This window comes from Pezoporus occidentalis, unplaced genomic scaffold (genome assembly GCF_034315485.1).
Source record: "Pezoporus occidentalis ecotype Australia unplaced genomic scaffold, CSIRO_AGI_Poc_V1 ctg58, whole genome shotgun sequence".
Classification (NCBI taxonomy): Eukaryota; Metazoa; Chordata; class Aves; order Psittaciformes; family Psittacidae; genus Pezoporus; species Pezoporus occidentalis.
In genome coordinates, this window is record NW_026915921.1 from 1,334,139 (window position 1) to 1,584,102 (window position 249,964).

At 39.7% G+C, this 249,964-nt stretch overlaps 3 protein-coding genes across 13 annotated transcripts; 2 read left to right on the forward strand and 1 right to left on the reverse strand.

The window, feature by feature from the left end:
• Positions 1-5,224: 5,224 nt before the first annotated feature.
• On the reverse strand, positions 5,225-153,109 carry ZFYVE28 (zinc finger FYVE-type containing 28). Of its 4 annotated transcripts, none has more exons than XM_062638669.1 (14): positions 152,820-153,109; positions 79,753-79,893; positions 59,717-59,854; positions 58,416-58,618; positions 56,619-56,708; positions 55,060-55,149; positions 52,777-52,878; positions 45,913-47,274; positions 35,486-35,590; positions 20,622-20,773; positions 19,934-20,050; positions 19,006-19,110; positions 8,493-8,596; positions 5,225-7,544 (listed from the first exon to the last, which is right to left on the reverse strand). In XM_062638669.1, exons 1-14 carry the CDS (start codon positions 152,856-152,858, stop codon positions 7,413-7,415), a joined length of 2,880 nt encoding a protein of 959 aa, XP_062494653.1. In that variant the 5' UTR covers positions 152,859-153,109; the 3' UTR covers positions 5,225-7,412. The 4 variants fall into 4 exon arrangements, with proteins under 4 accessions (XP_062494653.1, XP_062494652.1, XP_062494656.1 ...); XM_062638668.1 differs by having other exon boundaries at positions 20,622-20,776; XM_062638672.1 differs by lacking the exon at positions 35,486-35,590 and having other exon boundaries at positions 152,820-153,108.
• Positions 153,110-153,293: 184 nt separating this feature from the next.
• Positions 153,294-206,109, forward strand: CFAP99 (cilia and flagella associated protein 99). 6 transcript variants are annotated; one of them, XR_009968502.1, is made up of 17 exons: positions 153,294-153,609; positions 156,383-156,510; positions 164,738-164,882; positions 167,720-167,814; positions 172,778-172,890; positions 175,038-175,212; positions 179,093-179,173; positions 181,256-181,321; positions 182,315-182,374; positions 185,209-185,297; positions 187,521-187,725; positions 189,421-189,562; positions 190,699-190,850; positions 194,366-194,571; positions 202,153-202,315; positions 204,726-204,945; positions 205,889-206,109. XR_009968502.1 is itself a non-coding variant. In XM_062638706.1 (16 exons), exons 2-16 carry the CDS (start codon positions 156,391-156,393, stop codon positions 204,891-204,893), a joined length of 1,980 nt encoding a protein of 659 aa, XP_062494690.1. In that variant the 5' UTR covers positions 153,294-153,609; positions 156,383-156,390; the 3' UTR covers positions 204,894-206,109. The 6 variants fall into 6 exon arrangements, 5 of the variants coding, with proteins under 5 accessions (XP_062494690.1, XP_062494691.1, XP_062494693.1 ...); XM_062638706.1 differs by having other exon boundaries at positions 204,726-206,109; XM_062638707.1 differs by lacking the exon at positions 153,294-153,609 and adding an exon at positions 153,731-154,431 and having other exon boundaries at positions 204,726-206,109.
• A 2,123-nt stretch (positions 206,110-208,232) lies between these two features.
• Positions 208,233-223,774, forward strand: RNF4 (ring finger protein 4). Of its 3 annotated transcripts, none has more exons than XM_062638674.1 (8): positions 208,233-208,304; positions 214,384-214,548; positions 215,028-215,148; positions 216,229-216,308; positions 217,424-217,433; positions 218,882-219,047; positions 220,740-220,788; positions 221,128-223,774. In XM_062638674.1, exons 2-8 carry the CDS (start codon positions 214,540-214,542, stop codon positions 221,275-221,277), a joined length of 585 nt encoding a protein of 194 aa, XP_062494658.1. In that variant the 5' UTR covers positions 208,233-208,304; positions 214,384-214,539; the 3' UTR covers positions 221,278-223,774. The 3 variants fall into 3 exon arrangements, with proteins under 3 accessions (XP_062494658.1, XP_062494657.1, XP_062494659.1); XM_062638673.1 differs by lacking the exon at positions 208,233-208,304 and adding an exon at positions 208,305-208,413; XM_062638675.1 differs by lacking the exon at positions 208,233-208,304 and adding an exon at positions 212,444-213,016.
• Positions 223,775-249,964: the final 26,190 nt, after the last annotated feature.

The window sequence follows — 249,964 nt, forward strand, 5'->3', positions numbered from 1 at the left end:
ATTTGCGCTACGCAATTAGATCACATTATGAGAATTATTTGTTGCATGAATGGGAATTCGAGATTAAGAAATTAACACTGTTTTTTTCTTTTCATTTCTTACTGCAGCAAGCAAGGAGAAAAAGGATTAAAACTATGATCAAGCAGAAACCAGCAGCCTCTCTACATCCCCTGCTCCTGCCAGGGATGAGTGGATTTTCCCTGGAGCTGCTTGAAAATGCCCTCAATGCAGTAGGTAAGACAACATCACTTTCCTCATGGGATTTGATTTTAGCAAAACAATGGGGAAAACAATCCCCTTGGGCTGTGTCCCTTGGGATGGTGGCTCCTTGCTTCTACTTCAGCCTGGCCAGGGCTCTGCTGCTGCTGCCCCACCAGCTCCCAAGTCACAGCTCAGGGCTGCATCTCCTGCAGGCTTGTACCTTGGGGTGACTGGGTCCCGCTTTCTACTTGGGTGATTGTAGTAAGCACCACCAAGTCTCTGCCTAAGTAGCCCCTAAGCCTGCCTACTTTACACCAACTGATTTTTGGTTTCTTTACTGCAGTAACTACTATGCTCTTGTGCCAGTGTCAAAAGTTGTGTGGCGGCAGCATCTGAACGTAAATCTGCACCCAAAACTTCAGCTTTTCACAGTGGAAGTTTTTGAGACTGATGCTAGTCAGAAAAGGAGCCATGTTTCAAATGCTGTCTATGTGTCCTGGGTTCAGCAGTAGCAGTCATTTTTCCCCTTCTTGGTAGCTGGTGCAGTGCAGTGTTTTGACTTTCAGCTCGGGAACAGAGCTGATAACAAGCGATGTTTTGGTTTGGCCAAGGACTTTGCGAGCCTCATGCTCTGCCAGGGAGGAGGGGGAGCCAGGAGGAAGCAAAAGGAGACCCAAGTTAGCCAAAGAGGTATTTTCAAATGCCCAGGATGTAACTGGGAGTTAGCCGGAAGGGCTGGGAGACTGCAGGGTTGGAGGAGGTATCGGTCGGAGAAGTTTTCGGCTGGTGGTGAGATGATGTATTCTCTTCCCTTGTTATTTCCTGTATCGTTATTATCATTGGTGGTAGCAGTAGTGATCTGTGTTATACCTTAGTTACTAAACTGTTCTTATCTCAAGAGTCGCAATTCTCCTCTCCGTCCCTCCGGGAAGGGAGGGAAAATAAGGGGGGGAAGTGAGGAACGAATTACCTGACTGGGTTTAAACACGACACTATGGGAAAGAAAAGGAGAATGTGAGTAATGTTGTTCCTTTAAAGAGAAAAAAACTGAAATGCAGAAAGGAGAAAAACAAACTGATGGAGCTTATACAGATGGGCAAGGTTTTCCTACTTTGTTCTCCAGACAAAGCTGATGTCCTGTCCTGAAACAAACTCAAACCTGTGGCAATTAAGAGCTATAATATTGTCACTGAATGAATCTGTGGCAGCTTTATGTTCTTTTTCAACACACCTGGGCCAAATTAGTTGAATTTCCATATTTGAAGACAGCTTTAGATGGGGAGCATAGCAATTTGCTTCATTAGTTTGTAAAATGAGGAAGACTCACTTGTAGGCAAAGATGAGCTACAAACACCGCCTTAAACTTTCAGTATTCGTTCCCTTCTAGAGAGACTATTTCCCTCATTAGATCCACATTGCCCTTTCCACTAATGACAAGAAGTCCTTCTAGACAAAAGCAGACGTTTCAGAGACCGACATCTAGGACTTTTCCACCACTCGGGCTTCCATCTCCCAGCGTTTGAGAGTCAAGGGATCACAGGGTTGTTCCCTTCATAAATATAACTTGCAAAAGTGATTATTTTCCTGTTTATAGCAATTATTAATTTCCAGCTTTCTGCAGATAAGCCAAAGAAAGTGGAATGAATTTAAAGAAACAAGGTCAAAATAACCCCCTACCAGCAGGCTTTACTGCTGCACAATAAACATTGTGTGCTAATGAAGCATCAGTCACAAATGGTCGTGGACAGAAAAAAACAGTTATCTGTCAAATGCCTCAAAACGTGATCTCAAATGCTCCCCAAACACCAAGGGAAACATTATGATACACATCCTTTGCTGATAAAGCCCAGACAGTCTTGCTGCTGCTCATGCTGTTGACAGGCAACTTCTCAGGACTGAGGATCTATGTCTGGGACAACCCATGGCGGAGCCACCATCCCAGCCCTGAGGGATGGCTTTCTCCAAAGAGCTTTAAAAGGCTGAGGCACTTGAGCATCATTTTCAGACATCTTTTAAGACTGATGTTTTACAGGACATCAGAGAGAAGCCAGCACAAATGCTATTCAGGACTATTTCTTCTCAACATCTTCCCCCAGTACTGACCAGCCCATTGGTACTGCAGCCTAATTCCAGCTAAAAACCTGAAAGCTGGCCATTGCTCAGATATTCCCTAGAAAACACTTACCTCAGCACCCTCCCTGCTGCTGTTTTATTTCTTCTTCATTATTAACTCAGTGAATAAAAGTCATGGTGCTAATAATGTTTTACTGCTCTGTGAACAGCTACGTAGAAGTGCAAAAATAGATTAAGTCTTTCTAGAGTGAGACATGAGTTTAGTACCTGGCATAGGGTTGTTTGCAGAAAATAAATCTCTGCAATATCTAAGGTACTTAGAGCTAAATGCTGGCTGGTTCTGCCATTCCCAGGCACCATGATCCCTCACATCATGGGCTGTGTCAGGCATCTCATGTTCATGAGAAAGAGCAAATGGCAGCATCACTCAGCAACAGTCCCTTTGCAGCTACCCCATGCGTGGGATCATTGGAAGCAGCAGGCAGGAGGCCTGAAGGTCCCACTGTTGGCTACATCAACTTTGGATGCATGAGAATTTCTCTTCTGCAGACAAGCTCAGTCACAGACTTAACAGGCTGGTGGTTCTTTGCAGAGAGAAACTGAGAAGACAAATCAACTTCATACCTTTGAGTGAAACATGTGGGAAGATCATACTTTACACTTCAGAGCCTTCATGTTTAGTGAAAACAAGAAATGAAATGAGTTCATGAAAGACTAATTGCCCAGTTTGTTTTATGCATGAGCCCCAGCATTCCTAACACATGCAGTTACAGCTTGTTTTCAAAGAGACCAATTACTTCATTAAAACATCAACTTCACACTCGCAGATTTGCTATAACAAGTCTTATCCTCATCATCCTTTTCGGCCTAATATTTTGCCATTTTTTTGGTTTAGGAGCAAAGAAAAGAGAGCCAAATAAACAAATGAGTCTTTGCAGTATCTGTAAGTTACTAACCGCTATTAAACCCCAGGATTTAGGATCCACCCTTTCTTCTCCATTAAGTAAAGGACTACTGCGGGACTTCTAACCCCTTGGTGCAAGACCCACGGCAGCTCAGGCAGCCAGGAAGGACCATTGTGGCAGGATGCTCTTGCAGGTACAAGGACACCAAATGAGGGTTTGAAAGGAACCTGTACCTGGGAATTCGAAGGGCAAGATCAGAAAGCAATAGGGATGAAAGCTCCTTGAATTGGCTAATATTTCACTATCTGGAAGATACCCAAGGAGGCCACGTAAAACATAAGGTTTATGCACAGCAGAAACTGAAAGCTGGGTAATGGGGTGGGGGTAAAGGGTGAAAGAGGAAATAGCTAAAGAACCCTCAAAAGGAAGCCTACAGAGATTTCTTCCAGACAAGCAGTGTAATTAAAGCAGAATTCAGTAAAATTTTATCATCAGGAAACAGAGTTCACAGTAAGCACCTGACTGTGCAGCAAAAATCTTTGTGACAAAAAAGGACGTTTGAGTGATCACAATCCCTCTGACGAAGCAGAAAGCAGAACCCTGCGTCCCTGCCTGCGCAGGGCTGGAGTTCTGCAGTCTTGGCACTGGGGGAGTGATGCTATCGGGGGTTGTCACGGAAACTGGAGGATGCAGACCCAGCAGCTCTGACTTTTCATGAACAACAGGAGTTCAGCGGGAGTCTGGTGGTTTCCCCTAGTGCCCAGGAGGATTGTGGTGGGGCTGTATCTGAAAGCTTTCCTACAGCCAGGCCTCCTGCTTCCACAGCCCACCCTTTCATATCCCCCCACCACTCACAGGCACAACCACACGCACCCACACAAAACCCTGTTTTGTAACCTCCCGGGTTAGGCAACACAAAGGTCATTTTCCTCACCCATTGCTTCCTCCCAAGGTTCCTCCTCACAGAGCTGCTATGTGACAGCTTTTAAGTATTTTTGAGTTTTCTGGACAGGAATACAGCCTGGAAGCAGAGGGGATGTTTTTACTGGTGTTCCTTTCATTGCAGAGGGAGCCCATATATCCCATCTGCCTTTACCGACCTGGAGAGAGCAGGAAACGCTGTGTGACTTGTACAGATCTAGAAAGGCTCACTTCAGAGCTCACTGTGATTTTGTTTTTCCCTGAAGACAGCCTTGATTCAGAGGGGTCACGCAGGAGCCTCCAATACCAGGTGAATTACTGCCACCTTTGGCAATGTTGATCTTACCTTATTATCCCATATTGCTCCTGTTGTTATATCCCAAACAGGACAACTGCTGTGGAAGGCACTGTTGTAGTTTGGAGAAAAGAAAACTCCTCCTTCCCCAACTCTGAAGTGATACAAATTTAATTTAAAAAGTCCCTTTAGGATAATTTTCTACTGTTCATTTATTTATGCACACCTATTTCCCTTAAACATTATGTATGTTACTTCAAATGCAACTTTAAACATGTGTGCAGGCTTCCCATACAATTTTCCTGTTGTTGCACCTCTCAGAGCTGTAACGTGGTTTTTCTTCAGTGAAATGGCATCCCAAAGCCATGCATTAAGTCCTCTAGGAAATAAGGTTAATTGTAAAACCTGCAACAGTTGTATCTCACACAAGGAGCAGAAAAACTCCGCACTGGGCATCTATGCTTCATACAAATAACTGTGCAGCTATTTTAACTGCAGATTTGTATTCCCCACGGGAAAGATGATGCAGATGTGACAGGGGCAGATCAAGTATGCCTCACATGTGAAGCGGCCACTGACACAAGTTATTTTGGGAAGGGAGATTTTCAGCCAGTGGCAACAGATAGCACGAGGCAGTAAATGACAGGCTAGTGCTCCAGCTCTGATTTACCACCCCTTCTCTATACAGGTGACTTCCGTTTTCAAATTCAAACTCATTGCTTTCATAGTACTTTGCAAAGTGAGAAGGACTCAAGGCCATCTTGTTTGACAGGATGGCAGCTGTCACTCCATGTAAACAGACCCCGAAATGAAAGAGCAATCCAGCACGTGGAAGTAGAAAGTCCTGACACTTTAATTATCTGAAGAGATTACAAGATGAAAGCCTTCCTTGAGGCAAATGTATATTAGTATCGATATAGTCGTTGTGCTTTTCAGTAAGAGAAATAGGAGTCTGTATTTACATAAGAAACTATAGTGTCTGAGATCTTTAAATATCATATTTATGGAAATGATTCTGAATTACAGCATTTACAAAATAAAAACAAGCTTGAATAAATATTTAGTCCATTAAATAAGATTTTCTTTTTTTTCACAGAAGCAACTTTTTGTGCATATTTATTTCACAATTGAAGTTTGTTGTATTTTGTTTATCCTATAAAAGAAGCATTAAATTTGTTGTTTATTTTTTTCTTTATTTTTCTCTAAAAATAAACCTGCAATAATCATTGCAATGTGAAGCCTGAGATTTAAGCCTGAATAAGTATCATTGCTTGCACCACATGACCCACCTCCCACCAATCACCCAACTCCACACCTTTCCAAACTCTGGTGAATGCCGACACTCCCAATTCAAGGAACCCATGGGAAGGATTTCAGGGAAATAATAATAAAAATATAGCTAAGGTGAGGATAACACATCGTAGCTGACATTGTCTACAAACAGCATCATAAGGCTTGTGCATTACACATAAACTAAGTGAAGCTGTTTTATCTGGTTCAAAACAACAGTAGTGCCAAACTGTTGTACCCTTATATGGCTCATTAACACTGAATAATAAACCACTTAACAAAGGGAATATCCCCAGAAAAATAAATCAACAAAGAAAAATCAACACTGGCCAGTTTTGCTCTATCATTTTGAATGACAGCCCCACTGTTGGCAATACTGCCAACAACGTCCTCATCCTTTTTTGTGTTTATCACTTTGAAACACAGTGTGTACCACTGCGAGTCAGGAAAAGGGATACAGCAAAGAGCTCTTGATCTCATTTCCTCTGTAACCACAGCACACACTGTCTTGCTTTTCATGTGGCTAACTCAAAGCATGTCCAAACGCCTTTGAAACCTCAGTGCTCAGGGTGCTCTTACTGCAAATAGTTTGTGCAAGATCATAGCACGAATCCATGAGTCTTATTTCTTTCCCCTTCAAGTGGAGATGAAAACTAATGCCTGGTGTTTCAAATAAATACAAACATCTTCTGAGTTGTTAGCATGAGTGAAGTAACAGTATGCAATATTTTACACAGTTACTCTGCCAAATGTGGACAAGAAGTACCCTTCTCTGGCTGACTATTCTGTAAGACCTTTTGAATATATCACTACATATTTGTCTTTTAAGAACCATTTAAAAAAAAAACTGAATACAGGAGAAATAATTTGTCACATCTACTGAATTTTGCTGCTAAACTCTTTCAAAAATACTTATTTTAATATTTGGTAACCTGAATATTTGGTAACTGAAGTTTGTTAAGTTTTAAATACTGATACAGAACCAAAGCTCTCTGTCAGGCTTTTATTCATGGGATTTAGTATAAATTATGCAGATTACAAATAACTTCCAAAAGCCCAAAATATGGAACTGGAAGTTGTAAAACTGAACTTCAGAAGACAACTTGGGAGTTATTGCTCTGCTCAGTACATGAAAGGCATCAGAAATATACTGCTTCAGGACCTTCAGTGCTTCCTATGTGATTCACAGAAGATTTTGCCTTTGTAAATATAGAATATGGACTTGAAATTGTTTTCTTTTAATTCTAGCATAGGTAGCAAAAATCTAGTAATGGGAAAGTTAAACCGCAGCAGGAGGGAGAGCGCTGACACCCACAGCCATGCTGGTATTCTGGTGAGCACAGAAGTGTCTGAGCTTTGGGACCGATTTGCTGGGATGGACTGGTTAACTGGCTACTCTGTTCCTAGCGTGTAAGGTAAGCAGCAAGGCTTGTTCGATTCTTGGAGCCCTATTTCCTTCCACACAGTGCATTTGTTCTGCATATGGCATCGTAACATTAATGTTATAAATTCATGGAAGACTGTACTTTAGCCTTAGAGCTACAGTCGCTTCATACTTCCTTTTAGCAGCTTAGTAAAATGCAATAAAAACTGTCTGTACAAAATTTATAATAATGGATGTCAAAGCCTACATGCCCTCACGGGATCCCTCTTTCAAGTTAATTCTTGGCTTAGGTCAAATATATCAATCCGTGTAAGACTCCATGACACACCAGTGGTTTAATACATCAGATACCAGCTTTGTCACTATAGAAAGGAGTGACATGGAACACGTAACAGTGAGTGCAAACACGGACAGGCTTCATCTGACCATAACGAGGTAATGGAGCAGAGTGGGAGGAACAGCGGGAACAGAAGATCTGAAAAACAAAAGGGAGATTTCACTTTAGTTCCTTGTAAGGGCTGGATGGGACAAAACGGATTTCAAGAATGGGGAGAGAAGATGCTGCTGGACTTTTGTGTACTGGCAACACCACCCTCCTCAGCACAGCAGATGAAAGCCCTCTGCAGGCAATTCATAGCCCAATAACCAATTAATCTGACTGTGCTGAGCCTCTCTGACACAGGTACCCAAGCACTACCATTAGCCAAGGCAGGCCTGTCTGGCTCGGCAGGTCACAGGGGAAGGCAGCTCCACCAGAGATGAAAAGAAACATCTCTCTCCCTTGGTTTTAAAGAAAGACTAGGAGAATCTTTGTGATGTGTGTGTAATCTCCAGAGTTCCCGCTCCTCCAAGCCAACTCCAAAGTTAACAAAAACAGCTTCTCCACCCTCTTCATTTTTAAGCTGTGCGGGAGCCAGCAAGCGGAACAGGACTGCAGATCTCTGGCTTCCTGAGGCACATGACTGCTATTTAATTCCTCACTCCCTCTTCCTCCCCCACAAACTCACAAAGCAGCAGCTCTACACACCGCAGTCAGCCTGCAAAGGCTTAGGAAGAGAGCAAAGGGACACACCATCCCTGCAGCTGAGCTGTGTTCCACCCCTCACAGTGGAGGCTGCTGTGGTTCATGAAAGCTTACAGCAGTAGCTCAGAGTGCCTTTGGATCTGGGGTGTTTGTTCCAGGGTCTCAACAGGGCGTTCTGATTTTTAGCAGACAAGTGCTTATTGCTGTATAGAAGTCAAAACCTCCTCCCCACTTTCTAAACATAACCTGAGCAGTTGACAGTCAAGACGCATGAAACCACTTGTGACTGGAGGACCCTATGGAAGTGCACACATTCTGCTGTGCAGCCGAGTTTTGTTGTACACATGAATTTGCTGTTCTCTTTGGCAGACTTTCTCACTTGTTTGACTGAGTCATTACCTTGCCACAGCTCCGACAGTGGTGCTTCCTGCGAATGACTGTGAAAGGAGCCTTGCACGCAGTGCAGTAGCTGCAGACTTCATCTGGAACCCAGTCAGGAGGATCTGTCAAAAACACAGCAGCAAAAGGGAACATAAATCAAAAGGGAATAGAACCAAACACGCAATTACCAAATCCTCAAGGGACTAAGGAGAATAAAATGTAGCAGCAGCTGCTTTCATTTGAGCTTCTCAAGGTGCTTTGTGAACAGCTGGGCGAGATCAGGATACCCAGGAAGGCTCAACTCCCCCTTTTCTGCCAAGCTCTCACCTTTGGTCCAAGCACAGCAAGTACTGAAACAGAACACAGCAGCTTTGCAGTCAAAATGAAGTATATTCTATTCAAATGAAAGTGGCAGGGAAAAGGAGATAAGCAAAATGAAGTATGAAGACAAGAGACTATTAAAGCAGAGCTGGATCACAGGTGTTTTTGTCAATGCACCCAATGCATCAAAACAAGCTTAGAGCTGAGATCATTCCCAGCCTCTTCAGCCCTCCCTGCAGAAAGGCTGACTGCTTTTCTGCAATTATGCAAGCAACCCTACAGATAATGAATCGAAGCCTGATTACTGTCTGCTAAACTATTAGGACTCTTACTGGAAGTCACCAGTAACTATAGCAAAACCACAAAATCAAGTGTACAAGACTTAGCAGAGAAAGAAGTCGACCATTATCCCAACCAGCATGTTTCAGTTGTTTATTTCTCCTGTGAGCTCTCTAACCTCTCATTAAAGCCAAGCAGGGAAATGATTTGGTTTTGGCAAAGCAGAAGGTATTAGGCTCGCTTCTGTTGAGATGCTTCTGCTAGAGACAGGCTGACCTGACCTCAGAGAGTCTAAAATTACAAGTGTAGAAATGACGTAGCCAATGGCCTAACGAAGTTGTTAAAAATCTAATGAAGGGCAAAGCAAGTTTTATCCAAGAGGAATCCAAGGACACAGCAAACACAATGTTATTTACTCAAGTTCCCTATATGCATCTTCTCTCTGAGTGTTATTTACAGTATGCAACACATGCAATTGCTGATTTATAAACCTGACAAGCAAAATCCCTGCCTCAGGGAGCATATTATCAAGCAACAAAATATATGGTGCAGTTAATGCAAAGGTCAACAGGGCTACAGCTACAGGCAGAGAGAAGATAATTAAATGAAAAACCCACTGCATTGTTCAAACATAACCACGACCAGTTTTCATGTGTTTGTCATATTGCAATGTTTGTCAAATTAAAAGTAAAAAGGAGCTAGCATTCAATGCAGAAAATGTTCAAAAAGCAGATTAATAAAAACAAAGAGAACTTGGAATCTTGACTCAGCTTTTACAGGCTCCTCTGAACTATTTTGGAAACTGAAGTATTTCAAAGAAGCAGTCTTTCACTTAATGAACAAACTGGGCTGATAAAGATCACAGCTGTAGGGACAGCAACCAAAACCAAAGTCTGTGTGCAGAGATAACCGATGTGGTGAAAAAAACCCCAGAGATTGCATGAAGCAGCTTTTACCTCATCCCTGGGAGCAGTTCATGAGAAAAGGTTCTGTGGGGACACAAGGCTACAAATTCCTACTTCAAACGCAGGCTCCCTTCAGCAGCAGGGAGGAGCAGGACTGCCACATTAAGTCAAAGCATAAAGAGCAAAGAAACTAAGATGTTTTCCTTTCCAAGTCTTGCCCTTCTCTGTAAACTCGCTAGCTAGTACATAGTAAGTGAAACTTATTCCTAATACTAGTTTAGGATGTTGATTTTGAAAGCTTTCCTGATTCACAGGAATCTGATCTGAAACCTTGGCAAATCTGATGGCCTTGAAGCATCTCCACCCAGGAAGTTCCTTGGGTTATCACATATAATCTAAACACAATAACTGAGCCAATAATGATATTCCTGTTTAAAACCTGCTGTTAGACTACTTAGTCATGATTAAGTTTTTCAGGAATTTAACTATCCCATTGATACTTACTAATTAAGACAGCAAAAACCAGGAAGTTATTCAAACTCTGTGCTCTCGGGTCTCCCTCCCAGATGAATGCAGAGCTGATGGAAGCAGGTTTGGTAAGATGCTTACTTTGCTACTGATGCTTTATCAACTGCATTATCATGTGGGCTACCATGTTCACCTTTACCTAGTTCCTGATTTTAATAGTCACAAAAAAGACACAAAACACAGGCCCTGCAACATGCCAATATGAACTGCAACTTCTGCAGCAGCCAGTACCTTAATCACTCCTTCTCTTAGATTAGTCCAGACACATCATAAGCTAACACAACTCCATCACAAAGACACTGGAGCTCAGCAGAAAATATCTTTCTACTCAGGTATTTACCACTTGGGCTTTGTTTTATTTTTTCTTCTGTTATTGCCCTTGAAGTGCTATATCGAAAAAATTATTTGTTTAATTGACCTTGCACGGGTTTATCTTCAGTGCTAAATAAAAACTGCACCCCCCGTGAGAAACGGCAAATTTAGTTTGATAAATAATGACCTTATAAACTCATAATAATCCTGCAGTATATAGTTCATAGTTCATAGTCACAGAATTACTTGAGTGCCAGATGAATTAATCAGCAAACTGTATTTATAACTGCATTTAAAAAAATCACAACGTAGTGGTATTCAATGTATAAAACCAGTATAACCCTCCCTACAGAATGCTCTCCCACATTAAAGGGACTCTTTCCACCTCCACGTTGGCGTCATGTCAGCTGATTCACTAAATGAATACATCAGTGGAGTGAGCTAAAGGGCACATGTCGCCCCAGACAGTGAGTCAACAACATAAGGCCCTTTGACAGGGCTACATGACCAGCCCCATACCCCGCTGGTTCTGGGGTTTAATGCCCTCCTAGCATTCCAATTGCTGTCACCAAGATCTGCTGCACTGCAGCACACCCCCAAATAGTAACACTTAGTTATATAACAGCTTTTAACATTCAAAACGCTGTACAAACGTTAATTGCTTTGCTCCTCATCACCCAGCTACAGTCACTAAGCGTGTCGGGAGAAATCGGGAGAGAAATGTGTTGCCCAAAAATCATTCAGCAGTGCAGCCTTGAAATAACATTCAAAATAAGGAACTTTGGGCCATTAGCCCTATGCCTTTGCTTCCAGTCATGACTGAAAATGTCCTTACACTGAATACAAACACAGAGACTTCAATTTGAGAGTATGCACTTGGAAATTAAACACAATCCTGGCTGAAGCCAGCGTGCTCACATTGGCAAGAAGGATGAAGCCCTGAATGACTCAGTCTCTGAGCCAGTGCGAGCCTCAGTGGCAACAGAATCCCACCCTTTGGTCGCCTTCATAAGCCTCATCTCACCCAACCTTGGGAGCAGCCCTTCTGACTTAACATATATTAATGATTGAGTCATCAGGCTTTTTATAGAGCAGGTTTTTGAAATACTCTCTGAAGAGCAGTCTCATGAGGGGATAAAGCTGCAACACAAGGAACAGAGTGAGTTACAAATTAAATCCTTAGCATGAGCCTGAAGACATGCTGGAGGCAGGGCAGCAGCATTGCACCCGTAGGCTTTTTATGTTATAGTCCTTCTCTGGGCTACGCTGCTCCATTAGCTCTGCATGCAGCAGCAAACAGAAAAACATTCAGTCTCTACAGCACTATCTGGCTGTGCTTCAGGGATTTGTACAAGGAATAGAGGGAAAACCTTGTTTGTGGGCTAACTGGCCCACTGCTTTATCATGCAATGTGAGTTAAGAGAAGTCTGCTGGGAAAAGGATGAAGACCATTGCACAAACATCAAAGAGGAGGAGGGAGGGAGGGAAGGGATTAAGGAGACAGAAAGACTGCAGAAATAAATTTTAGGAAGAAACATTAAAAGCATGTACAGGAAAAAAAGTCAGGAAAAGAAACAAGTATTTAGAGAGACAAGTTTAGAGGAAAGGAAAAGGCACAAGATAAAATTAAACAGGGCAAAGACTCAAAAACACATTTTAAAAGGAGAAACAGTATTCCCAACTCTTAACTATTAAAAAAGCCTGGCATTATGATCTCTCATAAAGCATGGATTTTTACGGTCTTTTTTATTCGTTTTACGCTGTATTTTTTACAGTTCACCTTTACATGTCTATGCAACCTCATTAGCTGAAAAAGTTCTCTTTAAAAAGTTAAAAATCTCACATAAATCCAAGATGCTGGAGCCTTGAAACACCCATAATCATGATGAAAAACATCGCGAGACACTGTAAACTGTTAAAAAGCACATGTGAATTAATGTTGCTTAAGTATGTGCAACAGACCTACTGCTGTTTCATCTAATCCTACGAAAAACAAGGAGACATCCCAGAACAAAAGAGGAAGAGAGACTGGACCCAGGTACATCAGTAGTGTTGACTGAAACAACATTAGACCAGAAAGCTTAAGTTTATTCAATGGTGTTGAGAAACAAACTCAGGTGAGGAGGAAACGATTTCCACAGCTGTTGGAGCTTGCAGAAAGTTTAATGTAGCAAATCTAGACTCTGGTACAAAACAAATCAGAAAGCATGCACACACCGATTGCTGACGAAGAGCAGCTATAAAGCCCTAAGCTTGCACATTGTCGCCAAACAACTGACAGAAAAGACCCTTTCTGCATCTTTTGTTTTGATCAAATATTCCTAATGCGGATAGCTCCTCCTGCATTGATGTGTATTAGATTTTAGTGCACTTCAATCATAACCCTGAGTATGTTTTTACCAAACTAACCTGAAGAGGGCTGTTCAGCAGCCTGTGGAACTTACACCGCTACAGCCGTCAAAGCGCATTACGCTCACAGCTGCAAAAAAGGTCAGATGGGCTTGCTGGAGCTCTTCTGGTGAAAGCAGGAATTCTCACAGTTTCAAGTATAGAAAGTAGAGAGCTCAGGTGATGTGACTTTACCTCTCACTTCAGCTGCTACCGTAAGATGAACCTTTTTGTCCCTTATCACACAATTTTCCGCATGTCATTGTGGTTAATCTCTGACTTTCATATAAGATTTCTAGGAGGCAATTGCAGCAAAGTAATCTACCCCTCCTCAGTAGATTCACTGTTGAGTGCAGCTGGCTTCAAGTTTTTCAATAGAAATAAATTTTCTGCTTCAAAAATATTGTTTGATGAAAATTTCAAGGGTGAGGAAGAAAACAGGCACAGACTTAATAGCTTCAAGTATAGCTTTTACCAGGCAGCTTTCTTAGCACGGAGCTTCTGTGCAAATCTAGGCAGGTTTCACCGAAGTACGGAGCTCTGCAGACTTGAGCTCAAGTATCTGCTCTGATTCAATACAACCTTGAATGGCAACATCCTATGTCAGTTCTGTACAAATACATGATGAGCAGCTCATTCTTTGGCCAAAATAATTATTGATGTAAAATGGAACAACTGAGATAGAAAACACTGACTTCCACTGGGGTATGGTTGAAATCTTTACTTCAAATCAGACAGGTTGGAGACTTGGATCTTCCACACAAACATTACCAGGGGTCTTTCTCTGTAAGAGCTACAAACCAGTATAAACTAGAAGCAAGTTGATAATGAAGGCCTACATTCTATACACCAGAAGAACAGTCAATATATGTATTTTCAGGACAGACTAATTCAAACCTGATCAAAATCCCAGTTATGTCATTGTGGAGCTGAATAAATCTGTGCTTTACAGTAAAAGTACAGTACCCTGAGAAAGTTCTTAAAAAGTCAGATCAAATTAATGCAATACAACCTAAAACGTGATCAAAATTTGATAAGTTTACATGCACAATTCAGTATGTCCAGTTGATTGTAAAACATTGCCTCAATATGGAAAACTGAATGCTAGATTCTTCTCTTGCACAGAGCGAGCAGAGCTGCTGAATAAGGTAAGAGTAAAAACTTACGTGGACAGAATAGGTTTGGCCATTGAACTGTACAACAGTTTAACTTCTTTCATTGAGGAGGTTCTGCTGGTCATCATTATCAATAACAGATTAGCCATTGCATATAGAGGAGGAAAAAACCCTGAAGTATTCAGCTAGAGTTGACAGCTAATTCTAGAGTCACCATGATTAGATTCTGCACATACAGTATCATGGGTGGGTTTTTTTGACCCTGTGACTTCTTACTGCAACAAGAGCCCGAGTCTTGTGAATATAAATTACTGAATTATACCTGTGCTGCTGACTGGAGAGCAGAGAGGACTTGTGGCTAGACTAAAGTGGGTGGGCTGGAATATTATGAGATGGAAAGAGATCAAGGAGAAAGAGCATGCTGCTGTGCAGCAAACAGATCCTAACACCATTTGGCACAAACAGATATTTGTACTGGCAGCCACAGCAAATCCATTATGGCTGGAGTTATAACTCAGTGGTAGCAAGCAAGGCAGTTCTGTACGGATGCTAGAGGGATAAGGGGTGAAGATGAATGTATGGTTGCAGAGAGAGCCAAGTTGCTACAGCAAGTATTTTCATAGAGCACCAACAGCTTCATGATGCTTTCTGTTTTTCTTTCAAAAAATCTTCTGATGCTTATTCTTAGCCAACAAACGTAAATCACTTTCTTAGCCCATCATGACATTGACCATTAAAAACATTCAGCTTCCCTTAATCGCAACAGATGAATCTTCCCGAGTAATAAATCACCCTAAACCACACGTATGGTCAAACCCGCAATTTGCCAAATTTCACTATTAAAAATCATCGCGCTCACAAAGATAAACATAATGTTCCCAAATATGGCGACAGGGACTTACGCTTGATCACATTTACAAATTGATAAAGAAACAAATACATAAAATCCCTTATCAAGACCAAAAAAAAAAAAGCTACTCTGTGTGTGTGTATCTGTGCACATATACAGGAACCTGTTGGCAAAGACAAAGCAAGTTTTGTGCTGGCGTTAGAGACATGATACCAGGCACATAAATGGCAGAAGTACAAATAATTATGCTTCCTCAAAAAAGTCCTAGAGCACTAGGACAGCACGGATGAACACACACACATCACAGGCTCATCTGTACTCTCAAAAATGCTTTTGTTTTGGAATGCCAATTAATCTGTAGTTTATTGTATTTCAACCTTCAGAAGGTCACGAGATTTAACTCTTACACCCTTGCCCATGTCAGCTGCCTCAAAGTAAACATTCATATTGGTTTTACAATCCAGACCAGCTGGTGGGTTTTATGTACAATATGAATGAGAAATCTGACAAAACCAAGTGATTCATCTTCATAATCTGAGTAGAGGCTGGAACCTTCTGTAGAATCTTAAAACCATTTATTTTTTCAGGTTGCTGGGCTTGCCTTTTTTAATTACCATTTATTGTACACACTCTAAACATTCAGCACTTTTGGTAAGAGATTTTTATTTGATAATTGGAAAATGCTTTCCTGGCAGGTTGCTTGTTGGACTTTCTCAGTTTGATACATGCTCCTGTGCTACCACAATGTCAGAGCAGAGGAGCTACTGATGCACTCATTTGCTTTAAATTGGCTTTCCTTACAGTTGAAATCATTGAGTGATGTGAAGTCTAGAAATGATGTACCAGAAATGATATAATTAATTTTGGTGCAACACTCAGACTTTGAGATGACTCCTTTAATGGTGATAACTCCCATTAGTGGCCTGTGCCCAGATTTGGTCTGAAGGACAAAGGTATCAGGCTTGCTGCAAGAAATAGGGCACAGTGCTCATGCAGCAAAGGTTGCCTTAACCACCAGACATCTTCCACCTGCATCCAAACATCACCCAATATCATGGGCTTTTGCTTCCACAGTCACTAGCAAAAATGAGGTAATTGGGGAGGTGGTATAAGGGGGAAAAGACACATGGCTGCTGAGGTTAAAATACTGCTGTAAGTTTATGCCTCATACTGACTGCCTTAAGGACAGCAAAACCATGTATACCGTTAGCTTTCACTGCATACCTCAGTAGGAAAAGTCTGTACAGTGCTGCCAGCAATGACAACATGGGAACTAAAGGGACAGGGGCCTGGAACATGTGGGGCATGAGTGGACAGACTGGGTGTTTCTACAGATTCCACAAGTTCAAACTGACCCACTAGAGACACCCCCTTTTGTAGACCTTCCATGGTTTGTTTTGGTTTGGAGGGTGGAGCTCATCTCCACGGTCCCCAGCACCCTCTGCCTCTCTGTGATACAGAAAATTCCTACCCATCACCAAATTTTAATGCCAAGTAAGAGTCTTACTAGTGTAGTAAGACTATACTAGTCAGTTTACATGGTCAGAGGAGCTGTACCGATTTGTCCAAGGAGGTAGTTACAGCACAACTACTTACACACAAGCCAAGTAAGACTCCTAGTGAAAGTCTGCAAGGAGATTGATTCAGACTTCCCAGTGATCAGGCACAGATATCAAAAGCAGAGGACCTGCAGGAGCACTGGCTAAATGGCTTTGTTTAGAGGCTGCGTTACAGCATGGGAAAACATCGTGCCAAGGCAGGCAAGCTTGTTCTGGCACCCATGTCTACTTATTCAAAAGGGACTTGGTTATGCCATAAGGCTCTGCTTTCCATCACGCAGGCGTACATGAAACACCTGCAGGCAGGGGGCTGGTTTTGCTGTAGTAACCTGCATATGCTATTAATACTGCAGGTTGGGTTTCACCATTTGCTTAGGGTCATAACTGATACACACTGTCTGTGCACTGCAGGGACCCTTGTAAGTCTAAAGGATGCCCTTTACCACACTACTGTGTGGCCATAACACCATCTAACCACCCAGACTGTTGTACTCTATTTCAATAGACAAAATCCTAAGCCATAGGCTACACTTCTCCAAACATAAAACCTTCCCCATGCCAATAGCAGATGACATGAAGAGCTGAATAAGATGTCAGGGAAGTGAAGACTGCCTTGACAAAATGCACATCCGCTGTGAGAAAGTTATTCAGCATCCTGCAGTTCAGAACACCTTGCTTTCAAGTTCTGCACGTCAAATTCACTGACAGCATCAGGCATCGATCCAAACCAAAAGAATATGAACTGAAATGGTAGAGAATAATAATCTCTTGCATTCTTTTCCAATATAGTCTATACATGGTGAGGATTTTGCTTAAAGATTTGTTCTTTACCGTACCTTCTGTGACATTCTGAATTATGGCACAAGGGAAAAATCAATTAAAATGACTACTGAATAGCTCTTTATCTGCCACCAAATCATCTTCCTCCAGAAGAGAGGATATTTCTACACTGCATTATACATGAATTAGCCCTGCTGTTCAAAACAGATTAGAGATCTTTTGGCCTGCAGCTTCAGAAAAAGGGTGAGCAAGAAAACCATGGGGTTTATATAAGCACAAAATAAGTTATGTAGCATTACTCTAAAACCTAATCTTGAAGAGCTTCCCCTGCCCCATGATTTCTGATCTTTATTACAAATGACATGAACCAGCATTTCTGTGGGTCACCCTCCCATCCCCTGCTTACAGGCAGAGACTGCTTACCACTCAGTTCTCAGTTATCCTGCATTCAAAACCTCTTGCTGGAAGAACAATAGTGTTTGTGGACAAATAGACAACAGTAGATCAAAGTTTTAAAGCACAGGAAAATTACTGCACACTTGAATTTCTGGGAAGCTCAGATACAGTTTCACAGTTGATGATTTTCTTGTATTTCTCACTTGACCACAGAGATACCACAGCTCTGATAATTGGACTCCTGGTGTGCTGAAACCACCACTTAGCCCTGAAGATCCAAGCTGATTGCTTTTTTGTTTGCTCCATCTCATACATCTACTTCCTTTTTTCTTATTCTTTGGCTGCAAGTGATCCGATGCATTTTAATCCCGTTTTTTTTAATACATTTACCATACCAGGGCTATAGTCCATAACTGACTCCTAAGCACTCCTGCAACAGCTCAGATTAAAAACCAGAGAAACAAAACCTTTGAGCTCTCAGAATTGATTGAATCTCAATCAAAACTTTGACACTTACATATGGGCTTCACTTTTAACATGTATGCAGCGAGACTGGAGTAACCTCAGTTAACTTACCTAAAACTAACTTTTTCATTGAAGTAATACGGTGAAGAATATGAAAACAGTAGCCAAAATATTTTGATCAAACACAAAGTGAAGGAAAAACAAGAGGTACTTTTACCATGGGGGAAAAAAAAAAATCCACATATAGCAAATGATACAAAGATCTCTTTAGATTTGGCTAAGAGGACCTTTCTTAAGGCTTTGCGTCTTACACAGACCTCAACCTTGTCAGATGTAATACCATACACTGCACTGAAACCTTTTCTACACAGAACTTTCCTCTACTGATACAAAGGAATTCATAGTGGATATGACAGTTTGTAGATCAGTTTCATGAGGCTGTTTGAAAAAACCTGAAACAAATATGCTCAAGTTTATCATTTGACTTTGTCTCTAAACCATACCATGACAACATTTTATAGTCACTTTCCAGAGCCAGACACTGAGAGTTTTCTTCTCATTTTAATGATTTTTTTTTTTATATACGTATATACATCACTTGCCTCATTTTATTTCTGAGAAAAAAAAAAGTACCTTCAAAATCCCCATCTCTGGCTTTTGCTGCAAGTTCTGAGGATGAAATACTTTCTTGACATAAAGCACAATCTTCCAATGCGGCACTCCTTAAACCCTGATTAACTGTAAAACAAACCAAGAAGTACTTGAATTCTTCTTTTTCCAATTAGCACTCAAAGCATTCATGTTAGGACATCTGGATTAGATTATAGTTGCACCTATATGCACCTTCTCAGACATCTTGCCTTTTTTTTTTTTTTTACACTGACAGAGAGTGATATAAAAGTCTCCGCTACTTTTCTTTGGAATGAAAACAGAAATGAAAGATGCTGTTATTACAGGACATGCAGTCCTCTTAATTCTAGCAGTTTAGCTGCATCCTGTATTTTATTTCCCAATTCTTAACTTGGATCCCTTATAAAGAATAGATTATGAGAACTAACTGGAGATTCTCTACGTGAATCACACACATGCATATCCCAAAGAGAAACTTCATCCCCAGGTGAATGACAAGAGTCCCTGACTTTTATTTATGCTGTCATTTTGTTTATGCTTACTTTTGTCAACACCTTTGATTTTAATGTAATAGTTCATCCATTAGAAATTAATCCAAGCAAGTACTATTGACTAACATATATCTCCTAGTGATAATTTTTTACAGCTCCAGGTTTTTTATTACTCTCATTTGAATGTTCAGGAGCTCTTTGATGCTCTCTTTAATAATTCTGTCTAACCCTATTTTTTTCCTGCCAATAAAAAACTCCAATCTCTTTTCACATTATGGCATCCTGCTACCATAAAAATGTGGAAGTTTCAACCACAAATAATAGAGGACTGTCATTCATGTTGTGTATTATTCAACTGCAGAGTTGGGTTGCATCAGAGGTTTGTCTGCTAACTTTAACCAAAAATTCACTACAGAAAACAAATGTTTATGTATCTTTACCTTTCTTTTGCTTTTCCTTGTCTTCTGTTTCAGGTTTGGTCGCCATAACTTCAAACAAGGTCTTTAAGATACTTCTCAGATCACTAGCATAGTTTGTCTGCAGCTGGTCAGCAACACCTTAGGAGTTTGAGAAAACAGATAAACCATTACTAGGCTATTACACCAGCCTTAAAAAAAGTATTTAAATTTGCCTGTTGCTATCAGCAATGGCCTTCTATTTATTTTTGAGGGGATAATTTACTCATGTTATGAATAAAAATTAAACATTTAAACTAATTTTTCCCAATGGCAAAGTCACATTCTGGCATTCATGCTAATTACAATTTGATACATATCTTCCTTGTATTTTCCTACGAAACCCTGAGAGATTCTTTTTGCATCAAAATACAACCGCTGCATCAAATTTCTTCCCTTGAACACACAGGGCATCACCAAGAAAAATAAAGCACTTCAAAGTCAACCCTGTTGCACACCCTAACTCTTCATCACTACAGGTTTAAGATGTCTGCATCTCGATTCTGCAAGTTCCCATCAGGCAACAGGTCCTTCTAGACCTGCAAGTAAGGGCCTAAAACAGTTTTCCTGCAAGGTAATGGATCTCTAGTGCATTCTATCATAACTTTACGTGCAGCAAAAAAAAAGAAAGATTAATAGTTTTCATATTCAGAACAAAAGGCAACTCTCATACCTGAGATACAGACAAAAAGGCGGTGAATAAGATCATTACTGCCATGAAATCTGGATCTGATCTTTTCTCGTGTGGCAATTTTAGCAGCCTGCAAAGCGAGCTGGATTTCTTCCTGATCGATGTCATCGGATGAACAAGAACTTGTCATTAAACTGCTGTCAGAGGGAAAAAAAAAAAGGGAAGAAAAGTAATGTGAATCTTGGCGCAGTTGTTCAGGATGTTCAGCAAATCCTAAGGGGTTTATGACTCAGGAAAGGCTCTATAGCAAACTGGAACTAATTGCTGTAAATCCTTGTTGAAGTTAATCAACATGCAACTGATCACCATCAGGTTTGATTTTCACTCCGTGGCATAGCTGCAAAAAAAAACAACTTTCAAGCAGAAAATCACTTGTCTGTATTTTATTGCATTTTCCTCAGCTATCACAAAGTGCTGCACCATTCTTCACGTTAACTTCTAAAAGCTCAGCCCTGAGACCATAACTCTACCAAAAACCTGAAAGGGGAGAAATGACCTAAAAATGCGAAGGTCAGTTCTGAAGTCAACTTTGAAATTTATTAGCGTGGAAGCTAATTTGAAAAAACGGATTTCTGAATTACATTACCTTGAAAGAGTGAGAATAGAATCTAAATATAGCCTTACATAAAGAAAAATGGGAAGAACAGTGATAAAATATAATAGACACAGTAGAGAGGTAGATTAGTCTCCTTATATACCTAACTGTAGGAATTACTGAAATGTCAAACTATTGTAAAAGAGTGGCTCATCTGCTCCAAAGAGATGAAAATGTGTCGCCAACTGTCTCCTACAGATTTAAATTTTCTTCTAAAAACCAAATGCACAGTTAGCAGCAATTTCCACCCCTTGTTCCTCCTCCCCCTTGATGGAGAGAAAGCCTGAAAGAACCCAAGACCCCAGGGAAGCTTTGGTAGGAATCCAGTTGCTTCAAATATCAGGAATTACTTAAACCATTTGTAAATCAAGATTATTTTTATTTATTTAGTTTGTTATTTTTAGTTAACTTAGGAAAAAGTAGCACTTTGCTGATGGAAAAACCCTTAAGTGGGAGTAAAGCACAGGATGTAATTACACTGAAGCCCTAAGGATTCACTGCGTTGACCAAAGGAGATGTGCCTTTTTACTCTACTACAGTCAGAAACTGAGGAACACTAAACAATTTTCCCCACATACTGGAAAAAATGAATCTTGCTAATAATTACAAAAAAAACTTAATTGCACTTTGGCTGGCCAAAACTCCAGGCTTCAGTCTACTATGCAGACAACTACTATGTTAAAAATAAGTTACTGACTGCATAAATAGCATGCATAATGAAGGAAGTAGTTTCTAACACATTCTGAGTTAAATCTGCTCTTATTAGGTGCCAAAACATTCAGTACCTTGCGAATCTCATCTCTATGGCAGCGTACATGAACAGTTACTGAAGGATAAAACACACAGGTAACACCTGTACTTATTTACGGGATACAGTTTTGGAGTTCAATGTGTAGTCTATGCAGATAATCCTTTAGAATGTAAAAAGGAAATTATTAGACCACACAATCTGAAAAGCACTAGTAAAAACAGAACTGAAAAGAAATAAATACTGGAGATTAATAGAAATATCATGGAAGATGTGCAGCATAAGTACATTAACTGGCTTCCAATTCTTTCAGAGACACAGTAAAGAGCAGGTCTGCAAGCAACTCATTTTGTTAATGTTACCTATTGCTAATAACAAAAGCAAAATCTTGTAAAAAGATGCTAGTTCTGTTTACAGTTCCTTCAGCACCATGACTGATGAGGTTTATTAAAGGTGCTGAGAACCAAGTGAGAATTCTCTTTTTCAGTTTTTCCTTTGCTTTTCCGTAAGGGATATATAATATATACAATAGTAAGCCTGTCCGTGTAGAAAGGTCTGTGTTCAAGACAATGAAAAGGTCATGTAAGAACATGTCTTATGAAGGAGTAAAATGGAAGGTACTAAGAGCCAGGAAGCAATTCCTGATTTGTGATGGTATGTAGTTAGATGATTGCCTATTCACCCAAACACTCACATATACAAATAAAAAAGTTTGTTTGCAACACAGCCAAATAAGGCTTACTTTTTTTTCCCCCTTGTATTTTAAATAACTGATCTTACAATGATATACACATTTGCACTACAAACTGCTCTCCAAAGCAAGCATGGACCTCACAGCAGAGACAAATTCAGTCTGTGTCTGTAATTCTACATCCCCAACAGAACAGTTTCTTTCAAACTCCCAACAAGCACAGACCTTAGTTCAGGGGAAAGCTGGGGCACCGATTCAAAGATGACACTTCCCTCCAAATCACAGTTGAAGAAATATTTCAAAGTAAGGTGTTAAGTGGGCAGAGAGCTGTGAAAAGTGCTTCTTAAGTATCTAAACCACTTAGTCCTTTTCTGTTCTGCAGAAGAGGAGAAAGGCTCATTCCACAATTCTAAGCTCTGACCAGTTTTAATAATAGTGGTTGCCCTTCCAAGCCTCCTCCGACTGGAAGGAATGCAGTTTTACCTACTTCCTACTGCCTCCAAAGAATGTGTTTCTATCTACTTCTGTTCCAGACTTTTCTGCATTAGATTTTGTGGTGTGTCGTTAGGACTGCTCATGTCACACAACACGACTAAATGGAACTTTTGGATGTAAAAATCCCTAGTATAGAGCACATACACAGTGCTTCAGCACTGTGGGATGGAAGGTCAGCAAGTAGGCACACTCACATTTACAACATACTTTCATATGCACAGTCATGTCCATATACAAGAGGTTCAAAAAGTGGATATTTTGTATTCAGGATTGCTTATGCCACTGCAGAGAAAAGTGAACGCTCCAGGATGATTTAAAACTGAACCTAAGAACCACTGCAGAGCTGGAATCAAGTACACTGCCTTTACCAACAGGACCAAGTCAGATTTAGACAAAAATTACTCTCAAAGAATGACTAATGACCATCTGTTCTTTACTTTAAAATACATCTTTAATGTTAAAGAATGTAGCCAGAAAATTATTGTAGAGGCAATTAGAAGCACTGTAAGAACAGAAACTTTGCAATTGTTTCAAATAAGCAGCAAAAGAGACAGCTTTTCTTATACCAGGGCATCCCAAACAGCAGTGACTGCATCTATACAAATATTAAATATTCTTGTGATTTGAAATTGATATTATAGAAAATAAACCTGAGGCTTGATCTACAGAGTTCATCTGACCTTTTCTCCAAGTTACTCTTTCAAAGAAGTTCTTTTTTTAGTTCTATAAGGAATATCTTTCCTATTTTGCTTATCTAACATGCATAATTTGGTTCAAAATTCTCAGCTGATATGAGATGTATAGGGAGCACTTCATTAACATCAGATTACACTCATATCTGGAATGTTTCACTACCTGTATCGGCAGAATCAAGTATCACTGCAGAATACAAACAGCCTTAGTAACTAACTAGATGTAAGTCCTCAATTCTCTAAACTTCTGAGTTACCCAAGGAATTAGGTTAAAAGGAGATAAGACCAAAACAAGCACGAACATTGTCAAATGTTTATCACATAAAAAATGCTTACCGTGTATTTTTCTAAACATTGCAAAGTTAACACATCTGAAGGTGAATATCAAGAAACAAGTTACGTCAGATTCCAACAGTAAACCTGAAGGAACAGATACCCTTTGGCAGTTACAATGAATTAGCATTTTACCTAACTCAGCCAGCATCTATCTAGCATTTTTAAAATTATTCTCTATTTGTCATATTAGAAGAATAGCAAGACTCTTTCAACACTTTAAAAGATGTATCTCTAGATCCTTGCTTGGCTTGACTGTGAAATTTAGTCAATTATGTACAGGCAAACAAAAGCCAATAGGGTAATTGTACACAATACCATCTTTCACTTGTGAAACCCATCTGCTTTACAGCTTTTAAGTTCCAAAGGATAGTTGTGATCCAGGTCAAGCAGTAGTATCCATACCAATGGAAAACAGGACTGTGGAACAAGAAGGTTAAGGTTATCACTGACATTTTCAGAAGTGGCCAGTCACTTTAGGTGAAAATGCGTGATAACATAGGTTTGGTGCTGTATGCGTTGGTCATTGACACTCATGCAAAAATCAGTAAAAACAGCAAAGTCAAAACCAAACAACCAAGGTCAATTGATTCAAAGTTGGTCTCAATGTAAATATTTTACACTTGTACCCAAAAATACTCGATAGCGACCACTCAAATATTTCTTTCCAAAGCATTTGGTTCATTAAACCTGAAATTTGCTCTGAACTGAATGCAGAATGCATGAGAGACTCTGAAAGAATTTCTCATTACTCACAAACAAATCCTCAGAGTATCGTAAGCATGCATTAAATATAAAGCAGTGGCAGATAAAAAGAATTTAAACACTCACTGTATTGAATGAATACAAAGAAATAATGTTTCCAAAAGAGTAATAAACTTTTCAAAAAGTGGTTTGGTTTCATTCCTTTGCCTTTAGAAATCTTAGATCAAAATCAACAGATAGTCACTACTTGCAAAGGAGAAAACCCCAACATAACTATTCCAATGTATATGATGCAATCTTCTCACCAAATTTAAAAGGAAAGTAAAACCACTCTATAAGTCTCTGATTTCAGGAAAGGTCTTTGACTGCAACTAATTATCAGGTATAGATTTTAGAAGTGGTACTTTTAAACTGAGAGAGCTCAAGTTCCAGCAAGACAAAATCATCTCAACCAAGTCTAAGAGCCAACACTTAGAAGCTGTATGAATGATACTACAAATATATACTAGGAAAGTATTAACACATAATTCAGTGACTAACCTTACACCATTTGTTATACAAGTACCCGTGACATCAGTGATTGCTATTTACTTGCTCTGGAAATCTCCAGACTACACAAGTGTATGCATAAGTAAGACAACTATTTGCAACAAAACAGTTAACACCTTCCAGCTGTAGTGTGAATTCAAAGTTTGTGAATCCACTTCATAGTGAATTGAAATCCCATGTATTGAAAATGGTACTATTCTGATGCAGAGGTTTACCCATTTTGCAAAACTAGAAGGATACATTTTGAGACAGGAAAATTTCGTATATGCTATATGGTATCTGGTGAGAGCCCTTGGAAGTAGGGAAATGTGAAAACTTTGCAAAAGGTTTTCTAGGATTTCACACCTTCCTACTTATGTAGAACACCACTGGGATTATAAACCTGCTGAAAGTTCTTACAAATGGAGAGTTGGCCAAGTCTTAAATATCAACTATAGCCATTAGAAAGCTGATGAGAGACTGCCCACAAATTATAAACCAGTGCAGTTCCTTGGACTTCAGTGACATCAGCTCATTCACACTAGTTGGCTTTAATGTATTTGTCACATCCATTACTTAAAATGTCGCACATTTTGAACAACAAAGATAAATACATGCATAGCCATATCACATACATGAACTTCCCTACACATATGTGTGTGTATTTGGAATATTCTAGTTCTTACAGTATTTCTCAAAAAACATAATCATGAGCTCCCTTGGCTTCCATCTCTGTTCATGAAGAATTTAGCACAATGGCCAACTTATGCTCAGTGTACAATAACATTTTTTATTCAATCTATGGTATTTCAGGTTTTCTCCCCCATTTGGATTTTTTTCATACTTTAAAGTAAGTAACAAATAAGGCAAACCCAAAGCTTTTTCAAGCAAATCTACGTTATTGTCTGCCCAGAATTTCTAAAGCTGCTTTAGTAACTGATACATTCAACCCACTGTTACTCATGCAGGCTGTAACTGGAAATCCCAATGCTAACCTGTCAACCTGTCTTTCCTAAGCTATTAGTCTTATAGTTCACAAGGCTGTAGTCAATTCTGGGTTCCAATTTGCAAAAAAGAACAAAACTACTTCAAAGGCTATGTAAAGGATCAGCCACAATAGCTGGGGAAAGACAAAGACTGCATACATGAGCAATGGCAAGAGGAAAATTATAGGGGTTTGGGTAAGAGCAGTATAACTCCATGTCAATAAGAAAGAAAAAAAAGCCGAACAACAAACTACTTCCCATCCTGCTTTTTGCAGTACCTCTGGTGTTTCTTTTTGGATGCTGTACAAGAAACACGATGACAAACATGTTAACCCCCATTGGTTACTAACATGTACTAGTTCTGATATGGCTGGGAGGAAAACTATGAGAATAATGGCTTCTTACAATTATTTCAAGTGAAGGGGGTGGCTACACACTCAATTTTAGAGCAATTTAAACCAAATCCAGAACATGTCTTATTATATGGGTAATAGCACACAGTTATTTAGCTAAGGACTATATTTGAAGGAATGACCCCAGAAACTACATTTAAAGCAGACTAAAAAAAAAAGCTTTAATTTAGAACGTTATTTCTTGTCTTTCTAACCCTAAAATTTTATTAAGTGGGTTTTAAAATACAATCCTTTAGATATTTTCTCCCTATTTTAAAAGAAAAGGCTAAAGAGGGAGAAAAATAACCAATAACCAATCAACCCTGAAAGCATTCCCAAGGCTTCAGAACTTTGTCTCAAGAAACAAATAATACAGCTCCATGGAAATCCCTCTACCAGGTACAATCTACCTAGGCACCACCAAAAGAAGTGGCCTTGACTGGACTACAGTAGTAGTAGTGCCCAGCTGGATACATGCCAAAACATGAGCTAGAAACCCTCATCTGCTGTGAGCTAGAAACCCTCATCTGCTGTCAACCTTTTGAATTCCTCAGTAGGGGGAGTTATTTTTCATATACCACATGGATTTGCAGAAGCCCCCTTCTTTTGTGCCAGTGGAGATGGGCAATCTGAGGTTGGCTGATTAACATAAGGAATTTGACTAGTAAGACTAGCCCTGTGTCCTAAATGATACCTTCAATCAGAAAAAAATCCTGAGCTTTGAAAACTACTGAATTTGAAATCAATGGCAACAACTTCCACTCTGCACCCTCGCAGCTTCTGCAGCTGTCCACTCCATTGGAAGACATCATCTTGAATCCTTCCTCAGCTTTTCAAACCTCAAACTGCAGAGCATAGCGCTGTGCTTTGCACGTTGGACTTCTCAAAAAAACAGAATTTCTAAAGCTACTTCAATAACTGATACATTCATCCTACTGTTATTTGTGTAGGCTGTAACTGGAAATCCCAGTGCTGACCTGTCAACCTGTCTTTCCTAAGCTATTAGTCTTATAGTTCACAAGGCTGTAGTCAAATCTGGGTTCCAATTTGCAAAAAAGAACAAACAACTACTCCAAAGGCTATGTAAAGGATCAGATGCAATAGCTGGGGAAAGACAAAGACTGCATACATGAGCAATGGCAAGAGGAAAATTACAGGGCTTGGGTAAGAGAAATACAAAGATGCTGTTAAAGCAGCATCTTGCTAGAGAGATCCACTGTAAGAAACTCTACACAGAAAACTGGCTTATTCAAACTCATTACCACTTTGGCCTGGGTTTTCAGAAGAATGCAAAGATGCTGTACTTCAAACGGGAATTAAAATAAACAACACTGGAGTGCAGGATTGATCATCTTTAACAGTGCTCTCTCCCAAACAGCTTTTTCAGTCATAGGTAAAACTTCTATAAGAGTGCTTATGAACAAATAACAAAAACATTAGTAATCAACAAGGCTCCTTTCAAACCATCAAATTTAAATGTCTGATACTTGCAAGCTACTACATTTATTGTTTCTTTCAAAACCTAAACCAAAAAGGGATAAAAAGTGCAAGATAAAGTTATTGTAAAATTCAAGACAAAATAGAACAGAAAATATCTTAGAATATTTCTTAGGTTCTGCTAAGATTTTCTCAGTTCCACCATGACGTTTTTTCCCCTAATGCTTCCCTGTAATCAAACATTCATTTAAAGCTCTCAAATGTTCATTCCCACTGCAAAAGGGCAAATAATAAGATTAAAGCACAGAAATATTTGAACTTCAAAAAAAAAAAAACCCAACCAAAAAAACCCAACGCCTGAGCTGGAAAAACCGAAAGTGAAAAATTGAAAGAGCATAGCACTTCTGAAGGATGTAAGTAAGTAAGTAATATCAGCCCTGCTATCTGATACAGATAAAGAAATGCATCAGTCCCAGCTTTTACACCTTATCCAGAACTTAACACAGGAACAGACCTGGATACCTGATGCTGGATACAAATACTTCCAAGGGCAAAGAGTGATTTCATAGAGCTCTTCAGCAATGTCCTCTGTGATATGCAAGCAAATATTCTGTATGGCATAGTAAAAAGTGAATTAATTGTGCTTCCGATGCTCTTGAGTTACAACTCCAGTGTGTGGCAGAAATGAAGATGGAGAAGCAGCAGTGAAAAATGTTTTCCAGCAAAAGGAACTCTGAGGCATGGGGAAACTTATTAGCACAATGTTCACATATCGGATCCATCAATTCCCTCACAAAGGAATACAGAACAACCAACTGAAGAATTAAAGCATCCTAGGGTCTAGGAGGATCCCACAGGAATTTGGTATCCAGCCGTGGGAGTCAAAGCTGAGAAAAGCTAATTAAAGTATTAGGTGGAGCCTTCAAATTTTAATTAGAAAATAAAGCTTTTTCTATTTTTCACCTTCAATTGCTGCTTCAATGTATGAGGAAATCCTCTTTTTTTCCTCCAATATAATTGTGATTTTACAATACATATTCATTTTAGGCATTGACAAAAGCTCTGCAAAAAGTGCAGTTAGTATAGTGATTTTAGTTAATTATACATAATCTCAAAACTCCCAAACATGCTATTCTAAAGGGTTTTTTTGGCAAAAAAAGAAATCTAAAATAAAATCTAATTTCTGAAAGCCAGTAATTTTTGTTCTATTAGGACCACAGGGAACACTAAGTGACATTCAGCAACAGATTTTTTCACATCATTGAAATGAACACTATTATAAATGTGGCCAAATTGCTAAAAATGAAAATTACAAGTGAGCTATGTAGAAGCAAGAACACAAACCCATTATGATCACTTTGTGTCAGTCTCCAGCCAGATGATACGCAAATTCACGGATGTAACTACTGTTACTAGAACAGACTTATTACCTCTGCCACTGATGCTAATCAGCTTAAAATCCTGCCCTATCTCACTTGCTTTACACAACTGAATTTTCACCTTCCCACTGTAAGAAGCACTTGTTAACAAGTAGTTCACACAAACTGCCTGCGTTACTCCTTGAGAAAATAAAATCTGCATCAATTACTTGTTACAGAAGACAAAGATGTGCATATAATATAGCAAAAAGTACCTTGTAGAACTTCCTAAAAGGGAACACTCTAGCTCAGAAAATGCTGCACCATTTGGAGCTTTGACTTTTTTTTTTTTTTCTTACAGGAGAAAGAAAAAGATAGGCATGAAACACATCAAGAAGAGTCCTGGCGATGAAAAAACAGACATCTGCTTCAGTCAGATATGTCTCGCTAACTAAAGTCATAAGCAAAAGCTGACAGACCTCATCAATGCTGACTTTTTTGTTTTGCTGGTACTGCTCAGCTGGTTGCTGGGGCAAGGGGTTTAGCAGCAAAGCAAGAAGATTGTACATAGCAGCTTGTTTATGACTGTGTTAATAGTGCCCTCACACTGCTGTACAAACCAGCACAGAGTCAGTGCCTAGAACATACACAGAGAGTCTGCAGTTCAAAATCATTAGGCAGGAATGGCATGTATAATGGAAATCATTCTGATATGCTCAAGGTATAAACCCCTTTTCCCCCAAACTGTTCTCACTGAGATCACAGTACTTGTAAAGGCATCACCATCAGTCTTCTGGTTCTGAGCAGTCTTTCTATAAAGAAAAGCTCTACAGAAAAGAGGGGAAAGAAAATCCACAGGAATTCACTGATCAAAACAAAAATGACAGTACCAAATATTAATGCAGAATTAATCTGTCATTTTGCATAGCTTAAACAACTATAATCTGACCAGGTTAACTGCAAAACAGAGATCTGGAGACACAGCTGATTAGGTAGACTCTGACACAGCAATTAAAGCACATTGTTATTGCATTTGTTGGCCTCCACACTATTCTCTACAAGATCCCCAGAGTAGCTGTAACCTCTTTATTAAAACTTGTGGACATGTAATTTGTGCTTTAGCTTTGATCTTGGGACCATGGAAAGAACTGTATTCCAGTATAATTCACAGTCCTGGCAAATGAGCAAGTTATTTTTCCTTCTTGCGTCCCCTGTGAGGCACTGAGTTCTACTGATGAAAAAGCACAGTATAAAATCCGTGTTTTGCACAAGCACTTTGCTTGGCCTGTGAGATGGGCAGGAAACCAGCTCACAGGTCACACTCGGGAGAGTGCTGATCAATGTCTTTTTTACTGAGGCTGGCAGCCTGTCGCAAGTCAGGGATGCCCAGGATCATCAGCTGGGCCCATCACACTGTTTGAAACCCTCATAGATGGTCTGGATGATGGAGTTTAGACCACCATCACCAAGTTTAGTAATGACACCACACAGGGTGGCGAGGTGGATACATTAGAAAGGAAAGCCGTATTACAAATAGACCTGGACAGGCTGGCAGGGCAAGCTAACAACAACAGTATGGTTTATCAAAGACAAGTGCTAGGCCCTGTAGCTGGGATGACAACCAAAGACCTGGGACAAGCTGAGATCTGTGTGGAAGGGGCCCGTGGGTCCTGGTAGACAACAAGCTGAGCAGAAGTCAGCACCACTGCAGCAATGAAGGCAAACTGAATCCTGGGCTGCATCTGCAGTCTACCAAGCACTACCACTCTACCATCTACCACTCTACCAAGCCTTGCAGGCCACACCTGGAGCACTACTGTGTTCAGTTCTGGTCTCCAGAACTCAAGACAGACACAAACCGGACAGGGTCCAAAGGAGGGACCTAGCCCTTCAAGAAGGAACTGAAGGAGTTAGTTCTTTCCCCCCCTGGAGAGGAACCTCATCAGTGTTCTATTATGTAAAGAGTGGTTACCAAAAGGACAGAGGTTCTCTTGTTACAAGGAGAGGACAAGTTGCAGTGGGAGAGGTTTCATCTTAACATAAAAAAAGGAATATTTTAAACTAAGAACAATCAATCACTAGAACAACCTCGCCAGGTATGTGGTAGAGACCTCATCACTGGTGGTCTTCAAAGTACGAGTGGACAAGATGCTAGAAAAATCTCATCTAGGCTCCCTTTCCCAGGACAGGTTGGCCCAGATGATCTTCTGAGGTCCCTTCCAACCTGGGCTATTCTACGGTTCTATGAACTGACTGGCAAGGTGCTTCAGTCTCCTGCAAAACACACTATTTCTGAAGCAGGTATTAAAAATTTAATCTTACCTATATACTGAGATAACCTTCCCTGCCTTTTTTCATGTGTGTGTTAACAGGGACATACTCAAAATATGTAACAAAATAATCTATATCCTCCAACTACATCCAGCAAGCCAAAGATCTTGGGCTCTGCCCACAAGTACACAAATACAGATATCCTAACACAAATAGCCAGATAAATACTCCACTCTTATTACTGGCAGAGTCTTGTTGTTTTGAGTCACAATACACTGCACATACCTCTTTTTACAGACTGTAAAAAACAGGCTAAAATTTCACCACCAATTTTTGTAAATGCCTAGAACTGTACAAAAAGATACCATAAACCCCCAATATTTAAGCCACAATGACATATCTAAGAAAAGAGTACCCACTGAACAGGGAAGGCATCTATTGTATCATTAAGGTTAGTTTTAAAAGTGTTTATATTTAGAGTTGTCATTTATTAGTTCATTATAACCTTACAATGAAGAAGTAGGCTTTTCTATGTACTCTAGGCAGGCAAACCCGAACACAGATCCAACAGTATTTCTTCCTCCTTCTACTCTTACACCAAGAATTCCAGCAAGGCTACTGACTGTACTTCTTCCAACACTGAACTGGGTAAGATTCCAGCAGCCTGTATTACTAGCTGCCTACTTACAATTCAGTGAGTTCTATCAAAAATGGTTCTAAACATTATATTTATGAAAAGAAACCATTAAAAAAAGAAAATCTGGATGGACTGTTTCCTGAGACTAACCTAAACAATGGACCAACTGCCACTTCCCTGCTGTTACAAACATCTCATTTTCACTGCAGTCAGCAGCATTACTGCAGTCACACTGATGTAACATAAGACTTCTGCATAGTACTGCAAGTCTGCATAAAACCAGCTTCTCTGAAACCTTCTGAAATACACGGAATCCATTTATCCTTGGCTGAGAAAGCTGACTACTGATCTGGGCATCTCAAGTGTGGATACTGCTTAATGAACATTTTGTAGAAAATCATCTTCTGAACTGGGCTGAGCTTCTTGATCATCAGACCTCTGAGACAAGAAGGCGGAACCTTCTACACAGATCAGGTACTGAGGAAATAATCAACCTTTCCTTCACAGAATTATTTGAGAAGTCCTCTGTACCTTGTTTTTCCCCGCAATTTGTGCTCTAAAAACCTTAAAAGTTTTAAAATGTGTTTCAAATTACTGTGTGAGCACAGTCAGTAATCAAAGTATGCAACCAGGGTTCTCATTTAACACTGAAAAATCTTTGGCCCAGACACATTTCAACAAATTATATGCTTAAGCAAGGCTGCTTCTGTTCTCCATTGACTAAACAGGGAACCTTCAGCAACATAACTCCTAAAATATACCTAAAGGTATATCCGTTTGGTGCCTAAAATCAGGTGGGATGATTATAGCTCTAAAAATTACACAGCAGTGGTTGGTGATGGAGAACGTCTAAGGCAGTAACTCACAGGCTGATGTGAAGCAGCCTCCTTTAATAGGTTCCAAATGTTTCCTACTGTCTGAACAGCTTTTTCCTCCTAGTTAAAACCAAAATGGCAAACCATGACCCATGGCTTGAATGGTGCTCTGGGATCCAAGGAGGGCAAATTTTCTCCCTGGCTCTGCATTAGGAAAACAGTAAGTGCATACATATACTGAATTTCATATGTACAATACCTTGCTGCTTTAAATCCATTCTATGATATTTAATACATTCATTCAATGTTCCTTCAACACGCTGCTACTCTGGCTACGCTGTTTTGCTACCAGACCCCACCTGTTTGAAGACACTTGGGTATATCCAAAACATGCTGCAATCTGACAACACCACTGTCAGCCTCACTATTGATTATTTAACAGCACAAAGGAATTACTTATGACTCAAGGGAGGTTGAAAGGCCACATAAATGCATTTCAGGAATTTTATGTTTAGCTAATTATTTTTCAGATAAAATTGCCAATGTCACATTTAAATTTCTAATTGACTTAGTTATGTCACAAAAAAGCCCTTTACAGAGATTGTCTTTGTAAGGAACGTGCCTGTTGTAGAAACCAAATGGACAGAACTGTAAAGTAGCTATTTAATAGGCAAATAAAACTCTTTAGGTAATACACGATAAAAAACCACGGGAGCCACTTAAAAATAACATATTCCAAAATCGAATAAAAACAGATGCACTGAATATTGTATTTCTATGCACATACATCTAGGAACATACTACTGTAAAGCAGTCAGACTTCTTAGCTTTTTTTAAACTAAGTATTTTGAAAAGGGAAATTCATCAGTGTAGTTAAGTGGGCACTTAGCTTTTTTTAAATTGGACTATAAAGTACAAGAGCTAGATACCTAGTAATATCAGATACAGAAAATACACAACAGACAAGAAACCTTGCATGGCACCCAGGGAAGATACAACTGCAATACTAACAAAAGCAGTACATGACGGCCTTGAAAAGAGGTGAACACCTAATGAAGACTTATTCTCCCTGCTCCAGTTACTCCTGAAGAATAACTGAGGTTACTTCTATTGTCTGTTCAAACAGCCCTGTGTGAAACAGAATTTAATATACATAGTATTAGAAGAGGGCAACTTTTGCGTGCAGGTGAATTACATTTTTTTTTTGAATAACAGTCAAAAAGAAATATTTCAAAATGAAAACCATGAAAAAGTTGTAGTTGCATCTTGTTGCCCTGAAAAACATGAAACAAAAAATTGAACCTGAAGATGGGCACATCCTCCCCAAAATACGTATTATTATATGTACTATTTCCTCTATCACTATTACAAAAAACATTTTACCCCCTCTTTCTAGCCCTAAAACTAGACAACATTTGGAATTCCTGAAGTTCAAATGATGTGTTGGGTATAGATAAACAGGTGAAAAAGGGAGGACAAGCAGCAGTAGAAGAAGATGTACATAGACTGAAACACTGGCATTTCAATCTGCCTGTACCAGAGTAAAAATGTTATTGCACACAATGCAATAATCACATACATGTATGTTATGCAAACACTATAAAACCCAAATAATTTGTAATTTTGCTTTATTGTGTTTTTCTGCCCTAAACGTTATTCTTCTACTGTTCACATTAAGCGCTCTGAACTCTCATGCAGTTTTGGAAGATATGAACATAAACTAATATTCTTACCAGTTTTGGCCAGCACCACTGTGGAAGTTAAAGGATTGTTAACTGGAAACTCCCCTCATTTTAACAGGCAAAACAAACCAGAAAAAAACGTTTCCTAAAAAGCCAGGACCTAATTAAGACAAGTATTTGGTACTTTTCAAGCTGAAACCTGAAGCCTCTCTTCAGAAACGCCATACGGAGAAATAAATGGGAGTACATGGACACTGATAATTCATTGCTGTAAGCATTAGAACTTTTCTGTAAGTAATTGCCTCTCAATTGGCACAGCACTGAAGAAAACTGCTGGGGAAAAAAAGCAAAAAGCACCTGCTGTTCAAAAGGAAGAATTCTCAGAAGTGTTGCTGTCACTTCACTGTTAGTTCAATGTAAATTTTTAACCAAGCATAACCCAATACCATTTGTCAAATCTGACTGCAAGTGATGTTATTACCTCAGAGCGTATATGCTGGAGAGACTACATGTAGTGACAGAAACACTCTCATAGTCACTGCTGGAGATGGAGCTGAGGGGGGAATCACGTAAGCCATCCTGAGAACTGAAAAAACACATGGAAACAAAATGAACTGCTGAAGCCAACAAAGGTAAAAACAGAGCATGGTGATAACGCATGGCTTGTCATGGCTTATACAGAAATAAGAGTAAAGCTGTAGTTGTTTTTTTACTCTTCATAAAATGATACAAACCTATTCTGCCTTCTTCCCAAAAGGACAGACAATCTGGCAAAGTCAGCGGGGACACATCTTGTAAAAATCTTCACTTTAAATCATGTCATACAGTTAAAATATTCAGGAAAGAACCGAAGATCTTATATTTTCATGGGGTACAGCATGCTCATGCTGCTATGTGTGGTTTAACATTAGAGAAGACTTAACAAAACGGGAAGTTCACAAAGTTGCTGTGTGTTTCAGGCCAAAACACCTTAAACATTAAGCTTTAAGGACATCTGAAATATTGTGACAAGTCTGATCTACATTTTATTTCAATGGGAAGGAAAACACCTGAGAAAGCAGAAGGCTGATTCTTCAGTGAAGTAGATGAAGATAATACCCTAACCCTGTATTTGCTCAGTCCCTATAACTGCCATATATGTAGCTCAGATTTGGGCTTTAAACCAATATATGATCAGGAAGAAGCAGTCCCATGGCAAACCACTGACAATTCACTAGAGGAAATCCACTAGCTGCGAAGTAAAAGGATATGAATAATTTACATGAACGGTATGCAACTTGTCTCTGCCATCCCTGGTCTAATGAAAAGCCCTTAAATTACACATTATTTTAGATCTTGCATCATATTATCAACATAAACTGGGATTAGAAGATAAGAAGCAGTTTCATAAGCACTGCAGAACTAGATTGAAAAGACCATTTTTTTGTTTCAGTAACAATTTACTGTTCAGCTACTGGAAATTCCACAAGCTGAAAAATATTAAATTACACTAGATAAGAAAATATGTGACCTTGAGCAAAGGTCTCAAAGCTGTATTGGCTCTAGGCAGTGTGGAAGAACCATATGAGCCTGCTGAACTCAAATGTTCAGTCAACAGAAATCTCTGGACAATGCAGAGAAATCTAAGAAATATCTTCAGTTACAAGAGAGGCAGTTATATAGGTCACGATTGTTTTACCTTACTTCACAATTACTAGTGGATCTTTTTATGCCCTTTTGATTTTTAGGCGTATGAGCGGTTCATATTCAAACCAGATATGTTCAAAATTCTTCTACCAAATTTACCATTGTAGCTATTTTTTGCAGCTAGGAGTCTGGAATAATGCTGAAGGGATATTCTTCAAAGCAGTGCACAGAAGGTATGTGCTCTAATCCCACTAAGAAATAATAGGATTTGTTTGCATACCTCCCACTAATTACTTGAGAAACATACCCCTTCATGTTCCTCATTTCTGATTGCCAGTTTGAAAATAAATCCCACGTGGGCTGTGCTTTAGTTGAAAGGAGAGCCGTCAGAACCGGAAAATAATTTTATCAGACTTGAACAAAAAACTATTTAACTTTCATTCGGTTTATGTAATTTCCCTTGCTAATTCTGCTCATTATGGAGAGATCTATGCATTTAAACAAAGCCTTACTCTTTTATAGCTCATCACCTTTACCCATCCAATCTTACAATATGGTCATGCTACTAAAATGTACTTTTACTATCTGTTTTATGGCAGCTAAATGATATTAAAAAACCCATTAGCATGTGATTTCACAGCATGATTGAGCAGGTGTGATGGTGTGCTTCCCCTCCTCCCCTTTTCTGCTTAAGCAATAGCCACCAGCAGCAGTTGTGACGGCTGCACCCGGATTAAGTTGGACTCTGGGGAGACAGACAACACAATAGCAAGGAACCATAAATCTTGCTCAGTGACTAAGGACTAGCTGAGCATGTGCCAACCAAAATACGGCTGCTCTGCAAATATGACTCTAAGTCAATCATCTTACTCTGTAAATACTGGCCAGCCCAGGGCCTGTTGAGCTCTTCTGCACAGCAGTGGGCTGCAAAACAGAATCTCCCCTTGAGTACGGATGGGTACTCCTCGGGGTTCAGAGATTTAGTAAGTGAATTGGGAATAAGTGTGTTAAAACATTGAAATCATAGCTAAGTGACATAAACGATTGATTGCGCATACATAATCCTTAGACAAATTGTTGATCAAGCCACACCTAGAATCCTCTCTTGGAAGAGGTTTAGAATACAAGGGGGCCCTTTTCTGAACCCCATGACTCAATGGGAGGGTCTCCCTCACAGTTCTGACCTTGTTCTCTACGCAGTAAATACTCAAGTGCACCTTGCCATCAAACCCCATTAAACCACTGTTGCAATTACCATTGGGCTTTGACTGTTTTAAAATTCATTGTTGCTTCTCTCTGGAGGGTGAAGTGCATTATTCTTTCCATGACAGCAGAAGAAGATGTCTTGCAAAGATGGAATGTGTTGTTCAGAATAAAGTAATCTTTGAACAGCAGAACCAGGAAATAAGAGCAACTAGCAAACTCAGCATCTTCTCTTATTCTCACAGCCCCACCATTTCCAGATTCTTGCAGTGTTACAATCCTGCCAGCTGATTTGGGCAGCGACACTTGTTCTGACACACGTCAGGTCTGCTGTCCTTCAGTGCTTTCTGTGAAGCTCTGTCTGATGTATTTGATATCAAGTCAAAATATCTGTTACCAATAAGACAAGAAAAATAATTATGAAACTATAACTCACCATTTTCTTAGGCTCTGGTTTTATAGATGTTTTGTTTTAAAGAGTTGGATGCTTTCAGCTCATGCATAATGTAAAGGAACTACACGAACTCAAAATTCTCATACATTTTTAGGGAGTTAAATGCTCCAAGTAAAAACAAAACCCAAACAAACCACCACCCTAAGTACCATCTCTCTATTAAGAGCAGATATTATTTATTGTCAACATTGTCCCAAGTCAGTCAGTCTCTCCTGAGCTAACTTTGTGGACAGTCCAACACAAGAGAAACAATAAAGGCAGCACAAAGCACTGGACCTTGACGGCAAGTAAACCTGATGAGTAATCTCTGAACATTATGGCACACAAGCAGCTTACGTTATCAAGGATCTCAATGCTATCTTGATTTTCATCTTCACAGATGTTCTCTGACCAACTTACAAGCCTCACCTCATACCTTTTCTCCATATATCTTTTCCCCTCATTTGAATCCTGTCTGACCTCTAACCAGCCACTAGCTGTATAACTTCTCATCAGCTCCACTATCTTATCTGTTTTTTTTAAAGCCTTCTCTTAACACTGTTTGCCATTCTGAAGTGCTTCATAAGGCCTTAATTTTCCAGTACTCCATCCATCCTGAGCCAACCACTGATTTCAGGATTAGATATCCATCTGGTCAGTCATCATTTGGCAATGTAAACTGCTTGGACACACTTGACAAAGCATGCTCACAGAGGTTAGTTTGTTGTTATAAGGGATGTCTAGTTTAGATAATTACAATGTGCAAATGCTTTTTTTCACTCCTGTGTACCAACACAGATGGAATTTTCGTACCAGAAATATTTATGATTTACAATGTTTATTTCTGGTTCCTATTCAGGCTGTAACTCTTCAGATAAGAAATTCTGTGTTTATTTAGTACCAATAAATAGGAATCCAATAATGGTAACTTAGGTTTATATCTTCTCAGTGTTATACTAAATAGCTTTAAAAACAAACAAACAAACCCTAGCCTCATCCCACCAAAAAAAAAACAACCAACCTCCAAAAAACCACTCCTTACTGCATTCCTTCTCCATACACACAGACTCAGGATTAGAATTTTCTTCTCCTTAGTGTCTGCCTGAAGATGGGCTGAGCTTTTCCGAAGATGCTGGTAGAGCCTGAGGTGAATCAACCTGCTTTTCCCAACTCATTGATTCCTGTTTTCAGCTGATGATTGCTCAAGCACGCACATTCACGAGCACAACAGCAAGAGAAGGTATGTGCATATGGACACATTCTGTAGCTGACAGCAGCTCACCCTTTCTTCCCATATCAGCCCATAGGTGACCTGACCTTCACATCTCATGCTCATTTGAAACTAATGCCACGTTGGATTGAGTGGGATTCATAGGAGTGTTTGAACTGTGTAAATTGGCAAAAGCTTGTTTCATTTGTGAGGTCTTCAAGGCCAACAGTGCTATTTTAAAGATTATATTCTAGCACAGGATAAAACCATCATCCATGTTCATCAAAACAGAATAAACAGAATAAAGACTTGAGGCGACAGATCAAAGTGACATGGGGTGATGTGGCTGCCTCTTAATGGAACACTGGCAGACTGAACTAATGAACCATTTAAATAAAACTGTTAGCCATTTTTTGTAACTATTCTAAGTAAACCACCAATCTGTATGCCACCTTTATCCTGGTGTGTCTGCTCTTTTCTACCCTAATGTGTTTCCAGCCTCTTACATTTAATAAAACCTCGGGCTGTTTCAGGGGATAGTTTCTTCATGAATTCAACTACTTGAGTTACGATTACATTCCACATTACATCAGTTAATTAGCACAGATCTCTGCTTATCTCACTACATGAGCTGACTTTAAAGCCTCATGTCACCTGCACCAAATCCACACAAGTAAGTCGCTTTTAAAGCTGTTTTACCTGCTACACTCATTTCTGGATTCTGTATGTTGAGAGTTAATGTACTTCACTGTTGCTCCATTTGATATGTAGACCTAGTGAAACTGGTATTATAAAACACTGACACCTTTTATTTGCATGCTAAGGCTTCATAACAGCAGTTACGAAACCGGATACAGCACAAAAATCACCGTTCAACAGGCAAGTTCAAACACTGCCACTTTTAATTTGAGACTTGTGTTGTTAAAAAGAAGGGGAGGAGGGATTGAATAAACTCATTTACACTGAATGTGAATTTTGCCAGTTGTACAAAGAAGAAACAGAATACCAGAAGGGGAACAGAGAAATTTCAGTCAACAGCAGATAAATGACTGCTTAAGGGAAGTTTTGCAGTTGAAAGGCTGATATTTTGTTCCCAATCAACTATTTCCTTCTTGCTGATGAGAAGTTTTTTTACTCCTGAATAGCTAGTTAAAAGACTAATCAGTACAAGACACTAAGCAGACATGATTTTGTTAATGTGAACATGCACAGCTGTCCATTAATTTTTATAGAAAAGCCAACTTTGACAATTTTCCCAAGTCTTACTGTGATGGGAGTATTATAGGGAAAGCATGAATGTAAAACACTTAAGTTAATTTGCATTGTAATATCCATTAATCTAGTTTTGATAAAGAAGCACTTATAGTTTATAGCATTTGGTGCTAGCCATCCCCAAAATACAAATGCTTCTCTCATGCATTTTTAAAGGTGGAATGACTTAAAGTTACTGTACTGAAAATGTGCACACACATCACATGTTGCTAAGGAGCGAACAAAATAAAATACAGGCAGAAAAATCAAAATTAGAAGCCAACTGCATAAACCAGGGGTGTTCATCTTTTTACAAAGTCATCCTAAGATGCTGAGGAAATAAATTTTAAATGTAGTACAATATAAACTGTTCTAATATGTAAATATATTACAATACATACAAATTTTGACTACAGAATTGAAACACTAAGAAATGGGACAACTTGAATACCAAGCTGGAGAAGAATAAATTATTCATCTTATTCTAGAATTGCAATACCAATCAGCAAACAGCAAAACATGCTTTTCTAAGGGTGCTTCATTCCTCCTCCTTACACTGCAAAAGCACATGGCAAAAGATTCTATTTTTTAAGCCCCCACAAATAAATGCGAACAGTGCCAGCTTCTAACAGCTGATGGACGTAGCTAGAGCTTGCAGAAGTTCTCACTACCAATTTCAGCTCTGTTTGCCAATTCTCTTGTGCACTATAAAAGGCTTCATGTAGAGTACGCTCACCAAACAGATCAAGGAAAATTACAAAAAACAAAGAAAAAGAGTGTAATTTAAGTTAGACATACTAGAACTGCAGTGGAAAGGAGAGCAACTACATTTAGCAATCCTTCTATCGGAACTGCTTTAAGGTCAGTATGTAGATAGACAAACACAATAGATCCAGGTATTTAAGACTAAACCCTGCAAAGAGTAGCATTATGTCACAGTGTGGAATAAGCTGCTGAACTTCAAAAAACATATAGAAGATCTGGCAGTTTTACAAGGACTATTCGATTCTGGACAGAACAGAGAGCCAAGTATTTCCAACCAACCAGTACCCCACTACTCACTCTGCAATTTTCTTTGACCTGGCAGAAACTATGACAGAACAAGCAATTTAAACATCTGTATAGCTTGCGTCCAGTTGAAGAAGAAGGAATACAGATACAGACCTAAAGATTGGTTTTGTTGTTGAACTTGCATCCTTTTCTACCCTAAACATACAAATACTGCTTTGTCATAGTTTTAACTTCTCTACTACTCTAATAATATTTCCCTGATTTAACAGTTTGTTTTGCTCCATGCAAAAGTTATCTTCACTTATCCCATTGTCCCTTCAGTAAATCAGATACAGATTAGATCTTTGTTAATGCTTTTCTCATACTTCATCTCAGTAATGCTACTGCCCAAGACTCTGTGTGCCCTTAGTGTTTTATGTCTTGGATTCTTACAAGCAAGTAACAGAGAAAAACATAACATCAACTATGACTTAAAAACTAAAGTAAGGACACATCAATACCCAAATCTTAACTGGAAGAGTATTTAAACTGTACTTTAGACTCCAATGAATATTGAGGCTACATAGAGAAGCCTGAAATATTAGGTATTTCAGATTTAAGGATTAATTACAGTAAACCTGTCCAGATCATTGAAATTATACCTATAATGTCAAATTGCACAATGTAAGAACTGATTTACTAAAAGAAACCATTTGTGTCACAACATACACATTTGACAGCTGATTCAGACAAGGGAAAGAAAATTTTCTTCTAGTCGGTGACTTAACAGTAACTAGAAAGTAAATACATTTATCAATTTGATGAATGAGCATACCCTGCAGCTATCCCACGTATATTAGATTGCTTATTGTTCTAGCTAATGGGTCCATCATACTGAAAATAATCTTCTGTCTCCAACATTTCCCCTATGGTTAAATTGGCATTCACAAGCATGTAACAAGGAGCAGTCGCAGAAGCCTAATGTGATCTTCCAATTTAAAAATACCACTGAAAGAAGCGATTAGTCACCACCCAGGCAGCATGAGTAAGAAAAGGTCCACAAAGTTCTGTTTTGTAACTGAATTCTCTCTTTTACCGATAACATGACTAGTGATTCAGAGGCAAGAACTAAATCTATATATAGATATGAGAAAATAAGGATCTACACATACAACTTTTTAATGTAGCCCTCAGTAGATCCCCAGCATCTCCATCTTTCACAGAATATAGTAAAGGACTTAATATTAGACTGCTTCCAAATAAAGGAGCAACAATCTATTAACAAAATACCTCCATCCATATTTTTCCGCTTCTGCAAAGATGGAATATTTGCAATTAATAACAGGCATGTTGCAGTCTCAATAACAAATAGAGAGAACGACATATAATCAACAAAGTAACTGGAACAGGCTATGATGGAAAAAGACAAAACCCACTAACTTATTAACAAAACATTCAGAACTATTCACCCAGGAGTTTTAGGAGAACTCAAGAATGAATCAGATGAATTATTAACCTCTCATTTAAAACTTCCTTGATGCCTGGAGTTTCAAAGGTGGCAATCTCTAAAAATAAGGAGGACTCTAAGGGGATTCAAACACCTCTAGTTCTATGAGCCTGGTGTTCATACCAAGCAACTTAATGGAATATATCAAATGTTAAAATAGGTAGACAATAATGAGAAAGTCTGCCTGAAGTAACATGGCAAGGGAACCTCTTGGGAGCTCTCTGAAGGGGTCAAGCATCTTGTGAAGAATGGTGATTCAATGGGTAGGCTCTGGAATTCCCACTAAGTTCTGTCAAAAGACTCCACTAAAGGCTTTTGAGAAAACCAAGGAGTTATATCATAAGAGGAAGGAACCCAAACGGAGAAATAATTCTTAACCATAAATAGGGAGGAGCCGCTAAACAACCACTTCTCAGAAGCGTGGGAGGTCACTGCTGAAGTTCTTTAGGACCTTATGGGTTTTGTTTTCACACTTAATCTGAAAAAATGGGAAGTGCAATGAAGTCTGAAAGGTTGCTACCGGTGCAAAATTATTCAGGGTAAAAATAAGAGCAGACTGAAGAACTGCACAGGATCCTAAAGTCTGAGTAACAGGTAATAAAATGGCAAGATGAGGATCAACTGGTAAAAACATGGAGAACAATATTAGCATCGTGTAAAGAACGACAGCCCCTGAGCTCAAGTGGGGTCTTGGGGACCAGGCAGACAATTTCAATCAAACGTAAGCTCACCACTTAACAGAAAATCCAAAGTCAAATATTGGGAGGCACTGGAAAAACAACAGAAAATAATTACAGCACTATGCAAATCCATGGTTTCCTTAAATCTTTAGTAAGTGTAGTTCTGATCCATCTACCACCAAGAGGAAATAGTGCAACTGAAAAAGATTCAGAACAAAACAAGAAGAATGACCAAAAGTACAGACAACTTCTGATCAAGCAGGCTGTGACTTTCCCAGCCTGAACAAGGACCCATGCAGGTGAACTGTGACTGAGTTCTACAAAATCACAGCTGGTGCGGAGAGGCCATGCTGCAGCCAGTTTGATGAAGCTGTGAGAAGTCAGATCCAGAGCAAACAGAAAGACAGGGAGGAACACGAACCTTCAGAACTCTGTAAAAGGACAATTCTCATGCACAATCTTTACACAATATTAACAGAGGATGGACAACTACATTGAGAGAAGAGGTTACTGCATCCGCAAACCATTGCAGGCTGAAAAAGAAGCTTATGTATAGTTTTATTAATAATTTACAATTTACTTTGCAGACTTGTTCTCACAAATTTCACTTAAGACTCAACCAAGGCAAAAATCAGTAGACAGCCTGTCAGAGTCTTATAAATGATATATGCGTTAGCAGGACACCAATTAAACATAAAGTAACTACTTCTAAGCAATATCCCACTTGAAGTGTTGCAGAAGCATGAAACATCAAAGGGGTTTGAGAATGTAACTTTAAATGAAGTCCATTCAGAAACCCTGTTGTAAGGCCTTGAATATGATCATACTTGTAAACTTAAGTCTGCAAATACTTAGAATAAGAAGCTAAAGTTGCCTTCTCTAAAGCTGAGTTTTGTACATTCTAAGTTCTGTTTTACCTGTAAGAGGAATTGACTTCCATGCAGAGAACTCCTGATTCTATTTCCACTACCAGCAAATTGTTTCATAATACTACTGGCATGTTATTAAACAAATGCTTATTTCTGCAGCCTTTATATTGTGGCCATGCTTCATAGCTCAAGCTACCCCTACTGCATTATCCTGAACTCTACACACATGTAACAGACAGATCCTGCATCTCTCACACAAGCCCCACAATACCAACACAATAAGGCATGAAGGAAGAAAACTGACACAGAAATACAGCAAACAACAAAAACTTCTATTCAATTTCTTCCCTCTGCTCTATGATATTAATACTTCAGGGAAACTGAGGACATTACTCACTACAAAACAGGTTATTCTCTAAACAGTAAATGAAAATGAAGCCTGATTTCCTACTGATGTGTGTAGGATCCCTAATGTCTAATCAAAATTGAGCTGAATCATGGCATTTTCTTTAACACAACTATTAGTAGTCTCTCCCTGCTATCCAGTTTCTTATTGTCATTAAATACACAGAACCTTAATCTATGACCTCTATTCTTCTAACAGCTTTGGCTGAAATGGTCCAATAGGTTTAAAAGTTCTTTCTGCACTCTATTAGACTCCTTCAGCACACAGACATTTACAAATACACTCATGCCCACAGGCAACATGATCAGATCAACCCCATGCTCTCAAAAGAAGATAAGGTAAGATGTGTTTAGATCCCAATTTAATTCTGTGCACTGATGCAGAAGTTAACTATTTAGTGTCTGCCAGGCATACTTTTCCTGCAAAACAGCAGAGTACAACAGAAGTAATGACCCAGGTAATGTTTAGCAACACTTTGTTACATTAAACTGGCAATGTAACATTGATTTCAATGACATAGTGGCATCATTCGATTAGAATTCAGGTGTTCGCCAAATGTTTTCCCAAAAAGATGACGAAGTCCAATAAAAAGCTACTTGAATAAAAAAAAATTCAAAAATTCTTTAATCCTGCAACACATTTTCTTTAAAATCAATATTAATTATCCTGCAATCACTAAAGTACAAGGCTATAGGAATCTATTTATGTGCAAATTGCTACTAAAACAGCTCACCTTGAACTAGATCTTGACTTTACATCTTCTTTTGCCATTCGTTCACTGCTAGTATCTTCACTGTTGTCCATTTTTTTCCCACACAATTGTTTTCTCTTCTCCCACTTCTTCTGCTGATTTGAGATGCTTTCTGCTTCTCCTTGTGAGTCACTTTCTGCTCCTACCTGTGAACCTGAGGAATGTGCCAGGCACTTAGAGGAGGTTGGCAGTTTTTGCTCTTCTCTGCCAAAGTCTCTTTCTGCTAACAAAGCAGAAGTTTCAGGACTTAATGTTTCCTGTGCAGGGACTGAGTTGTCCAAATTATCTACATGGTCCATTTCCTTAGACTTTACTAATGTGTATGAAGCATTTACAACACCTCCCGCAGAATGTTTAGTCTTTAAACCTTCAACACTGTCCTCCCTGCTGTCTTCACAGCTGCCACAACACACACAAGAATTAATTAGACAGTTTGTGGCAGCTATACTGAGTTTATGAGATTCATCCTCCTCATTTGCTAATAGATTAGCAGATCCAGGAACACAACTAATAGCTGCCTCTGGAGTTGTTACTGGGGATTCCAAGCTAGAAGGAGACTTAGGATTGAATATTACAGTAGCAGATATTTTCATTCCACCTGTCCTATGAGCTATCACTTCTGCCGTTTCCGCATCATCAGCATACGCATCCCAGCCATTGAGGTATAACTGTGAGTCTGGACCCTCTAGACAGCTGCATGAATTCTGAATTGAAATGACAGACATCTGCTTGCTATCTTCAACATTGTTATTATTGCTTAAGTCACTTTCAGCATCTTTTAAAAGCAAAGTTTCCTCTGTCTGATGGCCGTTCTCATCCAGCAAAGCATCTCTATATTGCAGGTTCTGCTTTGAATCATGGCAAGGGTTATTCACCCAGGCAAAAGTATCACTCACTGAATCCAACCCAGCAAGAGCTTCTCCTGCTCCATCGAGGTCATCCATAAAAAACACTCTATCCTCTTCATCAGTCAAATTGTCAAGATGGTGTCTTGTTGGTGAAGCTTCTGTGCTAGAACTATTTCTTAGGCTAGGTCTGTGAGCTGGAGACTGACAGATGCTTGGAGGGGAAAGCAGAGAAGACATTTCATCTCCAACTCTGTGTACCATTCTATTCAGCTGTTCCAGCTCCTGTTCATCATACTGCATAGAACAAGCCAGTTCAGCCTCTGTGTTTTCAGCTTTTGCTGAAAGCTCCTTAGGAGGCAAAGTAGCAGCTATGACTGGTGCAATGACAGAGGGTACTTCAGGGTCTGCTCTGACAGGAAAATCCACATCTTGAGAGATGCAGAGGTTACGTTCCAGTGTATGCAGTTCATCCTCAGTTAATGTCTGAAGTAGATCCCTGAAAACACAAACACACACACATCACTTTGCATTTATAATCATAGGAAGCACTGATGTTACAGGTTTTGAAAAGCTTTTCCTGTTACTACAGAAATCCAGAATTTGAGGGCACAGAGGACTTTCAGCTGTGTAAGTCACAGTGTGTTTGGCATTCGTATTCAGAACATGTGTGATTGCTGCTGCCTGAATTTGACATTACTTATGCAAATACAGGTACCAAACTATATACGCCCTTGTAATGAAGCCCAAAATGAATCAAAATACACCCAAATCGGACCTTTCCACCTCCCCATCTACTTACAGTGAAAGTGCTATCTACAAATATATTTTGTCATTTTAATATTTTAATTCAGAAATTCGACTTTGAATAGCAAACCAATTTGTCATCCTTCATACTAGATTCTGGAAATTATTGTACAAAAGAGTACCACAGAAGTTTCACACCGTTATATTGTCAGATAAAAAGAACTCATTAAAACTAGCAATATTGCTTGTGCAACACTGATGTTCTCAAGCCTGTTCACTGAAACAGGGATTGGAGATTAGCTCTCTCCTGCCTTAAACACAGCATTGTGCTGGTTTCGGCTGGGGTAGAGTTAATTTTCTTCACAGTAGCTAGTATGAGGCTATGCTTTGGATTTGTGTTCAAAACTGTTGATAATAGAGGGCTGGTTTCATTACTGCTGAACAGAAACAAAGTAATGGGGGATTTTAGAAATAGTTGTTTTTTTAACTAAAACAACCCCCAACAAACAACAGAGTAAGCACACAAATTCAACGGTCAAGGGTTTAAGCTTGTCCCTCTGTAAAGATATAAAAAGCATTAGATATTCCTGGGTCAGGCCAGAAAGCCTGACTACTCAGACCTATCCAATACCGGTTTCACACATTCACTGTAAAGAAGGCCTGGAAACACATACTTACTTAGGCTGCCTAGCTTCATTGACCTGAGCAATGAACTTTGTTTCTGCCAATAACAGCACCTCAAAACTTAAGAAACTTGAGGATAAGTAAATAAAGCTTTATTAAAGAAAATAAATCAATGAAATCAGCTGACAGTCCTCCTGTCTTTTTAGGCAAGTAGGATCCATATTGCCTTGCAAGAGCTGCTATACACAGCCAGTGGACTACATGTGGTAGTCCACCAGCCCCATTATTTCAGCAGAGAAATAATCCTGCTTTAAAATCAAAGGAAATATGCTCATTTGCCCAATTTAAACACCAGAAATTTTGCTGTTAACAAATACAGATTGTGCTGAAAGAGGTTTGGACAATTATCTTTATTTCTCTACATAAAGAACCTCACCGAACTGTTTCAAGCACAGGTTTCCTTGCAAGGTGACGAATGTTTGATCAACAATCATCTTTTTGATAGACTGTATATTAGAGTCTAGAGGATTCACTGCCAACATTAGGAACATGGCATGTTTTAAAATGCCTATGTATATATTGAGAATAAAATTAAAGTCAATGACTATACAGAGAGAAATGTTAAATCTCACTACTGAAAGTTTAAACATTAGGCATCATTATTAAACCATAAGATTTAACTAAGCTGTAGCTACTTCCACAGCTCGTTTCCTTTCTGCTGAAACGTCTGTAACTCATCACTGGGTCCAAGCAAGTGCTGAGCTCGTACTGAAGAAAGCATTTCTCCCTCTCCTTTTATTATTCAGAAGCCACAGGTTAAGACAGCATCTGCAACCCACCCTGACAGCAGTGGTGAGCTTTGTTCTCACAGAGGCTTTATAAAACACTGAATTCAAAACCAGCACACACTGAAGTTTCACCTGCTTTTACTCTTTTTGGCACAGTATCACAGGAAGTTAATCTAGCCTTGAAAATACGAGGAACATTTTTCTTCCAGTGGCTACAGCCACTGGCAGAAAAACAAAGCAAGTTCTTAAGATATACCCTGCTTGTCATGAGCAGCAGCAGAAATTTACTCTGCCTACTGCAAAGCCAATAAACATATTTTACTCTACTGTCAATATCTGGGGTGCAGAAATTACTTCTTTAAAGATCTGAGGCCAGATGTCCATTTAAAGACAAACTTGGCTAAATAGAAGACAGGGCCACAAACCCCAAGCGCACCGATCCTGCCCATTCCCCAAGCCTCCTCCATTAACTTTGCTCCTATTCTGACCAGAATTTTAAAGTGTTTTTAGAGAACAGCATTGCTGTTATTGCCAGCCTGTGCTTCAGTTCATGCTCTGAACAAAGCATAAACAGCTGATCTTATGGAGCTGCCACCAGAAGAACACTGCGCAGGTACAGAAATGCAACTTGTATCTTCCTGCTTCTGCAGTGCTGAGCTAAGTTCAGCACAAGCTCCACAGATCTGCTCTGACAGATCAACAACCAGAAACCCACGATATACAGCAAGTATCACTGGTATTCATTTACGGCAGAAGTTTTACATCAACTCAAAGTTTTAAACACAGTCATCTTGGAAAAACTAACCAGTCTTACCCCAGTCATTGTGTGCACTTTAAAAGCATATGAGTTTCATTAACTCCCCCCAAATTCTCTAACACACTGACACAGGTATCCTACATTTGATTTCTAGTCCGTGATACAGAAAGGTTTCGGTGTCTTTAAAATGCTATGATCCTCTGATTCTGCACTACTTGAACTGCAATCTGCTTGATTCTGCACCACCAAAATCCACAGGGACTCTGCCATGAATTGTAATGGTCCAGAAACAAGACCGGGCAAGCAGAGGGCTCCGAAAAAAGGGCAGAATTGAGGAGTAATGCAGAATCCCAAATTTGCTCACCTCTAAAGACCTGTGTAGCAGTTTCAAATGTATATATAGTACAGGTAATATTTTAATCACAAGAACATTCAGTGCCCCAGGTATCTAAATTAAATATCTATGCATATACCAGATGATAAGCTTTGCATACTTACTAGGCAAATTACAGTAATTTAGCAGAAACGGCTTAAGGAGCCATGGTTAAAAGAAACAGAAATAACACTACTATGTATGTATGCATTGGTTCAATGGATAAAATACCAATGCTGCTGTTTTCTATCTAAAATAAAAGTCAACACAAGCACCTGGCTTAGGTAATAACTAAAACATTCAAAATCATCATTTGTTGTTTGACCTTATCAAAACCTAAACAAGACTCCTTATTACTTTTGTTCAGAGAGTCTCCACAATATCTATTGCTTTCAAAGTTGCCAGCCACCAATGGGATACCAAAATTTTTCTCTGGTATTTCTGATAAGATTAAATGGACTCACACAATACATTATTCTGTAGAATTACAGGTCATTTTTAAACTGTATTATCCTAAATAAATAACCAGCTCTGGCCTTTCTCCATGAGTTAAAATATTTAGGTGGCTAAACACTTACAGAACTTTAAAGAAAAATTCACTAGGATGTGAACATATTCTGCCATAAGATGATGTTCTATATTCTTACATCAGGCACAGAACTGGAATAGAGGATGCAACAATTTTAATAGAAGACTACTCGAATCTATTTTCCTGACTTAACTACTGGTGATGGGGACTGGAGAAACGCTCCTGGAAAAATGCTCCTTTTTTTGCTGTAGAGAAGAAATATCAAATATCTCACTTCATCCTCCCTTATAAGGTTTCTGTGAACACGCTCACTAAGTAGCAATTGCAGCCTGATGAGCTAAAAAAGATCTGCGATACCAAGAAAACCCAACCTAGACAGCTTAAGTGTATTAAAAGTAATGTAATTACCTTACATGAAGTGTACAGCTATTTGTATGTTATTTTCATTCAATGTATTTTTCATTTAAGAATATTACTGAAGTATCTTTGAGCCCAGTTCTCTCAAGTATTTGAGTTCCTTGACATTCCTTCAATTCAGAAACTTCCAGAGAAAATTTCACATTATGTCTTAGCTTAAATGTTTGCTCTGATAAATGATCCCAATAACACTTCGCAAACTTTGTCTCCCCGACAAGTGGCATCACATTTCTTAATGCTCTTTACAGAACAAACATGCCTTAAAGTCTATCAGAACTGTCTCCAAAAATTAATCTGAAAGAGTATTCTCATTTTTTTACAGTTTATATTGAAATCTGTAGATACTGACCAAACAAGCATTTTACTAATGATGTTTTCAACCCAAGCATTAAGCTCAGAGGAACTGAAAATTAAATGGACTAATCAATAAACTGACTTCATTGATTTTCATTTTCTGTGTTGTGAAAAATAAGGAGTAAGCAGAAAGTACAGACTATGAGAAGTATATTAGCTTTTATACAGTATTTTGGCTTTAGCCAGCTGGTGAAAATTTCTGTCATAGTATTATATTGGGAATAAGGTATTTTAATGTAAACTTCATGGACTTTTTAAGCACCAGTACCATTAAAATTCCTCCCACAACCCCCCAACTCCTCAAATAATGTAGTTTTTTACTCAGTGCTTTACAAAACCATATGACTCAAAAGACCCCATAAACCCAAACACGTTGATTTGTAAATTTTAATTCTGAGATTTCAAAATGAACATCATTAATACTCCTAAAAATAAAACTGTATCACTTCTAGAGAGAAATACTACAAACTCTTCAAGGGACACAAAAGATTTGGTGTGGTTATTTACTCAAGCTAAATTCAGAAATAGGCTCCTCTCCGAACCATCCCTGACAGAGCTTGTATTATCTCCCAGAAGATGCCTCACCTCTAATGGGTGAGAGGAGATTAAACTAGATAAATGTATCTACATGAAAACTATTCTTGCATCAAGCTGTCATCATGGCATACCAGGAAAGTGATAAACAGGTGAAAATTCAACACAGGAAAGAAAAAAACTCTGCCAAATTATCTCTAGAGATTTCTAGGAACAAAATTTGCAGTTGGCATATAAATGTGAATTCTAAGAAAGAGAACATAAAGATCCTGCAAAGATACAGCTTAATTTCTCCAAAGTAACAGATCAGTCTTCTAAAGACATGAACTAAGAAAGAAATATTTTAATACCCTTTATAGCTGAGCCAAAGCCCACATCTTCAATAGTTACCAAGACTGAAGCAGCAGGAAGAGAGGTGTGTGCATATATATCCTGTAAAACCAGATCCACAATATGAAGAACTGGTAGTCATTTCTATTAGATTTAAAATGATCTGAGTATTGCATCATAAACATAATGAGAAAAAGTAATAAGCCTACTTAAGCAGAAACAATGATCCTAATTAGAAACAGGATCTCCCAAAAATACTTTAGTATTTCAGGCATCATCCAACCATCACGAAAATCTGAAATGTACTAAAATGATATTCAGAAAAAAAAAAAACCAAACCTATCAAAGAGATAAAAAGTTCTGAAAATTCCCATGAAATGAGAAACTACACTTGGCTACTTCGTGGGTATATCAGGCAGATGGGAGGGAAATGCAGTTTATGGTTAACACAGAAAATAAACACTTTTCTATGCATGTAAGAGTTCTTTTTTAGGCATCTGACTTTCACTTCAAAAGAGAAGCATCTGCAACCATCTTTGACTACTTGCCTTATTTTTCTTAGCAAAGTGTGAAAAGGTCTGAAGAGTTCAGACATATCTTCTGGTTTATGGTCCAAATTTAATGGTCCCTCAGAGTAGACAACAAGGCCACTGTAATACAAACACATGCATGAACACACACAAAAATGACAATTTCATTACACAGAGCAACTACTGAATAAGGAGCCAGGAAAGCAGCTAGCATTAGAACTACACTCAAGTTACATATTGTTATCTTATTTTTGTGTTGTTCACACATTGTTAGAATTAAATGCTATTTAAAACAATAGTGAAAAGATCCCATCCCCTCTGTCCATCCCCTTAATCATGAGAAAAAAACAACGGAAGCATAAGGGGATGAACATACATTTATTTCATCACTGAAGCATAATGACCCATAAAAACAATAAAAACCTAAGAAACTGATTAAGTTGGGAAAGGCCGCTGACTTGAGCAACTGCAAATGGCTTTTTCTTTCAATGAGTTCTAGGTAAGATAGTTTACTCTCTAACTCCTATTTTTCTACCTTTAGAATAAAGGCAACCTGATAGTAAGATGTGATAAAAAATGAAAACATTTGCTAAATCACATAAAACACATTTTGGTAATAGCATGCTTCTAAAACAATTCAACACTGGTAGATACTCCCCTGGAAAAAGGTTAGCTCAGGATCCTGAAAGCGCCTCTGTCCTTCATTGTAGACATCTCAATAGCTCCTCCTGACCAAATCACTACTGCCCAAACCTCTCTGTGTCGGGGATTAAACAAAATTCACCTTCTTCACCATATCTGCTGCATCATATTGTAACGTGTCTGAGAGTGGATTCCACCCACACCAGGCACCATTGCTTAAAGCTGTTTAATCCTCTGCCCACTGCAAAACCAATGTATTTTTCTCAAAGGCAAACAGATCACACGTTCTCACTCTAGATTAGTTTACTTCCCTCTCCCCTCCCCCCCATGCCATTTTCCCCTTGCTGCCCTTACAGTCAGTGCTCAGCTACTCAAGGTACTTCAGACACATGTTCTTTTTCTTACACTCAAATCACATGTTGCTTCAGAGCGCTTCCTAGCTACTCTGCATCCAAATTATCCAGAGTAACGGGGACAACTTTGCATTGCATCTGTCTTGCACTTAAAAGCTTCTACTTTCACAGTCCTAGCAAAAGGCTGTCATTCCTTCCAGAAAACACTGTATCTGGATGGTGCGGTTTTTCTATGGAACTTCATATGGCGGTGATTTATTTTCAAATCACTGGATACTTAGGAGCAGTTAAACTTTTTCCTCTTCTCCCTCTCAGCCCTTCTTTGTAATTTGGAATTGACATGGTATATTTCCCAGACAGTACTCTGACTTCCAGTTAGTCATGATGTATTTGTCATCGTGTCTTCCAGCAGCTTCAAACTGAGTTCCCACATTCCTGTTGTCTTCTGATAATCAGATTATTACTGTTATTATTTTTAGAATGACAGTTACAGACAAGGTCCTATTTAACAGGAACAATGGGCCACAGGGATTTCCTGAGAAGAAGCGTATTGCGCTTGGGATTTGAGGTTTCTTATTTCCCTCAATTATACTGCATGCATTAGCTAACTTTAAAACATTCACCATGGTAAAATATTAAAAACACATGGGCTTTACTCCAGTTACTCCAGAGTAATTGCTACCTTATTAAGTCATGAAGGCTCATTAGGAAAACTACATCTGATTTGTTTGATATTGCAAGACCTGCATGAAGCAAAACCAGTGTTTTAATTTAGTTGTCTTGAGTGGTCAACAAACAAATCTACACATAAATTACACATGTCAATACTTAACCTTAAAAAAGCTTTAAGCCTAACTCTGGTCACAGTGCAGTTTGTCACAACAACTCCTTTTGAATGTAGAGTCATTCAGAAAAATACATAATTCCTGTTGAAAATTTCTGGTTTTCAAGACTCCTATCCTTAGCTCATGCTCTTTTGAGTGACATAAAATGTGCTTTCAAAAAATACTTCTGCCCATGTGACATTGCATAGACTGATGTTCTTAAATTCAAATTTCTTCCTAGAGGATGACTGATGATCCAGGTTCCTGCTTTCTATGTTTGAAATTCTACCTCCTTTTTCATCTCTTGATATTCTACATGAAAGTGGTGAAGATTTAAAATAAAACATCACAATTTTGATTTTTTTTTTTAAATAAAAGTACAAACTCAGGTAAAAAAAATGCCAAAATTTGGAACAAAGTTTTTGAAACCTTCACAAAATCTTTAAATGAGGCAGAGTGGAAAATAGCTAAAAATTACTTACCATACAATGGCTAGTCTTGGAATTGTAAACATTAAAGCTGGTTCATAGTCATCTATCATATCTTGTGTGAGGTATCCAAGCCTTAAGGCTCTAAGCAGAAGAACAAAATTATTTAGTAAGAGATTAAACTTCTGAAGAATACATTTCAACAGGAAAAAATATTTAAAAAACCTGTTACAAGCCAAACAAAATTGACAGCATTTATGTCTTTGTCCTCTAAGGACTTTTCAAACACCCTAGATCCCTTTTAGATGAAACCCAACCTGTTTGGGCTTTTCATTTGGCTTTCCAGGTTTTCCAGATTTCTTCACAATTTCTCAATATTCTCATAAGTTTCATAAATCCTGATATTTCTTCTCCAATTTGTATCAGTGCATAAAGTAACACCCAAGACAGCACTCTAGTCTCACTGACGGGTCCATGAAAAGTGCAAATAACTTCTGGTTATCTCTTCTCAGTACTTGTGTCGCCCATGCTGCTGGTGGTGGACAGCAAAGCAACCACAAAGCAAGCACTGCTCTGTACTAAAGGTAGACGGACTCATCAGTGTTTGGCCCACTCTCGCTCCCTGTTCCTTCCTCCAGTCCACTGTCAGATTATGCAAAGTGGCAAATGGGCTTTGAACAACCTGGTCTAGTGGAAAGTGTCCCTGACCATGGCAGCGGGGTTGGAAATAGATGATTTGTAAGGTCCCTTCCAACCCAAATTGTTCTATGGTTCTATTATTTTTCTTTTACTAGGCAAATACGTGTATATATAGTAGCTCTCTGATGGAAGGCAATTCCTCCAGCTTGCTGCAACCACTGAGCTGTTATCCTGTCTTTTAAAATGCCTGAAACACCTCTGATCTTTGTGTCACCTACACATTGTGACAGTGTGCTCTGTACTCATTCATTCCTTAATGAAAGTACTGACCACACCAGGTCCAGGGTCCTACTTCACAGGACATTAAAAACAACACTTACTCCAAGTGTGTTTGGAGCGTGTGTGTGTAAATAAAAATTATCCAGCACTGTCCATTCAAAACAAATTCACATTTTTCTTAACACCCTAAAGTCCCATAAGAACTTACAAACTGCTGGTTGGTTCTTTTTAACATTTTTTACTTCATACATAAAGAGTCAAGCACAAGTCCTCTTAAGATTTTTAAGAGGCTTTACAAGTCCTTTATGATCATCACTAGAGGTTCAGAGATGATTTGAATCATCTCACCACATATTCTTGCATGAAATATCATTAAGTCTTGATGCCTTAAACAGATTTAGCTTATTTAAATGCTTTAAATTCACACACCTATAACTAGGCACACCAACAATATTGTTCTTACTGGATCAACAGCTTTTGAGTTTGGCTTTTTTTGTCTAAAACCCACAAAAGCATAGGCTTGTGCCTTGCATGCATGCTTAATGCTTTTTAACACTATACTTGGATATTTACTAGAAAAGCAAAATACCTGGTGTTTTATGATGCTTGAAGACTACAGTTAAAGTATTTCTACAACAGTTCAGACTGAAGGTAAACACAGAAAAGAGAATCTAGTACATCAGTAAAACACTTACCTCTCTACAGTTTCACAGAAAAGAACAATCACCTCCTGCTGTACATAATACTCTTTTGGAGACTTCACAGGTACCATGGCCGACACATAACTATGAAGAGTATAAAAGAACATACTAGTGTTTTACATGCCTTAACAAACTGGATTATAAACAAAAAGCAAACCTAGGACAAATCATCTTGGAAACCTAACTTTTCCTGTGCCATTTTGTGTTTATTTTGACAGCGCTCACTATGAAAACTGCAGTGTAAGAACATTTAAGAAATGAGCTGATTTACCTATTGCAAATTGAGGCAATGGAACTCCGTAGTAATTTTGAAATATAATCACAAAACACATTTAGCATTCAGAACTCCATACTGTGTGGCACAGAGAAGGAGGTCCTAGAAGGATCTTTATTACAACATCTTGAAGATTGTTTACTCTGCATCTCCTTAAGACAAAAAAACCCGCTAAAATGCACATTTTATCTGGAAAAGTTTAACCTGAAATTATACTAATGAAATGCAATTATGCAGCAGAGACAATTCAGATTTAAAAGTTGGCCTCCTTTCTATGAGGAATTACATACAAAAGCACTAATTCACAAGGTAGAAAACATTGGCAAACGTGGTTTTGTGTTACTGTATTACTTAATCAGTCATTCACAGACTACAGGAAGCACAGGAAAGGAAAAGGTTGTTCACAAAACAATGGCAAAGAAAAATGCTGAACGTAGAGAGTTATTACAGACAGGCTAGAAACTGCACAGGCCCAGTGAAGAGCCAGTTGCTGGCTGTCATCGGTGTCTGCATTCAAAGCCACATTTAAACTCCACATTTTTAGGCAACGTTTTTAATTAAAATGTTTTTCAATGTAACAGTATAGTGATAGTTTTATGAATCAGAAAAAAAAAGTTCACATGACTAAAATAATGCAGGAGAATATGAAAAACAAGGAAGGGCAAACAGTAATAGGAGACAAGTCAAGTCTATGAAAAACTCTAAACCACTACCCAATTCTAAGAAACCTGTTCTGCCGAGGGTAAGAAGGGCTGTATTATATTAGATCCATAGAGAATCTTGTTCTGCATCCTGTCTGTAACTATGTCCACACCACAAACATCTAACAGGCATGCAGGAAGCTAGCTTGGATTCTGAACCACAATGCAGGACCTGGTCAATGTGACCTCTGATGCAATAAATAGTTAACTTCCTCACCCCCAAAGTAGTTATTTTTATTTGTGCTATAAACCTCCAAGCCATTTTTCAGTCACAATTTTTAAAATCCATGATTTCCTGTGGTTAATTATGGTTTTTGTAAAAGCACTTTCATCAGATTTCAATTTGCCTTCTTTAATTCACCGAGTGCATTTGCTTATACCTCTAAGCACAAGAGAACAAAACCTCACAATCTCTAGACTACGTTATCATATTTTTATTTAATGTCTTTTGTCGCCTTCTCTTCAACAAAGAAAACATTAGGGGAATCGATTTACGGCTTTCTCTTGTGTCCTGGAAAACCTCCCTCAAATGCCATATGCCAGTATACAAATGGCAGATTATAGTTCAGTGGAAGAGAGCAAGTGTTGATTGTTAAAAAGCTATTTAGTTTCCGTTTCATTATCGCTACACTGGAAGGAAAAAATCTAGCAATACAAACTCCTGAAGAATTCAAATACAATGATAAAAAAATTATGTACTTTTTCCATACAAGAAAACAGGACAAAACAGCCAACTTCCAAGAAAACCGAACAAGCCCCAAAGCAGTGATAGTAGCCAAGCCAAAGCTCACAACACATTTACTTTGGATCTTTTACCTTAATTCAAATTCAGCAAAAAGGACATCAAAATGCTTCAGTGAATCTTTCATTTTTTCTGTGTAGAAGTTCAAATCCCTTAAGGCCTGGTCACGAATGATATTTCTAACTTCCTCTAGGCTTCGGGTCAGATCCTTGGCCAATGGTTTCATAGCCATACTCTCAATTTCACGATTCATAATAATTGAACCAGCAGCCAAACACTATGAAATACACGGAGAGAAAATATTAATTTTTACAAAGTTACTTTTATGCTTTAAAAAAAAAAGCACAAAATGTGGTATTTCATATCTGAACAAGGGCAGTACTTAACCCCAATTTTCTGCAAATTATCAAACAAGGGAAAGATTTAAGACTGACATGCCAAGAGTCATAAGCCTTCACACAAAAGGTTAGGGAGCAGCTCAGGCAGGGGGATATGAGAACGGAGAGAGGATCAAGTACAAGAACCACAGAGCTGACAACAGAACTTAAAAAAGCTCTTCTTCCATTAGTTAGACAGTAAGCATTGGTAGGAGATACACTCGATGTACACAAGCATTGCTTGCTTAAGAAGGATGTGAATCCAGCTAAAGTACGATCAATGGACTTTTGACTTGGGCTAGACTGTTACACTATTCTATTCTAAATAGAATATAGATTCTAAAAAAATCTATTCGCAAAAAGAATAGAAATTCTGCAATGGTGATGCCTTTTTTCAGAAACACTGGTCACACTGGCCATCAGACCAGGAATCCAGCTAAATGAGTATCCTGCTTCACACAGAAGATGTGAGTCTATTTTCTAGGAAAGACCATAAAGAACTGGTCACAGAGTCCCTTGCAGTTTCTGGAAAACAGCTATTTAAGACACTCCTTGCCCCAAGAGTAATATACAGACTCCCTCTGACCAGCTCACAAAGACATCCATTAAAAGTACATTTTTATTGTAACACATGAATAAAACCTTTTAAAAATCACACTATTAAACCCAACCTACTTAATAATCTCCACTGCTGGCTTTATTCCTTTATGACACATTGGAAGACAACAAGTATTGATAGAAATCATATTTATTGTATTAACGGAAATATTTTATTAACTGAAAATATATATAAAGGTTTTTCTAGTCTCAAAATTCTCATATTTCTTCCCTAATTTTTTGAACTCCATCTGCAGCTCTGTGTCCCCTCCCCTTTCCCCTGGACAGGAGGCATTTCTCAGCTCTGTGTGGGGGACCTGCAATCCCAGTCCTTTCTCAGCAGCCTGATGCCACAAAAAATTGCTCATTAACACCAAGTAACGCAAATAAGAGAGACTTACTTCTGCTCCAAACCAAAGCTGTCCTGCAAGGTTGTCATGGCGTATTTCCTCTGGAAACTTAACACAGAAGTCTCGGTTGGCCCGTTCATGTGGAATGCACTCATCCATGATTTGATTTATGATGTTCAAAACATTATCCTAAAGCAAAATATAGGATAGCATATGTACTGTTCCCACAGAAATCCTACAATTACAGTTTTTTTCTTTTAATAGAATTTTAGTGCAAAAGACAGAAAATGCTGTATTTAACTCTTATGGTCATCACATACACAGAGAAAACAGAATATTCATAGAAAGAAGAGTGGTAAACTTGACTTTTCCTAGAGACTATTTCTCAGATTCACGGCACTTTGACTGCTTTGGTGAGACTTCAGATGAGGAGGTATAATTTAAAGAGCTCATTACCTCCAGCCATCTGTAAATTATCAGTAAATAAACTAGAAGTACAAGTAAATTGGACTCCTCTCATTTCCTCTCACCAACCCCAATGAGACGCACTTTATTCTTCCAAAAAGATCTCCTGAGAAAGTACCCTGGAGACTTCAGAAACTGAGTTATATTGGGAGTATTGGGGTTGAATAGAATTAATTTAGACTCATCCTGGGAGCCTGAAGCAGGTAGCTTCTACACTTGAGTCCCGACGGGGCAGGGGCTGGTACTACCTGCCATCTCACCCCTGGCCATCCAGGAGGATTAAGGGGCACCACAAAAGCTACAGAGAATTAATAACTGCTCTGATCTACGTCTGCACCAGAGTAAAGATCAAAGACCTATAACCAGTTTCTTGATCTGCAGAAAATAATCTGTATTCATTTATTTGAAAAGATAATTTTCACATACCCCTGCTGGGAACTGCATGGAATTTGATTAACATAATAAAGGTAGGTTCAGAGCATGAAAAAGGCTGAGTGCTTTCATTAAAGATGTTTAGTCTGTCTCGTGCTTCCTCCGCTATTTACGGAATTCATGTTTTATTTAAAATAGCTTTGAAACAAATAAAAACAAACCTTTCTGTGCAGAGCTGTTTAACAGCCAGAACTGCTTTAAGCCTACACTTTACTGCTTTATTTTCCCCTACACTTAAAAAAATAATAGAAGACAGGTATTTTCAAAAAACCTGCCCCTTTAGCGTGTTCCACTGAGAAAGAACAGTGCCACACTTCTGGCACCAAGAAAGTTTCATGTTTTCTGTAACTTCAGTGCAAACTGCTGTAAATCCTGTTGCCACAAGATAACATTAACATTAATGCTGGAATCGCACTTGTCTTTATCCAAAACAAATTAACCTTCGACAATGTTTGTATAAATAAAGTATAAAGTACTTTATGTGTTAACAGTTAAAACATTTTTACATAAATGTATTTTTTGCAAGTCTGTCATGAGGTAACACATTTCATTTCAATGAAGTCGTTAAAAAACAAACAAGAAACCCCAAACAACATCCCATACATTTAAAGCACTCTGGCACACAATGTTCAACCACCTTCTCTAGAAAGAAATCTGGAAACCAAATGCTCTGTATTTCCTCCATGGCATTCCACGCACAGACCATGGCCAGCAGGTATGAGAGGAGACAGGACAAGAAAGCTAGGTTCACCCACAGAAAATAGAGACAATTTTAGAGATGCACCTCTCTCTCTCCTGGGTATAACACACTGCCAGGATCAGTGGGGCACTTGGATCCCTAGGAATCCACAGAGATGTCCGTTATAGAAAATGAGGGAAAAAACAAGCTCACAATATTCTCTAGTGTAACTGCAAGGTGATCTTAAGTTCAAATCCTGGAAGAAGGCAGAGCAAAGATGCCCCTGTTTTGGCAGTGCCATTCTAGACCAGCGGCTGAAGAACATGCCAGCCAGCCACCACCTCTCCTCTCCAGCATAAAAAGGCAATAGTCAAGGAATCGTGCAAATTAGTATGATATTTTAGGGTTAGAAAAAGCAGGCTAATGGCAACTTTCCTATTTTCCTTCCTTCCATTGCTTAATTCCTGGTATTGAGCATATTTCTCTCATCATTATTTAGCTAGGGCTAGCTGGGGAGCAAAAGTATTTTGGAGTAGGTCCCATAAGATGATTAACTCCTGAATCACTTCTCACCCAAAGTTACAGAGCAAAGAGTAAAAGTGAGGATTAAAGCATTTAAATTGTAGAAGTGCACGAGTCACTCAATGTATTTTAAAGCTGTTATTAGTGGTCTATTTTGAGACAGGTGCTTTGCCTGTAGCTCCTACTTTTATCACCAGAGCAATACAGGCTGGTACATCAGGTTGAAAAAGCCAGATTCCTGTTTTCAGGGAATTAATAGACGTTATTTTACTTGCCACCAAACTCTAATATGGAAAAAAGCAATTTTCACTCTCTTAACTTTTTTTTGAACCCCACAGAATAGGATGAGATCCATATTGAAAAGCTTTCCTCTTTTTTATTTTTATGCACTATTTTCAAACACAAACTTATTCTACAGGAGCTACAAGAGGGATCAAATTCCCCTTTTACAATCACCCACACACCCAAAGTTCCTCATATATTGAAGAGTGTTTTATGCAAATCAAGTAAAGCAACAGGATTCAAATTTTATGCAAATCAAGTAAAGCAAATGCTCTGTATTTTTATTCTGTTTTTCTAACCATTATACCTTGTAAAAAAGTACTAAAATTCTGTCTAAATAATCTCAGGACATAATTATAAGAATCATGAAATTTTGTACCTCAATGCACTTAAATATTGCAACTGAAGGCAACAGGATATAATAAAGACAACTTGTCTTTTTACAAAGCAAATATAATACTACTTATTCAGTATAACATTTGTTTACCACCCGAATGACATTTAATATTCTTCCTCATTTATCAATATTCCTATTACCTATAGATGTTTGTTTCAGAGCACTCAACAGCTACCAGCACATCTCCATGGCTGCCGAACTTCCCGAGTCAGTTTAAAAACAGTTATTTTTAAATTGTGCAGTCCTTAACCAGTATTTAAGTAAAACCAACAATTAACTTAAACCAATTGTCCAGTATTTAATTTAAACCATAGGAAATTAGAAGTTTAATATATATTTCCCAATGAAGATAAGTCACAATAGGTCAATCTCTGGACTAGTAGCAGCTATTTGTAAGGAGTTATCTGGCTTCGCACAGGCAGCTGGTCATTCTGTCAAAAAGCTAATTAAAAAGATGAGTGTCTTTTCCTGCATACTCTAGTGGTGATACGGGAAGATTGAGGGAAGAATAGTTCACAGAACTGTCATTTAGTGTATAAATGCTGAAAGATTTCTACAGGGTGAATTCTTTGCTGCTTCAAGTTGTGCCATTTCCCAAATCTGATTTTCTACAAAGTTTATTTTATCCTACTACAGGAAAAACAACAACAAAAAAAATAATTCTCCATCACTTTCCTTCCCTCTTCCATTCCTCTTCCTCGAGCCAGCCTGATCAGAGCAACCTAAACAGGAAATCTGGAATACTTGCTCCCATACTGATTTCAAATCTCAGCTGCTTTGAAACTGGAAGGATGCCAGACAATTTGGACAGACTATCCAATGCACTGTAAGCAAATTAGTCTTTTCTTTAAAGGAGCTTCAAGAAGCATTCAATTTAGTTAATTACAGTATTCTGCTTTGTAAGCTGAGAAGGATTTGGTTTGGATACACGGTAGCATTGAGGTTTTGCTCTAATTTAAGCAACTGAAATCAATTAGTTGGAATTGAAGTACTAAATCTTTCACTTGATCAATTTTTCTACATAAAAGCCTTTTTTTAGACATTAATGCATCCTTTGGTGGTTTTATCTGTTATCTTTTGGTTTATTTGCATAACGGAATGAGCACAGTTTTGTCTCAGCTGTTCTGTTTAGCCCTTCCAGCAGCACAACAGCCAGCCACTGCAGAGATTCTGCTTTGGGATTTACTCCAATTTCCTCGTTTCCTGGAAAACAGAGCTCAGGGTTTCACATAATGGAGAGCACTTACATTTTATCTTGGTAGGAAAGCTAATAGTGGTAGCAAGGCAATGAATGTAGTTAGCCACAGTAGAGGACAAAAAGTTGGTTTATTTTTGATCGAGCAGTAATTGGCCATACACTCAATAATCAGAGCATAAAGCTAACAGCAACTGCTGCATTAGCTATTGCAATAGGTACAAAAAGAAAAGCAAGTAACTTCGTTTTACTTATGCCCCTAAAACACGTGTTTAGATAAAAAAAGGCAGAAAATATCTACCCTTTTGCCCATGTCCTTGATAAAATCTATGCTGCTTTTTCACACTATTAAATACAACGTGACCTTCCTCAGGTCTTTTGCAAGATTACTTCAGAGGAAAATAACTTCTCGTGTTGTTCAGTACCTCTTTAATATCCCTTTCTTGAATTACCAGTAAAATCTAGCCCAAGATAACACAATATGATAATATCACCATGAGCTTAACTGATAGTATTTTAGTCTCTCCATTTAAATTTATCCTTCACATTTTTAATATCTTTCTAAGGCTTGATGTTAAGTTGCAAACCTCCTTCAACACCACACTTATGACAGAAACAACAGACGAACACAAATAAAGACCAAAGATAAAGCAAGATTTTGTTGCAATTAAAGCAATTAGCTAATATTCAGTTTTTTTATAAGTTAACTTTCATGAACAGAAGAAACCAACAATAAGGTAACATATTCTTTCATTACTTTCATGTAAGTAACAGGATTTCAAAGGACATCCAGAAGTCCTGGGTTCAGAAGCCAGTAGGGTCCCTACAGATGCCACTTAAAGATCCAAAGTACCTCTTAAGACAGCAACAAGTACCAATGCTTTCCCTCCAGCTCACCTTGTACAAAACCCAAAGGCTGTGCTTTTAGTTCCTTTTTTGCTTGAACAACTATTTTACTATTTCCCACTGCCAACACAGATTCACAAACTGGTTTAGGTTGGGAAAGACTTTAAGACCATCAAGTCCAATCATTAACCTAACACTGCCAAGTCCATCACTAAACCATTTCCCTAAGTATGATATCTATATGCCCTTTAAAATCGCTCCAAGGGGTTTGGAACTACATGATCTTAAGGTCCTTTCCAATCCTAACTATTCTACGATTCTATGGCAACTCAACTACCTCCCTGGGCAGCCTGTTCCATGCTTGATGACACTTTTAGTGAAGAAATTTTTCCTGATATCCAACCTAAGTCTCCCCTGGCGCAGCTTGAGGCCGTTTCTTCTCATCCTAGGTATTGTCACTAGTGCAAAGAGACCAACAACCACCTCACTACAGCCTCCTTTCAGGTAGCTGCAGACAGTAATACTGTCTTTTCTGACCCTCCTTTTCTCCAGGCTAAACAACCCAAGTTCCTTCAGCTGCTCCTCATAACATTTGTGTTCTAGACCCTTCACTGGCTTCACTGGACACACTCCATCACCTCAGTGTCTTTCTAGTAGTTGGAAGCCCAAAACTGAACACCGTGTTCGAGGTGCAGCCTTACCAGATCTCTCTGCAGCCTGTTCCTACCCTCCAGCAGATTACTCCCACCCAGCTTGGTGTTGACTGCCAGCTTATTGAGGGCACACTTCTAAATGCTCCCTAATTCTAGTTCTTTCACTTCCTGAAAGAACTTAGGATTTTATGTATGAACTTTTGGCAGTAGCTCCTAGTTTAACCTCACCAACTCCAGAGCAGTACCAAATTTCATCATGAATTAAACACAACATGCATCTCTAGCAACTCAAATGCTGTATCACCCAATCCCATCAACAATAATGCAGTTTGTGTTGAACTTCAAGTTCAAAGCTTCTTGTTCTGAACTGTCTTGCTAGTGTACCCTCATCAGGGTACTAAGCACTCCAAACAGCACAGGTTTATTAATGGAAATTTTGAATCTAACCTCCTGTATATATTCAAAATTTATTATGCATACACTGAATAATCACATCTCCCCAAGTGGAGCAATTGCTACATCTTAAGTGGTGAGCGCTGGCACACCAATTTTCAAACAGAAGAGGTTATAAATATTTGAGCACAGCTTCCATTAAAAATGCTTTTTTAACAACGATGTACTATTTATTAGCTAAAACATTTTTCCGTAAGGCAGTATGCACTGTTTTGATAAATTACCTTTAAATTTAATATATATTTGTTCTGAGCATCTCTGTCTCTTGCACAAAGACCTAATCATAGAATTGATTTCCCTCTTTTCTTACTAACCAAACATAGTTATAAACAGACCTCCTGTAAATGGGGATTCCTTTTTTATTTGCTGAAAGCTAAGACCAACTTGAAAGACTACATTAAATACAGCACCATTACAAGGCATCATCCTCTCTCTGCAGAAAAGAACATTTTCTGATCTCAAAAATCTACATGTTCCTGATGCTAAAAAATAATAAAAAAAAACCCAAACTATTTTACTCCTCTGTGCCAAAAAGCCGTTAACTAATATTAGACATGACTGTGTAATGAAATTAAGTATACCTAAACTTGTACTGCCTGTTCTCAGTACAGAGCTTTACAGACAAGTGTCCCTTTATCAGTAAGGGATATAACTTAAGAGCTTCGTTCACAGTGAATCAAAACATGACTAGATAAATATCCTGGATATAAGACATGTTCTTACAGCAGTGTATATGTACTGAGGCCTTTTCTCTAAAGATCCCCAAGATTTCCCAAGCACAAAAGAATTTCAGCCTGGATTTCAGCCTGGCACAGAGCTGGCACCACCCTCACTGTACTGCTCCAAAGCTGCTCCACAGCTGAGGCCACGAGCAGAACAGAGGCAATGTAATCTCGACTTCCTGCCGCCTTCGCTTTGCCTTCCCATACTGCTGAGTGAAAGCATCCTGCATCCTCAACACGTGCAGTGCTGAGCTGGTGTGGAGCCAGCTTTCCTCCCTATGGCTCTCTGCTGCAAATTAATTCCCTGACCTGCAGTGCACAGCATTTTCAATCCACTCTGCCCACAGCCTTAGATAACAGGCAGTTTCTCAGAATGACCTATTTGATCCATATGAGCAAGCAGAAACACATGAAAAAGCTTGTTAACATGGGAAACTACAATTTAAGACTACAGCAGTCTTTTCAAAGAAAAAGGTATCTTACATTATTACCAAAGAAAAAAGTATCTTCCAATATTAATCTCTTCCTATGTAAGATCAAATACGAATCCAAAACACAGAAAGGAAATAAAATTCTTGTCAGTTGTGGTGTTGGTCCAGCTTATGGTCAAGCATTTTATATTTTCTAGCCATCATACTAATCATTCTATAATGAAAAACAATAGAAGTGCCAAAAGTTTCCCAGCAACGATCAAAAGTTGCTAAACAGAAGATTTAAAGAAATGTAATTAATTACTATTCTTACTAATTAGAAATGTTTATTGCTGCATATTTGTTTCAACCTAGCTGTATCATTCCACTGATCACTGAACACCTGTGGGGGGAAAAGTCATAAACTTAAGATGGCCATTTTCAGCCCGAGTCCAACAGAAGAAAAATCAACTCTTCTAATACTTACATGCTATTTAGTGTATTCAGCACAATTACACTCGAGTTCTTTTTCCTTCATTCGCAGTGGAGTACAGTAAAAGCACATGAAAGGGTTGACAAGCCTGTCTGTTCTCAGAAGACACATTACAAGCTTTCACTAGGTCACACAACCCAATACCAAACAGATACCCGACACCGACTGCTTGAAGATGTCAGGCAGCACAGAAGACATCTGTTGGAGCAGTGCAGCTCAAACAAGTAATCATTACTAGGAGTAATGAGATGGCAAATGTTGTAATCAATTATAAAACAGATGAACTGGAAACTCTATAGGCAAAACCTTACAAGCTTTATTATCACAGATAAACAGTACAACAGAAACGTGCACTGCTGGGAATCTTGACATCATCCCTTAAACAATGCTTTTCTTTCACTTCCTTTTCTAAACTGGCACTGTCCCTACTTAAATTACATTGGAAGAGATTATGTAAAAGAGAGCAATTTTCTTTGAACAAGCCTTGGCTCACTCTCCCATCAGTCAACTGCCCAATCTTTCTGGCATGAATTTCTTGCTTTCCTACATCTGCATCAAGTCTCTTAAATACAGACCTTGTGACAATTCCTCTAGAGCCACTAGCTCTGTTATATTTTAGCAAAGGCCTCACAAACAGGTACAATACAGAAAATGAGCATGATTCCCTCCTTACCACAGAGCAGTGAGCATTGCCCAAGTGTTCCTATACAACTGGATGGGCTGGACAGAATCTGCTTTTGGTTCCTATTTCTTCCCTCTACTATTCAAAAATACCTTTGTCACCTACAGTTTCTAAACTCTGGCAACAAAGATTTCTTTCACTCAACTTCTTTACTTGATCTCAATAATTACCCTGCTGTCTCCTTCACTGACTTCCACTAACATAACTAATACAGTGTCTCAAGGGTTGCAAATTAAACAGGCTAGAAAGACTTGACCATTACTTTAGCTAAAAGTACTCCTGGCTCAATCCACAACCATTAAACCTTTATATCAATTAACAAGATAACATCAGGCATACATTCTTGCCAACTTCTAACCAATCACTAGGTTTCAGAATCCAGCAGGGAGTTTTTAACAGCTTTAGTCTAACTTGTCTCCTTTAATGAGATCTATTTCTGCTTAATTCTATAAGAAAACATTCTTCGATGGACAGATGCAATCAAATATGAAAACCACGCACCTCTGAACTGCCTCATTGTTCACAGTGATTATGGTACATACTCCCAGTTTGCTCTTGTCAAGAATGTTAATGAACACAATATTTCTTAGATAACTCACTGCCAACCCACTATGACACCAGCATTGTCCTATGAGTTATTTAACAGCTCTTCACAAATACCTTCTTCATCGAGGGATGCTCATTAATGCCGACTTTCTTTTTAAGAATTGCTTCTCTTCAGCATGGATACAATTCAGATAAAGCACAGAATAAAAGGGCATTTCACCCCCCCACAAGAGATTCCTTATTCTCATACCCCTTAAATTTATCTGATCACAGGAGACACCTTCAGATAAGCTGTGCCTTCTTTTTCACCAGAAATAGAAAACCACTTTTCATCAGAGGCAGGCACCAAGCAGCATAAGGCCATTCTGCACTGTAAGCGTTAGGCAGCAAGGGCAACTTTCAAGTCAGCACCTTATCTCAAATACTTTGCAGCTTTTGTTCTCACCTCCAGGCAGACACAGGCTGCCTCACTGAACTCTCAACTTATTTGCACAGAAGCACTGACTGCTTTCAGTGCACTGATCCACAGTAACCCAGGCAATTTCTCTGTTAAAGTTCACAGAATGACTCTGCAAATACAAGCACCATCAGACAGCTGAAGATGTGGTTTTCTAGAGTTCCAACACTAACCACAACTTATTTAAACTGGCTGTGGATAAGATCTATACACCCACTGCTCTCTTTCCCCCTCTGCAGACACTCCAACTTCATGTCAGCACTTTCATGCCAGGGTGCATCCACACACACAGCAAATCAATATGATCATTTGGTTGATCAAAGCCTCCTCCAAACCAGGCTTCCAGGTGATCCCACCCGCTCCATGGCTGTTCACTCACTGCTGGAACACAAGCCAGGTTCCTGGAGCGCATGGACTGGTGCTGGAAGGAAGGATAGACAAGGCTACCTACTTCTGAGGACAGCAGTTTCACATCAGTTTAAGCTACTGGGTAGCTGTGCTTTGATGGGGTACCACTCTGAAGTGTGGGGATAGGAAAAAGAATCGAGTAAATTTGGAATAGAAAACCTTTCAACTGACACTGCCAATGGACCATGGAATTACACCTAAGGAACTAACACAGAAATACTTGTTTGTGAAGATTTTTTAAATAAAAATCAAAGTTTATTTACCTTGTTTGCCCATACTCAACCAACATAACCAAGCAATAAGGTAAGGGATTTACCAAAACTAAAATGTTTATAACATTTCTACTGAGTGCCCAAGGGCTGGCTTGAATCAAAGACTGGGCGATCCACATGCAAAGCTGCTGCAGTTATCACAGGACTCTAACCAAAACCACTGAAATTTATATACAAATATTTTGTCCTGAAATCGCTCTATCCATTTCTGTTGATACAGTTATAAAACCTAGTAACGTTAATCTATAGCACTGGTAGATTTAAAAGCCTTTACCTGCTAAGAAAGAACACACTTTAGATGAAAAAACAATGGAAAATCTGATTTCACCGAGTACAGAGTTAATTGAGAGAGTTATGCTGCAGTTCTGCAGCTGCAGATAACAGACAAAGGCCAATGTGGTATTATACCACTAACAGAGTTATAGAATCATAGAATAGTTAGGACTGGAAAGGACCTTAAGATCATCTAATTCCAACCTCCTGCAGGGGGGGACACAACACACTAAACCATGTCACCCAAGACTCCGTCCAAACTGGCCTTAAACACTGCCAGGGATGGAGCACTCACTAGTTCCGTGGGCCCACAACAGTTCAACTCAAAACTGCAGAGCCCAGATCTTTAAATACCTCTATTCTAACACAGAATGTTCAGGCCTAGGATAATTTCCACTATCTGTATTTTTTAAATGAGTTGATAGAGGATCTCCTAAAAATTTACATAAAAATAATGCTGCCTTCTTTGTTAAGAGGGCCCTTAAAGTTTCCTTTTCTCAATTATAAAATATGATGTACTTTCAGACTTATCTGCATTGCAGAATAAGCCAAACAACCACAAATGTGTTAATTAGATCTACTGAGAGAACTCTTCACATTCCAGCTTCAGGGTTAAATTATTTTCCAGTCACATTTGCAAAACCCCTATGGAGGGCAACAGTACAAATAATAAACAGGGCTGACACTGAGGCCAGAAGTTTGTAGCAATGTGTGAAAATGGATAATATTTTCTAATCCCAGTTACCACACAAGTCAAAAGTAGATATCGCTCTGCAAGCCCACTGGAATTCATCCTTATCTGTTTATGATGCTACATCGGACCTAGCCAGAGAAACAAAACAAAAAAAATACAACAAAAAATAAGACCTTCTTACAATATGGGAACAATTCTAAAAGCAAAAATTACAAGAGCTTGTCATTGAAACTGTTTCTCTCCGTGCCTCAGTTGCACAAATCAATTCAACAAGCTTTCCAGCCTAAAGACCACTTACATTTCTATTTCTATTATTTCTATTAACTACTGATCCATTTTGAGTAAGTGGAACAGCAGCAATTTCAGCAGTAGTACAGATACCCTGGGGTAACTAAGAAATAAAAGAATACAAGTATCTGTCGCTTGTTATTTGCTCAAGTAATCTTCTTGCACAGAAACCTTGAGAACCAAAAATGTATTCTCAGGGTAAACCCAAGAAATTATATTGTGTACATCATATGGTAGTATCAAGAACACTACATTTTTCAATTAAATTTGAGGCTTTCTTCTGAACTGTGGAACAAGCAGTATCAGCATATAAGTTAGTTTTAATTGCTTTATAGTGGGAAGAACTGTGTACTTGGGGGTAATACTGCTGCTGTTCACTTCAACACTATTTTACACAGCATTGAAGGAATAGTACTATCCTTTAGAAACTGGAAATCCAGCAGGAGAGAGCAGATAGCATAAGGAAAAAGGTAAGCATGTTTAACCAACATAACACACTTCCTGCATAATTCATTTCACACAAGTCTTTATTTTCTGAAGCCTTCATACATGCGCTAAGTAATGGGAAGTTTTTGCATGCTCAGATAGGTCAAAAGCCTGTAGTAGCAAAGCTTACCATCTGATGCCTCCTCTCCAACATCAAAGACTTTCCTTTACCGCAAGCTGTTCTCATACCAACCATTTCCAACTTTTTTAAGCAATATTAACTTCCTAATAGAGGTAATTCTTTCAAAAATCATTGGGCTTTTACATGACTGTCTTAAAGTCTGCATTTGTGACAGAAGACAGTCACAGTATTGTTACACCACAAATGGAACTTGGAGTTTTGACTGAACGATTTAAACTTCTCCTCTCTGTCTAATCATAAAGTTAGGATGACTGAACAAGCTACCTGCATGGGTAAGCTTATTTTCTTTCCAACATCTTGAACTCCAACCGCTCAGTTTAGCATTAAATTATATCCTAACAGTAACAGAGCAGTCTAAAATTCACCTATTCCCTCAAACTCCCAAGTATTTTGTAATCCCTCATTCCAATATGTAGAAGTCCTGGTTGAACTCAGTGCAGAATATATGTAGATGTAGCTATGTATCTACATGAACATCTAAATGCTTCATTTTATTTAAGGAAAACTTATCACAACCTGACACAAGAGAAAACAAGGTTGCACGACATTCCACAAAACACTTGTCACAATAATCCATTATTCATATTTTAAATACATACACAACAGTTATTATATTATTACAATGCTGTTATATCTCTTGAAAATAGATGAAATAGTTAATAATTCATGAATTATTTCATATAGAAACAGCTAGCCTTTATTTTAACATTAAGGTCACAAGGAAAATTAAATTCCTCTCCTAAGAACTGTCTTAAAAAAAAATTATTTGCTGCCTTGTCTGTCTTATCGTACTTCCCCAGCATTAAAGAAAAATGAAATGAAAAAGCTTCCAACAGAAGAAAACAGACTTAATCCCCAAGTACAGAAATATCACCAAATAAATAATTTGCAAGTATTGTTAAATTTGCTAATGTGGTGCTACCACGTGTATGTGGAGGAAAAGGCAATTTTTAGCAGATTTAAGTCATGAGACTACATAAACAATGCAGAGGCTGCTATTAGAATTTATCCTTCTTTGCAACAGTGAAAAGAAAATGTTAAAATGTAGTAAATTACAATACAGGAGAGCTGACATCAATCCTCTGACAGCCATGGTGAAGAACTATAAAGCCCCTAATAGTCAGGCATTGATTCCTATGGAACTGGATCTGGTAGAGGCTCATACTATACCAATGCTGAGAAAAGCCAGTTTTAAAATGACCTGGCTCCATTGTCCTCATTTAGCCTTTGAATGCTCTGGGAATTACACCACTGTGTCCCAGGTCTACTATGTCAATATTCAATCAAGATACCAACCTGTCAATTTTTCTTAGTATAGTAAGTATGATCTAGGGTAGATAATCGTGCTCTAAGAAATGAAACCTCATCTTTTAAAATAGAATGTTACAGCAGTTCATAAACTCAGAAATTTAGAGCCTTTACAGCCGGGTTCTCTTTCAAAAGAAGAAAATACTGTACCTTTTCTTTTTAATTTGAATAAAACTTTTAACAATTAGACCAAAACCAAACAGCTAAAAAACCCCACTGTTTTTAATGAAGTACACATAAAATATTAACCTTGCTCTCCTGTTATTACCTCATGTCCTAAATGGATGACTATCATCTTCCACCCAGGACAGTACTCTCTCATAGGAGTTTGCACACAATTAAATGCAGTCACTGGAACCAGATGATCTTGAAGGTCTCTTCCAACCCAAACCATTCTGTGATTCTGTGATTTTAGCGTTCCACTCTGTGACAAAGGACATTTCCCAGGGGGCTCCCAGTAGCATCCTACCTTTTACTCATTGTTTCCCACAACTCATTTTCACCCTATTTCCACACTCTACCATGAACTATTTCTGTCTGTAGGCTTGAACCACTCTTAACGCATATTCCTTTATAAGGGCAAAACTTTGTTTTTTTGACACTTGACTCTCAACTCATTTCATAGTGATGCTTTCAGTTGTTAAATTGAAGAAAAACTATGGAGATAAGTCTGGCTGAAACACAGCATTTTTGATAACATTCTCCACGTATTTTATATTGCTACAGAAATTGAGACAGACAAGTGATAACAACACAACACTGAAATATGCTTTAGCTTTCTCTAAGGGCTCCAATTCCTCAGCAACATTAAGTAACACTGTGATAGATAAGGAAGTTCAGATTCATAGGTGTCTGCTTCTCACCTACTATACGGAGGAGTGACCTATGCATGAAGCAACCCACTAAAAGCTACATTTGAAGCTTAATATTACAGCAAACAAACTGCTGACAGCTGACTTGAAAATGCAGGACTGCCAATTGCAGCAATTCAAGGGGTGCTTTCTGAGCAGGCAAATAGCAAGGAAAGAGTGAAGAGCCAGTATAATATACCATCAGTAACCACAGTGTCAATCACTGCTATCAGTGAGACAGAAACAGTCATGTTTCACAAATATCACAGATTCTCCATTTTACTGTGCTGTAGTACAGAGCCAGAGTAATACAGTCAGGCAAATCCATGGTTTACTTCAGGTCAGTCCCCTAACAGGGGAAAATTCCTTCCTAGTGCACATTTGCAGCTCAAATTACCCATTGCTAAGACAACAATCTGCAACTCAAGGAATAGTTTTGATAAAACCATGCTGGGAATTGACTTAGATGCTATTCTAAGACCTTGCTACTACACGCAGAGAAGTAATTCTCAGTGTACTGAAACAGCAAGTACTACGATCCTGGTGCTGCTTCCACAATGTCAAGTACTTATGCACAGGTTTGATATTCACCTGTCAAGTCCTAACCAAAACTTTGCTTTAGAGACAAACGTTTTTTTTTCTCTTTCCTCTTAAAACCAATGAAGTTCTGTAATATGTAACAATAAACCTAGTTCCATTTAAGTAGCTTAAATAATGTTTTTAACCATTTTGTCAATTCGAGTATCTTGTAGACATTAATCTATGTGAAAATAGCAATTCATTTAAAGAAATATCACTAATTCATAGGTGATTAATTAAAAGGTGTACACAAACTACCATTACTTCAATACCCTGTGATGTTGGAAGCAACTTAGAAAATGACACCTCATTAACCACTAATATAAAAATACTTCAAACCAAAACTGAGCTGAACTAGCACTGCATATTACTCAAGATTCCCTGATGCAAACATGCTTACGAAAAAAATGTCCTTTCCCTCTACTACCATCAACCAATTTCAACAAACTGAAGTATGACATCCTACCTATCCTTTTTTTCATTTAAGATAAACTTACATAGCTTTTCACCTGCACACTTAAGTTACTGTTAATTTTAACTGAAACCAGTAGAGGAAGAAGTGTTTCATTCTGTGGTCTAGTATTAAATAGACAAATGCAAAATACTTTATTAGTAGTATGCTATGTTCTACCACTGGCATGCAAACACCAAGTCAAAAAAAGAGATGTCATTTTTATACTAGGCTATCATAACTGGGAAGAAGTGTTATATCACATTAACATGAAAATGAAAAAGCAAAGCATGTCATTACCTTGATTCTTACTCATAAATATATACTACACAGCATCATAATATACAGTTAACTCACAGGATTTGAAATCCAAATTGCAAGATCTCCGGAAGTTTTGAAAGGTTAATTTACTGTAAAAAGCTTAATTTTTATCATTGAGTAGTATTAAGGCAGAACAGCATAAGACAACATTCTGACTTGCAGTTCTTTACTAAAGAACTGTTAACAGTCTTCAAAACTGAAGTCCTCTGCGTATCACAGAATCACTTGTGTTGGAATGGACCTTAAAGATCATCTAGTTCTAACCCGCTGCCCCAGTGCACCGTACCTTCAACTTGCCTTGAGTAATACTGCTGTATGTATGTATGTCCACTATAAAGCAGAATACTTTATTTAGGCACAGTCCTTTTATTTTGTCTCAATCTGTTCATACACTACAGTAAACATGGAGCTCTAACAATAGTACCAAAAGTTGAAAGAATAGACAGACATAAAACTCAGCTCTTCAGATATGCTAAAGAGCCAATAGAATATAACCTCTCTCTAAAGAGAATCACAGTTTGTAAGAGTTGTTGGTCTCTCAGAAAAAAAAAAAAAAATTACACCAATTTAAAGACATTAGTTAATAAAACTTTCAAATAAATGTTCTCTACTTCATAAAATTTTCCACAAAACAAAATGTCAAAACATCTGTCAATCAAACAAACTATCGGTAAATCTGAAATTAAGCAATTCAGGAACAATGAATTTCAAAACCAGACAAAAAGGCAGAAGGGACAGGGATTCCAGAAATCTTTGCCCATAGAAAACACTAAAATTTGATAGAAAGACTATGCCTATAAACTTCATGGAGGTAAAAACTGGCAATAATCTGGGAACTTTAGTAATACATAGAATCATACCACAGTATACCAGGTAGGAAGGGACCTCCAAGAACCAGCTGGTCTATCTTTTCTAGCAAAAGCATGGTCTATACAACACGGCCCAGAACCTGAATCTTAGGTGTCCAACGTTGGAAAATCTACCACTTCCCTGGGGAGTTTATTCCAATGGCTGACTGTTCTCATTGTGAAAAGTTTCCTCTTGTGTTCAGTCAGAATCTCCCCAAGAGTAACTCGTGCCCATCACCCCTCATCTTTTCCATGTGACTCCTTGTAAAAGGCAAGTCTCCATCTTCTTTGTAGCCACCCTTTAAATACTGCAACACAGCGGTAAGGCCTACCCTGAACCTTCTTTCCTGAAGGCTGAACCGACCCATTTCCCCCAGCCTTTCTCCACACAGCAGGCTTCCAGTGTTTTGATCATCTTTGTGGCCCTCCTTTGGACTCTCCCCAGCATGTCCACATCTTTTTTGTATAGAGGGGATCAAAACTGAATACAAAACAAGGACAAAAAAAAGAAAAAAGACATCATGCAAAGACTAAGAGCCTGGTGAACTATGTCATGTGCTCACAAGTTTCTTTTTAAATGCATTGCTAGAAAAAAAAAAAATCAGAAAGAGCACATTTCTAACTAAAAAAAAGTCTCAGAATTGTGTGACTGGGGTTGCAGGTGTCGCTAAAGTATTGCCCAAGTCAGCTGTTACTCCTAGCTTCAGAAGCATGACCTTCCATTAGAACCAGTTTAACCCTAGGACTAGCTGTTAGTTCTCAACCTACCTCAAACCTCACCGTACTTTGGTCTAAAACTGATTTTTCCGCCTTACTATGCAATATTAGTCAACACCTACATTCTGAATCCTTACTAAAATACTGCTGCTCCTCGTTTGGCATTTACATGACAAGTTCTTAAAAGGAAAAGTTAAAACCCATTGCTTTTACACAAAGTACTACAAAATAATTAAGTCCTAATTAGCAAAAAGCCATTTTTGACATGACATTTGACGATGATCTGACCTATTCTGCAGAAAATTAGGCATCTCAAAAATAGCTACATGAGAAAAATAAACCCATCTCCATCTTTTCTTTCAGTTCCAGCAGCAGATTGTTTTAGTAACAGCAATCTGCTTCACAAATGAAAAGAAGAAATTACTAGGCATCAGAAGATATTAAGTCACGGGGTGGTGAGTCACTATATAACAAGCCAAACAAACTGACCAAGGAGCTACTGAAGCCTGCATTTCTTGCATTCCTACAGGTGAAACATTCAGAGAAGCTATGTTTTAAAGAAAACAGCTCCTCAACTCTGCCTATACTAAAAAATAAACCAGAAAGGCTGCGCACCGGCAGAAATAAATTGTCATCCCTAAGGATAAGACAGCAAAGAAGGAGATTGTATCATGGTATTGTTCATCCACCACTGTTGTTAAAAAAGCCTTTTCTAAGAAAACAGTTTGGAAAACATTTGCCTAGAAAGTTTGTGGATGTGGAATGTCCATTACTGGAGGTTTATAAGAATAAGTCAGATAAGTCACTCTTCATAAATATTCAGGTAAAGCTGATCCATCACACTGAAGACTAAAGCCAATGACCTTTCAAGACAATTCTCACCTTTATTCCGCACCTCCCCCCCCCCAAATCACTGAATATTGACTGTTCCTAAACTTGCAGTTTCTAGTGGTAAACCCTTAAACTCCATGTTTTTTCCTAGGGACAGTCTACAGAGATACTATAAGTAGGCAGAAGTATTAACATTGTTTTTGACAAAAATGCATTGACTGTGAACTCTCTGCAAGTGCTCTTCAAAAAAACTGCACTTCTTAGTTTTCTTGCAAGCAAGCAATACCTGACTTTTTTTTTTTCTTTCCAGACTCAGCTAACTTACTGTGAATACTTGCTATAGCGATGAAGGCACTGGTCTTCCAACTCATCTTAACTTGATTAGTGATGAAATTCTTCCCCATAATGAAGTTGGGTACATTTGATTAAGAGTAAGAAATTCTCGAAAGAGGCAAATCAAAATATATCCTTTACAGTTAACTGCCATTGTTTTACTTGGTGGAAATGTGAAAATGATTTCAATGAGAAAATGAACATGAGCCGGCAGTGTGTGTTCACAGCCCAGAAAGCCAACCCTATCCTGGGCTGCATCAAAAGGAGCATGACCACGAGACCTCACCTGGAGTATTGTGTGCAGTTCTGGTGTCCTCAACATAAAAAGGACATGGAACTGCTGGAACAAGTCCAGAGAAGGCCACGAGGATGATCAGGGGACTGGAGCACCTCCTGTATGAAGACAGGCTGAGGAAGTTGGGGCTGTTCAGCCTGGAGAAGAGAAGGGTGCATGGAGACCTCATAGCAGCCTTCCAGTATCTGAAGGGGGCCTATAGGGATGCTGGGGAGGGACTCTTCATTAGGGACTGAAGTGATAGGACAAGGGGAAATGGGTTAAAACTTACACAGGGGAAGTTTAGATTGGATTAAAGGAGGAAGTTCTTTACTGTAAGGGTGGTGAGGCACTGGAATGGGTTGCCCAGGGAAGCTGTGAATGCTCCATCCCTGGTGGTGTTCAAGGCCAGGTTGGACAGAGCCTTGGGTGACATGGTTTAGTGTGAGGTGTCCCTGCCCATGGCAGGGGGTTGGAACTGTATGATCTTTCCTTTCCAACCCTAACTATTCCATCATTCTGTGTAAGTGAATCTTAATTACTATGGTCTTTCCACTTCTAATTCTCCTGAGCTGAAAGCAAGTGTTTAGTTTTCACACAGAAATCCTCCTACCAGCTGAGCATATGGTGTATTCTGGACTTGAACCTACTTTGGTTTAAAGTGTTTTTCTTGGGTGTGCTGGAGAGGAAGTATCAAAGCATCTGTGCAAGTACCAAGCGTACCACAAAAATTTCTACCTCCAAAAATTTGGATTTTATTATTGAAAAACTTGGTGTCAAACAGCATACAGTGTGAAGGGAAAGTTGTATTTTCCTCAAGGCTTTTGCAATTTCTGAATTGTTTTACTTAATAAATTATCCTGGTTTAATCCAGCAGGAAACCAAACACCACACAGCCATTCACTCACTCCCCTGTCCCTCAAATGGATGGGAGGGGGTAAAATTTGTGGGTTGACATAAAGACAGTTTAATAAGAAAGAAGCTGAAGAGTCCTTGATCACTGCTTAGCAACAACTAAAAGAGTGTGTTATCAACATTATTCTTCCCCTAAATCCAAAATACAGCACTATACCTGCTACTGGGAAGAAAAGTATCTCTATCCCAGAGAAGACTAAGACATTAATGAAATTGCAAAACCATCCAAATTAGAGAGCTAGACTTGGCTGCATTGGTCTTTGCTCTAATTCTTCTCCCTTCAAGTCTCACTCAAAACATAGCCATGGTTTCAGCAAAGACTCTCAGCCATCTTTCTGGTTTAGGTGAACTGTACTACACAACAGGAACCTAAAGACAGATTCCTACTTTTCAAATAATCTACAGACAAAAGCCCTCTTTTGCTTGGTTCCTCAGTACTCCACTCATTTTCAAGACTATTCACAAGAAGCAGATAATACTCTTTTCCATAAGATCAGCACAGCTACCAGCTGTCTTCACATTGTTCATTTATTGAGGAAAAGCCATCAGATTCATGAAGTATGAAAGCTGAGCAGCTACAAAAGAAATGCCTACTTCATGCTGCCTGAAGTTTTGAAACAAGCAATTTGATGTTTGTTCTTATTTAAGGGAATGCACTAACACTCTTAAATGAGATGTAGTAGATTTAATTTATGGATAGTGTTTTCAAAAATACATACTTTAAAATTAGGAAGGGCATATATCTACTAAAGATTCATTTTAAAGGGACTTGACAATAAAAACTAATACAATAAATGATTATTTAAGACATTTCATGTATGCAAAAATGTCAATGAAGTCAGAAAGGTGGCATTTTGATTACCTGACAAGAGCGAAACTGGTTGACTAGCAGCGTACATCTCTGTGGGTCTTTCCGTCCATCCAAACTGTCCAGCTCAGCTGCTACTTGATTTAATTCCTCATCAGCATAGTAGAACTGAGCAAGGAGCTGTGGGTCTGTTCTCTGTATTGAAGACAAAGAAATACACAATATTACATTATTTTTGCAAATAAAAGCACACTTCTTAGAATCACAGAATGGTTTGGGTTGGAAGGGATGTTATTGCTCATCCAGTTCCAAACCCAATGAAGCAGGCAGGGATACCTCCCAGTAAACCAGGTTGCTCCAAGCCTCATCCAACCTGGCCTCGAACACTGCCAGGGACAGGGCAGCCACAGCTTCTCTGGGCACTCTGTGGCAGCTAACTTTTTAATTGCTATTTTTTTTTTTTACATGTAAGTCAGAAAATTAGTGTGGCATCGTGGAAAAGAATTTCCTTATGCAGACTCTCCCATAACAAAGTCGGGCATTACTCAGCTACCACATCTCCAAAACCATCCCGGCGTTCTCACTACTTCTGCCATAATTATCTGGTGGAACAAACAACTGAATCATGTTTTGTTTATTAAACAAAAGTATACTTCAGCTCTAGGCAAAACAAGAACAAAATGGCTTTCCAAGTTAAAAAACAACAAATGCAAACACCCAAATCTATTAAGCACTGTGGTAACCCCTACAAAATGATGCACAGTTCTACCTGGACCACAAGAATCAACTCACAGAAAGGGAAGGTACTGAATCTACATTGCCAGGGATGAATAGATGTAAAGACTTCACAAAGCATATAACAGGATTATATAAGGGATTACAGAGAAAACTGTAATGCCTTCCAAAAACAAGTCTTCCAAATGGAAAGAACAGAATTATTACAATGGATTTGGAGCTACACTAAAGGAAAACAGAATAATAATAAGAGTAAAATAATAAAGAAAGCTGTCAATACTTTTGATGATGCATATCAATAATAGTTTACCCCATAAGATTTTTTTGTTATTAAATATTAATAACTGGAAGTTTTGAAGTCTATGAAAGCTTTCATCAAAATACAGGAAAAATAACCGATCAGTGTGCATGGAAGGAGGAAATATGAATTCTGACTGTTAAAGAGTGGAGGTACAAGTGGGAGGAGGGAGGGAGCAGATTTTGTAGGAGTCAGCAACCTGGTGAAAGATTCATGGGCTCAGATAAGCACAACATTATTCTTAAGTAGTAGTCAGTAAAACATACATGATATTTGTAGGAGATGTGTATAAAGTAAAACCAGTTTGTTTTAATCAGTGTAAGAAACATTAACACTATACTAACTGTAGACTGGGAATTAGAACTGTCACTAGAAGACAACAAACCCACACTGATACTACAGAAAAGAGCTGCAAAGTGTCTGAAATGTTTTTGTTCTTCAGTGCTTTAAGAATTAACAAAATACTTTTAGAAGGACGAGGTTATGTCTATAACCAGTAAAAATAAAGACCAAGTTGCATGGAAGCAAGTTAGAGGCTTGGAAAAAAGAAAAATCCATTAACATAGGAAAAACCTTCCAGGTAAAGAAAGCTGTTAGATACAAAGAAATCATAGCTTTTGTAAACTAAAGAAGAAGTAGGAAATACCTAGAGATTATTATGATGCAACGCATTTAAAATTACAACTAATGAAGATGTACAAGATAAGTACATCAGAGCAAAACATGTACCAACAGAAAAAAGTGTACTGCAGTGGAGAAATTAGTCAACAGCAAAACAGAAGATAACATCGCTTTAAAAAACATCATCAAATGCAACACACAGCCAAAGACAGAAAACAGAGTGTATAAGGAAGTATACATTGTGAACCTTAACATTTTCTATCTGAAACCCAAAATATTTCCACTACTGTAAAAGGATAAAAAAAACATTGCTCTTAAGGGATGGGGACACGGATACAGTGGGATCAGAAATGCTGCCATTAGCAAACCATGGGGCTTAAAGCACTAATAGAGGTGGCTAAAGGTATATTGGACAGCTGAATGTCACTCCTCACACACGCCCCATTCTGCAGCACCAGGCCAGAAGACACGAGCTGTCTGCGATCACACACAAAGATTAGTAGCAAACCTCTGCCAACAGCAACATGGGTTCAGAAGTGGTGAGAGCACAATAAATGCCAACAGGAATACTTAGGAAAAAAAAAAAAAAACAAAACAAAACCAAACATTTATTTTTGCCTAAAAAAATTTTCTACAGAAGGCATCACAACATACTGTTAAACTCCCTATTTTAGTCTCCACGAGATACATATCCTGCAGAAGAATCCTTCATAGTACAACAACATTAAAACCTGCACTAAACACTGTTTAGTCCCTGAAAAGGAACAAGAATATTAACACCTTTTGAGAACAGTATACATCCTCCACACTTGACAGAATCAAGGAGTTAACTACTGCAAATATTTTATTGCCGTAAGATTTAAGGCAAAAGATTCAGTCTTAGTAGTGATGCTAAATACGCCCTCAGTGTTATGTACTGAGGTTCTCAGTCAGCGATTTAATGAAACAATCCTCCCTGAGAACAGAGGCACTGACACCCGCTCATACATGCCTTGTTTGGGCAGGAACAGTGAATTTAAGGCTACCTTTAACATTGCTGTGAGCAGTCACACTGCCCAGCAGCTTCCCACATCATACTATTTCACATCACCCAAATTCTGAGGGAAGTCAGAAATAAAACATGTTTTCAGGCAGTTGAAATGTAGTAACGAAAGCGTTAGGGATTTCTTTTCTTCTTTAAACAGGCACTCGTTACAAAATAGAGAGCCTTTCCAACCATAAGCTTCCATCTCTTAATGCTTTTAATGTTGCCATTTATTAAGCAAGCTCAGTAGCCTAAATACAAGCTGTCAAAAATTTAGTGTCTTGAATAATGTCTTCACTATAGCCTTGATAGTTCCAAGGGAGAAGGATAAAGCTTGTGATAGCTGACCAGGGAAACAAACAAAATTCAAATTGAATGATAATAAGAGGGACTTGAACTTTCAGCATTTCCCCTACCCAGTTATGTTTATTACTTCTGATTTTTACATTTTCCTTCAGCATTTGCTCACATTCATTAAAACTTTCAAGACAAAGTTGTTAACCAAAAATGCAAGAGGTTACGTGTGGAATCATGGCAAAGCATGACTGCTGATTTATAAGCAGCTAAATTGCACTGCAGAAGCAAAACAAGGCAGCTGATTAAGGCTGGTCTCAAGCAAAACAAAAGTAATGCTGAGATACTTAGCTCCCATGTGGCTTATCTTTTAAATTGGAGGAACAAAAGTTTTAGTGGAGTTCTCTACTGTATTATGCTTGGTGTGTATTAGTAGCATGATCTCTTGATTAACTGCATCGGTTGTATGTGGTCCCTGGCAAGCTGAAGCTGCATAAAACCCTAAATCTCTTAGCAGGGGACCATTTAAAGCAAATCACCACAACTTTCTAAATTCAATTTCTTATCAGATGAAAAGATGCTGTTCTCGCATCTTGTAAAAAAGCTGCTCTATGAAAACCAGAAGCTGTCACTAAAAAGTGTCAACTAACTGGGAAAGGAAGAAATTATAGCACAGACTTCTCAATGCAGGAGAGAAGTAAATAGCTAGACTGAAACTGATGCTACCATGAGAAGCCGGGGTGCGCCAGATCAACCTCAAACCATACAGTAACTGGAATTTCAGAATCACCATGAAAATCCCATTTCCAGAAATAAGGGTGCTCCTTGGAAAGGATTTCCTCCTTTTGAAACAAAACTGCCATCATCTTTTCCATGAATTTTAACAGCAGCTTTCAAGTATCAGTACTGCTTTTCAAGTAACACAAACTATGCATCACCTTGTAAGGATAACTGGGAGCAGCCCATCATTTGAACACTAAAGGGAATGTTTCCCCCAGGTTTCCATGAGGGAAATATTTCAAAGAGAAGTACAGATATTGTTCAGGCTTTTTCTTCTACAGGAACAGAGCCCCTACCACCACAAAAAGAGAGAAAAAGACGTCGTCATCCCAAAGAGGCTAAAGAACAGACGGAAGGAAGGGAACCATGCAGATGAGCAAGGTTCCAGCTACTGATATAACTGTCTTCTGATGCCTGTCAGTCACCCTCTGGAAAAATCATATTCATCATTTTTTAATTGCTGATCTACAGGCTTCAGAACAACAGTGAAACCCCAACCCTGCTTAAAATAAAATCCATGAACCTGAGACGGAAGGCTCCAGATCTTCCTTGCTCCCTGGCACGTTTCCAGCACTAAGCATTTATGTCTCTCCCACATGCTCAGAAAGCCTGTCTTGATCCCTATGGAAAGAAACTATATGGAAAAGCATTAATTATGTGCATTTTGCTGATGGTAAAGCCAGATTGCTTTTTGCCAATGGAACAAACCTACATCCATGGGGGTATCTTTTCATGTAGTACTTTGGTAATGGTGAAAGGTACATTTTAAATACATGTATTTTATTGCACACTGCAGCAACTGCGTTCACAATCGCAGGACCATGTTGGGTGATTGTCCATGTTCAATACTTAACTGAAGGAGACATCATGCGACACTAACCTTCCTTAGCCAGGAAGGTTAACAACCAGCAACTGCCTGCTCAGCAATTTCTGTTCTGCTACAACTCTAACAGCTGAAGTGAAAAGTTGTAGAGAAAGGCCATGGCACTCACATCAGTGGAACTGTCTTTCATTTATGAAGCTTCCTTTATTCTCCCTTTGGGAAGGGAAAGGGTGGTATAAAAATCTCTATTACTGAGGGCCCAGTTGTTCTTAGTCTAAATCTGTTAGATTTTTGGGGAAAGGAGAGCACTGTCACATACTCAGATAAAGAGGGTCAACCGCAAACTTTCTATTCCCTGAAATAAATGCTTGCCAGTAGACAGTGCCAAATGCAAACAATTACTGCATAGCACAGAAATCAGAAAAGGGACTTCACATGTGAAAGCACACTCTGAGATGAGAATTCGGAAAGGCTATAGGTTAGGAACTTGACCCTACTCTGCAGAGTACAGAAACGCTGCCTAATGTTTTGTGAAACAATTCATTGTATGAACTGATGTGTTCTGTGCACAAGGCAGAATTAGATCCTGAGCATTTTAAATATGAGGCAACATAGCATTCTTAAACCTTACAATTGATATGCATGTAACTAGTTTTAAGCTAGTTAAACTTCAGTACGATTTACATTGCATTACCAGAAGGAAAAAGTGTTTTGTTTAAAAGTAATAGAATTTAGGCATGAAGTCCCAAGTTTATCCATTGCCAGTGGGAAAAAAACAACAGACAAACTGATAGACATCCAGCTGAAAACTAACTATACTAGTCACATTTACACTAATAGGTTTAACTGCCAGATGACAAGTTCAAACATTTAAGGCATTTCTTCAGAAAAGGATACCAGCAAGTTGTTCCATCAGTTCATTTTTCACCTCACATATAAACAAATGTACTCATACCCTTCCTTTGGACAGGGTATTAGGATTTTTCACTGATTTCCAAATGCTAATAAGTAACAGTAAGAAACAATCGCTCTAACAGGCAGGTGATCCAAAATTTCTGATAGCTAAATTCTTATGTCAATATTTAGTAGCAAAACCATTTCTTCATATTAACTGAAAGAGGAACTCTGCTACTTCAAGTATGCCATTGTCTTGGGGGCTTTTTGATTTGGCTTGGGGTTTTTTTTCCCCCTTTTAATCCACAGACTACCTGAAGTGCTGTCCATTAAGTTAAAAAGGAAAAAAAATCCCTCAACATTCATACTTTGTAGAATGTAATGAAGTCTTCACTGTGTTGCACATGCAAAAAAGGAGGACTCCGATGAATATGACAATTGGAAATTGGTTATGAGAATACACAAAAAACAAGCACTGGGAGAAAAGCTACAGCCCGGTTAAGGCTTTGCCAGCTGCTCTGTGTTTATCTACAGAGTATACCATTGCACAAGCAAGACAGACAGGCCAACAGCTTGCTAGCACAATAAAACCCTAGCAGGACCTTAAGGAAAAAAGTAGTGAGATCATGATTTATTGGGCAATAAAACTCAGATGGAGGAATTTCTGCAATACTTGTACACTCTCCCCAAACACATTTCAGTTCTTCATTTTCCCTACAGAATAGTATAACACCACCCTTCCAAAAAGTAAAATCTGAGAGTGGTTAACACTAAACTGAGTAGCAAATATTTGAGACTGCCACACAGGCAGTTTTCACTTATGATGGATTAAGCCACTGTACAGTTTCTATTTTTGAGTGCTCATAATACTAATGATACTAATATATTTTCTAATATATAATACTAATTTATTATAATGATATAATACTAATGTTAATACTATAATACCAATGATATATACTAATACTATAATACCAAGTATATAATATAATACTAATGTTTTATAATACATAATACTAATAAATTTGGGTGACATGGTTTAGTGTGAGGTGTCCTTGCCCATGGCAGGGGGGTTGGAACTAGATGATCTTAAGGTCCTTTCCAACCAAAACCATTCAATGATTCTATGATTCTATTCTAATCTAGAAGAGCATAAGCTCAAATTCACGTTTTCTGGGGGTTGTACATAAGCATGTGCTGAACACATTACTTAAGGTTTTGGACACACACCCTGCTGAGTGCCCTGCACCTGAACCACAGCTTTGATTTCTAGGAAAGATGACAGACCTCAGGAATAGGAAGGGGTTTTGCTACAGGGAAGCCAGCATGCTAAGCAGGTGTGTGAAGTGACAGAGCAGCCACTTATTCCATGTGAAGAGTGGTTACCTTGCAATGCTACCTCCACACCCAGCCTATGGCAGGCTATTTTTAATTAGCAAGAAATCAATCTTCCCCAAATTCAGTCTGTTTTGCCCATGAAGGTAACTGGCAAGTGATCCTCCTGTCTTTATCTTGACCCAGAAGTTTTCTCATCCTATTTGCCTTCACTGGCCTGTTGAGAAGGGGAGTGAGAGCAGCCAGCCAAGGTCAACCCACTCAAATGAACTTGTAAAACACTTTGCAAAAGCCCCCTCCTGCAGCTGTTATCTCAGAGTTTGACCTAAAGATAATCACATTTCATTCTCACCTGCTGCAAGAACATCAAGTTTAAAGAACAAACATTTACACAGAAACTTATTAGAATACATATTGACATGGAAAATCGCTCTCAAAATGCTTTCCTGTAATTTATTTTACTTTGGATTTGTCTAGATTTTTGTATTTGAACTCAAGCATTACATAAAATATTTTTAGTGATTTATTACATATCAAGAGGAAAACAGTCAATTTAGCTCCCTGAGCTTGTTGATCCACTACATTCAGCTCCAGATCTACAGCCCCCCACACACAGAGGAATGGTGTGGCATTTGGAAGAGGCACCCACTATTTTTCCTCCAATAAGGCAACCCCCCCATGTTGCTACACTGTATGTCTTCGCAACTTGTTAATTAGATGTCTTTTTAACCCTCTATAATTATGTTACAACATGCCTTATGGATGTATCTAAATATTTATCACAATATGACTAAATATTTATAACAATGTATCTAAATATTTATAACAATTCTTAAACATTGAGGCAAACAATGACCTCTTCTTGGACATGTCCTCAATGTTAATGTCTTTCTACTTACTAGCTTGCTATACCCTTTCTTCCGCTCTGAATCAGGCTTCTATAAAAACCTGAACCCACAAACCCAACAAACCAACACAACAGGCAAAAACTCCCTCAAGACTCCCCCTTTTTGCGGCTGAGGGATTGCTTTGCAGCAGTCTTTTGCCTCTTTTCAGCTTCACCTTGTTTTACCCCAACAGGACTTTTTGTAGTTCCAGTATTATGCCCCTGCTTCGCACACCTGTTAGAACTCAAGTTTTGCCTCGCTCATCAGTACCAACCTGTTTTGAACTAACATATACAGCATTTTGCTTCTGAATCAGGAAATAAATGTTTTAGTTGATCAGAGCATACACAAAACTCTAGCAGAGGGAAACCTGACTCAATAACTAGTCCAAACTTGCTAACTGTAAGAGTTACTCCCTAGTTTTTCTCAGGTAATGACAGGCATAGCACATTCCTCAGGCTTCTTCATACTGAAAGAGCATCTTTATTTTTCTGTGCCTCAGCAAACTTGCTTATGATGAGTCTGAGGTGTTCTGTATTGTAATAAAAGCACAGTCATCTGTGCAAAGTCGCTCATACATAATCTCATTTGCCTTGTAGGAGGCTTTCGATAAGCTTGGGTTGAACACCTTCCCAGATGTTCAGGATTTAACTACCCTGGCATCATCTCACTAGCACAATCAATCACTGCAACAAAAAGATTTCATCAGAACTTTGCTCCGAAATTCATCTATTCAAGCCCAGGGATGAAAGAAACAGGCCTCAGCACAGAAACTTTTCCCAGCTTTTGCCTTCTGACAGTAACTTCAAATGAACATCTGTGTAAGTAAATCTTTTGATCTTCTTTCCAGTATTCCAGCTAAATCATCTAAACCAATTGCTTTCTGAGTGCCATCATCAGGCAAAGTGGGTTTCCTGTTCTGTTTTCCAGGTAACAGCAAGCTTAAATTCATGTTTGGCCTGTGGAGATCCATCCTTGTCTGATAATGAATACACTCAAGACAGTTCTCCAGTCAGAGCATTTAACATCATCCCTCTTCCAGAAAGTCTGCACCTCGTTTTAGGCAGAGACCTACCTAAAATTTTAGGAACTTTTAGGAACTTTATTAAAGACTTTATCCTGAGATAAGTATCCTTTCTCCAAGCATGCCTGAAAGTGAGTAGCAGCTTTGAAAATTACCAGAAGATGCAAAGAAGAGAGAGGAGAAAAGACCAGACAAACCAACAGCAGGACCACAGGGGACTTGAAACCATGCTAAAAACGTTGGAAACAGTCCAGTAACAATAAAAAAATACATTCAAATACACAAAAAGCACATATTTGCTGGAAGATGGTAAACTACCCGGGTAACAGTGCACAGGAGAAGGCCCCCCTGTGTCCCTGCTCCCACCCCTACTGAACTCAATCTTTTTGCTCAATTAGGCATTCCGGGGTCTTTTCAGACAACGCTCAAGGTCTGTCCTTGGTCTCCTGGCCACACACGGAGAAAATCTCTCCTGGGAAACAAATGGGTTTGTAGAGCTATTCCTATTTTCTGTGCTAGCTCAGCATACAGGTTTAGTTTGACCATTTCTCCTCATCAGCATTCACATTGGATAAGCTGCACCAGGCTTCAGCTATCCCCCACCTCCACTGCCCACACCAGTTCCTTTTAAATCAAGACACAGAATGCACAAAAATGAAGCAGAATTTAAATATAAACATGACTGCTTTTCTGTTATATGCTTAAGATGGAAAGTTCTACATTCCTTAATTGAGAGGGAAAAATGGAACAAAATGAAAACACACCCACCATTATCCACTAGTCACCGCATATTAGTCATTCACAGGAGGATTTAGAAATCAGGTACTGTCTCTTCTGGCAAGATCAAGTTTGTCAGACCTGTTTGCTGCCTGGTTAGGGAAATTTGAAAAAACCCAGCACAATTATGGTACTACCTATTTAATGAAGAGGCCTTTCCTTCCCCACATTCCCAAAAAGAGCTTTCAGAAAAGCTATAATATATGCAGTCTATTGCCTATTACTTTTTATTGATCCACAATATCACTTTCATATTGTAGCTATACATGCTTGGCTTCTCCCCAAATGCATCCTGCAAACTTCTGATTGTCAATTATTTTCTCTAGTATGCTAAATGATAAGAGGCAAATTAATTGCAGAACTGTTGTTAAAAGAGAAGAACTGCATTACCAGTAATGCTTACTGTAATATTTACAATGCTTTGGCAGGAATATGATTCAAAAGTTTTCCTTTGTTATATTTAATAATGGCACCAAACCCCAGCCCTACATTAGAGACACCAAAAAAGGGGAGAAATTGGATCTTTGAAAAATGAAGGACGCTGAAGTAATGCAAAATATATTAAGTTTTAAATGTACAATTCATTTCAATTTCATTGTAGACACATACTGCAGGCCTTCATCAGGAGATAGCTGTAACTATCTTCCACCACTGAACTTCATGCTCTAGCAGAAGTGCTCTACACCACAGCCAAACTCCAGAAATGAATACTAACTGGGGACCACACCAAAAACAGAGGTACACCCATGAATTGCCTCACATGTAATGGGACAAAGAATTTCAGTGTTTCCAAAGCCTCAAGGAAGAACACTTTGGAGTAGCTGTAACTCACATTTCAATGGTATAATAGATTAAGAAGTTCAATTTGTTTTATGATGAATACTGCATTTGACGGAAGGTCCAAAATACATGCAGTCTTGGATCAGTTATTCATTGCTGAGGAGCAGTGAATATTTTCCTCTGAAGAAAATAATTCATAGCCATCCACTGCAGCACTCCAGCTGTGCAAGCCATCCCTCCATGCTTCTGGGATAAGTATGTCATGGCTTTCCTGCTGCACAATGGCTTCCAGCTCCTTCCAGCTCAGGCTTTAGTGTAGATGCACCTTATGATGGACTACTGAGTAGCCTGGATGGGCTACTGAGTGGTGATTCCACCACCTTTTTGGGGGAGAGAAAGGGGGAATGCCCTAATTCTTCCGTGACCATTCTCAGATGCTTCTGTGGTTTCTAACACATCAACAACCCTTGTGTCTTTGCTGCAGCAGGGATCTCCATCCCCTGCCTCCACTGAGATGGCAGACTGAAGGACCTTGCTAGCACGCTGTCCCTCAAACGCTGGCGTGCTGCCCCTGGGCTTCTCTCCAGTGAGCCTGTTTTTACCACTTCAGACCTAGTTTAAAGCTCTTTCTGTGAGCCCTGCCAACTCCTGTGCAAGGATCCTTTTCCCCATTTGAGGCATGCGTACCCTGTCTGTACCAGCAAGCCTGGTGTTGTGTAAACCAACCCATGATCAAAAACCCCAAATTCAAAGGTTCAAAGATGAGAGCTGCAGGGAGACCCCTCTAGATCTGCCACGAGCATGGCAGTACAATTTCCTTCTGAAGGAAAGGCATCTGAACTAAGAATCTGGTTTTTTACCTTTACTTGTTCCCTCAGAGACAAGCTGCCTTGCATCCGAATTTAGCTCCAGAGCCTCTAGCCTTTTCAGTTTTGCTCCAGCCAGCAGTGGTTACAGCTACAGCAGCCCTGAGCCACAGCTCTGCTTTAATCCTTAAAACCTACTATGTATGACATGGGCAAGCCTGTGGGCTGCAAATGCCTGCAGAACTCCAGGGCCTACCAGTGATCTAAAAGAATCTCAAGGCATTATTAAACATAAACCCTCCACTTTTATATGACCAAGTGATTGCAAACACACTCAAAGCAATTAATCAACAAGTCTTACAGTAAAAGGCCTCAGGTTATTCCTCCAAGAAGCCAGCTTACTCAGTGAGGCAACAGTTTCCTCATGAACTGAGCATTTTACAACTTGAAAAGCTACATTGCTTTCCCCTGTTAAAATATATATGTGAAATAGAGCAGATTTAAAACTGCAAATACACACATCAATATAATGGAACTCAGATTTTTTTTATACCTATTTGTTTTCCTTGTTATAATTTTTATATTATTTGTAATTATCAATTATATACAAAGAAAATCATTACAAATTAGGTAAAAAACAGAATATATACAACTAAAAGCTCCATTCAGGAAGACACATAAACTTCAGTGGATGATGTTATCACATCCCCAAATTGCACTGGGAACACAAACACCATTCAAAATCATGACTAACATCCATAATTATAGTATGTGTTGAGAGATATTTTTTATTCATTTACTTTTTTTGTTTATTTATTTGCGAGAAAAAGGAAGTCCAGAATTTATCAAGTGGAGATGACAGGCAGAAGAATATAGCCTGGAACAGATTAAATTTGGGGATATGCATATATTTTGGAGGGGTATCAAAGATTATTTATATTCAGCAAAACACAATTATGTTTTTGAAATGGACTGAAAACACTGCAATGTAAATCAAGCTGGCATTACACTTCTCTCCAAGCAGCTACTGCAATTGCTCATGTTACTACACACAACAGTCTAAGGACAAGTCAGGTCCCAAACCAACCTACCATAAAGGAAAGGGTACTAATTACAGGGGAGGGGATGCGCGTGTAATTACAATAAGGTGTTAAAAGTCCCAACTGATTACAACATGACACCGCATTTTGGGGATATGAATATATATTTATTCCACATATAGCAAAATAATCAGTCAAAGTTAGGGCAAAAATTAATTTCCAGGAGGTATGTGAACACAGATCGCTTCAGAAAGGCCAGTTTGAGAAAGGCAGTTTCTGCATTTAAATTACTCAAGATCCAGATGTGAAATATAGTAGTTTTTGTTTAATATGTCACTGATTGCATAAGTAATGCGATGAGGAAGGCAATAAAAATCTGAATAGAGGATACAAAAGAAAAAAAAGCACAAACAAAAGCACCCAGGCTAAGACAGAAGCTAAACCCAGTACTAGTGTTGAGAACAGGACAAATATAGGAAAGATAAATTAAACTGAAAAGATGGATTTAAGCCCAACACAAACCTCATGTCTGAAAAGCATCCTCAAGTTCCGGGGTGGACCCAGCCCCTCTCCCCACTGGTAACTTGTGAGCACTAAATCCCAAAGCTAACTTCTAAAGCTGTGAGGAATGCAGGCCTCTTAAAATAAATCCAAGAGTAAATGAGGCAACTTAAATTATGAAAATTCTATTAACAGCTCTTGTATATATGCAATTGTCTCTGTAAAAGACAATTTCAAGGAAGCTAAGCAAGCTATTTTAGGAAAAACTACACTACCTGTTAAGTAAGACTTGCTAAATTACTAGAAGAGCCATTGCAAATATCTTCATTTCCCAGGAAATAATTTAATGAAAGGAGGCTGCTAGACTTCCTAATGATTACATTTGTGTGTGTATATGTATGTACCACGAAGATCTTGGCGCTTGTGAAGAGCAGATGCTTACATGAAAAGCCTGACTTACTGAGAAAGAAGTCAGATTTTAGAGGGAAAAGCTCTTTTTCTTCATTCTGCCGAGGCCAACACCGATTCAACATTCCTCCTCATGTATCACCCTCGGCAGCAGATGGGAAAACTCTCTAGCAGAGCACCATTACACTGTAGCAATAAATTGTAGAAGACAACATGACTGGTACATTTCATTTCACATGCTGAGGAATTTATTCTGGCTTGCAATGGACGATGCTACAATAAAGCTTTGCCTCAGTGTACCTCACCACAGGCATTGCTCAACACAGGAGACTACAATTTGGAAAGAGACACTGCCCGTACCAAACACACTCAATCATGTGAGCTTCAGGGCCAGTAACAGTTAACAGTAGGCTACAGCAATACAACTGAAACTATATAAAGCAAGTTTCTCACCCCTTCTCTGGAACACCCCAAAGTCTCTCTCAGGCTGTTGGAAGCCAGATGCAACTAGACTATATGCAGCCACAGCACACAAGAATTTGTTTTGGCAGACTGGTCTTCCTTGCTCACTGAGCCATCTCTCTCCATGTGCAAGAAGCACATCTGCCTGTATTGTACCTCCAAGCCTTTCCACAGCACTCATCAATGTTCCAGCCGTCTTTCCACTTCCAATATAAAGCACATTGCTCTTCACCAAAGAACCACGGCATTCATGCTGTAAAGCACTTGACAAAGTAAAATAAGGAGGGATATTCCAGGGACTAGTTTTACTTGGAGGTAAGTTATTTTAAAACCACTTCTTAAACACAGTACTTACACTGAGAGCAACAGTGCATGAAAAGCAATATGAACATGCCAACTGAGGATGGGACCCAGAATGTCAGGTTTCTTTCAGAGGGAATAAGGCACCCAGACACAGCACTTAACACAAGAATTCGTGTCAAACATGACGTTTTGCCTGTGTCTGCTTTTAAAATCAGGCCAAACCCCAGAACTGTACTCAAGGCTGATGTTCTGTATTCTCAATCGTCTAGCCAAGTTTAGCATACTCACCCCAAAAACTGCTATTTTTCCTAATACTGTTTTGTTGCTAGCATGTCTAGAGAGAAATAAGTTACATTAATCTGAAGCAAAAGGAATAAAACCGTAATAAAACTGTACCTGATGAGATATGTGTAAACACATAAGATATTTACATATTAAAGATCACTCGCTCTTTTTATCTGGAAATCCTACAGCAAACACACAAAGTTCAGCTCTCTTGTCATAATACAGGATCCTCTTCAGTAAAGACATCCAAGAGTGGTATCATGGTAAGACCTCAGCTACAAGAGCTTTTCTAAGGCCCTGGCAGCATTTTAGCTGGATGAAGCACAGAAATTTGCAGTTTTTAAAACAGACTAACAAAACAAAACCCAGTAAAGCACAGTTCTTTTCATTTTGCATCATGTCTCACTACATATGGTTTTATCACGCTTTGTACTATTCGCCCTATTTATCTCAAGATTACTTGAACTTGAAAATTACTCAAACAAGCCGGCAATGAATTGACTTAAGGAAGACACAACCCTAAACCAAGAGAGCAGCTTGCACAACTCCATAAAATAAAGTCTAATCAGAAAGTTTCCTACTTAAAAATGTGGCCTTCCACTAAACACACCTTGTACAAGAACTGATAATTAAGATGTTTCTTTGGAAGATACCAATTCAAAGTGTCAGAGCATCACTGGAATACAGAGAATAGTTGACTTAAAATTTTAGTATCTATACTTCAGTTGTATAAAGAACATGGAGTGCCAAAAGAAAGGACTGAGCACTCTACAAACCTCTTATTTCTCTATCACAGATTGTCACAAGTTTACCATCCCAGTCACTAGTATTCTTTTGTATACTTTGAAGACATATGAATATACATGCTTGGTAGGAAGAAATCAAATCTGTCTGGGTTGCCCGACTAAGCTGTTAGTTTACTGCTTCATGTTTCCACCTGACATACTGAGTCCATATGGAGGTTTCTAGACCCTTATCCAGACAAGCCAGAAACACCACCTAGACTGGGATAACAGGCTTTGAGGATTTTTTCCCCCATTCATAAAACTAGCGCAGTTCCTAGCTGGGAAAAGAGTCAGAAGTAGCAGACTTTTCAGACTATTTCTTAGGTTTGTCTGTCAGCTTGTGCCAAGAAAAATCTCACTTAGGCATAACCAGCCACAGTACCCCAGGAAAAGAGAGGAAAGAGTGTAATGTATAGCAGTCCATAGGAAGAACAAAGTTTGGTACAGCCAAATCACACCACTTTCCCCTAAGAACTAAGCATTAAGAATCTGGGTTTGCTTTCAAGTGTCATATCCAGAGACACTATTCTTCTTCAAGAGAAAGGCTGCTCAGCCCCATGCGAAACCATGAATGCAATGTAGAAAGATTCTGCAAGGGCAAAGTATAGCCAGGCACCAAATACGCAGACATTGCCTTCAGGACCTTTCAGTTCTGTGCAGCAAATGCCTTAACTATGCCAAGATGTGTTCATTCAAGGAAGCTCTTACTACTTGATTCCCCCATTTGTCCCCTAGGATGAGGCTGCTGAGGCAGCTCTCTGCTGATGTGTCATTTCTCCTCAGAAAAAAATATTGATCAGACTGAAGTGGGAAAGTACACGCTATACATTATAGTCCCAAACTCCACGTGGATTAGCAGCCTTGGATTATCCCCCAGAATCTTACAGGAAAACAGGTAAGATGTAAAGAATGAACGTTAATTTCAAGAAAAATTAGTTATCACTTCCTAGAGAGATGGATGTGCTGCTTTTGCTGGCCAAGACCATAAACTTGTTTGGATAGCTTTGCACCAAGTGTAAGATGTCTATGAATCAAGACAGTATCAATGAAGATTAAAACACTGGCAGGACAGTGATACAGAGAAAAGTGGCAGAACTAAAGAGAGAGAAGGATCTCTTGGAAACCGCATCTACAGCTGGGGTAAGGTAAGAATTCTCTTTTCCCTCCAACTCCATGACCGATTGAAAAGTTTGGGATTAAAACTCCATTCTGCCTGTAACTATAGCTCCACTGAATATGCTAAATGCATTCTAAAAAACCTAATCCCTATTTATATGTCAGCAGCTCCTCATTCAAGACAATACTAATGTTCTTGCATCAAGAACAAACAAAACCAACTGGAACAAAACCACAACACTACAACAAAAACCCCTAGCAGGTCATGATTATTGCTATGGATTCATCAAGAAGCTGGCAAGAAAAACAGACGTTGCTCTGATTATCAGAAAGTCAGAAGAGAGGAGTGAAAAGGACACTGTGAACATTAGAACGTACATGGCTATAAAACTCAGAAATATTTTAACATATAAACTTCAATTATGATTACTGCAAAATAAATTTAGAGAACACGATGACCCTCTAATCCCACACAGCAGAAGTTCAAATACCAGTACTAGGGCTTCCAGACACTTCCAAGAATCTTGACATCTGGTTTCTTTACCCACAAAGAGCTGTTCTGGTTATTTTTGGCTCCCTTTAAAAATCAACTACTGAACCACTGCAGCACACTGGGGGGAAAAAAAATGTTTAAAGTTAGTTTATGTGTAAGATGATATTATAATGTTGAATTACAATAAGGCTCCCTGGTGACTGTTTGCATTACACAGGAAAGGTTAAATTGCTCAGAGGAACTGTCTTGTAAGCTGCTAGAAAATGAACCCCATCCCATTTTGTATTGTTAGCCATTGCCATTCAGACACCATACTACCTACTACAATAAATATGAACTCCTTTGCATATACCCAGGTGAAATGTTACACTAAGTAATGATAAACTACGAAGAAGCTTCCAAAAAATGCTCATTATCTTCTACATCCAACATTCCAGAGCATAGTAAAATATTTCAGCTTAAAAAATTGCTGCATTCCCGTTCTTTCAGCATTCTGCAGCATACGGATGAACAGCCAGGCTGAAGGCAGATTTTGACAGATTTAAAGATTTATTTGGGGGGGGGGGGGGGAGATAATTTTTGCTGGTTGCCACTGGAAAAGTTCATGTAAAGCACTGAACTGACAGATTGAACTGGTTGCTGATACTGAACTGAAGAAACAGAATGCCTCTCCTTACAAAGCTGAAATACAGCTTTTTAACTCTGCTTGTTCATCTCACATACACAATACAATTATTTTGCAACACCTACCTTTTTGGTGGCATCTTGAGAGAGTGACAAAGTCACTGACATAGAAACAGCTCTCTCAACGTGTTTAAGGTGGACCTGCCACGTTTAAAGTGGACATGCCAACAATTTCTTAATAGCAAGAGAGTGGACATTCACTGGTTTTATGCCACTCCTTATACTTCCCATCTTTCATCTTCTGGTTATTAGTAAAAGAAAATCTTAATTTCATTCTAGCTTGGCAATATGTTAAGTAATTGTACTTTTCAAAAAGCCTGCTGCGTCCCCTTCTACAGTTTCATAATCAAACAATATAAATATTACCATAGCTCTAAGCAGGCTTCAGCATGATCTGGTTATGTTGCAGTGTTCCCAAATCATCCCGAGAAGCCATCTTTAGCCTCCAGGCTTCAACTTCTCAGCAAGCTTTAACAAAGCAAACAACAGAAGGAAGAAGCCCAACAAACAGCAAGTAAATAACAGATTGCCTGGACAGACCTCCACGTGGCATCAGCTCCATGCTGCTTTTCCCCCCTTGCCTTTCTATAATACTGGTTAAAGTCCTTGCCTGCTTGCTCCCTCCTCAGTTTTGCGCTTACCTCCTTTTAAGAAATAGCTTTCTTTACCTTTATGACAAATAAAGGTAAGGTGTAAGAGCAAATTTTGAGACCTAATAAGAGATTTGTTATCAAAAACTGGCTTCTGCTTGCATGAGTAATCTTCACAACAATTTGTTGCAGAGTAACAAGTAATTATTTGGATTTTTCTTTGAGGTTATGTGGCTACAGGCATGTTCTTTTAACATTTAATAGCAAAGCAGGAAAAGTCCCAAAAGACACCTCTGTTTTCAGCTTCTCCAGAAAACAAACAAAAGCAAAAAACCATTACCTTCCTGTTGCATTGAGCACATGCTTGATGTCACGTTCCTAAGCTCAATGACAATAAGCAAGTCACAAGAAGCCAGCGTAAGTTGCTCCCTATTTTCTTTTAAATTAGAAAAGATCTAGCATTTCACAAATTTAAGTAGTGCTAGGACTATTAGCACTACTATAACACTCACACATAAGTGTTGTAATATCAAATCTGAAGGTTATTCTTTAAATTCAAAGAAACTGATATTTAGCTATAACTGTGCCAGCAAATCAGCCATACTTTTCCAGAGGCACCATACACACAGCATCTGAGCACAGGCATTAAACATGGCATTCAGCTCACACAACAAGGGGAGCTAACCGCTCTCTCTGCACTGTGGCTATCTACTCATCATGTGTAGCACCAATTGCAACTAACAGCTGAGAACTATAATAGTAAGAACTCTGCAAACAGACTGAGCACCTTCTCACAGGTTCTCTTAAACATCTAAGTTGATAGACTGTTTTGGTTTTGGGTTTTTCTAAGCATTGTAAAGAAGAACCCAACTGTGTTTTCATTCCAAATGTTGTGGAGAAGCCTTGATCCCATAAGGAACAGTGACGGAAGGCTGGAACAAGTGTCTGCCTAGCCCAGGGTCCCAATTTCAGCTGTGGATCACAGATACCCAAAGGCTACATGGGTAGCTGGAGTTTAGTAAGTACTGCCTAAAGCTGAGTGGTGTCCATTTGTCCAGTTGCTTCCTGAAAATACTGCAAAGAGTAGGCATCTGCAGCATCCCAGGGCAAGGTGCTGCACAGGTCAGTCATGCTGAATTAAAATGGTTCACCATTTGTTCTGACCCTGCTTCATACAATGTGTCTTACTTTTTGTACCATGAGAAGAAACGTGAATCTCTTCCCTACTTATCACAGTACTCTACATAAGCATTTATCATGTCTCTTCTTTCCGTGTTTTGTCTCGAATCTAGAGCTAATAATGAGCTAAACAGATGAACCTCATGTAGGTGTTCAAGTTGAGTTTGCTGTTAACACACATGCCTACACAAAGGGACTCTTCAAACTGGAAGAGAGAGAACAAGCACTAGAGGGGACTGTAAGTAGGTACAGAAGCAGGGCTTCCTGAGGAAGGTGCATTGTCCTGTGGCTAATGATAACCAATAAGGCTGTCTATCATGCCTAGGATATCAATGAGGATCCTTGAGCCTCAAGGTTTCCTCCAGAAGTTTATCACAAATATTCTGTAAACATGTCATATTGAAATACTCAAACAGTGGTTGGCTTTCTCCAGCAGATACTGAATAAGAAAACTAAGAGTGTTTGTTTTAGCAGCCAGTCTTTACCTATATCCTCTAAGAACACACTGAAAGGATGCTGTTGCACATTGTTTACATCAGAGGCAGATGTAAACAGAAATATCATTAAATACACACTGACCCTTAGGTTGTTACCTGCAGACTGAAAAGCTGATAAAAACCCAAACAAACTAAAAAAAACACAAAACCCCACAAGAAATCAAGACAGACTGTAAGACTTCAGAAGGAACAGGTCTAATGAGCACCTTAGCAGGGAAACAATACCCACCCAGCTTAAGTTCACTGGAGCCTTCAGAGCAGACACAACTGGACTGTCACCCCACAGAAAGACGTGGGCAAGGCCAGCATGAACCAGCAGAAAGCACCACTGTGACCCTAACACCTTGGACGTTTTATCCCTGGAGCTCAGTAGCACTTACACAGTTTATTAATAATCAGACTGAGGGTTTTGCAGCAGCATTTGTTACATGCTTCAAAGCACAAAATAAAAACCATGACTCAGGAAAATGAAGTAAGAAGCAGACTTTCACAGCTAATGTGTGGTAATTTAATGCACCATAATCTTGGTTCATGATCACATATTTGAATTGAAATGAACCTTCAAGACAACTAATATTCTAAGAAATTTACATTTTTAGCACAGAAGCCAATAGAACTGAGAATCACCACCAACTGCAGAATTGGAAAATCCTATTTTCCTCACTGTAGGCTAAAACAGGAAAAACCTTGAACTTGTTTCTGAGTAGTGTGACTATAAAGGAGGAATTAGAAGAAGAAAATACCCTGGGCAAAAAGGGTAAGAGAAATCTACAAACACATTTGAAAAATAGGGTTTCAAGGCAGAAGAGGAGCCAAACACCAGATCTGAAAGAAGAAATTTATAATCCAAACTGGGTTTTGCTTATTTTCTTATTAAGTTGCTTTCTGGCATAGAATGGTTTGGGTTGGAAAGGATCTTAAGATCATCTAGTTCCAACATCTCCCCCATGGGCAGGGACACCTCACACTAAACGATATTACCCAAGGCTCTGTCCAACCTGGCCTTGAACACCACCAGGGATGGAGCATTCACAGCTTCCCTGGGCAACCCATTCCAGTACCTCAACACCCTCACAGTAAAGAACTTCCTCCTTATATCCAATCTAAACTTCCCCTGTGTAAGTTTTAACCCATTATCCTTTGTCCTATCACTATGTCCCTAATGAAGAGTCCATGCCCAGGATCCCTATAGGCCGCCTTCAGACACTGGAAGCTGCTCTGAGGTCTCCACACAGCCTTCTCTTCTCCAGGCTGAACAGCCCCAACTTCCTCAGCCTGTCTTCATACAGGAGGTGCTCCAGTCCCCTGATCATCCTCATGGCCCTTCTCTGGACTTATTCCAACAGTTCCATGTTCTTTTTATGTTGAGGACACCAGAACTGCACACAATATTGCAAGTGAGGTCTCATGAGAGCAGAGTAGAGGGGCAGGATCACCTCCTTTGACCTGCTGGTCACACTGGTTTTGATGCAGCCCAGGAATGTTATAAAACTTTTCATATTCATTTAGAGGTGTCACTATCCAGCCAAAGTCAAAGTGTAGAAATAATCAAACTGACAATTCATCTTTACATGCTACATAAGTGTCCTCAATTATTTATTCATAAAAGCAAATAAAAAAAATGGTATGCCAACTCTATAAGTTATCTGGGTAAATTCAAGTTTCACAAGTAACTTTTTCTTCTTTGTAAAGTGAAAACAACCCAGGCTACCCAAGACTGCACCAGATCTCCATCAGAGAAAGATTTCTCATGTTTTGCAGCATTCTTGAATTCTTCACTATAGAGTCAACTTTACAGGCGTTCACAAATACACAGTGTTGATGCAGCATGAAGACTAGAGAAAACACCACCAACACAACAAGATATCCAAACAAGAAGCCTTCATATTTTAGTGGTTTTCCCTATTTGTACAGAAGTGTTCATGTGCATCTAAGGAAAAACAGAACCTTTCAATCAAGAACATTTGATAGGAAGCTTTCTTATTCTTTCCCTTGTTCATAAAAGCTTGCTTATAAATTGCTGCATTTCAGTTTTCAGCTTTACTACACATGAGCTCCCCTTTTGTTGAAACCATGTCTCCAAGGAGCTTGCTCCAATGATTTGTCATTTAAATAAAATTGCCCAGGTTGGAGGAAAAAAAAAACCTCATTAAAATATAATAAATGTTTCCTTACCAAGTTCTCTGCTTTTACAAATCCATCACTAAATGGCCATGTTGGGGAGGGACAAGCAAAACCCAAATAACTCCAGCTGCAGTTTTAGGCTGCTAATGTGATACAGATTGTAACCCAAAACATCACTAGGCCGGTGACATGACATAAAGCAGAAGTAAGTTGAAAGCTATATTGATTAAATAGGATGAGGGGGTGTGAAAATAGGGAGGTCCCCAAGGAAACAGCAGAACTTGTATTATCTTAACTCTTGTAGCTGAGATTTGTAGCCTCATTTAGTGTGTTTTCTCTTACGGTTTTTCTTCCAGTTGTCTAATTTCTATTCAAGTGATTAAACACTAGAGCTCCTAAAAAGCCATTTTATAACTTTTTCATTACTCAGAAGCTGTGTTATTAAAATAATAATAGAACAATCCAGATAAGATTGTTCTAATCTTATCAGAAAGAACCAATAAATGGATTAAATAAGGAATGGACCTCCCTGATCTTAATTCTATTTTAACATTCCTGCCTTGTAAATGATGAGAAAACTATCTGCTTTGGGGCTGGCAATGCTGCTGACTGTTTTGTGAATATCTGTTACCAGCATCAGCACTGGATCCCTCTGTGACCATGGAACAGCAGTAGGCCTACCTTCAACAAATACGGTTACAGTCTTTAATTTCAGCCTGCAAGTGTATGACTAAGTTGAATAAAATTGTGGTCTACCCTGTGATTCAAACAAGTCATCATGAGCATTTGCTGCACTAGACCCATAACATGCCCTTCTCACATAGAAAATGAAGGTAATATTTCATACTCCCAGCATTTATTTACCACAATGCATTGCACTATGGAAGAACATTGTGAAAATGAAGCTATGAGTGTTTATAAAGCACTTGGAGATTCTTGGATAAGCAATATTACAATTAAAAATTACTCTAAACTAGTGGGAGGCATTTTCCATCCTTCCCTAACAGAGTTTATACCCCCATGCACAGCACCACTGCTACAACACTCCATACTTCCAAGGAGCCTATGGGACGGAACCCAAATTAATTCCAAAGTTCAACCCTGCCTGACATTACAAATCCAAACCTACCACAGCTGAGGAAATTCAGCTTTATTGAACTACAGCTGAGACACACTAAATCTGAAGCTCTCAGCCTCATTTAGCTCCGGAACCATATGTAACCCTTCAGTGAGCTTAAGAAGTATTGCTACCTTAACTTCTTACAATTTTAAACAACCAATACTTGAAGAATATCATGACTAGGCAGTAAGAAAGGTTACCAACACATACAAATAAACAATTGTGAACACCTGTTCACAGGATTTTTATTATCATCTGGCTTTTTTATTACTTGTGAGACAAGCTAAAAAAAGCCCAGCAAGCTTTGCTGAAACAATTCATGTATACAGCAATCTTTTCATGCAACAGAAGGGCTATATTTCACATTTTAAAGCCCTCTACATCTGAAACTCTACAAACACATTGTAATGGTCTCCATACTGAAAGAAAAATGGCTATAAGAAGGTACTGACATCAAGAATTTACTCTCCAACTACCCAGATGTATAGTATCTTTTACCCTAAAAAGACTAAAACTCTGTTTAAAATAAGACTCTTCATATCAAATATGGGAGGACAGCGATAACCATAAAATTAACAGTCAAGCTCATCAGCTACTGCATAATTTGGTAGCATCAAAAGTTATCCCTAACTTGCCTTTATCATCAAACAAGGTGTCAGAAAAACAGTACCTTCAGTGATCATCTTGGTGAAGACATTACCAGCAACTGTGGAAATGAATGGGGACCTAAATTCATTTTCCACACTTTTACTAGAAGCCTGAAGCCAGAGCAGTAAGTTGGCAAAATTATAATACCTAGGAAGTGATGGTTACATATGCCAAACCACATTTATTCAACTGCATTGGGTATCTCATATCATGAAGCATCCTTCAACAGCCATCTAAATAGAAAAACCAAATAGCAAAGGTATAGCAATTGTTTTAGAATAAGTAAAAGCTTGAAGCTAGTGGATTTACAAATAACATGTTCCTTCTTTTCCATCTAAATAGAAAATGCAAGTAGCAAAGGTATAGCAATTGTTTTTAATAGGTAAAAGCTTGAACATATTGTTTATATTAATAGTTCACAGAATCACAGAACAGGTTGTGCTGGGAGAGACCTTTTGAGGACATCTTGTGCACCCCCCTTGCTGTGGGCAGAGGCATCTTTCACTAGATCAGATTGCTCAATAGATTTCCCACTTAAAGCATTAAATTCTGTCCTAGCCTTGACTGGACCTCTCATGTTTTCAGAGCATATTATTGCTGCCAGTGGTTGCATAAGAGAATTACTGAGATTTTCAGAAATGCCACCAGAAGTAAAACACATCATCCTGGGAACAAAATAGAAATTTGATTAGCTGCAACTTTTCCCAAGTACATTATTTTTCACAATCTGGAATTATGCTTAATTTTAAGATGCTCCCTCTAAAGGGAAAATCCGTATTAAAAAATCATTATGTGTTTGTACAATTTCAATTATCTATAAATACACAACTCACTTTCTACAATGTCTGGCAGATAAAAACCAGACACTATATAAGGGGCCTGATGCATTTGGGAAGTTCTTCCATCTTCAGCTAAAACGGAAAAGCTCAGTTAGGCTGCAAACACAGAGTTCTGCTGCGAATCGAATGCAGGCCCTCTAGCAGCGAGATTATGTGATTATTTCTGGATGCCGCAGTCATGTGGTTGCACAGCAAAGCTTTTGTCGGAAGCATGACACAATCCCATTGCACTCAAGCTGCTGGCAGCAACTTGCAGCTTTGCATTTTCCCAAAACACACCCACAGTGACGGTAAAGAAACACCAGCTTTTCAGTGCTATGGTCTCAACCAGTCAGAGTTCATATTCCTTGTTGCAGTAAATCTAAAGGCTTGTTTCTCTCCTTTGTTTAAACCGTGTTTCACTGGGTCCCGTGAAATCACAGAGCATTGATATCCACCCCTCCAAGCCAGCCCTGCTTGAGGAAGCCTCCCTAAAGACTGCAGAGTAAGTAAGTTTTGGTTGGTATTTACCCTTACAATCTCTTTCCCTCAGGTACAAACAATTCACAACAGCCAAACTACATAACACTGTAGCAAAAAATACCCCGTACATGATTACCTACCTGTAAGGCATCTGTTTGGATACTGTACATACTCAATGTTAACCCTTCAAAGACAGGTATGTTTCTCAAACATGACCATACATCCTTCACTGTAGCTCTCAGAAAAACACCAGACCTGCTAAAAATATTTCACTGTGTTACATCTTGAAGAACAATTCATTTGTTTAGTTTTATTTAACTACTTCTGCCTCTCAAACTGCCTTAAACCCAGAATATTTACACATTCAAGTCCTATGTGTACTTAGAAACAAGGAAACAAAGCACCTACAGAATCCTAAACACCAGGTCTGCAATTGACAACTTCTATACAAAGTGACTACAAAATTAAGCATGTGAGACTCTAAACGAAACAACGTATTTATAATAGAACTGCTGTGGAAATGCACATGACTCATCACTTGTTTTGTTTTACCTATAAATACTACATATTCACTGCTGGGCACATGGAGTACTAGGAAATACATGATGCCATTACCTGACTTTAGGATGTTTGGCATTTGGCCATCAAAACCAAACTGTGTATAAGTCAGTACTCACATGATATATTTTTGCAGCACTTCATTTTCTTTCTGAAAGCTTATAGAAGAAATGCTTCACAAGTAAAACCAATTCTCATCTAGTAAAGTTTAGCAAAACGTTACCAAATACAAAAGCCTTGTATTAAAAGTCACAGAAACCTACAGCCACTGTAGAACTACTCCAGAATACCTGGAAAAAAGAAACTCCTATTCTCAGATTCAAATCAACTCATTTAATAACCTCAGGAGGAGCCAGTAAGGCTTTTCGCTGGAAGTCAGAAATAATTTACAAACAGCAATTCTAATATGGTCCGTATTTCAGCCTTTGCTAATTCCTGTAATAAAAATGCAAGTTATATTGGCTAAAAAAAAAAGTTCTTTGCCCTGTTTCTGTAAGCAGTCTGAAGGCCATATGCCACACCAACACAACTTCCCCAAAATCCACCCCACACTCCTTAGAAGATTTTTCTGATGCCTGTTTAAACAGCAAGGAGTGCCACTCTCTCCCACCACAGCCAACATCCCCAGGACATTAAGGCTCTGCTGGTATACCTGGCTGAACTCTGCACATGCCTGCATGAAGCAGCTCAGAATAGCATACAGGGGGTGAGGCAGAGTTTAATGCACACTCATCTACAGCTGAATGCATGAGCAGCAATTTGTTTTTTTTTTCCTTGGGAGCACGCTAAATGAGCCAGGCTGTAATGAGCTCTGATCTAACTGGTTATTGATTTTAAAAACCACCGAACTCCAAATGAAGAGCATCTGCATAATGAAAGCTTGAAAAAAAGTACTCTTGCACTTTAGGTATCTCCAGGTCTCAGTTGCAAGAAAAACTGGAGCTATCCAATGCACACAAATAACAGCACACAACCATTAAGCATCTTGCCTGTGGTCAGACAACACCATTACTAGCTACAACAGGGAACACAGAGAGCTCACAGCTTAGCTGAAGCTTCTAGGAGTTGTGTTAAAAATGAGTAGGTGGATAGATAAAACACAGCTCTAAGTCTCAAGCTGGACAGCCAGGACTAGTGCCTTCTTGTATCTTTGTACAGCATCTACAAAGCCTTCTGTAATTAGAAATTATTAGAAATTCAGCTGTATGGCACAGACACAGCCCACCGTTTGAAACGTTTAAAGTTACAAATATGGTAAAAGAAGCATCTTATTTATAGAATCATAGAATAGTCAGGGTTGGAAAGGACCTTAAGATCATCCAGTTCTAACCCCCCCTGCCATGGGCAGGGACATCTCACACTAAACCAGGCACCCAAGGCTCTGCCCAACCTGGCCTTGAACACTGCCAGGGATGGAGCATTCACAACCTCCCTGGGCAACCCATTCCAGTGCCTCACCACCCTTACAGTAAAGAACTTCCTCCTTATATCCAATCTAAACTTCCCCTGTTCAAGTTTGAACCTGTTACCCCTTGTGCTATCACTACAGTCCCTAATGAAGAGTCCCTCCCCAGCATCCCTACAGGGCCCCTTCAGATACTGGAAGGCTGCTATGAGGTCTCCACGCAGCCTTCTCTTCTCCAGGCTGAACAGCCCCAACTTCCTCAGCCTGTCTTCTTCATACAGGAGGTGCTCCAGTCCCCTGATCAGGCTCGTGGCCTCCTCTGGACTTGTTTCAACAGTTCCATGTCCTTTTTAAGTTGAGGATTATGTAACATTTAACCTGTTTACAAAGAACCACAGAAACAAATAAGAATATTTTTAAGGCAAAAGCATGAAGTATAGAGAAATACTGTTATTCCAATAAGCTGAAACAATACTTCTGAGAAGAGGAACAGAAACTGGTAGAAAGAAAAAAAAAAAGCAGCTACTGCTGCATTTCAAGAAACGTGACCATGTGTATCAATACATCATTAAATGCAAAGGTTCCCTTCTCATTTTCAGGAAGGATTGTTTTCTTAATTCTAAAAAGGTTCAGATGCCTTGCAACTGATTCACACATTATCTTAATTCTTACACCTTTTGAGATTTTTCTCCCACAAGAATTCTATGAACTAAAGCTTCTTTATATCAGCTCCTGACTGTTGCTCTTTGTAAAAAACCTTTCTTGAGGTACCAAATAGAGTTTCAGTGTTTACTGCACATTACAAAGATTTTCAATTTAGAGTAAAACATCCAAACCTGTTGAAGTATTTTGCAACTAGTTCTGAACTGAAATACAAATCTGAAGGTACAGTCTCTCAAGCAGGTCACCATTCAGACTCAGGCAGAACCCTTTGAGATATGCAGAACTAATGCGACCAATGCCATAAATACCATTTTGAATGACCCAGAGAAGGTGGGACAATCTTCCTAATTCACAGTAAACATTTAAATTGTGTGCCCTATTAGGATCAGCAAAACAGTCCAAGTCTGAATGCAAGTGTCACAAGACTCATTTGGGACTATGCTGAAGTATTACCTGTGACTGAGGCACCTAATATGAATGTGGGGTTTCTGCTCCAAGAGTATTTGCCACTAAAAAAAAAATCCAATTCAGGATCAATGTCCATAAAACAAGCAGGATTTTGAATACTGCACTTCATGGTGGCTATTTTGTCAGGGCTGGCTATTGACATTATACCCACCATCCTAAGAAGCTCTCATTACACACATCCTTCATAAAAAAATAATTACAGCATTAATAAACTTGCCAGAAATTACAGATTGCAAAGTGACTTTTTCATCAATATGTAGAAGGTATTGACAGTAAACAGTAGAAACACAAGAAAAATGTTTATGGTATTGTTTAGCTATTATGGACTCATTCAGTGAGCAGATTTGTTCACTGGAACTCTCACAGTTATTCAGAGCCTTTGAAACTGCCCTGTGTGGCAGTCAGTACCATCCTGCAGAGAACTAAAGCAGTAAGGAAGGTGCACTTCAGACTTCCTTTTCTCACTTTCAATAATTTCTTTTGACTCTGCTTCTGCCCGATTCAGTTTTTTGATTCCTGGACTTTATGACTATAGAACCTGAGTTTACATCTTGTAAAGATGCAATTTTAACTTCAGTGTACATCTCTAATTATGCTGATATGGAGCAATATGGTACCATAACTCCCTCAAGTAAAAACTGATGAAGCTGCATCTGGTTCATTTTTAAGGGAACTTGAAGAGAGTACTAAAATGCATTGAGTATCCTATTTATCTCACGAGGTGTTAAAATATGAGTGATGAAGATGATCTCCATTAAACATTTATCTGATGGTCTGGTAATATTATTAATATAGAGTCTGCTCATCAACTTTAACTTTTAATTTTTCCCCATATTAAAGTAGAAGCTCTCATACATCTCTATTTATAGTTTAATGCATCTGCTTAGCCATGCAGAACGACAGTTCCATAGTCAGATTATATCAACGTGCACACAAGAGATAGTCTGTAATTAATAATATCCTCCACTGACAAATTAACACTGAATTCTCCCATTCTGTAACTCTCACTCTGTAAATCTGGGTTACACAGTCACGATATTCCAAAGATACAAATTTCCAAATCCTCAAACACAGTCTCTCCATTGGTTTATCCATTCAGCTGAGCACAAGAAGAGTCTGACAGTCACAGTGGCATAGGCTCGTTACATAAACCCTTTCCAAAAAACAGCAGCAGATACCACTAGCATCAAGCAGCCCATTTTCATAGCTGCGCTAAAGAAACCACAGAGCTCCACTTTGTTTCTTTTCCAGAGAGGTTTGAACTCAGTTTAAAAGCCCTTCTTGCACCTTCAACACCACCAGCCTGATCAGGACTGAGGCTGGAGAGCACACAAGCTATCACATACTGGTTTCTATGATGTGCATCCTAACCAGCCACACCAACCCCTTAAAGATGCTTAAGCTTCCTTTACCTTAAAGTCTCTTGCTAAATCCACACCTCTGAGAAGCAGACTAGGTCCCTTTAAAGGGTCTCCCCATTTAAAACAGGCATTTTTAGACACTTAACACATTAATTGTGCATAACTTCCTTAGCTAAAAAGTCAGTAACAGCTTCTTAAAGTCATTTCACATCCTGCCTACCATGGACTAGAGAACCACAAATGGCAAGGGGAGGCTTGAGAGAAAAAGCAGACTCCCATATGATTTGCAATGTGCATGTTTTGTTTTGTTGGAGAAGTTGTTGTTTGGTTAGTTAAAACCAAAACAAACAAGAGAAAGAACCCCGAACCACAAACCCATAAAACAAATTCATCAGAAGACACATAGGCACTGCTAGGCAGTAAGCAAGAGCAATGCAACATACTCCTTAGTAAAGTTTTCATTATTCATTCCTTCCAGTCCCACTACTTTTGTGCAAGTCACTTGAGACAACTTTGGGGTTGTATTTTGGGTTTTATACTATTTTCCTCTTGCTTTTAAAGTTATACAGCTGAAGACACTTTATATTAAACCTCAGCCTCTGAGCAGCAAGGGTACCTCAGGTGTGTATTAATCTGGCTGCAGATTCAGGTACTTATTGGTGCTGTACTTAAAATGGCTCAAAGAGGCTCATAGTCAACAGTCTGATCCACACATTTGGTCTTCCTTGGTTAAGCAGAGGTTGCTCTCAAAACATCAGATTCAATTTCCCTGCATGCAGTTACTGTCTTGAAGGACTTGTTCAGGAGAAGATACTCTAAACTTGCATTCAGTATAGAAGCCATGCATTAATGCTTGCTTCACAATAGGAGGAATGCGGAGACTCAACCATCTGTAACACTCAGATTCAGAGTTCTGCATGTATTTTAGACTCACCTTATTGTGACTACTTTTGTAAGTTAATACAAGACAAACAAAACCTGGAAGACTTTATGCACCATCTGAGAACACGTTACTATGAATCTGGGACAGATTCAATTTTGGAGTGAACCACACTGTTTATTGCCAATATTGAAGTAAAAGCACAACAATTACATTAACAATTTTGCAATCAGTTGGCATATAGTTAATTCCCAGGATTTGTAATTAAAGTGGATTTGGAAGAGAAGTCTTTAATCAAATCAGTTTGCTGGACAAACGAAGCAATTTCAGGAAGGCTTCCTTATAATGGATGTTAAAGATACAGTACAAGCTTTTACTTTTTTTAAATGTATCTTTGCACCTTTTTTTCTTCCACAGAACTGTAAAACCCTAAAGATGACAGGACATCTTTCTAAGTAAACTTTGTCAGGATGCTTTTTCATTGTTAAATTCTGCTTAGCTAATGACAACCTATTCACTCCGATTTCTTCCTTGAGCTGTTACCATAATAAAACTTAGTGACGTTTGGAGCCAAGGAAACCTATCTGCTAGCACATGGATAGCTAGTATCTCTGACAGCCTAATTTTCATCAAGGACAGGAGAAGAAATGATCTCTTGCTAACACCACATATATCACAAATGAGATCAGCCTGTGTTATTCATCATTCTACATGGATTGCATTTGGAAAGGAAAACCTACTGCTGCATTAATACAGCTCATTCTGCATCAACATCATTCGTAGTTGTATGAGTCTGAAAGCAGAAAGAAGCACATAAGGGAAAAGGATTTCTTAGGGGAAATCACAAAATGAGTGGAGGATGAGACAAACTGATGAACTCAGATTTGTAACTTTCTTCTCTTTCATGGGCAAGAGAAGCAATAAAAGCCTGCTAAAGCTGCTATGAGGATAAATGCATTTTTAAAAGCCCAAACACCTTTAAATCCCCCTAAGGAACCACAGAAAACAGAAAATCATATTGCTCAGTTTAGTTCAACATGAGGATCATCCTTCACACCTATTGTTGTGATTTAGACCCAGGACACCTATTCACATGCACAAAGCTAAATAAAGCACATTTGGGATCTCTTCTATCATCTTTCCCTGCAGCGGACACTGAAGAACACACTGCACATTTACACAAATTCCTTATGCCTCCTATCTGGGGAGGAAAGAGGGGCAATTGTAAGAGAAAAAGAGACAACTATAGAATATAAGATGTATTCAAGTAGCATACCAAGGGAAGAAAACCAATAACAAGCTGTAACTTCGAATAAAGGTGTTTCCTGTTCTCTCAGAACCCCTGCATTTACATTAGCTTAAGTGGTCTGGTCTTTTCAATCTACAGCTTGACAAGAGCCTTGCTTTAGAGGCTGACATACAGCTAAATGCCACCCCCAGAAAAAAAACAAATGTACCAGGACGGTAAATGCCATTAAAGTAAAATAGAAGGATGAGACAGATGGAACAGGAAATGTTTCTAAACAATTTGGTACCAAAACTGGCTAAGTGAAATTTTCCATTCTTTAAGCCACCGTTTTGAATTCTTCCTTATGCATCTCATCCCTTCTCTCACAACACAGCAGTTCTTCTAGATGAGCAGAATACAACAGGTTAAGAAAAAAACTGAGTATCCAGCACACCTGTGCTCTACTTGGTATCCTGAGAAAGTTCTTGATACAAAGTTAATATACATATATATAAATACATACATTTGGTCCTATTTGGAATTTCTATTAGGCCAGTAGTAAGTTCATACTACTGGTCTGAAATTATCCTTATGCCAGTATGGCATGAGACTCAGTCAATTTTTTAAACAAATGCACTATAGCATTTCCAAAATTATAATTGCATGAAACACTGACAGCTTTTATGACAGACATGGCAGTCAGGTTTCATCTATAATCCCAATTTCTCCTAGGAGTTATGGACATGGAAATTGTTTTACTCTTTCAATTACGTACATGAACCTGGAATTACGTGAACTAGGCATAGTGAATCTGTGACAGCCACTTGCACATTCAAAATGTGAATATTCGAAGTTATATCTTACAGACACACTGCAAAGGAGAGCAACGTTCTCCTCTCACTGAGTTCTATATTCGGTTGTTTAATAATCTTACATAATTACCAGACTTTGAGAATTTGTATGTTTTCCTAAAGTGTGTTTTTCAACTAGGAAAGGCTCACACTGATTTTTTTCCTGTGTGTGCTCCCACTGAATAGCATGTCAAATATGCCATTTGAGATTTTAAATTTTTAGCCTTACAGTTTAAATTATTAGCCTTCAAAAGCCTGCATGTGGATTTATAAGTGCTGTCTGAAGAATTCACTTGAGCAGCTTTAAAATACTCAGAAGGAGACAGCACAACATCTGTCCATGACAAGCTACTGAAAACCAGGCAGCAAGCCAAGCACTCCCTCAAGTTCCAGCCCAGTAAAATCAGACAATCTTAAACAGCTGTAAACAGTAAGGCAAGAACAGCTTTTAACATTAAATCAAAGAAATAAAAGCCTGCAATAAGCATACAGCAGCTCTTTGAAGTTTACCAAAGAAATGAGGCACAACTTGTCTAGTCTATAACAACTTATATCAGCTTATTACTATTTTACTGATGAAGATATGTCTTTTAAAGCTGCATGAGACTTAAAATGTGGGCAGGGCTTCATTGCTTTGCAAAACAAAATTGATCGTCCTCTTGGGTGTTCACTAAGCAAATTCACAGGAGAACAAAACAGGCAGAGCAAACCTGTAGAATTAAAAAACGAACAACCCATATTAGACTTTAGGATGGTTTTGTCCATTAGGTTCATACCTTGAGCCTTTCCAGAAATTTCAACTGCCTTTTGGGGGTTTGTTTTACTCTTAAGTAAAAAAGAATAAAAATTATATTACAACAATGAAAGCTACAGAGCAAATAGAGTCAAAAAGCTTGGAGGGTCAGAGATAAGCAGAAGGGGACATGAAAAAGAAAGGCAAAGGAAATTCTGAAAGGGGTTTTCTAAATAGAAATTTTAAAAGATGTTTAACTCCTGGTGAGAGTATAAGGAAAAAAAATATATAAAAAAAAAGAGCTTGGTTTTATTACATAAAATAAAGCCAGAGTGCTTCAAGAGGAGAATGAAAGCATCATTTCTTTCAATACCAAAATGACTCAAAAGGCTTTTTCTAACAATAGCAAGCAAATATTTTTAACATGTTGCATTAAAAATATCAAAACATGAATTGTTGCGCTTCAAAATATATCTTGAGAAAATTTTGCCTAAACATACGCAGTCCCTCAAAACAGTGTTCACTGATCAGACTTTTTTTTTATATAATAGATTCAACTGCATTTTAATGCCTTCTGCTAGAACACTGCCAATTCAAACAATATCAAACTCAAGGAAAAAAAATGAATTCACACAATCTTCAACTGCTTTCTTTAATGTGTGGTATCATATGTTAGGCTGCACAACAGTTGAAAGATGATACATGGGGAAAAAAATAAAATCAGAGTAAGCCTTTAGGCTACCTTGGGGGTGCCAAAGGGCAATTGACTCCCCCCTGCACTGCAGACCTGCACGTCAGATGCACTGGCTGGAGTCATGCAAGGTTTGAGAGGAACAGATATTGTAGCTCAGCCAAATGCAGAAGCCATCTGTGTGAGCCTGATATTCAAAGCTCCTGACACAGGAAGTCTGCAAAATATGCAAACCTGACTCTGTGTAAGAAGCTCAGTGCCATGAGATCTGGGAAGAAGTGATGATGGATCTGAAGGAGACCCCTGCAAGGCTGGGCTGTTGACAAGTGCAGCTGAACAGGTCTGGCAACATTAATTACAACCACTATGTAAAATAAAGCATTTCTCAGATACACATCTTGACTTCCTGTTTATTTCCTGGTGCTTTCAAAGCACTGACAGAGCCCTGTTCCCATTACTGCAGGAGGCTGCTGCTGCTCTTGCACCATGCTGCAGTAACAGGGTGAAGTGAGGTGGTTAAACCAGAGCTTCCAAAACACAAATGCCTGGTGACAGGCAACATGCTCAGGATGATCATACAAACAGTGACTACCTTCTCTGTCATTCTAAAACAAGTCAAGCATAATCTTCCAAAAATTGTACAAGCCCACCAACTTTATTTGTTCTTTACGTTGTTGTTGTTACATTTATTTTTTAAGATTGGGTGGTATTTAAAAGGCTGCTCCATAGTTGTTCTGAATATCCTTCCTTGGCTTTATTTTGGCCATAAAGGGACAGTTTGTTATTGAAAACTTTATAATTTAACTAGTTTCCATTAAAAATACAACAGGAAAGGCTTATCCAAGCTGACTGACAACTTTGTAGGAAAGGGGAACTGCTAGTATCAGAGGGACATGGGAGTGTTGGGAGGAAGGAAACAGTGATTTCACCTTAAAAATAAGGATCATCTAATTTAACTCATGACTGCCATGGAGTGAAGTACTGGAGAATACTCTTCTGAACATCATTCACCTTCAAGACAAAGTATTTTAGTTGGAGTGCCATGGGAAACAACAGTCCTGAAGTGCTACAGTAAAAATAAAACCAGCAGCCACAGCTTTCCTCCTAAGAGAGCAGATATTGACAAACTAATTGTTTTCTATTGATCTTCACAGGTTTGCACTACATCTATTGTGTATCTTCTATTGACCTGAGAACCAGGCCTATACCGATTCTAAGAATCATCATTTAAGTCACAATAGGCTGTGTTCAATCCTGCTCAGAGAAAACACACATCACAATCTTAAGTCTTAAAGACTCGATGAAAATAAATCAGATTTCATACTACAAACTTCTTTGGCAAAATAATATTTAAGTCGCACATCTTCCCCTAATGGCAACTACAGAAAATGCGATATTTGAACTGTATTTATAATGTACAAGTGATGGTTTTCTTTTATAGAAGCACAGGATTGTTTAGATTGGAAAAAGACCTTTAAGATCATTGTGTCCAACTGTAGATAACTCAGACCTTGGACTGCATCTTCCAGTGGCTGATAGCAGGTTTAGATGAGAACACATCAAAGCATTTGTAGACTCAACATTCATGATGTAAATGCCTATTTACTTTCTGCCAGCCATCCCTATGTACACAGCATCAGCTGACAGCCATCATCATCACATGCAGTCACTTTCAACACGGCACAGCCGAACAGCTCAGTGGTTTTCTTTAAGCCAAGCACCTCTGCTAGCAAAAGACAATTCACAGTACTCTTACTTGATCCACTGCCTACTTGTCTTTTTACCCAGCTGAGACTCAGATGACACAGCTGATGCATTCAGATTAATTATCATACAACAGATCATTTATATTTCCATAAACTCAAGACATCTGGACTGCTACTCCTCATTCCCGTAACCTCAGGCTCCCCTAGGTCTCTGCCTGAGCTGCAGCACTTGTATACCTCTGCCTGATCTTACACTTCCCTTTACTGAAATGAGATAAAGGCTATTGTTTTCCAGCAGTAGTGAACAGACTCCTGAAGTTAAGAAACAGGAGACTTAAAGCTGCACCGAAGGCCACAAAACCAGCCTGGAGACAGCAGGGTAGCAGCCTTGTGAGGTTTTGTGTGCTACTGTGATGCTCAACTGCTCAAGCATGTGTGAGGAGCACAGGAGAAGATGTATGCCCCACAAAAAAAAAAAGTCTTTTAATCAAAAAATGTAAAATCTGAAAATATCTAATATTCTTTACACATCTAAAATTACATTAAAGATGTTTTTATAGGATTAAATAATTTAATATCATCCCAAAGCAATAATTGAAAAACTCCACAAAACCAGTAATTATCACAAATACTAACTCATCCAAGATTAGAAAAGAAGACATTTCCTACAAACCATCGTGCAGCTGGTTTTAGTATTTATGTATTACATTGCAGGGACAGGTGTCAGGAGTGGCCAAAATATATCTGGAAGACAAATTTCTCAATTAAATGCATACAGGTGTGACACAGAATAAGTAGGGATAAGGATACTCAGAATAAGCAGTCTTCAAAGACCTTACCTTGCTATCCTTCTATGTGTTTAGCCATTATAAACAAAATACTGATGGTAACTTATGACTTGCATATTTATCAATTACAAGACTGAAATTCTTGTCTTGATCTGAAACATGATGATGAACAACTATCACCATCTACCATCATCTCCCAGCCTGCAAAACTTGGTACAAACCAACATATATTGGTAATGCTGCAAAGCAGTTAGTTTGTTTTAAATGGCATTGAACAATATCATTTGGACAATTGTGGCTTCTAGTTACTACCGTAATCGTTATATCTTAATGCTGGTATTACTAGTGTGATACAAGATGCTACGTAATCTTACTTTTTCAAAGAAAAAACAAAACCAAAACCAAACAAAAAAAAAACCAACAGAACAAAACTTCTTAAATATTTGTAGCTACATCAGGGGCTACAGAAGGAGGGCTAAGATGACATTCCTACTCAGTCAGACATCCGAGTTTCACAAGGGATTTTGCGTTTATTTAAGGAAAAGGAAATACACAAAACAAGCACCGTCTCTTTTACTCAAAGGATCAGTCAGCAGCATCCACTTTGCCCTGGACATCACTCAGGTGATGTTTCATAACTCACAGTATGAAAATGGGGAATAAATCCCCTCTCCCAACTAACAGTACTTGTCTCACCTCTGCGCTTTTGCTCATCTCTCACCTCTCCAGGGTGTCCTTTTCTCTTCCAACCTACTGTCCACCTTGGGGCAGTTGTGTATTGCTCTGAACTCCCTGAATATTTGGAGAGAGAATGAGCTTTAGGATTTTCACTTGTAAATAAGAGACCAAGATGTGCCTGGCATGCTCATTAATCCCATAGGCAGGTTAGCTACAGCAGAGGTTTTGTATGACTACATAGCAGAAGAGAAAAACCCCACCAGGAGTTCCCATCAGGTAGCAGCAGGGAGGAAAGCAAATGGCACAGCCTGGGTATGACTGTCCAACTGCAAGCTTTGACCTTTCAATATTAAACAAAACCTCCTACATATGCTGGAATTAGGTATGGTGTGTGGCTCAGGAGGAAAACAAAGAAAAAGAAAATAGCTATGTCCACTACAATAGGGAAGAGGGAAGCAATGGAAAACAGTACCATATAAGTAGACATGCTCACAGTAACCAATTAGGGTATTGCTTTGAGCAACCATATGAATCTAAATGAAAAGGTTAAAGTCTTTTTGTATAGTCAATGGAAGTTCTGGATAAAGAGAAAAATATGACAGCAGTCTGAGCAAAGTGTTTTCTATCTGTAGATGTACAGGAAGGCCGTATCATACTGATGCTATGCCAAAAGCGTTCGCAAAAGAAGAGACAGATCACAGGTGAAGTCTACCCAGTCTGAAATGGCATAGTAGAGAGAACTAAGGGGAAAAATCAGGATGGTAGGACTATCCAAGGAAAAAATCAAGAAACACAGTAAGCAAGAGCTAAGGCAGAAAAACACTGCAAGGTACTAAACACATGTTGAAATTGAAATGCTCAAGAAACATTTGTCAGTATAGTGAGTTTGTTTACTCATGCTCTTCCCAGGACAGAAAAAGCTACAGGCAACAGACAAATAAAGCAAGGACATCCTCTTCCTTTCTAGGTCATCTCCAGCATTCACATTCAGCACGGTATCCCCTTGTAGCTGCACAACACTTCCAGACTCATCTCAATCTGAGCTCCAGATCTTTCTCAAAGTGGCACACCTGCTTACATCACCTCTTTGTTCATGGTACTCACACCTGCAGAAAACCCACCAGCAGACAGCAGAGCTGGACCTTGCATTAACCTCCCTGGGCCAGCCAAACCCTGGATGGGAAGGGGCTGGCTGCCACCTCTGCTGCTTCTCCCAGCCGCCCAGAGCCTGGGGCAGGCACCATGCTCCCCTGCAGAGCAGGTTCTCTACAGTATTAAGAGGGTTTGGGGGGGGCAGTTTCTTGTTCTTGGTTTTTTTTTAGTATAGTGAAATTTCCTCCTTACAGGTGGGTGCAGTGTGCCAAGTTTATTTTTAAAATGCCTTCAGGGCTAAACCTCAGAAAATAGAGATTTGCAGATAAGAATACCACTAGTTCCTTTAAAGGTGCATATGAGAATTATAGAACCATAGAATCATAGAATAGTTAGGGTTGGAAAGGATCTTAGGATCATCTAGTTCCAAACCCCTGCCATGGGCAGGGGCACCACACACTAAACTATGTCACCCAAGGCTCTGTCCAACCTGGTCTTGAACATTGCCAGGGATGGAGCATTCACAACCTCCCTGGGCAACCCATTCCAGTGCCTCACCAGCCTCACAGGAAAGAATTTCCTTCTTATATCCAATCTAAACTTCCCCTGTTTAAGTTTTGACCCGTTACCCCTTATCCTATCGCTACAGGACACCAGAACTGCACACAATACTCCAGGTGAGGTCTCACGAGAGCAGAGTAGAGGGGCAGGATCACCTCCTTCGACCTGCTGGTCACGCTTCTTTTGATGCAGCCCAGGATACGGGTGGCTTTCTGGGCTGCAAGCACACACTGAAGCTGGCTCATGTTCATTTTCTCATTGACCAACACCCCCAAGTCCTTCTCCGCAGGGCTGCTCTGAATCTCTCCTCTGCCCAACCTGTAGCTGTGCCTGGGATTGCTCCGACTCAGGTGTAGGACCTTGCACTTGTCATGGTTAAACCTCATGAGGCTGGCATCAGCCCACCTCACAAGCATGTCAAGGTCCCTCTGGATGGCATTCCTTCCCTCCAGGGTATCAACGGAACCACACAGCTTGGTGTCATCGGCAAACTTGCTGAGGGCACACTCAACCCCACTGTCCATGTCAGCGACAAAGATGTTGAACAAGACCGGTCCCAACACCGATCCCTGAGGGACACCACTCGTTACTGGTCTCCAGCCGGACATTGAGCCATTGACCACAACTCTTTGTGTGCGGCCATCCAGCCAGTTCTTTACCCACCGAGTGGTCCATCCATCAAATTGATGTCGCTCCAATTTAGAGACAAGGATGTCGTGTGGGACAGTGTCGAACGCTTTACACAAGTCCAGGTACATGACATCAACTGCTCTACCCCTGTCCATCAGTTCTGTAGCCCCATCATAGAAGGCCACCAAATTGGTCAGGCAGGATTTCCCCTTAGTGAAGCCATGCTGGCTGTCACCAAGCACCTTGTTGATTTTCATGTGCCTTAGCATGCCTTCCAGGAGAATCTGCTCCAGGATTTTGCCAGGCACAGAGGTGAGACTGACTGCTCTGTAATTCCCCGGGTCATTCATTTTCCCCTTCTTGAAAATGGGGGTTATATTTCCCTTTTTCCAGTCATCAGGAACTTCACCTGACTGCCATGATTTCTCAAATATGATGGCCAGCGGCTTCGCAACTCCATTCACCAGCTCCTTCAGGACCCGCAGATGGATCTCATCAGGACCCATGGACTTGTGCACATTCAGATTTTTAAGATGGTCTTGAACCAGTTCCTCTCCTACAGCGGGCGCAAGGTCTTCATTCTCACAGTCCCTGCATCTGCCTTCCAAGACTTGGGTGGTTTGGTCAGAGCCTTTGCCATTGAAGACCGAGGCAAAGAAGTCATTCAGAACCTCAGCCTTCTCCAAATCCTGTGTAGCCAGTTCTCCTGAGAGCTTCCTGAGGGGGCCTACATTCTCCCTTGTCTGTTTTCTATTTGCTATGTACCTGTAGAATCCCTTCCTGTTATTTTTAATATCCCTAGCCAAGTTTAATTCTAACTGGGCCTTAGCTTTCCTAACCTGGTCCCTAGCTTCCCGGACAACATCCCTGTATTCTTCCCATGCCACCTGTCCTTGCTTCCACATTTTATAAGCCTCTTTTTTCCTTCGAATTTTCCTCAGCAGCTCCTTATCCATCCAAGGAGGTCTCCTGGCCCTCCTGCTGCACTTCCTTCTGGTTGGGATGCAACACTCCTGAGCTTGTAGCAGGTGATCCTTGGATATCAACCATCTTGGGCCCCTCTGCCCTCTAGGGCTGTATCCCATGGAACCTTCCTAAGCAGGTTGTGAAGAGGCCAAAGTCTGCTCTTTTGAAGTCCAGGGCAGTGAGCCACATAGTATTGGGACGTACAAACAGAAAATCACAGAAGATAACATTATCTTGGTAGAATAATTGGACTGCTCAAGAAGACTAACACTACAGAGCACCTACCACACTATCTGCTGGCATTAAGGGAGTTTCAGGAATATCTCCATTATGATACTTATGTATTCAATTTATCACAACACTCCAGAGCAGCTTGCAAATCAATACTTTGCAGGCAACATCTCTCAGGGTAAGCAATCTTCCCCACTCCCTCAAAATAAAAGGTTTAAACAGAAGGAGTTCAGTTATGTTAAAGCAAGTGAAAGAAAAAAAACCAAACTTATTCTCACAAAGAAAACTAACTCTCAAAATGTAAAACAATTCCAAGCAGTTCTAGCAGTAATAACTCTGAACTCTGAGAGATGAAGTCTGGCACGTTAATATCCACATGCAGAAAGGCCAAGAGACAAGCAAATTGCTCCACAAACGTGTCTAGCTTATTGCTCACTATGATTTTATGACAGCTTATTGTAACTGTATGCTTTTAAAAAGCACAGAGCAGAAGCTACTGTGAAGCTGAGCTTTATTTTACAGAATAATCACATTATTTTGCAACTTTCACATTCACATTGCACCTACAAAGGAAAACCTGCCTGGCATTTGGACTTCACCAAACCACATTTCAAGGTTCGCCTTTAGGGTACTGTTTCTGTTAAACATTCAAACATTCCAGTTTCCTTGCAGATATATTTCTATGAAATACAAGCTCTTTAAACAATAACACAGGCTTTGCCACAATAAAGAAAAAAATCTACATGTATCAGAATGAGAATGAACTCCTGAATACTTTAGAGAACTACCTCTGATAAAGGAAAGAAGAGCAGAAGACTCAACACACTGAACAAAGGTTTTCAGAAGAGATGACTTGGGAAACTGCTAATTTCAGATGGACTGCTTCTGATGTCTTTAAAAGGACTTGATTTGAAATAAAGATGAACACTTACATCTACAAAATAGGATCTTTGAGAGAAAGTCAGGAGGGTAATATACTAATATACTGAATTTTTAGTCATTTGTTATCTCCTTGGTTATTCAATGGACCAAATGTTTCCTTTCCAGACCCTCTCACAGCTAGTTATAAGCAGCATAAAAGCAAGCATTCAGAAATCTTGTCATGTCCTGATAAAAGTGACCATTGCCAGGTTTCAGAAAGACAAGGACAAGGAAGAAAGACTTGCAAGCCATTCACTATATTGTCTTAGAATGATTCTAAACATTATTTTATTAAATACTTACAATGGAACCATAATTATATTTTTCTTTTTCCTAAGGTCATAATAATATCAGGGACTTTAAAAAGTGTGTTGAGTGCCAACTTTTACCAGCTGCTTCCTAAAATGAGGGTCAGGTTTTTTGTACATGCTTCTTATTCAATATGCAAAACACTGCACACATTAAAGGTAACCATAGAGCTCTCAGATGTAATGGAAAAGATCATATGGTGCATCATTATTTCAATGAGATTTCGAGGAACATAAACAGTGAAATTAGTTATAGCAAAGCTTCATATTGTTCACAGAATTCACAGTGAAATATGAAAAAGAAATTCCAAGACAAAAAGCTTTTCTTATCAAAGACCTTTTCTTATCAGGTAACACACAAGACCTTAGAGAGAATTCTTCTATCAGTCAACCCACAGAGGAGGGTATTAGATTGCTAGTCAATTTAGAAGAGCAACTACTCAGCAAGACTGGTTAAGGGAAGCAGCTTACAGTTTCAGCTCAGCTTTGAGCAAGTCCTTTCTCCTCCATTTCAATTTTCCACTGCGGATTAGGTGTATCTTCACCTGTAGATATGAAAGCTCCTGAGAGAAGACATACTGCATAATCTCTAATCAATAAGATGCAATTGAAAACTTAATTCCCCCAAAGTACATTAATAAAGCACAGAAAGGGGATTCAGTTCTTCAAATCTAATTGCTTGCATTTATACTCTAAACTCAAGTCTCAAGATACAAAAAAGAATTTTATAGGAAGACTGCTGACTTCTGTTTTACCTAACAAGCAAAGTCTACTAAATCAGACCACTAAGGAAAGAGAAGAATAAAGAACTACTTCATTCTTCCTTGAAGCACACACAAAACCAATTAAGCCAGCAGGCTAACATCAATCCTGAGAAAGGCCATTCAACTTCAGGTAGTTTGTGAACCTCCTTATTTCTACTGCAGACTCCTCTTTAGAAATGAGGTGGGTTATACAGTCATTTCTCTTGAAAGAGAAATTTTCCTTTAACAAAAAGATGATCAGTGAACATGGAAGGCAAAACCAGAATGAGATGCAGAGGAAGACATAACTGAACCACACCTGACTTGCCCAAGACCTAAAGTGCAAATAAAAGCATGAGGTAACACCTTGCATGATCTTCTCCCAAGCATCTGAATTTAAATGCTTGTAAGAGTAATGGTGGAAGAGTAGAAAAATACTCAAACAAGCCAGAGTAAATACAGTATGTGATTTCTGATCAATCAGATCAAAGTTTAAATACCATTACAACTATAATGTGATCCATTTTTACTTCAGATGTTGCTCCTTGGAGTCTTTATTAATAATTACATTAACTGCAAATGAATGAAAGACAAGAAGAATACAGGTAAAAACATTATACCGCAGCATAAGAAATCCCTTTCAGGTCATACAACTCCTGTGTCTGCTTGAGACTGGACAAGAGCTTCTTTATTAACTTTCTGAGCACATCCAACAGCTTCAAGATTCTAAAAGTGTTTTTTATTCTATCTGTTTGTTGTACTTTTTCTGCAGCATTGAAATATTAGAAGTATTAGCCAACTTGGCAAATTTTTCCAGGGTGTTTTCTTCGTAGACTCTTTGGTTGGTTGTTTTGTGTGGTGTGTTTTGGGGTTTTGGGATTGTTTGGAGTTTGGGTTTTTATTTGGATGGGAGAGAAGGAAGGTGTTTGGGCTTGGTTGCTTCAGGTTTTTTTGGTCACAGATATGTTGTTTCTTAATATTAAAAAAATCCAAAGCATATGAAGAGCTGAAGCCAGAACAAGAGAAAAAAAACTTTCTGCTGATGCAGTTATGATATCCAAATCTGCAATATATATGGGACTATGTTAGTGCTTCACTAGAGGCAACACCACAATTAAAATATTTGTCTTCTGTGCATCAGTCTTACAGAGCACATTTTTCCCGAAACAGCTCCAGCCAATGAAGCTTCATGCTATACAGAAAGCCAAGAAAAAAGTGCTCACTGTAAGTCATGATAACTCCAATACAGAATCTGACATCATAAATCATCTCACAGACCACTGTTTTGTACTGAAACCATTCCAAAATTATAATCATGAAAGTACAAAGTGCTTATAATAGTCAAAGCTGGAATAAATGTATGTCATTCCCTTTCCTCTTGCTGCAAAGCTGTTTATTCAGTTGCTTGTAACGTGCATCATTCAAACTTCCAACTTGGTGTTTCTTCAAACACCAAGTTCACTGTTTCTAAATGTAGTCTGCTTGTCTGAAATTTTTAACCAAGATACAAAAATCAATGTTACATAAAGCACTCCTTCCTGATACTGATGATGCATAATATGAGTCACCACTTCAAAGCCTCCAACACACCACACAAGCCACATTCTTTTAAGTCACGAATAAAGCCTAAAGTGGTTTCTCCTGTCTTGTTTCTAACGAAGCATCCTCAGTTCCCAAAAGTGAATTGTAACATTGTCAGTCAGGAGCAAATAAGCTCTACAAGCAGAAATGAAAGCCTATAAACAATACATACATCTCCTTTCACTCAAAATGCAAGTATTTCCCAGGCCTGTTATTTTTTAAGTGTTTAAAAAAGGCTTAAAAAAAAGCCCCCCATAACCAACAAAATCTCAAGTCACCAGTGAAATGTTAATATTGTATCCACGTAAATTCCCTTTTCAGGATTTTTACAGTGAATTTGTCGTGTGGTTCCATGAGCTGTAAGAGGGGAAAGAGAAAAAAACTAAAGGGTTAGAGCATCTGAAAGGTTAGGCAAACAAACAAGTTAGTGCCTGTTGTCTGGTTTATGGTGACTGATGTGCACACCCATACCCAGGGGCAAATGCCAAGTAATCAGAAGTAAGAATTCACTTAGAATTAAAGACAGTTAAGCTAAACAGAATAACTTCACTGTTGCCAGAATTACTAGACATCTGATGATATGCAATAAGTTGTTGGTATTACTTAAGCCCCCCCAAAAAAATCAAAGAGTAGAAACCATCTTATGTGAACAGAACAAGAATTGCTCAGGAAATGATCATTCCTTCTGGGCTGGTGATGGGAGATACTCTCTGACCAAATTTCAAGCACTTATACACCCTACCCACATGAGCCACACTTGCACATGATGTTTACTAATGTCCAGTCAGACACGTTCTTCATCTGAGGCAACAAACACTGCAGATGTGGGCAATGAAGAGGCCAGCCCTAAGAGGCCACTGTTGCAACAGTCCCAGGCACTCACCCAGGTTCGTATGATTTCCTGACTTTTTAAGTGATAAAATCTCTTTTTTTAAAAAAATCAGGTGTTTCTTGGAAGCCATACTGCCCATCTCAAAAAAATTACCACTGAACAGTATATATACCAAGGCCTTTAATTATCTTAGTAACTTCCCGACTTAGGCTTCCCCAAAAATATGGACTCAGGAAACACACACTGGAAGAGTGCAAGTACTTGTGACATGGTGACATCTGACATTAAAGCACTTACAGCCCTACTTCTGAAGAAGTCAGAAGTTCCACAACTACATTTTATTACAGTACAGCTGTAAGTTAAATAGCTTATTAGCTAACAATCAGTTTTGGGAAAATCTCCCAAGTAAACAGCCCACCTGAAGCAAACCTCAATTTCTAAGCGCTACTCTGTTACTACAGAACTGTAACAATGTAGCCAATATATGGGTATAGATAAACCTGTACACCTACACAGACGTTCATTAAGTCTATAAACAAATACACCCAAGGATGTCACAAAAGAAAGGCAACATGTTGAATGGTATTTGCAAACAACAAGAAAGTGAAAGGATGCCCAGAGCAACAGAAACAGCCATGCCAGTGGAAAAGCAGAAACACACCACAGATCATCCCCAACTCGCAACTAAGTGATTGAGCCCAAATGAGAGACAATGCTCCACTGGAAGAAGTAAATCTCAACAGAAAACAACGGCATTTCCTTTCCTAGGAAATCGTTTCCATCATCTCTTGCCATGGCAAGGACCAGCATTCACAAAGCACATCTCTACATGTAAGGACCTAGAACAGAGAAGCAGCACTAGTGAGGTGCTTACAACTGTCTTAATTTATTTTTCCTCAGGAATCATTTTAGAAGAAAAAGCATGCAGTAAGAGTACAAACATTCAATCAAAAAGATGTTCTAACACATTTTCATCTTTTTCCTTCTTTAAGAGGAAGGAAATTGGAGCAAGATCACTATTCCTCTTTTGATTTCCAGTGTCACAATCTACAAAGGTCTTGCCTTTTATCACTGAAGCAAAAGCTAAAAATATCATCTGTGTATATTGGAATATCTCTGACAACACTGATGGTGCTATATGCTGTAGAAGTAGTTTTATTCTTCTTTCTATTTAGTCCATTGTGAAAATTTAGCAATTACCTTTCTCAGCTGCGTTCACATGATCCCTGGTAAGGCCATCCTGAAAGCCATGTGAAATTCCAGGCTATGAAAAAAGAAGTACTGGTTTGTGATGAAATTAAATTAACAACACTTGTTAATTTAATTCACATTTTTCAAGTATAAAATTGAAGGGTGGCTTTTTGGTCAAATACTATAATCTCTCGCATCCAAGTTTCTATTGCAATTGAGCCAAACCAGTGAAAAATGAACAAGAGTCAGTACACGTCCACAATGAGTTATAACTACAGTATTAGCACGTTGTGAATAAAGCTTCCATCCCCACCAAAAATAAGTTACAAATATACATAAATCTGCTGTGAATGGTAGTAACGGCAGTACCAAAGTACTTATCTTCAATATGTTGACTGAGATGAGTTTGATGAGATCCCCACATTTCTAGCCACAAAATGGGGGGGGTGTGGGGGGTGTGTGTTTCTTCCCCCCTTTATTTTTCAAACTAAGAATTAAGCAGACATAATCTTTTAGTACAACCAGAGCACAGGTGGAAAGCTACCTGAGGTGCCTAACTTGCCTTTTTGCATTATTCTAAAGGAAATTTGTAATTTCACAATTAGTAACAGGTTAAGGAACAAGTCCTGCTCACTGTTTTATTCCTTGATTTCTTCCTCAACCCCCACTCCCTTTTTGCTCTGCAACCTAATTTCCCATTCAATTGCAACATCACTAGAGATGCAAGGTGCATGGAAAATAAAAATACAAGCAGGCTAAACACTCCTTATTAATATGAGACCCTGATACTGCCTTAGGAACAGAAATTCTGATTATGTCTGAAAATATTACTATATTGGAACAAAAGACAAAACCAAATACCCCAACCCACAGAGTTTTTAACTCCCCACATAACAGAAAGACCAACTCAATTCCCCTATCCTAAACAGCCAGATGAGCATTAGTCAATATAACATCCTAAACTCTAACTGGCAGATACAAGAGTTCAGCTTCCTTCCACTAGGAAGCACTGTTAAACCAACGAATAAATGCTTGGGATAAAGTGACCTAGCTCTGGCCTACATTCACTGAACCAGGCAGTACTGGTTTCAGTACAGCCATCCAGAAAAAGTCATGCCACTTCTCACTGTATAAAATGATGCGCTATGCATAGCACTGAACTCAAGTTCCTTGGTATACAAAAAGAAATCTGAAAGACTGGTAACTAAAGGACCTGTATTAGTATTCACAAGCTCTACACAGACAAGCTCTAGAAGGGGCAGATCTCACTCCATCAGCACATAGGATTTGGTACCTCAGATCAAACTGAGAAAGCCAGCTGTAGATTTAAATCAACTACATGTAGCTGGCATATTATGGACATAAAATGCCAAATTACAGAATTTACCACTACTACACTTTTTAAAAAGTTAGACTGTATCAGAAAACCTACTCCAGAATTACGCAACACTACTAATTTAACTTAGGTTAAAGAAAGAGAACAAGGCAATTGATTCCTATGAACATTACCTACCAGGTTTACTATCACAGTTCCTGGATGGATTACTTTCTAGAATAACTGACTAGTTGAGCAGAAAGTGCTGCCAGATTACATAGTTTAGGGGCACAGATACTCTGCCACTTCCAATCCCACTGAACACAAGAAATCTGCTGAGCAGGATACAGTGCTTGAAGTCAACAATCATTTTCCTAGTACAGTCACTCACCCATGAGGAAGCCTCAATCACCTACACAGCTCTGAATGACGTTCTCTTTTTTAACCAGAAATGATTAGCATGGTATCGGCTAAATTCAAAATATTTCATCTTTAACTAAGCACATCAACAAATTCTGCTACACAACACACCTCATCCAAGTTATCTCACTGCAGAATGCACATCAGGTGAGAGTTACAGAGACAAAGTATGTTAGAGTACACAAGCAATCAGAGGTTTCGACTAGCTGGTGAGATGACACCTCCTCCTCCTTCAGGAACAGGCCAGAATGCAAGCACATCTGTCTTGGTTTAAGCCCAGCCATAAATCAGAACCATGCAGTCACTCTCTCACTCCCCACCTTCTGCCCTGCCCCCCCCCCCCCCCCCCCCAACTCTTAGAGGGATGGGGAGGAGAAACAAAATAATGTAACTCCCACAGGTTGAGATAAGAACAGTTTAGCAACTAAGGTATAACACAAATCACTGCTGCTACCACCAATAATAATAATGATACGGGAAATAGCAAGGAAAGAAAATGAAACCGCTCACCACCAGCTGACCGATACCCAGCCTGACCCCGGCAGTGAACTCACCCTTCCAGGTAACTGCCCTCAGTTTTACATCCTGGGCATGACGTGCTGTGGTATGGAATACCTCTTTGGCTAGTTTGGGTCAGATGTCCTGTCACTGCTTCCTCCCAGCTTCCCCTCCTTCCTGGCACAGCATGAGCCTCACAAAGTCCTTGATCAGATCAAACATTGCTAAGCAGCAACTAAAAACATCAGTGTTATCAGTGCTGTTCCCAGGTCAAAAGTCAAAAACACAGTGCTGCACCAGCTACTAAGAAGGAGAAAAAAAAATGACTGCTACTGCTAAACCCAGGACAACATCTGAAGCATTCCTGTCAGCACAAGCAGAGTTTCCCAAAGGCAGGGTCCCTCCCCAGAAAGCACAGCCTTCAGGAGGAGGAACTCATACCCCAGCTGCAATGGAGGTGGCTCTGAGGAAGAAGTTGTGTATCCTGGGCTCATGAGGTTTTGCAGAATGCAGCTAGTGGTCGGAATTGCAGAGTTGCATCTGCAAAGAGCTTCCTCTATCAAATGGCAGCCTTGGCTGCAGATTCCTGGTTCAGGGAATAGTTTTTTACCACATTCTCTTCTTCTAATGAAAACCCACTTGTACAAATGTGAGGAAAAAACCCCACAGATATTATAGTATAAATAACCAACATAAGGAAATATAACATCTTTCCCCACACTCCCTTCATGTTGAACAAAGCTGGAAGTGAGCAGAATAATGCAGAAACCTGTAAGAGCAGATGAAGAGGTCTCAAAAATAGTGCAACTTAAATAAAAGAAACATCTGATAACCAAGCAGTTCCATTCCTAAGTTTGGCCTTCAGAGGGCACGTCTAATGGGTCAAATAAACAGTGAGAGTCCAGAGAAAGACAACAATAGCCAAACGCATTACATCAGCACACAAATTAAAGCACATTAAATTCCTTTAAGGACATTCCCTTCAGGAAGATCAACCTGGTAAAAATAAAATAAAGGCCATCTCCTCTGCAAATCAGCATAATGCATTTTAACTTGCAGGCATTTATTTCTCATCTCTAGTTAACTGTATCAACTCTCCTGCATAACACTGGATAAGCAATCCCTTAGACATACTAAATGCATGAAAGAGCAAGCACAAACACCTCAACAAATCCCTACTTAATTGGTAACACTGTAGAAGACAAAAATACAAGATTTAAGTAGAAGCTTCAGCACTTTCACCTTCCAGGAAGAACAGTATTAAAACTCTCTGTAAGGGACTACACAGCAGCATCCTCCAGCACCTGCAAGCAGGGCACTGCCTGCTGGCAACTACATGCAGGCTCTTCCCCTACTGGCTTTTGTTATACATTGTTCAAGAACTATAACTTCCCTTTGCCCCAGAAGTGCCCACCCCAGGCCCGTTTCAGTGGTACAAAGACACAAGACCAGTTTTCAGTGCACCACAAGGTGCAATTTCTAACAAAAACAATTTTACAAACAACTTTAACCACGGTCTCTTGGAATATTCATAAGTTTTATAAAACTTCACTGAGCTCATTTATTTCCCTTTGGGCAGCAAAATTATGATGATATATTTTTAACTAGGTAGAAGGCTTACCATCTCCTAGACTACTTGATTCAGTATTAATACAACAAAACTACCACTTGCCTAAGGATAACATGTCCTTGGTATGCTCAGCCTTAATAAGCCAACTCACTTTGCTTTCAGAATCAGTTTATCGCTGACAGTTCTACACCGTCTTTAAGTAAAGACATTATAATTTCACTGAAATGTCATGCCCTTCCCTTCATACATTTGAAACATATCACACATTTTTATGTAGTTAAATTGTTATACAGCTGACCAAAACCAATCAAATGAAGGCCACAGAGGTGCTATTACCCTGACATTTGAAGTAGAGCTGAATAAACTAATGCACTTATAGCTTCAAATAACAGATTTCGCTAAGTTGCAGGTATCACTAAAGCTGTTTTGTTTTATGCTTCAGTGTAGCTCAGAAATCACACCAAATTTTTTACATAAGCTCAGCTGGTGCTTTATCCACATGGTTTAATAAACAAGTTGACCAAAGTTAACGCAGTGACATTTTTAAGGATAAAAACTAGAATTCAAGTATTTATTAGTTACCTAGTCTACCTGTAATGAAGAAATACACCCATCTCATTCTATTCTTTGCTCCATGTGATCACTGTAGACAAAACTCAGAATGACAGGATTCCTTTGGGTGCGATTCTTGAAAGGAAACACACATTTTATGTAAAACAGTACCTTAGACATTTCCCAAATAAAGATCTTATAAAGCCTTGAAGATATCTGAAACTATTCTAGAAGTTGGTTGGTCACACATGATGCAGTTCTAAGCACAGGCTCAAACAAGAGCTCCATTAGGTACTTTGAAATACAAATTCCCATAAGCTGTTTCATGCTGCATACATGGCTCCTATAAACTGTGTAAAAAATACAGCCCATTACTAAACTGCAGCGAATTACCAGGTTCTGAATGTGCTCCACAAAAAGATCACAGAAAGATCATCTGACTTTTAAACCAGAAGGAAATGGAACCATGAGTGAGAATACTGTAATAATTTTCTTTGCTGTTGTCCTGGGTTCAGCAGTAGCAGTCATTTTTCCCCTTCTTGGTAGCTGGTGCAGTGCAATGTTTTGACTTTCAGCTCGGGAACAGAGCTGATAACAAGCGATGTTTTGGTTGTATTTTGTCAAATACTCATGCCTTTGAGTAGGTTCCATGTGGGTTTGACCCCTCCAAAGCAAATGCCTAAGCTGAAATTCAACCAGTTCAAAGAATAACGGCTTTGATAATGCTGTGAAAGTTCTCAGTGGTTCTAATTTAATAATATCAACTTTTTTGTGTAACATCAACAGCCAGAAACTTTAATTACTAATTACAGAGAGTACCAAAAAGTACAAAGTCAGAAAGCATCAGGAGAAACAAATTTGTGCCTGCATGGCTCAATTTTCTTTTCTCCTGTTGAAACTTATTCTGTAAAAATGTTTTGTATCAGTTTTACTCAGTGGTAGGATTCCTCCCCATTCATTAGTACATATTTAAGAAAGGGAGATCTTGTTTCTGGGATTATGTTTCTCAAAAGAAACTTTTAGAATAAGGAGAGAAGTCCAAACAACTCTTCTGGTTTGGGTTTTTAGTAAGCTATTTTCCCTAAAGCGCTTTATCATCATCCCCATAAAGGTGTTGGGAGATTTTGTATGACTCGCCTAGAAATAGTGAAATCTGTTACAAAACCCAAGACCAGGGTTCAAGAATTTCTGGTTTCTACTCCATGTACAAATTCAGTAAACCGCAGCACAGCAGTAGCTTTAGCTCTTTCCTAGAGAAAGCAAAAGAGCGTAAAAGACCCCACATTGAAGAACACGCTCTACCTTTAAAAAGAAGCTACAAATCCTTTCAAGCCCTCTAGTATTTACATAGTAATTGACTCATAGTAAAGCATTTTTTCCTAATGTCTAATCTGACAGAAGGTATATTTCAATTAGACATGAGGAAAGACTTCTTTACTAGGAGGGTGATGAGGCACAGGTTGCTCCAAGAAGCTGTGGCTGCCCCATCCCTGGGAGTGTTCAAGGCCAGGTTGGACGGGGCTTGGAGCAACCTTGTCTAGTGGAATGCATCCCTCACATTGTTGGGCTGGAACTAGATGAGCTTTGAGGTCCCTTCCAAAGCAAACTATTCTATGATTCTATATTATACAGAAAAGCTGTTGATGCCAGAATCAATGTATGTAGCATTTCCAGCTAGATTTCAGAGGGATTGCCCACCTGTAGGTACGAACAGCAATACAAACCTATTCAGTAATTAACACAAACCAGTGCATATTTCAACAGTAGATGCAAACTGTCTAAATAGAAGATGAAATGTTTCTTCCAGCAAAAAAAAACACTGGCATTCAGTGAACAGAACCATGTATTAGCAGCTTTTGCTTAATACATGTATTTCACATGACAGACCTCACTGTGATCAAGTCACTTTTAAGTGGCAAGATGGATGCATCAATGGTCTATCACCACATTTGCTACAAATTACACAATGTCTGTATAGATCAAAATTCCAGGCATACTGAAGTCCCTCAAATATTGGAGAATAAAGTCCAGTTTTAGTCATTTGTGATCACACATCTGTAGGAGCAACAAGTTTTTGGGCTTGGGGACCCAGTCATGTCTATAACGAAGCTTTGTAGAGCTTGGTTGGAAGACTCAGGAGCTATCATCAAACTTAAATTTTATTTCTCCAAAGGAAAACAATGAGGGAGAAAAGACATTGCAATTGAAGGATTTGGGGCAGTGGAATGTTGATGCTTGGATTTCTTTACTTTGATTATAAAAACCTAATCATGCAGGAGAAGAAGGTAACATACAAAAATACATCCACATGGCCTGACCTTGTCAACAATTGGCCTTTAGCTCTGTACATGTATCAGAAGAGAGATTCTAACCAGCTATAAAAATGTACTGCTTATTTAAATAGACATGGGCAAAAAATAGAAAAAAAGACAAGACAATTTATGAGTACTCTTTATCTCCATCTGCTGCTCATCTAAACATTTCAGAGAAGAATAATAATTCCAGGAGATATTAATAGAAATCAGTTTCATCCTAAGTTTATATATCTACAAACCTTAATTTACCCAATTCTTCTACACACTGTTTAAGCAATGCAGTATATATGGATTATAATTTGCTAGGTTATTCTGCTTATTCAGTTCTCACCCACAACCATCTCTATACCTGTGAATATACAGTATTAAAACAGGTAATACACACACCAAACCTGGTAAAGCCTCATAGGCAACAGAAGAATCTATACCCAGTTCCCTGCAGTCTTTGCTGCCTATACGAACTCCAGGCAAAACCAGCTTCGTGCAGATATCCAAGCTGCTGGAAACACTTCAAAGAACTCAAAACTGAGACACTCCCCCCCCCCCACGCGCACTTAAACTGATTCTCAGCAACGTTGTTCTAAAACTCTATGTTGGTTTACAGTGCCTAGTAACAGACTTCTGCTGCTACAATGCAAAAGTGACATTCAAGTTTCTACCTGTTGTATTATATCTGTATTAAAACAGTTAAAACACATTCCTAAAGCCTACTAAAATCTGTACTTAAAATGCTAAATAGTGAGACTGGGAAAAGTGGTTTAAGAGTTATATTTTCAGCTGTGTTTCCAAAAGTTACCCGGTTCCTTGGTGCATGTTTGGATGTATATAATTTCTTCCAGTATTTCTAGTAAGTGAAAATCTGTATGAAAATTGACATGTTGCAATTAGAAACTATTTTTTGTGGGTTTTTTATGTTAAGAAACAGAACATGCTAATTATTAACTGTTGTTAGACATCCAAATGTTCCTGTTTTATAAATTGTCACAGAATGGTTAGATTGGATAGGACCTTAAGACCATCTAGTTATGAAAGTTTCTTTGTGGAAAAATTTGTTCAGACAACTAGTGACAGGCAACAGTGCTTTTCAGCTAGCAATGACATACTACAGATAGTAAGGGAACAGTGAGAATATTTGAAGTATCATTCCCTGCTGAACTAGTTCAGAAGTATTTCATGTCTGGCTGTCAACACATACATGCAGAGTCACCTCCGCTGAAAATGTGCATCCAGGTTGTGTACTAAGCACTTTTTTAAATTAATTACTATATTGGAGACTAATTACTTAAGGAGATTTACATGGGTAACTATTAGAAAATGCCTTTGAGAATACCTAAAGCTGTTCAACCTCACTGCTGGAGTTTAGAGAATCTGTTTCTGCACATCACAGCAACTCCAGCTGATGCTGCAGAATTGAAAATACTTCAATTAGCTGTACCAAAGCTAGGAGCTGCGTGAGGGATGCCATGTAAGGGATAGAAAAGCTACTGACAGCTCAGCCCCTGGGCAGGTCGAGCATACAATTGTATTATTTCTTTTAAAAGAAAGAAAACAATAACTAGGCATGCCTGTGGCCAAATAAAGGAAAAGATAAATAACTACAGTTCCAGGCATTGTGTCCTGTTACTGATCTTTTTCTAGTCATATTGGAGAAAGTTTGGTCAGAGGAAAAAACAGACATATATAGAATCATAGAATAGTTTGGGTTGCAAAGAACTTTAAGATTACCTGTTTCCAACCCGCCTGCCATGGGCAGCGACACCTCACACTAAACCATGGCACCCAAAGTTCTGTCCAACCTGGCCTTGAACACCGCCAGGGATGGAGCATTCACAACTGCCCTGGGCAACCCATTCCAGTGCCTCACCAGCCTTACAGTAAAGAACTTCTTCCTTATATCTAACCTGAACTTCCCCCCTGTTTAAGTTTTAACCAGTCACCCCTTGTTCTGTCACTACAGTTCCTATATCTATCCCAAAGTCTTACGACTTCATACCCTCCAAAAGCTGGGCATGAAGTTTTTTTTTACCACCAGTGAAGTAAAATACAGAGTTCCCTTTGCCTTGGGAGAGGACTAAGATAACACTCTGACTGAACATGTATTTCTTTATTTGTTTAGCACAATTTAGTGCTGAATTATGGCACATCTAGTCTTGTTGGAAGAAAGGAATAAGCCATGATTCCTAAGAAATTTGATTTCTTGAAAAGGCTGATCTGATCATTTTAACATAGTTCAGAAGAAAACTAAACTTATGAAAAAAGTAGATAAAAAGACATTCCTAAATTATAAACAAAACAAAACAAAAAAACAAAAAAAACCCCACCCAAATGGGAACTACATTTTACCCTAAATTGATTGAAGGGAAAAGTATAAGTGAAGTGGAACCCACAGGTATTCAAATTTGGGATTAGTACTCTGTAATCAGACCAGTTCAGATCTGAGAGGCAAACTTCAGCATTTTTCACATGACAAACTGAGGTCTCTGCCATACCATGCTGTCAATTCAAGTTGTAACTTGAGTCGTGTCCCATTCTCAGAAGACTTTTTGCCCGAGTTCAGCAATTCTTTAGAAAAAGCTGCTAGAAATATCAGTTAAAACTCAGATACTGCTGATGTTTTAGAAGAGTGAGGCAATGGAGATACAACAGGGGCTAATCCAGCCACTTTGCATAATGTGATTTACTCCCCACAGTGGTTACTTTACCTTCAATGTTTACAAGTTTATACATGAATGTAAAGTACTGTAAAACACTGAAATCAAAACAACTTCAGTACACTTTGTTTTTAGGAAAAGGCCTAAATCATACAGGAGTCTTGAGCTGGCCATGTATAAAAGGAACTTTTATGTGACATTCAACTACAGAGATGATGATCATAAAGATAAGTGCCGCAGATTGGTGGACCCTTGCTAGCTTTAGCCAAACTGACACAGGCAATGGAAATTAAGATATTGAGGAACAGAAACCCCAAGAGAAGCCAAACAAAACCCTGGAAACCATTTCCAGGCATATGAACACCAAGAAAAATCACCAGGAGTAATCAGCGGGGATCCAACCAAGGGGAAGTAATCCCCGACCCTCTTAATGAACTCCTGCAGTTAAAGTGACCAGCCTGATTGTCAAGGGGACAGCAGTGGATGTTGTCTGCCTGGACTCCAGTAAGGCCTTTAACACTGTCCCCTAAGAGCCTCATAAGCTGTTGTTGAATGGCTTGGATGAGCAGACAGAGAGGTGGGTGGAAAGTTGACAGCAGCTGGGCCCAAAAGATGATGGTCAGTGGTGCATTCTAGTTGGAAGCCAGTGTTGTACCCCAGGGGTCAATAGCTGGTGCAGTCCTGTTTAACACAGAATGGTTTCTGTTGGAAGGGACTTCAAAGATGATCTAGTTCCACCTCTCCCTGCCATAAGCACCTTCTTATCAGGCACCAACAAAAACTCTATTTATAAAAGCTGTATGAAAGCACTCAAACATAAACCAAATCATGGCAAAATTTACTAAAAAAGCTCTTCTAGCAAATCTTTTTATTGTTGAAAGCCAAAACACCTTTAAAACAAAGGTTAATGAGATAAAAGGACTAAGTCAGAAGAGAAAAACAGACTAAGGTAACAAGATCTAACAGTGAGACACTGGCACAGGGTGCCCAGAGTAGCTGTGGCTACCCCACCCCTGGCAGTGTTCAAGGCCAGCTTGGACGGGGCTTTGGAGCAACCTGGTCTAGTGGAAGGTGTCCGCAGGGGGTTGGAACTGCTTTGAGGTCCCTTCCAATGCAAACCATTCTGTGATTTTACGATCAGCATTATGAATATTCTCTACTGTCAGGCATATTGGAGTTTTCTTACAGAACAACATGACTTTAGGAAAGGTCAGAAACTGGAAAAATCCCATATCACAAACACAAACTCTTAAAATTATTGCTATGATGCATATCCATTCTCTGTTGTCTCTACAACTTTAAATAAAACAATTATTTTATGTGCAAAACCCAAAAGTACCTCTTATGGAGAAAATAATACTACTTCAAATGCTGAGAGCCAGTTCCTCATCTCACTTCAGGAACTCCAAGAGGAGTATTCACAGAAACTAGACTTGCAGGAATGTGACTTGCCCTGCTTAGGAGTCAGCAGAGAATAGGAGACAAGAGCTCTTCTAGGTGGCAAGTCACACAAAAAAATTAACTACAGATGCTACAGACTGTCTCCCACGGAAGTGTCTTTCACTTCCTTGATGTGGGAAGCAGACTAGCTTCACTAGGCTAAAGTTAGCTTTTGAGTAGCTTTGCAATACCTCTTCCCTTAGGAAAAGGAGGCAATGTTTCTCCTTCTCTGCAACTCTTGTAAAGCCTACATAATTGCAAATACTCTCAGACTGTTTGCAAATGGAAAAGATAGAAAATGTCAATATAGTTTTGTTCTATAGCTTTATGGTTTTAGAAAACAAGGCCTGCTTTCTGACAGCAGCACACAGACATTAAAGAGGAGCCTGGCAGAGGCTGTAGCAACCCGACCCCAGGCTCTTCTCACATGCAAATATCTCCAAAAGAACTACCTACAAAAAAGGTAGAACACTTGAATTCCTTCTTCATTAACTTATGGGTACCTTCTGGAAACTTCTACTACCATACTACATATGAATAAATAGCTCCATTCTGGACTTCAGCTACTTTCATTATAGAAAGCAAACCATAACCTTCTCTTCAGGGAAAACTTCCTCTTTAGAGACTCTTCTAAGAATAGCCTAAAGCCTGTCCAACTTCTCTTGAAAAGGAAACCTTTCAGTATGCCACAATAGGTATTTTAGAAGCCAAAGCAGACCACAAACTAGATCAGCAAACATAACTATATTCAAAGTATCCAGAGTCACAGGTTCTGTGTAAAAAAGCCTAACCATTTTCCCAGAGGAATTTTCCTCACCAAAACCGACGATTCCTCATTTAAAAACCCTACACCATGTATGCACACAGAAATCTAGCAAGACTTAGAATGAAACAGAATTAAAGCTTTTGCAAGGTGTATGATCTAGTAATCAAGTATCAGCCACTGAAGATGAAACGTTACCTGTCAAAACCTGTCCTTCCTCATAGGATAGAAAAGAAAAATAAAAAAAAAATGCTTCGCCTTCTTATTTTGACATTTTTAAAAAGAAAAAATAAAATACATTAATTTTATCAGCTCATTCAATAGCTTTGGTTACTTCATGTGTATTTAGGGTCTCTCTCAGGTCTCCATTCATCTGTTTTTGGCCTGAGGCAATCTCATTCAATATGGAAGAATGCAAGGGTTTTAGCTGTGCTTTATAAGAAGTTAATGAATCTATAAGCTTGGAAGCGTTCATTTAAAATGGACTCCATTTCACTGACAAGCTTTAATGATTTGCTGTTGCCAGAAGAGTAATCCTGTTCCTGAACCCTTGTCCTGCACCCTTGAATACCTAGCTGCAGTAGGTAGCATGTTTCCAGCAGGTCAAGGGAGGTGATCCTTTATTTCCAGTCAGCACTAGTGAGACATCTGGAGCGCTGGGTCCAGTTCTGGACTTCCTAGTAAAAGACAGGCATGAACATACTGGCAAGAGTCCAGCAAAGGGCCACAGAGATCATTCAGGTCTCGGCATATTTGTCATATTGAGACAGAGAGAACCAGAACAGCTCAGCATGGAGAAGAGAAAGCTCAGAGTAGGTGTTATCAATGTGAATAAATAACTGAAGGGAGAGTGCAAAGGAGACTGAGACAGGCTTATCTTAGTGATACCCAGTCAGAGCAAAAGAGGTAATGTATACAAATTGAAACACAGGAAGTTTCATCTGAACATCAAGAAACACTTCTCTAATGTAAGCATGACTGAGCACTGGCAGAGGTTGCCCAGAGAGGCTGGGAGAGTCTCCATCCTTGGAGGCATTCAAACCGTGACTAGACATGGTCCTAAAAAGCTGAGGGGGATGGACTGGACAGTCTCCACAGGTCCCTTCCAACCTCCCATTCCTTCTACAATTCTGTGATTTTTGCACAGCTGCAAATCCATCTATGGTGTACATAAAGCTATAATATAATCAACAGCATCACCCAAAACTACACACTTCTACAAGGACACAGCAGAGGAAACTCCCATGTGCTTTATTAGTGTCACTAGTTATCATTACAGTGTTTTGAACACACTGAAGAAACACAAAAAAAGGCTTGACATATTAAAAAGAATTATCATTGTACATCAAGAATAAAAACAAATCACAAGTTGTTTATGGCTCAGTTGTGCAGTCTTGAGTGCCTGCAACACACTATTCCGCAACCTGCTGTGGCTCATAAATTAAGGAAGGTCAGACTTTATCAGCAGATGAGAAGTAACCCAAACGCTCCCAAACAGCCCACAGCATTGGAAATAAAACTGGCCACACGGTTTTCCAGCTTGACCTGAACCAATGTCCCAGCACGACACCAGTAATTAGTCTGTGGCTGAAGATGAAGCCCCCAGATGACTCCTAAGTAACCAAATCCTGGAAACTTGTGATCATAAGGCAATGAACCGGCAGTTCCAAAGGGGAACAGGTCTTCAGCTTTTCTCCCCAGTTTATTAAATAGCATTATCATTTGCCTATCATACAGAACTAATTCTCACACAATTCCTAGTGGACGTGCTAGTCTTTACTTTTCAGCCTGAACTTCAGTGAAGTTACAGCAACTGCTGAGAGTTTCCTTTTCAGGAGAGGTACAATAGGATAACAGATAAAAAAGGTCTGACTGCTTTCCCTAAGGATCTACCATTCTATTTTGACGGGCCTGTAGAGCAGTATAAAGCACCTGGATACTTAAATTTTCCTTTTTGGATATTCATACCATTAATCTATCACCAGAAACGTACAAAGCTCATTTAAATATTATTATGAGGCTGCAGAGGGTGCTCCAACACTGCTTATAGACAGTTTCTATTCAATCCCCACATTCCTCAACAAATCCATCACTGATTTTCCAGAAGTAATTAAAATTTGGAAATAACTTTGAAGGCAGGTTGGAGTTCACCCAACACCTTGTTTTATCCAGAAAGGTGACATGAATTGCACAAAAGTCTTTTCACCCCACCAACAGAAAGTGTTCTGAGTGGGAATAACATTTAGGAAGGCAGCATTTAGGAACACTGCCTTTTCCTGCACCCAAGACGTGAAATACCCAATTGCTTCACATGGATCCAACGGACTGGAAATGGGGAAGTGGGCACATACATATGGAAACATACTTAAGTATCATCATCCATATTACTCCTAAGATGCTAAAGCAAATAGCCTCCCTAGAAGAAACTATGGTGCTTTAAGAGCAGCAATGCTTTTAGCTCTTTTTGTGACCACTCAACACCATGCTAAAGCTCTCCCAGCACAGAATGCAGTGACTTACAGAGACTTTTGCTGATGGTGCTTTACTCTGGGTAGTGTGGGAAGAGGAATACACAAAATAAAAGTGCCTCTACTTGTGTATCCCAGATCTTACTTTTCTATTGAGCAGTGCAGAAGTTTTGTTTGCTGGCTTTCAAGTAATCAAAGTGTACATAAAAAAAAAATAAAATGTAACTTCAGCTAAAACTAAATACCAGAATGTGTACTTCTCTCCTTACTTACAGTTCTTCAGTCGCATTCCAACAAGCACACAGTGAAAAATCTTATGCTATCTGACAATGTGCTGAGCTTGCACGGCAAGGTTTTGGTAGTGGGGGGCTATGGGGTGGGTTTTGTGAGAGCTGCCAAAGCTTCCTCTGTGTCCCATAGAGCCAGTGCCAGCCTGCTGCAAGACTAACCCACTGCTGGCCAAGGCTGAGCCCATCAGCAATGGTGGTAGCACCTCTGTGATAACATAGTTAAGAAGGGGGAAAATAAGTTGCTGCATGACAGCAATTGCAGACAGAGAGAAGAGTGAGAATATGCAAGAGAAACGGCCCTGCAGACACCCAAGTCAGTGCAGGAGGGCAGGAGGTGCTTTCAGGCACCACATTCCCCTGGGAAGGCCTCATGCTGGAGCAGTGTGTGAAGGACTGTCTCCTGTGGGAGGGACCCCAGCTGGAGCAGGGGAAGAGTGCGAGGAGTCCTCCCCGAGGAGGAAGGAGCAGCAGAAACAACATGGGATGAACTGACCACAACCCTCGTTCCCAGTTCCCTGTGCTTCTAGGAAGGAGGTAGTAAAGTTAAGCCTGGGAAGAGGGGGGGGTTAAGGGGGTAAGTGATCTCTCCCTGTCCTTATCTCAACTCACCAGGCTTTCACTGCATTTTCTTTCCCCTGTCCAGCTGAGGAGGGGGAGTGATAGAACAGCTTTGGTGGGCACCTGGCTTCTAGCCAGGGTCAACCCACCACAACTGCCATTTAAATATATTAATTCTAAGCCAGCTGATGAAAATTAAATAGAAAGAAGGCTTTAAAGGCTTTGAAATTAATACGTTCCAATAGTGTAATTAGCTGATCCTTCACTTTACTGGCTCCAAGCCCCAAGTTAGTAAGTTCTAGGTTTGACAATTTATATATATTGAACTTGAAACAGAGGACACAATAGTGCATTAACAAAATGCCTGCACAGTTCTTTCTGGAAAGAACAGCTAGCTCAAAGCATCAGGTAGTTCAAGAGTGAAACCCCTGCCCTTTACATAGCTCACTGCCTTGTCTCACTACTTCTGCAGAATTTTGCTTCCAGCAAATATTATCTGTGCCTTTGTCACTGCAAGATTACTTGCGTTAACATTTTATACAAGGTCTGCACCTTAACGTTACCTAAAAATACCTTTGGGTGAGCCTGTTTTATGGTAAAGAATTGAATCAAAAGTACAACTCTCAGTCCCACATGACTTCCCCTGGGTTTTCAACTGCTCTTTGCATTACAGGAACGAATATGTTTCATACAAAAGAAAGAGCAACAGAATAGGTGCAATTTGGATTAGGTTTTCATTTTACCAGTGTTGATATTATGAATACAACATAAACCAGAAGCTCTAGAGACACTGAAGATGCAACTCCATCATTGGTACAAGGCAATATACAGACCATACTGACACCAAAACAGGAGTACATGCAGCCCTCTCCCCATTTAAGCTGAAAACTGCAAAATTACATGAACAAAGTAAGCAGGTTTCCACCTGTGTTTGAAAGCTGATGCAACGCAAAACATGGCTGCACAACATCCGGTACTAACAGTGGTGATTTAAGACAGGAGCACATGGCTGTAAGTTGAGCATTTCTGCACTTTCTGTACTGTCTTGGTTGAGTTAAAATTCACAAGGAGAATGCACAAATATTCTTGGTAGGAGTCATTTGCTGTGACCAGAGGAGAAAAGTGAATATATCTCTCTCTGCTCTGAAGGGATCATTACTGCACTAATATATTTCATCATATCTTACTTTATAGAAGATTTAGATTTTTACAATTGTAAAGTTATCTAATAAGCGGCAAAAGACAGGAGCCATAAACAATATATGGTAACAGTTAGTTACCACAGTTGTGATATGGAGTAACTAAAACACATTCTATCAGAAGAGCTTGCAGCAAACAGGTTCAAAGGTTAAGTTTAGTAATTACTGATAAAACTTTTATCCACCGCTGTAAACATTACATACATCATAGATGCCACTGTGATTTAAGAGACGCATTTAAGAGAAACTTCTAATTCCTCTTTTATTATGTGGCATTTATCCCATCATCAATTTCAATTTACGCAAACCGAATATGCTGCAAGCAAAATACTCCACCTCAATAAAATGGATTTTCTGTACTTTGCACTTGGGACTCGTGGACAGCTATTGACCGGGAGGACATTCCCCACCCTCCCAATCACAACAACCTTTCAGCAGGGGAAAACCTTCTTCCCCCCCCGGAAGCTTTGTGCATCAGTATAAACCAGTGAAGGCACCACAAGGGGGAGATGAGACAGACAGACCTGACTGGAGGCATGGTTAGTGCGGCATTGGTTTAAACATGACTAACAGTTGAAAAAATCACCATTACCTGTCTCCCATATGTTCTCATTTGTAAGCAAGAGCTGGACAGTGAATCTTAACATATGGCAACAGTAAGTTTCACTCCAATATTCGAATAGCAAAGTACATACAATCTGGTTCACTGCTTCATCTGAAAATGTTATTGCACAATAACCTAAACTGAAAAATAATATCATATAAAGTAGGGGACAGGGAGAAGCTGTGAATAAGAAATAAAATGGTTAATAAACTCCCAAATTAACCTGTTCCAGCTAGTTTAGCTATTGCCTTACATTTAAGGGCACTGAATAATCTCATCTCATCTTCATGCCTCAGTCCCCCGTTTGAAAGCTAGGAAGAATAAGTATTTGAAAGATGCACAGATGATACACACATTTTGGACCACACACAACACACAGGCATACAGATACATATATATATATATATATATACACACAATAAGAGAGAAAGGAAGAGAAATAACTATAAAAAGAGCTAGAACCACGCTCACAGCATTTCATTGCTTGACCTGACTGATAACAAATGACTCCAGGCTTAAGCAAAAATGACGCTTAGCTTTCTTATGTCACAACTAATGTTTCCAGTAAAAAGGCTGCCACCTATTAACTCTTCAGGAGCACTCATGAAGTATTACTTATGACAGTCTTACACAGTTCATATTTTTTCAAAAAGCATTAGCATCTATCAGATACATATTTTTTCTAAACTAATCAAAAAGCTTATAAAGCACAGATGGAGTCAGGTCAATTTAAACAACGGACTACGTCTGTTACATGTAGGAAACAAAAGCAACTAGGAACCTTCAATTCACCTATATTTATTTCTTCATACATAGCATATAATTTGTTAATACCCTATGTACTATACATCGGAACCGTAGGTTATATATGTGGGTGTATATCTGTACATATAGATTGCTATACACATAAGTACATTAGAAGTTAACACTTGTAATGTAAAATAAAAATTCTTTTGAGTATTTTATGCTCAGAAGTATGTCAAGACTTTTTAAAGATGCATTTATTTTTCCAAAAGATGCATCTTGATTCCATATCTAAAACCACTTTAAAAGTCAGAGGTATGGTTATTTTAATATTAACTTACAGGTTTCTTGTTATCAACTATACCCATCACTGTCTACTATGAAAGTGCCAAACAGTAATTCTTGAAGTTCAGTGGCAAAAGAAAAAATCAACTAAAAAAAAAAAAAAAAGACACAGCTGAAGACTAAGGCTTTTTTAAAAACTGTCAAAAGAAACACTGTGGCTGATTAATCAAGAAAATAGACCTTTAAAAATAACCAGACAAAAAGCGTCAAGGAATATATGCTCCGAAATAAAGACAAATGCCCAATAACAAGCCTTGCCTCCTTGCCTCTTCTAGTGAGAGAAGTGGAGACAAAAAAAAGCCTACTGCCTTTCTATTTCAGTACCTGTCTTCCTACTGTCACCACTACTGTCAGGTATAATATTTGTCAAGTATTCTGACTGAAATCAAGATGGCAAAAAAAAAAAAAAAAATTGTAGCAAGTCTGCAATGATGTACAAAACATCACCCCCCCCAAAAAAAAAAAAATCTAGGGGGAAGTAATGTTTTTCTTGGGGAAACAAACTACTGCAAACAACGAACGAAACCGTTGCACACAGAGAGGCATAATATAGCCTAATTTAAAAAAAAAAGTAAAAATCAATCATTAAAAATCCCAACAATACAAAATCCACAAATGAAACCCCACAAAAAATCAAAAGCCAGTCTTATTGAAACCTATTTGCTCTGGATAGAATTTATCATCTTCAAATACACTCAGTTCACTGTTTAGACAAAGCGATTAGCAAAAAAAAAGATCAAAATACAGTTAAACTCCAAAAATGCCCTTCCATAAAACGCCTCCAACACCCCCCATCTGAAATCCGAAACCAGATTCTCCAACAAACACATCGGTTTTGAAGAAAATGCTCAATAATTACTTCAATATCAAGAAAATATTAACCAATCAACAGTTGCACCAGTGAACACCTGCCAGTAAACAATACACACTTTTTAACATAAGGTACATCAAACAAGCTGCTCTCTTCCAATGACTTGCTGCTGATAATGACATAACATGCTTATGCTCACTTTTATACAAAAATTTTAAGATGGCTATGAAATGAAAGAACCCTCTGCTACTTATTGTCTTCAAAAGAGACTTCCAGAACTGGCCACACTCACCAGCAGAAGCATACATGTCAAATAGAAACACACACTAAAAAACCCAAACAACACAACACTTTTCAATCCTCTTTACAAACACTTAATGGAACCTATGTACACACTTGCAAAGATGCAATACATTTCACTCATGGCACTATATATCCTTACAGGTTCTACTCATGTAAACATGCAACCAACCATTTTTAAGGTTGAACATCCACCAGTCATTACCAAGGGACACTGGAAAACCTAGTTTCCATTTCCACTTCATCTCACACTCCTCAGTGAGGACATGCAAGATTATTTAAAATACAAAGCAAAATAAATCATGGGTTCAAGATGAGATTTGTTTGGTGATCCTTTGCATTTTTTTTTTTCCTGCTCCTTGCATATCAACCTTTCTTTATTCTACAAGATTCTTCCATCCATTTTGCACCATAAAATGATATGTTAACTGCATCAAGGTATTTTTGTATGGCTGTCAACTAGATTGGGTGTACTTGTCCAGCTTTACAAAAGAATACTTTAAAAAGACATTAAATACTATGTTCAGTCGTGCAGGCACTCTATATATATGACTCTTGAAGATAAAGTAAAAGCCAATAGTGCTTTGAGAGGATTTGAGGGTTTTACAGGAAGCATGCTGATACATTATCATTCATATGGTAAGAGCACACAAAGTCCAGTAACTGGACTAAGACAGTGAGGTGAAATTTCCATCAGGAAATTGGTGCTTACAGAAGTAGAGAAAGAGGCACTGATATGAGAGCCCATACCATTCCTAGGAAACATTCCTAGCTGACAAACATCCAGAAGCCTCTTAGAACCAAACATACAAGACTCTTCATGCTCAGTTCCTTTCATGGAAGGAAACAGTAACATGGATAAAGTGGGGGTTTGAACAACTGATGAACTTCAGAATGTCAGGAAATATTTCCTACGTTGAAAGGTTTACAAGGAAGGTGAGAATTAGAAGAATGCAATGCAGAAATGCAGGATGCCCTGAGCATCCGGTTAGTTCAGCTTCAACCACCCATAATTCTCAGAGATCAAAGTGCCAGTCAATGGCAGGAATTAACACATTCCAGCATAAATACCACCAAATTTAAACTGACCTGTGTCCCATTTGAAAATAAAGAGCACATGTTTTTAAATAGTAAGAGAGTAATACCCTCAAACTATTTTTCTTGCATTTTTATGTAAGGCATTTCCTTCCGTCTTGCCCCTTCAGTGTTCTCTTGCCCCATTTGCTTTCCTTTCACTCATTCACCCAGGGAAGACAGGGTGGTGAATGCAGAAGAATCACAATAAGAACCGCCACTGATGCGATCAAAAAGATCAAGATTTGCCAGGCTAGAGGCTGGAGGAAGTAAGACAAAAAAGTCACTGACTACTAAAGAGAGGGCAAGCCCTACAGCCTGCAGGGCAGAACAGAAACACACAGATAGGATGTAGTAAGTAAGCCTGACCCTCATCACCAAATAAGTAAATAAGAGCAAAACCTTTCAGTTATGGCAGCAAGGCATACTGAGACAGAAAGGCTGTACCTTTATGTTGTTTATGTCCCCAAAACTCTTTCCCATATCCTAAATCTAGACTTCTATGAAATGCATTACATCTTATATATCACTCACCTGTTTTCAAATAGCAGGCAGCTGATACTGCCTTAAACCATATCCTATTACACTGAGCTATCCACAGCCCTCGGTTAAGTGCTTCGCTTTAGCTGACTTAGGGATAGCTCGAGTTTATAGGATTCAACAGCTTCAGCTAGCACGGAACACAGCAATTCACTTCCTGAGTGCAAGCAGGGAACATCATGGCCGTCATGCCAAGATGACCAGCTTGGAATTTTAGATAAAATGAAGAGTTGTGATACTTTGTACTTTCATGATGAAAACAATCTGAGCTCGAAAAAGGTAAAAGAGATTCCAATTTAGCAGCATCCTCCAGTAAAACAACCAAGCTAGAGAAACTTGCTCTTTCTTCCTGCACTATGAAGGTCAGTCTTCAAATTTGAGACAAACATACTCAGCCTGCAATTAACTTATTTCTAACATCATTACTTAAAAATAGCTTTACTGAATTCATTTAAATGAATGTTGCTGGCGCAACCACCAGGAAAGCAGATCATGATAACTATTAAAGCAGTTAAATGAAGCACACCAAGATTATTTGCACTGTTTATTTTTCAGTTAGTTCAGTAAGGAAATACCGTCTGTGGTCCAATGCTGAGGGTATTTTTAGTGGGTTTTTTGTTTTGTCGCTCTTCTAAAACAACCTAGGAAGAATTAATTGTGATCTTTAAAAGTATCGTTTTCTAAATTCTATTAAGTACCACCACATGGGGAAGAGAAGAACAGAATTTAATGTTCAAATCAAGTTTCCAGGAGAAAGAATGGAAAATAGTCTAGAGGACAAGACGTATTAGGTCACACCAAGGGCTGCTTGAAAAAATTTATAAAGAAAACACCTCACTAGAATGAACCTCAGCTTTAAGCATGATGAAGCCATCATTATGGAGACCAGAAGTATAAGTGAATTGAAAACTGATTAGACATTTTGAGAAAGAATGTTCACAAGCTATTGAATTATAACAGTACAATCTGCAGCTCAGCAAACTCCTATGCTGCAGACTACCATAAGCTTAAAACAAAGCCCAGGGGAAATATCAGTTTCTATTCATCTCATCATTTTTCCCTAGGCATGCGTTATAGGAAACAGAAAAAGCTAACCACCAGACATCACACCAGGCTAGATGGACCTGTGATCTGATATATGATGACTCTGCTCACAGTAATCAACATCAAAAATAAGTTCATAAAGGTGTATGTATTTCTGTCACATCAGAATAATTAAGAACAGCTGAGCAATTCTCTTATAGATAACTGCAATAGTTTCTCACTTTCCTTCTTCAGATACAGGTAAAATCAAGGCTAAGAAACAACATGGCTGCAGGTAATGGTCTTCAGCTAGCTGCAGAGCCAGAATAAAACAGTGAAGAATTATTAGTTTCCACACTTGTGTTCAATCCACTAGATGGTGCTTCTAAAACGAAGCAGTTCAGCGTGCAAAACTCTAACTGAATAATGTATGGACTTAGAATTATAGACTTACAAGTTGTCTTCCTCAGGATTGTTATCAATAATGCTGATTACGGTGTTCAATCACTGCAGCCTCTGACCAGACACCAGCAACAAGAATTATTAAGCCAATAACTGAGATCAAAGAGCTGATCATAAAAATAGTGAAAATCTCCAAAATCTTCAGTCATTGCTGTTTCCCCAAGTAAGAAAACCCCCTCATTCTTCTGTCTGAAAATCATTAGATATTAATATAAATATTGCATTAAATAACAACTTTTGTTCACAAACTGCTGTGCCCAAAGGCTTTGATCTCTGTATGGCACCAATAAAAAGAAGCTTTATGCTACAAATAGCATTTAACTCTTCTTTCACTCCTTATTCGAATAGTTTTCTCCGAGACATTTTTTCCAACACTGAACTCACTCCTCTTCTTTGAAGGAGAAATCCTTCACTTTCAAGATTTGGAGATCATAGCTAAAATAAGATGCCAGCTGCTTTCTACATATCACTGTAAAATCATCCTTTTTCATTCACTCCCCCAAAACTAGTCTCAATAGTTGCTTGGTTATGTCTCTAGCTTTGTCCCTTTTCATTTCTGAACATCTCCATCCATCAATCAAAACACTGCTTAAAATAATTCCCCCTTTTCCTGCATCTCATTCTACTGACCCAACTTTGAAAATGCTCTTTACAGGATGTTAAGCCAGTAGTTGACTGTAATCTTTTTACTACCTTCCATTCTTCTAATGTTCAAAATTATATTAATCATTAAAGATCCCTTCCTTTTCTACTTGCAATCAATTTTTCTTACAAATATTCCTGCAAACATGTTTTTTCTCTTCCTTGAAATAAAAAAAAAAAAAGTACTATTTCCTATAGTATTTCCCATCTTTGAGTCAGCTCTGCCACTAAGCAATGCCAACAATACTGCTGAGAAAGATGATTTTATGTGCAGCTTTTCCCATTCACTCACCTCACCTAGGACTTGGTGTTGTTTTTTTTTAAACACTTCTTGTGCAAAGTAATGCAGAAGCTCCAGGACGTCATTTGATTATTTATTTGTTGCCACTGGCTCTCATTTTTCTACTTTACAGGGTTGCTCTTGATCCCCTAGGAATGCTCTCTCTTACTTGCATGAGATCTTCTTCCAAGATACCCATTTACTGTTTCTTGGTTTAAGCCTCTCTTTAAATTAGCATACTTGTCCCTTTGTTCAAAGGCCTTTAACAACTACCATTGGTAACAATTATTACCAGCTATGGCTTGTTTTTGTAAAATGTAAGACAACCCTCCAAAAAATTAGAGAAAGGCACTGTGCACAAACACAGTGCCTCTCCAGCATCTGCCACTCCACTTATCCCTAAATGTTATTTCTGATTAGACAGCACCATTGCAGAACCATGTTAACAGACAGCAAGAACCTCTTGGCTTGAGGTATCTCCTAATCCACCTGTAGAAAGTAATGACTGAATTTAAAAAAGAAACCAATGAAAACTACTTCAAAACAAATACCCAGGAAGGTGGCAACTGCAATTCCGAGCATGTCCAAGCACTCCAGGGGGAGAAGACGCATACCTTCTGAAGCACGTGAAAGAGGTCTGCTGAGTACCTACTTCTCATAATCATTCACTCCTAGGCAGTAGTTGGGGCCATTTCCATAACCTGTCTTCACATCTCCATGCAAGTTAGAACAGACACTTAGGGCTCAGCTCCACTTCGGTCAGCCTTGGAGCAGAGGGCTATTAAAGAAAAAACCTACACAAAACCTCCAGGTTTATGCAAGCCTTGTGAGCATCATTTAACTGGGACAAAGCATTCACAAAGCAATAAATTAATTACCAATGACTACGAATTTTGTGTGGATTACAGAACAAATTCTTCAACATTCACTGCAAGAAGTTTGCATTTTTTTTACTATGCAAAAAAATAGGAGCAAAAGACCAGGTTAGTGAATGCACAACTGAAATAATTACCTAAAAAAATGTTAGGTTCCATGTTAATAAAAAACAACACAAGAAAAGCCAAATCAAAACATATTCCTCAGCTTTTATTCTCCAGGTAAAGATTTATTCAGCTTCACAAATGAAAACACAAAACAAGCAGTGTTTTTAAACCACTAAAAATGTTTAAAATGAACATACACTGAAGAGGTTTCAGTCTGTTCTGCTAAACAGATTGAAAACATCTCAAAGTTGTGGTTAGAGGCCTGTCAAACACTAAACAGTTGTTTCAAACTATCAATAAACTCAAGCTCAATTTGGAAGAGCTGAGATAGTTTATCCAGCTTTTTTCAAGCTGGTCTCTAGATTTAAGCAGCAACATTCACAGGAATTGTTCTGAATACTTGGATATCAAATGCATTTCAAACCTCCACAGAAACAGTCCAGTTCCATATTTTTACTGGATGCTCAGATCTGCCTGCAAGCAGGTCCTGACCTGACACCTGTGGAATGTTCCAGCAGCAGAAGGTACAAGATAAATTCCCTGAAGTGACAGCAGAGATTTCTATTATATCTTTGCAGACGGACAAATATTTTGATTTAGAAGGGATCATCCTTTGTCTCAGCCTCCAGTGTCCTGAGGAGGTCACACAGAGTAACTATTGTTCCAGTATGCTGGAATTCAACAGCACTATTGCATCAAGTCACTCCTCTGCATTTTCTTCTGATTCAAAAGCAAACATCAATCTCCCTCAGAAAACTTAATGAATTGAATCTGCAGTCCCCAAAAGGAAAACACATCTTACAGACAGCACTTTCAAAACTAAGTAATAATCTATGCGGCACAGGAGGCTGGAAACAATCATGTCCTTGCTCCATCTCCAATACATCAGTTCAAAGTCTGCCTCCTAGCAGCTACACGGAGAGCATCACTGCTACTCATTTCATCCTCTGGTTACCTCTACCATCAGCACTTGATCCCATTTATTAAAATCCAGTGCATCAGCATACCTGAAGAATAGGGCTGGACAGGAAGAGCACTGACTGCACAGGGATCTAGGGAAGTCCTGCTGCTCTTGTGACATGCTCACAACATTAGTCAAGACTTCCACTTCCTATGCCCACATTCTCTCTCCCCTCCTTGGTATGTTTAGAGATGCAGCAGTTACCAAGTAAATATCTCTGCCTAGATGCAGATACCTGCATCTCACAGTAACTTTATGATTATTCTGATGGTTCAATTTCATTTCCTCATCTCCCCCATTTACAAAGATTAAGCTGAATTAATTTACATATTTTGGGATTGGGTTTTTTTTCTTAGGAGGAATCATGAAATAGTTCCCCTGGGATTAAGCTAAAACATTACACTGTACTCCGAATTTGCTGCATTCTGATGTCATCCCCCCCCCCCCGCCTTCAGAAGGACCTCTGGCAGTCATAGCCATAGGCCAAATGCCCAGTACCATCAAAATCTGCTGCCATGCAGAAATTCTATTTTATGGCAGTAGGATTTGGAATACTTCAGAAGAAGCCTTCCCCGTTATTGGTAGTAGCAAAATCTGACTGATAAAATGCACCTAGCATCCAGAATACCCAATGGAGGATTACAACAAAGCACCATAAGTCACTAGTGATGATAGCCCCCACCAGAATAAATACCATAAATATACAGAAAAGTCATCTTCAAAACACATTATATACAAACCCATTTCAAAATAGACTGTGAAACCACTAATCCTACAGACTCCCTGAGACAGGGAAGCAGGTGGTATACAACCAGGAAAGGTACAGTCTCTAAGTGTGAGCTCCTCCATCTTACTTCCTTAAAAAAAAGTGCTAGTCAAATTTCTACGTATTTAATTATATTATCCATACCAAACCAATAGGCACGTCAGGAAAAACACTTGTTTCTGAAGGAACATACTCTATTACAATTCACCAGTAGCCCATTCTGAATACAAGCACAAAAATGATATAGTAAGCTACTGAAACTAGCAAAAAAACTATTTGCAAAGTACAAATATACAATAAGAAGGACACAGTGCTGACTTTAACTGCATTAGATGCTACTGATTTGCGAGGCCCATAGCCATGTGACAGGCTTAGAAAGTTCCTTTATCACAGAAAAGTCCCAGAGAAATAGATGCATGCACTGTTTGATTCAGAGCCTGGATGCTGAACAGGCAGCAGAAAAAAGGAACAGTATATCAATAACTGAATTCTACCATGAAAAGATGAATTTTCCATTTGAAAGTACATTAAAATGAAATCTATTCAATTTTGATAAAAATAGTGACAAAGCTGTATTGGCAATGATTTCTTCTGTGTTTAAGATTACCAGTATTTCTTTTTGTTTATTAACAGTTTATTAGTTGTTCCTCGGCATAGAACACAAACAAGTAACAAAGTTCACTGAAAACTACTGTAATTTGTTACTGTATTTTCAGTTTCTTAGTATCTACATTATTTTCCTATCGGTTAACTAGCAACAGTATCAGACAAGTGTGCTTTCTCCAACAGCACTCACCAGGGTTACGGCTACAGGCAAAACCCATAAAGCCGGCATAATCTGAACTTTTATTTTGCAGTATCACTGCACCTCTTCAAAGAAAACACACCAAAAAAAACCACAAAACACCAGCAATACTGGCTGTGATGCAGGAGAATGCACTGTGTGCAGTAGAGGCTTACAAAAGTAAAACTTAACACTATTACTTAAAAAACAAGGTGTAATACGTATTAGTAACAGACAGGGACAAAAATGAAATCAAATACTTCATAAAGTGAATAACTGGCTGCTGTAATGCCTGGGAAAAAAAAAAAACGGGATGCTGTAGATGTTCAAAACGAGCGATGCCCTTGATATACGAGCCGAACGTCACATGTGAGACAAGATCACTCTCCAGACAGTTGTTATTTAACTCGTGCCACAGAATGATAATTTCATTACAAAGCAAGCTATGACTCCTGGGTTCCTTCCAAGAAATTTCAAAGCGAGAAGAAAAGGGCGGAAAATACGCACCCACCGAGCACCATTCAACTACGTATTTAAGTTACGAAGTTCTCAGGTGCAGGCGGGCAGCATTAACAGCAGACCGGGGACACCCGAACCGCCGGTCTCCGGATGCAGACCGCCGGGACAGCCGCCCGCAGTACGGCTGCCGAGACCCGGCCGAGGGAGAAGCTGCCCCGGTGCCCGCCGGCAGCTCCACAGCCGCTCCGGAGGCTCCCGGGTGCCGCCGTGCCCCCCGGGCCGTGCTCTCGCCCGGTCCAGCCCGCACCACGGCACACGCTCTGCTTTGTCATCTCTCCCGCCGCAGCGGGCGAGCGCTCCGCGCACACCGGTACGAGATGCGCGCCCGCCCCGCTGCCTCGCACACCCCCGCGGAGCCGCCACCGGCCGCGGTCAGCACGACCCTGCCAAAGGGAACCGCACCGAGCCCCGCTCCGCGGCTCCCGGCTAAGTGAAGCACCGGTGCCAAACGACCCGCGGCTGCACGCCGGGTCCGCGCTTCGGCATCCCGACCAAACGGGGCGAGGGTGATCCCGGCTGAGGTAGCGCCGGGCAGCGATCGCCCGGCGACTCCTCACAACTTACCTTGGGTTTGTAGAGCCACTTTCGGAACCTGTTCATCATCCCCGCCGCCGCTGCCACCCCGCCGCCGCCTGCCGCTGCCACGGGGGCTACCGGCTCCCCGCCCGCGCCGCTCGGGGGACCGGAGCTAAGCCCTGCCTCTCCGCCGGGAGGGAGAGCTCGCACGGGTCGCAGCAGCCGCGCCAGCAGCCACCGCCGCTCCCGCTCCAGCCGGTGCGGGGCGCGCGCTCCCTCAGCGCAGACAGCGGCCGCCGGCCCCGCGCGCCGCGCGCCCCGCTGACAGCCCCCAAAACATTGCGCGAGACTACGTGTCCCAGCGTGCCCGCTGCGCAGCTGGAGGCGCCGTGCAGCGCGCCTTGCCGTGGGGCATGCCGGGATTCGTAGTCTTCTCCCCCAGCTGCTCCGAGCGAGGTCGCTTCAGGACAGGAAGCCTCTGCTGCTGACAGGCGGCCCAGCCGAGCTCCTAACCACGGGCTGAGCGCTCCACAGCTGCTCCTGAGCGCAAAACGCGAGGAGGCGCGTAACGAATTGCCTGGCAACGGCGGCAAACAACCGCAGCCATCTTTCTTCCCGGCCGCGTAGTTCTTTGGCCCCGGTCGTGCCGTCCTGCGACACTGAAGTGGGCGCGCGGGAAAACTACAGCTCCCAGAAGCCCTGGTGTCCCTTCGCAACAGCGCCGGGCCGGGCCGCGCCGCGCCGCCCGCGGCCGCAGCGGGGTCTCTGCGGCTGGACGGTCCGCGCCGCCGCTGAGAGAGGGGTGCCGGGGCCCGGCGGGGCTGGCGGGGGCAGCCAGGTACGGGGTCGCGAAGCGCCGGGCTGAAGGGCAGCTGCTCGCTCGAGGGTTACCTCAGGCGGCGGCGCCCGCCTGCCCCCGGGGGGTTGCACCGCTGCGGCTGCAGCACCCCAGCAGTAGCAGGCTGTGGGACCTCGAAACAAGGATGGGTGAAACGGGTGATGTGTGAAAGTGTCAGAAGCCCCGGGCAGGCTTTTCACTCGTTTATTGTGTGTTTATAAATACAACAGAAAAGGTCAACCGGGCCTGTGTCGGTCTTTGCTCCCAGAGCTCTCATTAACTGTTGTGATTTCGGGCAGGCAGCCAGCCTTGGTGTCCTTTGGCTTACCGATCTCATAAATATAATACACTATTTGCAGAGCGTTTTGCACAATTAATATTTAATTGTAAAGTTCCACGAGATACCAGCTAAATACTGTGTCGAGTAAAATATTTGCAGTAGGTATGCAAAACCTACTTTGACATGCATGCAAATTAAAAATAAACTTAAGATCCAGGCTGTAGCGCCTCAGGGTGAATGTTTTGCATCTGATGCTTTACTGCCCTACGGGAGGAATCTGCTGAAAAGAGGACCTGTGGCCGGAACTGCTCCTTGCTACACTCAGGTGGCAGCGATGCAGCAGAGTAGACCAGAATGACAGGAGGCAGCCCCTGGGACAGTTGTACCCTGTGCTCAGTAGCTCTTTTTCTAGTACACAGCTGGGTGAAATCCCCGTTCCATTTTGAGCAGTAGCGTCTTGATCTGACTGAATTTTGCAGGGAGGCTTAGTTCTTTTTAAGCACAGCTTTCATGAGAGGAAAGGCAATCACAGTGTTTGTAGGGTAGGAGCACAGGAGCCAGTGTAAAATCTGAAAGCATCAGGTCATTGAAACCAATCCCTGCAATTATGGGCAAGCTCATCCTACGCAATTGCTTGCAAAATATCTCCAAGCTCCATTGTAAGATAAGCCTAAGTTGAGGTCTTACCTCCTGTCAGTGAAATCCTACATCTGATAATAGAAGAAAGTTTCTACCTTTTTGGATAGTATAAATGCTAATGTATAGTATAAATATCATTTTTATACATAGAAATTAGAATATTCCCCTAAATGTCTGTGTGGAAATAAGGGTGCATGTCATAACGCACAGCATTTTATTCCCAATATGTATGTTTTAAAACACTGATTATAATAATAGCAGTTTGTGTAAATACAATCACAAGTGAGGTTCTTTTTATTGAGAACCCCATATGTTCAGAGTTCTCAAGGTATTACCATATGACTTAGTTTTCATATTCCAGTTTTATGGATGGGTTTAATGATTAATGAGGGGAGGGGTGAATATCAGCATTTACAGAGCATGAGAGCTCAAACTTATTTCTACTATGCCTTAAGAAGAAATGTTTGTCAGTGGCAGAGCTGCTGGAGCTTGAATTATGATTCAGCCTGAATGAGTACAGAGGTATTTCTCTCTCCCTTACCCAAAATCCCTAGTGCGTGTAAGAATTTTGACAGGTACAGAGAAACAGATCATGATTCTCAGAGGAGTGGAAGGATGGTGATTCCCCCTGTGACAGAGATGTGGTAGCACTTCTGGTTTTTATTTCCATCCCTTGGCATGATCCAGCCCTGTTTTGCTGGACTTTTTATTTTAATTAGGCATTTTGTCTTGATCATACCGGGTAACTAAATGTCTGTATCAAACATAATCAGACAAACTTTTTTTCAGCACATTGAGGTTAATAACTAAAACTGCTATTAAGACAGTTGTTATTGAGTATGATAGTGCTGGAAGGCAGAGTACAAAAACACTGTATCTGGAAATGTTATATCCTTTTAAAACAAGAAATGGATTCTCTTTACCACAGTGGAATGAATCATCTTGATCAAGCATTCTTTTCTAACATCAAAATACGATGATATATAAAATGGGAGAACGATTTTCAAAAATATATTTTTATTTTCATCATGGAAAACTACTTCTGTGCTCATTTTTTCCCATTGCTAAACCAGTTTAATGAGTTTCAGCCCTGGTCGTTACTGTCATTGGTCTTTCATACACAACAACATGTGCATGTATATGAACAAATGCACTGTAGTTCTTGTCATAGGAACATTAAAATCAAGGTAGCCAGTTCTGCAAACTCTCATGCATACAAGTAAGACATTTGATATAGATGTAATCCAGTCATTTCACAAACAAAGCACCAAGCAGGAAAGGTACCCAACTGCTGGGCCTTCAACAACCTTGACAGTGGCCTAGACTACTGATGTGTTGTGATTGCTGCCCAGCTGGCTGACCAACACTGTTTGTTTGCTTCTTTATAATCCCTCTCTATTCTTATTCCTTTGCTGTTTTGGAAAATCAGGCTGCTAATAACAACATGTGATAAGATTTAAGACTAAACTTTTGCTTTCAGTTGCATCTCATTTGGAAGAGCAAGGTATTGAGTAAGACCTTTATAGCACACATGAGAAAAATCATGCTTTTCTTATTAACTTTAATTATATTTCATCAATAACCTGATTCAGAAACCATTTTAGGTACCCTCCTAATGATCATTTCGAGACACTTGCAGAATAAGAAACACGTAATTATGTCTACTATTTTATTGATGTTTGCACTGTATTCTCATTTCTCCAGTTAACTGCTCCACATAACCGTGATTTTGAAAGCTTGACCTAAATGTTCTCTTCTACATTACTGCAGTATATCTTCTCTATGAGCCTATCAACATACATTATGCTACAACTGAAGGAAGCATGAAAAATTAATGATTTGCTATATTTATAGGATTCTCCATGGTGAAGATGGTCAGCCATGGAAAACATATTGCAATAATAATCCAACAGCTTGACAAATTTAACCCTGAAATTCAGAGCATGGAGGATTTCTTGAATGAATCAGCTAAACTGTTGAAGGTATATTAAGTTTCACTTCATCTTACATAACATACTTTAGTTTACTATGTGATTTTAAATATAAAGGTATCTGTTTCCTAACATGTTGTGGTAACTTCCATTGATTTCTCTTACAAATCTCTTATGGTTATCACCAGAAAACAAGGAAGTAAAGATCAAAGGGGTCGAAAAACTGCTTGGGTAGCAATAAAAAGAAGGGAAAGCAACAGCAGTCTCAAATGGATCTGACAGTGATTGGTACAGAAAGTTTCTCATCCACTTTGGACTAAGGACTAAGCTGTTTTATAGTTTCTTATCTCAGGTTTCTGTCAGCACTACCCATTTTTATGTATGAATGCAGTTCAGAAGCTGGCTCAACAGATCAGGTATTCTTGCTTTGAGGACATGAGTGACCATCAGAAGAGTGGATAGAACACAAGTGACAGTAAATCAACCAGCTGATTTTAATCTAATACTGCATGTAACCAAACCAAGATTTGCCAATATGCAGCTATACTGGCTGAAGCAGTTCCCATCTTTTCCTAACTGTAGCCTCTTCCTGTCTCTGTGTCCTCAGTGCCACCCTGACTTGGGCTGGTACTGCTACTGCATTGAATTTGCTTTAAAAAATCATTAAGGGAAGACAGTAATATTACTTAGATTGCTATTGCCTGTGCATGCCATGTATTATCAAACTACACTGGTGGAACTCTGATTCTACACTGCCACGTAGCTCCAGTGCTCACTTCCACTTCTGGCAATAAGGTCTAAAATTCTGCTGTTCCAGTTAGATAGTCTTTTACATTTATTTTGCATATATATAAATGACTACAAGAATACAAAACTATGGAGGTGTGATATGAAAATCAGAGGCTGAGCCACATTTCTTGGGTCCTTACTTTCTTAAACAGTTTCCACTCAGGCCTCTAGTGGCAGCTGCCCTCTTGTCTTGTAGTACTGCGTAACTGTGCATTCATACGCCGAATTACATCAAGAAACTGATCCAGGTTCAAAGTAATATTTTTTCACTAGGCAGAGAGCAAGTAAATTCATCTACCTCTGCTGCCAAAATAAATATTTATAAAAAATTAGTATTCATAACATTGTTCTTCTCAGCCCAGGAAAGGTGATGCAAAGACAAAAGAAGCAGTAACTCTATTAGAGAAACATGAATGATAAGTTTCATAATAAACCCTTCCAAAAGGGGGAGGGCAGGAAAGATAGCTGATAACCAAAGGTAATGCAGAAATCTTTCTCTGGGATATCTTCAGCTCATTTAGTACGTAATGTTTTTGCTGTGAATTTATCCAAGAATGTGAAAAATAAGTTCTATGTTTATCTAAAATTCAGCTTTGTTTCAGTACCAAATGGGTGATTATAATTCATCATGGAAAATTCACTTCTTTCTTTTCTGTTTCATAATAGGCATATGATCCTAGAAATATTGTAGCACAATTTCCAGGCTTGGCCACTGAACAACGTGCCATTATTAACAGACCCATGAAAAAGCTTCCTCCAGTTTGCATCCTGATTAATGCTATCATTTTAAATCACAGACAAGATTCAAGCCTGTGTGTCTCGTGCTAGCAGCATGACGAATATCAAACCTGGTGTTGTGTGCTATTGACCAGACAAAAATCAGGAGGGTGAGATTCCATGAGCATAAATCTAAATAACTGCAAGACACATCTCTCTTAATATTTATTTACCTACTCAGGTATTCAGTATATCAGACTTGTCTTTTCTACAAGTTACCATCCTGTCTTCTACCAGACTTTTCTAATTAATTACTTAATTAGTTTTACATCTCCCAAAAGTATAATCAGATCCCAGTCGTTATCAACACTGTACGTTTCATTCATATTATATATCTTCATTTTATTTGGATGTTTTAAAGTCTTTATAACCTTCTAATACGATATTTTACATCATGAAAAGAATTTCTATTTGTTGTTCTCAGTGAACGATCAGACTTGTTCTTCTTCCAGGAAGAAAATACACTTTGACTTGTAATTCAGTTATTTACAGTCTTCATGTTTATTGTATTGTAAATTATTATGTTTCCAACATAATATTGGACTTGGTTTCAGTGCAAATATTTTCAATAAGAACATAGGTTCGTTAGTAATATGATACGTTACTCCCACTTGCAACAAACCTTCACCTTAAATCATGAAGAATCATCTTATGTTCTTGAAGCCTCCTAAAAACAAACAATAAGTGCAAATAAATGCTTTTGCTTCTCTGTTGTGGCCTTGTTGCTATTAAAACAGAATTCAGCGTGAATTATCTTGAACAACACATTAACTTAAAATACTTATTTTTGTCTCTCAGTTCTTTAAATTATTAGCATTCCCATTCAAATTCACATCTCTATTTCTGTTCTTCATTTAAATATCCAGACGGCTTCTCCTTGTTTATCTTCCTAAATGTATTTTCCGACTCCTTTCATCATACTAATGCCCTACAGATAATATCCTCATTCTTGTGCACTAAATGTCATTCTTTCTATTAAATATTCTTCAATTAAATGAATCAAAAATTATTCATATCCAGAGTGATCCTCCATCCAGCATATACTGTACATCAGGATACGTTTCATCTGACCATTTATAGAAATGGACTGCATCCATTGTACCTAACTGAGGCATCCCAGGCATTTTTTCTTCCTTGTGACTGTTAGAACCAAGCTTTTGCTATGATGAGGCAGATTTTAACACTGAATTTACCAAGCAATGTTTGTGCCTTTCTCTATGCAAATAACTCACTTTATTTTCAGTGGAATCATTTGTTTCAATTAGAGTTGCAGGATCAGACCCATCACATTGACCTTTATATATCCCATCTACTGAAAAGCTTCCTTCTGTAAAATCAGAACTGCCACCCCAAATTCACTGCTTTCCTCCTTTATCCCTCTCATGTTGATAGCAAGATGGACCTATTTATGAGTTTTCCATTTTGCAAGAACATGGTGTAATTTGGCATAGTTCTCTCTAGCTTTCATTTGTGTTGGTTCAGCTGTGTGCCTCACACATGCCCACTCAACTGTGAATAAAATCCCCAAATGTCGAAAGTCAGAGATTTAGTTTTAAATCTGAAAATACTCCAATGCAAGATTATTTTGATACATGTGTTGAAAAAATCCTATGAAATTATACAAGTCTAATTTGTATTATTAGTTACTGACATAAATGCAGATCAGAATCTTTCTAAGGAAAATATGGAGTCTGATTTTTCTGCAGTGTCCCACTCATGATTTCATATTAAGTACAAGGGAAAATAACGTTAACTGCACCTCTTTAAGATGGTCCACATTATCACATGAAGATGAAAATACTAGTTTGTGACTACAACATGGACCGTGAATAGCAGAAGCAGGACATTTTCCTACACATACCCTAAGATCCCAGGCTTTTTTCCTCTATGGAAATTACTGGAAACATTTTCACTGACTTCAGAGGGAAGGAGGACATGGTTCTGGCAACTGATCCAAAAGTCAGTGAAGTCAATAGCAGTATTTTCTTTCATTTCCACAGCATTTTGATTAGGCCCTTGGAGAGGACTAACACTGATATCTAAATTACTATAAATTAATCAGACTGCATCTGCAAATGTACACATTCTGCCCAGCAGTAGACAAGCTAAGTACATACTATTACTCAGTTCTCTTGGGAAGTGGAAGCTATTTTATCTTTTCATTAATATTATCTTCTTTCTAAAATGTTTGTTTCACTTTAAACTACATCCTTATCCTGAGAAGTCTCAAAGAAGGCATGGCTGATGTTCCTTTCCTTCTCTCCAGACACAAGAGCTTTACCTTCTCTGCTTACCCATCCTTTTCTGATCTCTGACCCTTAAATAGGTCCTGTTGTAACCATTCTTATTACCACACACCCATGGTGGCAAAGTCTGCTTTTTGCAGATACTTCCCCGTTTAATTCATGCTACACACTGAAAATTGTTTGTGTACAATGTCCTATGCTACACAGTCTTTTCTCTCCTTGAAGAAACCTGACTGGTTCCCAGTTACAGCTGTGCTGGGGAGCAAGGAAAATATGTCCATGGAAGTGGGCTAAGGGCATTAGGGATTTCAAAAAAGGCAAGATAATGCCAATCAGCACATATTCAGGCAAGAGTCACTTTTTTTTTTTTACAGGATCATTAAGGATAATTTCAGACAAGATCATTTTTTTACACCTTGGAAATCGAAAAAAAAGCTGAAATTTAATGCTATTGAGAGAACACTGTCAGATATTTGTATGGGAATAACATTGTGATTGCATATAACTAATTATATCCAATGTAGTCATTGGTCAACAGAATAATATATAGGCTTCTAAGCGCTAAAAATATAGAACCATCCAGTATTCATGCACAATAAACTTACAATGCTTTATGCTTACTATGCTTTAAACAACAAAACAATAAGCTGTAATATTAGAGATAAAAAAAATTGTTTCCTGAGCACAGCATAGGCATATTTTTCAAGATCTATTTTGCCTTCTGATAAATTTCAGTATTTGATGCAGCAGGAGGTGATGTTTGCTGCACGTGTTACTTTCACCTCCGAATTGTCTGGCCTTCCCCATGCCGAAGGACTCACACAACATACTTATAAACATAACTAACTGCTAGTTGTTTCAGAGAAATACATGAGGTAAAGTATACTTTAAAAGGGAAGAAGATGGTCTGATGGGCAGAACAAAGGCTCACAAATTAGCATTTATTAATTGTTGTTGACACTATTGACTTTGTGTGTCACCTGGGGCAAATCTCTTATCTGCCCATATTCAATGTTCCTGCATTTACAAAATAATATTAGCCAAGGGGAATCTCATTAAACACAATTAATGCTAGTTTTGACAGCCTCATACAAAAGGTGCTATAAATCTGTCATAATACTGTCCTGTTTCAGGATCATTTGACCCACTGACATAAAATGCAACATAAGGCCACACAGAAAGAATGCACTTAGGAACTGGTGCTAGAAATTATACCTACTCAGTGTATTACTTTCCCAAAGCAATATGATTTCAGATGATACACAGATAAATTGTAAATATCTTTGAGGAAATTTGTTCAGGACATATGCACTTCCCATGCAGAGAGTATCCTAAATGTTTTAAAGCACTGTTTATTGAGCCACTAGATTATAAAAAGGTCTTAACCAACAACTGGTTCACCTTTGAGATTTCTTATCCAAGTTTCACTCTGCCCAGTCTTGCTTAGTTTATGATGAGTTCTGATGAGATCACTTCTTTAGATGACACAGCAGCAGGCTGCTTAACTATTCTCAATTTCTCTATATAGAGCAACTTAACATTTAGTACCATTTGTAGTTGAAAGCAGACCTAATTGGTAATATTTAGTGACTAGACTTTTTGGCTTGAGGTCCACAAAATTATCAATCAGTACTGATGCTGGGGGCACAGTTGTGCCCAGGCTGCACCTTCTGTCACCTTGTTGCTTAGCTCAAGGCCATGTAGTGGATGGATATGTACTTTCTTACTTGAGGAGTAGGCAAGAGTAAGCCCTTATTTCTGTGTTTGTCCTAACAACTAACTTCTGACTTGTTAACTCAGAATGCTAAAAGTACTCTACTAGTGTAGAGTAAATGAAAATATGCAATTGAATTTTTATAATGTAGTCTCTACTGTGTAGGAGATATGATTTGGGCACTGTTGTCATCTTGTTACCTGTTCGTCTACTTCCTATTATCTCTCAAAAGTACATTTGAAAAGCACTCATTTGTTGTCACACTTTCCACATGTACAATATATCAAAGTAATCAGAAGGTGAATTCAAAGATTATAGTCAAATAAAGAAAAAAATTTATATTCTAGCTTTCTAGTGGAGGTAGTTGTGAGAGGTGTGCTTGTTTCCAGCTGTCTTGTCCAGTTTTACTATGGGCTTTCTGTTTATTATCAGAGCTACTGTTGTCTGCAGATGGATCTATTCATGAACAATGGCATTTGTTCAAGGGGACCCATCATTTTAGACTCAAAATGTCACAATCCTACTTCTACTGGAACTACTTCATCCTCTCTCACTTTGCTGTTCAGGTATTTAGGTTTTCTTTTGCCTTTTGTGGTGAGTTTTCAGATATCTCAGATATCAAATTCAGGATATATATTTGAACATTTAGTGGGGGGTTAGATTTCTGGATTTTCTCTGCCAGTTTTATGGAAGAACTTTCATGAATCTTCATCCAGAAGAGATATATTTGGGATGGACTGTGTGCCTCACAAGAATCCTCAGTGCTTAGCAAGATGGACTCCATGCTTCCCATCAAATTCATTTTCTTGTGTATTTTCAGATACATTCAGTCTGTTTCCTCTCCCCTTCCATTTGTGTCCATCCTACATCTAAGTCCTTCTGTATCTCCTCTTTTCCCCTGCTTTCCTTTTTCTCTGTGCTCCTTCTTTGCCACCTCACTAAAGTTGGCTATATTTCCCAAATGCATTACCGTTTATCATGTCAGCCACAACCTGTTGGTTCTTCTCTCTCAAGTCCTGATTAAGAATGTAGGTGATTCTCAGCATAAGAGACTGAGTGCTTATTCACACTCAGTCTTTAATGCTGCTCAGCAGACTTTGTGATGCTTCCGTGTCTCCATGTAATGATTAGTTTGGTTACACGCTTGTTTCTTCTTACCCAACATAGCTGGGCTACAGAATATATTGAAAGTCATATCTGATTACTTCAGTTACAGAAATAGAACTTTTCTGTCATTTTAACTATCATGAACCACAAACTGAGCTTGATTCTGTATATGTGTCATTAGTAATATTGTCTATTACTGTTCTGCTCTAGAGAAAGTCAGATGTATTAGTGTAACCCCAATAGCAACAAAGGAATTATAAGGATATATGTAGGTCTAATTTTACCTGCCTACATGTGTGTGCATATATAAATATATTTGGATATGGTGACAATTATATGAGGGCACTATTTTTTTTTCTAGTGATGATGTACAAATTGGAAGGAATGAAGCCTGGCTTTTGAGCAGGAGTAGTGAAAAAGAATTATGCTTGCTCTGAATGACAACCCACAAAAATACACTTGGAATGCTTCTGCATCATTTTTTTCATTTGAAAATTACAACTGTCATTTTAAAGTATTGCCTTGTTTTGTCTGAGTCTCAAAGCCCTTTGTAGTGTCACATACCAGAAAGCTCATATAGTTCCTTCCAGCAGCCTCTAATACTACCTTTAAACTAGAAATGAATCACATTAGCAAAATAAAGCAATCAGGATGCTAGCAGATAGCCCACTAGGCAAGGAGAACCTCTCGTCTGGTATATTATGGCAGTTCGGTTGTTCCCACATCTAAGAGCTGTGGGAGAGATCATGCATCAAATGTGCACTACATGTTTTTTTTGTTGGCTTCTTGACTAATGTTCTTATGTCAAAGATTCATTATTGTTTGTCATTTTGTCCTAGTGTGGCTGCCCTTTTCAATTCATGTAATAACAAACTGTTCTGGGCCTCAGATTTTATTGCAGTCTTTAAAGGTGGTTCATACTAGAAGTTTATCTCATGTAGGAACAGATATCCCATAGATTATTTATCATGACTGAAACTCTGTAAAGTTCAGAGCATTCCAGCTTTTTAAAGGGGTTATGAGGTAGGTTCCAATGGTGTGCCATGAATCTGACCCTCCATTTTTCTGTTCTCTTGTGGTATTGCATGATCATGAGTGATGGATCAGAAACAGCCTGCATTAACAAGAATCCTGGCACTCACAGGTTTAGTTTATATCAGTTGTGTTCTCCAATATTAGGTTACAGTAGCAGTTAAGAGTCTTTTCCAGAATTCCCGTCCAGCTTCTCCCTTCAATTTAATCTCCCCAAGGAGCACAGATTTCACCGAGAAAGAACAGGTTTCCCACTGGAAAAGCAGACTCTTAAGTGAACCTTCTCATACTGTTAACTAAGTTAATAATTTCTCATAGCTCAGAGACTGCAGATTTTCTTTGCATTAACTGTTGACATTCACACATCAAGACCTTTTAACTAAATGCATGTGTCAGCAGAGAAACTGAAAGTTTAACATTGGAGAAGGTTACATTTTACTTGACAAGGGCTATTAATTTCTTAGGACTGCCCATATTTGATAGTATTCAAAGTACATCAGCCCTACCAAAGGCACTGCTCTTCATTATTCAGGTTTTCCAATTACTTCAAAATGGTTGTACTTCTTTTTCTTTCCAGAATACATTAATCATTATTAATTTTGTATCTCTATAGACTCTTAACGTGACAGAACAAGAATTTGTGTTGGATACACTAGCTGGATGCATAAAATATAAATCCTTATTGGATGTAGTAGTCAATGCCTTTTTTGTTCGGGATGGGAGATACTGCCTGATTGCTGAGCGTAACCTCTATATAGGTAAGCGATGTTTTACAATACTGAATGTATTTACCACAAAACTTTAGAAAACATTGTTTTACTAGTGTATTTCTTAATATTATATTACACTGGAAGCACTGTCATTGTGCCCTGGGCAGTATGCAGTACAGGGCTTTTTCCAGTGATCTTATGATATAAAGCCTAAATCCTTAAATTGTTATATAGCCTGGAGTCTCACAGGTCTTAAGTGGAATTTCACCTACAAAAATTCTGCAGAATATGCCCGCAGACCAGATAACATGCAAATGGAAAATAACATCAAAGGCTGGAAGAAGTATTTTGGAAGCTTAACCATCGCTTTAAAAAATGTTCTTTAGTGATTTCCCTTTATTCTCTTCTATGCAACCTGCTACCTCTGCCATTCAGAGATGAAGCTTTATAGTAAAGCCTGACTGCTGAGGAACACAGCATGTCTCCTAATATGAAGATTCAACTATCCCCATACATACATGGGTTTCTTCATTACTGACCATCACAATGACTTAAGTAGACTTGGGTCTGTCTCAATGAGTGAGGTCAATTATTTTCCTTTTATTAGTTATTTGGTTAGAATCAGTTACAATACAACTATATCTGATAGTGTGAGCTAGCTAATCAAAGTAGTTACTACTCCTAAAGTTATTTCAGGCATTGGGAAGTACATTAAAAAGTAATTTAAGAAATATTTTTATTTATGCATTTAGTACAGATATAATGAAGTCGATTTATTAAGTCCCTAAATAAGTTGGAATCACAAATTGCACTAGGTTCTCTCAGTCAGAAGTGTTCTGAAGCTTTGTGGGTACTTTGAAAAATCCAGTCAATTTAATACAAAGTGGTTGAAAAATACAGAAAAAACACCCGTATCTAATACATCAACTTCTTTATCTTTGAAAAGCTAACTTTTTATGCCAATTCTGGTTGCTTCTGTCACAATATGGAATGTTATAGAAATCTAAATCAAATAACAAATTAAAGGAAACATAAACTGTCAAGGCTTAAATTAATAGTATATTGAGTTTATTCTAAATGGTAATGATTCATTGTCTCCATTTCTCCAGAGCCATGTTTTTTAGTGTCTGGGGCACATAAATTATATCTTTAAGCTGAGTGTTGCTATAATTGGATTGTCAGGACTGGTCCACTCAAAAGCCTCCATTAATCATAGGCAGAGGGTAGGCCCCCAGAAAATTTTCCTTTATCAACAAGTTGAGAGTCTAAGGTCATTGGCTTACATTTTTTTTAAGCTGCTTGTGATTCCCTTTGCCAAGCTGCATTGACACTTAACCGATCAAAGCTGCTTATAAAGGCTGTTGCTATGTGTTAGCAGATTTGGATTTAATAAAGCTTGTAGTAGATAAATGTATATTCTGCTAAGACTGCTTAAATACGTTGCTATGCTAAAGGACAAGATTGAAGCCTAATGATACACAGACCTGGCTGCAGCACATTGGTCAGAATTTACTGCTTTTATCATTACTGGTTAGTGGCAGCTAAAACGCTGCAGTACAATTGAAGCCTCATTGATCAAAGTGAATATGGTCAAACGAAAGCTGATAGAGGAGCTCATGAGCTTTACAGGTATGCAAAAATCCCCCAGCACTGACTGTGCTTCTTCCTTTCTTCCCCTCTGCATACTTGCCAGTGGGGTTGCAAGAATCAGTTTAAACCCAGTTTAAAACTTGGGTTTGTTCTAATTCAGAATGAAAACAAAGATTACACCACTTTCTGCAAAATGGTCACTTGCAAAATAAATACTAGGACATTTTATGTTTAACATTTTTGATATGTGTAATTTTGGCATGTCTAATAAAGTATGATTTTAGAACAGAAGAATAAGAGCTGTATGAAAGCATTAAAAACACAGTATGCTGAAAAATTCACTATCAAAACCTTCTTTCATGTCTCTTGTTCACATTAAATTTTCTAAGAATAAGCTTGCTTGCACCACAAGTTTTGGTTACACTAAGAGCTGTTTCCAACAAAATACTGTCAGAAACTTTTCAGCTACATCTTTCAGGAGCCATTTGACTCCTTTTCGCCTTGCCTTGTTGCCAGAGTAACTCAGAACTTCCCATATGGAATATACAGATACGTGCAAGCTAGTACTACTACCCAAAGAAACAAGCTGCCCTCGTTCTCATCCCTATGTCCTATCTTCTCTTGAGTTTGTGTTTAGCAGCCATCCAGTGAACTGATCACGGAAGTGCTTCAGGTTAAATTAGCAATCTGTTCTAACTTGGCTGTGTGGGTGACTGTACTTGCCCAAGAGAAGAAACAGCAGGATGTAAAAGGAGGGAATGGGAACAAGCAATTAGGGCTTGACAGAGCTGCTTGATTTAGGTGAGATGTTGGCATAATAAATGACTCTGAAATCATGACCAGATCTTACCTCCAGCCTAACAGAATTCCAAATGCTGCTATGGTAGATTTGCAAACAGGTATTTTCAGGCATCAAAATCTATGAATGACTTCAGATAACTACAATTGCTTTACATTTTTGTGTAAGTAAGTGGATAGATCCTCAGCCTATAGAATTCCATAGAACTGTGTAGATTTGCACTCACTTGGATCTGAATCACAAAAAAAAGATAACTGATTTTTATATATATATATACATATATATGTTTATATATGCTAATAATGAGCATAGGGTTAACATTATAACTTCATATTACAGTTTCTTATTGACAAGCATTATATGGCCCAGTTAGATAAACAGTATTGAAGACTGTTTAAAATTAAGGTAACAGCCTAAATCCCAGTGTATGCTGAGGACAGGGTACAGGTTTATTCGATTTTCCTGCTGCATTTTAAATGTCTGTATCTTTTGATAGTTATTTGTTACCTGGCTACTTTTCAACTAGAAGAGCTCGGTCTCCAGCACTTCAGCAGAACTGTGAAATCTCTGGACACTGCAAAAATGCAAAAGGTAATGAAAGTACAAAACATTTTTTAAATATGGATGAATGATTTCTTCATTAACTTTGATTAATCAGATCACTTTTGTCACGTTTCAGAATAATTTGAGAAGTGAGTTATTTCCTGCTTAAATTTGGCAATTAAATTAGTATTTTATCACAGAAACCTTCAGTTTCTATACTTATGCAGGAACTATCTCATATTCCATCAAGGATCAATTTAAAAAAATATTTTATACAATCTGAGAAGGTAGAATAATCACATTATTTACAGTTCATGTGATTTACAGCTGTCCCTCTCATGTGTATACTTGCTCTTGGCTCTGCTCGCATTCTTTCTTTCACTTCAGGAAGGAGAAGCAGCTTTTTCCATATGCAGTGAATCACAGTTCCTGCTGATTAGTGTTTTTTTTCCCTGAACAACACACTACCACTTCCATTATCAAGCCTATTGTCCTTCCACCACTTTTTCTCCTTCCCAAAAACACAAGTGCTCATTTGGAGTACCCCACTTACAACAAATGTGCAGTTGACCAAACCATTGCTGCCAAACAGAAAGCAAGGCAACAAAGGTCTGCCTGCTTTTCCCTCTCTGCAGTCACAAATTTGGGCTTTGTTCCATGACTTTTTTGGTAACTTTCATGAAATTTATAGAAATATAAATATCTCCAGCTTCTCTTTCCTATCTTAAAAGCTATGTTGTAAAAAGGGGCAGAGGGATAAACCGAGCAGCAATGCTTTCTTATAAGACCTGTTTTCTTAGGAAAATGGGCTAAAAATTAAATTACTGGTGACACAGCATATGTAAACTTTGATCATCCAGATGTTTCAAAGAATAGTCAAAACATGGCATTTGAATAACTCATATGGAATTCAAAAGACAGGCAAATTTTAGTAATTAATACTGAAAAGGCTGAGGTTTATCCTTACACTGATTACTCTGAATGGTCATGTGGATGCCGGTGTCTCTTTGATGAGTACGCTTTCTTTGTAATATGTGGGGATAGAGTAGGTTAGGTTGTCTGCATAACATTTTTGGAAACACTCTATTCACTTTGTTTTGATGGGTTTACTATGGAATGGTTTTTATTAATTCCATTCAGAGACAAAAATGATACATTTCATTAACTGTTAGAAAGAACAGAGAGGTGGCTGGAAGAATTATCATAATCTGGTAGACAGACAAATCACTCTGTCTAAAATGCTCTCTCAGACCTTTCTTTGGTAAACATCTTAGATACAAGCTACTCGATTGGATGCATCTTGAGCTCATTCAGCTAGCAACATAATTTTCCCAGTTCATGCCAGTTATCTCTTGCTGATGCTGTTCACCTAGCTTTACATGGCTTAAGTGTCAGTGCCCTGACATTCTGTTTTAGATCATTTCTCCTTCCTTGTCTGGTATAACTCTTCTGATAGGGAAGTGCTGCATTGTGCAAGGGTCTGCACCTGCTACCTTTTTTCCTGTAGATGTAACTTTGTTTGCCTAAGTATCTTATCAGATCCTTATCACCATGGTACCTCGCTCTTCTCTTGCATTAGAAGAGGTTCTTTGTCTCCAAAGTGATGCTAGATTATATTAATGCACCTGCAGCAGAAGATTTAGAAGCAGCATTTGGTCCCCCCCCAGCAACAGAGACAAAAGCAGCAGAAGGCAGATCTGCAGCCTTAGCAACAGAAATTATCAGAAATTTGGGATTCTCCTTCAGGATGCTGACCTGTAGATTTTGCCGGATGACTATTATGTCCCAGTTCAGTTGAGATGCAGAAAAATTATTCACATATATTTACTCAGAATAGATTTACTTTATTTAAAAAATATTTTTTTCTGCACATCACAGGCTGAATGGAATTTTCTTACTCATGCAGATATATCTTACTCAAGTGAGTAGCCTTTAGTTAAATGAAATTGACTTATGTGAGTAGATCTTTTGAAGGCCTGCGTGATGGAATCCATTCAAGTCAAAGTCACAGTGTTTCCCTATGACTGATGCATACATTTTCATTTAGGCAGAATACCCAGGCAGAATAATAATGCTACCTCACTCACACATGTACATCTGCTTGAGCAGAAATTCATAAGCTCTCATTCTGCAATATTATGAATACATGCAGATATCTTTATGGCTGTATAATTACAGAACCATAAGATAAAACCCAATTTTGTAACTTTAGTGTGATTGTTCTTCTAAGAATTTAGCTGTGTATTGCTAACTGAAGCCTATATTTCTGTTCTAGTATTCATACGTTAGTCTTTTATCTTTGTTGTAAAACTTAAGGGTTTGTTAGAGAAAATGCACTGTTAAAAAATAAATGCTGAAGTAAAAAGCTTTATGATTTCATAATTGCCTTGTAAAAAATGCAAAATAACCAGTGTTTCCTTTCTAGCATTCAAGAACCTGTTTTGTTCCATTCCATGTTCTGATTGTTTCTAACAGCAGTAAAGTCCTCTCTAAAGAACTTCTGAGATCTGTTAAGGAAAATCACTACATAAGATCTGGGTATTGTAATTGCTATTATGATGAGGTAGGAATAGCAGGACAAGATTAGTAAGAAGTAGGGCAAGATCAGCCACATGGTGGACATAGGTCAAACAGTAGCAGAAGGACCTGAGACTATGCTAGGACACTTTTCTCTACACCTTTACCTCAGGATCCTTAAAATAGCGTTGTCTGTTACAATTTCTTCACAGAAAAAGCCTTCTTAAGAGCTTCTTGCCTTCCTCTGCATTTCTCTGTTGCAGTTGAACGGTACAATCTCACAGGTGGTTGAGCCTGCATAGCTGAAGTTCTAAACTACAATAAGAGGGAAAGAATCAGGAGGTGAAAAGAGAAGTGTACAGAAGCCTCCTTGATTGCATTTGCTACTACAGCAGATAGCTGTGGGTGTATTCTCCAGTGGCTGACCTTCATGGAGAAACAGAACCAGCTGTTTCTTGAAGTTACTTCCTTAACTCCAGAGTCAAAAGCTTATGTTGTGAATATAAGGACTTCAGCTCTGCAAATTACTGCAGGGATGTGAAGATAATACCAGATGAGGAAACGTCCCATTTTCTGTGTTTATTTGGAAATTTGTACAATCCCACTGTGTGAAAATATGTTAAAAATATTAGCAGGGCAGGCTCAAATTCTTAAAAGCAAGGTATTCATTCAGCCCATCTGTAAAAATGCTTTACAAAGCTGTCTTCAGTTATACACACTTGTCTTACTACAGCCAGAGTACGTTAAAATAGTAAGAATGGGTACAGTTAATTTCTGGTGTAATTCCGCCCCTTCCTGAAGAGAAATTAATCTTAGTTACTATGCTCTGTGAGTTGTGAAACTCTTGAAACATTCAGGACAGAGGAGTAAGCAGAATAATGCTGTTACCAAAATGACTGTCCAGTGCCCTCTCCAAGGAGGCAGATGCTGGTAACATCCAAACAGAAATCTGTGAGTACTTCAAGTTTCATTTTGCTCCTATAAATAAAGCAGTGGCTGCTGATGTTGGGGTTGTCACCTGTGTCACATGTCACCGAAGACAAACCAGAAATACAAGGAATTTTTCCTAGCAACTAGGTTCCCAAAACACAGAAGTTTCTATTGTTAAGCAATGAGATGTGCTGTGGCTTCATGGATCTTATTCTGCCGACATTTGCCATCTGTGATACACATTATCAAAACCAAGATTGTGGACTTCAGCTCAGGCAGACTCTGGTCAGAAGCACAATAGATGAAAATAAGACTAAATTTAAAGGTTAATTCCTTAGAAATGGTCACATCGGGACTATAGGTTTCAAGTAGAAGGCTTCCTACACCTGTTGAACATCTGCAGCAAACACCTTGGGTCAAATCTGAATTGTTTGTAGGTGAATTATTCACAAAGCTCTGAGCCACCTTGGGCCTAGCACCACCTGTGATGTAGGAAGCAACGTGGTGGTACTCCAGAACTAAAAACTCAATATAACAACTTATATGATAAATGGTTTCTGTGGCAACCAACCCAAGGCAGAGCTGAACTAACAAGCTCCGCAGTCTCCATTTGTAGCTTCTCAAGTGACTGCACACTGCTTTCCAGCATCTCTCATCATGTCAATATTATTTAGTGTGCTTTTTTTTCTATTACTGGAGTTCTTTCAACACGATCCTTGCTTGTACTTTCATTTCCAAGAATTTTAATGAAAAAGTTCAAGTTTGGCATTTATACTTCTGCAAACGACACACGCTGAATCTGAGTGCCGTTTTCTAAGAGTTTGTTTCAAAAGGCCGTTTGAACTGTTCAACTTTTAAAGCAAGGCTCTTGACCTTCTGATGAACTCCAGTGGGAAATGAAAGTTCAAATGTTAATTGCTGTTTTTCCAGCATGTAGAGCCCTATAATATGTAAGTTTGCCAAATTTTAGTCTTCTAGTTTAATGGGAATATGCCAGTTCATTATATTTCAATAAAGGAAGAAACCATATCGTACAGCAGTTACAGTGTTCTCAGCAGTTCTCCTTGCCCAGTTCTCAGGGAGCTGAAGGGAATTTAAGTAATACAGGTGCAGTGCCAGGCCTGACATGTTTCTGGGCACCAGGGATCATCTAGCTGTAGATAATCAGGAGTTGATTGTAGGTGTAGTAGACTCTGGAACTCTATTGTATAATTACACTAAAATCAGTGTATTTCAGTAGAAATTAATTTTGAATAAAGACTTTTGTTTCACAATGTTTGAAGCAAATGAAAGGCATCAACACAACCCCATGTTTTGGCCCCTAGATTTTTTTAGGCCACTAATAATAGTATCTATTTGTGTTTGACAAAACAGGGCTGAAAGACATGGGGCTATCCTAACAAAACTAAGGAGAACCTACAAATGCTGTGCAGCTGTGATTATAATTACAGGGTAAAATACAGGCAAGCTTTTCAGCAGTGTTTGTAGTAAAAGCAACTATCTTTTCGTAGCCTTACATACACCATACCTTCAGTATCCATGTTTAAAAGAAGCCACTTCTTAGTTTCTTAGATTCTTCTTCAATCCCTTGTATCTGAACACGTGGATAAAAGATGAATGGAGCCGGTTCTACAATTCACTGTATGTAAAGGAGAACTGGATTGATCCACTGCTGAGGTAAGCAGCACTTAAGTAGCCTTTGGCCACCTCAGAGTTTAAAAGCTGGGAAAGTTGCCTTTGAAAGCTCAATTTGCTGTTAGTTTCTCCTATTGAAGTCACTCAGAACCCTCCTTGTCTTCCACAGACTATAGTAATCCCTTTTACTTACCCAGAGGCAAGGTTCTGCTATAGAAAAGCCCTTTCAGAGCTGTTGTGCATTTGCTCCTCAGTGCCCCTGGACAGATCAAACATCATACTCTGATTAAAAAAATAAAATAGAAGGTTCAGATTATCATAGAGTTGGACTCATGCCTCATAAATCACTTCAACATCTGTATGATATTAAGCATTTAAAAAATGATGTTTGACTTCCCTGAGTTTGGCTTTGTGCACAGACTTGTTTATGGCAATGGTCATGTAATCCCTTCTGAAAAAATCAGATAAGCAAGTAAACAAGTATTTTAAAATTATTACTTATTTACACAATTGCAGCATCATTTAACAGGTAAATGCTCTGAGGTGCCAGGTGTGTCCCCACATTGGTTAGGTGGTGAGACAGGAGCTGAAATACCTTTGCCAAACTAGAACACTTTCATGTAGAGAAAGTAGCTCTGCAGTAGCTGCAGTAGCTCTGCAGCCTATTGGGTCACTTTTTCACTCTCATTTTTGCCCAGGACAAATGAATTAGGGCTGGCATCGGTACACCAATGTGGCTGCAGTCACTCATCCTCCTCACTGCACTGTAGATTAATCCAGATGATGACAAACACTGTCAGTCAAAAATACACTACAAACAATGTCAGCTGAAAAAGAGTTTGCACCTAGTTCTGTCATATCCAAGTCAGTAGAAAGAATCCTTTCATCCTATGTAGAATATGCCAGATTAGCAAATGTATAGTATGGATTTGGATTTTGATACTCCATATTCCACTGAATTCTGCAGGCACTGCAAGGATAAATCTAAAGTCAGAATATTACTCAGTATATTCCATCACAGTGATCTAATTATAATCTATGCTTACGGTAGTATAAAGATACAAAGAGAGATTTGTAGGTAGACATATACCCACATATCCACACAGGTTTTATATCTACATATGCAGGCAGGCAGGGGCTTAATCTATTGCTTGTTTCATCAACACCAAGTTTTCTGGAGCTGTCCTTCACTGCCAATTGCCTTCAAAATAATGAACACGTGTTTTGCCTAAACTAGTAAATATAAGTTATACAAGAATGTTAAACGCCATATTTGGTTACCGGATTTGAAACTTCCTTCAGGGGTTGAGGATGCATTGATCAGTTTAATCAGTTTGGTAGCTTAAATTCTTTTAAGTATGTCTTTGTATTCCTCTTTTGAATGTCAATAAGGTTAATATAATTATTTTAGTGGGCTGCATTATTTGCAGAAGTTACTTGCAAGCCTCATCCCATAATGACAGTACGATCGCAGGTAACAGCCACATAATTGAGTTACTGTAGATTTGCATTGTCAGATGCTCTTTAAGTTCTGGTAAAGCTCTGTTGCATATCTAATACTTAAGGACGGAACACATACAAAGGAGGAAAAACTGCCATGAAGCTGTCACCATACGTAGCCCTCTGATAACTTGTGTCTTTGAATTCTGCCCCTTCCTGCCATTCACTGGAAAAAGTCTGAACCTTCATGCAAGCCAAAATCCAACCACACAGAAATCAAAACCATCTTGACTGTCCCACAGGGTTCACTGAAAGTTCATTTGCTAATTCACCAAACTCCTTACATCTTGCTACTTTTTTATTAGAACTGCCTATGTTTTGAGACTGATTTATGTGTGCTCTGTCAGTTGGTAGAAGTGGCAATACTCAGACCACAGTTCATATTCTCTTCTAAGTATGTTAAGTGTGTACTTGGCTTATGGCAGCTGCTTTTCTGATTCAGTCTGGTCCTGCTGCAAAATGATAGTTGCTTATTGAGTAGAAACTGGCTATTTCACGTTACTTGTCTATCAAGAGATGAGGTAACACAGTCCAACTAAATAATGAGTGCACGTTCACAGGTCAATTCTATTTAAATTCAGTGTCTGAAAGAATTACAGGATTCGCACCAGTGCCAACCTCATCTACTGCATGTAAGTTTTTATGAAAGAAAAAATAAACTAAACTGAAAAATCTGTTTTTATTTGAAGATGGCAGCCAAAAGTACAGCAACTGATTGAGCAGCTCACAGATAAGTTAAGTAACCGCACCACCACTGTGAAGACTTCAATGGTCACTCAGCCGAAGGAATTCAATTTGACAGTACCCAAACCACGTGCCATTCCCATACCTCTGCCGATACCAGTACTGGAAAAAGGGCTGCCTGTGAGTTTTTTATGCATGAAGAGATACTAAGTTTTACATATGCTTGTGCACAAATGATGATAGGGGAGTTAATAGTCTCTTTAAAGTAATTATACAAAATCTGCAATCTTTGACAGATCAAAAAGGATTTTTGTAATGTTCTGTGGTCAGGTTTTTAAAACCAACCAAACTAAGTTGTTTTATTTCAGTGAGTGTTTTGTAAGAAAGGAAAGGGAAAAGGTTGGTTCCCATAGTTGTTTTGTGACTTTTGGAGGTAGAAGTATACAATGGGTACGAACTGATGACAGCATTGATACAAGTGTTTCTGGTAGTCCTTGGATTTGTAAGATGTTTGCTTTGAATAATGAACTGAAGCAAGTAAGAAAAGAACATTCAAGTGATACTCTTTATAAACTTATATGTTTCGTAGATGAACTCTCATTAAAATAATGGCAAAGCAATTTCACTGGAGGTGAGATGGACTTCAGGTTTGCAGCTCCTCCTTAAGGGTGGAATTTTATTCCTATTTGTATTAATGATGAATCTCTAAAATTAAAGTTTTCCAGTTTAAATGTATTGCTCACATACAAATGAGACTAGATTTATCTTTGAAATGCTAAGCTTTTATTTTACTCATTGTCTAAGACTGTGATTCAGTTACAGTGATACAGATCAGAGACACACGATTGGCTTTAAGTTAGCTCACTGCAATAAACAGGATTTGGGATCAAGCTGCTATGACTAACTTAATAAAGACTCCAAAATCATCTATATTTAAATGAAGTGGGAAGTGAGTTTGGAAGTCATACTTTTGGACATTATCTGCCACCTTGTATTAGCACTTCAGGTTTTAAATAATACATGTGTTGAATGCTCTCAGAAACCATTTACATCCTAGGATGGCAGAGCAATTTAATGATACTGTGTTATACAGTTAATGGGATTTTATATTGAAACAGCTTAATACCAGGCTCTGAAAAACTGCATTTAATAACCACTTAATCAGTATAGGAATGAGTCACATTGCTGTCATTTTAGTACCTTTATGCTGTGCAGCCCCTCTAAGAATAAATTTGCTTTAATGCAGATGCATTTACAGAAGTTCATTTGTGTTGTTAGGATTATACTAAATTTGGTTTACATTCTGACCAAGCCTGGAAATTTAAAAGCCTGTGTGAATCTAAAACTATTAGTACAGTAGTGACATATGCTGTGCTTATCTCTGTACCCATCTCAGCAAATTAAGCTTCACTTTAATTTTCCATACTGTTGCCAGTATCACCATTTTAGATGCTGAAATGAATGGAGACTGAAAAGAGAGCCCAGATGGCAAGAACGAGTTAGTAAAATGAGAGCAGGCCATAGTTCTGGCTAATGTATGGTGGAGAGTTGTATGTAACTGAAATGAACACACAGAAATAAACCTGCTTCAGAATACATCCCATAATCTGCAGAAATGTTCTCGACCATTTTCTGACAAAGTTGTTTGTTTTATGAGATACCCATTTTTTCTCACAGTTCTCATGCATCTGTCAAAGAACTTGTCATGTGGTATATTAGCAGGGACTATTGTAGTCACAATAACTACAGGCGTAGTTACTGCTCAACTTTGAAAGAGCTGTATGAATTCCTGCGGAGGCGTCTGGATTTTGAGCAATGCCTACTGATAAGTTATTGCATCCCTATGGTGAAACGAGTTCATTCTGATTAATGGGATTATTATTTAAGGTATTTCTTTCTGCTAGGTTGCATTATATTTTCTAGTAGAGATAAAATGAGATGCAAGATGAGATGTACAACATACTTTGAGTTCAGGAGGTGGGGTAGTACTTCTGCCCTGTTCCTCTGTGTTCCTTCACCAGGGAGGATGAGAGATGTGAGATACTGCGGAAGGCAGGGTAGTTGTCTTAGTGATCTGTATTGAGATGTGACTGTCCGCTGACTTTGGGAAGTTTCCTTGGAGTAACATAGACCTAGAAGGATGATCATTCATCATCATAAAAGTTCCTTAGCAATGGGGCACACTAAGTGATATGGAAATATACTTTAATTTTTTTCATTTAATAATGAATCATTTCACTCCAAATATTTGGTCTAAACATTATAAATCCTTCTCTCCACTGTCCTTTGCACACAAAGACATGGATACACACACAAGCATGCACATATATATACACACCTTCATAAATACACTTCTACAAATTAACATAAGTGCTTCAGCTTGAAGTTTGCAAAGGAAACAAATGGAGACAGATGCTCAAACCTGATAACATGCAAAATGATTTGGACACATTTAACTTCCTTGGATCTTGGCCTTGGGTTACAAATAAAATCCGTTCTTTTAATGTCACCACTCTATTAGAATAATAAGATTCTGCAATTCTTTTATTTTTAGATATTCTGTAAACCAATCATCTAGTTAAAAAAAAAAAAAGAGCTGCACTGAGATGTTATTGCAACACCCTTCAGCCAAATTTAGTGTATTTTTTTGATATATTCCTTATTAGTTCAGCTGTGCTTCATAAGCAGAGTTGCTGGTTTTTCAAAGTAATTAAATGGGTGAATTCATTTGGACAATACAGAAGATTTTGTTTGCAGATACACAGACCCAACAATCTATTTATGATATTGTTATGGATAAAAATAAAAGCTCTTAATACAATAGCATTGCATTAGTTTGCTCTTGTTTATCTTATCACAGCAACTTTAAACAAAACAAAAGAGCAAAGACTACCAAAGTTCAGAGTGATTATTTATTTAGGTCTTCCTTAAACTTCTTGTGGTACCTACTCCCTAAATAAACCTCTAGTAAAGGACATCCAGAAAGCAAAGGGAGCCTGACCACTGGCTGGAGAAGAAAAGCAAGGTTGGTGCCTCTTACTGCCAGCCTCCCTTTTTTCACATTAGGATGAAATAGGAACAGTTTGGGCTTTTTTATATCTCTATTGCTGGCATTTTCAATTTACTTACAGTGACTGATCCTCTTCCAGCAAGTGGGTAATTGCTGTATTGTCTATCTGCCTGCCTGATTGGTACTCATCACTGTGGTACCTGAGGGCTAAACTACAAGGCTAAGATCATTTTTGAAACTGATTGGAAAGTCTCCTTAAATTACCTGGAATAAGCAGAGCAGTTTCTGAGGAGGGATCTTCAGTTTACACTGGCAGATGAGCACAGTTTTGCAGGTAAAGCACATGACTAGGAAGAAGGGTGAAATAAACCAATACTCACTGCCTGTGCAACCCTTTTCAAATCCTCTGGGCTTTAATTTCTCCATCCATAAAAGCATAATAAAAATTCTTTGATACTGCTGGGAAATGCTTTCGGTTCTACCTCACTTAAAAAGCTCACAAAAATACATGAGCAGTCTCACCAGTGCATTTAATTGCTAGCTTCTTCTGTTTGCGCATTTATTTTGTCTCTAGATAATGATGTCAAATAGCAAAGGCAATGGAAAGTACATCACATTCATGAGAATTTCAAAGCATAGTTCTTTATATAGTGCAGTAAATCTAGATGGGATCCCCATGTTCCTCCAGTACAGTACAGATTATAGATTTTTCCCATTAATTCTCGAATTAATTCTGTAATTTCTAATTGAGATATGACATTTTTAGCAAGATAAATATTTAAGCAGATGTCCAGTAAAGTGGCAGACTATCCCACCTACATGGGTGGGTGAGGTATTAACATTGGACAGGACTGGAAAGCCTGGGTAGTCCCAGCTAATTGGAATCTGTCCATGTCTTCCACACTGGCGCTGATAGAAAAAAAAATCAATAATTAAAAAATAACTGCAGCCCTTCTATAGTAAAAGTGAATGTGTTTTTTTTCCTGTAAGAATGTGTCACTTGGAATATTTTATGCCCCATATTGTAGACATTATTGCCTTTTAATATAGGTTCCTCCAAGCACCTACAAATCTCCAAAGGAAAAAAAGCAACTAGAGCAAATCAGAACCCAAAATCGCCGAAAAGCAGAAGTAAGTGTATTATTTTCTTGTTCTGTTTTTTTCTTTCTTCTGAACTGTTTCTTCTGCAATGTTCCATCTTCACAAGTCTTAGAACTTTAACTGAAACATATTTGCTTTTGCACCTAATAGCTCCTGGCTCTTTCTCTAGAGACATGGAGTTTGTATCCTGTATTCTGTTCTATCAGAACAGAATCTATCTATCTGCTTTTCCATCTTCTTTATTTTATTAATAATTGTTCTTTTATTCACAAGTACTGTTTGAGAAATTATGCAAGTAGCCATGTAAGGTAGCAGAAACACAATTACTCTCTTCACAAGCTTGAAATAGTTTAATGGCTCTTTTACTCCCACAGGATGTGGATATTTAAGGTATTCACTTAATAATTAAGGCTTCAAAAACAATGTTCAATATTTTTGTTTGTTTTCTATAGTAACTGGTAAATGCCCACGTCATCACCTACTGTTTTAAAATACCAGCAGATTCTAACTTCTTTTTCATGCAGACTCCATATTCTTTCTATCAGCAGGCTGAGTGGGAAGTGTGCATGATTTGTAAAGAAGCAGAATACATTGTGTGTTAAGAGGGCAGGAGAAGGGAGGCCTAGAAAAACAAAGAAACAGATCTAGTTATTTGATCCAAACTTTGATATGAATCCTGTCCAATGAGTTAGCTCCTACCATAGTTAAAGCAGATTGTTGTCCTCTTCTCCTTGAAGGGAACTAATTAAACGTCAATTTCCACCTTCTTCCTTCCTCCCTACATTGCAGTCACCATATCCAATCGAAGAGCAGTATAAGCTTGATAAAGGCATGCTACTTGACTCCTTTTTATCTGCACTTGCCCACCCCCATTCTGAAAATTACTTACTCTTCACTAGCCAGTACAAGTTCATTTATCACTGTTCTGGGCTCTCCTCATGTCCTTGTGAAAGGAGCATTGGATTCTGCCATTAAACAATAGTAAATGCCTTGATAGGGGATACATCCGAGGGGATACACTTTGCATTCCTTTTGCTGGCCCATCACATTACTTATGCTTGTTATTTTGTTATAAAACAATACAACTTTATTTTTTATCCTTTTATGATTTCCATATTGTGGATAAAGCATACACCTATTTGTCTATGTGCTTATTTGTATATACAAACTTCCTAGAAAAACTGGGGAGGAAAAGCAAGATATCACAGTGCTTATATTGTCAAAAATCTATGACAACTATAAAATCACTTAAACCACCAGTCACGTTCTTCAGTAGAGAAAGTGCATGAATACAAGGAACAAAGGAAAACCACCATAGAAATTATAGCTGCAATAACAACAGTTTTTGTTGCCTCTGGAATGTTACAAAAGGCATCCAAAGCATTCACAAAGGTCAGTTCCCTAGACTGTTTGCTAAACAGCTGAAATGTTGGGTCCTAAAAGAAATATGCATTTAAAAATGCCCCTTGTTTCACAGCATTTTTGCAGAAGCTATAGCTGTCACTGTATCATCTCTGAGCATCTATAAGGAGTGAGAACACTGGAAACTGTACTCCAGACACTTATAGAAGCACTGATGTTATGGGCAACTTCTGTCCAGAAAGCCACTAGAAAATCTATGTGTTTCATAGCTATGATTAGAGATTTGGATTACAACCAAAAGGAATATCCCAAAACTAGAAATGTGGCTGCCCATACTCCCCACTTTAAACTGACTGGTAAGATTACTGCTAGGGGTGTGGCTACTGGAGCAACTCTCAGTGTTCAGATCCCCCAGTCATGATCTTCATTGTTTGTTAGCTATGTGGAAATAATTACTACCTATGGTACTAATGTGCCACAGATAATTATGAGGTTGAATTCTAGATGAGCAACGTTTCATATATGCAGACCTGTCAAAGGCATGATGCAAAGATACAACCAGGCAGAACTATGTAGAAAATCAAGACTTGCCCACTTCCAAGTCTTTAATCAGGAATGAAAATACTAGATCAAGCTTTCATTCCTTGCAAACAAGTTAATATACTGAGTTGCAAGGCTTTCTGAAACAGAAAATTCTTACTACATAATTTACATGTACCACATTCTTTAAGCTAATTGCTTTCATTTTAGGATCTGCTCCTGAAAGCAAATGCTGACCGGTTCAAGTGTGCAATCATGAAGTCTGAAAAGGCAGAGGTATGCTACAAAATACTTTATTGCCTAAAAATTTACCAACATGAAGATGAAAAATGACTGGAATATTCAAAGATATCTCAAAGTATTCAAAAATTTTTGTTTACTTGGGGTTAGGAATTATGTGCTTATCATTTATAGTTGTACTGTCATTTCACATCCATATACTAACATTTGCCTCTTTGGGTGCATAATACACAACCCCTTTTCTTATACTTCTTGTGCTGCTTTATTAGTCTTCTAATTTGAGAAAAGCAGCCTTCCTGTGATACCCCTCCCAACAAGTCCCCAAACTGGCCATTTTTCTCTAAACCCACATATTATTTTTCCATTAACTTTTATGCCACAAAGCAGACAAACTGTGGGAATAACGGTCCCATTCATACAGAGTTCTTGCTTTGGTTGATTCCCAGTTCACAAGTATGTCACCAAACTGTGCGTGTAATATATCCATGTATATTCATTTCAGCATCACATCCGCATATTCTATTCACTGTGTTCATCCCCATGGTCCCAGACATTTCCACATCAGGATCTATAGCCAACATCACAAAATTAAATTAATAACCATCAGCAGAATTCTACCACTATTTAATATTTTCACAAAGTGTGCTTTGACACTCTACTTTGTCTTCCCAATACCTATTTCAGTTGAGCTGAATATTTTAATATAGATAGGTAATATTTTGTAGTCAAATAAAGCATTGCTGTTACTTTTTTAGCATTATTATAGACAATAAATTTTAGTCAACTTTTGGATTTACCATTGTATGGTCATTTGGTACAAAATATTCCCTCTAAGTTGGAAATACATAGTAAATTTTTGTGGATATAGCAATTCCAAAATAAGTCCCTTATGATAATATTTGTTACTCCAGATTAATATTCTAGGTGAATATTCAAGAATGATTTTTTGGTAAATATCTAATATTTTTTGCTGTGTACGTGAAAATCTGCCTCTGAAATGAATTAATGTATTTTTGGTTTGAACTGCAGAACATGCAGTATGAAGACAGTATGAAGAGTAAATTTCAGGCTCGAAAGGTCCAAAGGAAGGTGAGTAACCTCTAAGGTACTGTTGTCAGATGTACTTGAAAACTTCCGAGTGAAAACCATGCAAATTCTGTGGTGCTGCAAACTCTACTGGAATCCATGTTTTTACATTGTAGCCAGGACCATGGGAATCATGGAGTCTGTGGCTCAAAAAATTTGGCTTGTGCACTATTAACAATCCAAAAGATATGGTCAGGGAGCAACAAGTGTGTGGCAACTCCAAGAGGGAAGAGAAACAAGGAGCAAAGGTGATGAAAACACAGGCAGTGTTCTCACCAACCAGGCCACAGCATCTGAACATGACAAGGTTGGTGGTAAAGCCAGGTTCTGCTGAGAGCAAGACATCATTAGACAAGCACGTTAAAAAGTCAGGTCTGGGGCCACCCAGGAAGTCCAGTCAGGAGGCAAGGCTTCAACAGCAACCCAAGTCCATGACAGCAGGAGACAGAGCTGGAGAGTATTACTTCCAGCATAAGGGAAAAGACTGAAGCCCATAACTGAGCTTAAGTGGGCCTCCCAGACAAGTGAGCAGAAGGTGTGAAGGGAGGTTCTAAGTGAGGCTGGTCAGGGCAACAAAGACATATCTGTTCCCTGAGGGGCCTGACAGGTGAGTCATGTGCAGTTTTCCACAGAAAAAAAAACAAAGCAAAGCAAGACAAAACAACCAACCCCTCAAAAAAACACAAGAACTGTAAACCCCTGGTTTAAGAGCTCAGCATAGGGACAGAAGAATGTTGTGTCCATAAATCACTGTTTCAGAATGATATCCCAGAGGATGCTGAGTAGACATTCCAGGTAATGACTGCCTGATACACAATATACAATCAGTCTGGATGTTTGTCTTGTTTCCTTTAGACACACACTGAGGTCATAAAATCCACTATACTGATTGCTGCTTTGCTAGAATTTCCAAGAGTCAGAGAATTGTAAGCATGGAAAATGGGCTGTTCAGCCTTACTGCTACAACGCATAAAAAGTGAAGTCGGTATTTCTGCAATAACTACTAGAATCTTCAGTCTTACATCATTCACCTTTCCTTTGTTCATATGTAGAATAATTTAATGTGGAAGTTGCCCTTGTATTGTGACCTCAAATATCTTCTGAGCAGGTCTAGCTTCTCTTTAGAACTATGTATTTAGGTACGGCTCACACACACTTCGGTAAGACTGATTCCCTGTTTGGGGAACTGGACATCTGGCAACTGTTTCTAAAGCATATCTGGCATTAATCATATACTGAAGTTATCTTTAATAAGAGTATCACTGACTCAGTCTCCTTGCCTGAATCCAACTGCACTAAAATGACAGGAAAGCAGTAAGATCCCAGTGCCTTCTGCACTTGAAAGAAGGGGGCGAGTGGGGAGGAACAAACCAGGAAACACTTACATAGTTAACCCAAATACACGTGACCTATAGCTGTGGGGCTTAGTTCAAGACTATGTATATCCCACTTCCTTTTCTGATAGTGTAAAGTACTGAAACCTAATGAGAGTCAAGCCACCTCCTAACTGCATAAAGTATGGGTTTGGCATCTTATGGCATTGATCAGGGCCAGTTCTAACAGCTGTTAGTATCTCCTCTAGGAGCATAGCCAGTTTTATCTCATCTGAACACATTTGCCTTAAAGGTTGGTTAGGTGATATCCAAGATGCTGCTGTAACTTCGAAGCTCAGACAGGCATATTGTTACTGACTTTTAAAATACTTCTTATTCCTGTTACCTTCCTGCCAATGCAACAATCTGAGTAGACAAATCCTAAGAGGAAGGTTTGTCCAAGATGTATAAATAGTATTAGAATGTGTCCTCAAATTAATGGAATTATATAATGTTTTCATCAAGTAGCATTTTCCATTCCTCTTTTTAGAACATCCACAGTGTATTAAATATATTTTTTCATTTCAGCCACATCTATTATGTGCAGCAGCAATTAGTTCTCATTGCTCATATATATTACTCATTGAGTAAGGCCTGATGTGAGCAAAAGGCAGATTGAGACAGTGATGATGCATTTGTACTGTCTCATTCTTCCAGTGAAAAGGATGAATAGATGTTTTGTAACAGCAATTATCCCAGTTCTTATCCCACCAGCACTGCTTTGCCTCCATTCAAATCAGGTCTCTTACAAAGTCTGCCTGCAAAGGTGATGTATTTTTTCTGAACAGCTGACCTGTACAGGGAACATTTTTAACTGTTAGACCAGTTGTTCCCTTCCTCCCTTAGTATTTAGAGGTTGTCTTGGAGTTAGTCCTAAGGCAACTTTGAGAAACTGAAAAGCAGCCACAGCATCTAGTCCAACTTACACCATGAAGCCTGAAAGTCACTGAGAACTGTACTTCACCTCTACTAGCTAGAAAATGGATACAGCAATTGGTGATGCCAGTTGTCTTAGAAATAGTATTTTGAAGTCCTAATAGTGACTAGAGACCTTGCTATGAAAAGTACTGCTTATGTCTGACTTTAATGGTTTTGGTTAACCTACCCTCTTTCAAAGAAGCAGTTTATTTTCTTTGTCCAAAAGCAGATGGAATCCCTGCTCACTATGTATATGAGCACTGAAAGAACTGAAAGGAAGTGAACACATTCTATGGGATTTGACATGGTCCAAGAGTGATTACAAATTTATAATCCACTTGGGGGACTTCGCTGATTTCTTAAGCAGCTTGAGTGGTTTACGAACAGCATGCAATTTCATTGCGAATGTCAGACTGATGCTGATGGATGCTTTAAGCAAAATTTATGCTATCTTAGGTCAATTTATTTAACCCATTGAAATGTTTTTATACTCTGTTTTATGGTTTACATTACTAACTATAGTATATACATTCCCTTTCCTGACAGATTGACAATATACCTATTAAATTAAATGCTGCAGCTATTTTAAGAGAAGGTGCCCTCTATCAGCGGAAAATGGAACAGGAGCTCAAGAGGTATAATCACACTTCTCAGATTACTTTTCAAATCCCTGGATAGAAAATAATTAACCACATTAAAAATAATTTAGTAAATTCCAGGTAAACTAAAATAATGGATCTGTTGTTAGGATCAGGAAGCTATTCTAGATAAAGAAAGAAGTGGAATGAAATGAAAGGCTACATTAAAGTCACTGTTCTACTGTAGATGCTGTGCAGTGGGGCTGTGTTCTCATTTAGCACTCTGGCTAGTGTCCACCTGCAAATTCCAATAAGCATCACTTGTTGTATTTATTCCCATTCTCCAGAATAAATGATGACCAAAATACGCATCTATTTCTCTGTCCATTATGAAATGCATATATATATTAAGCTATACAATTTAATATATCTCAATTTTCTTCAATGGTTTCAGGTCAACTACATAACAAATTTGATACTTGAATTTGTTTATATGTGTATAAGAATACCTGTCAAATTGTGTCACAGTTAGATTGGAGGTTTAAGAGTGTGATGCTGCACAAGATAAGCTAGGTGCTGAGGGTGGCAGCAAAGCAGGTAATGACAATGTCCTCACTGAGAGTAGCTCAGTTCCATAGTTCCCTGTCAAGACAGCAGAGCAGATTCAGTGACAGACGGAAGGGTTAGCCAATGGTCCAGTGATTGCTGTATGAGTCCATAGTGATGAGTCAGGGCTGAGGTCAAGCCAGGAAGCCAAGTCAACAAGGCAGGGTCAGCAAGGTGCTAGGCTGGGTGCAGACATACCTACAGTGTAGCTTAGGCAAGGACAAAGGCTATTAACAGCTTAAATGCGGCTCCCAAGGAAATACTCTGTGAGCTTACTTACACACACTCTACCTAAACTAGCAGGACTTTTCATAGCTCTTCCTCACACAGTAATCTCCACTCCAGCCTGATCCAATGTTATATGGTTGTATTGCATCTGAGCTGTCTTTAAAACACAAGCAACTAAATCCTAGGCAAGGGTGGGGAAGGACAGGTTGCAGGTCCTTTTGGTGCACTTAGGGCTCTAAGGAATGCTGATATAAAGATTTCTCTGACATAAGGAAGCCTTATTCAGCAGCACAGGTTTTCAGCAGACATTAACTAGGAAGAGGACAACTCCTGAATGGCTACTGTATTCTGTAACTCGAATTACAGAACATTTTCACTAATAATTTTTACAAAGATAAAGCCTGTATTGTGTCATGATTTAGTATTAGTTCTAATTCACCTAATTTAGCAGGCTAAGCACTAAATATTGTTAAAATTTCAAGTCCCAGAATGACTGCCTAAGGCTGGATTTGGTCTTTGGACCTGGAAAATTTTGGTATATAGATCAGGATTTTAGCAGTAAGATACAAAGCATCGCTCAGGTTCTGTATCAGCTGTGTATGTATAGTAAGGGTATTTTGTAGTATATGATACTGTTCACTCTATCTGGCAGAATTTTATTCCACTCAGCAAAGGAACAGATTTTCCCTGTAACTAAACACTATTTTATATTAATGAGTTTTAATCTTCTGCTGCATTTAACATACAACAGATACATATATATATATATGCATTGGGAAGCAGCCATAAGATGCAGTTCACTGCTTTTTTGTGTCTCTGCCCTAGCTCTTGGCTCATTCGCTCCTGTGCTGCAGGACTTTGATGGGCCAGCCCCAGGGCTTTACTATGCTCTTCTCTCTCAGCTGAGCACAGAAGAATAAGAATGTGGCTTTGCTTAATAGCTGAATACTTCTTTGCTTCATTACAGCAATATTATCTAATTGACAAAATACAAAACAGAAATAGAACTAAGCAGAAAAGTTTTTAGTTCTCTGTGTTAAAGTGGCCAAGAAGATTGTCAAAGAGAAAAGTTATTTGTTCTCTCTACCTCTAAGTAAAGTAATCCCTTGAGAAAATGTACATACCTGCAGCCTGATTCTTTCCGCTCCTTATGTGAATCCGTATGTAGCTAAAGTTTGCCCTCTCTTGGGGCTCTGTTTTACTAAAAACTCAGATCCATGCCCTCGTGCACTTTCTTCCAGTCTGGCTTTCCCAGGCTTTCCACACAGTAGGAACACCTCTTAGAGTGGAATTAAAATCTGTCAAATGACTTTGCAATGATTGCTTTTTTTCTCTCAGAGATCAAACACCTTATATCACGGCAAACTGCTAGAAATGTTTTATGAACCGAGGCAAGGCTGCAGAGCCAGATCCCCACAATAGGATTTGTTTTCCTCTCTCTTGCAGAATTGAAAATTTGCTGCAAGGGGCTGGAGACCCATCTGAATTCTTGGAATGGCAAAAACAGATGCGTGACAAAGATCTGGAAGAACAGCTGGCTGAAATAGAGTATAGGAGGCTTCAAGGAAAACTGAGTTATGAAGAGGCAGTTCTAGCCCATCAGAATGTAATTCAAGAAAATAAGAAGAAAGCTGATCTAATGAGAGAAGAGGTAATAGATGCAGTGGTGTTCAAATTTCCCTTACATTCAATCAGTGCACAATACACCACATATATAAGAAGGTGTAAAAGTTCTATACAGTGTCTTTACTCACTGGAATTTACAAACAATGGAAAAATAGTGCTATAACTTCCAGGTACACCAATGCTTATGCATTAAAGTACTTTTTACAAGTGTTTGATTTGATCGAAAACACTTACAAAGTAAATTGACTAAACCAGAGGTTAAAGCCTCCTCATGTCATCGTGCATATCATTTTTGAACAGATACTGAGATACTAAACACCATTTGCAATGAAATCAGCAATATATGACTAATTTAATTATCTTGTTAAAATGAGGGCCACAAATCTGAGAGGATTTGTTTTCTTAAACTGATACAATTCTTCATATTATCTGACATGCACAGATCTTTCTTAGGGGAAAGTTCAGGCAGAAAACCCTCTCTGGATCTCTATATATGGAAAACTGAATACTTATGCCAAGAAGTACTTTCACACAGCTTCTGATCTGGCAAATCACAGTTTCTCAAAACCATTGTTAGATCTTTTCATTATATTCCCAACCCACATTTTTTCCAGTTCTTTTCCTATCAACTAAATAACTGATTGAGAAATAACTAATGCTATAGTTTTAAATTTTTTCTTAGTCACTAATACAAGCCATTCTTTTCTATTGCCCCAGTTTGCTGCTACACCCTGTAGGCCACCCACTACATTTCTCTTGGCACCTCTCACAGATGTCTCTTCAGTGTCTCAGCAGCTTAAGATGGGACCACAAATGTACAAGATTTTCATAGACACACTGCAAAAAGGAAACTTGCTTAATCAGTTCATTTTATACTCTATAAAATCTTTCAATTTTTTTTGGCATTGAATCTTCATGTCTGTTTAGACAGGCTGTAACAAGAACTTAAAATGAACCCTGCTATGTACAATTTGGCATAGCATGATTGTTGACACTCGTTCCAAAATTATTGTAATTATTATATTCACCTCAATTTCAGAAACATATGTGTTTTATTTGTTAACAGAAATGCCCCATATGTATAGATTTAGGAATTTGCAAACCAGACTTGCTCTAACCTGATCAATTCCAGGCAGTTCCCTTCGCTTGCCAACAGATACCAGCAGGGCACTTCATCCATGTGAAGATCTCCAGAAGTACTGAGCACCAATTCCCCATTCATTAACAGTTGTCATGCTGACCCTTCTCCTTTCAAAACTCTTGTCTTCCATCTAAAACAGAAAAGACAATAAGAAATACAGTTTTCCGTTTCCTGTTCATTTCCTGTGACAAAGAAAGGAACATGATAGCCAAAAGTGGACTTCTGTATGTTACAGAGATATGACTTAAGCCCAAGACTATCCTGCAGGCAAACAACCTGCTGCGTATTAGATTAGCACTCTTCCTGTTATGTCACAACCAGATCCAGAGACGGGGTTGTCTGTTTTTAGAAACGTGGGAGGGAATCCTGGAAAATAGCAGTGCAAATGTTATTGGTAAATAAAACATAGGGAGGGGAGCTTAAAGATGGGTCTCTGTGTTGTCCCCAGCCAATGTCCTTGCTACTTTTGTGAACGATGTAGTACTTCAAATCCAATTTTCCTTACCCTATTTCAGTGATTTGAGGCAATCAGATCACCAGTTACCACGAGTTTTATTCACCTGTTTGTTTGGGATTTAGAAAGCAGATCTGATGCACCAGTATGAAGAGAAACGTCTGCAGGAACAGCAAGAAGTGAGAGATCTGGTGGAGCAGGTCACAGAAGGACACAAGAATGCAAAGGAGGCAAAAATAAAGCTGCAGAAGTACAAACAGGAGATAGGTACTTACATATTGCCAGAAAAATGAGAGATGATGACAAATGTCCCCAGATTACTTCATCTTTCTTTTAGTGGACCTTTTCCTTTTGAGGGAAAGATCCAGGATATACATTCCCATGAATGCATGATTATGAATTCCAGGAATAAGTTGGTAATGGGTAGATCAGAAATTCTAAGCTACTGGTTGTTTAAAAGGAAGAAATACGGCACTAATGTTCTGCAGTTACTTTTCCTTCCATGTGAAAATAGCATATGTGAATGGCTACTTTTTGTCAAATCAAGTTACAAAGCTCAGATTCTTGTGATTCATATCAGTAAGAGAGGATTTGTTTAGCAAATGTGAAAGAATCGTGGCATAAAGTTATTGTCTTCACCAGACAATACAGACCAGGGAGGAAGACTGTAGCTAAGGAAAAAAAAACATCTCCCAGAAAAATAGGATCACAAGGGAGGATGTAGCACCTCCAAGACAGAGCAGTCATTAAGATGAAGGGAAATGTTACTGTTCCTCCATTATTCTTAAAGAAAAGTATTCAGTTAATACATTAGCTCATGAAAGTGCAGGGAGAAAGCTGTTCTGGCTAGCATGGCTGTACATATTCCAATGCAATGCCATGTTAATACATACTGCATGAACAGGCTGCCCCTAGTTGTGTGTATTTTGGTGAGCAGACTTTTCTCTGCTTGTGTATACCCATATCAGTAAGGGTTGAAGTGGGGAGAGGGTATTAGCCACTCTGAAGTGGGCTATCAAAGCCTACCAGCCCTTGCAAGTCAGTGAGTTCTAGGATATATATATAGAGCTTGGGAAAAATATTAGTGTTAGCTATGTTTAATATCCTTTTCTTAAATAATGAAACTATGCACAAATTAGAACAGATATTACAAAGCAGTAATTCAAAGTGTCTACTTTATGTATGTATACATGTTTATGTGCTGAATAGACTGATAGATAGTGTAGGTGTGAAGTACTCATTTGTTTCTCTAATCATTCCTCCCACCAATGCCAGACTGTTCCCTCTAGTACGTTTAGATGAATATTACTATCGTTATTCATAAATGCATAAGAATTTTCCTCCAGATGGATTTCTTGTTAAAATATGCAATCAGCTAACAGAGATTAGTTCTTATCTTCCAGTTCAGAAAGTTTGTGAAGAAAAGGAAGAACTTCGTCGGCAAGCCTTAGAAGAAGATGAGGAGAAGCTCAGGAAAAGATCTGAACTGATTCAACAAATACGACTTATTGGGTCCTTACCAAGCATTAGACACAAGTTTGTTGATTTAACAGAGGTAAGCTCAAAGCCTACTGGTTTTACATAAACGTATACTTCATGTGTTTCACACAAATGCATACTTTATGTGTTTCACACATTCAGAGGAATTGTGTACTGTATGCAGATACATGGCAGTCTAGATGCACAGCATTAAGTACAGAGTGACCCCATGAAATAAAGGTTAAATCTGAACTGGAACTTCAGAGTATATAAAATGAAAAGTTTACCAGATGGAATATTCTGGTGGTAAGTGAAATCTTGGTCCCCTTGAACTTTCTTTGAATTTCACCAATAGGCTCTGTGTTTCCTGTTATCTTTCAAAAAGAGACTGGCAAGTTACTACAAAATGTTCTATCCACCTTTACACATTTACAGATTTGTCAGTCCTGGATAGGGACTGAATGAACACAAAGTTTGGACAGATCTACAGTTGTTCATATTGCAGTGGTGACTGTCATGGTAATTAGCAAAATAAATTTCCTTTGCTTTCAAGATTGTCAAAACTCAGATACATGAAAGAGACTGTCAAAAGAACCCAAAACCTGCTGAGCTGTTACAAATGTGTTTTGCATATGACGTGTGTGTGGTTAAGTCTACAGTAAATGTATCACAGACTTCCTGGACTTACTGATGATGCACAACAACTGATATGCCTGAGAGTGGCCTTTGCAATGCCCACTTTTGCAGAACTTCCAGCATCCAGAAATCTCTTACTTTACCAGTAAATTGGAAGTAGATTAGCTGAAAATACTCTTCCATTTTTCTTATCCACACTGAAAGAAGAAGGACAGGGAATCATATGAAATGACAGAATAACAATTTTAATAGAATCCTTCTGGTTGGGTTTTTTTTCTTCCTTTCTTTCTCGAGTATTCAAATGTTGATCACAAATTAAAAACTATCCATGGTTTGTCTGTGAAAAGCATGCAGAAGGAACAGGTCTTTTCCTCTGTGGGGCTGTTGGAACAGTCAGTATGATGCTTTGGTTTTATTTCCAGTTCCATTGAATAGAACTGAGCCATCCATTGGTTCCAAAGCTACGTACTAGCTTTGCAGCCACCAGTTAAATCCCCCATTTCATTTATCAGATTCTGGAATACATTTAAAGTATGAAGTAAGTGAACAAGAATAAATCAGCTCAAGTGAAATTAAGTCCATAAAATTCTCATTCTCATAATTTTAAAGTACCAGTTCTTACCTTGATGGCACTGAAGTTGCTTGAACACCAGTATTATCTATTGCACAAGTATAGGACATTTCAGATTTTAGGAACCACTTCACTGTCTTCACTAAGTATTTCTGAAATGCAGTAAGTCAAAATATTTAGCCTCTTTCTATGCTTCTAGGAGAACCTCTTTCCTAGACCTTTTTGGTGTCTGCTTGCCATGCTCAAACACCACTGTTAGTATATATGCCACACTGCAAAACATTTTCCTGTCACTTCCTGTGAATATAACTTGACGGCCATTGGCCAGTTTAAATTAGAGGCAAGGTATTACAGCACTTTCTATTTGCAAATTCACTCTAAAATGAAATCTGAGTAGGAGATAAATGCTCACTTACTGTTTCAGTAATCTATGGTAGTATGTATTTTTCAAGGACATGCAAAAATAAACACTGATTAATATTGAACTCTTTTATCCGTCTTCTACTGATGCTCCTGGTAACCACTGTTTAGGTCATGTACACATGAGGAGCATGGAAGCAGCCAAAATGGAAGAATCAGATCTCAGGTGAAAAAACAGTGATGATCTGTTCTTACTGACTCAGTTTTGGAGCTTTAGAAAGGGAAGTGATGGGGACCAAAACTTCAGGAGAGACTCTTGCAAATCTTGGAGGAATCTCCAGGCATGGCCACCCAAGACACATTCCCCTTCACTGACAAGTTTGTATCATTAGATTCCGCAGACTAATTCAGTAATAATCCCTCATAAGCACCAGTGTTGTAACAGCTGAGCCTGGTTATTTGTTGTATTCTGTTTTTTTGTGTATTTATTGTCGCTGTCCCCCTGCATTACTGTGTTCTTCATCTCTCTTGGCTTTGCCTCTGTTTCATGGACCCACTGTTCTGAACAGACAGAATGGTCATTGGAGGATGAATACCTGACTACATTGCTTAGATGGCATCCCAGGCCAGAGAAGAGGGACTGGACGCAGGTTAATTCTTGCAGCCAATCTGAGCATCTATGACACAGCATCCTCTTTTCCTGGATTTTCATTCCTATCCCTTCATGTTCTATCTTGTGAAGACCTCAAAAGCAGAAAGGCGACTACTATTCTGTCAACAACCCACTCAGTGTTCAATACAAGGGCTTTTTTTTCCCTGTTAAAAAGGGTTTCTTGAAAAAATGAAGGCTCTCTCACTGAAAAATTTCTCTCCATTAAAAGGACTGTAATGAGTTTTACATACATATGTTTATCATTAGCACTTAATTTCATTCTGAGAAATACATTTTGGAGGAGTGATTGTTCTTTTGTGTGTTGTCCCTCTCCCCCCCCCACTTTTTAAACATTGTCATTAATTTTCTGCAAGTAGTTCTATGGGACTAAGTAGACCAAAACCTAACCAGTGTTCCACTCTTAATGTTATACAACTGTATAGCAAGTCACATTAGCATCTTGACTTCCTGTACCCATATATTCCATTATAGCATCACATGGTACAAGAGGTAAACTGCAGATGTGTACCAAAACTATGCTAAGATAGAGAAAAATTATATTAGTTGGGATGAGAAGGATTAAATTTTATAAAGAAAGATACACAGAATCTCAACATTTGTGTGGGTTTATGCAAGTTTTCCATCTATGCAGATGTAGATGTGTGTAGACAAGAGAAAGGGAGAGTGTATGTAAGAAGGGCCAAAAAATTCAACTGATCACAAATTTGTTTAGAATTTATCTGTCTTCATGTGCAAATGAAGGTGCAGAAGTGTCTCAGGCTTATTATCACCATAATTGTGATGTGGATATTTAAAAGCCTTCCTGAAACGTTCAGGTTTGGATATTTTAACTTTGTGCATTAAAATCTGAATTTCTTGGGTACAAAGCATCGGTAGCGCTAGTCTTTTAAGATAAAAAAATAGATGCCATCATAGATCAGATCCATACTTTGGAAATATATAAATACAAAAATTGCATAGTTTTTAGTGTAAAGTCTGTTCTGGTTTTACTAAGTAAAAAAAAACCAAGCAAACACAGTTTTACACATTTTAAAACTTCAAAGTTCTAATTAAAAGATAAGCCTGCTAGAATTTTTTTGGATAGCAAGTATGTTGCATTTATGATTAACCTACTGTATATTTCAATGCTTTTTCATGAAATGTTTTAGTAACTTTGTGGTTTTACATACCAAAGAGATGCTCTACAAATTAAAACCAGCTTGTAAGTAACAGGTTAGGGCCATTCCTGTATTTCATGAAGTCAAATATATTTAGCATGATTTGGAACACACTCAAAATACTCTGATTTTACACATTTACTCTCCCCTTGGTATTTGCAGTGCTATTCAAACCTGTATTTCTCATTCTCCAGACTGGTGGCCACGGTTTAACTTGTGAAATGTCAATAGTGGAACTACGTGAACGCCTCGCTCTGCTCAGAGAAGAACAGAAGGCGGCAGAGGAAGAGAAGAGAGACCGGATAATTTATGAAAAACAAGCTAAGGAACAACTTCTTCTAGACAAACTGGACCAGATTTTGGTATTCAGAGCAGAACTCAGCCGAGCAGCTGCTTTAAAGTCAGTATAAAACAGCATGTGACATTTAAGACATTGCAACTTTGTTAATATTTTGCTACCCCCTCGAGGAGAAAACAAGTAGAGAGCAAAATACTGCCCTTCTAGAAATCACTGTGACTTCTGTCATGGATTACATTCGGGCAAGCCTTCCCTTTTTAGTCTGGAAAATAATTTGCATTAGATTTAACAAAGCTTTTTCATTATTTATGGTTGAAGAGGCTCTCTATGTTGGTGTTGACAATATTGCCCCAGGATTCAGAGCCAGTATTACATACTGAGAATTTCTGCCGTTTTTCTGTTCCTTTTCAACTAATCAGAACTAATTTGATGTTATTAGAATCATTCTAGCTTGCCACTTACAGTGCTTTCTCATTCTCATCTAAATCAATACGTTAGAACTATAGTTTTCTTCCTTCAATTTCATTTGTTATGTGAAAAAGCAGGCATTATTCTAGACGTTAAAGATATTTTAGGAAGGAGATTTTCTGATTAAAATAATAAGTTATAAATTAAATATAGCAGTAGATCAAAGAGAAAATTCTTTGCTAACAGGCTCTCTGATAAAATTCTATATTCATTATTCATATTTATAATTCATTATCATATTTATTATTCATTGTCATAAAGGATCCATAGCCATCATAGATGCTTCACATATGCAGAAGATAGGTCCCTTCCACAAGAGTTTTTAATCTAAGTTAAAGCTATTTACAAATAAAGCTGAGCAGGAAGAAAGCCTGCGTAGAAGTATAAAATACAGCACACCTCTTGATCTTCTGCCATTTTTACTGTATCTTGACTATTTGCCATTGTTTTCTTGCACATTGCCTTTCACCTTTTCCCTTTTGTGTGTTTGAGAGATCAGTCCTTGTCTTGCCATATTTATTTTACAAAGAGCTGTTCAAACTCTGAAGACATATTCTATCAGGCTAAAAACACTCGTCTTTAGACATGTCTCAGATTCACGTTCATAGCTGAGATACAGAAGGTGGCTTCTCAGAGTTCAGTTCATGTTGTTGACATCATCCAGTTCTAAATCTCAGTTACAGAGGGCAGTATTCATTTAACTAGTTTTCACTAGTCTGAGCTCTAATTTGGTTTGTTGCTAATAGTTAATCTCCAAAGACTGGCCTTTACTGTCTTAGTACTTAAGAAGATAGTTTAATGAATTTAATGAATTGATCACTGCCGCTGCAGTGGATTGACTGCATAGATCACTGACCCTCTCTTCTATAGCATGTATCGAGAAAAGATTTTAAGACTAAAGAACCTGAAATGAAGTTGGGGCTGGAAATACACTCTCATCAGTAAACATTCAGTGTTGTGGAAGCCTGTGGGAGCAACTCAAGCCACTGCTTTCCACAAGAGATGCAAACTAGCCATTAAGAACTTGTGTTCTACATAAAACCTGTGTCACTAGTGGCCATTTAAAGAATCATTTGTCATGCCAGATGTGCCGCCTGTGAGTTTTGTATAGTACTGGGTTCCCTTAAAATAAGATTCTTTGGCTTAATTCAGATCTAAAACTGTTCTGATTCTGAAATAAGCTATGCTTGAATGAGAAGCTAATTTTGATTCACTTTTTGGTCCTGGCACTTGAAATGTTTATTTAGGCCAGACCACCATGTCAAAGACAGTAGAATCCAACTTCAATTAAACACTTCATTTGCAAACTTCTACTCAGACTCATGATAAGTAATACAGTAATTTTAATGGAGCACTGTTTGCTCTTCAAATAAAGGAAATATAAATTTTCATTATAGATGTTGTAAGACATTTCCTTTCATGGCACCCAGGCAATCTATGTACGTAACTCAGAATCATCTACTACAAAGAGGCATCAGCAAAATATAACTGAATTGTTGTTCTTTGGGAGCGTATTTCATGCATTTTCACCTAGAATCCAAATCTGTGGTGTTATTTCTGTTACTACAGGAATATGGCATGTTTTGGCCTATTTACAAATGCCAGATACTTTGTTGCAGATTTTATTTCTCTCTAAACAAACTATAGGCTTTATGTGTTAAACCTGATTGACAGATCTTGAATCCTGAAATACCTGTCAAGCCAGTGTGAGTGATTAATTGCTGGGGTTGTATTATTGACACACTGCACAAGAGATGTAAAAAGCAAATCTTTATGTTTACAGAATCAATTCATAATTACAGGGATAGAATAGCAAATCTTACCAGTGGTCTTCATGATAGCCTTCTGCATCAATATAAAATTACACGTTATTTCTTAAGCTGTGTTATGTTGAAGGCTACTACTAATCAGCTGAAATACGGTGGCAAAGCTTTGCTGAACAAATGTGCTTTCACAGTGTCAGCTGGAGTTTAATTGGGTCCCTACCAAGCAGGTTCCTTTCAATATCATTTACTAACTGACATACATCAACACAAAAGCAGCACACTGAGCAAAGATATAATGAGCTGTATTAAACAAAATAGGAAATGGAACATGAAAAATGACAGACATCAGCCTTTAATAGACTGCAAGCCATGACATCCATCACAGCAGCAGCTTTGTGAGTGCTTGCAGAACACTCAAGAATCAATTCAGTATGTATGCAGGATGTCCCATTAATTGCTAGAATTTCTCAGTTTGAAAATCAGCACTGGCATATGAAGTGGACAAACATTTGAGTTCTCAGCTTTCGCACATAAGCACCAAAAGATATATGTGTTTGAATACATGCTAATGAACTAAAGTTATGTGCCTGTATACTTCAGGTGTGATTCCCTTTCATTCCAGTGAGGCTACAGCTATTACTGCAAGTAATTTAATACACTAAGAACCAAGCAACAGATCGAACCATTTGGTGCTGAGGCTCCCTCCACCCACATTATCTGTGGTTTGGGGGTTTTACTTTGATTTCGGTTTAGTATGGTGTTAGGACTGCATGCGCTCACCATTCATGTGGTTTAAAGTTGTGCCAAGAGGAAAGTAATCTCAAAAAACTTCACATACTTCTGGTTCCTCTGTAAGCCTGTCTAGTGAAAACCACACTATCCTTTTTCTTGTCTCCCATAGATGACAGCAGTACATCCGTGCCCCTACCTATGTATGGCACACGGAAGCTAGCCTTATTTCTGTTCTTTCTCATGTTCCTGCCTTGTTTGTTTTGCTGCTCATTTTCAAGTGACGTGACAGCACCTGCTGCCTGAGCCTGATCCCCTCTCCAAGTCATGCCAACATCCAGATGAAGGTAGCAGCTGCAGTTCTTGACTGCAGGGTGACAGTCTGAACTGACACTAATACTCCTTGACTTGCTTGTATATGAGGAAGATACACAGACTCCCACCAACACAGATGTTTACCATATTCCCATCTCACGCTGTGGTAATGGTGTAGAATGCTGGGGTCTCAGCACTGGCTTACAGACAATGGTGTGTTTGCCAAGGTGGCAAAGCATTAGCTTCTCTCCCTGCCACTGCCAGTGCTCAAAGCCCTCCTGACAAGGGGCACTGACCATACACCTTGCACTTGGCCTGAACTAGGGAGGGGTGAAAATAGTGTGAGGGAAGCCATGGCAGGAGGACAAGGCAGAAGGCTGGCTATGAAGAGGAGAACGAGCAGAAGGGAGGGTTATGGATGAATGGTCGTGACGGTCCTTTCCAAGTAGAACAAGCTCCCTAAAGCAGGTGTTCCCTGGAGTATCCAGCTCGGACTTAGGGGGTCAAAGGCCTTCTGGGTGAAGAGGGGAGAATGGAGGCACAAAGTCCAAAACCCATAAGGCGCCCTGGCAGCACACCCCTGTGATGCAGCACACAACTGAGGGAAGGAGGGGGCAGACAGCACATGGAGGTGGGAAGATATAACAGGGGAACGTGTGCCATGCTATCCCTATGTTTGGCTGTTGCTTCAGATATTGGAGAACATAGCCTAGAATAATGAACATCCCTCTGAACATCAGGAAGCACTTCTTTTACTGTGAGGGTAACTGAGCACTGGCATAGGCTGCCCAGAGAGGCTGTGGAGCCTCCACCCCTGGAGATACTCAAAGGCCACCTGGACATGGTCATGGGCAACCAGCTCTAGGTGGCCCTGCTTGAGCAGGGGGGAGTGAACAAGATGAGCTCCAGAAGTCTGTTCCAGCCTCAACCATCCTGTAATTCTGTGAATGAACTCTGATTATACAGCTTCATAATCTTTATTTCAAATGAGGCAAACACTATTATGAATAACAATCACTTCCCCACCTAAAATGAAATGCTTAATAACTTAATTGTTTTGGAAGGGAGTCAGATTTTGGGTGCTTAAATCCCTCACATTAGTACAAAATAGTAATCAATCTAATAGTGTAGTGTGTTTAAATGTCAAAATAATGACTCCCTTAACAGTGAACTGTTAACAGTTAGATACATTAATTTTCCTCACTGCAATACCTAAGAATTATACAGTGCGGGGCAGAAAAAAGGCAAAGTACTGTGAAGTACGAACAGCCTCAGTCACTGGGACTGAGAGTATGAGGAAGTTAAAAACCCCAAAGTTTATTGCACTATAAGGCAATCTTACTTGTGCTTTTAAAAATATATTTGTATTTATTGCACAAGACTCCATTTTGTGAGGTGATCTTATAAATACAGTCCTAGCTGCTTAAGTTGATACTGTAATGCCTAGAATGATGAAGTAGCCCTTTTCACTCCATCTCCTACAAGTACTGAGTCAGTTAAGAGCTGTCTCCTTACAATTCTGATGTACAGCTGGAGTTTGAAAATATAAATGAAGGGCAAAATGTAGTTTTCAGGAGGAATCCTCTGTGCAAATCTTCATATTCTCCATTTTGTAAACACAGCTGTGAAGACCTAATCCAAGTGTTCCGAGTGTTTTCACTTGGAAAGGAAAACCTTTCATGCTGAATTGCTGCTGTTTCAGTTGTAAGTCAGGTGGCCTACTGGACCTACAGTTCATTTGGCCGCATCCTAAAACTGCATGGCAGATAGTTAAATAATTACAAGGGATATGTAGGTAAAAAGATGCTGGACTGCCCAAAACTTATTTATTTTTAAAGTTCATTATATTTACTAAGGAAATTGTTGAGACAACAAATATGGGATGTGAATTGCAGTTTACGATGCCTGGAATATTATTTCAAACAGGAAGGCACTTCCATTTTACCCATCACTGATGGAATTATTCTGTACTTCATCTCGGTATACCCAAATCTTTGTTCTGTTGACTGTATGCACAGAAAGTGAATAGAGAACGAAAACAGTGGTAGATAAATTTTCATTGCTTGCTTTCATGTCCATATTCTGTTAAATCTTCCACTAATCCCTTACTTTGCATCCTCTAAGTAGTTTATACACACACCTCACACTACTACAAACTTCCATCAGCACATTCAAGAATCTCATCCTTAACACTAAAAAGTAGTTTCTGACAAGGGCACTAAGAAAACACTAGAGTTTGTTAAACCAATTTAAATACATATGGACTTCAAAACTATTAACTGTTTTTTTAGTGTCTTTGGTAGAGAAATATTTTTTAGTTATGGCAAACTTGCAGAGGGACAGACGACTCTTACCTGAGACCAAACTAAAAGGAAATTAACAAATTCTCTTTTAGACCAAAGATGCGACATTACATCTTAGGAACTAGGAACTAGTACGATTCTTAAAGACTACTGGTTTTCATTCAGAATACTCATTCAATACCAGTAGCTGGTAAATGAACTTAAAAGTAAAATTAAAATGGTTTCTGCACATTTTTTTATAAGTTAGCACATAATTTTCTGTTGAATCTGGAGAAGATTTTTCTAACTCCATTCTGACTGGCTGTTACCTGACTTCCTTAGCCAATACATGATATGGGGTGCTTCTATCTTGAGTCCTTAAAATTCTCAACTGACCATCACAGAAAAAAAGAATTTTGAAGTTTTTTTTTTCATTCCTTCCCCTCTTTGAGTTTCTGTTATGATGTGGCAGCTGCAAATCTATGGGATTGACAGCTTTGGGGAATAGTGTAGATGACTGGCATATGACTTCATGTAGAAGAGGACTGAATATTACTCTGAGGATAAGTGACTATTTATCATGTTAATTCAGAAGCAGCTGTTGCTGCTTTATGATGTTAAACCCCTTGCTTTATTTCTTGTAATTGTATTTACAAGAATCTGGATTTGCATGTAAGGAAAGGTTTTATTGCTTATTCCCACTGAAAATATCTAATCATCATTTATTTACATAAAACCTGATGGTAACATTCTCCTATATCCCTTGGAATACAATGCGTTGTTACAATGCAAACAGAAATAAACCATGTTCTCAATTAGGTTAAGTGATAGTGCATAATTTTTACATTTACAGAATAGTGTTAAAAATTGAGCTCAGTGTAGCAGAATATATCAGAGTATTAAGGAAGATAAGGAAGTGTTATGCTAACGAGACAGCATGACACAAGCAGCAGAGAGGTTCATAAAATGTCTCACGAAAGCAACTGGAAATGACAAGCTGAGCTAAACTATGCCCTTACTTAGATTTCACAGTCACATCACATTTCAGAATGTAACTAACATGGAACAAATTTCCACTTCATCCAGCTCCTGAGGATCTCCCAAGGTGAAAGAAGTGTGTGGATCCCTGGAATCTAGATACAGTAACTTTTTAAGGCAAATTGGTGGGTTTAGCACCAGAAGGAACTTCCTTCTTCCCCTTCCTCCAGCTCCTTCAGAAAAGTGTGCCTTTTACTGAGAACAGTGTGATGTAAGACCCAAGAGATAAGGGAATAGTTCTGTTACAAACTATTAAGGCGTTACCTACTTTCTTTGGTAGATCTAACACTTCCTTTAGCTCTGAATTTGGCCAAAGAATCACATCTGCTCATGATGTAATATTAATACTACAGCTTGATCATACTAAGCCAAATTCAAGGGCAGTGTTGAATAAAAGAGGAAGTTGGATGTTAAGTGAATCACTATGTAATGTGGTGTAACCTGTATGAAGAAACTGGGAGTAAATTGTGCCAGTTGAGTGAAAGTAATCAAGAACAGATAAAATGTAAACTCAAGGACAGAAAAGTAGCTACAATAAAAGAAAAAAAAAAAAGGAAGACTATCCAATAACCTCTTTCTTATGCCTTAATTTTATGCTGCACATGGTGCTGTCAATTTATGATCACCTAGACCAACTAACCTGAATGAATACATCACTATCCCATTGATTCTGAATCTGGGCATTGAGATTACACAGGAAAGAATATCTTTCATTTGCCAAGGAATATAGCAATTGAGATGAATACTGATGATCATATAAGGAAAACTACATAGTTCTCACAAGCAAAAAGCTGAAGTATTATCACAGGTTTTGCACGTTTTTTGTAAAGAATGTCATGTCAGGCTTGAAGTACTTCAGATATTGTCATCATGGCATCCCGTGGGAAGAAATTATACTGTTTAGTAATGCTGTTCTGTAAACAAGAAGCAAGTTGTGAGTACCACATTCAAGTTACATGATTTAAACCTGTTCTGAGTCCCAGAAGCAAGAGCAAATTTATTATTATCAAGGTATATGCTCAGATGGTTTTATTTTGTAGTTTGATATTACTTTACCTTCTCATTGCTTCTTTTTGTTTTTGCAGGAAAGAAGAAGAGAAAGGAAAGCCCCAGTCTGGTGAAAGGCCTGTGAAAGATGAGCGCATTTTAAACCTGCAGAAGAGGATTGTAGAAAAAAAAATGGAGCGTAAAAAGCAAGAAGGACTCTCAAAGATTACCCCCCAGAAAAGCAGCATCGCATCAAGGAAGGTCTGGAGTTACATAAGGAGAAAAGCTCTGCAATAGACCTGCTGTTCACAGACCTTTGCTCAACTGCCAGCACTGGCAAGGGGGCCAGAGGCAGATGGTGCCATAGATGATTGGCAACAGCAACACCCTGTGTCCTGCACAGGCACCATTTCTCCAAACCATGGCCTTGACCTCACCTTCTTGTCACACAATCTGCTACCACAGAGCAGGGCTCATCTGTGCGACATACAGCTTCCCACTCTTATTTCCATACACTCTCATTCCATCAAAGGAGCATCTTACCCCCTGTTTTAACTCCTGTCTTTCTCAGCTTCCTACCACACATACCCTGTTACACAAAACTGGGATGCTCTCCTGTGTCTCGCCCAAGGCATATTAAGAGTTGGTCATTCCCATGCATTTCACCTCAGCCTGGTCCCACGTTGTCATATGGAAGCACCAATAGGCTGTAGGCTTCATGTTGTTTCACAGTGGTTGTGTTTCCTTGGCAAGTGTCTAAAGTGGTGAGGAACTAGTGCTTCTGCTGCCACCTCAGCCACCACCTCAGGTCATGCCTAACATCGAGAAGTGGTTCATATACCAGTAGTGTAACACAGCATGTGGAATGCTGCAGGGAACAGTCATCTAGATGATCTTAAGGTCCTTTCCAACCCTAACTATTTTATGATTCTATAATAGGATCACTTTTTAAAAGCTGTACTAGCTCAATCTAAAAATACAAATAAATCTCCCAATCTGCTAGTAATAGATCTCTACCTATTTTGTGAGAAATTTACATGAAGCTGAATTCAATGAAGAGAAAAACTGTATTTTTCAAGTGTATATAGTTCTAAAAACCAAAATAGAGCAATCTTTCAGAGTATCAATGTTTGCTGCCTTCAGAATGCCCGTTTCAGGCAAGTAAAACATGTAGGTGCTTCTAGAGACAACTAGGTCTATTCCTTTCAGCAAAGCAAACAATGACCTACCTGAAGAAAGCATGTCCTAAATTGGGATGGTTTTCTGAACTGAGGTTTTGAACACATGCTTAAACAGTTTGCTGAATTGAGTCCACAGTAAAGTGGAAGCAAAAATGCAGACTTCAAAGGAAAGCAGCCATATAATTACAATTGTGAGACATTTTTTCTTAATAAACAAAGAGAAATCATAAATTCACAACTAGAACTTTTAACTACCTGATGTGGGTCTGTATGTGTGCTGTGGTGTCATATGATTGAGCAAAAAAGCCAGGGTTTGAAAGTTGTTTCTTGAGCTAGATTTACACAGTAAGTCTCTTAAGCTGTCACAGTGGTTTTGTTTATGTTCTGCTCAAATGTTAAGACATATGGAAAAGAAGAAAAGAAAAAATATCAGGGTTATTATGAATTATGTAACTGTTTTGGTTTATCTTAGATCATTGCTGTTCCACTCTACATGACTCTATCCAAATGTTACTACAGGAAAGTATCTCAGTTCTGGTCAGATATGTTACTACATAAAAGTAGTATCAAATATTACTACAGGAATATAGCTTAATTATTGTCAGATATGTTACTATGTAAAAGTAGTATCCAAATGTTACTACAGGAAAGTAGCTCAATTCTGATCAGATATGTTCAGCAGCATCTTTATTGTGCTTGAACTGCATTTTGCTGAAAAAGGTGTTAGTGTGACTATAGGAAAAAATTCCTCCCTTAGTTATAATGCAGTAGTTATCTGGCATTCAGTTTGTACTGCTACTATGTAGGTTCCTCAGTTAGTTGAGAAAAAAGAAGTTACACAAACCCCTTGTAATAAAGTTCCAGATTGTGGCTTTCGTAACATTTGTGGGGGCCCTTTGGGTCCAATTAGTTTGTGCTGATATAAGTCAAGGCAAAGTTTATTTACAAATCACTATTCTATTCTTAATAAAACAGAATTTCTATTGCAATTTGGAAAACTAAACATAAGAAAAACTACCATTAATGAAAAAAAAAATTTTTTTCTACCATTTTAAATGGAGAATCAGATGAAAAAAGTAGCAGTTTTCTGTTTGTTCTGAGCTTTTGGGGAATGCTCCCTTGTGAGCCCGGTTTTTGGATCAGCAAACCACTAGATTTTGGTAGGATTTGTGCAACTGTTCATTTATGGCTTCAAGAATAAACTGCTGGCAAAGAAGGAATGCAAGGTAGCAGCACTGAAGCAAACCATCCAGGTGTAGTTTTATCTTGACTTAATATATTGTGGGGAATTGCAGCTGTGTTTAATTCATCTTGATCTGGGCAACCCACCCGAGTTACCTTTCTGTTCATCACGCACAGTTTGATGTTGACAAGTCTCCCAATCATGTTAGCAACTAAACTCTGAAGAGTTTATTTAGTCTAATATGGTATCCTCTAAAAAGAACTACTGTATTATCTGCAGTCTGATCATCTGTGTCTCTTTTCTGCAGGACACTTTCCAATGGAACCATTGGAATGAACTGGAAGACAGTCGGGAAAGACAGTTCAAGATCTTTCAGCATGGCTTCATGGCCAGAGAAACAGCTCAGAAAATGTCTGCCTATGAGGAAGCAAGAAGTGGAGCCAAAGTCTGTATATTGCACTCTGAAGTAAAATAAACTACAAATTCTGGCCTCCTGGAAATCTACCAGTGTGCCTGTTTACTACAAGGTTGGATTTTACTCTTTATTTCAACTTTTTAGTGTGATGAGAAAAATTTGGATCATACAGGCACAACAGAATAAAAATGCATTCATTTTTTTGTAATAGAATTTTATTTTTATGCTATAATGATACTTTTTTATTGTTAGAATCAAAAGCTTCAAGAAACCAAAACCTTACCATTACAGCTTGTACAGCAGAATGGCAAAAACGTGGCTAAGAATGCTGAGATCTGTATTTCTGTTATCATTGTGTCCTGTGCCATGGAGTTTGCTATGCTCATTTTTTGAAAGAATAAAAATGAGGGCAAAACCCAAGCAACATTTGCTTACATATGCTTCTTCAGAAGGTATGGGCAGCTGAAGTTCCTCACAAGTCTTCTAACAGGACAGTAACTGTGTAAGAGGATGATCAGTTTCAACACTGATTTTAGAGGATGAGGAAAGAACTGTTTAGAAGGTTTAGATGATGTAACAGCTTCCAGGAGCCAGAGGCTAGATTCAGTCACCCAGAAAGAGTACTATCATGGATATGAATCTCTGCAGACTTTAAAAGCAGAAAGAGAACATAACATTGTTTGATCTCTTTAGGGAGCTGCTTCCAGAAAAAGTCAAAATTCTCTTACTCACCTAAAAGATAATTTGTCCTCTACACAATTTCTAAATTGTGTAAAACAGCCTTTAAATCACAAGACTTACTCTAGGCACCAAGGCAAGAAGGATATAAATCCAAATGAATATCTGCACAGCAGTATGGCTATATGATATATTTCTGTTTTATCTCAATGCCAGTTACTACGTGTTTAACTATGGCTATTGCAAATATTTAAATTGAAGGAAAGTGTAGCTGACATTAGTCGGGCAGCTGCTTTTAATGCTCTCACAATAGTGAGAAATGTAATTCTCACTTTTTACTAAAGGAAGTCTAATGGAATTCTTTTGTTGCCATCTAGCTGTGAAGATCACTTCCACAATCCGCAAACTGATAACATGCTGTATATTTTAATCAAAGTAAATGCGATGTAGGGCTTACGTTCCATAGGAAGAGTTAAAGAACACAGGAGAGAGAAAAGAAAGAAGCACAGCAAGGGAACTACAGAGAAGAGGGAACTACAACCCAGTGTCTAGTAGGGGATTGCAATAGCTTAAATCAATAAACTCTTGGTGGCAGGGAGTTTATCTTCCTTTGTGGTTGCTCAGCATTGTATTCCAGAACAACAAAGCCAAGTGGTGGTTGTAACACCTATTTTCTAGAAGCTAGCAATTAACAGGGATGACAGTCATGACCTGAGATGCTGCATCGCCAAATAGTTCCTCTTAAACTTTATTCTGTGTCTGTCATTTAGAGATTTTAGAAAAACCCCAATCATTAAGAAAATAGATAGGCATGTATATTTAGGTAGGTAACATGGAAATGTTGCAACCCCATCATACTGCATGTCTCTTCCCCTCTGATGATGTAACCAGTTTTCAAAATTCTTACTGAATTGCAATCAAGCTGATTCATAACGATTTCCTTCTCCGTATTTTCCCTGCTCTCAAAAGAAAGGACTGAGGAATAAAGGAATCTCAATAATCCAGCTGTAGCCTATTGCTACTTTAGGATCTAACGCATAAAGTCATCTTCAGAATCAATGTTCTCAGGAATGTAAAAGAATGTGAGTCTTTTAGGAAAAAAACAATATATCCCTATATTGATATTTCTGTGTCAATACAGCCTATTGATTTTTCAGTGATGGCAGGTCTTGCAACAGAATACACACAGTAACATTAAAAAGACCACATTCCTCCTGACAAATGTGGATAACACAATGTTGGAGGCAGCAGATCCTACCCACAACCACTCCACCCCTGGTCACTAGAGCATCTTCTCTAGTATTTCTGTTCCAGCAATGTGTTACACAGAAACCTGAGGTGATCCAATGCAGAGCTAGCAAAGGTCTGGTAGGACTTGTTAGCATAACATTACAAAGGCAGCTGTAATGCCATTGGAGCCAAGAGCACTGCATTCACACTGCTGCCTCAGCTGGTGTCTGTGGCACAGACCATCCACAGCCTGGTTATTGCATAATTGAGGCAGCAATGCCTCTACACTCATCACGCTTTTGCAGAAGCACAGGTAAATAATACATGATTCATTCATTTACACATTTGTCACACTATTCGCAGCCAAGAAGACGAACAGAAGCGAACAAGGCTGACTCTTAAATCACCTGACAAAACAGACTTACAAAATCAGAGGGTTTAACCTGTCTGATCTTAGTAACCTATTAGAAAACCCTTCTAGTGCAAAAACCTGCACATTCCAGAGGTCTCCTATTTCAGTGTAAATATCCAGACCACAAAAGCTTTCACATGCAACTACGATGTAAGGAGATATAAGGAGGTGCAAGGAGGCCCAGATTACCTGAGGAGGATGGGGGGGTTACAGCCCTGTGATGAGCACCAGACACAGGGTGCTCACACCTTGTGTAACACAAGTCGCTGCTGGGTAGCACTTGGCTCCTTCTTCCAAATCAGCCCTTGTTCTGGGGCAAAGCCCATATTCAGTGACTTCCTGATGATCCGATCTGCCCTAGAGAGCACAGGTATTTTGTTATATACATGAAAACAAAGACACAGAGGTAAGTTATGTTGGAATGGCGAGCAAAAACCCCAACAAACCTAGTACAACTCTCAAGTGCTGTTCACCCACAAGAGAAGGCAAGAAAAATCCCCAGGAAAAGCTACGAGTTTACCTACAGTCAAGCAGCCGGGCACAGGGCAGGAACATCCAGAAAGGCCAAGATGATCCTTGCGCTAAGGCAGCTGGGGAAAAAGCCCTTCTCGATGGTGAGGTGAGGGTGTCAAAACACCTCTTAAGTGTTTATAACGAGTTACATGGAGGAGCTGGACTAATTAATACACAGGCAACATGTCATGATCTTCCAAGCCGATGGCTCTGATGAATTTTGCTCAGTGCTTTGGAAACACTTCTAAGAGATGGAGAGGACTCTGTGAGAGATGGAAGAGAATGGACCCAAAAGCTTGCTCTCCCACACCCCACCCCCCGGAACAACAGCACACAGAAAAGCCCTGTCCTGCCTCGGCCGCCCCTTTCAGGGTCCGTCAGGCCCGGGGCCGAGCAGGACCTCCCAATGGCGGCCGGCCCGCCTCAGGCCAGGCGCCCCTCCCACCCCGCCCCACCCACCCAGAAACTACAACTCCCAGCAAGCTCCGGGGCCGGATAAAGGGCGGGGCCGCACGCCTCTCCCCTTCCTGATTGACGTGCGTGCAGCCACTCAGCGAGCCGCGGCATCCCGCTCCGCCCAATGGCGGGGGAGCGGGGGCGGGCGTTGCCGTACACCACTGCCGGGCCGAGCGCTGAGGGTGAGTGGTGCAGGCCGAGGGGTTCTGTGTTGGCGGTGGCACCGGAGCGCTGCAGCGGCACTGGCGCTCCCGGGACCGCCTTGTCCTTCTGGGGTACCCGGGGCGGCAGGTAAGGGGTAGGGAGTGGAGCAGAGGAAGGGAGCCGCGCCCGGCCGCCATGGGGGAGGGGTTGGCCGGCGCTGAGGGGAGCAGGGGCGACATCGAGCCGCTTCCGCCAGTGCGCGGAGCTGGGCCCTGCGCGGTGGGGCTGGGATGGCGCTGCCCCCTTCTCCGGGGCGGAGACCGTGAACTGAGCCTCTTTCCCCGGCCACGGCCGTGCCCGCGGCCCTGGCGGCCATGAGGGGCTCCCCCCACGCTGCTCCAGGCCTCCCCTCCCTCCGTCTGGGGCTCCGCAGCCCGGAGTCTGGTTCCTCCCCCCCCCCCCCAGCCCCAACCCCCGGCAGTGTGTTACTTGTATTTTTCCATCTCCGTCGCTCTGGGAGGCTCCGGGGCCTGCGAATGCCACTGCCCGGCCCTAAGCAGCTCTGAGGTCGGGGGACGGCGGGGCCGGCGGCCGCTTCCTGCTCCGTGTTACGTTGCAGACTGGCCCGTCCCTGTGGACAGGGACAGGCTGCTCCAGCCTCTTGTGCTCGCTGGGTCGTAAACTGCCTGTACTGCGAGGGCAGTTCAGAGCGTGTCCTGCAGTGGCTGAAAGAGACAAGTGCCGCTGGCGTTCCTCTGGAGGAACAGGAGTGGCCCAGCGGGTGCAGCTGCGGGGGGGTTAGTCTGTCCTTCCATTCTGTGTGACAGCAGGAGTGAAGGGAATGCTGCTCTCCTACCTCAACGTCCCTCTACACTTCCATTACAGGGTGTTTAAACACTCAACTTGTTTTTCCTTTCTTCTGATTTTGGGACTATTGAAGGTAAGCTGAAGGATCTCTCGGAGAAACTAATGCACATGGAGTAGCAAGGAGCCTTTCTTCTGGCCCGTCTCCATCTGATTTTGTTGTTTCTGAAACAGGACATTGCCCAACAAAAAGTTTTGGTGTGTTTCATTCTGTGGGTGTTTTGTTAGCTTCTTTGTTTAAACTTGGGCTTCTTGTCTGTAGGTGCAGCAGACTGCTTAGAGCAGGCAGGGTAGTATATCTTTGTTTTGATATCTTACCTCTTTTTATAGTGCTTCTCGCCAAGCTTTTGTAGTATGGGACTGTTTGACCTAATTTGGATAAAATGTAATAGACTCAGGTTCTGTTTTCAGTAAAGTCACTGTTTTAGGTAAAGTTACTGTACTGCACCTGAAAGCAAGGAGAATGCCTTTAAAGTTAGTGGAAATACAAGTGATAGGAAAGTTTTGAAGAGTGAAATGGGAGATATTGCTCCCTGTGATGATAAAAAATTTAAGACTAGCACTTTGATTGGTACACACGTGTTCTGACCACAGATTTTTTTTTTTATACCTGCTGCATCTTTAATATTGTCTTTCCTGTTTTTAAGAGTGCAGAGAGAGGTCTAAAAAATAGTAGAAATGAGAAGCAAAGTCTTAAAGCTGTAGCATATCATGCTTTGACAAATGCAGTTTCTACTGTTCTTTGTCACCTGTGCCTTGCACACACCAAACATTTAGGCTGACTGCTTTCTTCAAGTAGTTACTTTAGTGTATTTGTAATGTTTAGGATGAATATGGCGTAAAGTCTCATTTGTGTTAGTGAGACATGAGTAGCCTGGAGGAGAGGCACGGGGGTGTTGGTTGACCACAAGGTCAATGTGACCCAGCAATATACACTTGTATCCTGGAGATGAGAAGGCTCTGAAAAGACCTTGAAGCAGCTTCTGGTACCTAAAGGGTCCTACAGGAAAGCCAGTGAGGGACTTTTGACAAGGACATGAGTGGTGAGACAAGGGGGAATGGCTTTCAACTGACAGAGGTATATTTAGATTAAATATTAGGAAGAAATTCTTCACTCTTGAGAAAGGTGAGGCACTGCACAGGTTGCCCAGAGAAGGTGAGGCTGCCCCATCCCTGGCAGTGTTCAAGACCAGGTTGGATGGGACCTAGAACAACCTGGTCTAGTGGAAGATGTCCCTGCCCATGGCAGGGGAGTGGATCTGTGTGATAAAGTTCTCTTCCAATCCAAATCATTCTATGGTAAAAAAGTCTACTTCTTGCCTTAGCTAGTTTTTCTTAATTCATGCTGAGCATGTGGGAGGCCAAGGCTTTTTCAGAGTGGTGTAAGGAAAGTTCTCAGGTAATGTTGTCTAGTGAATCCATTATTTTCTATTATAGTTCAAACGTTAAATTAAGTCAACCTGAACTCAGTGAAATATAGAGGAAAAAAAATAACAGGAGACTTAAATTGGTAAATATGGACCTAAATGTTCTTTTACTCCTAGTGTAAACATTCTTAGTTTAAATGACTTTATTTTTCTCAAATATCTACCTATACAGAGGAAGATAGGTGAATACAGTCTTTAAAATGCTTGTGAGTTAGCTAGTATAAATCTTGGAATGTTGTGAAGACTACACTACTTAAGCCCTTGGGAGAGCTCAGTGTCAGGGACAGTAACTGCCTGTGCAGAGCTTTGCATATGAGAGTAAGGAGGAAGTGTTTTTCCTAGTAATCTATCATCCTGCAGTGATGCAACAGAAGGTCCCTAAAGTTTAGAGTATTTATTGGCTTGCCGACTTGATCTGCTAAGTTTTCACATTAAAAAGAAAGTCTTTTAAAACTTTTAATTCTAGAATTTTTAATAGATGTCTGAATGCATCTTGCTACAGTGGAATAGATGAACTCAGAGCTTCAGCTGCAGTTATTTGATGCTTATGGGTTGAGGAAGGGGAGGTTGATGCAGTAAATCTATATACATTGTTCAGTCTTGAGAGTCTTGATGGCTGGAGGAGGAGCATGTACACCTTATTTAATCTGGGCTATCGAGTCCTGTATAGCAAATCCTATTATTAGATAGAGTGGTCCTGAGGTTTTGAAAATCTTGAAGGAATTCTTCTTGATGAGTACACCTCTAAATGTGCAAAACTCTGAACTTGTCTGTTTACCTTCATTCTTAACACTACCAACTTGATCTCTGTCATGCTCAAGAAATTCATCTTTGCTTTATTATTACTGCCTGTTCTAACACTTTGGGTCATTAGCTTATAGTTAAGCCAGTAGCATGTGGAAATCTATAGCCCCACAGGAAAGTTTTGTTCTTACAAGACAGAAATGTTGCTGGTTCATGAAACTCTTCAATTCCAGCAGTCTGATTTTTCTCTGTAAATGTGTCTCTCCTGAGTTGAGTCGTCTTGACACTAATGAACCTGCCTATGATTTATTTTGAGGTGGTTTTACAGTGGTGAGCTTTCCTATGTTTATCTATTCTCAGCTTTCTTCTTTTACAGAAGCTTCTGAAGAGGGTAAGGTTTGAGCCATTAGCAGTTAAAATATTTGTATCTTACGTATAATCTCAGTGTTGAGTATAAAGAATGCCTACTGCCAGCGTTGTAAGATTCTGAAAATTAAGCCGTCTAAATAGCAGTAGTGCTTTCTGTCACTTAGTTCAAGAAATGTTTCTGTTCTGTGTTGCCTTTAAGGTCTGATAATAGATCCTCTGAGACATGTCATAGATAAATAATCTGTTGGTTTTTTTCTTCTGTGATGGCTCTTCTTTGGCACTTAAGCAACTTGAGGACAAAGAAACTGTGCAACATTTAATGTTTGGAGTCATCCCAAGTGTTTTCTCCTGCCATATTTTTAACCCTTTCTAAATATAGTTTGTTAGCGTACCATTGCACTAGGTTGTATGCAGTGGGAAATCTGAAAAGCACCAGGTCTCATGAAACCTGGGTGCTTTGCATCCAAACCTGTGCTGTCTGTGAATGCATCAGACCTGAGTATTCAGCAGTGCAGATACATCAGTATTTCAGATTGCTCTCAGAGGTTCTATTTAGTAACATGTCTGTCAACTGATATAAAGTTTATTTCTTTATCCTCCTCAGATGTGTGTACCAACCAACATTTCCCAGCTTTTTAGTCTCCAAGTGTTATTTTTTTCCCCCAGATCCATTATTTGAGGAGAATCGAGGAAAATGTCTCCTGACTTTCTTAATGAAATAAAATTAGAAAGACCAATGGCACAACTTCTTGATATACCTCAGATATTTCTCAGTCTTGTTCACTCTCCTGCTGTATGGAAAACTGCTTTGCAGAACTTGGTTTCGATTTCAGTTTTCTAGCTGTTAGAAGATGATGTTAGCTTGGTTTTGAACAGCTAGCTTGAAAGAGCCAATGTGCTAGGTTTAGGCAAGATTCTCTCACTTGCTGTGTGTCCTCCTTGCTTCATATTCTTTGCCTTGTCTCCAAAATGTTCCAAACATACGAATAACAATTGTATGGAGTGAGGAACTTCTAGAGCACCTAGAAAGTATACTTACAGAACAGTGCCTCTGGTTGGATTTGTACAAGTAGAAAATTAGATATGGTCTTGGCTTAAAAGTTCTTGTTCCCTATTCCAAAAATTCAGTGAAGTGAGTAAAATAGGATCTTCCCAAGAATGGCGAAATGAAATCTAGACCTTAAGAACAGTGGGGTGAAGTGTGCAAGAGAACTTGCATTACCTGGACACAGGATGTTAAGAAAATGGTTATGTAGGTGAGTCTTGAATTGAGGAAGCAGAGTCTGAAAGTCATTTCACAGCTTTCTCTGATAGCAAATTTGGAGCCTTAGTCTTCAGCATCACAGGTGAGAACATAAAGTTGTTACTTAGATCTGCAAGAAAAACTCTGTAGAAAAGCTATACATGGAAGTTTAGATTTAAAAAAAAAAACTCAACATCTTAAAACTATCAAAATAGATTAGGCTCATATTGGGAGAGACTGTTAAGTGTAACAGTTCTCAAAATTTCATGCACTGTGACCAGAATCTGGCTGTGGGCTCGCTGGGTGTTACATCTAGCATATAGCAAATGGTCCAAGCCTAAAAAGCAGGCTCACCTGCTTACAGCTTTTTCAATCCAGTGATAGTTTTGAAATGAAAAAATGGGAGGAAAAAGAACTTGAGTGGCATACTGTATTGCTTAAAACTGTGCCTAAGTGTATCTTTGAGCTTAGTAAAAGTACCAAATTTAGTGTAAGGATTTTTCTTAGGCATATTTTGTTTTGATAATGTCACAGTTCAGTGATAATGGGTCTTTTAAGTAAGGAAGAAGCACAGAGAGAAAGTTTGGGGGGTGGAGGAATCAGGCTTCCTTTAACTCAAGGTAGTGACTGAGTACCAGTTCCATTCTATCCCACTGCATGGTCTCAGCGTTTCTTAATCTAAGAATAGTTCAACAGTGTATGTGCTGGTCTTTTCAGCATAATGACAGTCAGTATTGTGAAGACGGTTCTGCAGTGCTTGTTTAACATAATTGTTTTTTTTTTACCTAATCCCTGCACTGTGTCTGTTCTGCACCTCCTCATTGTGTTGTTCACGTAATAATTGTACCATGAGCAAAGATGTGAATTTCATTACCACATCAGCTACTCCTAACTGCTTTTATACTCTTCACCTCTTCCTGCCTAGCAGTTCACTGTGTGATGGAGAGGGGCACACGCACCTACAGTTAACCAGTGTAGTGTAATCTTGTGTTCTCCTGCAGATCAATGAGTACTTCTAAACTGAAATTTCTTTGCTCCACTTGCTTTCCGCACCTCTCCAAGTGTTCAGCTGTCACCTGTAGGAGTATGACGATGGGTGGTAGAACAGAACTGCTTATCTGAAATTTTTTGTTTTCTGAAGATGGATACGTATTGATGCAATTCCCAGTGATTCCTGCCCACACACAAACATTGCTTTAATCAGTTGCTTTCAAAGTAAATTGGGATTCCTCAGTATTTTCTAGTTTGCTAATAAACTAGCTTATTCTACTGTTTAGTTTAGGAAATGACTAAAAATGCCAGAGAATTCAGGCCTGGCTGCAGGTGTCTGAGGCTCAGTTACCAAATCTGATGCATTCCCTCTAGCCTTGGCCAGATAGTGGTGAGTCAGGAATGAGAACCTTGGAGAGAGGCTGTATTGACGAGGACAAGCATTACAGATAGGTAATCTTCTCTCTTCTTTTCTTATAGGTTTGGAAGAACATTGTTCTCGGGCAGTGAACATTCTGCACTTTTGAACAGAGTGCTACTTGAAGGAGTAAAAGGAATTGATAGTTGTTGCTTCCTTCCAGTTTTTTTTTGTACTTGAACTTCTTCCTTTCTCTGGGTTTTCAATTGAAAAAGGCCATGAGCTCAGTAAGTATTTTAGTATTCTATGCAAACCTGGTTCTTGAAATGAGTTGTTGCTGGTAACCTCCAGAAATGCTTTGAAAGAGTTCGTAGTAAAAGCACAGAAACACAAGCCTACGAAAACCTCATGTAACTGAAATTTCTGTTATACTTCAGTATTTAAATCTCTCTAGAAGCTAGCAGTAGGTCAGAAATGCTTAGAGTGTGAGCAGAAACCTGGCACAACTGTGAACTAGTCTTTCTCTTTTACAAACCTTCATGAGATGTTTTGGTTTTGTGACCTAAGTGGTAAGAGGTCTGGGGTGATGTCTTTTCCTTGCTGCAGTGTGTTCAGGTAGGAGTGACCCATCCTGGCAGTCGATGCATATGGCAGCCTTTCTAGGGAGGGTTTTGTGTGTCCTTGTGCACTTTCATTGGTGCTGCAGAGATGAGGGTCACGTGGGAATGACTCTTAAAGAAGATGCTCTGGCTCTGTTCTCTCTTAGGGTCAACGCAAGCGCCGTGGAGGAGCAGTTAATTCCAGGCAAGTTCGGAAGCGAAACAGGCTAATGGCTTCTACAGCAGAAATGGCTTCAGAAGCAGAGCCAATAGAGCTTGAAGAAAGCGGTAAGCTTTCTTTTGCACTTGATGAGATGCTAAACAGCTTCTGGAGGCTTGTGGTCCCACTTGACCTGTGGTTTTGCCAGTTGCTAGGCCCCTTCTTGGGGGCAAAGGGAAACCTTGGGTTCTGTCAAGTGTCTAGTGCCCATGGCAGGAGGGGTGGAGCTAGATGATTTTAAGGTCCTTGCAATCCTAACTGTTCTGTGATTCTATGGAATCTACAACCAACCAGCATACTGACAACTGTCTGAGTTTGATACTGAGACGCAGTACATTCTCCACTCTTGATGAGTTACGTAAGAAATGTGCTCAGTTGCTGTTCAAACTCAGCTGGGGAACTCCCAGCTTTTAAGGAGGTAATCAAGTCTTTGTCATCAGTGGTGCCCCATTCCTCAAGCGAAGATTTGTGGCATTGTACTATAAAATGATTGGATTCTATGGAATTCCTGTTTTTTTTCTGTATGATCCACATTGTCCTACATTAGATGAATAATCTGTTGCTGCGTACCTATCAATCTCTGTTGTCATTAGTTGCACCTTGTCCCTCAAGGGAGATTCTGGTCAAAAAGCCTAGAAAAAGTATCGGAAACTAAAAAGTCTCATTGACTCTTAAATGGAATTTTACACGGTGTTCTGAAATCCTAGGAAAGATTAAAATTAACTATTGGTCTCGTGGTTATTACATGGAACTCTGCTGTGCATTTGACTGAAAGTTTGGAAGAGACATGAGAGAGGAACTTGTACAGCATGGTGCTGTAGTTATTCTATATTATTCATGTTTTCTACTGTGTGATAAACATTCTCCTCTGTGAGACATTAGATAATCTGCCTTCTGCAAGCTGTTACTGCACAGTAGAATTGTAAGAGTTGTTCAGATACTGTTCCTCTTGCACTGCAACTTGCAGAAGACTGGTGGTAACACTCTCTGAGGGCTCATGAGGGCAAAGCTTGACTGAAATCTTGGTCACATTTAGGAAGAGAAGAGGAGCAGGGCAAGGTTGAATTATACCTCAGACTGTTATGAAGCAGCAGGCAATCTTATTCCTCTGCAATCTCTGATCTTGCTTCTAATGTTCTGTTTTTAAGCTGGTGAAGAAGTAGTAGACCTCACATGTGAATCTTCTGATCCTGTAGTTGTTGATCTCACTCACAATGATTCTGTTGTGGTAAGTAGTGAATAACGCTTATCTAAATCTTGTAGGCAGACTGGGTTTGTATTGTACTTCCTGGCAGAATCAGAATTTAAGGACAAATTTTAAGGTCAAAGCTGACTTGTCAGTGCATGAAAGCCATGTATTATAGGTTAACACAGAAGCTGCTCTGGAGGTGCACTTGGAAATACTGGGAGGGTAATCAAAAACAGGTTTTTGCTTCAGAACCTGGGCAGAACATACCAGTGATGGGTAATTTAACATAAGGAAATGCAATTTAAAGTTGAAGCTCTGATAGACAATCAAAGATATGGGCCAATGATTTAAATAAAAAGTGAAGGAGATAAGTCTGTGGCTTTACAAATATGAAGTGCTTAGCTGCAGCGTTGAAGTTTCTCTTTGTCACACATATGCCAACTGCAAATGTAGGTTATTGTGCTACAAACCAGTTTATTACTCCAAGAAGCCTTAAAGGAAATCCACTTGCTTTTCTTATTTCTGTGTTTAAAGCTAGAATACATTTGATCCAGTCCACAGTGCAGTTTATAACTTCAGGTTGGGGATTCCACTACTGCTTTGCAAACCAGAGGCAAGCAGCAGGAATCACATGGAGGGGTATCTGCTGCTGGAATTGTTCCTGAGACTTTGCAAAGGAAAGGCCTCAAACTTTACAACATAATTCTCATCAAAATCGACAATGGGTTTGGGTTATTTTCTTCAGCAGCTGTTAATCTAATATGAAGTATTTGTGGGTAGCATGCCTGGATTGGCCTGTTGGGGGGGTGGGGGGGTGGGCAGGGGCAGAAGAGGGAAAGAGTCTTCTCCAGTCTAAATCCAATTAGGGGATACTGAAACTGGGGAGCAGGGAGGAGGGCTCTGGTGCTTCATAAAGTGCCCCCATTTTTGTCTCTTTATGGCAGTGTGTGCAGAAGCACCCTCATGTTTTCAGAGCAGTAGCTAATCTACTACTACCATTAATATTCTTCAGCAAAATGAGCGAGTGATATCCTACCATTCTTAGCTTTTGTTGTCATTGCTTAGCGTAGCAAGTGTTTGTATATAGTAGTAGGAGTGCACACCAAAATCTAATTGTGTTCTTTTCTCTTCCTTCCCATATCTTTTGATGCAAGATTGTTGAAGGTGAGTTGACATTTTACAGTTGATAATGGCATTGTTCTAAAGTTAATTTTTGTGTTTGTGTGTTTTCCAATGAACTTGAGCAGCATGGATTGAAACTGCCTTTTCCAAAAGGCAAAAGGCAGTGCTAAAGCCTCATGTGAATGGATCCAGTCAGTGCTTAATAGTCACTGACAGAGCTTGTAGAGAGTATCTGAAATAAAATCCATCAAGGCTGCTGAAAATATGTTTTGTTGTTTTCCAAGTACAGAAGTTCTTTAAGGCCAGGGCTGATAATATTCTGAATCATCTCTGGCATATCTGCTTTGAATAAGAAAATGTTGAAAGTTTTTCTTAGCTTTTATTGTGGAGAAGGAAGTTGAGAAGGAAGTTACTGATGATCGTAATACTTAATTTCATTATCTGGTGTAACATGCCTCAAATTTATCAAGAAGTGTAGTTTTTTGGGGGTTTTTTTTTGGTTCTTTTTTTGGCTAATTTAGGTGTTAACAATAGTTACAGGTGTAAAGAAGTATCCTTTACACCTGAATACTTGTGCAGGAAGGAACTTTAATTTTATGGCAATTTATGTAATTTTGATTGATTAGTTAGTGCTTAATTATTTTTACATGTAAGTGGAGTCACAGAGCTAATTATTACATGTGGTTTCTGACTGTTAAAAAGTAAACAGCAGTTCTTTAACCTTTGGAGGTTCCAGACCAGGGAATAAAAAAAACACCTTACCTTCTTTTATCTTGGGCAGTATAATTCCATTATCAAGTTTTCTTGACACAGGAGGAAGATGATGAAAAGACACTGCTTAATACAGTATTCTAATTTCCAAGTACTGATCTAAAAAGGATTAATTTTGTAGAAACTGCCTTTATGTATGGAGCTTTGACAAAGAGAGGAACAGTTTAGAATCATACCTGGATAGAGCAGTGAGGAGCCACAGCAGCTCTATAACTTAAATATTTAGATGCAGGCATCTCTTCCATATCTTCTGAAGGTTTCGGAACCAGGCACGCTTGTGTTTCACCAGGCCTTTTTGTTGTGTATGTGCTCCCGTGCCATGCAACTTGGAAACTTAACTTCAGTCCTCTCTGAATTTCTCAACATAGTATAGTAGCGGTCTCTGATAGTAAGAAAGAAGAGAGGGTGCTTCCTTTTATGGGGGAGATCTCTTCACAGGTAGTGTAACTGTATGAAACTTATGATACCAAGTATCATTATGGTCATGATTCAGCAGTTTGTGAATAGAGTAAATTTTTTATGTTGATATGCAGCAGAATATTTACAGTGTTTGGAGGTGTTCCACCTTAATATTTAGGAAACTAGATTGTTTTTAAGCCAGCTGAGTATGGTCAATTTAAAATGTGAACCGTACAGACTGGTTCTAATCATGCATTTCATGTATAGCTCCAGGGCTATATATTTTGTTCTATGTCTAACTTAATAAAATTAAATTACAGAAAATCAAGGACAAAGGAGAAATCTGAGACTCAGAAGCCAGCGACAGTCAGACAGCTGTGTATTAAGTAGCGATGATGAAGATGAAACAAGAGACAATGATGTGTATGTGACACATAAACTGTCTCGAGAATTGAGACCACTGGAAGATGAAACTGCAAGTTCAAAGTATGTATGTTTTATGACCTACCCAAACATGGAATTTTGCCTTTTTTATGCATACAGGACTAAGCTACATTGCTATTGCCTGGCTTATGTTGGAAGTCTTGTCTTATTCCAGTTAATTCCTTCTGTCAGTGAGGGAACTTTTTTTTTCTCATCACATATCACATGGTGACCAAATGATACCATTTGCACTTAAGGCTAAAAAAGCCAGCCTGAGATAGATGGCAACTTTGCGTACAACCTTAAAGATGAATGTGGGGATATAAGAGAGAAGGGGGTTGGTCATAAGCCATGGCTCATTAATGTATTGCATTTACTTTTCATGCAAAGCCCTAGTAGTGATGTTAGATATAGAAATATTTTCATTGGTGTTGATGAGGCTTGTTATCATGAGACCATCAGGAAGCAGCATAGCAAATTTCAGTAAAAACTATTACAGTTTTTTTTACACACTCTGACAGTTAACTGCCTTTTTCTCTCAGGGCAGTAGCCATTCTTCCAAGGTATAATTGCAAGGCAGTTGTGGACATAATACTGTTACAGGGATGTTTTGTTCTGTCTCAGGTATTTCATGATGCTCTGATACGTTTGCATGTAAGGTGGAGATCTCACTGTTAAGGATAGCAGCCATAACAAGAAGGACACTATTCAACAGTAAATTGCTATAGGAGCACTGCCTTATGTTGAGAAGGATGCATGTATTGGGCTAACTAAATGAAATCGGGTGACCATTTGACTAGGGAATATGAAGAACATGAAAGTTGTGGTACAGACATTGCCTTTATTTTTTCAACTGTTAGGGGAGGGAATAACGATTTTAATAAACTAGCGTACTTGGAGCTTTTACTAACAGGCAATGAAGGAGAGAAATTGGGTATGAAAATTTTTGATGTCAGGCATTTCATGTATGTAAGAATTTACGAATTAATGAACGACAGAACAAATTTACAAATGTCATAAAACAGTGCATTGTACGAGTGCATTTATGAATTTTTAAGTCACAGATTATTAAAACAGTGATGTGTATGTGACTGGTGGCTTAGTTTTCTAAAGCATAAATAGGGATGTACCATAGAAGCAGGTATTTTTCCAAGCTATTGGGTTCTGCTTTATGTGAAAAATTCAAACCTAAAATGTAATTACATTACTTGCAATAGAATAAAACCCAAAACCCAACACAAGGTTTTGTTCTGTTGTTTGTTAATTCATGTTCATTACATACATGAAATGCTTGTAAAACCTGAAAGACACACCTAAAATATCTGAAAATATGCTTCTTGCCGTGAGAGATTTGATAAGGAAGCAGTTCTTGGAATGAGTGTTTTCCAAAGGACAGGTAGATGCTTTTGTCAGAAAACTCTTATTTCTGAGCCGTTGAAGATCAGCGCTGCCACCCGTGTGCCGCACTGTACTACAGACCGCTGTTCCTTGTAAGAGTAGAGCAGGGAGACTGTCTGCATCGTCCCCCTCAGCAGAAGCAAGACCCAGTTTCCTTTAGGGAGGGGGCACCCTGACTGCTTATTCCATGCAACAAATGGAGAGAGTGAAAGACGCGCAGGGACCTTCAGATGAAATGCACCATGGCCGGTCTGTGCGGTCGGGTGATGACAAGGCATTTTAGGTAGCAGTGACCCTTAATGCACGGTGACATTAATGGACGCGTGTTCTTTCTGCTTTTGTTCTCTTTACCACAAGGCCGTCTGGTACCGTTAGCTGTCCAATTTGCATGGATTTCTACTCTGAGGTAAGGATCTGCATCTTCTCATGGCTTCTTTTGTGCTGGAAGGAGAACGGGATGTGGGGTGAGCTGAGCATGTGTGCTGGGTGCTGTGGATGCTGCAGACAGCTGGCTTGAGGTACAGACCTCACTGGGAAGGTCAGAGTGGCCTGGAAGTCAAAGTCCTTTCTTGGTGGTGCACGTAGTGCCAGAAACACTTCCCAAGGTGGCACTAAAAGACCTTTGGGTTCCTTTAATGAGCCATGTACTGATTCCAGGCACCCAAGTCCTCTCTGCCTGGTACCACTAGAGCAGCAAAGCAGAATTCTTCACACCAGGTTCCTCTTGTGGTTTCTTTTCTTCCAGATTGTGCAAAGCGGACGACTGATTGTGTCAACTAAATGTGGCCATGTCTTCTGCAGTCAGTGTCTCCGTGATTCCCTAAGGAATGCCAACTCTTGCCCAACCTGCAGGAAGAAACTCACTCACAGACAATATCATCCCATTTATATATGAGTACTTATTTTTCTCAGGACAGACTCCACTGGGATGTTGAGGAATATGTCATGGGTTCAGAGTTCTGAAGAATTAAAGAGCGGCAGGTTCTGCAAATCCAAACTGTTTTTCTTCGAGAATAAATTGTACATGTATAGACAGTTTTTTTTATTGTCCAGGCTACATCTTGTAATGTCCCTGGTTATAATGTTAAATTTAGTACTGGCTCTAAATTAGACCAGTGGCCTAAATTGGAAAGGAAGCAACTAATGCATTTCCTTCCACTTTTTGCGTAAGTAAGAGAGGTCTGATTATTTTGTTGTTTGTTCCTCTTAAAATTATTCACATCCTTGCATACAGATATGGAAGAGTTAATGTTCAAAATACAGCCCAGCAATTTGCTAGTTCCTTATGCTTTTGCTTTTATCCTACCAGAAGCTCATCACTATATTGCTTTCTGCTATTCCATCCTTACCCAAGTAGAGGTCTCTGTTAAACAGACAACAAGGGTAATGCAATAAATTCACCTGTTAACCCACAGTTAGGTGTTTTAAGCAGAAAGCTTGAATGTGTGGATTTCCTTAAAAACTCCATGAGATCTAATGTGCGTAGACAAATTGCAGCATGGGCAATGTGAAAATACTACTTGGGATGTTTTAACTTGAAACAGTTCCCATAGTGGAATCACAACGCTGAATTTCTCTACTAACGTGATGAGGTGGTCCCTTGGGTTTATTGCTGTTCTATAGCACTCTCTCCTGGTAACTGAGGAGAACATAGATGTCTCTTGGCTTGCTAGTGACGCATAAGAAGCAAATATATGTCTGCTGCCCTCTTGTCAGCTAAATCCCAAAGTACCCACAGATCTTGTACCATATGAAGCGTCCCCAGCGCAATGCTTCAAGTCCAGTGTGATTGCTTGGCTGTTCTCTTTAGTTCTTACAGTGACACCTGATGGTTTTAGCCTTTAGAAGAGGACTCAGAGACATGTTCCTGGAGAGAGCATTCTTCTCTTGAAGCAAGGCAGGAACACACAGGTTTATGCACTGTCATCCAGACAGCTGGTTTGGCTTTTTTCCCCACAGGCCTGAGTTAGAAATGTCTTCTTTAAACCTGTTACAGGTAAAAGCTGCAGGCTGCAATGTGGAATCCCAGAAGGGCTGATATAAACAGGAGCTGATACAAAGGAGTCATTCTGTGTAGGTGAGATGACTAGAATCAGTATACTGTGATCCACATATGCATCTATGAGAGGCTCCAAAGTTAAGCTCAGGCATCTTTTGGCAGGTGGGTTGCGCCAGACAGCCAGCATTAGCACCCTTCTGCGCTCTGGGACAGCACAGTTGTAGGATGTGTTTTGGTAATGCTGGTATCTGAAGTGTCTTAGCTTGCCTGTCTGAGGGAGCTGTGGGAAGCCTTCAACAAAAGCAGCTGTTCTAATGAGCTGTCTCAAGTTGTGTTTTAAGATTGCAACTCACAAGTAGAGTGTTTTGGGGTTTTATGAGGATGTTTAGAGAAGTTTCCTGATGTAGTCATGCAGACAGAGCTTTGTTCCATGATGGCTTGCTTAAGAACTGCAATACCTTCCCCACCCTGGTTTGGAATCTCTTTGGTTCAACATTGTTATCTGGAATATGCAGTTTCTGCATTGTGGCAGTCTGGGAATTGCTCAAATTACACACATTTAGTTACTGTGTGCTCCCCAAGCAAGGACTGCTGGAGTCCTGCAATAGTGCGATAGCTCCAGGGTGCTGGTGCTTAAGTCCCCAGAAGCAGAGAATCAATGGAGCAACTCTAGAGGTTGCTTCCAGTGATAGCTGCTTGAAGAGATGCAGCCCAGCGTTGCAGCTGTCAAGGTGCTGTAGGGGCCACAGCAACCGCTTGCTCCTGGTAGCTTACAGAGAAAAAGAGGAAGAAAAGGAAAAGACGAGCTTTCCTTGGGTGCTCCTGCATGAGAGGGATGAGAAGCAGAGGGTTTAGTGGTTTAGCTGTGGGGATAAAGGATGGTCATGTACCTGTGCTTCTTTCAAAGTGCACTAGCTGTTGCCTAAACTGACTTTGCACAGCTGCCTCCATGGAAATACCCCTTTGCAGGTAGTGTTGCCACAAATGGATCTAACTGAAAATCTCACACCACAAACTAGAGGCTATTTGGCAGAAAAGGTTTTAGCTTTTGTGTAGCCTGTGAAGTGCCACAAACTTTGTGCAATGCAAAACGGAATTTTAAGTCTCAGCCCATGGAAAAAGACTAAATTGCATTACAGGCTTGCTTTTGGAGGGATTGGAAGGGTGAGAAGAATCCTCACCAGATTGGAGTTCCAGTCAAGTTTCACACTGTCAAGAAATTACAGGGAATATAAAGATTTTTTTCATTATGTAAATGTATCTCTTCTTGTTGTATATAGTTTGTTTTTCCTGTATTTAATGGTATTCATGTCTGTCTGTCCCACGTCCATTGGACTACTGGTAGGCAAAGAGTTCTTTCACCAGGTGGAAATAAAACTATTGATCTGATGAACTGGAAGCTTTGGTTCTTTTAATCCCAATGTGTTGTTGATTAAGGGCGGGTGGAAATCCTACTTTCCCAAACTTTGAGTTACTTTTTCTGGCGTATCTTGTATGGGGAAGGGGAGGGAGGTGCTGCCTGAGCATGTGCGTGATGATTGTTTCCATATGAAATCCTCAAGGAGCTCTGCTGGAAATGTGACTTCTGTGAGTAGTCCTAGAAAGAGTGGTTTGTGGTGGACCTGAGCAGCTGCTGTGTGAGTAAATGTACTCTTCTGACTGAGGGCAGTGCTACTTGAGCTCCTTGAGAGTCTGTTTTCTAGTGATCCCTGGTCAGAGCAGACCGAAACCTTTCTGCAGCTTCTGGTTGCACTGTTGTTGTTCCCTCACTGGGGCTCTTCTGGGAAGAAGCTTTACTTTATAAAGCCAAGAGGCTACCTGTTCTGCAGTTTTTCAACAGGCGTGTGCAAAGAGAACTCGAGAGAACCCGCGCTATTGGACATGGAATGTTATGGGATGTTACGGTTGCTAGGGCACAGAATTCTGTGATGCTGCGGATGCAGGAGGCTGAGGATCAGTTCCCAGCTTTCTCTGCTAGGGGGCAGACTCTGAGCCTTGGCGGCGTACGGTGCAGGTAGGAACATGAAGCAATTGGCTCAAGTTGGCCAGAAAGACTGGAATAATGAGGGATGGAAGTGTAGATGATTTGCTTCCACCATTTCCACTCACAGGGAGCAGGAATCTGAAAACTATGAGAAACTAATAAGAGGGGAAGGGGGTAGTAGGTGTTGGGTCTGGCTCATCCTTCCCAAGCTGTGGGGCACGGAGCCAAAGGGGAGGCTTTACCAGCACTGAAGGCAGCGGGATAATCCCCTCTCTTGGGCGGCTGGTCATGCTGTGCTGGATGCAGCCCAGGGCGTGGGTTGCCCCCTTGGCTGCCAGGGCAAGGCACTGACTCCTGTTGAGCCTGCTGTCAACCAGCATCCCCAGATCCCTTCCTGCAAGGTTCCACTCCAGCCGCTCCTCTCCCCATTTATGCTTCTAGATGATGCGTTTCTGTGTCCATTGGTGTCCTTGCCAGGTCTTGCCTGAAGCGCCTGCCTCTCTTCCTTGGAGAATTACAGGCAGGTGGCAACTCCAGAAATCTGGCGTTTAACCTGGGACATCCCCTGTAGTTTTGGACAGAAAGTGGTGGGTCAGGCATGGGAACCTTGGAGAAAAGCTGTTTTGACAAGGACAAGCATTACAGAGAGGTAATGTTCTCTTCTCCTCTTGTAGGCTTGGAAGCACATTGTTCTTGGGCAGTGAGCCACCTGCACTTTTGAACAGGGAGCTACCTGAAGGAGGCAAAGGAGTTGAAAGTTGTGGCTTGTTTTTTAACCAGGAAAGACCATGAGCTCCGTGAGTATTCTACTGCTCAATGCAACCCTGGTTCTTAAAACGAGTTGCTTTGGGTAACCTCCAGAAATGCTTTGAGAGAGTTTGTAGGAAAGACACAGGAGCATAAGCATATGAAAATGACTCCTAAAGAAAATGCTCTGGCTCTGTTCTATCTCAGGGTCAGCGCAAGCGCCGTGGAGGACCACTTGATTCCAGGCGGCCTTGGAAACTAATGAGGCCAACAGCTAACACCTTAGCAAGGGCTACAGGAGCAGAGCTGATAGCGCTTGGAGAAAGTGGTAAGCTTTCTTTTACACTTGGTCAGAAGCTAAACTGCTTCTGGGGGCTTGGGGTCCCACTTGAGCTGTGGTTTTGCCAGTTGCCAGGCTCCTTCTGGGGGGTGAGGATAACCTCAGATTTTACCAAGTGTCTAGCGTGGGATCTACAAACAAGCAGCGTACGGATAACTGATTGAGCTGGGTCCTGGGGCGCGATGGGTTCTCCACTCCTGCCAGATGAGTTGTATAGGAAAGGTGCTCAAGTGCTGCTCAAATGCCTGAAGGTTGGCTCTGAAGAGCTGGGAGTCACTGCAGCAGCCCCTACAGAGGGTGGCAAAGTAAGCTGGGGCAGTGCCAAGCTTTAGAGATGCAATCAAGACCTTGTCGTTAGTGGTACCCCATCAATCAAGGGAAAATTCAAGGCAAGCTACTGTGAATCCTGTCGGACTCCTGGTTTATTCTGTGTGATCCGCATTGTCCTACATTAGAAGAATAATCTGTTGCTGTGTGCCTACTGCTAAATGTTGTCATACAGCAGAAGTGAATGAGAAACTCAGCCACACTTGCCCTGGCATTGCAACTTGCAGAAGACCGTTCTAGAGTGGCAGGCAATTTTATTCCTCTGCGATCTCCGACCTTGATTCTCACACTCTCTTTTGAAGCTCCTGAAGAAGCATTACATCTTCCAGGCCCACCTTCCAATCCTGCAGTCATCCATGTCATTCTGGATGATTCTGATGACGTAAGTAGTGAATAGCACACTTCCCTAAACCTTGTAGTCAAAAGGTTTTCTCTCTTGCTTCCTGAGAGAATCCATTCTTAAGGAAAGATTTGAAGTTCAAAATTGTGTTGTAAGTGCTCCTGTTTCCCCACTCTAGAGGTGATCAGATGCCTTTCTGTAGAGTAGATGTAATGAGAAATGCATTTGCTGTGCCACATTCTCTCAGGAGTAGACTCCTCGTTCACTGAGTGTTAGCCCAAGGCTCAGAGAAAGTCATGGTACCGTCATGAATGAACTCTACTGATAAGTACTCAGCTTGAGGGATCTGGAAGCCTGAATGCTGGGGCACTGAAGATTTCTATGTAATGTGTATAGGACCTGTCTTTGAAGTTCTGTACGATAAAAGTAACTGGAGGTCATGAATGCAGATGTGAAACGTAGGGATGATTCTGAATCAAAACAGGGAGTACTGAAGAGGAGCAGGACAGAAGAGCATGTTCTGGTGGTTCAGAAGCTGCCTCCATTTCTGTACCTTTGCAGCATTATGACCAAAATCAGAAGCAATCATTTGTTTACAGAGCAGCAGCTAATTTCCTATTACTTCTAGCAGGATTCAGGAGAATGAGAGCAGGATATCCCACCATTTTTAACCTTTCTTGTGGATGTTGACATTGCTTAGCTGATGTGTTGTTTGTATGTGACACCGTGGTTACGCACCAAAGTCTAATTGTATTTTCTTTTCTCTCCCTTCCCATATGTATCTATACAAGTCGGATGATGAAGGTGAGTTGATGTTTTACAACTGATAAAGGGATTGTCCTAAATCTAATCTTTTGGGGGTGTTTTTTTCTAATGAACTTGAGCAGCAGCATGGATTGAAACTGCCTTTTCCAAAAGGCAAGGGATGGTGTTCAGTGATCTGGCGACTGGATCCAATCTGTGCCTGATAGCCACTCTCAGAGCTTGTAGAGAGTATCTGAAATCAAAGCTACTCAAGATACGTTTCTATTTGCAAATACAGAAGTTCTGTGACACTGAAGTTGTTGATAATTTGATCATCACTTTTACCACTGGAATATCTGCTCTGAATATGAAATACTCCTCAAGATTATTTTTGATCTTATGTGAGAGAAATAAAGAAGAAGTTAGACTCTTAATAATCCCACATTCCAAGGATGGTTCCAGGGCTGTATCTTTTATACCATATCTAACCTACCGAAAGTCTTTCTTTCTGGCATTGCAACATGCAGAAGACAATTCTATATTGGTAGGCTATTTTATTCCTCTGTAATCTCCGATTTTGATCCTCGCATTCTCTTTTTAAACTCCTGTTGTAGTACGAAGACTCTTAAGTCACTCGGGTGTTCCTGAAGTCATTGATCTCACTCAAGATGACTCTGATGCGGTAAGGAGCAAACGGCACACTTCCCTAAACCTTGCATTCAAATTAGTTTTCTGTTGCGCTTCCTGAGGGAATGCGTTGTTAAGGACAGCTTGTATGTTCAAAGTTGAGTTGTCAGTGCACCGCTTTAAGCAGTCCAGAGGTGATCATTTGCCTTTACGCAGAGCAGACGTGATGATAAATGGATTTCAAGTGCAACATTCCTAAGGATATAGACCCCTTTTTCATTCCGTGGTTCATATAGGGTCAGATGACTACTCCTGGAAGCCCCTAAAAAATCCTATTTTTGTTTTTTAATGCTCTTTTCGAAGCTAGAGCAGTATTTTATCTGCTTGATACTGCAGTTGATCACATCAACTTTATGATGGCACTGCTAGCTTGTAAAGCAGAAGCAAGCAAGCAGAAATCGCATGTGGAGGTACCACCTCCAGAGCTTCTTCCTGAGCCTTTGAAAAGGAAAGGCCTCGAACTTGACACAATAATCGGCTTTTTAACGTGGTTTAGTACCATTAGCCACTCTAGAGGGCTTGGGGTTGTGAGTTTTTTCTTCTTTAGCAGCTGTTAGTCTGATAGGGAGTGTTTCTGGAAATCATGCCTGAATTGGCCTGTTTGTGGCAGAGATGGACAAAGAATCTCTTCCAGCCTAAATCCAATTAGTTGGTAGTGAGGCTGGAGAGGCAGGAGGATGCTGTTCTTGTAGGTCAAAAGATGCCTACATTTCGATCCCTTTTGCGGCAGCGTGAGCAAATGCAGAAGCACCCAGATGTTTCCAGAGCAGCAGCTAATCTACTGCTACTTTTCTTGCTCTCCTTCAAAATGGGAGAGGGGTCTCCTACCATCTTAGCTTTTTTGTTGACATTGCTTAGCTGATGTGTTGTTTGTATGTGATGCCATGGTTACGCACCAAAGTCTAATTGTATTTTCTTTTCTCTCCCTTCCCATATGTATCGATACAAGTTGGATGATGAAGGTGAGTTGATGTTTTACAACTGATAAAGGGATTGTCCTAAATTTCATCTTTTGGGGGTGTTTTTTTCTAATGAACTTGAGTAGCAGCATGGATTGAAACTGCCTTTTCCAAAAGGCAAGGGATGGTGTTCAGTGATCTGGCGACTGGATCCAATCTGTGCCTGATAGCCACTCTCAGAGCTCGTAGAGAATATCTGAAATCAAAGCTACTCAAGATACGTTTCTATTTGCAAATACAGAAGTTCTGTGACACTGAAGTTGTTGATAATTTGATCATCACTTTTACCACTGGAATATCTGCTCTGAATATGAAATACTCCTCAAGATTATTTTTGATCTTACGTGAGAGAAATAAAGAAGAAGTTAGACTCTTAATAATCCCACATTCCAAGGATGGTTCCAGGGCTGTATCTTTTATACCATATCTAACCTACCGAAAGTCTTTCTTTCTGGCATTGCAACATGCAGAAGACAATTAGTCATTGGTAGGATATTTTATTCTTCTGTAATCTCTGATTTTGATCCTCGCATTCTCTTTTTAAACTCCTGTTGTAGTACGAAGACTCTTAAGTCACTCGGGTGTTCCTGAAGTCATTGATCTCACTCAAGATGACTCTGATGCGGTAAGGAGCAAACGGCAAGCTTCCCTAAACCTTGCATTCAAATTAGTTTTCTGTTGCGCTTCCTGAGGGAATGCGTTGTTAAGGACAGCTTGTATGTTCAAAGTTGAGTTGTCAGTGCACCGCTTTAAGCAGTCCAGAGGTGATCATTTGCCTTTACGCAGAGCAGACGTGATGATAAATGGATTTCAAGTGCAACATTCCTAAGGATGTAGACCCCCTTTTTCATTCCGTGGTTCATATCGGGTCAGATGACTACTCCTGGAAGCCCCTAAAAAATCCTATTTTTGTTTTTTAGTGCTCTTTTTGAAGCTAGAGCAGTATTTTATCTGCTTGATACTGCAGTTGATCACATCAACTTTATGATGGCACTGCTAGCTTGTAAAGCAGAAGCAAGCAAGCAGAAATCGCATGTGGAGGTACCACCTCCAGAGCTTCTTCCTGAGCCTTTGGAAAGGAAAGGCCTCGAACTTGACACAATAATCTGCTTTTTAACGTGGTTTAGTACCATCAGGCACTATAGAGGGCTTGGGGTTGTGGGTATTTTCTTCTTTAGCAGCTGTTAGTCTGATAGGGAGTGTTTCTGGAAATCACGCCTGAATTGGCCTGTTTGTGGCAGAGATGGACAAAGAATCTCTTCCAGCCTAAATCCAATTAGTTGGTAGTGAGGCTGGAGAGGCAGGAGGATGCTGTTCTTGTAGGTCAAAAGATGCCTACATTTCGATCCCTTTGCGGCAGCGTGAGCAAATGCAGAAGCACCCAGATGTTTCCAGAGCAGCAGCTAATCTACTGCTACTTTTCATGTTCTCCTTCAAAATGGGAGAGGGGTCTCCTACCATTCTTAGCTTTTTTGTTGACATTGCTTAGCTGATGTGTTGTTTGTATGTGACACCATGGTTACGCACCAAAGCCTAATTGTATTTTCTTTTCTCTCCCTCCCCATATATTTTGATGCAAGACTGATGAAGATGGTGAGTTGATGTTTTACAATTGATATTGGGATTGTCCCAAACTTATGTCCTGGGGGCTGCGTTTTCCAATGAACTTGAGACTTGAGCAGCATGGATTGAAACTGTCTTTTCCAAAATTCCAAGGACAGTGCTAAAGCAACACGCAAATGGATCCAATCTCTGCTTAAAAGTCACTCTCAGAGATTGTAGAGAATATAGCATCATAGAGTAGTTAGGGTTGGAAAGGATGTTAAGATCATCTAGTTCCAACCCCCCTGCCATAGGCAGGGAAACCTTGCACTAAACCGTATCACCCAAGGCCTCATCCAACCTGGTCGTGAACACTGCCAGGGATGGAGCATTCACAACCTCCCTGGGCAACCCATTCCAGTGCCTCACCACCCTAACAGGAAAGAATTTCCTCCTTATATCCAATCTAAACTTCCCCTGTTTAAGTTTTAACCCCTTAGCCCTTATCCTATCACTGCAGTCTCTAATGAAGAGTCCCTCCCCAGCATCCCTATAGGCCCCCTTCAGATACTGGAAGGCTGCTATGAGGTCTCCACGCAGCCTTCTCTTCTCCAGGCTGAACAGCCCCAACTTCCTCAGCCTGTCTTCATACAGGAGGTGCTCCAGTCCCCTGATCATCCTCGTGGCCCTTCTCTGGCCTTGTTCCAACAGTTCCATGTCCTTTTTATGTTGAGGACACCAGAACTGCACACAATACTCCAGGTGAGGTCTCACAAGAGCAGAGTAAAGGGGCAGGATCACCTCCTTCAACCTGCTGGTCGCGCTCCTTTTGATGCAGCCCAGGATACGGTTGGCTTTCTGGGCTGCAAGCACACACTGAAGCCGGCTCATGTTCATTTTCTTGTACTTGTAATCATGCCTTTGAGCACTGGAATTCACCTGCTTTGAATGAGAGAATGTTTTTTGAAAGGGGGTTTTAGCCCATATTGCAGTGGCGTTCCCGCAGCCTAGTAAACGTTAAAGACTATTCGTAATCACGCATTTCAGGATAGTTGCAGGGCTATAGATTTTTAAACTGCATCAGACTTACTGTCATGAAATTACAGCTAACCAAGGCGAAAGGAGAAGTTCCAGACCCAGAGGCCAGCAGAAGTCGGGTATCTCTCGTCCAAGTAGACGTGATCCAGATGGGCCAAGGTCTTATAATGTGTACGTAGCAGCTAAAGTGTCTTTCTTAAACTCTGATTTGTTTCGAGCTTTTGGGTTATGTTTGGTTACCATGTGAATTTCACTCATAAAATCGGTTTGCATTGCTTGCATAGAACTTACTTTAAAAAAAATAGCCAAAGACCAGCGCAAACTTTTCTCCTGCTCTTCATGAACTCATGATCTAATATGCTTCACAGTATGGCTAGACGTAAGTTGAAATGCTTGTAGAACTGAAAGACACACTTAAAATATCTGTAAATATGCTTCTTGCCATGAGAGATTTGATAAGGAAGCAGTTCTTGGAATGAGTGTTTTCCAAAGGACAGGTAGATGCTTTTGTCAGAAAACTCTTATTTCTGAGCCGTTGAAGATCAGCGCTGCCACCCGTGTGCCGCACTGTACTACAGACCGCTGTTCCTTGTAAGAGTAGAGCAGGGAGACTGTCTGCATTGTCCCCCTCAGCAGAAGCAAGACCCAGTTTCCTTTAGGGAGGGGGCACCCTAACTGCTTATTCCATGCAACAAATGGAGAGAGTGAAAGACGCGCAGGGACCTTCAGATGAAATGCACCATGGCCGGTCTGTGCGGTCGGGTGATGACAAGGCATTTTAGGTAGCAGTGACCCTTAATGCACGGTGACATTAATGGACGCGTGTTCTTTCTGCTTTTGTTCTCTTTACCACAAGGCCGTCTGGTACCATTAGCTGTCCAATTTGCATGGATTTCTACTCTGAGGTAAGGATCTGCATCTTCTCATGGCTTCTTTTGTGCTGGAAGGAGAACGGGATGTGGGGTGAGCTGAGCATGTGTGCTGGGTGCTGTGGGATGCTGCAGACAGCTGGCTTGAGGTACAGACCTCACTGGGAAGGTCAGAGTGGCCTGGAAGTCAAAGTCCTTTCTTGGTGGTGCACGTAGTGCCAGAAACACTTCCCAAGGTGGCACTAAAAGACCTTTGGGTTCCTTTAATGAGCCATGTACTGATTCCAGGCACCCAAGTCCTCTCTGCCTGGTACCACTAGAGCAGCAAAGCAGAATTCTTCACACCAGGTTCCTCTTGTGGTTTCTTTTCTTCCAGATTGTGCAAAGCGGACGAGTGATTGTGTCAACTAGATGTGGCCATGTCTTCTGCAACTACTGTCTCTCTAATAGCCTTAAGAATGCCAGTCTTTGCCCAACATGCAGGGAGCACACTGCTGGACAATATTATCGTCTCTATATATGAGGACTGAAGATTTAAAGAGCAGCAGCGTGTTCAGTTTTTATTTGTTTACGGTTATTTAGTTTTGGTATATTGTTCCAAATAAAAATGGTTGTTTTTTGCAAATAAGTGGGATGCGTCTGGAGAGCTTTTTTATGGTCCAGGTGGTTTCTCATAGTGTCCCTGGTTCGAATGCTAAAGTTAGGACCGTCTCCAAATTAGACCTGCAGCCTATATCAGAATAGAAAGAGCTAATGCATTTCCTTCCACTTTTTTTTATACTTAAATAAGAGGGGTCTGAATTTTTTCTTATTTCTTACTCTTAGAATTATTCCCACCCCCACATACAGCTATGGAAGTGTTGCCATTCAAAATCCAGACGCTCAATTTGCCAACTCCTTACACTTCTGCTTTTATCCTACCAGAAGCTCCTGACTATATTGCTTACTGCTATTACATTTTTTCCTGAGTAGAGATAAGTTCTGTAACAATCGATCATAGTTTTTATATATATATATATATATATATATAAAAATGTTAAATTGACAACTAGGACAATTCAATCAAACGTCCTGCTGTGAAGGTACAGTCAGGTGTTTCAAGCAGAAGGCTGTGCAGACACTTAGGGTGTTTTGATGGATGAGTCCTGCTTCTTCCCACTAGTGCCTATACTACTCACACATTGTAGATTTAGAGTTGGTATATTTTCATTTTCCATATTTGATGTTACCTTATGGTTATAGGCATGGCAGTTAGCAGCAGATATTAATGAAATTGTGGATGGGGAGCTGCTTATTTCTAGATCTTTTTCCTTTCTTTTACTGCATGAAGAAAACATTAACGTTAAAATCCTTACTCAGAAAAATCACGGGTTATTATACTGACGCAGTATAGAGACAATGGAGGCAGAGGGATTCATGGTCTTGGAGGACTGTCTACACAAGCAATTGCAGACATCTATTTTAAACACATTTCAATTATTTATATGGAAAGTCGTTTCCCAGGGAGTGCATAAAAAGCTTCCGCATCTAGTGAGGGATTCTGTTGCCATCCTGGTGAAGGTGAAGGATCTCTGCTTTGTCCAGCAGTAGTTTATCCCTTTTCCTTTAGCAATCATTCATCCCTTCAATATCTGCTCTGATACCCTGGCCTTTCCCAGTCGCTGGTGGCACATGTGGTGGCACCAACCCCTGGTTCAATGCCCTGCACTCCTGCAGAGCATCTCAAGGCACCAGGTTAAATTTTCTCCCTGTCACAAAGTCCTCAACTGAGGCAAGGCCTTGCTGTGCTCCCTGGGATCACACTACTCCTCATGACAGAGACATATAGCATAGGTGCCTTGCGGTTCAGTGGGACGGGGTAGATTGAGCAGCATTATTTGTTCATGCAAACCTCTGTGTAGCTTTTTTTGCATATCTTGATTTGCAGCATTGTTACAAGTGGGCACTTTATAATTAACATGATTAAAAGTGCACACATTGCAGGGGAAGGCAGCTTGTAAATGAGGCATTAAAACTCTGCTACAAGGAGGTGATGTGCTACCTTCCTTTCTTTTGCTATAGATTCCTCCATAAATCTCACTCCAGTTCTGCTCCACAGAGGAAAAGGTGTGAAGCTGTGGCTATTTCAGTGACCGATGTTCCGACACCAGCTCCCCAGATCATTTATTAATAGCCACAAAGATCGTAGCTTACTTCTAACAAATTCAGCCATCAAAATTTTGTACATTGATCGTGCATATATTTGTGCCTTCCTCCTTACTGGAGTGCAGACAAGTGGATTTTAAAACTAGCCTCAGGTGAAGGTTTAAGCCATTCATTTTACAAGGCTCCTTAAAAGCTTCTTTTCTAACCTGCCAGATTATAGAATGGTTATCATTTGTTGAAGTCTTTCAACATTTAAGAAACTACCTGACATATGTTGAAGCATTCAGTACCCCATAGATGAGCAAATTGAGCGTGGGGCTGTGGGAGCAACCAGGGGTCCACTGGGAAGAGAGCTGATTCCTCAGCAGGAGGCTCCATGAATTGCAGCGAGCTAATTAGAAAAAACGCTTGCAAAAGACTGATTTTGTGGCTAGAACACATTTGAAGTGCTTTGGTCTCTGTCAGTAGAGACAGCATGTTAGGTTTGCCATCCAGCGTTCCTTTTGCTTTCACGTTCTCCAACCTCTTGCATTTAAGGGCAAGGGGCACTGCAGGGATAACAGTGCTGCTCGGCCGCGTGACTTTCACCATCACTCAGAAAGAAAGGGGATTTCCAGCTGGAGGTGCTTGGATCCTAAAACCAATTCTTACTGTGGTTTTTATTTGAACAGAAAAATCAGCCAGCTCCATAAACTTCTGCAGCCATCAGCAGGAGCTGCAAATTATCCCCCAGGGTTCCAAGGGCAGCAGTAAGGAGAAATTTGAGCAGCGTTGCAGGTTTGGCGACTTGAGAAATGCCTCCTGGCTCCTAGGCGTGAAGTCAGGCAGAGCCTTCGTTTCAGAGCCTCTTTCCCTGCCAAAGCAGGGCTGTTGTTTGTCACGTGCATGGGGATGCCGAGGAAAAAAGCTGGCACCCTCTTTGCGGATCTGCTGCAAGCCCACCACTCCCTCTGGCAGCTACGGGGTTTCACAGTGCCAGAGCTGGACAACACCTTGTCATCTGAAGAGATGAATGAAATCATTGTGTGGGGTGTGCAGCAGCTCCTTGGAAATGAAAAGCAAATAGGATGGGGTTGATATTTAACAAATGGAAAGTAAAGTTCTTGTTATACCTCAGCATTGCTACCTAGACACTGTGTAGGATTTTAGTGGTTTTATTATTGTTTCATATATGTTAGGATGTCTAGAAAAAGCTTTTTTTTTTTTTTAAATTCTTTTGAAAACAAATGTGTATGCATTTATGTATCTGCACTACCACACACACTGATTTTACAGCTGAACTTGCAAGGGTTGGATAGTGCAGACAGGAGTGAGACTATCAGCCCTAAGGGTACATATGAGGACGCTGGGGAGGGACTCTTCGTTAGGAACCGTAGTGATGGGACAAGGGGTAATGGGTTAAAACTTAAACAGGGGAAGTTTAGATTGGATATAAGGAAGAAGTTCTTTACTGTTAGGGTGGTGAGGCACTGGAATGGGTTGCCCAGGGAGGTTGTGAATGCTCCATCCCTGGCAGTGTTCAAGGCCAGGTTGGACAGAGCCTTGGGTGAGGTGGTTTAGTGTGAGGTGTCCCTGCCCATGGCAGGGGGCTTGGAACTGGATGATCTTAAGGTCCTTTCCGACCCTAACTATTCTATGATTCTGTGATTCTAACCTCCTCAATAATCCTCCCGGGCTTCCCCATCTGAAGTAGCAAATATGCACCCGTAATATCTGATAGATCCTGGGTAAGCTGTTGTGTTTATAGGCTGAAAAACACCTGTGGTCCTGGGTATGTGTCCCACATCCCCATTCAGTGCCATACTGATGCCCAGTGCTGTGTTTGCCAGACCAGGATGCCATGCAGTTCACTGGGATAGAAAACTCACTGTTGTAGCTTAAATCCAACACTTAGCAATTTGGGCCTGTTGCTTGGGTAAGCCTGGTGTTTGATAGAGCAGCTTTGGCAGGGGTCCCAGGGCTAGATCTCACCTCCAGAAACTGAATTACGTTGCTCCTATCCCATGTGCCACATCCTGTACCTTGCAGGTGAGACCATCCAGAGCTGACCTGCCCCACATGGCTTGGGGGGCTGTGCCCTGTTGCCAAATTTCTTCTGGAAAAGGGTCTTGTCCCAGGTGGGAACACCCGGAAAACATCCCCTCAGAGGCACTCATCTCATGGACTGGGGGAGGTGACAGCATGAGGGGACCTTGGTTTTGTGCTAATCCTTTGTGCCCTGCTTCCCTGTTTTCTGGTTCTGGGAATTACCAAAACGTATAAACAGGAGAAAACCCAAGTTGGAGAAATACACTGTTGGCTGTTGCCAGAGTGTTTTGGAGTGGACAGAGGGCTGGGGTTAGTGTTTCTTAGCAAAATCCGAAGTGTATGTGCATGTAAGCCACCATTAGCTTTACTTTTCTTATCACAGAGTCACAGAATCCCACGTTGGAAGGGATCAGTTCCAGTTTCATCTGGTCCAACCTTTCCAAGCAAAGCATGACCTAGCCTAGATGTCCTAGCGCCCTGACCCGCCGAATCTTAAAAGTGTCCAAGACTGGAGAATTCACCACAAGTCTATAGTCTTCCAGTGACTACGCAAAACATTGCTGAACCGATGCTTGTACCCTAATTCAGGCGCCTGTTGTGCCCTCTGGATGTACCACAGTGCTGCCTGGAATTCAGCACAGCAAGTAAGTACGCTTGGTCTTATGTAGGCAGCAGAGCTGCTGTAAGCCTAGGATTTGCACAGCAGTATGGCCCGTGTGGTTTTGATTTTGCACATTTCCATTGTTTTCCATAGAAAACAAACCCCCACTATTTCCCTACCACATGCCACCTCAATTTCTCCCGGTGCAAACAACAAATGCGTGACCTAATGCAGAGCTGTGCCACTGGACGTGGAGGCAGAGGTTTTGTAGTACCTCATGCTGATGCTCAGGCACTCTGCTGCAGCTACCAACAGCTCTTGCGTGGTTGCCATCCTGCTGTGGGGAGAGAGAGGATGGGGCCAGCCCTGAGCTGGAGCGAGGCAGTCAAACCCTGTCACACCATCTCTGCCCTGTGCCAGGCTAAGCAGTGCTAAAAGAGGTAATTGTGAGCTGCTAAATCTGCCTCGGGGTCTCTCCCTTGCAATATAGGTCATGCTCTGCATCTTGCCTGCAAAGCAGGACAGTCGCCTCTGCTCTTCTCTCTGCAAAGCAAATCCTGCCTTGGGAGTGGCAGGGCTTCTGTGCCTGAGAAGGCACTTCTCGTGCCTGAGAAGGCATAAACCACCCAGCTTACAGACACAAAGACATTTGTTGTCTATCACGTTTTAACATCGAAACAAAATGCTCTTGCGGTGGATGGCTTACTCTTTTTGCTGCCCAAAGAACCACAGACACCAGTCCAGACTGCAAGTCTCCACTGCATCAGAGCCCGTGGTTGAGAAGACCTCCAGCTCAATGAGGGCTCACTTGAATGACCACAACTGTGTTACACTCCTGGTGAGGACTGGAGGGAGGATGAGAGTTGACCAGAGCTCTCTTCATCTCCATTCATCCTTCTGCTTCCAAGTTTTCTGGACTTCAGGACTTGACGGTGATTCAAACATCCACGCTCTATTGCTGGTTACCATCTCCCAGCCTTTAGTTTCATCTTGAACTCCACGGGACTGGGCAAAACTGCCCTGAGAAAAGCTGACATTCAAACAACCGTGTTCAAAACCCAGGGCTGATCTTGTCAATTTTCCTTTAACACATCTGGCATTGATTGCTCAGAGGCAGATGGAAGCCCGGATGAAGTGACGGTCTAACCTAGGTGGGTAGCAACGCTACCCTGCAAGAATAGATTATAATGTTTTAGAGAAATGCCCGTCACATCCATGCGTGCACAGGATGTGCTTACACTTCCACCATGGAATTACCAGAAGGAAAACCAAAAAGGAGATGAGCATCTTCTGGGGTCAGCTTCTGTTTGTTTCCTTAGGGCACTGACTGAAATGTGGCTATTAAACCAAACCTCCACTGCTTGCAAAACCAAAGAGTGCTATGAAATTCTGAGCTCAAGGAGGTCAGCAAAAGACTCCAGTGAGGGTAAACCAAGCCTAAAGTGTGGCAAAACTCTGGGAAAGAAATTCCAGAATGATATTCTCAAGTTTAGAAAAGGTTCCACAAGATTTCAGGAAGTCCCAAAGGTAGCAAAGGGCCAAGTGCTGCATCCACAGCAAGTCCCTCTTTTAAGGAGCCCACAGAAAGGAACATACACTTTTTGATTCCTAAAGCTCGAAACCTTAAAACCAGAGTCCTCCTCAGGTAACTCAAGACAATATTAGGCACAAACAACAAATGTAACTGTCGCCTTAGAAGACAGACATAAAGAAGGATCAAATGATTTTGTGGTTTCCAATGTAGGTACAATGCTCACTCCAGGTGCAAGGACTTGAAGTGCATTAGAAAACACCATCTCATACAAGAAATGCCCTCATTTATATTTTTCTTATCGATATTTAAAAAACGATTACAAATAGAACTTTTTTTCCCAGTCTTTTTCCTACCTCCATTCAAACACTGGCCCGTCCAAGGTCATCTCTCAGCTACAGCTGCTGCTACCGGCAAGAAAATACATGACAGGCTTCACCTCTAGGCATCACCTTGGAAACAGCAGAGCGGCTTTATGCAGTGTCCAGAGGAGAGCAGGATGCTTTGCAGGGAATGAAAAAGGCATTGCCCTTCTCCAAAGCGCTCTCAATCTGTTGTCTGTGGTAGGTAACAGTACCCAGATGGATGCACATCGACATGGGCTGATGCTTGTGGCTGTCAGTTTTGACTCCACGGCCCTGAGCGCATGTGGGGTCAGCGGGGTGAGCGCGGTTGGGTGAGCACAGCTCTCTGTTCCCGGTCCTGGAACGTTGTGTCCACGGCTAGTGTTAATGTAGGAAACGGAGGTCTGTCGAGCGCGTCTCCCACTGTCTCCTTTGTTATCGCAAGGAGGAGCCTTTGCACTGCGTCAGAACGCTCTGCACGGCGGAGGGAGCCTGTGGCTGTTGCAGCAGCTTAACTCTAATTACAAGGAGTTGCATCGTGCTAAATTACATCACATCCTCCACGGGCTGATGTCACTGTGGAAAGGAATGGCCTCATAGCCTGCAAATCTAAGGCTGTTAATGGACAAAATAGTAAAACAAAGTGCATGCAGCTTCTCGCAGGAAGGATTTATTCATTAAAGGCAAAGCAGAAAAGCAGTAGCAATCCCTGTAGGAAAAAAAAAACAGGTGAGTGAAACAGACACTTACAAATCTGCAGAACGAAATCAGGCTGTTGTTTCTATCTTCCTTTAATCGCACCTTATCCAAACAGCCCGGGATCGTCATCCACCCTCACTCTGTGCACATGAAATAGCTCTGCTGACTGCCACAGGGTCGGCTGCAATGGCTCCGTGATGTTTTGGTCACCCCAGAGATTCCTTGTAATGCACTGTCATAAATAGGGCAAAGTGAAGGCCTGGGAAGCCACCTGTGGTGTGGGTCAGTCTCGCAGCATTTGTCCTGCTGCTAAGCAAAGGGATCCTGCTTGTTTTATCTAATTACTGGGTAATTTTGCAGAGCCATCCTGTGCAAAATTGCTGGGGAAGATGCCACCGTGCTGGGGGACTGTTGCAGGCTACAGTGGTGTGACAGCTACACGTGCCCCTGGCTGCGCTGTGTTTCTCATCGGCTGAGCCGTAGCTTGTGACATTTTCACAGCAAAGCACAGCATTGGCGATGCTGGTGAGAGGAAAGCCAGAAAAACTGCAGGTGGTCAGCAGAGATTGTGTGACTGGGGGTCAGAGACAGCAAGCACTGTTTTTCTTCAGCTTGTCAGCTGCCTGTGATGTTTGTATGTACCTTTATTCCTAGAGGTGACGCGGGGATGCTGTGAGAATCAGGACCACTCCAGCCTGCAGGCAAAAGGATGCTTTTGCTAAAGGTGACTCGTATTGAGAACATGCCTGACACTGAAAAGATCTTTTCCTCCACGCTCAGCCTTGATGAGACAGAAAAGCCGCCTGTGTCAAAGGTGGAGATGCTGCATCTGGAGTGGAAACCAAGCTTGTCCCTACTTACTGCTCCCACTGGAGGTGAATGACTCACTGCCCGCTCCAGGAGCTCACGCATGCAGCCTTCAGCACTCAGTGCTGCAGGAAGCGCCTCCTGGTGCCAGCAGCCACGCGTGGCATCAGCAAGGACAGCAAAACCCGACGCTCCATTTCCCATCATGGATGGAGGCAAACAGGACTTAAGGACTTAAAATCTCATGTAGATAAAGGCAGGAGAAGCTGTCGCCAGCTGATGTACCAGGACTGTGTGCATGTTGGTGGTCCCTCCATGTCTCCATGAGCCTCAGAGGAAAGCTGTGGCACACAGAGCAGCTCAGCAGCCATGCAGGATGGCTACAAACCATAAAGCAGGCGGGTCAGTTTACTACCTTGACTACCTGGTGCTGCGGCAAAGCCAGGACTGGCTTCCCTGACAGTGGCTACAAGTGGGGGAGAAAACCACAAAATGGGTGCTTGGTGTTGCCATGGTTACTCTGAGGCTGGACTTGCTGAGCAAGAACAGGAGGTTACAATAATTTTGATGTACCCTAAGCATTAATTTTTAAGAAAATTCTTCTTTTTTAGTGTTATTCTTAAGAGAAAGGTTTCATCCTCTGTGTGCAGAGGGGACAAGAAGGAGCTCACATCTCGCAGTGGGGCACTTTGAGATTACCACTACACTTACCGGTAGTGCACAGACCCACAAAGGTGCTCTGCCATGGGCTGATTTTTCACGTGGGCCTAATAAAGTGAAAGAAGAGGCGGCTCAAAACGTCAACATTTTTCCTTGTCCCCCTTTGTCCTTCGTTCTTCTGCTTTCCTTGAGCTGCCTTCACCACCTTCTCCCTCTTCTTCTCTCGGATTAGGCTTTCTCGAATGAGGCACCAAGCAAATCCAAACCCACTCCTGCCTTGGCCCACAGCTGAACCCAAATATGCTCAGGTTTCTCTATCAAAGCACAAAAGCACTTCTGGTCTCCATAACAGGCAGCTATTTGACACTGCCTCCTAAACGTCACAGGCAAACTGCAACGTGCCCTAAGGGATGCCCTTCTCATCTCTCCTCCGCTTTTCCTCTTCTTTCTGTTCTTACCAATAATTATAGCTGGGGTGAGACAAGGGCTGCATTGTACCAGACCTCCAAGGATAACAGGGGGAAAATGCTGCAAAAACTCACCCATGTTAACTAGGCAAAACAGATGAGACTTTTTGTTGAGGCTTAACAGCAACAGCAAGAGCTTTTGACAGTTTAATGCAGACCTGAAGAAAACGGTCAGTGAAATTCTCTGGAAAATAGGGTCACGTTCTAAAACCTTGGAGGGGAAAAAGACTTCACTTTAACAGCTCAGAACATGCTCATTATAAGCTCAGACAGATCTATATCCCTGAGTTACAGGCAGACCAGTGTGTTACAGAGTGGACAATGCTGCAGCTCCTTTGGCTTCACATGGCAGCAATCAGACTCCAGCATCTCACCGTGGGTAGGAAACTGGGACTGTGGCCTTTTTGTATTCCTTTAGCAGCGAAAGCACTAAGGAAATACTGTGTGTGACTGGTGGAACTAGAACAGTCACTAAATTGCTATGAGATAGGGATTTAGTGTTTTATTCCTTTTTTTTTTTAAAAAAAAAAAAAAGAAGTTTTTTAAGCTGCTTTGATAAATTCTTTGATAAATGAGGGATGCTGCTTTAACCAACTATTCTAAATACTGTGAGCAGGCAGTGTTTGTATTTGTATCTTACCATTCTGGAAATTATAAGGTACCATGCTGGAGAGGCTCAGAAGGAAGACATCCACAGTGGTTTTTATTTCCACTTTATACAAGGGAAACTTAGCCCAAGGACGTTAAATAAATGATCAGAATCACACAGGGCACTGGGAAGAAAAAGAAATTCAATCCAGACCCTGCGCATCTGAGACCAGAGCACAAGCAGCAAGTACCATCCAAGGGGTAACCTAGGTTAGCTCAGATACTAAAGGCTATCCTCAGTAGAAAGTATTTTCCCCAAAACACATTCCTGGCAGCCCTTCTCCTTCCAGCTTTCTGAGCGTTCAAGCTGTCAAAAAGGAATTGCTCTTTTTGACAAAGCTTTTGAATTCACTCAGACTGAATCTGGTGCCCCTTCTGGATTCCAGTTATTAACCATTATTTTTATCTATGATGCATCTGGCTACCAGACACTCTCAAATAAAGACATTTTCCACTTTTTTTTGTTTTGCACTTTGAAGACAATGAAATTGCTTGAGATGTAGCAAAGTGACCCTTCCTTGAGAACCGCGGGACTTTCCATTTTGAGTGAGAGAACCACAAGTGCTTCCTTAGCCAAAGAAAGGGAACTGCTGGATGGCTGTGGAAGTTGAAATGTGATAGAAATAAGTATAAATAAAGTTATTGTAACCATGCCCAACTATAACCTGTTTCCCTTGACTTCAGTTGGCATGAATTGCCTTCAATAATGTAGACATTCTAAAAGTGGGAAGAGGAAATTTACTCAGGTACCAATTAGGCAGCATTCGGAAAATCTACCCTTGAAAAATCAAACTTCTGACTATTTCAACCTGCAGCCTTCCCTTGCTGTTATTCCAAATCATTTGGGTGCCATCCTGGAGGGAACTGGAAGAAGCAGAAGGAAAACTTACACAGAAGAAGAAAGAAAGATGTTGCTCTTGTGTCCAAGCTTGCCAGTATGTGCCGGGGGGAACAAACAGGCAGAAATCAATGGAGTGATCCACAGTGCCTTTGAAGCTGCATTTACAAGCTCTGTCTTCATATTCTCTGTAACTGGTAGGATTGCAGGTGGTAAAATGTTTGCGATGTCCAGTCTTTTCTTGTTCCACCCTTTCCCCCCCCAAATGGCATGTGGTTGATGGCATGATGCACTCCCTGAAGGTGGGTGTTTTAAAAACAAATCGCAGCGTACAGCTGTGCCCTGATTTGTCTCTGGAATGAAAGATAAAGGTATGCTTAAATGTGTATGCTAAATGTGACCACAGGGGTTAAGTGCCTTTTTACTTGTATACTTGAACAAGTCCATGCACATGTCATTTTTACTTCTTCGAAATAAATAGGTAAAGGGATAGATAGATAGATAGATAGATAGATAGATAGATTATAGATAAACTAGATTAGCAAATCCTTGAAACCCAGCAACCGTAGCCCAGAAACAGTGGTTTGTGCCCAGAACCAGTTTACATTAACAAGCTCATCTCTGCTGAAGCTTTTGATGTTGCTGTTGCACTTGACAACCCTGATACTGAAGTGGCTCAGAAACTGTCTCTGCTGGCCTTCCTAATACACAAAATGCCTCCTTGCACTTAGAGAAATTCCTCTTGCAAGCACATACTGTGCAAACATGTCAGTGTTTATTAAATCTGGGGATGAGATATGGAGTGGCCTCAGTCTCCTCTGACACCCAGGCAGACAATGTTCCACTCCCTGCAGGATCAGCTCTTAGCTGGTAAATAATGCTATTTTCTCATTCTTAGTCAAATAAATTCCCTTTCTCCGGCAATCACAGAATCATCGAATAGGATCACACACTCTTGGAACAATGCCAGCCTTATCCAAATGAGACTGGCCCTTTGGGGACCTTCCTTGAATATTTTAAGAGGGATAAGAGAAACTCAGAATTATGACACCCTCTATTCATATAAATACCACGGAATGGTTGTTTACAGTGAACTGCTCATTAATCCAGCAAAAAGCCCCACTGTGCAAATGATGTGAATTGGTTAGAATAACAGGTAGCTCTTAAAGGACCTGCAGCTAAAACCCAAACATATTAATACTTCCTGCTATGAGATGTCTGGTGCTCAGCATCTTCTTGGATTACATCATTATACTAGCTACTCAAGTTTTCTAAGGATTAAAAGACCTAGTTTGGATTTTAGAAGACAACATGGGAATGATTCAACAGTCCAGGGGCAAGCCCAGTCAGTTCCAATAATCTCTTCAAGCAAGCCAAATATTTAAGTTGGAAGTACAGACGTTTATTGTGGTAAGGAATTTGGTCTGGACTGGGATTTCACAGCTGGTTTTGGTCTCTTTCATCTTGGACCAAATGCTAGCCCCTAGCGCCCCAGGCTTGGAGGCAACTCAGCGAGGCCACCTCTGAATCTTAGTCTTCACTGAAATATGCTGCTGTCTGAGAAGTGGAAATGAAGCTTTCCATGGGGCTGGACTCTGCATACCCACATTCCTGCCTTTCCCCTCCCAGCTTTCTCATTTCCTCTCTGCATGGCCAGGCAAGGGGCAGCATCTTTTATGCTGTGCCTGAAGTTACTCATGGGCTGACTGGCCAGTGGGTTCTTGCCTCTCATTACAGATAAGAGACTGAAAGTGTTTTCCCTTTGTGGGGCTACCCTGGGGATGTGAAAGTTAATGTCCACGTAAAACTTGTAGGATGCCATACCTGGGGACCTCTGCCTCAATCAAACAGGACTAAAAGTGATCAATGTATTAAAAAAACAACCTTAAGCAGGTCACTGAGACAAGGTGGCAGCATTTGGTTTGGTTTTCTCTGCATACTACTGCTAGAAACAGCTTACAGAAATCAGCATTTCTAGCTTACTGACATGCTTCTTTTTTAGTGCTTAAACTGATATGTTTTTCTTCAGCCAAAAAGTTCACATGAGACGTTCAAACGTGGGATGTGCCTACTGCATGGCATCAGGTGATTCAGAGTAACCTTGTGTCAGAAGCAAAAGCAGGAAAACTTTGATTTGGTGGCTTGTCCCCTACTGTGTACTGCAGCTAACGCATCATGGTTTGGTGGTAGGTGTCTGCACCACAGCCTAGGGTGCAAAGATGACAGGCTCATGGAGGTTTGAATCCATTACCGTTAAGGGGCTAGAGGCTTTCAAGGGACCTCTTCTCTCTCAGATTCCGCTCGGGATGGTGACTGAAACAGGGACTGGCTCACTGCAGAAGACCTGGGGAAGCAAGACAGAGATCAAGAACCTGAAACACAGGATTATTGGTTTCATCAGTGTTCCTGCTAGTCTGTTTGAGCAAGGCACCATAAAAACCAGTGCCATAAAACACAATGCCCTGCCGTGGCTTCAGAACTTCCTCAAAGTGCCTTGTGTTTGCTTTCCTCAGCCTGCCTACATGCAGAAAATGACTCCCGCCCCTTCTGTCCCACAGTGAGACCTAGAGGTTCTGCTCCTTGCCAAGGTGAACTATAGTTATTGCGAGCACTGACTCTTTATTGCTTGGATTTGATCCATGTGTTGCTTTTCCAGCTTACTCTCCACACACTCCATAATAAAGGATGAGCAGCACCCTCACTTTGCTGTTATCCCTTCCCTTCTCCAGGGCAGTCATGCCCAGGGAAGCACCCACATGCTTCTCATTCAATAAGCAGGGAAGCTGTCAAAATGTCTAGTGAGGAAGTAACATGTTCCAGATGCATGAAATGACACTGGGCTTCCTTCCTGAAGACAGCAGTGGACAACATTCCAGCCCACCTGGCCTTTGCACCGCTAACACTGCCATTTTGTACTGCCAGGCAAGGCTCTATCCAGCAAAGTCTGGGATGCAGAAGTTACTGGCATTTTAAAAAGGAGGGTCATTTGCCTTCTCAGCTCATCTTTTTCTGTGGCGTGTTCTCTGTTACTCAGTATTTTTTAGGTTAAGACCAGAGATCTTTAGGAAAACAATGCCATCCAGCCCAGCTGACTTGGGGGCAACCCAACAATAAGTGAAATGTTAAGAATGATGTTGAAGGTGTTAGGGTTAATTGGGCTTTTCTAGGCTTAACGGCTACCCCTGTAGCATCCTAAAGCCCCAGTTCTTCCCGTTCAGACAGGATGGGCAAAAGATGCTGTCTGTAACTGTTGCTAATTCCCCAGTATCATGCTGGTGAGGAGATTTTCCCATACAGGACTCCCTCTCTTCTTCCACCAGAGAAAGGTGGCACGGGCCCATAAAACTCCTCACTGTTACTCTGGATCCCATTGCTCTATAAATGGCAATTAAAATTCATGAACTTGACTGTTCAGAGGCAAGGAGAACAAAAACTGGTGATTTCTATCCCTGTTCTCTGCCAGGTTTCTCAGACATAGGGTAGAAACCTGGGTGATCCGTGAGCTCTGTTGACTATCCTCATGTTATGACAAGATCTGCTACTACCACCACAACTCAGTGATAGTGAAAAACAAATTAGTTTGGATATCTTGAGGGAACAGCAGACAGACAAGTGATGAGATACTCTTTTTTTCTCCTGTGGTAATAAATTTACAAGCCAAAGAAGCAGAAAGATAAACAGTAAGAAAGATTCACAAGCTGCATTGTTCACCTTGATAATGTTAAAAACCTCCAGATCAATAAGTGCAAAAGTAGAGTATGCATCTATTGGCACAACTTGCAAGGAAATCGGATGTGTGCTTGCAGGTACTAATGGCTGCCAGGAGGCAGGTTGAGCTCTTTCAGCTGTCATACTCAGGATTAAAGCTGATGGATAAAGCTAGCATCTGTTAGAAGGTGAAATGAATGGGTAAAAAGAAGTCCAAGCTTTGTTATACAGAGGTAGCTGGAAACAGGAGAAATGCTACTAGAATAAATCTGACCCCACTGGCAGAACCAACCCAAAACGCTGGAAGATCTCTCAGCAAATGGCTGACAGTGCTTAATTTTAAGGGTTATTTGGAGTAATGATAGAACAAAAAGGCAGGGAAGGTGAAAATCCACAGTGATCATGGCCTTCAGAGGGAGCAGAGAGAATGGGCTCCTTGAGGCACTGGGCTGGCTGGGCAGGCAGGACTGGAAACTGAGCAAGGAAACTGCTGCTGTATTTTCCTGCTGTGAATAGAGAAGATCAGACTACAGAAATACCCTCTTCACTCCCCCCGCACACCAGCAAAGCTCAGAATGTGTAGGTTAACACCTATGCTGAAAGGTGGAAATTGGATTTTCTTCCAAAACTGTAGCTGAGAGACTAAACTTCATTCCTCATACACTTCCTTTCATAGGTTTGAAAGCATCGAAGGGCAGTTGTCACCAGGCTGCTCTGCTTCATTTTGAACTGCTGCTGGTAGTGCTCTTAGGACATCCTCTAGCTGTGTGCCAGCAACCTGCAGCTATACCATATATATAGCAGTATATCTCATGCTTTTTGTTAGGAAAAATGGGAACCAATACAGAGTCTTATCTGTGGTCTTAGTGTTGATGTGCAAAGAGTTTCTTTCTAGCTGTTTCAATAGGCAACAATAGGACAGCAATGTGGCTTTTCAATGCAAAGAGGCACCATATTTCATTATGTAAAATGTCAGCTCACAGAGAGCAACATTACATGACATAACCATAGTTCAGTGTTCAGAATCAAGCAATGCTTTATAAAATGCAGGTTATGGTCCAAAAGACATTCTTCAGAATAGGCTGAGTTTACCCTGAGGGGGAAGATGTTGAGAATCAAAAGAATGTTGGGGAAAAAAGTTGCTGAATTAAGATCAGTTCACCAGACATACAAGCTCTAGAATTCCCATTGTAAGAAACAGACCTTTGTTCAGTTTACTGAGGTATTTGGGAAGAAATAATTTTCTTGCTTCTCTGCCTCTGTACTTATTAAGTTCAGCACAACACAGGAGTCTTCCAGCACTGGCACTGAGAACAACAACCTGGGACTCGCACATCTCAGCTACAGCAAGTACCAAGTCAAGGTTTCCCTGGGATATTGTTCTCCATGGTAGGTGCTCTGGAGCAAGTCTGACTTTCTGCAGGACCTCTGAGCTGTGAAACAAATTCCAGAAGTGATTAGGTGAAAGTGAATTTGGCCTTCTAAAGGCAAACCTGCAGTTCTTTACTTTACGGAAAGCCTTGCTAGAGGAATGATCTCGTTTGCATCATCCTTCAGTTCGTTTCAGCAACAAAACTCACTTGACCTTATCTTGAGAACATTTTCTTTGTTTGAGTAGGACGCTGTAACCAGGACTCCGTGAAGGCCATCCAGGAACCTGTTACCAATACCCATTGTATGTAGAAGGAGCTCAGTTTTTCTGGAATTGGGTATGAGAACTGAAAGCAAGCTGATTAAAAGGTACGCTGTGTAGATATCTGCTGTGATGCTGCTTTAGTGATCTGTGTGCCAGTTTTAATCATGATTCTATTGCTGTGTAACCACAGACAGTGCTCTTCTGTGAGATCTTGGTCAACTCCAGGTGCTTTCCCAAAGTGTGGTGGGATGTGATTTTGGTTCGTGTATCATGCAGGTTGTCCCTCACCATTATGATGACCTTAAATCAAAGTAGTGGAAATGCAAGGCTAAAAAACCCCTGTTTAGTCCTCCTGCCATGCTGTGGCAAGGTCCAGTACAGTAGAATCTTGTACTGCCACAGGAACTACTGTACTGGACCCTGCCACAGCATTGCAGGAGGACCAAATAGGGATCTTCTAGCCTTGCATTTAACCCAACCTGGGGGAAAGATAGAACAGCCTCTGGAGGTGAACAACATGGACCTCCAATGACACAGCCCCTGCCAGCACTCATATGAGAGGAAGTCTCTGGGCTCTGTATTTCCTAAGCGTAACTTATGTATACACATAAGTGTTACTTAAGTGTAAACACATCCCTCTCTCTGCCCACACACTTGCATGCTCACTCTCTTGTAGAGAAGCCTTTTAGAAAAATGAACATGCTAATAAAATGCCAGCTTGTTGGACAGCAAAGACAAATTAATGCTGGTTGCAGAATAATTACACTGGCAAATTGCTTGTTTAATGTTAGCATCAGTAAAACTGTAGCAATACAGGAAAAAAAAAGGGAAAAAAATGGAGAGAAAACCAGGACCTCAAAATAAGGTTTGGAAATGTCAATACAGCAATAGTTCTGTGAATTGGGGTAATTACACAATGGTGGGGAAAGAAGGACAGCTTTAAACTCTTCCTGGGGCTCTCTTGCATGCAAGTTGCTCTTTGACTTCAGTCTATTACTGAAGTCACCAAGTAGCACTTGCAGAATTGGGAACTAAATGCATAATTACAAACCCCATGAAGCAAAAGAAACCATCAATTTTAACCTCCCTGGCACAGAGACTATTATTTCAAGAACAGTAACAATTAGCACATCTCTTATTTTTTAATTGAAGTTACAATAACAGTTCAGTGTATAGATTTGTTACATCACTGTGTGTGCAACGGGAGACCAGCACAAACACTCCAGTGAGGTGATAAAACCATACTGAGTTTTCCCAGCCACCTCTGTATCTGGAAAGCACAACTGGAAGGTAACTGTGACCTGCACAACTCTCCATACACCCTTTTATTGACTTTATGGCTCACAGAGAAAAGGCAGTGCTGCTGGAGATGGGCTGGTTCAAAGGAAGAGCATGGTAAAGCACTGTGCTGTTTATGCAGTGAGGTTTTATAAATGCAATTCCTAGAAAATCTGTAAATTTTTCAGGGTATAAACAATTTTTCCCTCCAAAGGGTTTTGAAGTACAATGCCATGCTTTAACAATGAGGTAAATTAAAGTTAGCTTGTTCAAATGACTGAGTTTATTTTCTTAGGGATGAGGTGGCACATTTTAAGTAATTCAATTCAAGCAAGGGCAAGAAACCTAGTTGTAGGTATTAACAGCAGTCAAATTAACTTCCTCTCCCTTTTGCTCTAGTTCATACAAGCGTTCAACTCCACCACCAAAGTGGCAAGTTCATTTCTAAAACAACCTACTGGCTCAGCAGCTAATTGTAGTTGAAAACAAGGTGTGGTAGCTGAGTTCAGTTCAAAACCATAAAAGTACTTAATTTCCCTGAGCACTAGTATTTACTTGCAGGTCCCACACTCTGAATTTTCTTTAATATTGAAAAAATCATCTTCATGGTCCTTAT

Bases quoted from the DNA above. Each gene is read 5' to 3' on its own strand.
- ZFYVE28 (XM_062638668.1), bottom strand. From the start codon at position 152,858: ATGATGAACAGGTTCCGAAAGTGGCTCTACAAACCCAAG. The intron at 58,619-59,716 runs GTAAGTCTCTCT...TGTATTTCATAG, and splicing joins AGCTTTGGTTTGGAGCAGAA to TGTTTGGCTGCTGGTTCAAT. The intron at 56,709-58,415 runs GTAAAAGATCCA...TACTCTTCATAG, and splicing joins TTTGCTGAATTTGAATTAAG to TTATGTGTCGGCCATGGTAC.
- RNF4 (XM_062638674.1), top strand. The intron at 219,048-220,739 runs GTATGTATGTTT...CTTTACCACAAG, and splicing joins GATGAAACTGCAAGTTCAAA to GCCGTCTGGTACCGTTAGCT. The intron at 220,789-221,127 runs GTAAGGATCTGC...CTTTTCTTCCAG, and splicing joins GCATGGATTTCTACTCTGAG to ATTGTGCAAAGCGGACGACT.
- CFAP99 (XM_062638706.1), top strand. From the start codon at position 156,391: ATGGTGAAGATGGTCAGCCATGGAAAACATATTGCAATAATAATCCAA. The intron at 179,174-181,255 runs GTAAGTGTATTA...CTTTCATTTTAG, and splicing joins AAAATCGCCGAAAAGCAGAA to GATCTGCTCCTGAAAGCAAA. The intron at 194,572-202,152 runs GTCAGTATAAAA...TTGTTTTTGCAG, and splicing joins AGCCGAGCAGCTGCTTTAAA to GAAAGAAGAAGAGAAAGGAA.